We start from the raw sequence: 288,358 nt of genomic DNA, 5'->3' as shown, positions 1-288,358 counted from the left end.
GGGAAGGAACAAAAAGAAATGTACATGATAATTTTGTTGTATATTTGAAAGAAATAGTGAGCTGTGCACAGATTTGCAGTTTCATGTGCAATCATCTTTTTATTGTACTATATTATGGAAATTCTTGTTTTATTCCATAAATTAAAAATAAAATAAATTAAAAAGAAAGAACCCTCTCCTTTCATTGTTTCTTACAGCACAATAATATTCTATTGTCAAATAACTAACCTCAGGAAGAAACCTATCATAGGTATCATTGGAGAAGGAACTTAATAGAAGTAATAGAATCATAGAAAGGCAAAAACATCAAATGATATAAAAATCATCTTTAAAAAGTACAGTGAATGCAGTGGAGATGATATCAGAGTTGTTCATTAATGGATCTCCTTATGCCAAGCAGCAAATAAAGATCAGAAGTAGAATGAGTAAGTAGTAGTGATACCACTAAGATCATCTCCAACAAAGTCATGAATCAATATCCCAAGTTAAAGTCATTTTTAGATAGGTAGTTAAAAAGTCATAATTCTCTTATATGCAACCTATGCCAGAATCTGAATTGATATCAAGACCAACCTTACGGCTAGTGATAATAATATTACATAATGCTTTAAGGTTTACAAAGTGCTTTACAAATCTGTCTCATTTTTATCCTCACAACAAATCTTGGAGGCAGCCAGCAGCCAGCAGCCAGCAGCCAAAACCTCTGCCTTCCTAGAAATACGGTCAGGGGGATGATACCAAATATTTGCCCCTTTAGAGTCTTCTGCACGTCCATCTCCTTCTTCAGCAGGGGCTCTCCCCCTCAGCTTCATCCAGAGACTAAAAATTGTCACCAAATCAGCTAACAGATCCCTTTTCTTCCAGATGAAAATATATTTACTACGATTATGAAAAACGCAATTTCATGTCCTCCATGACGTTAGATAGCAAAGCAACTTCAAACAATTCCTCCAAGCCCTTTTTAGGAAGGAGTTGTCTTAACTATCCCAAAGGAATATAAATTGGCCCATTAAGGGAAACATGAGCCATTTCCCTAAGAGGTATAGAGCATTTTTTGAAAGCAAAACCTTTAAGTCCAGGACAACTCCATATAGAGGATAGAATTAGGAAAATCTGGAGGGGGTTTAAAAGTAGCCCATCCTTTTCATGTAAGTCCTTCAGGCAAGATCCAAGAAACCGGTGGATTGTAGAATCCTACCTTTTCCTAAGGTAGCACCAATTCATTGAAAATGCAGCTTCTGAGAGATGAGATGCCTAATCCTGAATCCTCAGGAGTATAATGGCAAAACTGCCATTTCAAAAGTCCATTCAACAAATTCAACAATGCCAACTGCCCAAGGGTGATGTGAGAGATTGAAAAGCCAGTCAGTGTAATGGAAAAAGGCTCATTTTTGGACCTGCTTCATAGAAAAAAATGGTTCCCTAACCAGAAGCAGTAGTAAAGGGGGGGGGGTCAATAAGGAAGAAGGATATGTTCGGTAAGAGTCACCATGGTGGCTCCTTCAGTGGTAGATGTAACTGGCACTTCAATGATGAATCTTAAATAAATATCAACTGTATTAAGGGCAAAGTTCTTGCCCTGAAATGGGAAGAGGACCAATATCAATTTGCCACTCAGAGGAAGGTTGGGGGCATGAAGGAGCATACATACTGATTTTTGAAAGGTGGGTGCTTCAACTGGCCTCAGAAGCATTGCTGAAGATCACATCAGTGGTATCATCCTTAGTTAAGGGGATCCCCTTATATGATCATATGGTCCCACACCCATCATAACAAAGCAAAATAACCCCCATGTTCCTATTGATGATGGATCTAATCTATAATATCTGCTGCTCTTGTAAGGACATCAAGAATAGCAGAAAGGGTATGCGATGGGCACCAATATGCTGCCAAAACATCTCTATGTAGTGAGAAGCGTTAGCAAAACTCCTTCATTGCTCCCAACTCCAGAGGGAAAAATATTTGATTATCTAGACCCTAGCTTCTTAAACTGTGTGTTGCAACCCATATGGGGTCATGTAACTGAATGTGGGAGTTGCAAAACAAAATTGGCAACAGCAAAAGGTTATGCAAACCTATTTTATATGCCTATATAACTGGGGTCACATAAAATTTCTCAGGTGAAAAGGGGTTGTGAGTGGAGGAAGTTTAAGATGCCCTGATCTAGACCTATTCACTAAGCCCAGATCACTTAGGCCCATGGCCAATGCTCAGGAATCAGTGTAGATGATGACCTTAACTTCCTCATCCATCAAGGCTCTTTCATATGTGTGGCAGGTAAAAGATGAAATGACTGAGATAAACAAATGTTCGATCTTTCAAGCATATTGATTTATTAAGCAATGCATGCAATTGCCTAATAGACCTCTTCAGCTTAGGGCTGGAACTCAAATACAGTGGAAGACAGACTTATATGTTAAAAACAATTAATCAAATAAGACCAATTAATTAAAAGGAAAACATTTAACATTAGGTAATCTGATGTCTAATTAGAAGAAAGATTAGGGACTTTCCAAGTTGGGAGGGGGAGAGTAAGCAGGTACAATTCCCTGAATTCAGAAAAAGAGGTGTCCCCCAACACATAGGTGTTACTTGAGATGTACAATTATAAAAAAACTCATTCTATCAATCTTTGGAGCTGAGTTTCTGGTCAGCATAACTTAGGTCCTTGGTTAAGGGTCTCTAAGCAGCAGGGATAGGTGGTCCAGTTTCCTGGCATTGCAGAGCCCTATTCAAATAATAGGTCAAAGTTTTCACTCAATTTCCACAATTGAATAAAGTTTTCTCACAGGATAGAATTTGAACTAGACCCATAATTGAATAGAAAAGGAACTGAGCTAGCTCAGTCACAAGATGGAGTCAATGTGGTTCACTCAGTTTCCATCATTAACCACTTGCTGTCCTAACCTCCTCAATTCTCTCACATAGTAGCCATGCATCTTGAAATTCAGCCCAGAGTACTTGCCAGGACCTCTATTCCCAAGAATATCCTATTTTGGGGCTAATGGCTACTCAGTTCCAGATGTACACACCTCTCTCATAGCAGGCAGAATGGTCAGTGAACCGGGAAAAATGGTACTCCTCAAGACTCAGGATTTCATAGGTGGTGCACTATGGGGCCAATAGACAAGACAAAAGACCAGGACTGGGGCCGAAGGTCTCAGCTTTTGGCAAAGTCACAACCCATTCATAAGAGTAGTAACATCCAAGGGACCCGGGGGGAAAACAATCCTGACTATACCTTTTCCATTTGACAATGGAAGACTCTTGTGCATCTTATTATAGAGAGCATCTTGGATCATAGTGGGCAACTCCAGACAAAGGATGATGGTATAACCTTGCATCATCTGTTCAGTAGCAACTAGGACCCAGTAACAGGCAAGCAATTAATTTTTTAAGTGGCATAATGAGTAGCCATTTGGGGCAACTTAAGGGTCCAGAAGGCTAATAGTCACTTAGACTAGTCACTCCTTGGTGCCTCTCAAATGTTCTATTGAGTCTGGTTCTTAAGGGCAGAGATCTCTAAAAACATAGGCTTCGTGGCATCATAAAGATCCAGGAGGGGAGAGACTATTGATTGACCCATTTCAGGGCTTTCAAATCTATACCTGTTTGAGGCACCTATAGGTTACTCAGTGGGGACCATCTGAACATCCACATGAGGAATATGGGTTCTCTAGAACTAGAGTCCAATAAGCATCTGAGCCTCCTTTTTAACACTATGGAGGAACAAATGTCAGTAACTTACCCCATCTGGAATCTGGAATGATCTGGTCTCTCCCATTTAATGTATTCCTTAAAAACTGGTATAGGTTGGAACCACTACAGCTTTGCCTTGCCCAGTAGATATTACAGCATTCATATAATAATGAATATCAATGCCTTAAATAAGTGAAGCCTCTTTCAGATTTTTTCCCATGATAATATGAAGAATTCAAATAACCCTAAGGATAGATAATGAAAGTCTACTGAACTTCCCAGAGAAAAGCAAATTGCTTCTAATCAGTCTTTTTTTTTTTTTTTTTTGCTTTTTGTTTGTTTGTTTGTTTTGCTGGGCAATGAGGGTTAAGTGACTTTCCCAGGGTCACACAGATAGTAAGTATCAAGTGTCAGAGGTCGGTTTTTAACTCAGATCCTCCTGAATCCAGGGCTGGTTCTTTATTCACGGTACCACCTAGCTGCCCCCGCTCCTAATTAGTCTTTTTTTTTTTTTTTAGTGAGGCAATTGGGGTTAAGTGACTTGCCCAGGGTCACACAGCTAGTAAGTGTTAAGTGTCTGAGGCTGGATTTGAACTCAGGTACTCCTGACTCCGGGGCCAGTGCTTTATCTGCTGTGCCACCTAGCTGCCCCCCTAATTAGTCTTAACCATGAAAATGGAAAAAAAAAAGGCATTGGCAAGATCAGTAGCACCACGCCCTGACTCAAGGCCTGGGTTACCTTGTCCACCATGTTAACAAAGTTAGGAATGGCCACAGATTGGCATAACAACTTTATGCTGTTGCCTATATTCCACTGTAAGTTGCTGGGTACCATCTGGTTTCTTCCCAGCCATACCAGGTTATTGTAAGGGTAGTTTGTATAGTGAAGTACTTCGGCCTCCTTTCTCTCTATCACTCAGGAGGAAATATCTTTCACTCTATTCTCTAGATCTTGATATTGTTTAGTATTAACTACAGGGATGTTTTGGGCAATTTCAAGGGTTTCTATTTGGCCCTATTCATAATAACCAGTATAGACATTCCATACATACTTCTACAGACTCTGACTCCTAAGAACTCAAAATACTCATTCCCACAATAACCCCACCCTGATTAGCCGCTACAACTGTCACCCAGACAGGGGTCTTCCATCTACTTTGACCTCAACAATATATCCCATCCCTCCTCAAACCCTGATTGGACCTGGGGTTCCTTCATGGGCCTTTTATTGAGGGTCCTCCGGTATAATTGTAGCCTAGTGTCCAGTATACCCTTAAGCCCTTCTATATTTGGTAGCCTTCTCTTTGTAAGCCAGCGTGACTTGAGCATTTGGCACCTCAGTACCTTCATGGTCTTATGGTTAGAGTACAAATTTCTGGGAAAACTTGACCTTTTATCTAAGGGGCCTCATTCTGAAACTACATCAATTCTGGATAGAAAGACCTAGATGGTTTAGAACAACCAACAACCAATAAGGGTGGACGATTTGGGGGGTGACATAAGTTTGGATAGGGTAGAAGAACCCTTACTATCTCAATCCCATATATCATTATCCCATTTTACTAACACCCCTATAAGCTTATTATCAATCATTTTCTTTTTAATCCCATATTTCAAGAACCACACTCACAGTTCTTCATGGGTTCATTGTCCTCTACTCATCTAACAACAGCAGACATAATACCTCCATCATCCCCAAAAGGACAATTTACGTGAGTAGTTGTATTTTCCCTAGATTTCCCAATTTCTCACTCAATTTACACTAACTGATCTGTCTACAGAGGGAATTCATCTTTGTAAGCCAAGTACACAGAACTGCCCATCTTAACCAAAAAAAAGTAAACTAATGAAAATTCTCATCTAAGATTTCTAACTCATTTAAATGACTTTGCAAAAGTAAATCTTCTGTGAACTCTCCAGATTATTGGAACCCTACAGCCAGGAGACATTGACTCAATAGGTTACTTTTTAAACTTCTGCAACTTCCCAAGTTCCTTAGTGCTGAAAGTCCTCCCACCTTCTAACCTGTCTTGGGAGAAAATCACTGTCTAAAGGGTTGTAATAGGATAAGCCCAAAGCTCTCTTTCCAACAGTAATAGTTCCCTCCTCATTTCTGTCTCTTGGCTTCCCTAGCTTTCTTCAAGTCCTAGATAAAATTCCATATTCTACAAGAAGCCTTTCCTAATTTTTCTTAGTGCTAGTGCTTCCCCCCGAGATTATCTCCAATTTATCCTTTATATATCTTTCTTTTTACATAGTTGCTTTCATGTTGTCTCCCCCATTGGATTGTAAATTCCTTGGGGGCTGGGACTGTCTCGTGCACTTCTTTGTATTCTCAAGTGCTGAGCACAGTACCTGGTACATGGCAGGCACTTAAATAAATGCTTATTGACTGATTAATGACAATCATTTATTATAGTTCAATATCAGTGTTGATTCAAATAACTTCACTTAAATACTTCATAAATGCCTTATTTCATGTTTTGATTACATTATAAATGCTAATCCTTATAAACATCAATGTTTTCCAGGGAGACTCTGTATTTCTATGTTCTTGTTTAGGTGTTCTCAAAGGTAGCATTGCCAAATCATTTTTACAAACTGTTAGAATAAATTTAGAATGAAATGAATTCCTAATAAACTGCTATAGAATTACTATCTTCCCATGTGGGAAAGATCAAGCAACCTTATATCTCCGGTGGATAGGCAAATCAAATTATTTAAATTGAAATGCAACCCCTTTTGAATTGTCACTTCTCCACTCCTCCCAGTGCTGCCACAGATATTGGAAGAAGACATAGACCAATATGGTATGCCATATGATGTCAGAGTGGTAGATAAGAACCTCATCAAGAAAACCCCACCTCCTAGGGTCCCGTAGGTAACTTCAGAAAGATCTTGCCCAGGCCACATAGAATAATCCAGGATTCAAATAGCCTTTTTTGGTTCAGTCATTTCATTTATGTCCAACTCTTCATGACCCTATTTGGGGTTTACTAGGCAAAGATACTGGAGTGGTTTGCCATTTCCTTCTCCAGCTCATTTTACAGATGAGGAACTGAGGCAAACAGGGTTAAGTGACTTGCCCAGGGTCATGCATCTAGTAAGTGTCTGAGGTCAGATTTGAACCCCATTCTTCCTGACCCCAGGCCCAGTGTTCTATGCACTGTCCCACCTCACTGCCTTCAAATATCCTTTACTGAACTCCAAATTCAGTTTTCTCCCCACTGTACTCTAGAGAAGCAGTGTAATGAAGTTAAGAACTGAATTAAAATCCTAGCCTGGGAACTTGCTAACTATGTGACTGGGCAAATCATTTAATCTGAGTTTCAGTTTTCCGACCTGTAAAAAGGTGATCATAATACACAATATAGTTAAGAGAGCATTGTTTCTGGAGTCAGGGGCCCTGGGTTTGGTTTCGACCTCTGATATTCACTACATGGCTGACATTGGACAGGTCACGACTTCCCTACGACCCGGTTGTCTCATCTTTAGAATGAAGAGGTTGGACTAGATGGCCTCTGTTGTCCCCTTTGATCCCCAGTCTATGATTCTGTGATCTCATAGGGTTGTTGTAGGGAGGGAAGGAATGGGTGGGGGAGGGGGGGAGGGGGGGAGGGGTAGAGTGAGAGAGAAAGAGGGAGGGACAGAGAGAGAAACAGATACAGCAGAGAGAGAGAGAGAGAAAGAGAGACAGAGACAGACAGCAGAGAGGGAGAAGAGAGAGAGGAGAGGGAAAGAGAGGAGAGAGAGAATTTCATTTGATCTTCACAATAACTGAGATCAAAGTAAGAGAGATTTCTGTTTCTATATGTTGTTGTTCAGTTGTGTCCAACTCTTCATGAGCCCATGGACCATAGTACAACAATACTGTCCATGGTGTTAAGGGCTAAAATTCTAGCTAGTCTGTCTAAAATATCTAATGAGTGGTCACCAATAAATTATAAGCTTTAGCAAGAGTTAGACTTTTAAGCATTTATTAAGGAGAATAAGAATTTGGTAAAGAGAGAGAGAAAGGCCTAGATTTCTATCTATTAAAGGGAGAGAGCATTTCTAGCTCCATTCTCCACCAGCGTCCGCAGGAAAGAGAGCGAGACCGAGCGCCAGTCTCTTCCTTCCTCCTCCCACTAGCCCGCGTCACTTCCTGACGCCAAAGAAAAGACTCCTGGTCTTGCCCTCAAAGACCTTCGCTTCATGGGTGGAACTCTTCTACAGTAAGTCTCCAGTAGGTAGCGTCATTCCAATCGTTACAATGGGGTTTTCTTGGCAAAGATACTAGAAGAGTTTGCCATTTCATTCTCACAATTGATTAAGACAATCAGGTGACTTGTCCAGGGTCACACAGCTAGTACGTGTCTGAGGCTGGATTTGAACTCTGGTCTTCTTGACTCCAGGCCTACCGATCTATCCACTAAGCCATCTAGCTGCCTCCTATGTATCTATATATCTATATAGATATATCTGTTTAAATACTATGACTTCCCTAGAGATGATTAAATATACCTATATGGGTAGCTATATCTATCTATCCGTGTCTGTCTTTTCTCCCAGGATCAAATTAACGGCAGAATTATGGAGCTGTGATAGTGGGTATATGTCTTCCTTGACTGTACTGAATATGCCTTTAAATTCTTGCTTTTGGTAAGGGGTTGTAGCTGAATCGGGGCTGTAAGAAATTGGCTAGGTGGCTGAGCTAGGCAGCTCAATATGTGCAGCACCAGGCCTGGAGTCAGGAAGACTCCTTTTCCTGAGTTCAAATCTGGCCTTAGACATTTATTAGTCATGTGATCCTGGGCAAGTCACTTAACCCTATTTGCCTCAGTTCCTTATCTGTAAAATGAGCTGGAGAAGGAAATGGCAAACCACTCTAGTATCTTTGAGAGGAAAACCCCAAATGGAGTCATGAAGAGTCCGACAGAACAGAATGGCACCATCACCACCTAAAGTAAACTGCCTAAAATGTGCCCTTATGCCCAGTCTTGGCCATTGACTGCCCTGAGCACAGAATTCTAAGAAACCATGGAGATCTTTGCTTGCTTAGGGAGGAGGGGAAATAGAATGCCAGGGGAAGAAGTGGACCATCTAGCATCTTTCTATTTGAACTGATTCTTGGTAACTAAACGTTATGCTAATTTTTGAAGGGTCTGTAAGTTCTTTTCAAGCCCTATAAATTTCATACCCTGGAGCAAAGCACCAATCATCCTAGACCAATTTACCCAGTTAGATGCTGTACATTTTTGCCTCTGCCATTGCTTCCAGCAGTGTATTGAGCAAACTGTGACCTTTCTTGAGTCCCAAGCAATGTACAGAAAATGCAAAACCAGCCAATGAATGCTAAGTATACCTGGGGGGGAGGGGGAAGAAACAGGTAATATCTAGTCCAAGGGGTTAAAAGTACCCTAAACAGTCAAGCCTTCAGGAGTTTTGTCTTGAGAGTACAATTGAAGTAAATGCTGTCAGTCATCTCAATTATCACTAGAGTGCTCTTGTTCAGAGAGAATGAAGTCAATAAAATTCCCAGAGGCCTCAGAGTCTGGTAAGCCTATGACCTGAAACATCCTGATATTAGGAAGCTCTGACTCAGGGGTCAGTTACAGACAAGCTGTTGGATCAAATTGGCACAGGGAGCAAGAAGGGGTGTGTGTGTGTGTGTGTGTGTGTCTGTGTGCTGTTGGTAGGATGAAAGATTAGAGAAGAAAGGTTTTTCATCAAGGGTCCCTTGTCCATAGTTGGGTAGATTGTTCTTCTGATGGCTCTGTCTAATGGAGGAACAATTGACTAAGTTGTGTCTACCTATCCACAAATTTAGTACTGTCTTTTGGTAATCCTCAGATGCCCATATAGCAGAGGTGCTCCAACTACAGTGTTTCCAAGGTGGAATGGATACCCCTCTGTCAAGTGTTACGTTCTTGACTGACAGGTTTAGAGAATTACGGACCCTCCATCTCCCAATTCCATGTCTTTGCACTGGCCATCTCCCCACGCCTGGAATACTCTCCTTCATCACTTCTGCCTCCTGGCTTTTCTGCCTTCCTTCAAGACTCAGCTCAGATCCTATCTTCTTCTAGAATACTTTCTCAATTCCTCCAACTGAATAGGTGTTGCCTCAGACAGACTGACACCTGGGAAAAGACTTTAGCTTAAAAAGGCCAAGATCCCCCATTGCATCTGGGGCCATCTCTAGTCTTCCTGCCCTATCTCTTGCCACTGGACTGATGACTTTGCACCACCCTTCCTCACTCAAATCCACTTCATTTGCAAGTCAAGTCATCACCCTCCTGATGTCCCCAGTCCTTTTCTAGAATGAAGGACAAACAATAACAATGTCAGTTCCTCTATCCCTCCCACATTGTCAGTGCTAGTACCTTCTTTCTAAAATGATATTTATACTATATATGTCATATATGTATATATACACACATATATAATATACACACAAATAAAATTATTTGCATGTTACTATTTTATGTTGTTATGTTATATGTGATTTATGTTATTATATTTATGATAATTATTTGCATTGGAATATGAGCTTTCAGAGACTGTGTTTTTGCTCTTCTTTGTATCCTCAGCACTTGACACCATGCCTGGCATGTAGTGACCGTTTAGTAAATGCTTGTTGACTGACTGATTAAGGGACTACAGCAATTCAGAGAATGAATAGGATAGACCTGCTAAAAACTGAAAGACAGTGTGGTATAATGTGAGGAACACTGAATTTGGAGTCAGAGAAACTAGGTTCAGATCATAGCTTTGCTAGCTATTACTGTAAGCAATTAAGTCGCTTCTATTCACTGGGTCTTTGTTTTCTCACCTATTTACTGAATGGATTTATAGGATCATTGATTTGGAGGTGGAAGAGACTTTTTTTTGCTATCCAGTCCAATCCTTCCATTTAACAGATGAGAAAATGGAGGCTCAGCAAAGTTGAGTAACTTTTCCAGGGACCCGCAGCTAAGTGGTAGGATTTTAACTCATCTCTTACTGACTCCAAGTCTAGCCCTCCATCCACCATACTGCACATGCTCTATGACCTCACAATGCCTCTGTGGGTTGGACTTTGTGGTTCTATAACATCTTTTCTTTTCTTTTCTTTTCTTTTTGCGGGGCAATGAGGGTTAAGTGACTTGCCCAGGGTCACACAGCTAGTAAGTGTCAAATGTCTGAAGCCGGATTTGAACTCAGGTCCTCCTGAATCCAGGGCCAGTGCTTTATCCACTGTGCCACCTACCTGCCCCCTATAACATCCTTTCAAGTTTTAAATACCAGGATCCCCTGATGGGTCAAGGAACATGTATTCTAAGTTAAATCTTGCCTCCTAAAGGAACTCTCATACTTAATCATGGTCCTTTGCCCATGCTTCAGCTGGCAAATCCAGAAACTGCTTCAGTTGACAGAGGGGCATTTAACATTTTCCCTGAGCTCTTGGAAGAAGCACTCAACATTGTTTATTAGGGAGTTGTTCTCTGAGAGGAAAGGGGAGGGCCCAATAAGCAGGTTTTCTCATCAGGCTTAACACCACAAAAGCCATTGTAGCTTGGACTATGGGGCATTCCCAAGGGTAAAAGTCTATTCTCAACACTCAAATGAATCTGTTATTTCATTAATACAAATATTCCTTCCTAACTCATCTGTATTTCCCCATCCTGTACAAATTTTGTTCATGTTTTCCCATAAGTTGGCTGCAGAGGGCCCACCCGTTATGGGGGAGGGTGAAGGGGACTTCCTCAAGCTCTCTTGACATCAGGAGGATACCAGTAGATATTCATCAATTACAGCTCACCCTTGCCATGTGACTAACCCATCTGTGTTGAGTATACCTTTCTTTGATGAATTATTTACTCCAGTTCTCCTTATTCGTTCCTTCTTTGCAATGTATTACAGCCTGCTTACATCTATACAAAGGTTTATTTGCACAAGAAACCCCAAAGAGGCCCTCTGTCTACTCCATGAACCATCTGGTGGGTTCACAGCTGGGGTGCTGTTGCCTAAAACCCACTTATGGATAAATTCATTTGCTTCCTGCAACACCTCCAAAGTCCCCAGGTGGTTGGGGAGGTGCTAGGTAGTTTGGCTCTCTTGTTACTTCAGGGAAAGATTTTGGCCCAACCCACCCCAATTGAGGCCGGCCATTGTCAGGGCTAGCAGCCTTAAGCAAATGTGTTTGCTTTTTGTTAGGGGGTGAAACAAAACTGTGTGTACTCACCTTTGAGAGGGGGCAACTTGGAGGGGGTGTCATATGCTAGGGATTAGCAGGCGATTAACAGGTGGGGGAAAGTCAATAAACCTGGGGTGTGGTTTGATTATAACACCCCCACTCTAGGCCAAAGATTAAATCCAGCAACCCACTAGGTAGTATTGGGCCTGGTTTGGCTTCCCACAGGTCCAAAGCAGGGGAGGAAAGGGGGACGGATGCAGCACAGAGGGAGGTCAGGAAAACAACACAGAAAGAAAGGAAGGGGGGAGGGGTGAACTAATGATGATTCACTTCATGGGAAAAAAAATCTGCCTAAGGCAATGTCATAATATGACTGTAACTGTGCTAGCCTGGCCCTACCTCACTCAGATGAAAAGCAAAACAACTCTGTGCCCTGACAAAAGCACTAATTTACTGAATAGCTAGGAAATTTATTGAGTTCACAACATTTAGAATTGGAAGGGACCTTAGATATAATCCCATCCAAACTCCTCATTTTACCATGGAGGAAACCAGGCTATGAACAAGTATCTATTGTGGTGGTGTTGTTGTTGTTGTTGAGTCATTTCAGTCATTTCAGCCTCTTTGTGACCCTGTTTCGGGTTTTCTTGGCAAGAGTACTGTAGTGGTTTGCCATGTCCTTCTCCTGCTCGTTTTACAGATGAGGAAACTGAGGCAAACAGGGTGCCATGACTTGCCCCCAAATCAAACAGCTAGTAAGTGTCTGAAGCCAGATTTGAACTCAGGAAGAGAACTCTTCTTGACTCCAGGCACAGCACTCTGTCCACTGTGGCACCTAGCTGCCCAAGCATCTATTACTACCTAGTACATGAAAAAAACAAACAAACAAACAACAAATATTACTTAGTATGTGACAGGCACTGGGCTAGAATCTGAGAAGACAAATCCCAAACTGAGGCCCAGAAAGGCAAGTGGTTTGCCTGAGGTCACATATGTCATAAGAAACAGTGCCCCCAAATCCAGTGATGTTTCCACCAACCATTATTCCTCCTTACCTAAAAAAGTGGTACGGGATAAAAATAAAAATATCAGCTGTTAAGAGAACCCTGTGGCCAAAACAAAGAAGTCAGAAAGGATATAAACAAGTTTATCTTCTTTCAGAAAAAGGGCCACCCCCAACATAAATCACCAAGAAGAGGAATAGCTACCACAGTTGTAGGTGTGCAGACATTAGCCCTTCTTCCTCCCACAGAAGCAAGTACAGTACTGGTCATGTTACTATCTTTCTTGGTGGTGCCTGAGGTGATGACTGCTGTTAAGCCTCTAGGTGGGGAGAGAGGTGGCACTGGCACCAGCGGTCTATTCTTCCCACTCAGGATTGCATAGGACTTTAAATAAATTCACAGCACCTCTTTTCTTTGCCTATTTGCATTTGTAGCACCTACATCCCAGGGATGTTGTGAGGATAAAATGAGATAATATTTGTAAAGTACTTTGCAAACCTCAAAGTATATATAGATTCTAGCTATTATTCTTTTCAGTTCTTTGGAGAAGGAATTTCGGAGATAGATACATCTATCAGAAGAATGATCTATCAGGAGTCTATAGACTAGAGTCTATATCAGAGTTTTTTTGCAGTTGTGTTTGGTATGCCAGTTTAGCCCAGGGAAATGACCTGCTTGACCCAGTACAACACCGGATTGACCTGGTAACTGAGAGGTTCCGTGCCAACCACCACCAACACCACCAACATCACTAAAGAGAGATGCTGTGCCTAGGAAGGGTGCAACTTGTTCAGTCACTATGCTACATTCTGAAGTGAACACGCTTCTCAGGGACTGGGGAGGTGGTGGTTGGTCAAAGTCCTGTAGTAATCACTTTTAGTTTCAACCCACTTTGCCCAGGGACTAAGGTAGTAAAGGGGGAAAGCGTACCCTAGTTTTGGGGGAGATGTGGTTATATTAATTTTCTTGTTATATCTTGTCAGTAAATATCCCTTTATATAAGCTAATTGATATTAATTGGATGGTTGATTTTGTTGTTCAGTTGTATCCAACTCTTCATGACCCCATTTGTGCTTTTCTTGACAAAGATATTGGAGTGGTTTGCCATTTGCTTCTCCAGCTCATTTTACAGATGAGGAACTGAGGCAAACATAGTAAAATGACTTGCCTAGGGTCTCACAGCTAGTAAGTGTCTGAGGCCAGATTTGAACTGAGGAAGAGGAATCTTCTTGACTCCAGGACCAGCACTATATCCACTGTGCCATCTAGTTGCCCAAGCTAAATGATAAATGGATAAAATTATAATAGGGTGCTAATCACTGGGTCAATCAATGACATATGGGAGATGCTATAACTGGTGACTGATATTAGTAAGAACACAAGCTCAAGGTAATAGTACCTAGAGACATCTTACTGCTCCTTGGGGGGGGTACTCCTCAAACTCTGGGGGAGAAATATAGCTACCTAGGCTTTTAGTGACCTGACTCTTCTTTGAATGTAAGTTGGGATAAAAACTCCAAGAACTTATAAAGCTACAGGAATATCCCAGAGAAAATATACTGCTTGCATTCTTTTTGGAGAGAGAAGACCACCGGGCAGGGGTTCTGCTAAATCTGTGTTTACCTGTAGGTTGCAGAAAAGAACCAGGAAACTAGTTCGAGTGAGTTAGATCACAAGGGGAAGTAGCTAGTGACAAAAATTGTCTCTAGACTAAGTTAATGAATCTTGTGTCTGAGAATGTGTCTCTAAGGCTCCCCTTGTTTCCATTCTCAAGGAACAACACCTGGGAAAGAAAGCAGCTCTATCCCCAATTGCTTCAAAACCGGTTTAGGCAAATTCATAGGTGATGGAGTCATGACAGGGGATTAAAGGCATCTAGATTGTTTACAGATACACCTCCAACCTTTTGAGGCTCCCAACAGGACAACCATACTTACCTACGATACCTTCCTTTAGTGTGGACAGTGTTATGATCATAAATTTAGAGATAGAATAGAGTAGGAAACTAGGGGGAGGTGAACTATTCTAGCTCTTTCCTCCCAACACATACATCAATCATGAATTACAGAGGATGTTACACATTCTTCTGAAAATGAAATCCTGTTACAAAAAGCTCTCAAGGACTGCCTGTGTGTGTGTTTTATATCAACTATACAACAGAGTGACATGCTAAGAGGCATGATGATTGGAATGCTAGACTTGGACTCAGCAAGAACTGAGTTCAATTCCTCCATTAGACACTCACTGTTTAGACACTAGGCAAATCCTCTTTGAGCCTGTTTCCTCATCTGTAAAATTGGATGACAAGAGTACCTACTTCATAGGGTTTTTTGTGAAGATTAAATTAGATAATATATGAAAAGTACTGTGCAAACCTTTAAGAGCATATTAATGCTAGTAATTATTATTATCATCATTATGATCATTCCTTTTGGGGGGAGGGCTGCAGCAAACTCTACCTTGATGATGAATTTCTATAGTCTGAGGTTGACATTGTTTCCTGCAAATTCTTTTTAAAATAACTAAACCTTCTTAGTCTCCTTACGTACAGGAATTTAAACAAGGAGGAAGGACCAGAAAAGCAACAATTGTTTATAACCACATAGAGAATTTATGGATTTTGTGGTCCAGCCAGCAGAGGAAAGTAGCCCCAACATCACTTTTCTTGCCTTTACCCCCAAGAAATGTGGTGGTTTTGGTTGGTAAATGGTTTGTATCGTTTAACTACCAGCCACACTCACTACCTCTGCTCTTTACTACATGAAACCAATCAGAAATCATAGAGAACATCACAAAGACGAGCACTGCCCTTTCCCCACCTATCCCATCACACACTAATTATTTCATCCTAAAGAGACAAAGTAGATGGAATGGAAAGCACAATTCTAATGGCAAACACTTCCTTGCTGGCTGCATTTCCTAGCAACCATAGCTTAGAAACTGGTTGCTAAGCAACTGGGAGATTGCAGACTCCAGGACTGGCCATGCTGGTTTCGGAAATGAGCCATAAAAGGAATTCCCCAGTGAGATAGGATCCCATTCCGTTGCCTGGTTGCCATAGTCACCATACATAAGTGATGGGTCCTGGGTTAGAGGGCCTATTTAAAAAAGAATATGTTTCCTCTGTTAGGACTTTCATAATACAAAAAAGGTAGAAGAACTTGCTTTCCTCTTGCTCTTCTGGTAAACATCTTCCAGTCTCTTCCATGCATGTCTTCTCCCAAAAGGCGACTGGATCTGAGTTGCAAAGAAATTCCACTCAATTTCAGCCCAGTTTTTATTTAATATGTTCCAGCCTCTGCTAGAGTTGGAAGGGAGTCTGCAATCTGGAAGGCAACATTTTAAGCAAGAAAAGATGCTGCTGGTTGGCAGACAGTCATTCTGTCTGTCAGCCAGGTCCCTTTGGGGGCATTTGCACAGGCTCACAATGCCGGGATCAGTTACAAGGGCAACTTTCTATGTTCACGGGTTCTATTTGAATTTTGCAGAACAAGGAAGAATAGCAAAGAAAATGACAATATCATCCATGACTCTAAAATGAAATTGGCACATCAAGCAGAGTAAGGCACACAATAAGCAACTGTAATCCTGTCGGAAAATTTGAAACAGGCTGCAGTTAATAGGAGTAAAAATGTAAGGCAAATAGATGAGGAGCTTAGCAGACAACTGTAGGCAGGCTCGTTAGAAATGGGCACAGTTGTTATATCTCAATATTTAGAATAGGTTCATAGGATTAAGAGCTGTAATCATGATTTTGATGCCTAGGTCAAGCTTCACAAAGTACATCTGCAACAAGCCATAAGAAAGGTGCCCTTGATTCAAATTTTAGAGAAAAATTCCACTGATGTTGGAGGAGAGACCTCAGTACACTGACCTGTAGAAAGAAGACTGAGAATCTAGGACATCATCAAGAGATCACTGCTGGGGAGGCTACTGGGGAGGTTGGGAAAAGTAGTAGGGTAGACCAGGGGAGAAGTCAGCTAGGTTGTAACTGCCAAAGGGAGGAAGTTTCCATCTGGCAATTTCCTATTTTAACTAATTATTCTTGCTAATTAAATGAGCTCAATTGTTTATAGTTGTTAGAGTGAGTATTGTCAGTGACTGTTAAATTTCTGTGACGTGAGGCAAAATCTTGGGTGCCCACCCTAGTTATTTTTGCATCTGCTTAGAAGGTACAAAGAAATAATCTCATATAACTCTCTAATTTTATAGATTTAGATGATGGTTAACCACACAGTGGTTGACTCATCCAAGGTTACACAGGTAGGAAATAGCAGAGATCTGATGTTCTGACTTCAAATAAATGTTCTTACCATTACACCTCATTGCTTATATTCCCAAACAGTTGTTTGTAAAGCAAAAAAACCACCTTTATTTCCCTATGGATTTATATTATGCTAACTAGAGATGTGTTCCTACAGAAAACAAAATCAGCCTGAGTGGATCTCTTTCCTCCTTACCCTGTTTAAATCCATACTTGGTTCTCCTACCTCCTTGCTCTAACACCTGGTCCCCTCCTACATAGAATTAATGGGTCAGAACCATTGAACTAAGGATAGGATAGACTCCCAGACAATATCTGAGCCACATGATTTCCTCCTTAGCTACAGCCCTTAAAATGCACCACAGACAGAGAAACAGAAGCAGACCAACTGACAGACAAATATGCCCACCCTTTGCAGGGACCAAAGCCTATAAATTACCCAGACTTTGATAAAACGCAGGAAATATACATTTAGGCAGATTTCTAAACCCAGAATCACGTGTTCCTTTTGAAAATTCTCAGTCCATCCAGGGCAAAATTCTGCCAAAGTGAGTTTAGGGTAGTGTAGAACAAATGTACTGCCTGCTTTATAAAGTCCACAATAGTGAAATTCTACACATTGGGTGATTGTATAATGAATGGTCCATGCAAAGTCATTCTTTTAAGGAGGTGTGCATGAATACAGAGCAAATCAGTCTGTGAGCCTGCCCACCTAATATTTTTATACAGCTAAAAATCCAGTTAAAATGAATATCAAGGGCTCCAAAGAAATGAGAGCATAAACACCCGAAACAGCTGTGGGGGAAAGTGTGAAGAGTTGAGAAGAAGGCGACAAAGAGGAGGGGTTGTCACTAAATGATAATGTATAATCTGAGGGAGTAAAGATGGGGCTGAGACAGAAGGGAGGAAGGGGAATAGAGGGGTCAAAACAGTGAAGGGGGAAAAAAGAAAAGGAATGTGACCAAGAATGCTATCAGGATCAAATTGGGAACAATGCAACAGCATCAAGGATGTTGCATTGGGAATAACAAAGGGAGTGAGACTGGGAAGAGCACTATTAAGTGGTATCTAGGGGTGAGGAGTACCCAGAAGTCAGAAGAACATGGTGTTGAAAGAAGCCGAAGTTGAGGAGCAAGGTGGGGTTATCAAGGACTCCCTCCCTATAAGAAGGGAGGGAAGAATTTTCTTCTTTTATTACTGGGAGTTGGGAAGAGGCCAGGGATATTATAATATGGACTAGACAAATAGTGAGCTATAGCCTGATGAGGACAATGGGGGAAGGGGTTGGGAGCAGCAAGAAACTCTGGTTCTAGGTGTGTGGAAGTGAGGAGAAGGATGTTTTGTTGCCAAGCATCCAGCCTCAGTCTTGCCTGAGTTGCCATGGTGATGGTGGAAGGAGGAGGGGAGATGGTTTATATGCTGCTGCTAATTGTGCATGAATGCAAGATCAGGATCTTAGGTCTTCATTAGAGCCATTTGCTGGCATTTCCTACTTTCCTCTCCAATTATTGTGAGTACTTACTACTGTATAGCTCTGGCTATATAGTAACTGATCCACACATAAGTTCAGGGTTCCCCAGAGAGTGAAGTGTATGTTGGCCTTGATGTTCCTAAAGATGGCTATAGATATGCTTATTAAACTGACACTCATGATCTAAACCTTCCAGAAGGAGGTGGGGACAGGAAAGTTCTGGAGTAGTGAAGATGGTGGTAGAATTGAGGAAGTGGAAGGGAGAAGAGAATAAACATTTGTATAGTATCTATTATGTTTCAGGCACTGGTGCTAAGTTCTTTAGAAATATTATCTCATTTGAGCTTTACAACAACCCAGAGAGATAGTTGAGGAAACTGAGTCAAACAGCAGTTTTCCCAGGGTCACACAACTAGTTAGTGTCGAAGATCAATTTAAACTCAAGTCTTCCTGACACCAGGCTCAGAGTTCTATCCATTGTACCACCTAGCTGCTTCAATTACATTACAATTACTGGAATTATACACCAGTAAATTGCACTGTCCTTTTAAGACTCTTTTCCTAAGGAGAAGTTAATTATGAAAAAGGCAGAAAAATTTTTGTGTAAAGGAATAAATATAATAGTTGTTATAGATGAAAATTCTGACACTTAATATGTGTAGAAAAAAACTTAGTGAAAAATATAAATGTCTAAAATATGTACATGAAGAAACAACTTTCAGATGGGATTTGGGCATTTAGAGAGAAAATGAGACTTCCAGTGCCAAGATGGTAGAGAAAGAATGATCTGTGGTATAGAACTGAGAACTTGGACCTCTTTGTCAACAAGGTAGAGGGATGCCTTACTTGTGAGGGAACAGTTCAACGTTATAATGAAATAGAGAAAAATATTTTATTTACTTGATGCTCTTTTTTTTTTTTTTGGTGAGGCAATTGGGGTCAAGTGACTTGCCCAGAGTCACACAGCTAGCAAGTGTCAAGTGCCTGAGGCCGGATTTGAACTCAGTTCCTCCCGAATCCACTGTGCCACCTAGCTGCCCAAAAATATTTTATTTATTTAAAAAACACCTAGAGAAATTTGAGTGTAAAGAAGCACCATTTTAAGGGCATCAAAGAGATGGAGGACCTTTTTGGAAACTTCAGAACTAAAAGCATGATGGGTATCTCAATTTATATGCATGGTTTATGACTAGAGGGAATAAAATTTTAAAAATGAGAAATCATATGAACATTTGGAGACTGAGGCATGATATAAAGAGAACTATCAATTTGATATAAGAAATGTTGGAGAGTTGTAACTTTTGAAGTGAAAGCTAAGTCTCTGAGGGTCAGTAAAGCTATTGAACCCAGCAAGAAAGGAATGCCTTGGTGCAGAAAGACAGAAAGAGGAGCTTGGGAAAAGGAAAAGCCTGCAATTGGGAAGGGGGCTAGGCTGAAAGTATACTCATCTTGAGCCATGGCGGTTATAAGCAGTCAGATGAGAGAAGGATTCAGTTGAATGATTTTTGATGGATTGCAGAGAATTGACGTAATTGACCAAGAGCTCCTTTTGACATTTATTGTTCTTTAGTACTGCCTAGAGTTGGAGAAAGAAGCTTTTCATAAGGGATTGTTGCTCTCTGCTGCCATCTCTGGCTGGAGGAGGAAAAACAGAGGGTATCTTGGTGAGATGACGGATAGATAGATAGCATAGTGGAAACATTGAACATGAACTTGGACCAACTTAGGGACATAGTGGAGGATAGAAGGGCCTGGAGTGGAGTCCATGGGGTCAAAAAGAGTTGGACAGGACTGAACAATTGAACAAAAAATATCTTGGTGAAGGGAATTGTATTGCTATGGGGTCTGTTCTGATTGGATATTACAGCATCCAAGAAAGTAAATACAGTTATCCTTCTCTGTTGCAGTTTTGATATATCACAGGTTGACATAAGATATTAAATGGGAATTTGGGGGGGGATACTTTTGCAGAAGCCACAGATGACACATGAAGGCAAGCAGAAGATATAGAAAAAGTTTAGAAATTCAGAAATGCATAAAATATATGTATAGTATTATATAATATCAACATATTTTATCTTTTAATATTGAAAACACACCCATAAAAAAAGAAAAAGAAAAAATTCAGACTTCTTCTCTGGTATGGAGGGCCAAAAATTTTTATGTGGATTTTCCTGATCACAGTGGGGTACTGTGTCTCCTTAACACCCGTGATGTGGAAGGAACAACTATAATTAGTTATTCTGGTCTATATGGCTCAGAAAAAATCAGTTTGGTGAGATCTATAGTTTTCTAGCTTAAAGAAAATGACTATTCATATTAAGAGCTAACTTCTATGTTTGAATAGAGAAGAGGATTTCCCCAGATGAAGAATGTTGAGGATCAATTGTCAAGAGATGTTCAGAGTAGCTATTTCATGTGTTACAGATGTTCCTGAATGGACCAATAACATTGAAACCTGTGCTCATAAGCATATGAGTTTTCTTCCCTTATTTGTTTCCCTGCCAGGTTCCTATATTCACTATAGCTACTGAGTACTTTGATGGAAAAGAGTATAATCTGGATTTTTGTATGTATTGCGATATATTTTATTATTTATGCATTTCTTTTTAATATATTAGTATCCATAATATTATTCTTTCATTTGCATTGTTGGTAAGTAAATAGTTATGTTTTAGATATAAAAATGTTATTATTGTGAATGGCTGGCTATAAAAATGATCATGCAACTATGAATTCATTGCCTTTGAATGGGTAGTTGTATTGATGTCAAATACATTGGATAGGGGCTCAAGAGTAGTAAGGAGTAGTATTTCCCCTCAATAGAGCCATCCCTAGGACCTTGAAAGAGTTAAAAGTATTTATGTGGTCTATCTCTGAGAACTTAGGCCTCATAGTGTGAGACCAGGTTGGGTAATTAAATTAAACTCAGATAAAGAGAGGAGGTATTGGGGGCAGCTAGGTGGCGCAGTGGATAAAGCACTGGCCCTGGATTCAGGAGGACCTGAGTTCAAATCTGGCTTCAGACACTTGATACTAGCTGTGTGACCTTGGGCAAGTCACTTAGCCTTCATTGCCCCACAAAAAAAAAAAAAGGAAAAAATAATTAAAGAGTGGAGGTATCTTATAACTAGGTGAGAGATGTGGGATACCAGGTTTGACATTGTAGGGTCACAATTTGACATTGACATTCCCCTCTGAATGGGCTGCTTGGTCTGTTTTCAACTCCAAGGAACAAGCTGCCCTTCTCAGGATAATCGCATTGCTGTGATGCTAACTCAAGCCTTGAAGGGCTTCCTTTAACTTCTCCTCTCTGAATGGAGAACTAAAAGGTGGAGTACTAAACTCCTTCTAATGCCTTCCTTTATAGAGGGCAAAAACTGGACTTTCTCAGCTCACTTCCACTGATCTGCTGCTTTGCCTGCTTTCAACTCCAAGAAACAAGATTTCCCCAGGGTGAGTACCCTGTGGTCTCTCCCCCACCTTTCCTCAAGGGCAGAGACTGGGTTTCTTATTGTTAATTATATCATCTGTGTTTAGCACAATACCTGGTACATAGCAGGTGCTTAATAAATGTTTATTGGATTATAGGGGCTCTTATAAGTATAAAACCATTGGATTAAGTATTATAATAGGAATAGAGAATATAGGACTTACAGAATCAGGAAATTGAGTGCATACATAAGAGGCTATGTATGCTACAGAAAGTAATTGGCCAAAGCCCTGATTTCTGAAGCCAATTTTGCCGATTGAAGGGGAAAGGGAAGGGAAAAAGGAATAAGCATTTATATAGCACCCACTATGTTCCAGGCACTGTACTAAGTGTGAGGAAGGTACTATTATGATTCCCATTTTACAGTTGGGGAAACTGAGGCTAAGTAACTTTCCCAGGATCTGAGGCCAGATTTGAATTCCTGACTCTAGGTCCAGTGATCTATCCACTAGCTGATGATTTAGTAGTTTTATTTTTCATAATACTCTATCATCTAGGTGAAAATCCCTAATTTTAACCTTACCTTACAGTAGATTTTTATCTCCAGAACAATAGATAAGTGGTTAAGGTATTAGGAATTATTGAGTATTCTAAATGACCTATAGGCAGCCTAAGGCTGCAGAGATACAATTTAATATGTGGAGGACATCAAAGGGAACTTTAACATCTCACAATAGTTACAAATAGATGTAAGTGTAGCCTCTAATCAGCAATGGGATTAATGGGAGTAGTTTTTTTTTTCTTCCAGATGGTAGGAAAGACTGAAGGATCATGGGGGAAAGAAACCATGCCTACCTAGAAACTTTGCAACCACGGTTTGAATGGATACAGGGTAGGACAGTGGTAAGTTGATTATAATTGAAGACTACTGCTCTTCTAAACTGAATATAACCATAAGAGCAATTGGAGGCTTGTCTGGCTTACTATTCTACTTGAAGAGTTAACTGCCTGGACAGAATTTTCTTCCACACAGGGACTGGGTGAATTTATTCCATCTCTATTTCCTCCCCCTTTTCTGTCTTATTGTCATTGTTTACTCTTGGGACTTTCTTACTTTCTTTAAATCTTAATTAGTTGCTATCTATATTTTTATAATGGTTTTTATGCAGGTAAAGATAAGCTAATTTTATTGCATTCTGACTGAATGCTTGCTACAAATGAGTATGGTGAAGGACAAAGGGGAACCCCTAAACTAATAACCTCAGACTTCACCATGAATTTATATTAAAATACTCTCTCTAGAGGCACAAAGACAGACTTCATAGAGATTCCAGGAGAGGCCAATAGGAATCAGGATTCCTGGATTTAATCTTACGCTTGAAATGATTCTGGCCTAGTGATCAGGAATTAAGAATGTTGGAACCTACCTTTGGCTTTGCTACTGACACGTGGACAAGTCAAATATGTGGGTAGGCCAGATCTCCTATGACCATAGAGTGCTGCAGAAATGCAGAGCTATTCCCAAGAGTATCTTAACTGCAAGCATATTATTCATAGAGAAATCCATTGAACTGTGTTTTCAGAGCAAATGGACATGTTTACTCCTAGTGTACTCTTCCCATTGAAAAGGGATAGAAATGTTTTGGAAATGCTTGGCTTAAAAAAAACAAAAACTGCAACAACAATAACCCAGAAATGCCTGCTCCAGCAATTTGGATCTATTTCCAAAATGTTTCTAGGTAAAGGGAGCATATTGAGAGGAAATAATGCCCTCAACCTGTCCCTAAGCTCCTAAAAAAGTTTTATATTTGGAGAAAATATTTTATCTGGAAACGAATATAAACCAAATTTCAGTGACTCAATACGTTTGAAATAATATGCCTTTCTTACAGGTTTTCAGAGAAACCAAAGGACAAAGAAAAAAGATTCTTGTTTTACAAAAGAATCCTAACAAACATGTTGGAAGAAGGGGAAGCAATACACCCTACTCTTTCCTACAACAATTCCAATGAAGACTGAGGGAGAGCACCAGATTGAAAGCCAAGAAGTCTCAATGAGTCATTTTTCCAGCTCCAATTTTTCTAGCACAGGGAAAACAGCCAGAGGCTTTCAGATACTGGAGAGGGGGTCCAATCAGGAAAGCCCTACAGAGAGTCTTGCAGCATGGTGAATTAAGTAGGTCCTGCTGCTCTGTTTGGAGGCACAGAGGGTGCAACAGGAGTGACCTTGCTACTGTATCACTCTAACCTCAGAGCACAATATTGAAGGCTTCTAGCTGACACCAGGGTAAGTGACTTTCTTAGAAGTGTTGTAGGATTGTAGACTAGAGCAAAACTTCCTAAACTGGAGGTCTGGGGTCACGTAACTGAATGTGGGGGTTGTGAAAAATTTAGCAACAGTGAAAGGTTATGTATACCTACTTTGTGTATCTATATACCCAGGGTTGCGTAAGAATTTCTTGGGCAAAAAGGGGTCACAAGTGGAAAAAGTTAAGAAGCCCTGGACTAGAGGAAACCTGCCTATCCCTTTGTGACCCTCATCGCTCTGAACCTGGAGAGGTCTCATGGATTCAATGGCCATCAACTAAATAATCAGAGCAAAGAGCACAGATCATAGGTGAACCTGAATTTCTGTATCCACCTATTTGAAAGGGGGTGAGAAGTGTGGCTAACACCTATCTACTGAAATTCCAAGAGGAATAATCTGGCAGTTATATTCCCGAGACTGAAACCAGGGTCAAGAGCTTGTAATGGTCAGAATAGGAGGATAGTGATCAGACCACATCGTAGGTTGGTTGTTTTCATGAAAGTTTTCAGCATTCTGGATCGAGCCAGCCCTGAGATCTTTGCTGAACAGACTCAATACCGACATCAGAAGAACACCAAAGAATACCTTTACAGAACACCTTTACAAAAATTGACCACGTACTAGAGCCTAGCTTCTTAAACTGTGGGTCATGACCCCAGATGGCAACAGTAAAAGGTTATGTATACCTATTTTAGATACCTATATACCCAGGGCCGTGTAAAAATTTCTTGGGTGGAAAGTGGTCACAACTGGAAAAAGTTTAAGAAGCCCTATCCTAGAGCATAAAAACTTCACAAACAAATGCAGAAAAGTAAAATGACCAAAGATATCTTTTACTTAACACAATGAAATGAAAATTGTATTCAACTAAGGACAATTGAAAAAAAGATTACAATTATTAAGAAATAAAAACAACTGGGGGCAGCTAAGTGGCACAGTGGATAAAGCACTGGCCCTGGATTCAGGAGGACCTGAGTTCAAATCCAGCCTCAAACACTTGACACTTACTAGCTGTGTGACCCTGGGCAAGTCACTTAACCCTACCAAAAAAAAAGAAAGAAAGAAAGAAAGAAAGAAAGAAAGAAAGAAAGAAAGAAAGAAAGAAAGAAAATAAAAGATAAAAAAGAAATAAAACAACTTAATTCTAAATAATTCAATAGTCAAACAATAAGTCATGGAAACAATGCAGAATTTCATAAAAAATAATAATAGCAATAAGACCACATACCAAAATTTGGGGGATATAGCCAAATGTAGTATTTGGGGGCTAGTTTTTTTAATTAAATACCAAAATAGAAATTCTTAAAATCAAAAAAGAGATCATTAAAATTAAAAGCAAAAAAATGAACACAAGATACTGGGTTTTTTAAACCAATAGATAAAACATTAACTAATTAAGTGGATGCATATTTATGAAAATATATAATGCCCAGTTTAATAGAACAAGAAAGAGAGAACTTAACTCAATTTCAGAAAAAGAAATTGAACAATCTATAAATTAACTCCCAAAGAAAAAAAATATTCCCAGGACTAGATGAATTTGCAAGAAAATTTTATCAAGTTTTCACAAACTGTTACAAAGTGGGAAAAGGAGATACACTACCAAATTATTTCTATGGAATAAATATGGTCTTAATATGTAAACCAGGGAGAGACAAAATCAAGAAAGAAAACTGTAGATGAATATTCCTGATGAATATCAATGTTAAAATTTTAAACTAAAAATTATCAAAAGTAGGGGGGAAAGATAAGAGAAGGGAATAAATATTTATATGGTACCTACTATGTGCCAGGTACTGTACTAAGTGCTTTTTGCAAATATTATCTCATTTGATTCTCACCACAATCCAGCAAGGCAGGTGCTATTATGATCCCCATTTTATGTTGGGGGAATCTGAGGCAGACCCTGATTTGCCCAGGGTTATATAGCCAGTAAATGTTTCAGATTGGATTTGAACTCAGATCTTCCTAACTCCAAGTCCAGTACTCTATTCACTGTGATACCAGCTGCCTGCAAAGGAACCACAGAGACATATAAACAAGGTTATATACTATGACCAGATTGGATTCATACCAGGGATTCAGGGCTGTTTCAATACTAGATATACTATAAACATAATAGAGCACATTAATAAAATATTAATTTAAGAGAACACTAAAATCACATAATTATAGCAATAGATGTACAAAAAACATTTTATGAAATATAGCAACCATTTCTATCACGTATACTAAAAAGTATAGGAATAAGTGGACCTTTTCTTAATGTGGCAAATATTATCAATCTAGAACCAAGAGCTGGCATTATCTGTAATGGGGATAAGCTGGAGGATTATCCAGTAAGCTCAGAGGTAAGGCAAAGATACTCATTATCACCACTATTGTTTGATATAATACTAGAAATACTATTAAGAACAATGAGACAAGAAAAAGAAATTGAGGGAATAACCCTAGAGAGTCAACTAAAATTAATTAAACAATAACTTCATCAAAGTTACTTTTGTTGTTCATTTATTTCAGTCATATCCAACTCTCCATGACCCCATTTGGGGTTTTCTTTTTCTTTTCATTTTTTAATAATAAAATTTTTATTTAAATTTTTGAGTTCCAAATTTTGTCCCTCCTCCTTTCCCTCCCCCCCCTTCCCTGAGGGAGTAAGCAATCAGCTAGCTATAGGTTATACATGTACAATTATATAAAATATTACCATATTAGTCATTTTGTATAAGGAAACTTGAATAAAAGAAAAAGCAAAATAGCATGCTTCAATCTGTGTTCAATCAATAACAGTTCTTTCTCTGGAGGTGGATAGTATGCTTCATCATTAGTTCTTTGGGATAGTCTTGGATCATTATATTACTGAAAATAGTTAAGTCATTCACAGTTCTTCATCAAACAATATTGTTGTTACTGTGCATAATATTCTCCTGGTTCTGCTCACTTCACTATACATCAATTCATACAAGTCTTCTAGGCCTTTCTGAAATCATTCTGCTTGTCATGTCTTATAGCACAATAATATACCACAGCTTGTTTAGCCATTCCTCAATTGATGGGCATTCCCTTGATTTCCAGTTCTTAGCCACCACAAAAAGAACTGCTAGAAATATTTTTGTATAAATAGGTCTTTTTCTCTTTTTCTGGGACGTCTTTGGGATATAAACCTTGCAGTGGTATGCACAATTCTATAGCCCTTTGGGCATAGTTCCAGATTGTTCTCCAGAATGGTTGGATCAATTCACAACTCTACCAATAATGAATTAGTGGCCCAGTCTTCCCACATGCCCTCCGACATCCAATATTTTCCTTTTTTGTTATATTTGTAATTATAATAGCTTTTAAAAAATTATATTTACTACCCTGTTAGGTATGAGGTGCTACCTCAGAGATGTTCTAATTTGCATTTCTCTGATCAATAGTGGTCTAGAGCATTTTTTCATATGACTATAGAAAGCTTTGATTTCTTTGTCTGAAAACTACCTGTTCATATCTTTTGACCATTTATCAATTACAGAATGACTTGTATTTTTATAAATTTGACTATATATTTAAAAAAAAATTTTTAGGCAATTGGGGTTAAGTGACTTGTCCAGGGTCACACAGCTAGTTAGTGTTAAATGTCTGAGGTCAGATTTGAACTCAGGTCCTCCTGACTCCAGGGCCAGTGCTCTATCCACTGCGCCACCTAGCTGCCCCTATTTTTAAAATTTTTTTTTAATTTGACTATATATTTGAGAAATGAGGCCTTTATCAGAGATACTTGTTTCAAAAATTCTTTTCCAGTTTTCTGCTTCCCTTATAATCTTGGTTACAGTAGTTTTGTTTGTGCAAAAACATTTTGATGTTATATAATCAAAATGATCTATTTTACATTTTTTATTGCTCTCTACATCTTCTTTGGTCCTAAATTCTTCCTTTGTCCATAAATCTGACAGATGAACTATTCCATGCTCTCTTAATTTGCTTATAGTATCACCTTTTATGTGTAAATCACATACCCATTTTGACCCTATTTTAGTATGTGGTGTGAGATGTTGGTCTATACCTAGTTTCTGCCATACTGGTTTTTTTTTGTCATACTGTATAGTTTTTCTAGCAGTTTTTGCCAAATAATGAGGTGGGGTTTTGTTTTTGTTTTTGTTTTTGGCGGGGCAATGGGGGTTAAGTGACTTGCCCAGGGTCACACAGCTAGTAAGTGTCAAGTGTCTGAGGCTGGATTTGAACTTGGGTACTCCTGAATCCAAGGCCGGTGCTTTATCCACTGTGCCACCTAGCTGCCCCCAAATAATGAGTTTTTGTTCTGAAAGCTTGGATCTTTGGGTTTATCATATAATAGATTACTATAGTCATTTACTATAGTGTAATTTATACCTATTTTATTCCACTGATCTACTTCTCTATTTCTTAGCCATTACCATATGGTTTTGATAATTACCTCTTTTATAATACAGTTTGAGAGGCAGCTAGATGGTGCAGTGGTTAAAGTACCGGCTCTGGATTCAGGAGTACCTGAGTTCAAATCCAGCCTCAGACACTTGACACTTACTAGCTGTGTGACCCTGGGCAAGTCACTTAACCCCCATTGCCTGCCAAAAAAAAAAATAATACAGTTTGAGATCTGATACTTCTAGACCTTCTTCTTTCACATTTTTTTTCTCATTGATTCCATTTGAGGTTTTCTTGGCAAAGATATTGGAGTGGTTTACCATTTTCTTTTCTAGCTCATTTTACAGATGAGAAAACTGAGGCAAACAGGGTTAAATGACTTGCCCAGTGAAACACAACTAGTAAGTATCTGAGACCAGATTTGAACTCAGGAAGATGAGTCTTCCTAGTTTCAGGTTAAACACTGTATCCACTGTACCCCTAGCTGCCAACAGCAAAGTTATAGGATAAAAAATAAATAGACGGGGGTGGCTAGGTGGCACAGTGGATAGAGCACCGGCCCTGGAGTCAGGAGTACCTGAGTTCAGATCCAGCCTCAGACACCTGACACTTACTAGCTGTGTGACCCTGGGCAGGTCACTTGACCCCAATTGCCTCACTAAAAATAAATAAATAAACAAACAAACAAACAAATAAATAGACATAAATTATCAGGATTTCTGTATATTCCAAACAAAAACCAGCAGGAATAGATAGAAAAAGAAATTCCATTCCAAATAACTATTCAATCAATCAATAAACATTTATTAAGTGTCTACTATGTACCAGGTACTGTCCTAAGTGCTGACCATACAAAGAGAGGCAAAAGTTAGTCCTTGCCCTCAAGAAGCTTACAAGCTAATGAAGAAGACAACAAACAAACAAATATATGCAAACAGGCTATATACAGGAAATGTAATATCTGATTAACGGAGAGAAGGTATTAGATTTAAGAAGAGTTAGGAAAAGCTTCCTGTAGCAAATGAGATTTTAGGTGAAACTTTAAGGAATCCAGGGAGATCAGTAGTCAGAGTGGAGGAGGGAGAGTGTTTCAGGCATGGGAGACAGTCACAATAGAATGCTAGAAACCTAGAGACGGAGTGTTTTGTTTGTAGAACAGCCAGGAGGCCAGTGTCCCTGAATCAAAGAGTATATGGTGTAAGAAGATTGGAAAGGTAGGAGGGGACTAAGTTATGAAGGGATTTGAATGTCCAACAGAGGATTTTGTGTTTGATCCTGGAGGCAACAGGAAGCCAGTAGACTTTATTGAGTACTAGGGAAACTACCTACTGAGACACACAGGAATTATGTGAAAATAACACTGAACACTTTATAGAAATGCAACCCTAAAGTACTGGAGACAATAAATACTCATGGAAAGACTAAGCCACTAAAATAAAAATGAAGATATTACCTAAATTAGTGCATTCATTCAGTGCCATATGCGTGCCAGAAGAGTACTTTATAGAGCTAAACAAATAATAACAAAATTCAGCTGGAGGAACTAAAAAACCAAAAATCTCAAGGGAAATGGTGGGGAAAAAATAGGAATTAAAAGGACCTTATAGTACCACATCAAAAACTATACTACAAAGCAGTAATCAGCAAAACAATTTGATTTAAAAATAGAGGTTCATCAGTGTGATATATTAGGTACACAACATCCAGAAGCAAACATGCCTCATAACCTAGTGTTTGACATACCCAAGCACCCCAGCTAATAATAATATAAGGACTCATTATTTGACAAAAGCTGCTAGGAAAACTGGAAAGAAGTCTGGCAGAAATTATGTATAAATCAACATCTCAAATTGCATACCAAGATTGTGTTGTTGTTTTGGTTTTTGTTCTCAAAGAGGACCATAACATTGGGGTGATGTCATGACTTGCACTGAATTGGATTTAAGTGATGGAGGGCTGTGCAAGGTCACCAACCTGACTCTCTCCTCCAGAGCCATCTGGGTCTAATGGCAAGATATACATCAGGATGACTGGAAATGGCCCTGGATGTTTTTTTTATGCTAGTCTCATTTCCTTATTTCCTTTTGTGATTGTGTTACTAGACTTGTAGATCAGAGAAATCCTGTAGATGTGTGTTTTTTGTCTTTTGGGGTTTTTTTTTTGTAGGGCAATAAGGGTTAAGTGACTTGTCCAGGGTCACACAACTAGTAAGCGTCCAGTGTTTGAGGTCATATTTGAACTTAGGTCCTCCTGAATCCAGGGCTGGTGGTTTATCCACTGCACCACCTAGCTGTCCCAAGCCCTGGATGTTTTTTTGTTTGCTTGTTTTTTGGGGTTTTTTGCCCTGGATGTTTTTTTAAGGCAATTGGGGTTAAGTGACTTGCCCAGGGTCACATAGCTAGTAAGTGTCTGAGGTGAGATTTGAATTCAGATCCTCCCAACTTCAGGGCCAGTGTTCTATCCACTGTGCCACCTAGCTGCCCCTATATGACAAGATAAACTCAAAATAGATGAATGACAACTATAAAAGGTCATATCACAAATAAATTAGAAAAGGAAGGAAGAGAATATCTTTTGGAACTATGGATAGGGAAAGAGTTCATGGCCAAACAATGAATAGAGAATCTCAAGAGATAAATGGAAAATTTTTATAACATTAAATTAAAAATCTTTTGTACAAAGAAAACCAATATAGATAAAATTAGAAGAGAAATAATGAACTGGGGAAAATATTTGAATCAAGTTTCTCTGATAAAGGTCTCTTATCCAAGATATATAAGCAATCAATTCAAATTTATAAAAACAAAAGCTATTTGCCAATTGAAAATGGTCAAAGGATATAAACGAGACAATTTTCAAAGGCAGAAATCCAATCTATTAAAAACATTAAAAATTCTCCAAATTAATAATAAATACAAATTAAAACAACTCTGAAATTCTATTTCATACCCATCATAAATTGACAAAGTGACAAAAAAGGAAAATGACAATTGTTGAAGGGACTATGGGAGACAGGTACACTAATGCAAAGTTGATGGAACTATGATTCGGTCTAGATATTCTGAAAATTAATTTAGAAATATAACCCCAAAGCCACTAGTGCATAACCTTTGACCCAGTAATACCAGTACTAGACCTATACCCTAAAGACATCAAAGAAGGAGGGAAGAGACCTATAGATACAAAAATATTTGTAGCAGTTCCATTTATTATATCAGAATAAAACATTTTACCCCCCTCCACTTCTCATCATTCTCAAACTCTCACCACCCCTTCCACTGTGCTCACTGGAATGCCTGCTCCCTAGGTAACAAACTTGCTTTCATCTTAAACCTTTTCCTTTCTCATTACTTTGTTCTTGCTTTCACTAAAACCTGGCTCCTTCCTGAAGACATGGACTGGTTATTGACCCTTTTTTCCCCCCAATGAAGTATGGTTTTCTTAGTTTTCTGACTCCTGACTCCAATTTTTTTTCTTTTAAAAAAATTATATTTTATTTCATTAGCCAATATCCATCTTCTTATCCTCCCACCACAAACCCCTCTTATTGAAAACACAAGAAAAGGCCCATTACAAATATGTATAGTTAATTTCCACATTGGTCATGTCAAAAAAATTTGTCTCATTCTGAATACTAAGTCCTTCACTTCTTTATCTAGAGGTGGATAGCACCTCCTTTGGAATCCTGGTTGGTCATTATGCTGAGAGAGAGATTAGCACAATAGTATTCTATTCTATTCTATTCTATTCTATTCTATTCTATTCTATTCTATTTATTTATTTTAGTGAGGCAATTGAGGTTAAGTGACTTGCCCGGGGTCACACAGCTAGTAAGTGTTAAGTGTCTGAGGCCAGAGTTGAACTCAGGTACTCCTGACTCCAGGGCCAGTGCTCTATCCACTGCGCCACCTAGCTGCCCCCTTCTATTACATTTATATACTATAATTTGTGCATCCATTCTCCAATTTATGGGCTTCTGCGCAGACTCCTATTTCCCACCTTAAAAGTAGCTACAAATATTTTTGTATATCCTTAAAATTTATTTTGCTTAGGACTTATTCTTCCCTTAATCTACTCTCCCTTCCTTCCTTTCCCTCTTTTTTCCCTATTGAGTGAAAAATGTATTTCTGTACCCAACTCTGTGTGTGTATATGATGTGTGTGTATTCTTTGTTCTTTTGATTGGTTCAGATAAAAGTTAGGTTCAAGTGTCAGCAATTCCCCTACCCTGCTCCTTATTTATATACAGGTCTGCTTGAGCACCCTGATTATGTGAGAATTTTTCCTAACCTTTCTTTCCCCTCAGTGTATTCCTTTCTTCTTCTCTATCCATTCTTTTCTTATCATCAAGACATAACAGAACCATTCCAATGCCATGTCTAATTCAAAGCTTCTTAAACTGTGGATTGCAACTCCATATGGGGGTTGCATAACTGTATATGGGGGTTGCAAAAAATTTGGTAACAGTAAAATGTTACGAATACCTATTTTATATACCCTGGGGTTGTGTAAAAATTTGTCCGGTGAAAAGGGGTCTCAAGTGGAAAAAGTTAAAGAAGCTCTGGTCTAATTTAACTCTCTCTATGAACTCCAATGATGATAGGGTTCATAGGGGACATGTCACAGGGAAATTGGTTGGTGTGGGATTCCTTAGGTATTCCTCTTTAAAGAATTACACCATCTCCCACACAAATCAAATTAGAACAAAATAATCTTTTATTTAAGCTCTCAGAAGGAGTCTTGATTTACTTATCTCCTCGAATAGGAAAAAGGCAAAAGCTTTTATAGATGATAGATGAGGTTGATCACCCAAAGGTGGAATGTCTCTTATTGAGGGTGGCTTAGGAGAAGTTGGGTGAGGGGCAGCTGGAGCTATCTCTGTCTCCTTGGTGCTACTCAGACAACAGCTGCACCTAATGGGCTTATCTCTCTTGCTTCTCAAGGTGTGTTCATCCTTCAGTTTAGCTTCTAAAGGACAGTTACCCCAGATCCATATTCTTTTATTTAGCTGGTCAGTTTAAACTTTAATCCTAACCCCAAAACAGGACACATGTATTATCTCCCCATATTTGAATGTGAACTATTTATCCTTGTTTGTTCCTTTATCATTGTTCATTCAATTTGTCTATAGACATCTCAAAAGATTTCTTGGGGTTAACCTGCAAGATGTCTTCTAAGGACCCCTCCTTAAACTTAACTCCTTAAATCCGGGGGACATCTCCAGTCTTCCTGATATATATGTTGCCACTGGACCCAGATGGGTCTGGAGGAGAGAGTGAGGTTGGTAACCTTGCATAGCCTTCTTTTACTTAAATCCAATTCACTGCAAGTCATGATGTCATGGCCCTCTTTAAGAAGGAAGGACAAAAAACAAAACTAAATAACTCTGGCCTTCATTGATTGGCCAACAATAAGTCCCAGCCAAGGCCTCATTTTGCCATTGTTGAGCCTCTTGATAGCTCAGGGTGGGCCTAAATAGCAATTGTATCTCTTTTGGTCAGAAACCCTGAGGGTCTCTGCCCCTTCCCATTATCAATTTTTTTTTAACTAGATAAAAGACCCCTTTCTTTGCCTCCTTTATTACCTAGCCTTAATCACTGAATGGTTTTTGCATCAGGCAAACTGAGACCTGTGAAAGGCATTAGCTTAAAAGGCCAAGGTCTTCCACTGCATGTGGGGCCTTCTCCAGTTGATCTGATAATATGTCTTGCCACTGGACCAAGATGGCTCTGGAGGAGAGAGTGAGGCTGGTGACTTTGCACAGCCCTGCCTTACTTAAAACAAATTCACTGCACGTCATAACATCTGTCACAGTCCTCTTCGAGAAGAAGGACAAACAACAACAATCATTCATGTTTATTTTTTTATGTTTCTCTTAACTCCTGTCTTTGAACTTCAAAATTTCTATGAAGCTCTGAACTTTTCTTCAAAAATAATTAGAAGTCCATTATTTCATTAAAGATCTATTTCTCCCCTGTAGTATTCAATTTTGCAGGGTAAATTATCTTGGCTGTGAGTCCATATCTTTTGTCTTCTGGAATATTATATTCCAAGTTCTCCATTCCTTTATAGAAGTGGCTGCTAAGTCCTTTGTGATCCTAACTATGGCTCCTCAGCACCTGAATTCTTTCTTTCTCTACTTGCAGTATATTTTCTTTGACCTGTAAGCTCTGGATTTTGGCCATGATGTTCCACTTTCTTTCAGGAGGTGATCCTGATTGAGAACAAACCTCTTTCTTTTTATACTTTGACTTCTTATAATTAGAGATCTGGGCAGTTTTCTTTCAAGGTTGCTTGAAATAGGATGTCCAGGCTCTTTTTTGGGTCATGTTGTTAAAATAGTTCATGATCCTTAATTTTTTTCTTTTCCCTCTGTTTCTGGGTGACTTTTTTGCTATGAGATACCTTAGCTTTTTTCTGTTTGTTTTTTTCAGGCTTTTGATTTTGTTTTTAGTATTCATTGTTTTGTGGAGTCATTGGCTTCTATTTGGTCCATTCTAATTTTCAGAGAGTACGTTACTTGACCAGGGTTTTGAACCTCTTGTGCCAAGTTGCTAATTCCCTTTTTAATTCTTTCTTCTACAACTCTCATTTCTTTTCCAATTTTTTTCTTCAAGTGCTCTTGCTACATTTACTAAAAAAAATAAATTTATATTCCTTCAAAACTTTTGTTTTATTTCTTCTGGGAAATCTAGTCAAGTTTATGTCCAAGCTATGTTTTTCTTTTCTTTTTTTTCGGGACAATGAGGGTTAAGTGACTTGCCCAGAGTCACACAGCTAGTAAGTGGCTGAGGCTGGATTTGAACTCAGGTCCTCCTGAATCCAGGACTGGTACTTTATCCACTGGGCCATCTAGCTGTGCCCTCCTCCTCAAGCTATGTTTTTCTCTGAATCATTGTTTGTAGATGGTCTTTTGTATTTGTGTGTTGAGCATCCCTGTTACCATAATGTCTCATCATGATTCTTTTGTTGTCGTTGTTTGCTCATTTTTCCAGTCAACTTTCTGACTTTGGACTTAATGTTAGGGATGGGCTCTGTAGCACTTCTGGTGGGATGATCTGGGCTGTCCTATTGCAGCTTTCTTGGGGTTATTGATTATTGTGTTTCCAAAGTCTCACAGACAGACTGGGGACTTGCAAGTTTTTAATACTCCCAAAATATTCTGATCCGGGGTAAAATATGATGGCTATCCCTCTGGTCTGAGCTCTATAATTTCCCAACCCATATTTGGGTTTGTGAAAGAATAAACTACTATTAAACTTCACCCCTATTAGCCAGCTGGAAGGGACTTCCTTTTTCACTGATGTACCAGGGCATGGCCCAACCATTCGCAGTGTCCACAGATCTTCTTATGCCAAACTAAACAAAGTACTCATTATAACTTTTTCTGGATTTCCTCATCAGGCTTTGTGGTCTGGTACATTTTCTAGATCTGTTTGGAGCTATTTCTGGAGAAAAGCTCACCACACTGCTTACAATCACACCTGACATCTTGACCCTGCTTCTGCTCCGTTTCTTATAGCAAAGAACTAGAAACAAAGAGGATATCCATCATTTGGGGAATGACTGAAGAAACTGTAGAATATGAATGTAATGGAATATTACTATGATGTAATAAAGAAAGGCACCATTTCAGAGCAACCTGGGGAAAATTGTATGAACTGATGCAGAATGAAATGAGCAGAACTAGGAAAACAATTTATATAATAACAGCAATAAAGAAAAAAGACAACTTAGAAAGACTTAACACCAATCAATGAAATAATGACACAACTCCAGAGCAACTTTGAAGAAGCATCCTACTCTTCCATACCACAGGGAAGTGATGGACTCAAGATGAAAAAAATTAGACATATATTTTTGTACATGACTGATGGAGACTTTTGTTTTGCTTGATTATACATAATTGCTACAAGGGCTTTCTTTTTCTTTTCTTTTTTTTAGTGAGGGAAAGATAGGTAGGAATAGAGTTCCTCTCCCCACCAGTGTACATCCCCTCCCAAAAAACAGAGCAGAAAGTCAGAAAGAATCAGAGACAAACAGAATAGCTTCGAAAGTGCCACGTTTAATTTGTTATATATTTGAAAAGTAAGTGCTTTTTTTTTTTTTTAGAATAAGGTGGTAGTTTATTTAGGGGCAAGGGAAGGGAAGGCAGGGGAGGGAAACCATGAAAGAAATCCTTGGACTTCTCATGGGGAGATAGGCACAAAGCATGTGGCTCAGAGGTACTGATCTCGAGCAGGAGACTGGCAGGTACTTTTATAGGTGACTGATGGGGGTGGACCATCTTCCTGTGGAAAGTTCCTTTAGTGAGGGAGGACCATCCACTACTGGTGGGACTAGAGGAATTGGGTGAGGGGTGGCTACAGATTGGATCTCCTCTTCAGGATACAAAGGCTGCAGCCACACCCAAATTTATCTCTCCAGGGGTAAGGGAGATCAGAATGAAGGGTGGGGATTCTGAAGCTCAGTCCGATTTGGTTCTGCTTATCTCTCTAGGTGTATCTGTGTTCTGGTTTAGTTTCTCAAGGAGAAGATTCCTTGATGTGCCTCAGAGAACTTCTGGGGTGCTCTGCACTCCATGACATCACCCAAAGAACTGGAGGCTTATAGCAAATCTTATAAAATAAAAAGATATTAAAAAATAAAATAAATAAAAAGATGTATTAGGAGAGAGGAACATATGGCTGGGAGACAGTGTCACTATGGAGACTGTCTCTCTGAGTAAGAGAAGAGCTGGTCACTTTACATGTTTCAAATAAAGCTGTCAAAGCAACTGGGAAGGGAAACAACCAGGAAGGAGTGCCTGGAGTTTGAAAAGCACCTGTCATATCAATATATCATTTTTGTTCCTTGCAGATTAGGGTCTTTGTGCTTAGCCAAGTAAGTACTTTCTAATGGATATTGACAGGTTCACATATAATCCTCTTCCATCCTACAAAATACATGGAAATGTTAATTTTATTTGGCTTAAGTCCAGAATTTAAAAAAATTAAGTAAAAAAAAGATTCCTTTTGTGAAATGAGGTATGAGTAAAAGTTTGTTTGATTTTATTGTCTAGGATTTACCATTTCATTAGTCTGAGGGAACTGCCAACAGAGAAATTCATGCCACTGTATGCATCTTAGTAACTCACCTGTAATTTGCAGTTTCAGAAGAATCATCATCCCTTTTCCTTATATATGTAGAGGGAAGTAGGGAATGTTATGGGCCCATAGCACCCCAGAAGTTCTCTGGGGTACATCAAGGAACCTTCTCCTTGAGAAACTAAACCAAAGGACAGACACACCTAAAGAGATAAGTGGAACCTGATCAGACTGAGCTAGCTCCAGGACCCCCACCCTTCATTCCAGTCTCCCTCACCCCTGGGGAGATAAATTTGGGTGTGGCTGCTGCCTTTGTGTCCTGAGGAGAAAGATGGCTTGAGAGATCTACAGCCACCCCTCACCCAACTCCTCCAGCCACCACCAGTGGGGAATGGTCCTCCCTCACTAAGGGAACTTTCCACAGTCAGATGGTCACCCCCATCAGTCCTCTATAAAAGTATCTGCCTGTCTCCTGCTAGAGGAGATTGGTATCTCAGAGCCACGTTCTGTGCCATGTATTCTCCCCATGAGAAGAAGTCTAAGGATTTCTCTCTTGGTTTCCCTTCCCCAGCCTCTAAATAAACTACTAACTTATTCTAATTGCTTTTTTGTGCAAGAACGTGCAATTCTTTAAAGAGGAATTCCTAAGGACCCCAAACCCCTAACCCTAATCCCAAACCCCCTACCCTATTTTCCCCATGTCAGATCCATTTTGTCAGGCAATAAGAGATTGAGTGACTTACCCAGGTTCACACAGCTAGGAAGTGTCTGCTTCTATATTTCTAACCCTTTCCTAAACTCTTACAAATCACTGAAGAATACTTTTGCAAGGGGCAGCTAGGTGGCATAGTGGACAGAGCACCGGCCAGGAGTCAGGAGGACCTGAGTTCAAATCCAGCCTCAGATACTTAACACTTACTAGCTGTGTGACCCTGGGCAAGTCACGTAACCCCCATTGCCTGCCAAAAAACAAACAAAAAAAGAATACTTTTGCATGGTTATGTATTATAATCCCACTGACACACCTTGCTTGAGGATCAGTTCAATTCCAGATATAGACAATGGTTTTGTTTAGCAAGACTGAGGATGGTTTCACTCTTTCTCAAAATGTCTGGATCTTGAAGGGTGTGCATGTATGTATGTGTGTGTGTGTGTGTGTGTGTGTGTGTGTGTGTGTGTGTGTGTGTGTGAAAGGAATAAGTATGTTTGGCTACTACAGCAGACACCATCACTTAAAGGGCACCCAACAAGGGAACAGCTTGCAGTATGTGGGCCTTTTTTCCCTCAAAAAGTTCATAACTGTTGTAAAGGGCACTATGAGCCCAAATTATAAGATAATTATGTTCAGTCCCAAATTCAACATTACAAAAATCATTTGCTCCCAAACCTTAGCAACCATAGCCAAATGAAGGGACAGATCACAAAGCAAAATGCAGACTCTCTAAGTAGCAATAAAACCACAACATAGCTATTCACTTCAAGTCTCTTTTGAAAAAGTCTTTGATAATTCTGGTAATTCCCTGCCACATATCCATTCTCATTCCATAGCTCTCACTGGAGATATAAAAAAGGTTCTTGTCCTTTGGGGAAATGAGATCGACTTTATTCTTTAATTTAAAATGTTTACATTTAAAAAAAAATCTGTGATCACTCATTTCTGGTAAAGTCTAATGTAAAAGATAGGTTTAGCTAGAACAAAAATTCCCTTCTGACAGATGAATTTCTAATCCTACATGAATTGTATTTGATAATCTTCAGCACATACTTAAACGTAGCCCCATGACCTTGTTTATAGGAAGTATGACTAGATATTTGGAAAACATCTGAGTGTTTCCAAGTATAAGGAGGTTGTAATGGAAAGACAAGAGATAAAGGAAAGGAAAAATATGTATATGTATACAGGTTGGGGTGGGGGAGTAATGACAGTGATAGGATGCTGCTAATAACTGCCTCAGTTGGTGTTCGGCTTGTTGTACCAATTGAACCAATGAGAGAAATTATCTATCTACCCTGATGTAGCCCAAACAACTGGATTTTGTACTTTTCATCCAGATTTTTGGAAGCATCAATGTATAGTTGTGAGGAAATGGGTAATGGTCTCCTCTCAATAAGAATATAATAGTCACCATTCAAATTACACTCCTCCCCGCCTGTTTGAGGAAAAAGATCACATAGTTCAAGGAGCCCTGAGCTAGTCTCAATTATGTCTGCTCCTGGACTGTGTCCATATAAGGGAAGACTGAAGAAATACCCCTGTGTCACCTCTCCCATTGACTAAGAACCCAAAGAATAATTATGGAAATTAGGGTTAGGAATACTGCATTCTGGTTAGCTAGATTTTGCCCATAGATTGTAACCCTTGAGTAATCAGACTGGTGATGAAAAAGGGGAGGGTCCATTTGTGTTAGGGACTAGGGTTTAAAACAGGGCCTGTGAGCCCCCATTCTTTGTACCCAGTCTCATGAGAATGACATCATGAGCATCCATTCTCATGAGAATGACAATAAATGAGCCTTTGACACATCACCACCACTGAGTTCCAGGGAATTGTTGAGCAGGAGTTGTTTTCCTCACAACAGTCTAAGTAACTTTAAATGGCAATATAGACAATAAAATCTTTTTTTTTTTCGGGGGGGGTGGGGGTGGCGGTGGAATCTATTTATTTATTTGTTTTTTACTAATGATCTCTCTCTCTTTTTTTTTTTTTTTTGAGGCAATTGGGATTAAGTGACTTGCCCAGGGTCACACAGCTAGTAAGTGTCAAGTAGACAATAAAATCTAACCAATACACCCCTGAGAAGGACCAGCACAATCAAATCACCAAAAGATATCAGCTGCCTGGTAACATCTGCAGGAATTGTCCCTTCTTTCATATGCTTTGGCTAAGCATGTTTCCTTCCTGACTGCTTCTCCACCAGTGTTCCCTCTATGTGTCTCCTTTTTCTACTAATCATATGTGTGTTTGTGGGAGAATGTACCTTAGATTTCTGGGGAGAAGAGAATGCTTGCTTTGTTGTTACTTTTCTTGTGCTTTTCATTAAATACCATTGCTTTTAATTAATCATATTCTCTGGCCCTCTAGAAAAACAAGCAAATAAATAAATAGCCAGACAAAGAAAGAAAGAAAGAACAAACAAATAGATAGATAGATAAATGAATGAATAGATGAATAAATTAATATCTAAATAAATAAATGAGTGAATGAATAAATAAACAAATTATGGATAGAAAGAATGGATGGATGGATAGATAGATAGATAGATAGATAGATAGATAGATAGATAGATAGATAGATAGATAGATAGATAGATGGATGGATGATAGACAAACACCTCAACAGGGGTTCTGTGAAGTACAGTTTTGAGTGAATAGGGGTCACAAATACCTTGAACCTGGAGTGGACACTTTGTGAGTTGGAGACTGCCTCCAAGATGTTACAAAAAGAATCAGAGGAAATCTTCCTCTGAAATTGGGTAGACCCTCCATGTAGGATTTGAAGATGTGGACACAAATTATATAGAATAAGAAGATATTGTATAGGTTATTATCTGTAGCCAAGGAGGGAAGAATCCACTTTACATCCATTATCTCATCTGATCATCCAACAATGCTAGGAGGTGGGAGCTATTACTCTCCATCCTCATTTTTCAGTTGAAGAAGCTAAGGCCTGAGCAGTTAGGAGATTTGTCCAGAGTCAAGCTGCTGATAAGTGTCTGAAGCAGGATTCATATGCAAATATTCCTGATGCAAAAGCCCTTGCTCTATTCACCTTGCCAAGCTGCTTCCCTAAGAAGATTACTTTCAGGTACCTTGTACATATTGCGTCTCTTAAACCTATAATGAAGTTACTGAAGCATTAAGACCATAAAGACTTTCTAGCAGTCCATGGTGGCACTGCTGCTAGGGACACAGATAGGACAATGTGTTGTACTCAGGGAGAATCTCCTATAAGAATTTTTAGCAATTAACATTGTCGTTTGACTATAAATGCTGCTGTCAAAGTGGTGTTTGAAAACAGTTTTTTGACCTTCACTCCAAAGCAGCCTTAATATTTCCCACATTTTTATTATTGAATAGCTTAGCAACATTTTTTCTCATGGGTTGTGCAAAAATAAACTTCAGACCAGAATCTGAATGATCACAAAGTTCAAGTTGGTGAAAGAGATTTTTACTGGAGATGAGACTCCTGCATCCTCAAAAAGTGGAAATGAAAAATATCCTCTAGCCATAACTAGGGATTCAAGATTGTAAGAATCATTACCTTTTCCCCAGCTGTCTCCTTATCTTCTAGACCCTCATCTGTTCCTGCTTGGATTATTTCAATAGCTTCTTTGCTGGTCTCCTTGTCCTTCTGTCTATTCCCAACCAGATCCCACATACACAGGAGCCAAGGATATGATATGATATGATATGATATGATATGATATGATATGATATGATATGATATGATATCCTTTCCTTTCCTTTCCTTTCCTTTCCTTTCCTTTCCTTTCCTTTCCTTTCCTTTCCTTTCCTTTCCTTTCCTTTCCTTTCCTTTCCTTTCCTTTCCTTTCCTTTCCTTTCCTTTCCTTTCCTTGTCTTTTCTTTCTTTCTTTTTTGCGGGGCAATGAGGGTTAAATGACTTGCCTAAGGTCACAGCTAGTAAGTGTCTGAGGCTGGATTTGAATTCAGCTCTTCCTCAATCCAGGGCACATGCTTTATCCACTGTACCATCTAGCTGCCCTCAAGCCAAGGATAATATTGAGAGGCCTGTATCACTTCTATGGGAAGATGTGTCAATCTTAGGAACACTATGCAGCCAGGACAAGTTTGAAGGCTATGTCAATACAAAAATGTGTCTGTGAAACAATTGTAAGTAAGAAAAAATAAATTCTGGTTTCAATTCCCTTGGAAAGGGGTTTGCAAGATCCTAGTCATATCTATTCATGCCTCCCTATAAGCTACATTTAGACAACTCATGTGAATATACTATATCTTATATGAACAGTACAGACCTACATTTAGCTATTCTTTAATTATAAAAGGTTAAATGGCTGAAATAATTTAAAATACATATATATATATATAATTCATTTAAAAATCTTTCTAACTATATTTTCTGTTTTTCTGTTTATATTAAAATTATGAAATTTAACATTCTAGTGAAGAAAAGCAGCTGTATCTTGCTATTTTAGATATGCTGCATTATGTAAATGAGGCTGCATTTTGTAAATACTGTATTGTGAATTATAATAATGTGATTAAATTTTAATGGATTCTTAAAATTATTTTTATATTGTTTTTAAAATAAATGTCTTACATAATTGCACATGTATAACCTATATCAGATTACCTGCCATCTTGGGGAGAAAAATTTGGAACTCAAAATCTTATAAAAAAATGAATGTTGAACACTATCTTTACATATAATTGGAAACAATAAAATACTATTTACATAAAATAAAATTTAAAAAAGAATGTGTTCTATTCCACATTTTATTTGTATATCACACTGGGTCTGTTTGGGAATTTTACATATCCATACAAATTCTGTATAAAGATTTTTTTGGTTAGTCTCAATAGTCCTTTCCTCTCTTCTTCCTTCTTCTCCTTTCCTTCTTCCTAATCCCCTTTCCTTTCAATTTTTTTCTTCTCCCCTATTTTTGGCCTTTAGGGATATGCCTGAAATATTATTCCCCCCACTGGAGTTCAAAACCTACTCTCCTACCTAGTCTCTTCTAAGGGTTATTTACATTTATACCTTACTATCTATCAACATAACTTGCTGATATCTGTAATTGTTTCTTATTTACTTATTTTGTCTCCCCAAGATTTCAAACCCATCAAGAAAAACAACCATTATGCCAACTTTTATATTCCCCCAAATGATCTGGTCCAGTACTAAGGAAGCTTTTAAGAAATGCTAGTTGAAATACCAGACAGGTTGCCAATAGGTCAGGACCAAAAAAAAAAAAAAAAGTGAAAAAATATAATGAAATGGTAGGACACACAAACAGAACTCCAGATTTCCTACCCACCCTTCCCCTGACCTAACAGAGGGAAAACATTTATTAAAGAGGTTTTTTTTTTTTAAGTTCAAGCAATAACAACAGAAGCAGCTGGAAAAATGGAAAAAGCAAAATTATATGGGTATAATTCTTAGTTTATTCTTCTCCAGGTCAAGGGGAACAGGGAGTGGAAAGATGTGGCTAGATAAGATCCTTGGGGAAAGAGAATTCTTCAGAGCCCGTCTCTGTTATCTTCCTGGGAAGGTCATCAGCTGTGATCACCCCATTCTTCAGCCTGCAACAGGGAAGTATGTGGGCTGCCTGTTGCCAGGGAATAATTGGTCTATAGGAGAGGAATATTTAGCAAATGAAAACTCAGAATTAGACAATGTTTTAATGTAACTTTATTATTTTCTAGCATTCATTGCAACATAGATTCTTGTTTTTGTTTCTTTTTTTTCCTTTTTTGTTTCTTTCTTTTTTTTTTATGCAGGGCAATGAGGGTTAAGTGACTTGCCCAGGGTCACACAGCTAGTAAGTGTCAAGTGTCTGAGGTCAGATTTGAACTCAGCTCCTCCTGAATCCAGGGACTGTGCTTTATGCACTGTGACCCCTAGCTGCCCCAACAATACAGATTAATGGCAACCAAAGTCTACCAGGTAGAAAATCTTGCCAAATCATTAGCAGTGTGGTGAGTCCTTGTCTAAGTTCTCTCATTAATTGATTATGTTCCCTGAGTCTCAATTTTTTTTCATCTGCAAAATTAGGAGATTGGATTAGACAATCTCTAAACTCCCTACCAATAATGAGATTATATAAACTGGATGCAGTCAAAGTACTCAAGGAAAGTCTGTTTGCACAAGTAGGTTAAACATGTCCTCTTGCAATCTTATTTACACTACTAATTCCTTAGCAAAATCCTTTTTTTTCAAAGATAACTCAGAAGCAAATCTCATTCCTGCCCATGTCCCAATTAATACAAATCCTGAATTAGTGGGTTCTAAATAAATGAGAATTGACTGTGCATTTCAGAGGAAAGAGGGGGAGTGCTTTTTACAGTAGGGAAGTCAGTTTGCTTAGGATTCCAACACTAGCACCTAACACCCCCACAGAAAAGAAAAGGGCAAAATGAAACACCCTGAAAACTTGGGAATCTGGGTAAGCAGTGAACTGAAGAGTGTTATTTTCAAATCTGATTTCTATTCCACATTCAAACACCTCTGTGATCCCTTTGTGGGTTTCTCTGCCTATTCTCCAGCTCCACAAACTGCTATTTTTAAGACTATGTTTTCTTCCCTTACAGTATTCTGTTCAGAGAAGCAATTTAATTATCATTATGCTTTTGCGTAGTCTTCAAGACCTTTTGTTAGGGTGAAATGATTTTAGGCAGACCATGCATAAATCCATCACACATTTTCTTATTTCACTAATGAACTATTGTGGGTGAGAAAATTAATCTAATTCCACCCATGATCATCTTCACGTATCTGTTACATTTTTGTAGGTGAAAAATGTGGATTGCAAATACTTTGCTCTGACTGAAGCAAAAAAAAACGAGAGTCTTGCTCTTAAATCTATTGTTTGATTCATGCCACACCCTTTAGAGAAAAATCCAAGAGAATACTTCCCTAGGTAAAAATTATTCCAAGGTGCCAATCTCAGAGCTGATCTTGCAGAAGCTTCTATTTTTTCTTCTTCTGTGCATTAGAAGGACTTTATAGTAATATAATGTGTTATTAGCAATCTTTTGAGTGTATTTGTGTTTGGGGGCTAATATGTTGGAGAAGCAACATAGTATTTCATTTGGAGTCAGAAAACTTGCATTCTGGTCCTAATACTGGACTTATTTTGTTTGTCCTTCGTTCTCTAAGAGGATCATGACATGGGAAGTGATGTCATGATTTATAGTAAATTGGATTTAAGTGAAAGAAGGCTGTGCAAGGTCACCAACCTCACTCTCTCCTCCAGACCCATCTGGGTCCAGTGGCAAGATGTACATCAGAATAACTGGAGAAGACCCCGGATGTTTAAGGCAATTGGGATTAAGTGACTTGCCCAGGGTCACACAGCTAAGTAAGTATCTGAGGTAAGGTTTGAACTCAGGTCCCCCCAACTTCTGGGCCAGTGCTCTATCCACAGGGTCACCTCATTGCCCCAACACTTGACTAGCTCTGTATGACTGTGAGCAGTCCCCAAGCTTCATTTTCCACACCTATAAAAATAGTCTAATAAGGCTCATACTACTAACTTCACAGGGAACAAAGTACTTTGTAGGGTATTTGATATAGACATGAGCTACAGATTCATTTAGCTCATGATATTAATGAGGCCAAGGTCAAAGATACAATCCCACTGAAGGCTAGACAGTTTTGCATTCTTCTTCTTCTTCTTCTTCTTCTTCTTCTTCTTCTTCTTCTCCTCCTCCTCCTCCTCCTCCTCCTCCTCCTCCTCCTCCTGCTTCTTCTTTTTTGAGGGGCAATGAAGGTTAAGTGACTTGCCCAGGGTCACACAGCTAGTAAGTGTCAAGTGTCTGAGGCCACAATTCAACTCAGGTCCTCCTGAATCCAGGGCTGGTGCTCTATCCACTGCACCACCTAGCTGCCCCTGCTTTCATCTATAGGCCTAAACAGTTACCATAACCTCTGCCAACCACTTCACAGTCTCTCTAAGATTATCTTCAGCCTATACTGTATTTGTCTTGATGTTCTAATGGATGTGTTATCTTCTCCATTAGAACATAAACTCTTTGAAGAAAGGAACTGTTTTTGCCTTTTCTTTCTATCTCTAGAGCTTAGTAAACAAATGCTTGGCACACAGTAAATGCTTATCATAATGCTTGTTGATTGATTAATTTCAAAATACACATGCTACTATTCCTAAAGGGACTGGACAAGAGAGCGTGGATGGATTAGTGTGGGACCATATCCTCTACAGGAGAAAAACAACTCAGAGTTCATGCCCTAATAGCGGTGGGCCGGTAGTGTGGACTTCATATACAAAGGAGGGCAAAATATCACCATAATAATGTCAGGTCCAAATCAATCTGACCCTCATTGGAAAGGGTTTTGAAAAGGAATTTAACAATAACAATCATAATGATTATAATAATAATCAGGCTTGGGAACAGGTCACCACCCTCTTTTTATAGACCTGAGCCTGACATCTGTGTTTGAAGAATGAAATATAGTCTGCTGGCAAAGATCATGACAGGTCTCGGCCAAGTCCAGCCTCCAGAAAAATCCCCTCAGGGACAATGGAAAACAGCAACAAATGAAGCATAGAATGGATAAACCTAAAGAGAAACCCCATTGAGGGAAACTCTACCCAAAAGTCACAATAACAAAGAACTGTGCTATAATCTCAGAATCAGTATATAGTTCATTCTAATCCTCCCTTCTGTAGCCACACACAGAAGTATGGGAAGGATCAAAGAATAGGATTCCTATTCTGGGGTTACTGTCCAAGAAAATCATCAGTCTCAGGGGGATCTTTCAAGATCCTGCCCAGGAATGTGGCAGGCTTAGAACTGGCATAGCTTTCTGGTCTGGGACTGTGACAAAGGGTAAGACGGGTACAGCTTTGCCATCCATGACTGAGACAGGACTCAGATTCCAGATTATGATGTGACGTTTAAAATCTAATGTGTGGTCGCCTTTTTTTCTGCCCCCAGTGTAGGGGAGGAACTAGCTAGGATTTACTTATAATTAGAAGCTTCAGCAACAGTTTAAGCATTAAGCATTTATTAAAGTATATTAGAAGTTAGTAAAGAGAGAACACGTGTCTCTGAAAGAAGACAGATCTAGCTCAGATCTATGAGAGAGAGAGAGAGCTTCCTCCATCTAGCAAAACACACTACCAAAGAGAAAGAGCCTGACTCAGTTTGACTAGAAGCTCCCTGTGGGAATGGAAGAGGGGCGGTCCCCACACACAGCCCCAAGCTAATTGGCTGGTAGCATTCAAGTCCATTGACTGACATGACTTGAGGGTGGTCTACGAATTGTGAGGCAACTTCCTGATGCTGGGACCTATGCTCTCTCAGCAAGTGGGGGGTGGGGTGGGGCGGGGCTGGTTCTCACAATGACAAGAAGGAGGGTCTAAGACCCAGGATACCATCCTGGGCTTGGACTCTAGTAGGGAGCAAGGTCTAGGGCCAGCTGCTCCATCTGGGCAGAGGACCATGCAAGCAGAGATCCTTAGTCCAGGATTACAGCAGGATGGCAAAAACTGGAGAACCTAAAGATCCCAGCTCAGATATACCACCTTAGACTGTGGGAAGTATCAGGGCACTGGGCCTGGGGCCCTGGGCTTAGCTACAACCAAAATGTTCAACCATACGTCAAAGGAATCCCCACAATTACACACCTAACAAATAGTTATCTGGGCTCTGCCTGAAGACTTCTAAAGAAGTGGAAGCTACACCTCTTGGGGCAATCCATTCTACTTTTGGAGAGCTCTAATTATTAGGAAGGTGGTTTTTTTCTAATTGTCTAAATATAGCATTTCTGGTATTATTTTTACAGAATCATGCCACCTAATTACAGTCATTCTTTTTTTTTAATCTGGCCTTGTTTCCATCCTCTGCACATAAATCTAAATCGCTAGTTAACTCCCTGTGTATCTACCATATGGGTCTTTTCAGATAAATCCCATTTTTCCTTCTCAATGGAATTGCTTGCTTTGTATCTTCCAAATTTCATTGTTGAGCATCTCTTGTCCCTCCTGGCTTGACTTCCCCTGTAGCATTTTATCTATGAAATCCTATCTTTCCTCTGAACCCTCTGAAATCTGCTTAGCCAAGATTTAGTGTGAACACCAGACTATGCCTGACTTTCTTCTCCTTCTCTATCACAAATTGTAGAAGGAAAAGACCAATCCCCACCCCCTTCCCAGGCTTCTCATCATTTCCACCTCAGCAACCAGTTTTTCCCAGTTAGTGAGAATCCTATCCAGGATAAATTTTCTTTTGATAGTCTAATTTTTGACAAATAAAAGACTTGCTAAAGCAAGTCAAGAGAATATTAGCTGTTCTTCTTTTGGCCAAGAGAGAGCTCCAACAGAGGTCTGGATAATTGAAGTCCCTTATCACAACTATATCATTCTTCTATGCCAGGTTTGTGATGTGTTTTCCAAATTCCTCATTTCTAAATACACACTTTAGAACAGAACATTGAACATTTCAGTGTACAATCTGGGAAATAGAAGTGTGGTGGGTCAGTAGTATCAACTTCATACAAAAAGGGTGGCAAATAGAACTCAAAAATTCAATACAACAAAGATATATGAGAACAAAGTCAAAAGCCCCCCAAATTAGAACATGTAAAGTATCTACTATCAAAAACAACTGACTCAGAAAACAAAATGTTGAGATAATTTGAGAATCACAAAATCCCTGAAAAGCATGACCAAAAAAAACCTCCCTTGATACATATTTTAAAAACTCATAAAAGAAAATTATTCCAAATTGCCAAAACTTATAAAGTAAAATTGGAAAAAAAAGTCCATAGGACATTGCTCAAAAGAAATGTCAAATTTTCAAACCCAGGAATATATTTGCCCCCAAACAGTCCTTCCGATATAAAGAAAAATTACTGCTAGCAACCAGAAAGGAGATAAAATTCCAAGGAATAACAAGGATCACACAAGATTATTCAGTAGTTACTATAAAGGAAAGCTTGTTATATAAATACACCAAGATGCAGAAGAAAAAAAAGACTTACAACCAAGAATAACTTACCCTGAAAAAACTGAGTATAATCCTACAAGGGAAAATGAACCTTTAATAGCATAGATGACTTCTAATTCAGGACGATAGCTAGGCATGTCATCTAATCCCAGTTGGGTCCTTATTGAAATAAATCAATCATTTCACTTGTCCTTAATTCATTCTTTAAGACATTTTTTTATTATGAACTTGGCAATCATCAACAAACCTAACTAGCAGCATTCCCTCCTCCAACTCCTGACCCTGTTTCTAACTTCTCCCTCACAATCATCATCAAGGGGATCAACCCTTTTTGGAGTAGGGATCTGTCATTTCTACCACCACCAATACAAACTGCTAATCAGCTGTACTTCTGGTAGAGAAAAACCAGCTTCCCTGAAGTAGCAAGGTACTCTAAGAGATAATAAGTACCAGGCAGGTCAAACCATTGCCACCATCATGATCGCCACCTCCCTTCACACACCATCTCCCACCACAATGGTGGGAGACATCTTGGGCCATGGAGCTAAAGAACACTAGTAATAACAACTCTACCCTCCCCCACCAGACTATTGTCTTTGCTTCCAGCCCAACCCTCACAGCTATCATCAAGGAAGACAATTTTCATTAAGAAGGGCCTCACCATCATCATCATCATCACCACCATCACTACCAGCTTCCAGCCAACTGCCACCTATGGGCAGGTAAGACCATGAGCCTCTGAAATAGCAGCATCCCCCAGCCTATCATCTTTGCTTTCAGCCTTTGCTTCCCCTCTTCTGTTATTATACAGAGGAACAACCCTTGTGGAAATGTGACCTGGCAACTGTTGCTATAGGGGCTTTCGGCCTTATCTCCTCAGCAACCATAGCTACTGAAGAACTTGAAAATAAAGTTCTCATCACCAAAGTCCTTGGCACTTTCATATTATTCAATAACAGAAACAGATAATATTTTAATGATAGAAATGATTTTAAGAAGATCCGTTACCATCTGCTTTGCTGTTGTACCCTAAGCACTGCTTGACCTTTCTAATTGGCTACACATAAAACTGCCTATATATGTTATATTCTCCTATTACAATGTGAGCTCCTTAAGAACAAGTACTATGTTTTTTTCTAATAGTATTCCCATCACTTACCACAGAGCTTTGCACATTTGTTGTTCAGTTATTTTTCAGTTGCATCCAGCTCTTTGTGACCCCTTTTGCAGTTTTCTTGGCAAAGATACTAGAGTGGTTTGTCATTTTCTTCTCTGGCCCATTTTACAGACGAAGAAATTGAGGCAAAATGGGTTACGTGACTTGCCCAGGGTCACATAGCTAGGAAGTGTCTGAAGCAAGATTTGAACTCAGGTAGATAAATCTTCCTGACTCCAGGCCCAGCATTCTATTCATTGTGCCATGTAGCTGCCCAGCTTTGCACATAGTAACTGTTTAATAACTGCTATTTCATTCATGAATAGATGATCTTCCTCACCTTGATCTGTAGCCTTTTCCTCTGCTCCTCCAGTCTTTTCCAGCAGATTGCTCCACTATAATTTCCCCCTCTCTTTAATCTTCAATCTCTCTATTCCTTCACTGTTGCCTGCAAACATATAAAAATCTTCTCTATCCTTATGCTGTTGGTACTTCATTCTCAAAGAGGACCATGATATTGGGGTGATGTCATGACTTGCAGTGAATTGAATTTAAGTGAGGGAGGGCTGTGCAAAGTCATTAACCTCACTTTTCCCTCCAGAGCCAACTGGGTCCAGTGGCAAGATATACATTAGGATGACTGGAGATGGTTTCAGATGTTTAAGGCAGTTGGGGTTAAGTGACTTTCCCAGGGTCACACAGCTAGTAAGTGTCTTAGGTGAGATTTGAACTCAGTTCCTCCCAACTTCCAGAGCAGAACTCTATACACTGCACCAACATAGCTGCCCCTCTCTATCCTTAAACACTCACTGGAACCTACTATCCCCTCAAGCTATCATCCTATATCTCCCTTTCTTTTCTCAACCACAACATTGAAATCACAGTCTAGGCCTCCCTAACTTCACTTCCTTTCTTCTTCTCTTTTAAGCCCTTGATTGTCTGGCTTATGAAGTATTTACTCAACTGAAATTGGCCTTTCCAAAATCACCAATGATTTCATAATTGGGAAATTTGACAGCCTTTTCTCAGACTTCATCCTTGTTGATCTTTCCACATTTGACGCTATTGACTACCTGCTTGATACTTTTTTTCTTTGGGGGTTTTCATGATGAAAAGTACTATTCCTTTAAGGCTCTTTTAACAGTTTTAGGCAGAAAATGGCAGAAAATATAATTTTGTATAAAGGAAATGAGACCAATCATCTGTTAAAGGATGTTAGATATCGTTGCTGTTATTGATGAAAACGTTGATGCCTTTTAGAAGTAGGAAAAGCACTTTGAATAAAAACTTTAAAATATATATATAGGGATGTTTTTCAGATGGCATTTGAGCTGTTTTTGAAAGAGTATGAACTGTGGCATACATATAAGATAATACCTTATGCATATGAGCAGTTTAATAGTTTAAAGGGTCAAGGAAGGACCTTTTATTTAAAAAAAAACACTAGAAAATATGAGAAAATACGCATATAAAGAAACACAGTTTCAAGGACACAAGATGGGTTGGTGCACCACAACAAATACTTTAGAACTTCAGAGCAGTTCATTTGCATATAACTGTTTTATAACTAAAAAGGGTAAAACTCAGAAAAAAGAAACCACATAACTAATTGGAGACTGAGGTATGATTTTAAAAGATCTGTCAATTTCACAGGGAAAATTTGGTGAGTTGTTACCTTTTAAGCAAAGGTAAGTCACTGAGAGCTAGTAGGCTTTGATTTAATACTTTGAAAGATTTAGGGGATTAGAAAGTAGGAGACTGGGGCTGAAGAGAGAAAAATATAGTGAATGAAAATTGAAGAAACAAAAGAGGGTTAGAAAAGTAGTTCGTAGGAGCAGTTTGAAAGGACCAACAGCAAGAAGTGACAAAAGGCTTCACCTACATGGATTCCTGATTTGGGGGGTTGGGGGGGATGCACACAGCAGCCCTTGCAATGGTCCTTCAGCACCACCCAAGGCTTAAGAGAGATGAAACTTTTCACAAGTGTATGTTGCTCTTTTCTGCCCCCTCTGGTTTAAGAAAGAAAAGCAGAAAAGGGAAGAACAGTAGCTGCTTTGCTGTAAAGGTAGAGGTCTTTTGCTTTGTCCAGAGTGTCAATCTGAGCCTCCAGATGTAAACTCTTTTGAAACTGAACAGTGCAGAGTTCCATTAACTGAATGACTGACTGGTTTGGCCTGTATACCCTAGAGATAACCATATCAATAAGCTTTACAGTTCTCTGGCTTAAAAGGAACTGTTGTTCACATTAAGGTAACACTTTCTAAATATCCCTTTTAAAGGGTGCTTGTAGGTCGAAAAAGCTGGCAAATGCTTGAATGCTATGGAGTTAAGAAGAGAAGAGGATTGGTACAGCTGGATAGTAATGAAGACCAACAGACAAGCAGTGGCGAAACAGTTTTGTGTGGTGCAGACATTCTCTATTGAACCAAATAACATCAAAGCCTATAGTCCAGAGTTATGAGTTACCCTGAGCACATGGGTTTTACTCCTTCATGTGATTTTCTGTAAGGTTCCTGTGTGTGTTCTCTCTTCCCTACATATATTCCCATTGGTAGTAAAGGTTAATATGTGAATTGTGATAGTGTTTAGTTGTTTCTGACTCTTCGGGACCCCATTTGGGGTTTTCTTGGCAAAGATACTGGAGTGGTTTTGCCAATTCCTTCTTCAGCTGATTTTACAGATGAGGAAACTGAAGCAATCAGGGTTAAGTGATGTGTCCAGGGTCACACAGCTAGTATGTAAGGCTTCTGACTCCAGACCCAGCATTTTATCTACTGCACTACCTACCTGCCCTATATGGATTGTGAAATATTTTACTATTTATGCATTTTTTTGTAAAAAAATTAATTATTAACTAGAAAAATTAGTCCAAAAATTATATAATTGGACTTATAAAAATTATAACTATATGAAAAATTATAAGTTTAGAAAAATTATAATTGGGCCATAAATCCCTTTGTGGTCACCATTCAAATGTAAGAATATTTTGGCTAATTTACCTAATTTGGAGGGACTAATCTGACTGAGGTACTTAATCTGGGACTGTTGACTGGCTATCTGACTTCTATTAATTTAATATGGGCCGTTTATAAAGTCTCTCCACACTGCTCCCAAATTGATAAGCAAAGGATTAAGAAGCCTCTTAACTAAATAATCAAAGCAGAGTTTATTTATGAGATACTATTTAAACATAAAAATACAGGGAAATAAAATGTACAACCTGACTGTGGCACTTCTCTTTCCACCTGCTGTGCCTGGAACTTTTTTAATACAATAAGGGCTGTTGCCACCTCTTCCCTTAGGGTACGTTCCACTTTCACTGCTCAGCTCCTTTCACTAACTCCAAGGCCCTTTCACTTTGTTGATCCCCTGCTTCTAACTTTCCTCTCCTACTGCCTCTCTCACCGACCTCTCCTTCCATTCTCCTAGTTCTCCAGTGTCCTTTTGTTCTCTTAATCTTCTGGCTTCTCCCAAGCTCCATACATCTGCCTCTTGCTCTAGTCCTTTAGCTTTCTCCTTCGTCCTTCTCCATTCCCTTAATCTTGTCAGCCCCCCCATCTCTGTTCTTCTAATCTTGACAGCCCCCCCCTTCCTTCTAACTCTCCAGTTTATATATCTTCCTTCTCTCTACTCTAATCTCGGGGCTTTTTGCGCCCCCCCCCCACCAAACTAATCAACCAGCCAGGGCTGTGGCTGGGGCTGGGGGGATGCTCAAGAATCAGGTGTGTACCATACCCAGGGCTCCAGGGGCCGTGCCCCCTGCTGTGCACCCAGGGACCTCTGCACGGGCTACGCCAGAGGCTAGCCTGGATGAGCCTGGGATCTCTCGGATAGATCCGCTCAGGGTGGAGGGAGCTGGGGCTCCCTCCCCCCAGCTGTCTGACTTGGCATCTCAGCCCACGGGGCTTTTTGGCTCAGCTGAAGCTGAGGGGGAGGGGCACCAGCCCCTACCACACAGAAAAAACCTTGAGGGCCTAAGGCTTTCTAATCTCAGCCCAAAGGTAGGGTCTCCAAATAAAAATAAATTTCCACAGTTTTAATATGTAAGTGTGATACCATATCATTTCTTTTGCCATATTACTTACTAAGTGGTTTTGTTTAAGATGTAAAAGCATCATTATTGTTATTGGCTGGTTTGTATAAATGTAATACTTAGTAAGTAGATCATACTGTCTTCCAGAATGGAAGACATTGTAACTGGCTGGTTGTGTAAACAGAAATGCACCAGTGGGGCCTCAAGAGCTACAGTAGTGAGTAGAGGACTGAATTCCCTTTCAATACAATTAACCCCCAGGGGTGCACTGGAACTAAATCCTACTGGCCAATTATTAAATTTTCAGTGTGAGCATTTACACCTTGGAAATTGGCAAATCAAATCAGGGCTTGATTTCTTTTTTTTTGGTTTGTTTATTTGTTTTTGTGGGGCAATGGGGGGTTAAGTGACTTGCCTGAGGTCACACAGCTAGTAAGTGTGTCAAGTGTCTGAGGCTGGATTTGAACTCAGGTCCTCCTGAATCCAGGGCCTGTGCTTTATCCACTGTGCCACCTAGCTGCCCCAGGGCTTGATTTTTAAAAAATTGTCTAGACTTAAGAAAGTGATGGAGAAAATGTTAATGCAGATTAAATTTAAAAGTGTGTTATTGGCTTTCAGAGGGCTAGTGGTTAAATATTTTACCAGTGTGCCCCTTGTTACCCCATGACCTTGAGATAATTTGAGTGTAACTGTGCTGTGTTATTCTACCTCTGAGTACCTAGATCTGCTAATATGAGGGTATTTTGGGGTGGAGAAGACAGAGAGTGAGGTGTCTACTGTGAGAAAATTATTAATAATAGGGGTTTGGGGACTTCCAGGGGCCCCCACTGAGACAGCCTGGCCTGACCTTTCTTAAGGTTAGCCCAGAGTCAGGAAGTTACCTCACTCAAAACCACACCCACCTGAAAGCCTTATTCCCGCCAGAGGATCTGTTCTCTAGGTTTTGACCTCAGCACAACTGCACCCAACCACCCTTAAATCCAGTGAACCAATAGATTTGAGTGATGTTAGCCAATTAGCTTTGAACAATGTCTATGGGTGGGCTCAGCTCTTGCCCACAGCAAGCTTGCACAGATACTTGCTCCTTTGGCCCGGGAGCTTGGTGAGAGGAGACGCAGCCCTCTAGTGTTCCCCATTTTCTCTCTTCTCTCTTCTATTTCCTAGCTAGGCTTTCCTATCTTTCAGAGCCATGTGTGCTCTCTTTACTAATATTTCATATACTTTAATAAATGTTTAATGCCCCCAAACTGATGCAGTAACCTCTAATTTCTGAGTAACAAATACATGATAAACCCCAGCTAATTTTCCCTACACTTGGGACAGATATAGGACGACCACATATAGTTTTACTCACCACACTGCACACTCAATATAGGGGTTCATATTATATTACAAGGTATAGGTAGCTACATTACATATTTATTATAGGAATACTATTCTCTCTTGGTTCCTTGCTTCTCCTACCTGTCTAGTCTCCTTTGCAGGTCATGTTCCCTAATTGTGGGTATACTACAGGCTCTTTCCTGGGCCCTCCTTTCTTCCTTTTCTATACTCTCATCTGGTGATCTCATCTGTTGACATGGATTTTACAATTATCTTTATTCTGATAATTCCAAGAGTTATGTATCCATTTATAGTCTAGCTCTTGAGCTATAGTATCACATCACCAACTGTTTATGTGACATTTCAAACTGAATGTTCCACTGACATCTCAAATTCAACATGTCCAAAACTAAACAGTATTTTTCCAAAAAAAGGAAAAAAAATCCACCTCTCTTCCAAATCTCCCTATTTCTATTCAGTGTACTACAATCCTTCCAGTCATCCAGGTTCACAACCTGAGAGTCATCCTTGATTCCTTATTCTTACTCTTCCTAAATATGAATCAATTAACCAATAAATACTTATTAAGCATGTATTATGAGCCAGGCCCTGTGCTAAATGCTGGGGATACAAAAAGAGGTTAAAGACGGTCTCTGCCATCAAGGAGCTAACAACCTAATGAGGGAAACAACATGTGAACAAAATATATACAAAACAAGCTATATACAAGTGTAAGGGCCAAATTCAGTATAGTGAATGTTAATTGGGCGGCTCACCATAATGCTGTAATATTGGGGTAAGAAAGGAGATTAACATCCTCTTTTCAAAAAAACAAAACAGGTTTTATTAATGGGAATTAGACTCTAAATCTCTGGGGCAGAAAGGCCCCAGGCACCCCGAACCTGCCTCCAGCTCAGCTAGCTCCAAAGAGCTAGCCTTGCCTCAACAACACAAACTCACCACCACCCAGAATCCACAGTTCCAAAGAGAACCAGCTGCTCAATGTTCCTAGCCCTGTCCGAAGGTCCAAAGGTCTGCCACACCAGTGTCTGTCTCCCTCTCTCTCGCACACAAGAATTAGCTCTTTCCTCCCCAGCTTCCTCCCAAAAACTTCTGTGAAACCAGAAAACAGGGACGACCACACACACAGCCCTAAGCTAATTGGCTGGCAACTTTGATTGACAAAACTAACAGGAGGCTCTACAGCTTCAAGCCGGCCAGCTTCCAGATGCCAAAGACCATCTGACTTGTCCTCATTATAATTTATCCAGGTCCATGTAGGCATGCAGGTGTCCGGCATGAGGTCAGTGCGCATGGGCGTGAGGTCAGTGCGCACGGGCGTGAGGTCAGTGCGCAGGGGCGTGTGCCAGGGTTTCTAATTTTAGCCAAAGATGGGGTCATAGAAACACCAAATCACAATTAATTCCTTACACAAGATAAATAGGAAATAATTAACAGAGGGAAGGCACTAGAATTGAGAAGGGTTAGGGAAGGCTTCCTGTAAATTGAAAAAAATTGCTGTTATCATATCCATAACATCTCTCATATCTGGCCCTCTCTCTACTCTCACCACCACAGTTCAAGACCTCATTAACTTGCCAAGACTATTACAATAGCCTCCTAATTACACTCCCAGGCTCAAGTCTCTCTCCTCTTCAATACATCAGTCATATAGCTGCCAAACTGAATTTCCTAAAGCACAAATTTGATCGTATCACTCACCTACTCAATAAAATCTAGTGGTTCCCCATTACCTCTAGGATCAAACATAAATTCCTCTGTTTGGCATTTAAATCCTTTTACAACCTGACCCCAAACAATCTTTTCATCTTTACTGCACACTTTATAATCCAATAAAACTGGTCTTGTTTAAAATAATCCTTTAATGAAATATTAAATCATCAAAACCAAATGCACTAAAATTTTTAATCAACATAGGGAAATTGAAGAAAGGATTTAGAGGCTAAATAATATAATCCTAAATAATGAATGAGTCAAAGAAAACAAACAAAAATAAATAACTACTTTAAAAAATTTATTTTTAAGTGGAAACTGAATAGGCAGAAGAATCTATGACCCCACTCTCCTAGGATTATCATCTGTTATACAACTCTGGCATACTTAAGATTTAAACTGAATTTACTTCTTTTTTGTTTTGTTTTGTTTGCAGGGCAATGAGGGTTAAGTGACTTGCCCAGGGTCACACAGCTAGTAAGTGTCATGTGTCTGAGGTCAGATTTGAACTCAGGTCCTCCTGAATCCAGGGCTGGTTCTCTATCCACTGCGCCACCTAGCTGCCCTGAATTTACTTCTAATGAGAACTGGCTGCTGAAGTTCACCATCAAATTTTGCTGATGTGGCATAATTATAATTTTTACCTTCCTTATCGTGAGTAGGTATTCTTAGTTAATTTTTGGAAGCTTCCCTTTTTCTACTAGTCCATGGTACCTGACCCCATCACCCCAATAGCAATGGGATATCTGCAATGGTAGACCCTTTTCCCAAAAATTCAGTGTAAACTTGGGCCCCTAAAGGCTCTGGACCTTTAACCAGAGAGCACATCTTACAAATTCATGGGACTCAGGGGCCAAGGAAGGCTGCATAGAATTGTATGCATCTATTCATAACTTCCTATGCTGTGCTTGGCTATGAATACTTTTTAAAAATTCTAATTCTTTCTGGTATTTCTACTTCCTATTCACCTAAACTTCACCCTTAGTTTGCATGAGAGTAATAATAGGACAGCATACCAAAACTTTTTGGATTCAGTCAAAACAGTCCTTTGGACAGAGGCTCTTAACTTGGGGTCCATAGAAACCCAAGGGAATCCATGGGTATATTTCAGGGAGTCAACAAAATTGGGAAAGAGAAAAATACAACTTAATTTTATTGAACCTCTAGTTAAAATTTAGCATTTTCTTCAATTATTTAAAAACAATTTTCTGAGAAGACATTCATAGGTTTCACTATTCTGGCACATAAAGATGTTAAGAACCTCTACCTTAAAGGAAGATTTATATCTCTAAACACTTTCATTAATCAATCAGTCAACAACTATTTAAGTGCTTAGGTGCTAAGAATGCAAAGACAAAAATGAAATAACCTCTGCTCTCAAGGAACTTACATTCTACTGGGGAAGCAATATATAGAGATATATAAAAATATTCAAAATAAGAGAAGGGTAATTAAAAATAAAATGTAAAATACAAATAAAAATGAAATTTTGAAAGTCAAAGAAGAGATCAATAAAACTAAAATTAAAAATACTTAGTAAATAAAATGAAGAGCTTTTTCTTAAAAGATTAATGAGATAGAGAAACCATTGAGAGGTATTAATATGAATATATGGATCACCTGGATTTTATAGAGGTACCTTATTATCCAAAAGTATTTTTTATGAAACCCTAGGAGCAAATTGCCCTTCAACTGAACTCCAAACTGAACCCAGATAGCTAGCTGACAAAAATCCCTACCTAGTGACTTCTTTTCCCTAAGGATAGCAAGTCTCTATCTTATGGGGACATCTCATCCTCATCCTTGCCAAACTCCTTTTTGGAATCCTGTAATCTTATCAGGATGCCTCTGTTACATCTATTCTTGTTACAGTATTTGCTTTGAGTTCATTTATATCATGCTAATGAAGTTATTCTGTAACCTGTGAGCAAAGAAACCTTAAAAACCCTTAGAAAGAAGGGGACTCTGAGCTCCTTTTGAAGTGGTCTCTACATGATCATGGTTATTTCTTCTTGGGACAAAATTAAATTGGTATTATGTTTTTTCTGTCTGTTTTTGATCTGGTTTATCTTGTAGGAGACATTATGTTCTCTGATCTGTTTATTATTTTTGTAGGAGGAGAGGTATGGAAACAAATTGTAGGAGATTATAAGATTAATTTCTCTGATCTGTTTATTAATTCTGTTTGTAGGAGCCAGGCAGATAAAAAAACTATGATTAATCTTCTATAGAGGGAAACTAAAATGGCAAAAGTAAAAAGGGAAAAGGAGAATTTGTAACAGATAAAAAGGAAATAAATACAATTGTTAGAAATTATTTTACCCAAATATATGTCAACACCCTAAAAGAAGAATGAATATTTATAAATATATAAATGTTCAGAATAACAGAACAAGAAATGGAAAATTTAAACATCTCAATCTCAGAAATAGAAATTGACTAAGCCATAAGTTAAGTTCCAAAATAGGGGGGGGGCAGGGTGCAGCTAGGTGGTGCAGTGGATAAAGCACTGGCCCTGGATTATAATAAGGTACCTCTATAAAATCCAGGTGATTATAGTAATCCTTAGTTCCTGGATGAAGGAGAAGATCTTTATCCAGTCTCTGTGAAAGGAGGAAGCCCTTCAGGAGAGAACTTTAAAGTAGCAAAGATTTGGTATTATCCCTACTGTGGGGCTCCCAGAGATGGGAGGTAGGACCAAAGAGGTGGTGGCACAGGTTTTCATGCTGATGCTAGCACCAGGGCAGACTGACCGTGCGAGGGTAATGAACTCTTAGTTACCTTATAACAGATGATCTTGACTCATGATGAGAATCAGTGACTGAGCCAGAAATGTCACCAACTGGGTTGTAGTCTTGATGTCCCTTTTGCCACTCTTCTTCCTATTTCTCATCAGTTACAATGGGAGAACAACTTTGTGCACTGCAAGGATTTGGCATCACTTGCCTCATGGACCAGATCACTGGGATGCCTAACTAGTGTCTACTGAAGAGGGGAGGTGAACCCCAGGGTTTCTGGTCTTGATTCTCTTCCATATACAGTCACTACTTCAGGGAGCTATTACATTGTTGTTGTCATTCTTGATGTTGTTATTGTTCTTTTTACCATATTTCATTTTCCTTTTTTTTTCCTCCTCCAGTATGACCTATGCCAGGATTCTCACATCTCAACATTAGTGTTGTTGGGTAATATCCTTAAAGCTATTTTACTGTTAAAAGATCCTCTAGAAGACTCTTAGTACTTAGCCACCAAGAGGTGTAGTGTGGTAGGAACAATATCTATCAATAACCACGCAAAATAGGCTAGTTACTTCCCTAAAAGTCAAGGAAGTTGTTGCTAAGACTCGATTGGCTCAAGGTGCTAAGGTTCAAGTCACATTGCCCCTCATGTGGCATTTAGGTTGAGTATTAGGCATAAAAGAGTCCAGGCCACATGATATTAGTCTTTCAGACTTGGCAGATATCTCATGGTTGCCTGAGTCATCACACCTTGCTTTGTTGACTAAGTATACATCTGTATTCAGGGGGTTACATATAACTGAGCCAAGCATTGTACTCTTGTTAAGTATCCTTTCCATGGTATGACTAAATGAACCCCCCCCCACCCTTTTGTTAATAATTGAATGACCTACAAGTGTTTCATTTCCAATTTCAAATCTGAGCTATGAGAGAAATGATTATTTCTCTCTTATGGTAATAACCAATTATTGTATTATGACTGTTTTTCCTTTCCCTATTTTCTCATTCAGAAATCAGCTCCTGTAGGTTATCCAGTCTTAAAAGAGTAGGGCTAATGATAAGGTAAAATACTGGGTGAGATGCACCCAACTGGGAAAACTCAGATCTGATCAAAAGGTAAAGATCAAAAGGTAAAGAAATGGGGCAGCTAAGTGGCGCAGTGGATAAAACATTGGCCCTGGATTCAGGAGGACCTGAGTTCAAAGCTGGCCTCAGACACTTAACACTTACTAGCTGTGTGACCCTGGGCAAGTCACTTAATCCCCATTGCCTCTCAAAAAAAAAAAAACAAAAAACAAAACAAAAAAAAAAGGTGAAGAAATTCTAGTTTAGGTGAATTGGTGAATTCTGGCCCATTATATTTTAGTCAGACAGGTCTGAGTGGAAGTGCATTCCCCCTTTTGTCTAGATTGCCCTAGACAGCAGAGAGTCTGGTATAGACTTATGTCTCTTTGGCCAAGACTGAGTGATCAGTCATGTTCCCCAGACCCTCATTAGAATAAGCCCACCTCTCTGGGGGCAGCTAGATGGTGCAGTGATTAAAGCTCTGGCCCTGGATTCAGGAGTACCTGAGTTCAAATCCGACCTCAGACACTTGGCACTTACTAGCTGTGTGACCCTGGGCAAGTCACTTAACCCCCATTGCCCTGCAAAAAAACCCAAACAAACAAAAAAAAGAATAAGCCCACCTCTCTTTATAATATTCGTTCTTGTTAACCAATCAAAGTTGATTTCCACCCTCAGGAATGCCTACTCTTCTGAGGGCATATAAGCATTGAATGGGTCCCATGAGGGGTTTTTGGTTTATGAGAGATGGCCAAATGACCATCCTTATATTAATTACTAACCATTATTAATAAAATAACGAATTACCCAGAAATTATGTCTCTTGAACTTTTTATATGCCACAGCTGCCAGCCCAGCTAGGGCTTGACCTATTAGAAAAGGCTAGGGGGCAGCTAGGTGGCACAGTGGATAGAGCACCAGCCCTGGAGTCAGGAGTACCTGAGTTCAAATCCAGCCTCAGACACTTAACGCTTACTAGCTGTGTGACCCTGGGCAAGTCACTTAACCCCAATTGCCTCGATTAAAAAAAAAAAAGAAAAAAAAGAAAAAGAAAAGGCTAGGAACACTCATCACTCCTACCCTGCATATCACTCATATATTTGTGGCTACACTAAACACATCTTGCCACAAGTTTTTCCTTATGTTCCTGGATTGTGAAAGTTGGTTCTAGCCAAATGATATGATAAAAAGAAGTCACAAGTTCTTTGAGGGAGCACGGATTTAAGTGAATTAGTTTTATCCCTAGAATTTTACTCCAAAACCAGTTTCACTTTACTAGAGGGACCTCTATCTATCCTGACATAATTTTTTTTTGAGGGGCAATGGGGATTAAGTGACTTGCCCAGGGTCACACAGCTAGTAAGAGTCAAGTGTCTGAGGCTGGATTTGAACTCAGGTACTCCTGAATCCAGAGCCAGTGCTTTATCCACTGCGCCGCCTAGCTGCCCCCCCCCCCCCGATGTAATATTTAAAATGTTCAGTCCTAACCTTGCTTTGTAGGAACTCCTGAAGAGGATGATAGCAGTAAACTACTCCAAATGATCAAATATAAAAGGCACTAACCAAGATCAGGAGCAAAGAAAGAGTGAGTGACAAAGACTAATGATGTCTGTTAAAGCCCATGTGGGAGATTATCTCTTAGTAGGTATGGTGGATCCAAGTTTTGTTTCCAATCATTCTTGTATCTAAGAGAAAGGGCAGAATAATGAAATGATCATTAGACCTGGAGTCAATAGACCTAGATCTTATACTTATGTTAGTTTTATGCACATAAGTAAGCCTCTTACCCTCTTTCAACCCGTTTCCTCAACTGCAAAATGGGAATAATTATACAGCATTTTATAAATAATTCACAGAACTAGGATTTATCGTTGTTGTATTTTTGTTTAGATATGACTCCTTTCCTCCTTCCCTTTCAAGACTTGGAAGAGTGGCAGAATGGCATCATGGAAGGGATGCTGGATCAGGAAATCAGGAGTCCTTAAATTTTCTGAGCCCTAGTTGCTTCATCTGTATTGAGCACCTGTATTGAAAGGACTTCCACAGAGACAGGAGCGACTCAAGCAGAGACTATTCCAGACTTCCCCCAATTGTGACATGTTTGAATTTGGATTTCTAGGACTGTGTTTTTGCAGGGGTCCTAGAAAGAGAAGCTGGAAGCCAGAATAAGTAGCCATTTTGATTTCCCTCCATGCATGGGTACAGAGAAGGTGAGAAAGGTCAAGCAGGGAGCCTGATCCCTATGAGCCAGACCCAACAAGCAGGCGATGTGATTGGAATGCACAACACTGACTTGACATCAGAGAACTTATGCTGGAGAGAAACCTTATGAAGGCTAATGGATGTGGGAAGGCTTTCACCCAGAATGTAGGTCTTTCATTATATAAAATAAAACATGCCACAAAGAAATCTCAGGAAGGTAATGAATGTGGGAAGGCATTCCCCTGGATCACAGCACTGACTAAAACTTATAGAATTCATGATGGAGAGAGATCTCTTTAACATAATCATGGAATTCATACTTTTTCCCTGGAAGAGACTCCTTGATAAATTTGTTTAATATTGGAAAGAAACCATGGAAGTTTAATGCATGTGGGAAGCACCGATTAATGGTGACAAATCATTTCTTCTCAGCAGAGAGGCCACTGACAAGAGATGCAATCTGGCATTCACTTTTTTGGGGGTGAGGCAATTGGGGTTAAGTGACTTGCCCAGAGTCACACAGCTAGTAAGTGTCAAGGGTCTGAGGCCAGATTTGAACTCAGGTCCTCCTGACTCCAGGGCTGGTGCTCTATCCACTGTACCACCTAGCTGCCCCCTGGCATACACTTTCATGAGTAACCAATATATTGACTTATTTTCCTTGACAATATTTAATTGTTACAATGGATCTCTTTATTGGGGAGGGGAAAGTCAGTGGTGAGTGACAATGATATGTCCAAAAACTAAAAGGGCTATCAATAAAACAAAAACAGTAGTCCTTCAACCAAAGCACAGAACTTCCTGAACATTATGCTTCCATATGGAAAGTAGACAGCTATAGAGGAAATAGTTCTATAATAAAGAAGGTGCTATTAGAATGGTGTAATGGCCTCTTGGGTAGTTATGAATGGTTTAATAACAGGTTGGAAAGGAGTCAGCACTCACATGCCTTTAGACATTTGTGCTTAGCCCTCTTCCATTTGACATTTTTGTCAATGTCTTGAGATAATGTATGTAAAAACACAGGAAATTCTAAAGCATAATATACATATAATCACTTGTTATTAGAGGTATACATGGTATGCTTATCAAAGTTATTGATGGATCAGGAAAAGATAGTTTGGTTTTGTACTTTCCCCTTAACCCTCTTTGAGGGAATCTGGGAATTCCCAGAAGAGAAGGAGAGAAGGATATGCATTTCAAGAATGGAGAGTAAGGAGCAGCTGGGTGGTACAGTGGATAGAGCACCAGTCCTAGATTCAGGAGGACCTAAGTTCAAATCTGGCCTCAGACCCTTGATACTTACTAGCTATGTGACCCTGGGTAAGTCACTTAACCCCAATTGCCTCATAACAACAACAACAAAAAGAATGGAGAGTAGGTGGGACATAGGACATGTATGTGTTAAGGTCTTTACAGTTATCATTTGATCCTTACAACAACCCATGCTAGAATCCTTACAACAATCTGCATTTTACATTTGAGGAAACTGAGGTAGACTGAGATTCAGGGTTGCACAGTATCTGAGACTACATTTGAACTTGGGTCTTCCTGACTCCAGGTCCAGGTCTCTAACTGTAGCACCATCATAGAGCTGCCTCAGGTTCAGCTCCAGGAATGACCTACCTGGACACCTTTCCTTATGCCTCTAGTCACTCCTTCTCTTTCCCTCCTCAAATCATCTTTGACTTATCTGTTTTTATTTTACATATACCAGGATGATGAGAACAGCTAGGTGGCGCAGTAGATAGAGCATGGCCCTGAAGTTGGGAGGATCCGAGTTCAAATCAGGCCTCAAATACTTACTAGCTGTATGACCCTGGGCAAGTCACTTAATTGCAATTGCCTTAAACATCTCCAGTCCTCCTGATATATATCTTGCCACTGGACCCAGATGGCTCTAGAGGAGAGAGTGAGTTTGGTGACCTTGTATAGCCCTCCCTCACTTAAATCCAATTCACTGTAAGTCATGACATCACCCATGATGTCATTGGTCTTCTTCGAAAACAAAGGACAAACAACAATGAGAATCAAAAGCCTCTACCCTTTGCCACCCTCACCTCATTCCCTCAGAGCTGATGAATATTCATTGGTGAGACTGTAAAGAGGTCAGAGGGAAGTATATACTCCCCCTAACTCTCCTGTTAAAGAGGGGTTGTCAAAAATGGAAAATGACAAATATTGGAGAGGCTGTGGGAAAATAGGCACACTAATGAGTTGCAAATTGGTCCAGCCATTCTGGAAAGCAATTTAGAACTATGCTCAAAAATCATTAACCTTTGTATATTCTTTGACTCAGAAATACCACTACTTGAATTATACCCCCAAGAAGATGAAGGAAAAAGAAAAAGGACCCATATGTACAAAAATATTGATAGCAGCTCTTTTTGTGGTAGGAAAGAACTCTAGATTAAGGGAGTACCATATCAACTGGGAAAGGGCTGAACAAATTATGGTTTGTGAATATAATGGAATACTATTGTGTAAGAAATTATGAGAGATGACTTCAGAGAAATCTGTGAAGACTTATATGAATTGATGTAGAGTGAAGTGAGCAGAACCAGAACAATATATACAATAATAAAAATATTACTGTAAAAACAAATAATTTTGAAAGACAAGTATTTTGACCAATTTGATAACTAACTGTAATTCCAAAGTATTGATCATAATACATGCTACCCCCTACTTGAGAGAGAAATGATAGACTCAAGCTATACAATAAGACATATTTCTAGACATGGACAATGTACATTTTTTTACTTGTCTATGAATATTTTACAAGTTTTTTTTAAAAATTTAATTATTTTTATTAACAAGCATTTATTTTCTCTATCTCTCCCACATCTCCAACTTAAAAAAAACTTGAAACCCCATTCAGAGTCAAAAATACTTTGAAGGCACAATGAAATAGCACCCCCAAGAAAGTTCACTATTTCTAGAACCAGGAGAGTCTATACATGAGGAGACATTAAGAACATAAATGTAAACATGCCATAAAACTAATAAAGATAAGCCTCTGAGGCAAAAATGAACCAAACACCTCTTCCTTAAACCCTGTATCACCATTCAAATGTTATATGTGGCAGACTCTGTGCAAATGTCACCCATGGGCACCTCTCGCTAGTTTCTTCATTAAAACACTACTCTTGGGGACTCTTATTCAATCTTAATGTAAAATGAGGATAATAATGCTTATCTTACAGCACTGTCATGAAGAAATCACTTTGTGAACTCTCAAATCCTAAGGAAATGTCAATGGGAAGTGACACTCATGTTAAAAAAATAAAAAGAAATATCATCAATAAAACATTTTAAAAGGACCCCGATGAATGCAAAGTGGGGGGGATTAGCTAGTCACTGCATCCTTACTTGACTTCCTACACTTCCACAGCCAATCTTGTTTTATTTATAATTAATGTGAGTCATTTAGTCTCTCCTTTTGGTAGCTTCATTTTCACTCTTTTATTACTGAAGGAATCCATGTTCTCCAAGGCATTCTTTCTGGCTTCCACTTCCATCCTCTACTCCTTTATTCTTTCTCTTCTGCCTCCATCCTCTCTTCTTTCCTTCCTACCTCCCTATTCTCCTAAAACTCGATGGCAAATGGATGAGGAAGTATTATTAGGGTTGGGAGCAGAAGTCATTCTTCTTCCCCTTTACTACTATTTGGGGAACAAAGCCAGTGAGTTATTCAGATAATATAGATCCAGCGGGAAGAGGATGGTTTCTTCAGCTACCTCAAAGTATACTTACTTTTTTTGAGGTGGGGAGGAATATAAACCACAGGGTGGTACTATAAGTCTTGGCAAGTGGTGGGGAGGGAAAGGGAGGTGGGGTGGCAGGGACTATCTATAGGACTGTGTAGGAATGAGGAGCTTCCTTGAATTTCAGAGTTTCCTTGATAGCAATTCCAAGTTTAGTACCCTTCCCTAGGGGAAGCTTATCAGTTATTTGAGTGTTTATGAGGACCCTTTTTTTCTGTTGCTTGTTTATGAGTTCCTTCGAGTCCCTTGTATCTTCATTTTCTGCAGAATGAGATAAAGGCTGTACTATACTGAATTTGCATATGCAACTTTGACTGCTTGTATGGGAGTTGGGGATCTAGTTACCCATATTTAGGGAAACCTGATCAAGATTGGAATATAAGCTATACTTAAAGAGATTTTCCTGGAATAGAATAACTCCAGGTGGGACAATGAACCAAAGAAAGAAATTGATTCTTGAGATTATCACTGAACTTTGAACTTAGTACATGGGAGCCCAAATTCTTGAGGGGTTCTGGGCCATGGGTCACAAAAATTAAGATATGATGATGATGATGATAAAAGCTCAAATTTATGTCACTTTAAGGTTTGTGAGGCATTATACTATTAGTAATTCATTCAATCCTTACAACAATCCTGAGGTTAAGTGACTTACTTGGGATCATACAACTAGTAAGTGTCTAAGGTGAAATTTTAACCCTTCCTAACTCAAGCCCAGAGCTCTGTCTACTGTGCTACATTTCCCTTTATAAGGGAAAGCTTTATAAGGGCAGCTTTCTAATTAATTTTCTCACTATGTTTTTAAACACACAAATATGTATGCACATGCATACACACATGTATATTATATCCAGACACATGTACATATGAGTAAATGTAGATGTGTTTTCATATAGACACAATGACATGCGTAATTGTTGGTATGAACCTGCCCATATCCACACACACGTTTCCTCCTTGAGCCTTTGGTTTTTCATACTAAATGACAGTGGGTCTTAACAGAATACAGAATGCTGTAAATTCAATCTGCCTCCAAATATGGTTTCTCTCTTCAGTTTCTTTCAATATGTTTACTAAGTGGCAATAAACAGGATAAAATGCTATGAGGAGAAAGGTTCTGTGTTGGTCATGTCTGGATGCAATAATACTTCTTGAAGGAAAGGGAATCTATCTGAAGTAGTGGTGGGGTGAGGTGGTAAGCTGGGTTGTCTATTCTTATTTGCCCCCTCATTGTACTAGTGACGCATATGTGCCCACTTGGGTTTCCCAGTATAAATGTTCTTTCCTTGTTCTGGGGAGTTGCAAAAAAAATTATAATTTTCCATACTTTAGCTCAGTGCCCAGACAAAGAAGGTGATGTGGCAAAATACCTCAGTGTAAAATCTACCTCTCTTTCTTCTCCAAGGATGTTCCTGTCCTCAATTGCCTTGTCTCACTCAACTAATTGCATTCTCAGTAAGTACACTCTAACAAATGTCTGTAGTTATAGTTATTTTAAAGACAAAATAAATGTTTAAAACAAAGGAATTTTCCCAGGGGAAGTGGCTTCAGGTTTTGATTGGGAGTCTATTGGGAGAATGGAATACAGAATTACCACCTTGGGGTCTGTAGTACAGGGGAGCTTTAGCAGCATAGTATCAAAAAATCCCTACAATCTTCACTCCCAGTTGCCTAGCCCAGCTGTTAGAGTCTTGGTGTTACTGTTTATGGCAACTGCCTTTGCAATTTCTGCTAACCCAACTTCCCCCTAATTAAAAACCAAGAGAAAGAAAAAAAACACAACAAATAAATATAAAATTATTTCAGTGGTCATTTTCAAAAATAGATTTCTGTATGCTTTGTGTCCATCTTCTCTCTGTCTAGAGGCAGGACTTACTCTCATAGGTCCTCTGGAGACATAGTTATGACCAAAGTTCTTAAGACTTTCAGAGTGGTTTTTCTTTACAATACTGTTGTCCTACAAATTGTCTCCCAGTTCTCACTTCACTGAAAATTACTCCACATTACCAAGGGCCAGGCTCTACCTTTTGCTACACTTTTGGGTGATATGGTTACTCTCAACCTGAGTCACTTCGGTTCCTGCACTGCCCTTCACTTCCTGGGGCTGGGCATGGAGGTCCAGAGTGCTATATCTTCAGGGCCCTTTCTGGTATTTCGGAATCCTTGGGCCTGGGCTGTCTCAATCTAAATACTTCCCACTATGCTATGTTGCTATTGGCTATACTTCTATTACCTGGAGTTTCCAAAGTCCTTACCCTCATCTTCCCCTCTTACTGCCTTTAGGCATATAACCTTACAGGCTAAATATGTGTCTGGCCTTTCTCTGGTCTTGCTGGGAAGCACTGTCACTTACCTGGCTGGAGAACCCCTTTTATATTGCCCCTTGACTTCTGGCTGACGTTTTACACCATTCTGGGATGGAAGAAGTTACCTTAGTTTCTCAATCATTATCTGGTCTAGTGTGAACTTTAGGGTTTTGCTGGGCCATGTAGGAGCTAGGTAATCTCTCATTCAGGCAATTATCTTGGCTAGGAGTATCCCACATAGGGATTATAAAGTAATGAAAATGGGAAAGGCGGGGCAGGGAGAAAGGGATGGTTGTAGATGAGTAGGACAGTGTTGCTGTTTTTTTAAACAAGAACCCTAATAACATATATTTAAAGTAGTTACCCTAGCAGGCTGCCATTTATTCCAATCACGCTACCTTTGCTAAGAATATTTTAGGAGCTCCTTTCTGAAAATAGTTTGAAATCCAGTTTATGTTCTATACAAGAAAATCAATTTCCAGCTACTGATGCTCCTGGCTTCCTTTATGTCCCAACTAAAATCCCATCTTCTATAAGAAGCCTTCCCCAACCCCTCTTAATTCTAGTGCCTTTCCTCTGTTGATTATTTCCTACTTATCTTATATATAACTTGCTTTGTGTATATTTACATGTTGTCTCCCTTATTAGACTGTAAGCTCCTTGAGGGCAAGGCTTTTTTTGATAATTTCAGCTCTTAGTGCAGTGCTTAGCACATTGTAGATGTTTAATAAATGATTATTGATTGATTATAGGTTCATAATTTTTATAACTAAAAGGTCTCTTAGAGGTAACCTAGCCCAATCTCCTCATTTTGTATGTGAGGAAACTGAGGCCCAATCAATCAATGCTAAAATGACTTATCCAGGTTGCTGAGGTTTTTCTCACTTCAAATCTAATACTCTTTCTACCACACCAATTGTTACATTTTAATTTTTTTTTACCCCAACCAACATTGCTCAGGTTGATAACAAAACTCATTCGTAAGACAGGATTCAAAATATTTTTGTCTATTTTTCTAAAAAAAAAAAAAATCAAATGTACTTTTGGAGTGGCCTGATGCCAATACCATGTTAATTCTTGTTCAGTGTTGGGGCCAAATGGGACATTCATAAATCACTGAACAGTTGACAAATGGAGGTTTGTTTAGCTCTAACATAACAAGGATATGTGATTTGGAAGGAACCAACAGCATTTAGTTTCAATAGAAATTGTGTCTTCATCTCCATAAGGAAATGGATCTGTTCAGCAGGACATGATATGGTGACTCATGTGGTCTTCAGATATCCACTATGAATGAAAGGTGAAGACCCATGTGGATAGAAACTTTAATTACCTTAGGTGATCAGAAAGCCATTTCAATGCAGCCAGACTCCAACAGAAAGGTGAGTCAAGGAAGGCACAGCTTGAATCTCACCCTATCCTCTAAGACAATCTAGTCCTAGCTTTGTCATTATTATGAGTATTTAAAACATGCTTCAGAAGGAAATTTTAAAATTTTAAAAGAAGTATCCTCGAAACTCTTTTTGACAATTCTGGTGTTATTGGAAAGAAGGCACAGCTTCTTAAGGAGCCTGTTTCTATAAGAACAATAAGATATGGTATATTTGTCTTTACATAGTATTTGTTTATGCTACTATATATGTTGTTCTCTATGTTATTTGTTTATATGTTACCATAAGTTATAGTATGTTTGTCCCATTACTTTATAGTGATATTTCAGTGACAATTGTGCCTGAAGAGTTATAACTCATTTTGTTCAAGACAAGAATATAAACTTGCCCCTACCCACCCTCATCTCTACCACCAGGTTAGGAAAATGTGTGTATGTGTGTATGTGTGTATGTATGTATGCATGCATACATATATACACACGCACACACACATGTACAACACAGCATACATGCATGTACATATACTCATATATGTGTGTATGCATGAATACACACATATGTATAACATTTTATACATTTTTCCATACCCTTCATCTTTGCTTCTGGAATATATGCTTTTCTTGCCTCCCCCTTATTACCATCATATGTATAGCTATGAACATACTTTTTCTGTAGAGCAGAAGGTGATATTTCTTATTCTTTATTAGTAAGGCTTACAGCTAGATCTGTGGGTTTTTTTTCTAGTTTTGGAGATGGATTTACATTAAGCCAGCCAACTACACTCTCTTGCTTGGTTACTTGATAATGGCATACATTAGTGAGATAGCTGACTGAAGTACAGAGTTCATTTAATAGCCAAGGACTATAACAAAGGTCCATAGGGGGAATCGGCCTGCAGCATTAGTCTCATTAGTACTGTGCTCTAAATAATTGAACTAATCAGTGGAGACAGAACTAATCAGTGAAGAAATGAAGAATGGGAAAGGAAAAAACCCAAAGTAGAAGAAAGAAAAAAAGATAGTGGAGGAAAAAGGAGTGGTAGTGTGTCTTAAGTACTATTCAGTAATGGCACCCGTGCCATAGGTTATCTAATCCTGCAGAAGACAAAGCATCTGGGTGATTTATCTTTCTTTAATGCTGCCCTGAATGTGTTGATTTCATCTCTCTAACAAGGACCCTGTTATGAATAATGGCACTTGATTCCCAAAGTATTTCAACCAAATTTTTGAACAGGGCCTTCTAAACTCTTCAACTAATTAGCTTGACCCTATTTTACAGCACTTATTGTACAGCACGCCTCAGTTAGTGTTGCCTGCTGTGTAATCAAGTTTCAATCATTTGTTCAAGCAATGGGTTTTGTATCACTCACTGGTGAATGAATGAATGAATGAAAAAGCATTTATTAAGTGCTTAATGCATGCAAAGTTCTGTGCTAAAATGCTGGGGATACAAATAGAAAAGTGAGAGTTTCTGTTCTCAAGGAGCTCACATCCTAATAGAGGGAGACAACACATCTTGGAGGTTTTAACTACAAGTCAAATGGAAAGGCACCAATAGTCCTTAGGGTGCAAATCCTCAAATTAGCAAATACTGCATATATATATATATATATATATATATATATATATATATATATATATATATATATATATATATATATATATATATATATATTTGCAGCTAAAATCCATCAGCTGGCTAATGTCCTTCAACAACAGGCAAATTAAATTAGTGGTAAAAAGTGCAAAACTATTCCTAATCTAAAAAATATATATCTCAATTTAGTCATCAGGGCTTCCTAGCACCTCAAGAGAATGCTAAAATATCTAAATAATCAGGCCAGAACTGGCTTTAGTCAATATTGTGACATAGACACAATTTCTCTTTGTTATTTCTGTACCTACTTCAGTTGTCTTTCTCCCCTCCTGGCTGCATATTTCCCAGGAGTTCTTTCACCTATCCTAGAGTCTATTTTTGCTTATGGCAGGTTAAGATATTAATTCATAATTAAGTTAATTGACAAATATAAGCACATTGAAGGCAGGGACTTTTTGCTTTGTTTTGTTTTGTCTTTGTTTTGGAATTTTGTATAGTGTTTAACACATAGAAGATATGGTATTAAGTGATGTTTGTTGAATTTAAATGAATCCAGTCTCAAAATCTATAAATCTCAAATGAATGATGGAATGACAAGTGGTAGAATGGTTAATTTTGTTGCAGTCCTTTGTCACTAAGACTAATGAATTCTGTCTTCTACTCTTGGCCAAGGAAGGCAGCATGAAATTACTGGGGAACAAAGATGGGGGACAGCTAGGTGGCACAGTGGATAGAGCACCAGCCCTAGAGTCAGGAGGACCTGAGTTCAAATCCGACCTCAGACACTTAACACTAGCTGTGTGACCTTGGGCAAGTCACTTAACCCCAATTGCTTCACCAAAAAACAAAAACAAACAAACAAATAAAAAGATGGACTAAAAATAAAGACACTGGTTTTTGGATCTGATTCTACTACCAGTTTGCTGTGAGAACTTGGGCAACTCACTTCCTTTCTCTAAGATTCAGTTTCTTCATCTGTAAATTGAAAAGGTTGAAATAGATGACTTCTAAGCTCTTTTCCAGCTCTCTGATTAGATTGGGGATACAGCTACATTCCAATTAGGGTGCAAAGTGAAATCCCTGAAATGACCACATTATTCATAGATCACACATTGGTCTGGAACTAATTATCATAATTATAATTTAAAACTCAGGATATTTTATTTTTTTTTTAATGAGGCAATTGGGGTTAAGTGACTTTCCCAGGGTCACACAACTAGTAAGTGTTAAGTGTCTGAGGCCGGATTTGAACTCAGGTACTCCTGACTCCAGGGCCAGTGCTCTATCCACTGCACCACCTAGCTGCCCCTATAATTTAAAATAGTATGAATTAGGATATATGCAACCAGGAGAATCAGGAGATTCATTATTTGCACCAGTTGGGACATGGCTCTGATAGATTTGGAGCTGGAGAGACCTTAGAGGTCACCTAATTGAATCCTTCATTTTGTACATGAGGAAATTGAGGCCTAAAAAGATTAAATCATTTGCTCAGGGAAGGAAGGAAGGAAATAAGCATTTTTGAATGCCTGTCATGTGCCAGCCACTGTGCTAAGTGCTTTACAAATATTCTTTCATTTGATCCTCACAACAACCCTGGGAAAGTAGGAGATATTATTATTCCCAGTTTGCAGATGAGAAAACTGAGGCATTGCCCAGAGTTACAGAACTAAGAAGTGTGTGAGGCTACATTTGAACCTAGCTGCCCACAAAGCTACACTGAGAATAAGTAGCAAAGTCAGGGGTTGCATACACTGGTTATCTGATGGCAAATCGATCCCTCTTTTTGCTGCCCTATTCAGTTTGGGGTATCAAAAGAATAAGTCATTTGTCTTGCTCATATCCCTTCCTTCTCCCATTGGTTGTTGTCTTTCCTACTCTAAGAGGAACAAAATAGCATCATTATGTTGGGGTCAATGTACAGTGTGTCCAACTGTGGCTGATCAGCATTTATCATTACCAGTAGGGCCATCTAGTCCAAAATATACCATAGCATCTCCTCTACAAAACATCTCCAGAAAGACATCCAGGTATTGTTTTTATAGGATCCTCTTGGGGGAGATTCTGGAATCTCAGAGTCATCCTTATCCCATGGGGGTGTTTAAATTGTCGCCACTGAAAAGACAGTAGGCAAGCTAAAAAGATTTCTTCCTTCTGAATCTTAAAAGAAAACTTTCAGCATTTTGAAGGGAAAACTAATTATACAGGACTAAATTTTTTTTAAGTCACTTGATACTACTGTTGAAGAAATACAATGGGAAAATTACCTTACAAAAATGTAGTCTAGAGGGCAGCTAGGTGGCGCAGTGAATAGAGCACCGGCCCTGGAGTCAGGAGTACCTGAGTTCAAATCTGGCCTCAGACACTTAACACTTACTAGCTGTGTGACCCTGGGCAAGTCACTGAACCCCAATTGCCTCACTTAAAAAAAATGTAGTCTATACAGAAACTATTCTAAGTTCTTACCTTTGAGACAGTCCTTGTGGAGGACTCCTATGGAGACCACTGGAAATTTTTGTTTTAAAGAAGTTCTAGTGTTGCAGGGCATACAACCAAAGAACACAGTCTAATGAGCATGATAATCTGTCAGATTGTTTCAATAATCTCCTTATTCATGATTTTCTTCCTCTAGTTTTGTGGTCAATTAAGTCAATGTTAGAGGCAGCATGGTGCAATGAAAGTGGATCAAACTGACTTGAAATTGGGAAGGCCTGGATATGAATCCTGATACCAGGTGTATGGCCTTGAGAAAAATCACTTAATCTCTTGAAGATTAAGGCAAACTTGTAAGATATAGCCCACACAGGGAATTCCCACATGTACAAAAACCACAGTTTTACATCTTCAGCTATCTATTGGACATCTTGAACTGGATGTCTCATGGACATCTTAATTCAACATGTTCAAAACTGAACTCATTAACTTCTTCTCCTGACCTCCAAACTACCCCTCTTCCTAACTTGTCTATTAGTGTTGAGGTTACCATCATCCTCCCAGTCAGCTAGGCTCACAACCTAGGTGTCATCTTCTACTCCTCATTTTCTCTCACATAGACCCTCTCCCCATATAAAATCTATTGCCAAGTCTTGTCAATTTTACTTTCATTAACCTCTTTCGTATTCTCCCTCTCTCCTCTAACATTGCCACCATCTTGGTATAGTCCCTCATCATCTCACACTTAGATTATCGCAATAACCTGCTGGTTAGTCTCCTTGCCACGAAAATTTCCCCCACTGCAGTTTATTTTCCACTCAGCTGTCAAAGTGATCTTCCTTAAGCACAGGTCTGACCAAATTACCCCTATATTCAATAAATTCCAGCGGCTCCCTAACATCTCCATGATTAAGTATAAGATTCTCTGCTTAGCATTAAAAGCCCTTTGTAACTGCTTTTTCTTCCCCTAACTTTTCCAATATTCTTAAACCTTAAATCTGCTGCCCCAGTATTTCATATAGGTACTTTTCTATGCAGTGTTATTTCAGTGCTCTCAGGCAGGCTTCGCCATTTAAAAAACTATCTTTCGTACCTTCTGTCTGATGCCTAAAATTCTACTATGAGAGCTTCCCTCCTTTAGTTAAATGTAGCAGATCTAAATAAAATGCAATATATTGGAAAAGGTAGACACTTTAAGCTGTTATCAGTTATTCAAACCTTAATGTGAAAGAGTTGAAGCATAGTCTTTGAAAGGGGAAGGCAGAAAGAAACCAATAAGGGCATCAAGATCCCAAATGTATAAAAGAACAGAAAACAAGGAGACTGGAGGAAGTGCATAAGACTTTTGTCTACTGCCCAATTTTGCTTCATTGATTGAGGAACTCATTTGGAAATGCTTGCCTTAGACCAGCAGTAGCTGTCTGAGGGATTGGTGCTACTTGGTGGACTACTATTCCTCTTTCTTTTCTTTTCTCTTTTTCTCTTTTTGGAGGTTTCTACTTATTTCTTTCATTCTTTCTCCTTTTTTACTTTTGCCACATCTTCCCCCTGCCCCTGCACACCATTTCCCATTTAATTTTGACTTTGCAACCCTAATACTGCCTGACATATAGTTGACATTTAATAAATGCTTGTAGAATGATTGATTAGGCCTGGTACCCAGGAACATAGTTTATTCCTGGCTAATGGTACAATGGGTTGCTAACTCCCTCAGGAGATATTGTTTGTTTGTTTGTTTGTTTGTTTTGCAGGGCAATGGGGGTTAAGTGACTTGCCCAGGGTCACAAAGCTAGTAAGTATCAAGTGTCTGAAGCCAGATTTGAATTTAGGTCCTCCTGAATCTAGGGTCAGTGCTTTATCCACTACATCACCTAGCTGCCCCCCCCCTTTTTTTGTTTTTGTTTTAGGAGATATTCTTTGAATTGCCTTAATCCATGTACATATTATATTTCTCAAGAGGGAGCTAGGTGGCTCAGTGGATAGAGTACAGGGCCTGGAATCAGGAAGACCTGAGTTCAAATTTGGACTCAGATACTTACTAGCTATGTGACCTTGGGTAAATTACTTAACCTCTACCTTAATCTACAGGAGAAGGAAATGGCAAGTCATTCTAGTATCTTTGCCAAGAAAACCCCATGGACAGTATAGTCCACAGGGTCATGAAGAGTCAGAGACAACTAAACAATAACAGTAGTAAAATGTAAACTCCTTGAGGGCAGAGATTGTTTCACTTTTGCCTTTGTATCCCCACGTATTATGCCTTATATATCATCCCCCTTCCCCAATTTCCTTGAGGAAAGGTCCTCAGCTGTTACAGATCTCTATGTCCTCTGTAATTTATGACTTTAGAGTGTTGTCCAAGACATTGAGCTGTTGGGTGACTTGCCAAGGTCACCTAGCTTGTATCAGAGGCAGGACTTGAACGAAGACTTTCCTGGTTCCAAGGTTAGCCCTCTATCTGCTATACCAAACTGTTGTTCCACCTAGTAGGCACTTGATAATTTTTTGCTAAATTGCTTGTTCAAATTACTACTGAACTCGCTTAAACTCAATTTTTCTGATGATTAAAATTGCTTAAGAGGGTTAGGTGCATTCACCATTAGGATAATTCTCTTGGGCAAATCCCTTTTAGGCATATTAGCCTGTTCCCCTTCTTCATAACATTTCCAAAGTTTGGAAATGTTTTGAAAGGAATCTTAAAACAAAGAAGAAATCAGTTTGGACATGAGGACATTGTCTCATGCATACATGCTCCCATTTTTCATTCTGCCTTATATTATGTTCCCCTTTTGGAATTCTTGATCTTTAAGGAAACTATTGGTATGATCAGTAATACTCATTTTTTTTACATAAATATATAATCTATTATTGGAATATCTCTATTCTTGCAAAATGTAAGTATATTGAGGCCAAGAACTATCGTGCATTTTGTCTTTGTATCCCTAGTACTTAGTGTAATGTTTTATATATATGGTGATAGATGCTTTATACATGCTGCTGCTGCGGCTTCTTCTGCTTCTCCTTCTTCTTGTAAGACTGAATGATGCTACAGAGCAAATCACAGTCCTTTTTTCCCTCTCCAGAGTCATGTGGAAATTTTTTTTTCAAAATGGTCACACAGGGACTTATTTTTTTTTCTTTTTTAAAATTTTAATTTAATAGTTTATTTTTCTCAATTACATGTAAAACAATTTTAATAATTATTTTTCAAATTTTGAGAGTCATACAAAACACATTTCAGTGACTTATATATAAGATCAAAATTGCCCACTGGAACTCAAGGAATCCCAGGGTTCTAGCAATAGTTCTGTGACCTTGAACAAACAGTAGATAGAATTCCTTGTGAGGTTAATGGTATTTTCCATTAGCATAAAAAAGTTTTTCCTTGCTTTGTGTAACACATTGAAGTACAGGAAGGCACGACTGTATATAAATTTAACATCTGCCTTCACGTTTACTCATAGTTTATCTGAGCCTTTAGAAATGCCAGAATGAATAGAAAATGATGAATGCATAGAAAATACATTTGGAAACATAATATAACAGAACATATTGTAATGGTTTTAAGGCATCTGTACAATGTATCTACTCCACCTGAAGCAAGCTTGCTATGATAAGGGCTATTTAAGAAACTAAATCACATCAATGAAAGAATAGCAATGAGTCAATTGACAAAATATTATATTACAAAGGGACTCTGATCTAATATGATACCTACTGAATGCCTTTTCCCCCTCTCTTTGTAACTTAATCATTTTTTCATTTAAACTAAATTGCTTTTTCTTTTTAGAATCTATTCAGTTAGGACCTCTGATCTTAAAGCAAGTGGGAGAAAACTCCATCTGCAGGCAAAATGAAGGACAAGTGACAGAAACACTAAGAATCTCTAACTGCAATTCTTTGGAAACAGAAAGCGGTTTCCTTCAGAAGAGTTAGGAAGAATCTGACTTTCATATATTTTTATCGGAAGGTCCAATAAGTTCTCCTTGCTGAGATGATACGCCAGTGGTCCCCAAAATGTCCCAGGGCACAGACATTTTGTTCTATCACCACATGATACAACTATAATAATGCATCAGGACATTACAATGGTTCTGCAGTGCCAAGAACTTGCCCAGGATATGTTTTCAAAAGTAACAATTCTGCATAATAATAAGCCATATCCAAACATTCTCTCTGCTCAGACTTGCTGGGAGAGAACATGTTCCACACACATACTGGAATGTGGTTGAGTCCTGAGCATGGTTAAGTCACAGTTTAAAAATGTTTGCTTATTATCCTGGCTAAGAAGATGCACCGAGCCTCAGAAGTGGGTGTTGAACAGTGCTGCTTTCTATACAGGTCAGTTTTTAAGGATGTAAATATATTTTTGCCTCTGAGCCAAGCCCTCTAAAGTTTATACCTTTATATCCCTGTTTGTGTGATTTTTAGAGAACAGGAAGGAGGAATACGTTTTACTGTTATCGTTATTAATAATAACAATAATAAAAAGGTGATACTTATACTTACTCAAAGAAATGAAGAAGTAACATTTATACTGACTCAAAGGGACCAATAAGTAACACTTATACTTACTCAAAGGCACCAATAAATAATACTTGTGCTTACTCAAAGGGATCAGATTTCATATATGTCAATTTAGAATGAAGAGGTAAGAGAAAATGGGGTCTTGTGGATCTGTAGAAGGGATGGCCACAGTTGGACATATGAGGAAACAATTAGGTAAAATAGACAGGGTCGACCATGAAAATCCCCTGGAAAGAAATACAAAAAACATTAAGAACTGTGGTTCTGATAAAGTGACTATGATACTGATAACCAAGAAGGGGTTGAAGGGAGGGAAGGAGGGAGAGAGGGAGAGAGGGGGGAGAGAGAGAGAGAGAGAGAGAGAGAGAGAGAGAGAGAGAGAGAGAGAGAGAGAGAGAGAGAGAGAGAGAAGAAGGAGAAGAAGAAGAAGAAGAAGAAGAAGGAGAAGGAGGAGGAGGAGGAAGAGGAGGAGGAGGAGGAGGAGGAAGAGAGAGGAAAAGAGAAAGAAAGTAGAAAGAAAGGGATACTTAACAAATTAAATATATCAGTGAGAGAAATTTTGAAGGCCAAGAGGGACATTGTAGGGAGACACTAACTGTATGACCCTGGGAAGTCACTTCCTTTCTCTGTTTTCTCACTTGTAAAAAGAGGAGATTAAACTCAATGACCTCCAAGGTCCCTTTCAGCTCCAAATCTCTGACCTTTTGAGCCTATGTCAAACCAAAATTCTACAGGGGAAATCAACCCATGGGGATGGGAAACTTTCAAGAATAAATATTCTCTCCAGTTCTGAGTGCCACATTTTAGTGTTATCTCCTGATTTCAGTTTTTTTGTATTTCCTAGCTTCTTTCAAACACAGTTCAAGTGCCAACTCTCCACAAAACCTTTCCTGATCTCTCTCCCATGGTGTACTCAACAATTATCTAGTTTAGTACAGATTACCTCCTGAAGTTATTTTATATGACTAAATATACATTGTATTTACTAATCCATGTGCGTGCTCTGTCTCCCCAGTAGAATGAATATAAGCTTCTTGAGGAGAGAAATGGGTTCGTTTTTGTCTCTATAGCTCTAGAACTCAGAGTTGGTGTTTAATACTTTTTTTTGGGGGGGGGGTGAGGCAATGAGGGTTAAGTCACTAGCCCAGGGTCACACAGCTAGTAAGTGTCAAGTGCCTGAGGCTGGATATGAACTTAGGTCCTCCTGACTCCAGGGCCAGTGCTCTATCCACTGTGCCACCTAGGTGCCCCAATACTTTTTTGGAGAGACAATTGGGGTTAAGTGACTTGCCCAGGGTCACACAGCTAGTAAGTGTCAAGTGTCTGAAGCCGGATTTGAACTCAGGTACTCCTGAATCCAGGACTAGTACTCTATCCACTGCGCCACCTAGCTTCCCCACCCCCCCCAATACTTTTTAAATTAAAATTCAACATAATTGAATTGATAAGCTACAGAGTGTTCAGAAGAGAATGACCAACATGGGGAAATAATTCAGGTAAATGAAACTTTGGTTGATGGAACTGGGGATAAGCAATTTGGAGAAGGGGTAGGGACAGGAAGAAGGGGCAAGAGACATAAAAACTATCTTCAAATATTTGAAGGGCTAGCATGAGAAAGAGGGAATGGACTTGTTCTGCATGGCTTCAGAGGGAGAAACCAAGTACAACAAGCATAAATTGCAAAGGGACAAATTTGTACTTCATATAAAGACCAGAGGAACCCATGGCACAGCTCTCCCAGTCCTGCCTCCTATTACCAAATGCTGGTACTTTTAAGGCTTAGCATCATACAGTTTTACCAAGAACCAACTGCAGAAACTCTTTCACAAGTTGGCTGATAAGGATTAGTAGGGATTCCACCTTCCTCATCCTGAGGGTATCTGGGCTCATTTCCCTGCAGCACAGTTAGACCAGCTAGACCTTCCTGGTTAATCTTTAGTCAATTTTCCTTTGATACACTTATTTGTGGCTTCTACCACAGCCACAGAAGGTCCTTTGTTCTCAAAACCCTGATTGGAGCACAAACCCAACTGCCTGTCTAGGCCAGTAAGCACGTACTATGTGCCAGGCACTGGGCTAAGCATTGAGGATACAAAGAAAGGCAAAAGACAGTCCCTGCCCTCAAGGAATTTCTAGTCTAATGAGAATAGACAGCATATAAAATACACCCTGTATGGCTGCCCTATGGGATGGTGGGAGCGAGGCAAGATGCATGGGACTCTATCCCTGACTTCATCACTGTCTATCTGTCTGTATCCTCCCATTCAGCTCATCCTGTACTTAAATTGAGTATCAATAAACGATTTCACTTAACTCTACTACAAATTTGTATGACAAACAAGTATGACAGGAAAAACTCTTGATGATTAGTGCTATCTAAAGGTTGAATGGTCAGGCTCAAGAGACAAAAAATTCCCTATTACTGAAGATCTTTACACAAAGGCTGGATAACCACTTGTTATGTGATCTGACATATCTGACTTGTATGGAACCCCTAAGCCTGCCCTTGTGACTCATTCATTCTCTTACTCACTTTTATTCCTTTAGGTTCTAGACTGATCCAGGGGTATGGTTGAATGGTTTATTTCTAATGAATAGACTTGCAATCTCTTTTTCACATATTAATTAGCTCAAGCCAACACTCTAGTTCATTAAATATTATCAAGTATTATTTGATGAACTGGAAGAACTACCTTTCCTATAAATAATTACTCTTAGAATTGCCAATAAAATCACCAAATAGGTAATTTTTCAATAAATTAAAGCAATAATAATGCAAAAGCATACATAACTATTTCGAATATTTTGGCTTTGTAAAAGTTCACAGAGTAGCTTTAAACATTAGTATAAGAGTAGATGATCCTTCTTCATTTGTCTGGATGTACAATCCCAAATTATTCACCTCACTCTAAATATTCTTTAAAGTTTCTTAAGAATCTTCTTTATATTTTGCCCTAAGATAAGCATTAAACTCGGCTCAGAAAATAAGCTAGATTAGCTTTTTTCCTTGTCTTCTCTTTATTATTCACAGGAAATAGCTTTTCCAAAATACATCATACTTGTAGGTCTCCCACATTCTCTGTAGAATTATCTTTATAAATTTCTCTTTAATTAGAATTTCCTCATGAAACAAGATTTAAGAGGGTCACCTCAAGAAGTTTGTCTTTACCTCCTTTTTTTTGTCTTCTCTGCAGATTCCTTGTAAATCCTCACAGAACCCAAATAGAAACCTACCTTCTTTGTGACTCCATAGGAAAAAACACTATAAAATAGGGCCTTTTCAACTGTCACTTCAAAAACTGAAAACAAACTGCTTTTCTAAACATTCAAGATGGCTCTAAAAGCTATAGTAACAGTATCTGTAGGGGCAGCCAGATGGTCTAATGAATAGACCACTGGACTTGGAGTCAGGAAGATCTGTTCTAATCCAGCCTCAGATACTTACTAGCTGTGTGCCACTTAACCCCATTTTCCTCAGTTCCTCATCTGTAAAATGGGGACACACTGGAGGACATGGCAAACCACTCCAGTATCTTTGCCAAGAAAACTCCAGGGCAAAACTCCATGCAGTTACGCAGAGTTGGACACAATTGAAGAACAATAACAACAACAGTATCTGCAGTTTCTGTGAGATAGATACTTGGAACAGGGATTAAAGTTAGTATCAAGTAGAGTAACACCATTGAATAAGACCATATTGAGCAAAGCTTTGAAGTGTCTCCCAATAATTGGCCCAGGGACTGTGACACTCAAAATACTCAAATGTGTCTGTGACCTCATTGATCTGGGAGTGTGTTCCAATGACATTCAAGTCTGCCCGATCTGCACAACTCTTGTTCATGTTCTCCCATTGTTGTTGTTTATCCTTCATTCTTGAAGAAGACCATGATGTCAGGGTGATGTCATGACTTGCAGTGAATTGGATTTAAGTGGGAGAGGACTGCGTAAAGTCACCAACCTCATTCTCTCCTCCAGAGCCATCTGGGTCCAGTGGTAAGATATACATCAAGACTACTGGAGATGACCTTTCATGTTTAAGGCAACTGGGGTTAAGTGACCTGTCCAGGGTCACACATCTAGTTAAGTGTCTGAGATGAGATTTGAACTCAGGTCCTCTTGACTTTAGGGCCAGTGGTCTATCCACTGAGCCACCTAGCTACTCCTGTTCTCCCATAAGCTTGTGACAGTGGGTACACCCAACTGACTTAAGGCCTCTTTCACTTTCTCCTGACATTACAAAAATAGCATTATACAATTTCCAAAAGACATCTTTTACTCCCATTCTTCTTTAAAGTTCCTCATTATGTTGGAGCTTGAACTACCATATGCATCCCTATTGCCCTCCATGTGATATTCACTTTTAATTCTTCTGCAACTTTTTTATTCTGTCTCATTGCCTTACAGAAACATCAGTAGAATGCTGGCATTTAAAAGACAAGTCTGTGCTTCCATGGGAAGCTTGGTGTCATCTTTGCTATTTCTTAAAGAAGATTCAACCTTCTCCCTTCTTCATGTTCAGTTTTGGATCCAATTCATTGTTCATCCAAATATATATCATTATCTGGACAATAGGTCTTCATCATTGACTTGGACTTTCCTTTGTGGATGGAAAAAACCAAATTCTTTTGAATGGTTATAGCTCTTTTCCCCCTAGTATCTTATAGAATCCTTCAAGGGATTAAAGTCATGAAATGAAGGAGCAAGGGATCAAGACTTCACTGTATGCTATGATCAGGAACTATTTATACTAATAGGGTCCAATGGGAAGCTCATGGTCATTTTCTTTTTAGGAGAGTCCATGCCTTCGAGGTAGTACCAGAAGGTCGAATGCCTGCAAGGGTAGTGTTGGGAATATGGACAACTTTAGAACCCTTGTTAAAAGTGAGATTCACCAGGTAAGGATTGTGTGTGTGGGGAGGGGGGGGGTAATTGTATTGATTGTTTATGGATTCCCCTGAGTGCTTCACATTTTCTGCAAGTGAAATAATATCTACCCTATATATGATATATGCATTGTTGTCTTGAGTGATTTGCAGGATTTGGAAAACTTTTTACCCATGTCTGCGGAGATGTAGATATAATATTCAAGCTATATTCTGAACCTCTGAGAGAGAATGAGATGAAGCAAAGAGTGATTTGGGGATAGCCTCCTTGATTCAACCTAGACTATATAAACCTAGAGTTTAGGGTGTTGAGCCATGGATTACATATGTAAATAACTATATGAGAGAGTATGATCAGTACAAAGGAGAGGCCCAGGAAAAATGCTTTGAGAAATTTGAAAAAGGAAAAATATTTTGATTGGGGCATGAGAATGGTCAAGAAAGGGCTCAAAGAGAAGGTGACAACTCAGTTAATGGTTTACCAGATATTGTTTTTCTAGGTTTGGATCACTCAAAGGGCAATGGCGGATTGAAGGAATAGATGAAAATCACTTATTAGGCACTTCTCTGTTCTGGGGATACAAACAAAAAAACAAGTCACTATTCTCTAGGATCTGAGTGACTGACAATAGCAGCTTCTTTTCTTCTTCAGCTACCCTTTCAGCAACATAGAAATCTCAGAGTATTCTTTCATTCCCTCCTTACTCTGATTCTGCAACTATATCCTAATAAATGTCTGAAAGTAGTAACTTCATTGACAGCACTAGCAGTTTAATAGTAAGCTATTAACTGAATTGCCATCCTCCTTTTGGAAGTCTTTCTTGATCATTCCCCTTTTCCCCAAAGTAACTGCTCCTGTCTCAACTTTCTCATAACACTTTGCCTGGACTTTGCTCCTGTACTAACTGGGAGAGACAATACCCATAAATTAATCAGTCAACATTTATTAAGCACCTACCATGTACCAGGCACTGGGAAGATTCAAGGGTAGAGTGGATGCAGTCTTGATGATCTTTAGGGTACACTGACATGGTAGAGGGCAAGACCCAGGAGCCCTTAGAGTGCATCAGCAAAGTAGATGGTAACTACCAGGGGTTGGAGGACTCAAAGGCAGGGTAGCTGGTAAGGACTGGTAGTACTTCATTTTACTAAAAGGAATAAAGTTTGTGACTCCCAGCTCATTGACATAGTATGAGTGACACAGTGAGGCTCTTAGCATGAGCCATATCTATCCTGAAAGCCATGACTGTTGGGAAAGAAGGAATGGTCCAGAGGGTTAAGATGGAAAGGCACCTCTGGGATTCCTCCCGAAGGGGTAGGGTTGGAGAATTGGCATGCTGGGGGAAGGAGGCTGGAGAGAAGAGAAGGAAGAAAGGTGTCTGTCCTAAGTCTAATACTGATATGGTGAGCCCTGGAGATTAGGGGGACACCAGGTTGCCTAAGGAAGGGGTGAACAAGCCCAAGTTGGAAATAGAGCTAGTCAAAACTTCCATGCTAATCAACAGTAGGGTCAGGCCCATGAGTGGTAAGAGAAGTGTAAAGAATGTCATCAGAGAGCTATGTGACTGGAAAATAAAGTAATCTCATCATGAGACTAGAGCAAGGTGATAACTTATGTTCTCCAGTGACATTCCTGCAATGACAAGAGAGCTAAAGAAAGACCAATTGCTGAGAATTTAGGAGAGGGCATAGATAACTGCACAGGATAAGAAAGGTAGTGAAGGGAGTGCCCACAGATCTTGGATCTCAATTGTCAATGAAGAGGATGGAGAGAAATGCTTAGAAAGAGAAAGGACTGATAGGGCATCACCTTCTCCCTGGGGGAGATTGGGGAACCAGAGAAGCCCAAAAGACAAAATACCTTCCTAGTTTTGCCCAGGACCATTGTTGCCTAGAAAATACTCTAAATGTTTATTTCCTTGTTTCCTTTTTAAAATCCAAATCCCTGATATGATCTTTTTTTTTTTTGGTGGTCATTCACCTTCTTAAAAGTCTCATAAAAATTATGGATAAACAAACAGAATTCAAGTTAATTTAGAGTCCAATTAAGTTGGATTCTGGCTAATCCCTCCCCCCCCCCCTTTTTTTCCTCTATGGTAGTTGGCAATGGGGCCACCTGCCTCTATTTAGCAGTCATTGGTTGTTATGTTAGTAAGGAATAATGGCTGCTCCAAGGATATCGGGGGAACTATGCCAATACAACTGACTGGCAGAAAATCCACCCTAGGGGCTGGCAAGAGGAAAGAGGATTCCTCTTGAAGCTTCCAGCAGGGACTGATGGAGTGACTCTGGAGCTTTCTTAATTAATATGCTAGGCACAGTGCAGAAACATACATGAGACCAGAGACACCTAGGAATTTCTGTGCACTTTATACTCAAAAGAACTATGTTCTTATTCCCTGCCTTCCTCATACCCTATCCCAATTTGCAGAACCCAGTCCTTAAAAAGCAACTCCCATTGGCTACTCAATCAGGAATATTCAAATTTCCACTAAGGTCATAGTATTTATCAATTGAGTCCTTTGTGCAAAAAACTGTAGTAGGTACTATGAAAAATGCAAAAGAAATAGAAGACCCTATTTCTTGTCCTTGAAGTTTATTAAGTGGGGTTGAGATCAGTCTCTATTCCATTTCTAGGGCTATGCCATAGTGCTTGTCCTTTGGTTTAGTTTCTCAAGGAGAAGATTCTTTGATGTGCCCCATAAAACTTCTGGGGTGCTCTGGGCCCTATAACAGGACAGACACACCTAAAGAGATAAATGGCACAGGATCCGGACTGAGCTAGCCCTAGGACCACCACCCTTCATTCCAATCTCCCCCACCTGTGGGGAGATAAGATTAGGTGTGGCTGCTGCCTTTGTGGCAGGAGGAGAGAAATGGCTTGAGAGATCCAAGCCACTCCTCACCCAACTCCCCCAGCCATCACTAGTGGGGGGGGGGATAGTCCTCCCTCAATAGGGGAACTTTCCACAGTCAGACGATCACCTCATCGGACCACCATCAGACCTCTATAAAAGTACCTGCTCCAGGAGATAAGTATCTCAGAGCCAAGCCTCTATGCTATCTATGCCTCCTCCCCATGAGAAGAAGTCCAAGGATTTCTCTCTTGGTTTCTTTTCCCCAGCCCCTAAATAAACTATTATTTTATTCTACTGGATTTGTGTGCAAGAGGGTGTAATTCTTTAAAGAGGAATTCCTAAGGACCCCTATCCCTACCCCAAACCCCCACCCTATTTCCCCCATAATAGATATTTTGGCAAACTCTCTGGCTTGTTATATCCCCACCCTGGAGGAGAACTTTGGAGAAAATGTCTAAAACAAAGCTTATATGTGGTTCATTTCTAGAATCTTCCCTAAAAGGGTCCCATCTAGAAAAGGTATCCAATGTATAAAGTAGATATCAGTTATACGGCAGATATTTATTTCTCTCATTAGGGGCAGCTAGGTGGTGAAGGGGATAGAGCACTGGCTCTGAAGTTGGGAGGATCTCAGTTCAAATTTGACCTCAGATACTTACTAGCTGTGTGACCCTGGGCAAGTCACTTAACCCCAATTGCCTTAAACATCTGGGGCCATCTCCAGTTGTCTTCATAATATATCTCACCAGTGGACGCAGGAGAAAGTGAGGCTGGTGACTTTGCACAACCCTCACTTAAATCCAATTCATTGTAAGTTAAGACATCTGTCATGGTCCTCTTCCAGAAAGAATAACAAACATTTTCCTCATTACAAAATGCAAAAGACAAAACTGAGGTAAAGACAATTTTGTAGGACTATTTCACATATACCTCATACTATCCAAACAATTTACAAAATTTATAACTTCTGGCCAGCCAGATACAGTCTTTTAGTCCCTTCAGGTTCAGAAAGATTCTCCTGGTTGTTGTCTTCTCATCTGAGAAGTGATATAGGTGCACCAAGAACCTTGCTCTGGACAGCCAACACCAGCTCAGGAACGCCCAAACTATTGACTTTAGTACTAGGGCTGGAAAAGTTCATCACTGTTCAGTGATCTGAACACAGGAGGAAAACAAAAACAAAAACAAAAACCACGGCAAAATAGGAAAGGTAGCCAAGGATTTGAGGTTTTGTCTCAGGTTCACTTAGGCACAGGTATTTCTGCCTTACTTAGGTATTGTGAACTTAAAACACAGGCTTATTTTTTCCTCCTTCTTTATTTAAAACAACAACAAAAGGACCATGACAGCTTCATTCTAGAGGGATCAGTAGCAACAATAAGATTAATAACAAGTATATTTCACATTTCTATAGCGCTTTACAAACAGCCCCCACCAAGTTCATTACACCTCCTCCTGGCTCCCACCTCGTCCTCAATGGGTTCCCATGGCAACAGCCAGAGCTCCCTTCCCGGGTCTCAGCCCCGAGGCCATAGCCCAGGCGCAGTAGGGATGTAGGCTCGGGCCAGGGAACCAGGTTAGGTCTGAGCTAAAGGCCCCCCCTTCCCTCTCCTCCCCTTATCCTCCCCCTCCCCCTTCTTTCTGAGCATCGCGCAGCCGCATTGGGATCGCTCCTGGACTCGCGACCCACAGTACAGTCCAGGCTGCCCCAGTACGCGGAAGGAGGGGTGGTTGCTAAGGAAACGGGAGGACGCCCGGCAGCCCCGGCTGCCGCCTCCGCCTCGGCCTCCGAGAAGGCCCTGCAGTAGCCGCCGTTTGCAAGCAGCCCTGAGGGGGGAGGAGGAGAAGGAAAAGGAGGAGGAGGAGGAGAAGGAAGAAGAGGAGTAGGAGAGGGACTGTCCCCTCCCCCCTGCGATTGATGTGCTGTGGACCCCCACCCCCGACACACCCGAGCCCACCCCGCCCCGCCCCCGCCCCTTAGCCCCCCCGAGTGGAGAAAGCGCAGCATCGCCCAGGTAACCACCCGTCTCGGCTGGGAGGCCAAAGTCATTCTCCCCGGCTTTTCAACTTGACCTGCCTCCCCCAGCCCCATGGTGACCCCGGGGCCCCGTTAAGTGGTTGGTTTACGGTTTGTTTGTTTGCCAGGCAGGGATGGGGCAGTCTGTTTTAGATTGGGCCGGGCCGTTTTCTCCTCCGCTAGGGTAAAGGACTGGCATGGGGCGGGGGGGGGCGGGGGGTGGCGGGGAAGGTGCCCGACTCCTCTCAGCCAATCAACCCCGCTCCCTCTGGGCTTTGGGGGAGGGGGGGGGCGCGGCCAATCCGCCCTCTGAGGAGAAGCCGAGGCTTCGCATGGAATCATGGGAACGACAGCAGGCAGCCTGGGGTGGGGGTGGGGGTGGGGGTGGGGGTGGGGGTGGGGGCTTAGATTGGCTCATGTCAACCCCTCCATTTTTCCGAAGGGGACATTGAGGCTCAGGGTGGGAAAGAGGCTTTCCTAAGGTCACAAGTCTGGTAGAGTAGCAGAACTAAGGTGCCAAGTAAGATGGAGGTTGTCAAACCTGTTAAGTATGAGGATGAGGATGATGACAACACTCAAGATTTAAGTATAGGAGAGGGTGGCATATTAACCAAGCCAGGGCTGCTGTTGAACATTGTACTCTTGTGGGGTCAAGGAAGTGAAAAAGTCTCACAAACTGCTAGTGTGGAACACTGGCTCCAAATCCAGTGGGTTTTTCCCCCCATGATATCTCTCCCCACCCTCACCCCCCATATACCCCTACCCCCCTCTGCCAGCTTCACTTTCTCAGGGTTGGTCCTTGATAAACTGAGTTGTGGTTTGATTGAAGGGGCCTGGTGTAGTATAAAAAGCATCCGAATTCGAGTAAACACTTGGTTGGAAACATAAGCCCTTTTCCAGCTTCAGTTTCCAGATCCGTCAAATAAATCTGGGCTGGACCAATTTATCTCAACTGGCCATATCAGCTCTAAATGTATGCGCTATTTCCGGGTTCCACACTGGTAGCCTTCCGCCTTCTGTAATTCTTCTACCTCTTCCCTGACCCCAATGAGAGTATGATGTTTAACGGCAGCCCTTCCTAACTTGGGAAACAGGCCACCCTTTCCTATACTTTGAGTGTTATGTTCTTACCCTCCTCAGCCTTGTCCTTAACAGGTTTAACAACCTCCATTTTACTTGGCAGCTTATGTGATACTTTAATTTCACAATTATACACAGTCATCATTCCCACCATCTGGGTTTGTTGGCTCTTGTGCGGAGGCCTCCTTTCTCTAGTAGTTCTACAAATAAAAGGCAAGTAAAGTTACCAGAAAATTACTATGGCTGTTTGAGATGCATTGGTGTAAAACTTTGTAGGAGGCATTTCTAATTGACACGTTGTTTTACAATCCAATTTTACTGGAAAAGTCAAATGACCCAGTTTTCAGTATACTCTGCCACCCTTGCCCAATATGTTTTCAGTTCTTCATTTGAAGATCCTGGTCACTCAGCATTCACCAGGTAGGACTGTAGAGAGAGGGATGTGAACTTTGTACCCCAAGTCACTGGAATATTTCCTGTCTGTGTGATACATATCATGTATATTTAAAAAGAGATGATAGCATCAAAGTTTCCTGTTATCTTTATGCAAGTATAGATTACAGAAAAGAGGGAATGAAAAAGATGATTAGTGGTTACTCTGATTTTGTTTCAAAGGAAACCTGGTTTTAAGGGACATACTTAAATTTACACTTCCTTTAGGAGTGCTATTTTATATATGAGAACATAATACAAAAACAGAAGACAAAAACTTTATATTTTTTAATGCCCTCATTATTTCTTCTGAGAAATGTGCCGGTAGACAAGGGCAGAATATGATGAAAAGATTTTTTAACATGATTGTAATGTATAACCTATATCAAATTGTTTGCTGGCCTCAGGACGGGGAAGGGGAGGGTGGGAGAAAAATCTGGAACTCAAAAAAATATCTCTACATGTAACTGGAAAAATAATTAAAATAAATACATTTTTAAAAAAAGAATATGATTAAAAGGGACACAGAGAACTGAAAGACATTATGTTGGCCAGGTTTTGTATTCTTATTCAGAGAATAGGGAATTTAGCACTAGAGAGGGTTACATATGTCATAAAGTTCTTAGAATCATCTTTATTGAAATTTCATAGGTCTGTAGAATATTGAGGATGGGAACAGTCATATGCTCCCTCTTTCAGTTAAGGAAGAACTCCCTCTCCTTTCTCCCCTCCCCTTCCCTTTCCCTTTCCTATTTAGCATGAAGTTGATCACTTCTAGCTCAGTAGTGTCATCAGAGATTAAAAACGATTGTGCCTACTACAGTGAGGAGAGTTTTCAATTGAAAAACAGTTGAAAAGTGAGGAGTAGAAAGAATACAGAACTGCTCTTCTGAAAATATAGACCTCTTCGGCATCTTATCAACTTTTTATTTCCCTATCCTTCCATCTTTGCTCAGGATGACTTCAGATGGCCTTGTGGCTGAATAAGACAACGAGAGCTGAGATCAGTGAGTTTACACATTTATCTTCTATGAATACATTTCCGAGAAGTCACTTTGGTTTATTGTTCATACTGAGTCAGTACTTCAAACTTTTATGTGGAATGTGAGATTCTAATGATACTGTAGAAACACTGATAAGGAAATGTTCATTAAGCTATGAAGACTTCCTAACTTCAAGATATATCTGTTTTGGTCTGGAATAGTTGTTTAATCTTACAAAATATATATGTATATACATACACACAGAAGAAGCCATGGTGCACTGGATGTAGAGCTGACCCTGACAGAACTGAGTTTAAGTCTGGTCTCTGACACTTTGTAGCTGTGTGACCCTGGGTAAATCCTCTTGGTGACTCAGGCAGTTATTTCTAAGAGAAAAAAATTGCAAAGACTAGTTTTTAAAAGTATGTTGTGGGCAGCTAGGTGGCATAGTGGATAGAGCACCAGCCCTGGAGTCAGGAGTACCTGAGTTCAAATCTGACCTCAGACACTTGACACTTACTAGCTGCATGACCCTGGGCAAGTCACTTAACCCCAATTGCCTCACCAAAAAAAAAAAAAAAGGTATGTTGTTTTGTTTAAATAGAGATGTGGCTGGGCATAGTAGATAAAGACTGGCCTCTAAGGAGAATTGTGCCTCTAACACAGAGTAGTTCTGTGACCCTATCCCAGGTCCTAGGCAGCTCTCTCAGATTCCTGAGCAGGTACAGATCTGCTTTGGGATATTCCACATCCAGAGCTCCCTGCTCCAATGAAATGACAAGTCTGATTAAATTGAAATATGTACATGTTATGTGTATATGTATTTGTGTACCCATATATATACAGATACAAAAACCCTATATATAGTATTATTGTACTTCTAAACATTTTATAGTAAAATGTGATTGAATGAAGTTGATGGGAGGAAAATAGACTTGTAGGCAATTGTGAAGAGCCCTTTATTTGGTAAATGATTGTGAAGTCAGAGATAACTACAGATGATTTGAATAATGTGATTTCTCTCATTGAAAAAACTTATTTCACTGCTCTTCATTTAGAAGTCTCCTTGAGATAATTACTACATTAGGAAAGTCACACATAGATCAAGTGGCAGAGTCATTTTTCTATGTTTCTTTGATAATTAAAAGAGTAGCACTCAACTAGATTTTAGGTTCTGGTTCTCCTTAGTGACTTATAACATATTTTCATGGGAGTCCTTAGCTTTTCTGCTTGATTAATTTTCAGTGAACAGGGTTCTCTAAGAGTAGTATCACTATCAAAATATTATTTTCTGTCTAGATTTCTGCTGTATACCAAAATGCATAGGTTTGACAAAGGGGAAAAAAAAAACACAGAAAAGCATCATACTATACATTGGTTTACAACCATGTTAAAAAGAATAGAAAGAATAAAAAATAATAATAATAACTTAAAATGAGTTAAACAGGCTGTCAAAGTACTCAGGAGACCCGATGAAAAGGCTAAATAAATACACCTAAATTTACTTATAGATTGTTGTTTCAGATGAGGGAATCTCAAAAGACCAACTTTCTACTCAGTAGAGATTTAGGGCTAGATAGATCATAGCTAGCATCATGTATGGAAAATAGTCTCGGATCAGTTCAGCTTTTTCCCTACTATGCTTGGTTATAATTCTTATGTGAATTTAAATTCTTAGTAGATTCTGGCTTCAACAGTAGAATAACTGTAACAATTCACTATTCACATTGACGAAGTTGGTACCATTCAGTTTTATTTCCCACCATGCTGGAGATATGTGGTTTTGGGGATTGTAACAAGTGTACAACAAAATAAAGTAAGTTAGAGGGGAAAGGAGGATGGCAGCTCAGACAAGTGCTAGCCTATAAATCAGAATATCACAGCTAAGATGAGATCTTCACAGCCAGAGCCCTAATTAGGGTGGAGCAATAAATGATTTAGAGGGCATCAAAAGCACCTTGGAGGAGCATTTCCTCCTCTGCCCAGCTCAGTTCCCAGCCTCACCTTTCACTTTTGGCATCTTCCCCTGATGTTCTTCCTCCTCTACTCCAGCCTCCTCCTGGTTGAGTATTTGTCCTCTTGGGGACTTGTGCTTTCATCAGGGAAGAAACTAAGGTTGTCTCAAAGTTGGTTTCTGACTGCTCCATCTGCTCCCTGCTACTCTACCTCCTAGCACTTGCCTTGGGCATTTCTTTCCTTATAGACTTTAACAGAGGTAAGCCTCTTCCTTCATCACTTTGCCCCATGGGAAAATCTTGACCATTACTGGTTCTGTTCACAACCATTTTATTTGCAATACAAATTTTGAATCAACTTTGAATCAACAGTCAAGCCCTTTCCATATGAGGGAAGAAGGCAAGCCTATGAGGCAGGGTTATACAAGTTTAATTCACATTTTACGGGTGAGGAAATAGTTTAACATAGATTAAGTGATTTGCCCAAGGTCACATAGTTGATTGCCTAGTTCTGAACTCAGGTCTCAAGACTCTAAACCCAGTGCTCCATGCTGCTTCTCAATTGAATTATTTCACCCTTAAATTTATTTAGTAAGCAAATGTTTGTTGAATTTGTACTATGCAGGAGGGAATGTGCTAGGTGTTATAGAAAATAGTATAACCAGAATCTCTGCTTTCAAGAAATGTATAATTCATTTGGGTAGAAAAGACACATAATATGAGTCAATATATAAATTCCAAATACAGTGGTACAGAGAATAATTGGTATAGAAGTTCAATGGAAGGAGTGATCATTATCAATTGGGGTTCTCAAGGATGTCTTTATGGAGGAGGTAATGTTTGAAACAATGGGTGGTATTCAGATAGGCAGAGAGGATAGGGAAAAGCATTTTAATTTAAGGATGGGGGCTTGAATTATTGTATTTTTTATACTTTCTCATGTTTTTTAGAGAAAAAACACACTTGGGAAAATTGCTTCTGAAAGAAACCATTTTCCCATTTTATTTCCTTTTTTCCCCCAACCAAGAAGTCATCCATTCAGGGGGGTATTTATACTGTCCTTCTGCCCTACTTACATAGCATAGCATTGTCACTGTTCTTTGAACTTTCTGCATTGAAATGACAGCAATGACTGAATTTTCTGCAAATTTAACTGCAGTTGAAATATTGCATGAGATTTGGGCATCTTATTTAATCAATCATGGTAAATATGAACTTCATGAGTCTAGCATAAGACAAGGGAGTGCCTTATAACTGGCCTTTAAATATTTTCAGAGGAATTATATGTAATATAACATGTGATATATAATTTTCTAGATTGCAATATACAAATATTATATATATACTTTATATATGAGATATATTGTACATATATTTATATATTGTGATTATTATGACTATGTATTATAATATACAATATCAGAACAAATTAATGAATAACAAATTCTATAGCTAAGTAAACCTTTCTACTATACCTCTTTAGAGTGACAGTTTCAAAGTTTAAAGTTTTGTCATTTTTTTTGTTGCTTGAACTATCTTTTCATGAAGTCATAATTAAATTATTTTCTTTATAAACTATTGCCTCCAAAATGAAAGCTCTATATGATGTCAAGCTTTGGGAACTAAAGGAAAAATAAAAGATTGTTGATTCCCTTTTTGCCCTCTAATAAGAAGGAAGCTATGTTTTATTATAAAAAGAGAACCAGAATGAAACACATTTCAAATTAAGTTTGAACTCTTAACACCTTTAGGGATAGGTGACTCAATCCAGGTGCAACTTCAGTTTTTTAGGGCACTGGGAGACTGTAGATATGCAATGCAAATAGCTATTCCATACCCCTGGGATTTCCCATAATAGCTTGGGTATTTTTATCTGCCTCCTTTTTCTCACATAGAGGCGTAGTTCTGCCCAAATAGCAAAGGGGGTTGGAGAGGTCTTTATTTTGTAGTTAACAAAGAATAAGGTGAAATTTTTGCTTGGTGGATTCAGATTCAGAGTTAAACCACCGAAGAGAAAATCTTGAGGTTTACTCACTCAATCAGCAAGCATTTATTAAGCCCTTAATACTTAGCAAATGCTATTCTAATCCATGATGATACAAAGAAAAAAGTGACAACAGTTTCTGCTTTCTAGGAGCTCTGCCCTTGAGAAGCTTATATTCTAGTGAGAGATGCAGCATGTATATATGTTGTTATACACATACACACAAAGTAGATACTAGGTAGCTTTAAGAGGGGAAAGTAGCCAGGGGGGTGGAGGTGGGGGTAGGGCTGGGGGCCTAAGAAAGACTTCCTCCAGAAGATGGTTTGTGCCATGCTAGAAAGTCTGAGATTCTAAGCAGGGGGAGGGGGGTGGGGGTGGGGGGAAGAAGAGTAGGGTAAGGTGCACTTTCCAAGAATGACATAGAGAACTAATACAGATGGTTAACATATGACCTCTTCTTCCATGTACTCTGCAGTTAACCAGCCAGGCCTGGGAAGAAGGAACTGTGCTCAGGGAAGTGACTATAGCAATAAGAGAAAACCTTTTCCTTTTTAATTATGGTCCAGATGGGGCTAATGGAAAGAAAATCATTAATGGTTTAAGACAGTGTGGCAGGAGGTCTCTGGTGTTCTGCCCCAGGAATCAATGCTTTAGCCTTTCCCTGTGCTGTTTAACATTTTTTATCGATGACTTAAGGTATAGATGGAATGCTCATCAAATTTGGAAATGACACAAAACTCAGAAGGAGAACTAACAATGGATGAGAGAATCAGGATTGAAAAAGATCTTGACAAACTGTGTACAGCATGAATTGCATCTAATAAGATGAAGTTCAATAAGGATAAACCCACGTTTTACCCTTGAGTTTAAAAACACACACACACCCCCCAAGCTTCACAGGTGCAGGATGGGGAAGGCCTGCAGTTTGTCTAAAAAAGCTCTGAAGGTCTTAGTAAACTGACTGCTCAATATGAGTGGGATGTGTGATACTACAGTCCAAAAAACTTGTGCAGCCTGAGCCACATTAACAGATTCCAAACTTGTATTTTCCCCTAGTCAAACCACATCTGGAATAAAACAAAACAAAACAAAATAAAAACCATTTAGTCCTGGGCACCACTGTTTAAAGTCATCATCAATAATCTGGTAAGGTTCTAGAAGATGTCAGTCAGGGTAGTGAAAGACTTTGAGTCTACATTGTATGAGAATGTGTTGAAGGAAGTGGACATGTTTAACCTGGAGAATTCTCTGGGAGAAATATCTTCGAATATTTGAAAAGCTTACATGTGGAAGAACTCTCTTTAGCCCCAGAGGGCAGAACTGGAACCCATGGGTTAAAGGTGTAAAGAGGCAAATTTAGGCTTGAAATCAGGAATAATTTCCCAAAAATTAGAACTATCCCAAAATGGAGTGGGCTAAGAGGTGGTGGTTTTCCCCTTATTGGAAAGCTTTGGGCAGTGGTTGGTTGGTTGCTCTCTAGATGTGTTTTAGTGGGAATGTCTTTTGGATTAGACTTCTCAGATCCCTTCCAATGCTCAAATTTTGTAGTTGCAGTCTGGGAGAAATATTCACTATGTGTTCACTTCTCCCCTACTCTGATCCATTGTTTTTATACAGGTAAAATCTAGTTAAACTGAACATCCAGGACAGTCTTGAAGGCGAAATGAAGTTGTAAAAGGGAAAAGGGAAAGAACTGGGGTGGGGGGGGAGGGAAAGGCAGTTCTATTCCTCTGAAATGCATGATAGGGATCATAGTTTGGGAAAGAGAGAAAAGATGTTGATGAATGATTGAATACATTAAATGGCCACCAGCTAGCCCTTCTTGAGTCACTGCCTCAGCCAGCTGTGGGATAGAATGGAAAAGCATTTATTAATCTTTTACCATGTATTACCATATATTACCATTGGGGGAAGGAGAGAAGGAAGATTACAAAGTTTTTTCTTTGTTGCTAGTTTTGTGTAAAAGTTTTACTTGGGAATGACAGCACAAGAATGACATTAATATAATTAATTTAGATTAAATGAAACAAAAATTAGTTTACATGAAGACATGTCTGGCAGGGGTATTTTGCATTTCTACAGCAACATTTTTATGCGTGAAAAGCTCTCTGATAATTGGACATGTTATTTATTTGTCAAGATTCCATGACAACAGAGTGAGCAGCTAAACACAACTTTCTATGGATCTTTAAGTAGTTATAATTTTGTAACTTTGGTCAGTGGTTATTTACCTTTTCTAGGTTTCTCTTTTTTCTCCCACTGAATCATGCATTAGTAGATGTGTTTTCTTTCTTATCATTAGACAAGTTCATTGGAGCTAGCTGGTTAGTATAACTGCACTATTCATGGTTGGAAAGGTCAAGAAAGCATATGGGTGTCAACATGGGCACAAGGCATCCCTTCTTCTTTAGTATCCTAGGTTTAAAGCTGGAAGGGACCTCAGAGGCTACTTGAGCCCAGTCCCTTCATTTTGCAGAGGAGGAAACTAAGGCACAGAGAGATGAAGTGATTTTCCCAGGGTCAGTCCCTCGGGCAATGAGGTAGAATTCAAAACCTCTGACCCCAAATCCTTCCTACTATACCATGCAGCCTCCCTAACTTCCAAACAATAGCAATTAGATCAATTATTTTTCTTAAAAAGCAATTATAGTAAGAAATTAAGGACACCAGTATAATAAAATACCATATTTTAAAGGATTTATTTACTTACTTTTTGTGTGCAGGTTGGGGTTAGATTTTCATGATGCACGAAGCAAGGGACAGGCAGAAATTTGTCAGTGATGCTCAATATCTGCGGGATATGCAGCACAAGGTGGACTCCGAGTACCAGGTACATGAATAAATCAAGTCGCTACCTATGCGCTTTTTGCAATAATAATGTAATGTTAATGTGTGATCAACTGTTCTAGCATGTTGGGGTGTAACTAGATGTATTAGACTGTGAGAAGGTATGAAGGAGTTAACATGGAGGGGACCAAGGATGTAGTGTTAGAACAGTGCAAGAGGGACCCAGGTTGTAAAGTTAGTGGACTTGGGTTTGAATTCCTCAGTGCCCCAACCTCATCTCTGTGTTGGTGGTGTCAGCATCAGGAGCCAAGACGACAAGATGAGGAAAGGCAGATTCAAGGTTCTTCAAGGAGCCCAAGAGAAGAGCTACAAAAGCCCAAGGGGAGCTTCATGGGGGTCTCCACAAAGATGAGAAAAGGACTTCCAGCACCAGGAGCTGTGAGCTACTCCCCCTTGCCATGCATGCTCTCTAAATAAACTAGTGGGTGAATGTGTCACAGACTTTTGTGGGAATGTCTTCTTTATTATACTATCTTAGTAAATAGATACCCATTCTCTTTTTAAAATATATTTTGTTAAGTATTTCCCAGTTACATTTAATCTGGTTCAGGTCTCACTCAGGAGAATTGCTGGAAGAGAGAGATAGAGAGACAGAGGGGGGAAGAGAAAGGGGGAAAGAGAAGAGGAGGAGGAAGAAGAGAGAGGGAGAGAGAAAAGGTGAGAGAGGGAGGGGGAGGAGGGTGGGTGATTCATGGGAACTAATTCAATATCTCTGGGCTATATGCAACTCTCTAAGACTATAACTTGCAGAAGAGGTGAAAACTAGCATTGGTAGAAGTTTTCTCACCTAGGAGTTCCCAATACTAATGATATAGGTCCAGTTTCTATCCTTTCATAACCCGTATTATATGGAATATTTCAATAAATACCGTTTCTAAAAGCTAATTGTCTGGATGCCCAACTGATATCAACTGATAATCATACAGGGAAACAAACCAGTTGAGACTTATAAGCTATAGTATAAGAAAAGTCCTCTACTCTTTCCACCTCTACCTACTAACACTAGAGTCTAGAGGATGTTTAGTGGTTATCTAAACTGGCCAGAAACTCTGAGGGTCTTCCCCTCCCAGGCTGATTCTTTTGTGAAGGCAAACGAGGTAATCTTTTGCCTCTATTCTGACATAGCCTTCAGTTTCTGAATAGGCATTGCCTCAGACAAACTGAGACCTGGGAAAGACCTTAGCTTAAAAAGGCCAAGGTCTCTCACTACATGGGAGGGGCGGGGGGGGGGGGGAGTCGTCTCCAGTCATCTTGATCTATATCTTGCCACTGGACTCTGGTGGCTCTAGAGGAGAGAGTGAGGCTGATGACTTTACACAGCCCTGCCTCACTTAAATCCAGTTCACTTGTAAGTCAAGACATCACCCTCCTGATGATGTTGGGCCCCTTCAAGAATGAAGGATGAAAGGGGGCAGCTAGGTGGCACAGTGGATAAAGCACCGATCCTGGATTCAGGAGGACCTGAGTTCAAATCCAGCCTGAGACACTTGACACTTACTAGCTGTGTGACACTGGGCAAGTCACTTAATCCTCACTGTCCCACAAAACAAAACAAAACAAAGAATGAAAGATGAACAGCAACAACAAGCCCTAGGGACCTGACCTGACAGTGCCAGTGGAGGTTAGGAGAATTGACCTGAGCATGTACTGCATGTGTGTGGGGATAGTTGGAGATGAACATTAGGCTCTTCTTATTCTCAGGAATCTACCAGAGAGCATTTTCACCTGGGACTTTTGTTATTGGATAACCTGGTTTTCAGGATTTTTTTTCTTCCTTTTGTTTTAGATTGCAGCTATATAGAAGCCAGTTTTCTGATGTTTTTCCTTAAAAGTCAGACCAGTTTCTTTGTCAGAATGCTTTTTGTTTGAATGCTTATGTGAGTTATAGGAAGGCAAAGCAATGAGCATTTACTAAGCACTTACTATTTGCTAGTAATGGCACTGATACCCCTTAACCCTACAGTACTAACACCAGAACCCCAGAGAGACATAGCAGCCATCTAAACTCTGGGGACCTGACCTGCTAGTGCAAATGAGGGTTGGGAGAGTAGCCCCAGAACATGGACCAAACTAATATTAGTGAGAAAGGATATGATCTTTTCAAATATAATTATATAAAGATGTATATAAGCTTATATATATTATTTAGCAAACAATCAACAAGTATATGCCTGCTATGTGTTACATATTGCTCCGGGTGCTCCGGTTACAAAGCGAAAATTAAAACAGTCTCTCCAGTATTAATTCATTTTCATTTACAGAGGAAGGAGAACACTTACAGTTTTAAGAATCCTAATAGCAGAATGTCCCTATACATTATAAAAAAGGTTATAGGGACTATACACCAGACGTCATTGAATGCATAGTTTAGTTGGCTCTAGCATATGTACACTTCACTTGTTGTTAGTGAGCTGGACAAAAATAGTCCCACTGAATCTTGTACAGAAATGATTCCTGCTATTTCTTAAAATAAGTTAAAGTGGTAGCAATGTTTTTTCCAGGTCTGCATGTTAATAGCCAGAGGGAAAAGCAAAACCAATCTCATGTTATATTGAGACTTTCCCTTTTGGTCACTGGGTGGGACTCTTGAAGAAAAACAAGAGGAAATAAACATTTCTTTGGCATGTTATGTGCTATTTCAGAATCTGGCAAATAGTATATAATTATGTGCCATCTTAGAATTTAGTTATACTACTCTAGGCTGTTCTTATAATCTTACTGTCTTTTTTTTGTTGTTTACCCCCCAACATACTAGAGTAACTTGAAGTGGAATTTAGCCATTGATGTTCACCACAAAGCTTGAAGTTGTACTTAATGCTTCAGAATTATTTTTTCTTAATCTATCAAAATTTCCTGGGATATGGGACTCTGATAGGTGAGCTTTCAGATTATCTTGTCTGGAAACAGGCCTCTGTGCCATTTCCCAGACATCTCTACATGATGCTAACTCCATTCTAGCCATTATCCCCATCTCCTCCTCACTGGAACCCTGGACGCTACTGCCCCTGGGTCCCTGGGCACTGAGAGGTGAGCTTTTGCCATATCTTCTCCAGAACCAGGTCTCCTCCAAACTGCCTTTTCCCCGGCATCCTTTATTTATTGTCTTTTACCATTGGAATATAAGCTCCCTAAGGGCAGTGGCGATCTTGCTTACTTGTATTTGTTTCTTGTTTCCCCAGTGCTTAGCTTTGTAGCTAGCACTAGTGCTAGGTAAACATTAAGTGCCTACTTAGTAAGCACTTCATAAATTCCCTTTCTCTCTCTTCAGTATGTTCAGAGTTAGAGACCTAAAAGTATCATCCACTCTCTTTCATCTGTCACTTGACAGCCCAATTCCATCATGTACAAATCAAAGATCAGGAAGACATAAACCCAAATGGAGAAGTTCAAGAGTACTTTACCCAAGAGTTGGAGAACCTTAGCTTCGACTCTCATTTTTCAATTGAGGAAACTGTGGGAGACAGGTTAAGTGATTTGCCTAAGGTTAGAAAGCTAGTAAGTGTCTGAGGTCAAATTTTAATTCAGGTCTTCCTGACTCCAAGCCCTCTCCACTACCTAGCTATCTTGGCACAGGCTCCCTTTTGTCTGAAATGCACTTCTTTACCTCTGCCCTTTAGAATTTTTACTTTTCTTCAAAGGGCAGGCCATGCACCACCTTCTATATGAAGCCTTTCCTGATCTCCCCAGCTGCTGGTTCCTTCTTCACAAAATCATCTTGTATATCAGTTAATCAATCAGCTAGGATTTATTAAGCACCTGTATGTCAGGCACTGTGATCTTATTTTGTTCAATCAGCAGAGAGTATGTACATGCTGTCCTTAGTTACAGTGTACGTTCCTCTAGAACAAAGATACTTTTGTCTTTGTATCCCCAAACCTAGCTGAGTGTTTGGTGCATGATAGGGTCACCATAAATACTTATTGAATCATTGATTGATGAGAGTAATAAAATGCTAAGTGGGAATTTGTTAATCCTTATAGTGAGACAATGAAGTTAGAAAAATGATAGAATATTTTAAAAAACTTCTCTCAACCTTTTGATTTCTTTTTGTTGTTGTTCAGTTGTTTCAGTCATGGCCAACTCTTCATGACCCCTGTTTGGGGTTTTCTTGGCAAAGATACTTAGAGTGGTTTTGCCAATTTCTTCTCCAGCTCATTTTATGGATGAGGAAAATGAAGCAAACAGGATAAAGTGACTTGCCCAGGGTCACATAGCTAATAAGTGTCTGAGGCCATATTTAAACCCAGGTCTTCCTGACTCCAGGCTCAGGATTCTATTCACTGCACCATCTAACTGCCATATCTTATCCATTTAAAGTTATTAACTTTAATAATAATTTAAACCCCAAACTGGGTGTTATAGTATGTGAATTCCTAAGATGAGGTGTGGTGATTAGAATTGGAGTTTAGAAACCCTGGGTAATGACATGAGGGAGAGGTTATCCATGAAGGCTATAGGTGATGGCTTCTTTGGTCATGACAGTCTCAAGAATAGAAAAGTAGGAGGGAGCCATATTATGAAGATCTTTGAGTAGAAATCAGAAGATTTTATATTTGATCCTTCAGGTGATAGGGAGCTGCTGAAGTTTATTGAATGGAGGGGGCAGAGATAGGTCAGATTCGTGCTTTAGGAAGATCAATATGACATCCATGAGGATGGACTAGAGTGAGGAGAGACTTAAGGCAGGGAGATCAACTGGCTGGTTATTATAATAGTCCAAATGTGTGGTGATCAGGGCTTGTCCAAAGGTGGTGGAAGAGAAGAGAAAGGGAATTTACATAAGAGTTGTTACCAAGGTAAAATCAGCAGAACATAGGAACTAATTTGATAGGGGGTAGTGAAAAGGAGTAAGGAGTCAGAGATGATACCTTAGATTGAGAGCATTAGGCGACTGGGGAAACAAAGAAAAATTCAAAACACCCCTCAGTTCTATGCTTCCACCATGATGATGGTGAAGAAGATTTAAGAAAGAAGGGTGCTAAGAATTCTATATGTTTTTAGACTCTAGAAACACTAACTTAATTATAGGTACTCTAAATGTGAGATCTTTGTTTCATCCACAAATTGACATTGATTGGAAAAAATAAACCATGTCATTATTGGTATTTCAAGATAAATGAAAGCAAAAGACAAAAGGAAATTGCAACAAATGGAAGGATGGCTTATATCCTTTCACGAGACAAACAAAAGAGTTAGCAGAATTATTGCATTGCGTGACAAAAGGCAGCAAGAAGTATTTCAGAGGACACTGAGGTTTCACCTTGCAGTGCTCATGATTTGAGCATGAGCAAACTGTGATCCCATGACAACTATGAAGATAATTACAACTAATACGGCAACATCTGTTGAGCTGAGGATGACAAGGGAATAATTCTGAGAAGACCTTGACAAAATTCTCTAAACCAAGTAAACATATACTTTGATACTCATTGACATCAGTGTACAGGTGGGCATTGTTAGTGGGGAAGGGGGAAGGTAAAGAGTGAAAAATATGTTGGAAAATGTATTCTAGACTTGGGAAATGAATGAATTTAATGGCTTGTAGACTGCTTGAAATACTCATGCATATATAGACAGTTCTCACTCTCTGTAAATTTGCATTACTTAAATTCCCACTCCCCTGTGAGGGGGCAGCAAGACCCTGGCTCTGGCTTTTGGTGGCAGCAGCAGAAAAACCAGGGCAGTATCTTTTTTATTTTTATTTTTTTAACAAAGTTTATTGTTGCCTGAAGTATTTACATTATAGCAAATTTCCCTGCTTCTTCCTACTTGAATCTTTGCCTTATAACAAATAAAGCATGTAAGCAAATCAATTGACATCTAGTAGCTGAATTTGACAACACTTTATATCATATTCTGTCCTTCATCCCCATTTTTCTTTTTAGTGAAAGTAAGGTGTGTTTTCTTATTGATTCTTCAGGACCAAGATTCATCATGACAATTAGAGTTCTACTGCTTTATAATATTTTATAATTTAAATGTTTGTAGTCACTGTGTATATTGTTCTTTTGGTTCTGTGGTTCTACTTTTTTTCCTGCATCATTTCATATGTGTTTCCCAATGTTTTTTCTTATTTTTTCATATTCATAATTTCTTAGGACCCAGTAATATTATATTATATTCATATATTGGAGTTTTTCAAGAGGCAAAATGGCCTAATGGATAGCAGGCCAGCTTAGGGGCCAGGAAGACCTGGGTTCAAATCCCACTTCTCACATATACTGGCTGTGTGACCCTGAGCAAGTCACTCCATTTCTCAGCGTTTTAGGCAACTCATTAAGACTTTCAAGTTGCAGAAAGGTGGATAAAGCACTGGAATTGGAGTCAGGAAGACTTGAGTTCAAATCCTGCCTCAGATACTTCCTAGCTCTGTGACTGTGGGCAAGTCACTTCACCCTGTTTGCCTCAGTTTCCTCGTCTGTAAAATGGGGATAATAAAACCATCTACCTCCCAGGGTTGTTGTGAGGATAAAATAATATTTGAAAGGGCTTAGTACAGTACCTGGCACATAATTGCTACTTAATAGAAATACTTATTCTCCTGGGACCTCTGCTCTTATCTTTTGTCACTCAGCTTGATGATCTCATCAGCTGTAATATATTGTCATCTCAAGCAACCAACAGGCATTTATCAAGTGCTTCCTTTGTGCCAGGTACCATAAGTACCATGTACTGGGGATACACAGAGAACAGCAACATGGTCTCTGCTCTCAAGGAGATGACATTCTAATAGAAAAGGCAGAGATAGGAGAAAAGATGCACAGAGAGGTACATGCAAGACCTCTAGGAAGCAGACATAAGTTTGCTTTGAATGAGATGGATGAGCCTTGTTGATTCTCCTTATACCCTATCTCTTGTACCTGTCCCCTTCTCTCTACTCACACAACCATCATCCTAGTCCAGGCTCTCATCACCTCCTGCTTGGATTTATTGCAGTGACCTTTGAACTGGTGCTCCCTAAGTCTCTTCCTTCTCCCATCATCTGGGTAGTTGTCAAAGTGAGATTCCTGTAGCTCAAGTCTAACTGTATTAACTCCTTGACTTATGAGTGACTATTGCATAGGATCTGATGCAAATTTCTGTTTAGCATTTGAAGGCCTTCACAACTGGGCTGCTTCCTATCTTTCCAGCCATATTATACATCCCTTCATGAATTCTATGGTCCAGCCAAACTAATCTTTTTGCTGTTCCTTAGACACAACATTCCTTCTCCCAGAATAATATCTTTTTTTGGGGGGGGTTAGGATTTTATTTTCCCAAGTTACATGTAAATACAAATTTTGACATCAAAAATTTTTTAAAAACTTTGTATTCCAGGGGCAGCTAGGTGGTGCAGTGGAGAAAGCCCTGGCCCTGGATTCAGGAGGACCTGAGTTCAAATCTAGCCTCAGATACTTGATACTTATAGCTGTGTGACCCTGGAGAAGTCACTTAACCCTCATTGCCCCACAAAACAAACAAGAAAGAAATGATCTAAACAAACAAAAATACCCACAAGAAAATCCAAAAAACTTTTGTCTTGCAAATTCTCTTCCTCCCTCCCCTCCCTACAAGAACTCAAGCAATTCAATATAAGCTGTACATTATCAGTCATGCAAAACATTTCCACATTAGCCAGGTTGTGGAAGAAAACAGAAAATAACAAAACTTCAGATAAAGGAACTAGCAAATAAATAATTATGCTTCAATCTGTATTTAGACACCATCAGTTCTCTCTCTGTAGATGGACTGCATTTTTTATAGGACCTTCAGAGTTGAATTGGACCATTACATTACTGAAAATAACCAAGACATTCACAGCATATCATCTTATAGTATTGCTGTTATTTTGCATATAATATATTTCATGTTGCATCAGTTCATGTAGGTCTTTTTGGAATTTTCTGATAGCATCCTGCTCATCATTTTTAATAGTAAACTACATTTATATAATACTTTAAAGAGAATTTCCTTACAATAAACCCATGAGGTTAATTCTTTCAAGAACCATAATATATACAATTTATATAGTACCTTATACCTGACAAAGAATTTTCTTCACAATAGCCCAGCAAAGTACCATACATTTTATCATCATCAATCAATTCTCATCATCATCATCATCATCAATATATCCTCATTGTATCAATCAGTCCCCATCTTCATCAAATTATCCACTGAAAGATTACGCTGAAGTTTTGCTGGGTAGGTGATTCTTGGTTGTAATCCCATTTCCTTTTCCCTCTGGAATATCATATTCCATGCCCTCCGGTCCTTTAATGTAGAAGCTGCTAGATCTTGTGCTATCCTGACTGGGGCTCCACAGTACTTGAATTCTTTCTTTTTGGCAGCTTGCAATATTTTCTCCTTGACCTGAGAGCTCTGGAATTTGGCTATAATATTCCTAGGAGTTTTCCTTTTGGGATCTCTTCTGGAGGTGATTGGTGGATTCTTTCAATTTTTATTTTAGCCTCTTCTTCTAGAATTTCAGGGCAATTTCCTTGAGGGTATCTTGGAAGATGATGTGTAAGCTCTTTCCTTGATCATGGTTTTCAGGTAGACCAATAATTTTCAAATGATCTCTCCTGGACCTATTTTCCAGGTCAGCAGTTTTTCCCAGAAGATATCTCACATTGCCCTCTATTTTTTTTATTCATTTGGATTTGCTTTATTGTGTCTTGGTTTCTCATAAAGTCACTGGCTTCCATTTGTTCAATCCTCATTCTTAGGCAATTATTTTCATCAGAGAGCTTTTGTGCCTCCTTTCCCACTTGGCCAATTTGACTTTTCAAGCTGTTGACTTTTTTCTCATGTCTTTCCTGCTTCTCATTTCTTTTTCAATTTTTTCCTCTACCTCTCTAACTTTATCTTCAAAGTCCTTTCTGAGCACCTCTATGGCCTGAGACCAATTCGTATTTTTCTTGGAAGCTTTAGATATAGGGGCCCTGATGTTGACATCATCCTCTGAGGGTGCCCCTCAGTCTTCCTTGTTACTGAAGAAACTTTCTATGGTCCTCACCTTTCTCTGTCTGCTCATCTTGCCTTTCTTTTACTTGACTTTTAGCTCCTTAAAGTGGGGCACTGTTTCCAGGCTGCAGTATCCCAAGCTTAAGAAGTCCCAGGTGGTATGATTTAAGGAGAATCAGGTTCTTCACTTGCCTGGCCTGTTCCCTGGTCCTTAGATGACCCCAGACCAACTTGCTAATCAACCAGCTTTGGGTATTGTGGTTGTTAGCTCTGATGAGCCTGTGCCCCTTCCCCACCTGGGCCACTGCTACTCGAGCCTACCTCCTGGTTCTCAGCAGGGGTGTAAAATCCAAATTCTGCCTTAGCACCAGCTTAGACCCCTGTAGTCTCCCCCCTGCCCAGGGCTCAGCCCACTCACCAGACTATGAGCTCAGTTCCAGATGACACTGGCACTTCAGCTGATTCAGAGGGTCTAGGGGTCTCCTTCTCTGGTGAGGCCTTCCTGGGACTGGATCTGTGTCAGGGTGACTGTGGGGTTGGGCTTGACTCTTGTATCAGCACAGCAGCTCCCTCCTTCTGACCTTCCAAGCCATTCTTAGTTAGAAGATAATTTCAGCACATTCTTCTGTGAGTTTTGCTGCTCTGGGCATTTTCCTATGGCATTATTTGGATGTTTTTTGGAGTGATTGTCGAGACTGGATTTTTAGCAAAGCTTTGCAATGCCTGTCCTGAGAAGCCCAGCCCCAAAGCTGGCTCTCTGAACTAGCATAGAGATGTTCCCCATCTGTCCCCCTCCTCTTGAAGGTGGCTACTTTGCCTGAAGACTAGCCAAGGGAATATTTCCTGCTTCTTCCTTCCCTACCTTTTCTGGTCCCCTAGAGAAGGGGACAACTGGAGAGAGGTTCTTTAAGGGAGAGGATAACTGAATAGTGTGGTCTTTCTCCTTCATCCAATTATCAAACCATCCATCAATCAGTCATCATCAATATTATCATCTTACATTACTCTTGCCTCTGCTTCAAATTTTTTTCAGTTACTTTTGTTAACTGTTTCCCTCCATCCTATTCCCTTCCCATGATATTTACTCTATTTTCTATCTTCTTCCACCCTATCCCTCCTCAAAAAGTATTTGCTTATGACTGCCCCCTCCACAACCTGCCCTCACCTTCTTTCATCCCTCCCTCCTTATCCCCTTCCCCTCCTGCTTTCCTGTAGGGTTAGATAGATTATTCCACCCAATTGGGTGTTTATGTTATTCTCTCCTTGACCAACTCTCATGATTTAAGGTCTTTGAGTCAATTGTGATGAGTGTAAGGCTCATTCACTGCCCCACTCCTCTCCCACCTCTATCCCCACTCCATAAGCCCTTTCCTGTTTCTTTCATGTGGGATTTCACCCCATTCTACTTCTCCCCTTTCCCCTCCCCCCAGTACAATACTCTCCCCCTCAATTTTACTCTAAAGATGTCATCATAGGGCAGCTAGGTGACACAGTGGACAAAGCACCCACCCTGGACCCAGGAGGACCAGAGTCCAAATCTAGCCTCAGACATAAGACACTCACCCACTGCTCAACCCTGGGAAGGTACCCAACTCTGACCACCCCACAGAAAAAGATAAAAAACAAATATGTTACAGATATCATCCCTTCATAATCAATTCCCACCCGTGCCCTCTGTCTAAATTTATTTCTATCATCTGTTCTAATACTGAAAAATTTCTTATAAGCTAGACATATCATTTTCCCATGTAGGAATGTAAACAGTTTAACCTTTTAACATCCCTCTTTTGTTTTCAGGGCCATGAAGGTTAAGTGACTTGCCCAGGGTCACACAGCTATTAAGTTTCAAGTGTCTGAGGCCGGATTTGACTCAGGTCCTCCTGAATCCCAGGGCCATTGTTTTATCCATTGCACCACCTAGCTCTGCCCCTTTAGCATCCCTCTTAATTTTCTTTCCTGTTTACCTTTTTATGCTTCTCTAGGTCTTGTATTTGAAAATCAAATTTTCTACTCAGTTCAAGTCTTTTCATCAGAATAGCCTGAAAGTCCTTTTTTTCATTGAAGTCCCATTTTTCCCCATGAAAAGATTATACACAGGTTTGCTGGATAGGTGATTCTTGGTTGTAATCCTAGTTCCTTTGCCCACTGGAATATCATATTCCATGTCCCTCTGATCCTTTAATGTAGAAGCTGCTAGATCTTGTGCTATCCTGACTGTGGCTCCATAGTACTTGACTGTTTTCTTTTCTTGCTGCTTGCAATATTTTCTCCTTGACTTGGAGCTCTGGAATTGGCTATGATATTCCTGGGAGTTTTCATTTTGGGATCTCTTTCAGGAGGTGATCAGTGGATTCTTTTCAAGTTCTATTTTATCTTCTGCTTCTAGATATCAGGGCATTTTCCCTAATACTTTCCGGAAAATGATGTCTAAGCTCTTTCCTGATCATGGTGTTCAGGTAGTTCAATAATTTTCAAATTATCTCCTGGATCTATTTTCCAGGTCAGCTGTTTTTCCAAGGAGACATTTCACATTTCCTTCTATTTTTTTATTCATTTGGATTTGCTTTATTTTGTCTTGATTTCTCATAAAGTCATTAGCTTCTGTTTGCTCAATCCTAATTTTTTAAGTAATGGATTTTCTTTAGAGAGCTTTTATGCCTCTTTTCCATTTGGCCAATTGACTTTTCAAACTGTTGACTTTTTCATGACCCTCCTGTATCACTCTCCTTATTTTCTTTCCATTTTTTCCTCTACCTCTCTTACTTTATCTTCAAAGTCCTTTGTGATTATTTCCTTGGCCTGGGACCAATTCATATTTTTCTTGGAAGCTTTGGATGTAGATCCTGATGTTTGCTACCATCTTCTGAGGGTGCACCTTGATCTTCCTTGTCACTAAAGAAGCTTTCTATGGTCTACATCTTTCTCTACCTGCCCCCCTATTTCTTGGCTTTTACTCCTGCTTAAGTGGGGCACTGCTTCTAGATGTACTGTCTCAAGCTTCAGCAGGTCTAAGGTGTACAATTTAAGGAGGGGCAAGGTTCTTCACCCACTTGGCCTGGTTCTCTGGTTCATAGATAACCCCAGGCCAACTTGCTAAATAACCAGGCAGCAAGATTTGTGTGCTGTGGTTGTTAGCCTTGACGAGGCTGCACTCTCCCCAACCTGGGCCACCACCACTCAAGCCTACTTCCTGGTTCCCAGTAGGTATGAAACATCCAAGTTCCCCTCGTGCTAGCAGAGACCCCTGTAATATCCCCCAGCCAACCGCTCAGGCCCCTCACCAAGACTGTGAGGTTAGTTCCAGAAGATGCTGGTGCTATAGCTGATTCAGAGGCTTTGGGGGTCTCTTTATCTGGTATGGCCTGCTTGGGACTGAGTCTATGTCAGTGCGACTGTGGGGTTGGGCTCCACTTCTGCTCCAGCATAGCAGTCTCCTCCTTCCGACCTTCTAAGCCATCTTTGGCTGGAAAATGATCTCAGCCTATTCTTTTGTGGATTCTTCACAATATCTTTAGACAGGCTGTCTCTATGTCCTCAGTATTCACCTCCTCACCTCAGTCCCTCCTTCAAAGTTCAGCTGAAGTGCTGCTGCCTACATAAAACCTTAGAGATAGAAGAATGGCAGTAATAGAGTGCTACTCCTATAGTCAGAAAGACCTGAGTTCAAATTCAGACTCAGACATTTACTAGTTATCCTGAGCAAGTATTTAATCTCTGTGTGCCTCGATTTTCTCAGCTGTAACATGCAGATCATAGTAATATCTATCTCCCAGGGTTATTGTGAGGGGATCAAATGAGACAGTATTTTTAAAGCACTTAGCACAGAGCCTGGCATGTAGTAGGTGATTAATAAAGGCTTCTTTCTTTACTTCCTTCTGATTCCCTCAGTGGCTATTGCTTTCTGTTCCCCCTTTGCCCTCAAAATTATCTTGTAGTTTTTTTGTTTCCTTCTACTTGTGGCATATGACACGCTTCCTTACAACATTCCCTTTCCTTTCTCCATGCCCTTTGAACTGGCTGTCCCAAATTCGTGGAAATATGTTCCAGTGCCTTAGAATCCCTATGCGCTCCAGAAATCAACTCAAGTGGCACCTTTTACATGAAACCTTTCCTTATTACCCAATTTCCTATGCCCTCTACCTTATATTTATTTTTATTTATTTTGTATATACTTAGAATGTATATATGTTGTCTCTCTTGCCTTGAGGATGGGAATTATTTCATTTTTGTCTTTGCCCCAGCACCTAGCACAGTGCCTAGGACATAGTAGGTGCCTAATAAATGCTTATTTTATTAGGTATTTCATATGTCCTTACACCCCCCCTTTATTCTTTGCTTAACAAATTGCTTTCTATATAGGGGTAGGGGTAAGGGATATATTCAGAAATTAAGCTAATGTAAAAACAAAAGATACTAGTAATTTTAAAAAGAGAAGATAAATTCCTTGAAACAGGAACTGTTTGGTTTTCATCTTTGTGTCCTCAGAACCTAGCACTGGGCCTGGCACAAGTAAGTACTTAAAAAAAAAATGTTGAGTTGTTGATTAATTAACTATTGGGAAATAGAACAATATTGTTTCCTTTCTTCTGAAAAACTGGGGGAAGTTGCTGGAATTGGTGAGCCTTGAAAAAATATTACCATCAAAATAAAATATACTTTAATATAATAGGCACAAATATGGCAGCTTATTGATGTGGGAGTTATATCATAAGAATTAGCCATCTTTATGTAGTTTGATCATTTTCATTATCATTGACAGAGGAACCACTACATTTGCAGCCTAACTAACCCCATCAGGCCCCTATTTCTACTTGAAGAAGTAGAAATGATTGAGAAGTAAAAGTCAAGACATACATTTTAGGACCAAACCATATACATGTTAAAGAAATTCAGGCCCAGTCTAGCACAGAGCACTGAGTGACCATGGGAGGAATGATGCCAAAAGAAGGGGAAAAAATCATATGGATGATATTAATATCCATAAAAAAGGCTATTGATCCACATGCTTGCTTTTTCATTTTTATAAAATCCTGATGAGATTGATTAACATGCATGTTGAGGGTTTCCTTGATGATAATATGAGAAGGGAATTGGCAGGATTTGGTAACTAATTCTCTACAACAGACCACATTTACAATCACTTAATTTACTGAAAAGTACAGAGAATTCATGTTCTTGCTGTTTGTTTGTTGATCACAGAAAGGTATTTTACTCAGTAGAGTAAAATACAACCTTAATAAAAGCTCTCCTCCAACAAAGAATCTCTTATGCATGCGTTAGATCATAGAGATCCCATAATAAATGTAATTGAACTTTGTTAAATGGCCCTTTCATTGTCCAATGAGACTTTTAAAAATTCCTCTAAGAAGATGAATGGTAAAATATTAATAACCACATGTGAAATTGCATGGCATAGTGGGGAAGCTATGTGGTTTACAGTGGATATAGCAACTGGGCCTGAGTCAGGTAGACCTAAATTCAAATCCAGCCTCAGAAACTACTGCCTGTGTGACCCTGGCAAGGCACTTCACCTCTGTCTGCCTCAGTTCCTCAACTTTAAAATGGGGATTATAATAGCATCTACACCTCAAATGTTATGAGGATCAGAATAAGACAATAGTAAAGCACTTAACAGAGTACCTGCACATAGTAAGTGCTATTAAATGTTATCTATTATTGCTATTACTGATAAAGAGTCTGATCTCAGAAGTCATAAAGACTTGAGTATCATGTCCAGTTCTGACACATACTGGCTGTGTCAATCCTTGACAAGTCAGTTGACCTCTCTCAGTGCTCTAGGGCAACTTCTTAAGATTATAAATTTCAGAGAAAATGCTCATCTGTATATGCTCCCTACATAGGTTCATTTAAAAAAAAGAAGATTGCTCCAAATCACTAATAATAAAAAAATGGAAGCAAAGCACCTCTGAAGTTTCACTTGTACTCAGCAGATTGGCAAATATGACAAGAGGGAATAGACAATGCTGAGGAATTTTGACAGGAACACTAATACACTGTTGATGCAACTGTGAATTGTTACATCTATTCTGGAAAGCAATTTAGGATTATGTTTTTTAAAAAAAGACAAAAAATGCCCAGATTCCTTTGACTTAGAGATCCCACTGCCAGTTAAACACTTCAAGAGGTCAAAGTTAGAAACAAAGGTCCCATATTACATGAAAATATTTATAGCAGCACTTTATATAGTAGCCAATAATTAGAAACAGAGTAAATGCTCATTGATTGGAGAATGACTAAACAAATTATGGTACATTAATGTGATATTGCTGTACACTAAGTGGTGATGAAATCTGAATAATTCAGAGCAACATGGAAAGACTTATATGAAGGAGAAGGAGGAATCAAAGATGACTCCAAAGTTTTAAGCCTAGGTGATTGAGAAGATGGTGATAACATCAAGAGGAAGAGAAGTTAGGGAGGAAACAGAGTTTTTTTTATCAGTTAAGTTTGAAGTGTCATCAGGTCATCTTAGTGTAGATATCCAGTAGACAATTCTAAATTTCAGCAAAAACAACAAAAAAGACATACCAATTCAGTATAAATAGAAAACCAGAGAATTAGGGGAGCATCTCAACAGTTCCATAAGCCTGCCTTTATTGTCATATTTTTTTTCCTACTGTTTAGTAGAACTTTAAATGCAAAAGAGGAAGGATCAGTGTTTAAATAACACTTGAAAAGTTGCTTGGCTGTAAAAAAAAAGTTAGAAAGAATTAGAAAATATCTGCCTTTCCACTGTTCTGTCCTCCTACTCATGGAATGATATGAGGAGCTAGAAAGAAAGGGAACAGGAGGAGTTTGGAATCATCCCTTTGACTTTGTTCAGTATGTGAGTTAATCTGTCTCCCCCTCCTCCTCTTTTTGGCAAAGAACTATTGAAGCCACATATATTCTTAGAGATAGTTTTCAAAGGGCACTTAGTCCACAAAAATTCTATTCATTTCTACAAACTTCGATTGGCCTTTCCTGCATTTATTGATGCTATCTCCTCCCTCTTCCTATTCATCTGCATTTCCTTCTTTTGCTCATCTTAACAGTAAATTAAGAGAACATGAGCATCTGTCTTCAGCAAATAGCTATACACTCAGTGCTCCCCATAGACACAGATTCCAATTAAAAAATCAACAAAAAGAGAATAGAAAGACTTAGCCCATAATTAGTTGAATTTCATTAAATTCATTGCCCAATTTCTTTTAGGCTTACCCTGATTTCTTATAGATCCAGTGACATGGACCATGACTAAATATGCATTTTACATTTAAAAAATGAAAATAAGCTTAATTTTGGAACAAAAGAGAATTGTTTTTCCTTTATGGACAGAGTCTCCTAAACCTATTTCTTCACAACCAAGACAAAACATAGTCTTGCATCTCTATCTTGGAAATTCATACTTTTACTTAGAGGCAAAATTTTCTCCATATTGTTGGTGTGAATGATCCTGACATAGACTAAAGGTACAGGTCTCTAACCTGTGTGTTTACATGTTCTGAATTATAAGTCATTGTTAATTTTTGTTCACATCTATCTCTTTGGGGAAGCTAGGTGGTGCAGTGGATAGTGCCAGCCTTGGAGTTAGGAAGACTCATCTTCCTGAGTTCAAATCTGGCCTTAGACACTGTGTGACTCTGGGCAAGTCACTTAATTCAGTTTGCCTCAGTTTCCTCATCTGTTAAATGGGCTGGAGAAGGAAATGGCAAACCACTCTCAGTATCTTTGCCAAGAAAACTCTAAATTGGGGTCATGAAAAGTCAGATATGACTGAACATGAGCAGTACAAGACTCCCCTAGTGGTCCAAAATTCCATTATGGGCTGCTTCTGCTAACAGAGAATGAAAATGTAAGAAAGGTATAACTTATAATTTTGAGAGTTGCTTAAGGATCACAGAGGTTATATGGCCATATAGCTGGCAAGTATCAGAAGGAAGATTGGAAACCTAGGAACTAAGGCTTCCTGACTCTGAAGTATAGTACTCAAAGGACATGGATTTTCCTAAGGACAAGCATCTTAATCTTTTAAAATCAATGCTGTTAGGTTTTGTAAAATGTCAGGTTTAATGGAGAAGGCTTCTTTTAGTGGTTTCTTTATTTTCAAATAAGCTTTCTTCACTATCACAGAAGATAACTATTTCTGATATGATACTACAAGGAATATTTTGACAGTGGATTCTTAATAATTTAATTAATATTTCTATTTGGGGATTGATTTTTATAATGATACAAAATGACCTTGATCTCATAAGAAATGTATGGGTTATTTCTCAGATGTTAATTTGATAAAGGAAGCTGTTATTCAAATGCATAATTAGCAATTTATTAGAACAATAACTTCATCAAAATAAGTAATTCTTGGGGGCAGCTAGGTGGCACAATGGATAAACCACCAGCCCTGGATTCAGGAAGACCTGAGTTCAAATATGGCATCAGACACTTGACACTTACTAGCTGTGTGACCCTGGGCAAGTCACTTAACCTTCATTGTCCTAGGGTTGGGGGGGGGGAGGAAGTAATTCTTTTGATCTAGCTCTGTGGGCCAAAAGAGAAAAGAGTTAAGGAGAGAGATGTTTGAAATGTTATATTGAATGATAGATGTTAAAAGAATATTTATGGATATATTACACCGAAGGCCATATGGCATCATGAATAGAGCAACCTCATCATTCAACTAAAACTTTCCAGTTATGTCTCAGTTGCCAAATTTCATGGTCTTTTCTCAGTCCTTATACTTTTAAACTCTACTCTGCCTTTCATATTGTCCAGCATCCTTTCCTCCTGTCTACTCTCTTCTCTCTAGGTTTTTGTGAAACTATTCTCTCTTGGTTCTCCTCCTAACTATCTCATCATATCTCCTCAGTCCCTTTTGCTGATTCATCATTCATATCATTCCCCCTAACTGTGGCTGTATCCAAAGGTTCCGTCCTGGGCCTTCTTTTCTTTTCTCTTTACATTCTCCCTGTTGGTGATCTCATCAACTCCTATGGGCTTAATTATCATCTCTTTGCTGATGATTCACAGAATCACATATTCAAGCTGTTTCTCCCCTCACTGTTAGTCCTATATCGCCAGTTATTTACTGGACATTTCAAACTAGATGTCCCAGAAACAACTCATACACAACATGTTCAAAACAGAGCTCATTATCCACCCCCCAAAAAAAACCATTTCCTCTTCCAAACTTTCCTCTTTCTGTTGAAGGCACCATAATTCTTCCAGTGTCACAGTGACTCCTCATTCTTCCTCAGATATCATATAATTTGCCAAACCTTGCTGTTTCAACATCCACAACATCTCTAATGATCTGGCCCCTTCTCTCTAAGAAGACCATTATCATCTCCATTCAGGCCCTCATTACCCTGCCTAGGCTATTACAACGCTTCCTATTTGGCTCCCTTGCTTCGTCTTTCCCTGCTCTCTTCTGTTCTCTCCATCTACACAATTGCTAAAGTGTTTTTTCATTAAGCTTAGATCTGACTGTGTTTCTTACCTACTCAGTTAACTCCAGTGGGCTCCCTATTATCTCTAGGATAAAATGTAAACTCTTTTTAGTTTTTAAAGCCCTTCACAACCTGAACCCACCTTAGCTCTCCATCCTCATTTATATTACTTCCCTTTCTACATCCTATAATCTAGCCAAACTGACCTCTCTCTTCCTCACATGTGGCACTCCATCTTCTTTCTGTATGCTTTCCTAGCATAGGCTATTCCCCACGGCTGTAATTTGCTCTTTCCTTCAGAGAGTCCCTGTCTGGGGCAGCTAGGTGGCACAGTGGATAGAGCACTGGCCCTGGAGTCAGGAGTACCTGAGTTCAAATCCGGCCTCAGACACTTAACACTTACTAGATGTGTGACCCTGGGCAAGTCACTTAATCCCAATTGCCTCACTAAAAACAAAACAAAACAAAACAAAACAAAACAAACCCCAGAGAATCCCTGTCTTCTTTAGGGTCCACTGAAGCACCACCTTCTGCATGAAGCCTTTCCTGATCTCCCCAAGTGCAAGTGTTCTTCCTCCAATTACCTTATATTTAACTATCTTGTATTTATTCTTTTTATATTTATTTGTTACATATGTTCTTGCTGTTTCCCTCAATAGAATGACAGCTCTTTGAGAAGAGCTATTGTTTCATTCTTTGTATCTCCAGTGCAGGAATAGCAGATACTTAAATGTGTTACTTGTTTGATTGAGAACTGGCCTTTGAAGTCAAGAGGATCTGGGTTTAGCTGACATGTACTGGCTATGTGTGATCCTTGGCAAGTTATCTTAATCTCTAAATACCCAGGGCTATATGTTGCAGAGATATACTGATCTAGGCTAATGAAGTTGTCCCTCACTGGGAAGTCACAGATCTGGTAAAAAAAAATATATCATCTTCCCTAGGTAGATTATAATGAGGGTAAACCCTGGAACAAAATGAAAACCTAAGACATAGTAACTTTTTTGTTCTTTAGGCTTGCCTGAGAAGACAGGAGAAGAAACGAGATCAATTTTGTAGGCAAGAGTCAAGTTTTGAGAGACCCCGACCTTCAAGTATATCATCTTCCAGACAGGTACTTAGCGGTCTTTATTTTTAATTTTTGTCTTTTTTTAAAAAGGAGATTGTTGCTTTATGTGAATATCAATCCAAAAAATGCTTATGTCTTTTGTGAGTAGTAAATGTTGAAAATCCTAAAATACTGTGCAGTGGCTAGAGCAGTTGGATAAGGAACTCTGAGACCTCAGTTCCAGTCATGGCTGTTATACCAACTAGCTATATCAGCATCCCCTGTCCATTTCCTCTTCTATTAAATAGTGGATTGAACAGAATGGTCTCCAAAGGACCTTTCAACTTGAAAAATCTACAGTTCTCAAAGTTGGAGGCACTGCATCTTATTCATGACCATGTTCATTGAAACCACTAAGTTTTCATTCGTAATAATTTTATATGATGAAAACTTATAAATTAGAACATGCATTTGTCATATATATATATATATATATAGAGAGAGAGAGAGAGAGAGAGAGAGAGATCATTATTTTGTTCTAGATTAAATCTACCCACCAAGAAAATTTTATCTATTCTGGTAAGGTCTGAGGACCATTAACTATGTTCAAATGATATTTGTTTACTCATTCAACACCCATTTATTCAACAAACATTTACTTAGTACCCACTGTGTACTAACCAGGGAGAATATAAAATATAATTAGACATGGTCCTTTCCCTCATGGACCATTTTAAAAGTCATTGTATATGTTGTTTTGTTTCTGCTGCCTTAATTTTGTAACACTTCAAATAAGTGAGTACTTGCTTATACTAATAGTGTTTATAGTTTTATGTTACCATACTGTTCCATGACCACCTTATGTTTTCATACTTAAAGGATCTGTCATTTTATTAGTATGGTTACTTCCCTCCACAGATAACAGACCACAGTCTCTGATTTATCAGATGGCCTTCAAGAGTTCCTGTGGCCAATAAATCAATCTTCTTGAGGCTAACCTAGTGATCAGCCTTTCCAGGTTTAGCTGGGCTGATCCTTGGCCCATTGTGGGGCCTGTACTCAAAACATTTTCAGAACTTTGCAGAACAGGCATTCCGCTGGCCTGACCTTCAAGCATCCAGGGTTGCTTTTATGCCATGATGTGGTTTCATGAATACTCTGTACCATAATTTATTAATACATTTTCCAAACACTAGATATAAGTTATTTCCAGTCTTATTTTTGTTTTTGCTACTATATATAAAACAACCATGAATATTTTTATGTAAATAATTTCTTTTTACCTTTTCATGGGGTCTTTTCGAATAAAGCTGTAGTAGTAGAATTGCTAAATTAAAGGGTAGAGCCACTTTTGTGACTATATATATGTATTTATGTATATATGTATGTATATATATATATATATATATATATATCTCCATGTTTCACTCCAAATAGTTTACACCATTCTGTAATACAAGTGTGCCAGAACACCTGCTTTCCCATACCTCTGCCAACAGTAATTTTTAAAAACTATCTTGGCCAATTCATTGGATGCAAGGTGGTGGGATCATTAGGTTGTCTCAGTGTGCATTTCTATGATTATTAGGAAACTTGAGCATTATTTTGTGTTATTATTAACTATTTGTAATTCCCTTTTAGAAAATCATCTATCCATTTCCATTGGCCGTTGCTCCCATATATCTCATAAGTATCTTGACTCTGGATGTTGTTTTATATATTTGCTGCAAATATTTTATTCCTAATCACCTTCTTTTCCATTAATTTTAGAGATATTGGTTTTTATTTTGCAGAACTTTATCATGATATACTCATCTGTTGATTTTCACTCTGTAATTTCTTTCATTTGTTTGATAAAAATATTCTTGCTCTCCATAGTTGAGACAGGTATGTTATTCCTTTTTCTTCCATTAAAATTTATTTTTAAAATATATTTAGGTCCCCAAATCCAGTTAGAGTTTATTGTGTGGTATGAGGCTTGAAATAATAATAATAATTATTAAATTACATTAAAGAAATATTCTCCTATCCATATTTATTAATGTTAGCATAAAGGAATTCTATATTTTATTAAAGGTTTTCTATGTATCTAATGATGTCATCATGTAGTCTATATTTTTGCTTTTGTTGGTGTGATTTGTTTTACTGATTATTCCTAGGTATTAAGTTATATTAGTTATATATCCTATTTAGTCATGATGAAATTTTGTATGTATTGCTGCATTCTAATTTTGAGTATTTTTAAAGAAAATATTTTTGCATTAGTGTTTATTAGTGATGCTGATCTATCATTTTCTTTCTCAGACTTGTCTAGTTCAGGGGTCACATAACCTCAAAGAAATATTTGACTAGCTCACTGTTTTTTTCTGTTTTAAATCAGTCTATATGGTATTTGCTTGTTAGAATTCACTTGTGAATTTGTCTGGACCTAGTGACTTTTTGTAGATCCACTTATTAGTGGCTTGTCTGCTTTCTCCTTCTGAGATTTGTCCATTTGGATAATTACCTTCCTAATTTGTTCTTATTTTTAATAAAAATAATCTTCAATTTCTTCTTGGCCTTTAAATATCTTAGAATAGAGCTTATGTGTAATCAATGGTCTCTGATAATTTTTAAAATTTCTTGTTTTCATAGTGCTCTCTTCTTATTTTGAATTAAATCATTTGGGTTTGCTTTCTCTTTAAAAATAGTTTCATTAGTTATTTACGAGTTTGGTCTTTTCAAAATACTAGATCTTGGATTCATGTATCATTTCAATTTTTAAAATTTTTCAATTGCATTGCTTTCTGCTTTGATCTTGGTTAGTTCTCTTTTTCTTATTTATGTTGGCATGTGGCTTTATTCTTCTTTGAACTTTTAAAAATCCATACTTCACTTCAGCAAACATTTATAGCATATTCTTCCTATGGGTAAAGGCACTGTGGTAGAGATGCAAAGGCAAAAGCAAAACAGTTTCTGGCCTCAAGGAGCATACATTCTATAGACAAGAGGGCCTGGGACACATATAATGTATACAAGCTAAGTAAATACAAAGTAGGGTATATACAAAGTAATTTCTAGGTGAAATACTAAAGATTAGGGAATCAGGAAAATCTCCCTGCAGGAGGCAGCACCTGAGCTGGGTTTTGAAGGAAGATGTGGATTCCATGAGGTGCAGGCCAGAAGGGATTGTATTCCTGATTTGAAAAGGCAAAGAGGTGGGAGACTGGGTATGATTGGGAAACAATTCGATGGTCAGTTTAACTGAAATTTAAAGTGTGTGAAGTAGGAAAGGTAAGTGGGAACCAAATTGTGAAGGATTTTTAAATACTAGGCTAAGTTTTATCCCAGATGCAAATAGGAAATCATTTTAAAGGGGAAGTGACCTGGTCTGCTCTGTTTTAGAAATATCAATTTGACAGCATTGTGGAGGACAGATCAGAGAAGGGAGAGAGTGGAAACAGGGAGAACAATTAGGTCACTGCAGTAGTTAGTAAGTTAGGTGAGAGGTGAAAAGAACCTTGAATAGGGGTTTTAAACAATGTGACTGTAGAGAAGGGGATAAATGTAAGAGATAATGAAGAAGGTGAAAGTAGAAAGACAAGATTTGATAATTAATTAGATAAAGGGATTAAGGGAAAGAGAAACAGTAATGATGAACTTAAGTGACTAGTAGGGCAGTGCTATCAACAGACAAGAGGCAATTTGGTGTAGGAATGCTTTGGGGGAGAAATAGGATGTGTTCCATCTTAGACATACTGAGTTTAAGGTACTTTGGCTATGTGCGGGTGGCTTTAGATATCTGGGAATCATCTGTATAGAAGTGATAATTGAAACCTTGCAGCTGATAAACTCAACTAGGGAGAGAGTGTAGAGAGATAAGAGAAGAGGACAGAAGAGGACAGAGCCTTGGAAGACACCAAAACTTAGAGAGCAGAAAGTTGATGATAATACAGCTCCAAAGACAGAAGAATCAGGTAGACAGGTGGGAGGAGAATCAAGAGGAAAAAAAAAAAACCGAAAAAAAAAATCCAGAGATTGAGAGAGAAGGAAGTATCCAAGGGAAGAGTGATGGGGATGTTCAGCACTGTCAGAAGCTGCAGAGAAGTTAAGGACATCAACCTCTCAAGCAAGTTGAGAGCTGAGAAAAGACATTGTATTTTGTAGTTAAGAGCCCCTTGATGACCTTGGAGAGAACAGTTTCAGTTGAATAGTGAAGCTAAAAGTCAGCTTTAAAAATTTTCTTTTTTCTTGATGAAGCCTTTTATTTTTTAAGCTGAACCTGTGATTTTATTAAGTGTAGGAGTTCCCATTTGGGAGTTTTCCCCATTAATTCAAAATCTTCGCCATATGTTCTAGCCTTAGAATTGTACAGCTTTGACAGGCCAAGTGAACTGACCAAGAATCCATTGTCAGTATGTGTCTAAAGCAGGACTTGAACTCAGGTCCTTCTGATTCAGGGCCCAGCTCTTTATCTACTTCACAGCAGTGTTTCTCAGAGAAATTTGGTGCTTTACAACTTTTGCCAAATATCATAGATTTTTGTACTATCATTTTTGATTTTTAAGAAATCTGTTATTTTTATCTAGTCATTGCTTAAAAATAATTTTTAATTTCTATATGGACCTCTATCTTTTACTCATTTTATCATTTTTATTAACAACTTAATGCATTATGATCTGTAAATATAGTGTATTAAATCTCTGTTTTTCTGTATTTACTATCTTTTTTGCAGTACATCATGTGATCAGGTTTTTTTTTCAAGTTAAATGTGTTCTTGGAAAAAAGTACATTTTCAGTAAAGTAAAAAACCAGAAAATTACATTAATATTGTCAGTTACAATCATTCTATAAAGTAGACTGTTTTGCAAAACTTTTTTAGGGCAAGGTACTGGGGGTGGTATTTGGGTATTTGTTGAAAAGTGCCAATAATATCAAAACAAAATGTTTCAAGAATATTTTCCCAAAGAATATATATTCCTTGCTTTTCTCATTCAATTTTCTCCATGTGTCTTAGTTTATTTACTCAACTATTTAATTCTATAGTGTTTTGTTGGGTTTATGTTCTAATGGAGGTATAAATGTTTCCCGCTTTTAAATTTTTAGCTATTTCCTTTTTTTGGTCTGAATTTTTTCCTTTGTGATTTGTTTTTGCAAAATTATTAGGTGCATATTTATTTTTAAATTGCATACTATTATTTTGACATATCTTTACAATGCAATATGATGTGATTTAACTCTGAAAACTTTCAGGTTTGAATTCTACTTTGAAAGTATTAGTACTCTTCCTGATTTTCATACTTTCATGGTATTGAGGTAAATTTGATATAATTTTTTCAGCTTGAATCTGTTTAACTTGATCTGGATTAAATGTATTTGTCTTGTAGGCAACATATTAATAGAAGTTATTTAAAAATCTGTCCTACAACTTTTTTGCTTTTTATTGGAAAATTCAGCCTATTTGTATTTAGTATTATATTAGTGTATTGTTTTCTTCTTCTTTTGGATTGTTAGTGTGTTAGCTGAAAATAAGTACTTCTGATTCTTATTACCATTATTAATTAAAACTTAATATGACCATTCCAGACAGTATTTCTGTATTATTTATATTTGTAACTATGGATTTCTTTAACTTGAGCTTTCACTTTGTCTAAGATAAGATAGTGGCTTTGCTTTGGGGTTATTCTGTTGTCATCCCTTTCCCCTGCTTATTTTTCTCTGTCTAGGGCATCCTTCTTCAGCATTTATTGATTTAGCTAATAGAGTACTCTAAGGTTTCCCACATTTAAAAAATACTAGCTTATCTTGATTTGAAAATCATGAGTTGTTTTAAATCCTTACACATTGGATTGTAGACTTGGTGGTTATTTAAGAATATTCTTAAAATGCATAGTCTACAAACTTTTCATGGTCTAAATGCTCCTTAAATGCTACCTTTTGCCCATATTAACTTCCTAAATTTTGCTGGGTAGATAATTCTGGGTTCCTGGTTCATATTTCTTATTGATATGTACATATTCTATTCCAATAACTCTGATAATCTATTGTATTCCTTAAGAAATTCTTTCTAATTATGATTGATGTTCCTTGGTATTTTGTTTCCATTTTACACAGCTTCTAAGATTCTTTCCATATTATCATAATCTTAAAGTTTTTATTCAAATATATCTAAATGAATTGATTTGGGATATAGTCTTATTGAATTCCTATGGATTTTTCTCCTTTATATTGTCACTTTTTAATTCTGAAAAGTTTTCTAAAATGATTGATTGGAATATAGAGTACATATTATTATTTTTTAATTTTCTATACTATCATTCTGCTACTTCTTAGCCTGTCCTTTAGGCTTCTTCCTCACTGAATCTACACATTTCCTAATTCTTTTCAATATTCAGTCAATTTCTGATTCATTTGGCTCAGTTTGATCAATTGTTCCAGCAGTATTCAGCAGCCTATGAGCTGGAGCAGAGATAACTGATAAAAGGACTGATTCAGGGTTAGGGATTTGTAATATGGGTATAAGGGAGCTAGGGAATTTAGAATATTAATAATATAATTATTGAAATAGATGACTGGCAGGGTTTGGGAGCTAAATGGAGCCATAAATGGTCTTCTAGAATGGGAGAATAAGGAAGAATTGAGAACTGGACGTAAAGAAGGTTAAAATCATGACTTTCTTTTTCTTTTTGTTATTTAGGAATGAGAAAGTGGAAGAGGGATAAAAAATGAAAGTTGTAGTCAGAAAATGAGATTTCAGAGTTTAGGATCTTAAAAATGGAGCAATTAAAAAAAATTTTTTTTTTAAATGGAGCAATTCCAGTGATGAAGAGATCCAAAGATATAGCTATGTTTACAGGTGACAGAAGTGGAATGGAGGGTATTAGAGTTGAGAAGACAATAAAGTGACTGGAAGTTAGAATTTTGAAAAGGTCATAAATATTAAATGTGAAATCTCTAAAAATGTTAGCACAGAAAAGAGTTTAGAAGAAAGTGAAACTGGTCCTAAAGTGATTGAAGAAGGTGGAATAATACTTTGGAGGTAAGTAGATGATGGTTATGAGGTTAGAATGGGATCTAAAAGGAGAGGTTCAACAAATAAATGGGAAGACAAATACTGGGCACCAGAAATGCAGAGTTGAAAAATGACATGGCACCTAGACACAAGGAATTTATAGGCAATGATGGAGGGAAGGATGAAATACAACAGATGCATAAATAAGCACAATTGAAGACATATAATATGATATGAGCAAAAGTAATGGCATGATAGATAGATAGTTAACTTCTGGTGTTGGGAAAACCTAGATTCAAATTCTTCCTTTGACCCATAGTGGTTTTGTGACCCTGGGTTAACTTCTTAGTGCCCCAGTTGTAGGGTATTTGGTGACTTGCATTGGTAGAAGGAATTTCTTTCTCCTGTCAATTGCAAGTCTGATCTGGTTATCCCTCATCCCCTCACCCCCAAGAAAAAAAAAGAAGAAAGAAAAGTGAACAAAAGAGAATGTTTTCTATCTATCTATCTATCTATCTATCTATCTATCTATCTATCTATCTATCTATCTATCTATCTATCTATCTATCTTAAAGATATAATCCTTATATCTATATATCTATATATCCTAAAGAAATGTAAAGAGAGAAAGCTCATTGTGAGTTGGTATTGGGATGGGGTTGGAGAAGGCTCTATGAAAGAAGTGCTTCTGAGTTAGGCCTTTAAGAAAGAGAAGGATTTAAACAGGTAGTGATAAGAAGAGCAAAGAGATGATGGGTTCTGCAAATGTACAAAGGCAGAAGGCAACAAGTAGCACAATATGGCTAAAACATCAATGTGTGAAGGAGAGCCATGTGAAATAAAGAAAGGTGGATTGGAGTCAGATTATGGAGGCCCTTAAATGAAAGACTAAGCAATTTGTATTTTATTTGATTAGCTCTTGGCATCTAGGGAAAGTGACATTGTCAGACCTGTGGATTAGTAAGATTTTTTGGCAGGTATGTGAGGGATAGAATGGAGGAGGAAGAGTCTAGAGGCAGGGAGACAAATTAGAAGGTCAGTAGAAGAATCTAGGTGAATATTGATGGAGACATGAAGTAAGGTGGTGGTAGTATGAGTCCAAAGGAATAGACAGATGTGAGAGACTTTGTAGAGGCAACATCAGCAGTACTTGGCAACTGATTGGATGTGGGTTGTATGTGATGGTGAGCTTCTCATAGGCACAAACTTTTGCCTCCTTTTTGTATCTTTGGCACTTAGCACAGTGCCTGGCACATAGTAGGTGCCTGATAAATGTTTCTTAATTGATTGATTGATTCATTGGTGGGACGAAGGAAAGAGAAAATTAAAGAGTAGCTAAGGTTTTAAGCCTGAATGACTGGGAAGATGGTACCATTGATGGAAATAGGGAAGCTAGGAGAAAATACAGGGTTTTTGTTTTTGTTTTTTGGAGTGGGGTGATGGCAGTATGGATTTGATTAGTTTAGTTTTGGACACATTGAATTTAAGGTATTGGAAGAGGACTGAAGGACAATGATCTTCAAGTGGTAATGGAGGAGTAAATAGTATATCACCCTTTTATAAGAAAGGATGTAGCACAACTTACTCAACAGAAAGGGAATTCCAAAGGGCACAGTAGACAGGGATCATAGAAGTAAAGAAAGAATAGCCTATGGGTTAGTAGGGCTGGTCAAAATAGCTGCCATAGTGATTTTCCTAAAGTGCATGTCTGACCATGTCACTACTCCTACTTGCTGAACTCCAGTGGCTCCCTATTAATTCTAAGATTAAATATAAAATCCTCTTGTTTGACTTTTAAAGCCGTTTACAACCTGACCCTTTCCTTTCATTCCAGCCTTACACTTTACTTCTCCTTTCCATGTAATTTCATGACCCAGTAACCCTGGCCTTTTTGCTGTCCCTTCCACGAGACATTCCATCTCCTGACTGGGCATTTTCACTGGCTATCCCCCATACATAGAACGTTCTTCCTCCTTGTCTCTGCCATCTGGCTTCCCTGGGCTTCCTTCAAGTATTACCTAAAATTCCTCTTGAAAAACGAAGGACAAACAAAATTCCATCCTTTGCAAGATTTTCCTAGTCCCTCTAAATGCTAGTGCCTGCCCCTGAGATTACTTTCAGTTTACCCTGTTTATATCTTGTTTGTATGTAGTTTCCTGCACATTCTTAAAATGTAAATTCCTTGAGGGCAGGGAGTGCTTCAAATATAGTAAGCATTTAATACATGCTTGTTGACTTGTTATTGAGTAGAAAAACAGCTTGGTTAGAACTCTGCTTTAAAAGTATCCCTTTGGCAGATTTGTGGAGGATAGATTGGAAACGTGGAAGACTTGAGAAAAGGAAAACAATTAGGAATTGATAGTCCGGGCAAAAAGTGATGAACTCTTGAACTAGAATGGTAGCTGTGTAAATGGAGAGAGTGGATAGGTATGAGAGATGTGGAAAATCAAGATAACCTTGGTAACTGATTGGATATGTGGGGTAAGGAGAGAATGAGGATTTAAGAATGATTTTGAACTTGGGTGACTACAAGGATTGTGATGCTCTTAACAGAAATAGGGAAGCTCAGAAGAGGAATGGGTTTTTTGGAAAAGGTAAGTTCTGTTTTAGACATGTTGTATTTGACTGGATTTCCAGTTGGAAATGCCCAATAGGTAATTAGTGATTCAGGACTGGAACTCAGAAGAATATCCTCCTCATAGATGTAATTACTAAACAGATGAGTGAATGGAAACTTTTTAAATTTATATTTTAAATTTTAATAAATTAGTTTAATTTGTTATATTACATTAATGAAAACAGATTTTCTCTCCCACCTCACTGTTAAACAAAAACCTAAAAAACCCTTGTTATAAATATGCATAGTCAGACAAAACAAATTCCTATATTGGTTGTGTCCAAAGATATATTTCTTATTTTGTACCATAACTTTATCACTTCTCTTACAGGAGGAGGGTAAAAATGATTCATTATAAGTCCTTTGGAACCATGGTTCATTATTGTGTTGATCAGAGTACTCAAGTCTTTGAAGGTTTGTTTTTAAAGTGTTATTATCAAAATTATTTTCTTGGCTCTTCTCACTTTACTTTGCATCAGTGTAGAAAGGACTCCCCGCTTTTTTTCTGAAACTGTCCTCTTCATCATTTCTTATGGCACAATAGTAACCTGTTATATTTATATACCATAATTTGTTCAGCCATTCCCTAATTGATGGACATCCCCCCTTAGTTTCCTTCTTTGTTAGGACCCATACATAAGGGTCCTTTTCCTCTTTGATCTCTTTGGTGGGTGGAATGGGCCTTGTACTGTTATATCATTGGGTCAAAGGGACATAGGCACAGTTTAGTAACTTTTGGGGCACAGTTCCAAATTGCTTCCCAGAATGGCTGGACCAACTCACAGCTCTACCAACAGTATATTAATGTGCTTGTTTTTCTTCAAGGCCCTTAATATTTATCATTTTTTGTCAACTTTGCCAATTTGATAGATGATGTGTAACTGTAGAGTTGCAGTTCTCTAATTTTTAGTGATTTGGATGATTTTTTCATATAACTATTGATAGCATGTATTTCTCCCTTTGAAAACAGCCTACTCATTTCCTTTGATCATTTATCTGTTGAAGAATGGCTCTTATTCTTTACAAATTTGAATAAGTCCCTGATATGTCCTAGAAATGAAACCTTTATCAATGAAACTTGCTGCAAAGATTCCCCCCTGCCCCCACTAGGTATTTGTTTTTCTTCTAATCTTAGGTGTATTGATTCTGTTTGTTCAAAATTTTAAACAATTTTTAAAAATCAAAATCGTTTGATTTTATCTTCTATGATCTTCTCTGTCCCTTGTTTGGTCATGAAATCTTTCCTTATCCATAGCCCTGAAAGGTAATTTCTTCTTTGCTTCTCTAATTTATGCTAATTAGTGCTCAGAAATCTCAGTCTGACTGTTCTGGGACTTTCAGGGCTTGCCCATCTATGATTAGAGTCCTGAAGAGGTCCAGAGGGCCACTAATATCTGGGGGCCAATCTTAATTTAAAGGGATACTCATATAAGTGCCACTGACTCCTAGGAATACCTTAGGCCAGATTAACATTAATATGAAAGGAAATTAGACCTGGAATTGGTTTAGCATTTAGCACAATTCATTAATACTAATGTACTAGGGCTGTCTGTGTCAATCACTAGGGTAGTAAGGAATCATGTGAATATTAAGACAGTTGGAAAGGGTATTGCTTTCTATAGCCAATTAATCCAGCTGGAACCTATGTTAACTGGCATAAAATTCTGAAAAAATTTTGTTACCTTCTTGATTTCTATTCTGAAAACTCTAGGTAAAAATTCTATCTGTGTTTTATGGAGGCAAGTTCAACTTGCAACTACCTGGGTAGTTAGAATATAATTCAATTCTCTGGTGAATTGGTTCATCATATGCAGAACTTCTGTGGTGTGATGATGATTTTAGTGGCATGCCACTACCACAAAGGGGAGATGTGATGAAGATATCTTGATTTTGGGGGGCAAGTTTTATTGTCTCACAAATCACAACTCAGATTGTCCTAATGGCTGCAGGGCAACATAGGCAAGTAATAAAGACATTATGTCAATGTCAGTGTCAGAACAGCACTTCCAAATACTTCAGTGGATGTGAAGTATTTGGAAGCGATTACTCCTTCAGCTGCACCATGAGTGTGGGAGACTCCGGAGTGCTGGATATTGTACTGACCATCACTGTCCCTGCATATCCTTTTCATCCTGTTTACTGATGCTGATAGATGTTCATTGTTGTCCCTAAAGGGAATAAGATACTTATGAGAGGCAGTACTCAAAATAAAGCTCAGAATAAATTAAAATAGTGGAAGCCACAAGGCCTGCATACATTCCTAAGTAATGAAATCCTCTCAAAGATTTTAAATAATGAATTATCAACAGTGTGGGGCAGTGGTGTCAAACTGAAGTAGAAATGGGGGCTACTAATCTATTCATATGGATCCCTGTGGGCTGCATTTTGACTTAGTTTTAAAACATAATATTATCTATGTTTTATTACATTTTCCTTTATTTGATTAAATATTTACCAGTTACAGCTTAATCTGGTTCAGGCTTTGCTCAGGAGTGTTGTGGGCCATTTGTAACCCGTATGCAGTGTGTTTGACACCTCTGGTATGGGATACCTGACCGGAAATCAGAAACCTTCAGGACCATCTCTGCCATTAATATGCTGTGTGATGTTGGGAAAGTCACTTTCTGAGCCTCTTTTCTCATGAATAAAATGGGCATAAGAATGCCTGACCTTTCATTCCAGATTTGTTGTGAGTATTAAATGATATGAAAGCTGTAATGCAGATATTATACAGATAAAAGGTGTTTTGCTACTATTATTTTGCTGTTGTTGTTGCCATTATTATTATTAAGTTTTTTACCTCAGTGTCGTCCTCTATAACATGCAAAGGATAAATTAATTCTGGATTTCTGAACCTGGGGTCCATGAACTTTTTAAAAAATATGTCGACAACTGTCTTTCAGTATAATTAATTTCCCTTGTAATCCCATGTATTTTATAGTTTTAGAACCTCATTCTGAAAAGGGCTCCATGAGTTTCACCAGGATGACAAAGGACATCTATGACACAAAAAAGGTTAAGAACACTTGGATTAGATGATCTCTGTAAGGTCACTTCCATCTCTGACGTTCTATAGCTCTGTGAATAATTGCTCCTTCAGCTATGAGTGAAGGGTAGCAGGTAACTAGACATCCTGTGTCTTTAGCTTACTTCTTAGGCTAAATTTATAATACTCCAATAGACCTGTGATCTCATCAGTGTAGGAATTACATCCAGTCATGCGGTTCCCCCCACCCTATGCCTGTCCATCCTGTGTGACTCTCCTCCATGCTCTCCCTTCAGTTCACCTTGGGGCATCTCTCTCGCGTGCTTTGACATCATGAGGATGCCTGTTCAGTGCACAAACTGCCATCATTTACTCGTTGCTCTTGTTTCATGACCCGCCCATCATCTCTTTTCTTTGAAGACATCCTTTACACTGCTTCACCCATGTAACTCTTTTTGTGTGTGATGGATGACAGCCTTCTCACACCCACTATGCACCTCTTCATTGCCCTTTGTGTAATCATCTACTTCATTTCTTTGCTGATTTGATTGTCCCATGACTGTTGGAAGAATATTGGTGTTAAAAACACGGGCCTTTGTTTCAGGGAGAAGCTTGGAGACAAGTATTATATGAGTGGAAAAGGCACTGGATTTGGAATCAGATAACTCAGGTGAAAGTTATCCCTGGCACTTAACTACCTGTGAATTTGGGCAAGTCAATGAACCTCTATGGCACTCAGTTTCCTCATCTGTAAAATGAAAGTATTGCACTGAATGGTCTCTAAGGCCCCTTCTAGCTCAAAATCTTTGATCCTATGATACTATGTTATTAAAAGAACTTTATAATCACCCAAAGACAGTCCAACATCCTCTCTTTCTCCTATTTGTTTCTGGACTCTGTATGGGTAAAATAATTGTATATTAAATATATACATACACACAAATATACACATATACATATCTACATATCTACATACATATACATATATGTACATATAAGCATATATATATACACACTTAGTAGAGGACCACTATGTGTTATCCATCCAGCTGCATATCATTGAATGGATAATAAGCATTCTGTCTCAAAAACTTGCCTAAGTTTAGTACAGTGTAAGTTTCTTAGTGCCTAGCACAGTGCTTGGCATATGCGGAATAGGGATTGGACATATTAGGGAATTCCTGGATGAGGAAACTCCTTTTACTGATGTAGATTGGAATCTTCTCTGAAACTTATTGTTTTAGATAGTTGCTTAGAGCACAGGAATAGTAAATTACTTGCCCAAGGTCACACAGCTAGTAGTCGTCAGAGGCAGGATTTAAACCTAGACCTTCATGGTTCTGAAGCCAGCTCTTTATCCACTGTGTTGCCACTATAAATTCTTGTTGAATTGAACTATGTTTATTTACTTTCTTTATAATCACAAATCCCCCTACGAAATATTTTGAAATCACATTAGAATTTAAAATTTAAATAGCCAAGTGAAAAAGGCTCAAGTTTCCTCTTTACCCACTTAGTGACCATTTAAATAAAGTAAAAAGGAAAATAGTCTCTTTTTACAAGGTCAGAAAGAAGCAAGACAGCACATTTAAACTGGAAGGGAATTTGGAACATTGTTTGACCAGGAGAGTTCATCACAGGGAATTCTCTAGGAAATTGTAAAGTTAGGCACTAGTGGCTGGGATCAAGTTGTGACATCTTGCTATCTCACCCAGATTTTTGCAGAAGAGGGAAGGAGCAGGAGTATTTCACTAAGCCCTTGGATCTCATACAAAATGAGCAGCAAAAGCTTCCTTGTAGCCCAGCATGTCTGAAAGGAGAATGATGCTATCGGCACCTCTTTCAGTATCTTTTAAGAGAGCATGTTCTTTGCTGAGAGGGAGATTGTGGTCTGTCAGTGAGAGCCTTTAACTCATAGAAGATATTACCACAGTCTTTCCTGCACTGAACAACTAGAGACTTCTTCTGTTTTGCAAGAACACTGTGCTTTACTCATGAGAGGTAGGATAATTCATCAACAGTGACTAAGCAATCAAGAATTGATAATCTGGATCAGAAGTACCTGACTACACAATGAAAAAAAGATGTCATCTGCTATGTGACTTCCAAGAACCATCTCGCCTTGCTCAAATCTGGCTACAGTTAATAAGATTGCCTGAATCACTCCTACAGGAAAGGTAAGCTTAGTATGAAAATTGTCTCTTAGTGAAAAACAAGAATTTGCATTATTTATGTTAAGGAATAGGCTACACAAACTTGGGGGGGTGAGGAAGGATGCCATTATTCTCCTTGTATGTGCCTTTAATCAAGTAACTCGAGAAAAAAGTCATCCGGAACTAGTTAAAGTATAAAAATGATATGCATGAGAGTTGCAAAGGTTGGGAAAAGTTGGGAATGTGATCAGAACCAAAATAGCTTTGTGGAGGGAAGTTGTTACATTTCCCAGTCCTTGACCCATCATTACTTTATGATATATAATACATTATTACCCTGCACATAGTGATGATGTGTTTTGCATTGTGTTTTTACAATACCCTATGTGTGTTTGCATGACTGTACCCTATGCTGCTTATAACACCATAATCATCTGTTCTTTTACCTTCCTGTTCTACCATTAAATCTTCAATGATAGCCTTTGATTCAAGGATTAATATAGTCTCAGCATTTGTGGGGGAAATTTTAATACAAGATTTATGATTTATGGAAACTTGCCATTTCAGAGACTAATTCCTCTTACAATGAGCTTGATGGAGATGGTTCAACTCCATCATGCAGGCCCTGGAGAGAACAGGAGGAGAGACAGGTACATGTAAGATACCCTGATGGAGGCTGAGAGAACAGCCAAATACATTCAGGAAGTCCATAGTTTGCTTATGAGAGCAGCTATGTAGAGCACAATTGCTGGACATAGTCCAGTTTCTTCCTCTCTCACTCCAAAAATGGTCTGGTGTCATGTTAGCCCTAACACATGCACCTGGTTTAACTTAACTTGGCTTTTTCACTCAATCTGGTGGCATGGTCAGAATCCATCCACCTGAGGCCTAGCATAATTATTAGATGTCTATGCACCACGAGATGTGGTGTGGTAACCTTTCCATAACATTTTCAGGTGTCATCATAGACACATAACTAAATTTGGCCTTGATCCAGACATATAGTGGTAAAAAGTGTTAGTAATGTCATAATCGTCTCAATTTTGTATTGCGTATGGATATGAGTATCCTCCAAAGGGGAGACTCTAATATGCTGTATATATCAAGTTTAAATTTTTTTTGTATATTTTGAAGAACTTTCATTATTTAATTTGAACATTTTTGCTAAAGATTAATGAAAATCCAGCAGTTCCAGAGACAACCAGAATGCATAGACAGCCAGAATCCAGACCAGAGTCCAGTTCCCCTGATGACATCTCAAACCCTCCTTTGAAGACAAGATTTTAAGGACTTTAAATGGACATTTCTGGTTTTTTGTTTTTCCTTCTGTTACTATATACATCATCTGTAATATGTATTTTCCCTTTCCTATATTGTTATTAGTATATTGTTTGTCAGCATTGGTTATGATATTCTGTTATTTTTTTATTTATTGTTTATAGTTTATTATTTATTGTTCCATCAAGGAAACACCCTGTGTTTCTTTTTTTGTGTGGGGGGCAATGGGGGTTAAGTGACTTGCCCAGGGTCACACAGCTAGTAAGCACCTCATGTTTCTTGTTGAAACAAAGGGGAGAATGTAAAGAATTAATTGTTATTTGAGGTTTTTATGACCCCATCTTTTGGCTAGAATAAAAAAAAAACCTTGGTGCAGGCACCGACCTGGGGCTTTGCAAACTGCACAGTGCTCCACCCACTGGTTGTAGCCGTTGTCATGGCGCTGGCACCTCATGTTATCACCACTCGCTGACACCTACATGGGCCTGGCAAAATTAGTATGATTGAAAGCCTAGTGAGGGCAGTCATGTGACTATCAGAGTGGCCAGCCAATTGGCTGGGGGCTGTATGTGGTCAGCCTGGGTTCTGCTGGGAAGAAGGGAGGTTTTCTGCCATTCTAGCGTGAAGCTGGAAGGCGACAGGAGGCTACTGTGTGTTCTCAGCTGTTTCCTGGTCGTTGGTGTTGTTCAGGTTTTGGTTTAATTTCCCTTTCCCCATTTTATTTCCTTTCCCTTGATCCTACTGATCCTGTTTGTGTTTTTCTAAGTCATTCTTGTTAAATAAGTCCTGCTCTGTTTTGAGGGAGGCTACTGGTCTCCTTCCTTGCTCCAATATTGCGGCGAGTCCCCTAGCTAACACTCCCCAATTAAACATTGGTCCCTACAGTCCTCTTAATTTTTTTTAGTGTTGTGTGAAAGTTGTCACAAGTCTTAAATACATATAAAACTAGGTCTGAACATCATATTTCTTCTTTATTTCAATCTTGTCTAATATTGAATTTCTTTTATGTGTAGGTTCTTTAATATTCTAGGCCTATGCTAAATTAATTATACTTTTTTAGTCGCCCAAGAATTTTAACCTTTGGAGTTAAAATCCCTTATAATACTGTGTGTGTCACAATATATCCTCTCTCTAGAATGGATTGTCAACTCTCAAGGCAAGAATGGAGACCAAAGACCAGAGGAAATGGCTCCCACATATGGTATATTTTCCAGCCTGGATTATACTAAGTGGAGAAATTTGCAGCCAGGTCTTTGATGTATGGATTTTGTTTGCTCTGGGTCAATCACCATATAATTTTTGTTGGAGTATTACTTTATCTAGTTAGTTCCTAGTTTTGTGTTCAGTTTTACATGTTTAGCAGTGTTTGAGGGGCCTACGTGTGTGTGAGAAGACAGGGAAAATCATAACTTCAGAAGATAGCATCTAGAGATTGGATGCTGGACCTTTTTGAAAAGATAATCTTCACCATAAAATGAAAAGTTCACTAGAGGTGAGGGTACAAACCCAGAAAAGGGGGAAAAGAGGTGCTCTTTATTTGACACTGCTAAAACCACATTAGTAGCTATTCAATCAGTAAGCTTTTCTTAAGTGCCTACTTAGTGCCTATCTGCAAGAGCACAGCGCTTGAGCAAAGTCTTGTAGGAAACAAGGGATTCTAAGAGGTAGAAATGAGGCATTTTAGGCTTGGGGAAAAGCCATTGCAAAGCATGGAGAGAGGTGTGTGTGTGAGGAGTATCAAGGCAGCCAGTTTGTCCAGATCACAGAGTACAGGAAGAGGAGTCATATATAATAAGACTGGAAATGCAGGTAGGGCTCAAGTTGTTAAGGGCTTCAAATGCTAAGCTAGGCATTTATATTTTATTTTAGAGCAGGGGTCCTTAATCATTTTTGTGGCACAACCTCCTTTGTCAGCTTGATGAAACCTATGGACCCCTTTTCAGAATAATGTTGGGATTTTTAAAAATTCATAATAGAGGTTAGTGGAAATAAAGATATAATTTATTTTTTCCATCCAAGATCACAGATGCCCAGAATTCTATCCGTGAACCCCTTGGGAACTCTGTGGATCCCAGAATAAGAGCCCTGGTCTTAGAGGCAGTCACTAGAGTTTACGGAGGTAAGGAAGGGTCAGACCTGTGCTTTAGGAAAGGCAGTTTGGCTGGTATGTGGAGGAGAGATTGGAGGCAGAAAAACCAGTTGGGAGACAAGTGCCTCCTGATTTCTAGGTGAGAAGTGTATGTATGTGGAGAGAAGGAATCATCAGATGTAAAAGAAGAATCTCAGGTAGAAGTGCCTGAGAGAGAGCCATGGCAAGGGTATTTATTTGAGCTACCAGGGGGTCAGATACTCCAGTCAACCAGATCAAGTTCAAAGATTAAGCTAGTCCAGCTTACTGAGTGTCTTACCCAGAGTAGTCTCTGAAAGAATTTCTTTTTCACAGTATCTGTCATTCTTGGCTGAGAGATAGATGGCTCTTCCCAGGAATTAAAAAGTTTAACGGCGAGTGAGGATTCTGATATTTCAGATAGAAACATAACTGAATTTACAGTTCTGTGCAAAGGAAAACTTAAAATGCTCCAAAGTAGCCCCAGTTTTTCCTTAGTAATATAACTTATTCTTATTTTATATTTTAATAGATATAATTCATTGTCCTGAGTGTTTTTTCCTTATCATTAGAATGAAATGAATATTTCTCATTTATTTAGTTATTTGTGAATGTCGTTGTTGTTGTTTGTCTTTTGTTCTCAAAGAGGACCATGATATCAGGAGGTGATATGGCTTGCACTGAATTAGATTTAAATGAGGGAGGGCTATGCAAAGTCACCAGACTCATTTTCTCCTCCAGAGCCATCTGGGTCCAGTGGCAAGATATACACCAGGATGACTGGAAATGATTCCAAATGTTTGAGGCATTTGGGGTTAAGTGACAAGTATCTGAGACCGGATTTAAACTCATGTCCTTCTAACTCCGGGGCCAGTGCTCTATGCACAGCGCCAGCAGCTAGGTGGCATAGTGGATAGAGTACTGGCCTTGAAGTTGGGGGTACCTGAGTTCAAAATCTCATCTCAGATGCAACCAGAGCCCACCCCACTCAACTTTAAAACCCTTCATTACCTCATGTTCAGCATGGAGTGTTTTGGATAATTTTAATTATGTAAATATGGCTCAAATTCCCATTCCATTACATACTCTATTCATAATCTCTGCAAGAGCCACAAATCAAATAACAAAGTAATTAAGGCAGAAATGCAAGGTAATTCGAACAAGAAAATAAATAGGCCAGTAGAAAAATTCTCTGCCCTCCTTCCCCTATACACAAATAGTTGCAACCTCCTAAAGACATCAGTAGGAAAGTAACTAGCTCCTTGGAAAACTCAGATGCTAAAATATATTTCTATGCTGACATTAAGATCTCCTAAAGCCTACTGGATGCTGGAATTCATCTGATCTCTTGCAACAGGCTGTCATATCCCTTCACATGGAATCAGTTGCCTAAATTCTCCTCCCCTACGTTCTCTTGAGCCATAGGGAGGTTAGGCTATGGTGCTTGCATTTCCTACTCAGAAAACCATGTCCCATGGCATCGGACTATTTCAGCTTTCCACTGTCTTTATTATATTCTATAGCGGACAAGAAAGCTGAATTACTGAATTTGTATCAGCCTCCTCCCCCCTACTTCTCTCTTCAACCCAGCTCATGCCTTTTGATACAATGAGAAGGGGCAGGAATCAACCATTAATTATGGGCAATGATGTTGTATGAAATGCAGTCTGATATGCCCCTGTTATCTCTTCCCTTCATTAAAAGGTTAACGGTCCTTGAAGGTTACATATATACTGTTCCAGGTACATATGTCATAAAACATCTCTTCATTTTAATATAGTACAGTTATAAGCAATCATCCTCAATACATGGGCCGCATGTAGGTATAGCATAGGTATCCTTCAAATAAAAGTTCATCGAGGGCACATGGGTCATGTGCTTGAACAATATAACAGCATTAAAAGTCAGAGGTATAGGTATAATAGATCAAATACATAGATTAAATGGATCCATAACATATATTGTAGTTTCATGCAAAGTGCACAGCCCCTTCACCTCACTTGCGGCATTAACTGGTGCTTAACTTCTTTGCCTGTTGCCACTGGTGCATCATATGTCAGCCTGGTCATTGTCCAGATTGTCCTGGCATTTCTGCAGGAACCCATTGTTATTTCTATGCCCTTGGCATCTTCAGCCCCACCAGCCTGTAGTCTGGTGTTTGGCCCTGGCTGATTGTCACTGTCTCTGGTCCTTAATGAGTAACACTGTATAAGTGGCCTGTTTTCATGGGGTCTCCAAATCTGGATTAATAAGAAAGAGTTGACTTTTGGATGCCACTTCTTTGGGAACAGAGTTCCTCCTCTGTTTGGGGCAGTCTTGGCAGACTTCCTTGAGCCTCAAGGGTGCCAACATGTAGTTTTTCTCTTTGTTAAAATCATGGTCCAGAGCTTTTCTATTTTTGCCAACTGTCCATCTGTTTCTGGTGGGTGGGCCCTTTTCAAAAACTGCTCCCTTACGCTTGATATCCTGCGTGGCCAGGGAGTGTAATTAATTCCTTTATATGCAGCAAGTGGTTTGGAAGTATTATTTTTGTAGGGCTCCAGTCATTCTCTAGGACTATTTTGTAGACTGTCAAGATGGCTCAGTCTTTCAGCTACTTAGTATGGGGTAGTTCTTTACCAGTTCATTACCTTGTGTTTTCTCTAGACATCAAGATTTCATAGCAGGACTCTATGCTTTGGCTGGAGTTCCGGTAGAGAACTTAAGTATGACACTGTCCCTTGTTGCTTTCTAAGCTCTTCTGGGATAAAGCCATAGCTAGGTGATGGACCTGTTTAATTGATCTCTCTCCAAACATCAGCACATGTCCCTGTGGCATTGCTTTTGGTGGCCTTATCGGCACGCACCAGAAAGACAATGTGCTTCCTACACTTACCCTCCTGCTCGGGCCTCATGGTCCCTGCTGTGTCCAAGACTATTGATTAAAATCCATGGGCTGTGGCTCTCCTTAAGAATGGTGAGAAGAAGCTCTAGACATCTTTATTTCTTTTAACCTTAATTCTTAGGCAAAAGATAGAGTGCTGAATCTGGAGACAGGAAGCCCTGGGTTCAAATTTGGCTTCAGATCCTTGGTAAGCTGTGTGACCCTGGGCAACTCACTTAACTTCTCTCAGCCTCAGTTTCCTTGATTATAAAATGGAGATAATGATAACACCCACATTTCAGGATGATAAAGTGCTTAGCACAGTGCCTGGCATACAGTATGTATTTAGTAAATGCTTCTTTCTTTCCTTCCTTTCAAGACTCACCTCCTTTATTAGTTTGCTCACAAAAATGTAGCCTTGACCATTGTGAATCCAGGAAAGAAAGCCACACATTGAGAAATATTTCTCTCATGACAAGTTGACTAAGAAAGAAGCTTCCTGGTTCCTGGTTGGATAGGCCTATGTATACTAGATTAAATGATGTCACCACTAGGATGTTGCTATGTTCTGTCTAGCCTCTTCCAAAGAGAAGATGTTTATACACACCAGTCAGTAGCACTTGGCTTTGAACACATATGCATAGGTCTCATACTTCCTACACTGTAACCATCTTGGGCTAGTATGATTGTTCCACACCAGCTCCAGAGTCCTGTTTCCCTAAGTGTTCAAAATCATTGTGGATTGTTTTCATATCCACAGAATGGTTTGCTTTTGATCACAACGTTTGTGGTGTTAGGCCTTGTGTCAGATTACTTATGGCCTGATACAGTACTCCATTGCATTGCTCCAATTTCTACCAGGCTTTCAATAGCAGGGAACCCTCTAGAGAGCTAAACTTGACATTGTGAATCATATTCCTTTTCCTTAACCTGTATTACTTTTCATAGAACTTCATCCTATAGGCACTTTCACTGTGAGTCATCTGAGGAATTGAGGCAGAGACAATTACTCCAGTGATAAAATATTTACATGCACAGGTTAAGCATGAAATTGCTCTTCCCTGCCTGGTAATATATGCTGAACTCATAGTTGACCAGGTCCATTATGTATTTATAGCCAACAGCAGCCAATTTAGCACTTGCCAGAATGAAAGCGCACAGTGAGTTGTTGTTGTTGAACTCCATACGAGTTGTCTTGGAATTTAGCAGTGACGGTCCACTTCTAAGCTAACAACTACAGTTTGTGGATAGGATATCAAGTTTCTACTAGAAAATGTCATAGGATTCTGGTGGCTCTCATTCTCATAGTAGAAAATTGCTCCTGAGCCCTCCAGACTGCTGTCAGTGTGTAACACCAAGGGCTGTTTTAATTGGCAAAAACCAACACTAGCGCCAACATAGAACAGTTCTTAAAGACGTCATCCATATCTCATATTTCTCATCCCAGTGATGTCAAAATGGTGCAATAGGATTCAAACCAGATTGCCTCTTTTGCCCTTCTGCTTTTAGCATTTTTCATTCATAATCTCATAGGTGAGGTCACTGAGAATCTGCAATGATGGTATATATAGTTAACATTTACATAATGCTTACTATGCACCAAACACTATGCTAAGCACTTTATAATTATTATCTCATTTGATCCTCACAACAACTCTGGGAAGTAGGTACTATTATTATCCCCATTTTATTGATGAGGAAACTGTTGCAAACAGAGGTTAAGTGACTTGCCCAGGGTCACACAGCAAGTAAGTTATCTGAGACCAGATTTGAATTTAAGTGGTATGATTCTACACAAATCTCTAATTGTAGTCACTGAATCCTAGAAAAAGTCTTTAGGTCTTGATAATTTTTCAAATATAGTCAAGTGATAAGCTCTTGTCTCCTTGCCCTCTTACTTTATGTATGGTTTTATTTTTTTTAAAGTGTTATTGACACTTCTGCTGTTGAATCATAATCCTATCAGGAAACTATACCTGACAATATAATCAGCCTGCTCTGGTAGTCTTCCACCTCTCTGTTCTGTCACACCATTACTTTTTTTTTTTAAGTTTCTCAAAGTTCAGCTTCCTTTTCATTTTCTTTTCATTTACTGTGCTTTTTTTTAAAAAATAGTCTTTTAGGTTTTACTTGCTTTAATTAGTATCACTTCATACACATTTTCCTACATTTCTCTGAATTCCTCACCTTTAACCTTCTTTATTTCACAGTAATATTCTAATAAATTCATCTACTAAGAGGCAGTGGTAGTTGTATAGTGGTTAGAGAGCTGGGGGAGGAGCCAAGGTGGCGGAGGAGAGGCTGTGATTCCTGCAAGCTCCAGATAAACCTGCCAACTCACTCCCAAATAATGCCATTAAAAAAGAAAAAGAGCAGCCTAACACACATAAGAACAGAGTGAGACTATTTTCCAGACAAAGATGGCAATTGGGATCACCTGCTGATTAGGCTGAAAGAGGAGCTCATCACATGGTCTGGACCTATCCAGGAACAGACATTGCTTCCAGCACCTTGGAGTCTTCAGTGCCAGCGACTTCTTCTGGTGCTCGACTCATAGACTGGTGAGGGGGTTCGGCGTTTGGCCAGAGTGAAGCTGATGCAGTCTCTGCTGGAGTTGGGGCAAAGCATCCTGGTCCTAAACCAGTGGATTGAATTGAGTGGTAGCAGCCCAGTGGGGGAGGGGCACAGGTACGCCAAACTTCTGACCATAGAGAATCAGACTTCAATCAGACATCTGCTTCCAGGCTGAGATGAGGAGGAAAAAACGACAGCAGACAATAGACAGTTTCTTTGGGGAAGGGTAGACTAGAATATCTCAGAAGAAGATAATAACAAAGTCAAACAAGATCCAACATCCAAAGCTTCTGAGAAAAATATGAATTGGTCTCAGGCCATGGAAACTCTCAAAAGGGATTTTGAAGAGAAAGTAGGAGAGATAGAAGGAAGATTTAGAGAGTTGGAGGAAAGAATGGAAAGAGAAATGAGAGCAATACAGGAGAGTCATGAGAAAAAAAAGTCAACAGCTTGAAAAGCCAAATGGGAAAGGACATACAAAAGTTCTCTGAAGAAAATAATTGCCTAAGAATTAGGAACAAATGAAGCTAGAGACTTTATAAGAAACCAAGACACAGGAAAGCAAATCCAGTTGAATAAAAAAGTGATATGAAATATCTCCTTGGAAAAACAGCTGACCTATGTGATAAAATAATGGAATTTGGCAGATGCCCAGGGGTCCCACCTGATTGATTTAGTATTGTTTGAGAAACTGACTAAGTACCTACTTGGGATGATTAGATATAGGCAACACCTGGCCTGCCCTAAATGTGCATACTACTGACGTCACTAGGGGGAACCACTCTCAACCAAGCAACTTGAAGGACCTCCCTTTTGGGGGAGGGAGAGAAAAAGTAGAAAAGAGAATGCTGAGGCTGGGATTTCTCTCTTTCCTGTTGGTGAGCTTCCTAGGGTGGACTGGAGAGGGGCTGCACAGCTGACTCCTATAGGAACTATTGGACCTCAGGTGGTGAGTTAATAGAAATGAGGCCAGCTCTTCGAATTAGCTGAGCTGGAAGCAGGTTTGGGGATTGAGTCAGTCTTTTCTAGATCTGGGTTGCTTATCCATTTTTCTCTTCACCTATTCCCTTGTCATTGGCTTTATTAACTTTACCTTTGTTATATATGTTACTCCCATTAATAAAACCTGATTTGTTTGTGGAAAAGAGGCTGTTAATCTCCTTTTTATTAGCCTGATAGAAATAACTAATAAAGGCAGTTTGGAAGGGAGGAAACTTTGGACCTAGAGATCCCTCATTATTTTCTGAACCCTAATATTATGGCAAGCCACCCACTTAACTCTCCCCATATTAAATTTGGCCCTTACACCTAGAAAATAGAACCAGGAGAGATAATTTGAAAATCATTGGTTAGAGAGCTGAACCTGAGCCCTTCTTCTGATACATACTGATTGTTTGATCCAGGAAATGTCATTTAACCTCCTCAGTATAAATTGCAGAGCTGATATTGATGCTGCAATGGTAGAACATATTTCCTTATCAGAAGTTCCCTCCACCAATGAAATTACAGATCCAATTTTAAAAAGTATATACTACTTTTTTTTTCAGCTATTCCCCAATTGATAGTCACCCATGTTTCTGGTTCTTTGCTACTACAGAGAGGGAACATTTATATTCTGGTATATATCAGGCCTTTGTTTCTGTCTTTGACTTCCTTAAGGGATATACCCAGTAATGAGATCACTAGTTCAAATGGTATAACCAGTTTTGTCACTTTTCTTGGATCATTGCAAACTGATATCCAGAATAGTGGGACCAGTTTGTAGCTCTGTTATGTGATTAATATGACTCTCTTTCTACAGTCTCACCATATTGACTGTTCTTATTTTCTTTTACTGTTTTTGCTAATTTGCAGCATGTGAGGTGAAGCCTCAGAGTTTGTTTCAATTTGCATTTCTCTTACTATTATTAGTGATTTGGAGCACATTTTCATCTAGTTATTTATAGTTTGTAATTCTTTTGAAAGTTGTTCACATTCTTTAGCCACATATATTGGGGAAGGGGTGTATGTGTATGATTATATTTCTATATGTTTTCCATATGAAACTTTTATCAGTGATACTTGAGGCAGATATTTTTCTGACCCTACAATGTTTTTCTTATTCAATTGTCCTTTATTTTGTTCATTCAAAAGCTTTTAAATTTAATATAAATTGTCTTTTTGATCACCTCTACTACTTATTATGGGACAGCAAGATGAATCAGTGAATAGAACAGTGGGCCTGGAGTCAGGTAGATGAGTTCAAAACCAGCCTCAGACACTTAGTAGCTGTGTGACCTTGAACAAATCACTTAACACCTGTTTGCTGATCCACTGGAGAAGGAAATGGCAAACCACTCCAATATTGTTGCCAGGAAAACCCCATGGACAGTATGGTCCACAGGGCCATGAAGAGTCGAACAAAATTGAACAACCGCCTCTTATTTGGTTAAGAATTCTTCCCACAGCGGGTGAAACCAAGATGGTGGAGGAAAGACATTAAGCACATAGAGCTCCTGACACAATTACCCCCCAAACAGTAATAAAACAAGCCCTGGAGCAGCAAAACCCACAAAAAAGAAGGCTGAGTTTATTTTCCAGATTAAAGGGGGCTGTACTGGGCTGTAAGAAGAGTCCAACCCCATGATTGTGCTGACACAGACCCCAAACACACTGAACCAGAGAAACTTACCCCCAGCCTCCAAATCAGCTGCAGCACCAGTGTCTTCTGGAACTAAGCTTACCGTTAGGTGAAAGGGCTGAATGGCTGGCGTAGGGGTGGAAAATACAGGGGTGTCTGTGGGACCTGAGGAGGAATTTGGCTCTCCCACACCAGCAGGGAACCAGGAAGAAATCTTGAATGGCAGGAGGCCTAGGTGGGTGAAGAGCACAGGCTTGTTGAAACTAAGAACCATCTCAGCACCCTGCTGGCTGGTTAACTAACAAGTTGGCTTGAGGTTACCTTCGGACCAGAGAACAGGCTAGGTGAGAGAAAAACCTGCCCTCCCTCAAACCAAAACACCTGGGACCCTCTAAAAAACAGCAAGATGAGCAAGCAAAGAAAGTTGAGAACAATAGAAAGGTTTTTTTAGTGAGAAGGAAGATCGAGGTGCACCCTCAGAAGAGGATAACCACCTCAGGGACCCTACATCCAAAGCTTCCAAGAAAAATATGAATTGGTCTCAGGCCACAGAAGCTCTCAAAAGGGACTTTGAAGAGAAAGTAGGAGAGATAGAAGGAAGATTTAGAGAGGTGGAGGAAAGAATCGAAAGAGAAATGAGAGCAATGCAGGAGAGCTATGAGAAAAAAGTAAACAGCTTGAAAAGCCAAATAGAAAGGGAGATTAAAAAGCTGTCTGATGAAAATTATTGCCTAAGATTAAACAAATGGAAGCTAGCAACTTTATGAGAAACCAAGACACAGTAAAGCAAAGCCAAATGAATAAAAAAAAATAGCAATATGAAATATGTCCTTGGAAAAACAACTGACCTGGAAAATAGATCCAGGAGAGATAATTTGAAAGTCATTGGATTACCTGAACACCATGACCAAAATAAAATTTTAAATAGCATCTTACAAGAGATTGTAAGGGAAAATTACCCTGATATTCTAGAAGCAGAAGGCAAAATAGAAATTGAAAGAGTCCACCAATCACCTCCTGAAAGAGATAACAAAAGGAAAACCTCCAGGAATGTTATATCCAAATTCGAGAGCTCCCAGTTCAAGGAGAAAATATTGCAAGCAGCTAGAAAAAATGAATTCAAATACCATGGAGCTACAATAAGGATAAAACAAGATCTAGCAGCATCTACATTAAAGGACCAGAGGCCATGGAATATGATGTTCCAGAGGACAAAGGAACTGGAACTACAGCCAAGAATCACCTACCCAGAATAACTGAGTGTAATCTTTCAGAGGAAAAAATGGGACTTCAATGAAAAAGAGGACTTTCAGGCATTTGTGATGAAAAGACCTGAATTGAATTGAATAGAAAATTTGACTTTCAAATACAAGATCCTGGAGAAGCATAAAAAGGTAAACAAGAAAAAAGAATTCATGAGGGATATTAAAAGATTAAACTGTTTACATTCCTACATGGGACGATAATACTTTGAACTCACAAGAGCTTTCTCAGTAAGGAATTCACAGAAGAAACAGATCTGAATATGAAGGGATGATATCTGTAAAGCATTTATGTTTTGTTCTTTGTGTGGCAAACAAGGTGGGGTGTCTTATGTCTGGGGCCAGATTTGGGCTCGGGGCCTCCTGGGTCCAAGGGCTAGTGCTTTGTTCACTGTGCCACCTAGCTAACCCATGATGATATCTTTAAAATAGGGTTAGGAGGTAGGAGGAATAGATGAGGGGAGTGGGAAGGGGAGAGGTGGACTGGGGAGAGGTAGTTCACATGAAGGAAACAAGAAAAAAAGCTTATGGAGGGGAGGGGAAGAGGGGGAAGGAGTAGGGGAGTGAGTGAACCTTACTATCATCAGAAGTGGCTCAAAGAGGAAATAACATATATACTCAAGTGGGTATAGTAATATATTTTTGCCCTGAGGGAAAGTGGGAGGGGAGGGAGATAAGGAGTGGGGGAGAAGAGGGGAAGGAGTGAAGGGTAGAGTGGAGGAGAGAGCAGAAGATGTTCTGCATAACTGCACAAGTATGACATATTGAAATATTTGATTTCATATGGAGGATTGAGGAGGGAGGTAGGAAGAAAAATTTAGAATACAGAATTAGCTCAAAGACCTTAATCTCATCAGAGTGGGCTCAAGGAGGGAATAACATTCATACCCAATTGGGAGGAGTAATCTATTTAACCCTACAGGAAAGTAGGAGGGGAAGAAGATAAGGAAAGAAGGGTGAAAGAAGGGAGGGCAAAGTGGGGAGGGGGCAGTCAGAAGTAAAACACTTTTGAGGAGTAATAGGGTAAAAGAAGATAGAAAATAGAGTAAATATCATTGGAAGGGAATAGGATGGAGGGAAATAGTTATGATGATTGACTATAATGGCAAAATGTATGGTACCTACTTTGCTGGGCTATTGTGAAGAAAATTCTTAGTCAAGTTTAAGGTACTATATAAAAGTTATGATGAACAGGATGCTATCAGAAAAGCTGGGAAAGACCCACATGAACTGAAGCAGAGTGAAAGTACTGTATAAGAAATAACAGCAATAGTGTAAAATGATCTGCTTGGAAGTACATGGTTATTTTCAGCAAGGCAGTGATCCAATATAACCCTGAAGGACTTATGAAAATTGCAACCTATCTACAGAGAAAGAACTAATGGTGTCTGAAAACAGATGGAAACACATTTTTAAAAATTTTTTTCTTTTTGACAATTCCTTAATCTGAAGTTTTGTTTTTTAACTGTTTTCTCTCACAACCTAGCTAATGTGGGGATGTTTTCCGTGACTACTCATGTATAACTTATATTGAATGCTTGAGTTCTTGGGGGTGGGGGATGGGAAGGGAGGGAAGAAGAGAAGTTAGAACACAAAGTTTTAAAAAACTGATACATATATTTTGGAAAATATAATTCGAAACAAAAACAAAAAGAATTTTTCCCATAATCATTAATGTAAAAATACCTTACTCCTTTCCCTCCATTTCAAAAAGGGGTTATGACCTTTTATACTTAGGTTTTATATCCATTTGGAGCTTATGATGTCATATGTCATGAGGTGTTAATTTGTAACCCAATTTTTGCTAAACTGCTTCCCGGTTTTTCCTCTAGTAAGTGACTTGCCCAGGGTCACACAGCTAGTAAGTGTCAAGTGTCTGAGGCCGGATTTGAACTCAGGTACTCCTGAATCCAGGGCCGGTGCTCTATCCACTGAGCCACCTAGCTGCCCCCTCCTCTAGTTCTTTTTTAATGGAGAGTTCTTCTCTCGGTAATTCATATTCCTATGTTTATCAAACAATTGCCTGTTTATCTTGATGCTCTCAGTTCTTGGTTATTTAGTCAATTCCACCATTATGCTTTTACATTTGTTAACGGACACCAAATACATTTGATGATTATTGCTTTTTATTTTTTTTTTAATTTTTAAAAAAAATTTTTTGGGGGGGCAATAAGGGTTAAGTGACTTGCTCAGGGTCACACAGCTAGTAAGTATCAAGTGGCTGAGACCAGATTTCTTTTTTTTTTTAATTAATAAAGTATTTTTTTTCTGTTACATGTAAAGATAGTTCTCAACTTTTGTTTATACAAGCTTTGCAATTTCAGATTTTTCTCTCTCCCTCCCCTCCCTCCCCCCTCCCCTAGACAGCAGGTAATCTGATATAGGTGTTATATATATATATATATATATATATATATATATATATATACACACACACATAATAACATTAAACATATTTCTGCATTAGTCATGTTCTGAGACCAGATTTCAACCCAGGTCCTCCTAAATCCAGGGCCAGTGGTTTATCCACTGTACCACCTAGCTGCCCCGATTATATAGTCTCAGATCTGGTAATGCTATGTCCCTTTCATTCCTATTTCTTTCATTATTTCTCTTGAGATTCTGGACTTTTTGTTATCCTAATTAATTTTGTTAATGTTTTGCTTAGTTCAACAAAATATTCCTTTGGCAATTGAATTGACTTTGCACTAAATCTGCAAATTAATTTAGATGACATCCTCATTCATATTATATTGGCACAGCCTAACCAGGAGAAGTTAATATCTCTTTGCTTGTATCTTCTTTTATATCTGAAAATTATTTCATACCTGTATTCTTATATACCTTGCACATGTCATATGTCTTGGTAAGTTAATCCTCCAAATTGAACATACAATTAAAAAGACCTAGCAACAAAAAACAATTAACAACCCTAAAACAAGTACAAAGAAAGAAATCTTGAAAGTTTGAGGAGAAAAAGAGAAACTTTAAAAAATGAAAGCCTATAGAAACCTAGAGATAGTATTTTGAAAAGAGATAATAATCAATAAAATATTTGGCTAGCTTCATCAAGAAAAAAGAGAGGAAAATCAAATTGCCAAAATGAAAAATGAATAAAGTGCATTTCCAACAGAGAAGAAATAAAGAAAATTAACAGAAACTGCTGCACATACTTATATGCTAATAAAACTAAGAATTCAAAGGAAGTGGATGAGTATAAGATTCATCAAATACTCAAAAGAAAACAAGGAATAAAAATCTTAAACAAATTTCAGAAAAAAGAAATCAAGCAAGCCATAAATGCCAAAGGAAAAACAAAAACCAAAACCCCTGAACTATATAGGTTTGTATGCAAATTCTATGAACACTTAAAGAACAATTAACGCATGTGCTACAAAAATTATTCTCAGGGGCAGCTAGGTGGTGCAGTGGATAAAGCACCAGCCCTACATTCAGGAGGACCTGAGCTCAAATCTGGCCTCAGACACTTGACACTTACTAGCTGTGTGACCCTGTAACCCTCATTGCCCCGCCCCCTCAAATTATTATCAAAAATCAAGAAAGAAGTCACTCTACCAGACTATTTTTACTACAAATATAGTCTTGTTTGCCAAATCAGGGAGAAAAAAATCAGAGAAAGAGAATGCTACAGATCAACTTTACTATAAAAGTTTTAGTTTGGAGCAGTTAGGTGGTACAGTGGTTAGAGCATTGGCCCTGGAGTCAGGAGGACCTGAGTTCAAATACAGTCTTAGACACTGCTGTGTGACCCTGGGCAAGTCACTTAATCCTGATTGCCTCCAAAAAAGTTTTAAATAAAACCTTTGAAAGGAAACAAGATCAATGTAATCCAGAAAATGATTCACTAAATCTAATTTGGATTCAAAGCATAGATAAGGATTGCTGAACATTAGGAAAACAATTCAAACAATTATGAAAACATAAAAAGCACCTAATTAATTGAACTGATGCAAAAAAGGGCATTGACAGACACAGTGCTCTTTTAGATTAGAAATACTAAAAATCATAAACTGAGAAGTTTCCTCTTTTATATGATCCAAAATATTTACTTAGAATCAAGAGCCAGTGTTATTTGCAGTGGGCAAACACTAGAATCTTTCCCAGTATTCTCAGGAATAAAGAAGAACATTCCCTTTTGCTGCTATTATTTGACATAGTTCTCAAAATGTTTGCTAGAGCAATTAAAAAAAAAGACCAGACTGAAGAAGAAACAAAATTAGCCCTGTTTGCAGATAGAAACTAGTTCAGTAAGAAGTAGGATATGAAATAGATTCACAAAATCATTAACATTTCTAACAAAAACTAGGCAGAAAATCGAGTGAGAGAATCCTATTCAAGATAATTATGAAGATATTCTGTCGTCTGGGTGTCTTCTTATTGCCCTGTCTTCCTGGTTTTTATTATTAGTACTGTAGAGAAATGTAATGCAGTGAGATTATCTAGATATGTCAGCCTCTTCATATACTTTATGTAATCAACTATTTTTTCCATGAGCTGATGAAAAATGACTGGGTCTCAGAAATTCCTGGGGACTTATGTTTAAAGTGGCAGAATTCTACTAGACCGATGACGGCCTTATTTTATGCCATGGAGATCTGATAATATCCACTGTGCTAGTCCAATTTTGAAAATCATTGGTTGGCCAATAGGCAGTCCAGGGCATTGTGTACTTTTGGCATGATGTAGGATATCTTATTAGAAATCTGATGGACTACAGACTACACACATTTAAATCTTCCCAGTCTTCCTTTGTACCATCAAAATAGATACAGCATTCCTGAAGGCCTCTATCTTTAATAGAACATTTTTTAAAAAAACACTTTGTTGATAGTGTGTTTTTAAAACATTATTGTCACTTTCCAATGATTCTTCTTCCATAGATTCCTCTTGAATAACAAAAAGTAGAGTTGAGGAAAACAAAATGAAATATTGACCATATATGAAAATGTATACCATATTCCACATATACCATATTCTACTATTTCTTTGTTGAAAGTCAAGAGAGATGCTTCACAGTCATTTGACAATAGTCACACAAGGATCAAAGTTCTAAGTTACATATTATTATATATTACATGTGATTATTGATATTATTGTAGTCATCATGTAAATTGTTCACTTGATTCTCTACACCCTGCATCAGTTCATACAAGTCTTCCAAGTTCTCTCAATTCTTCATATTTGCTATTTCTTAAGGTACAGCAATATTCCATTATATTCACATACTTGAATTCAGTCATTCCCCATACCTTCCAGGTTTTTTTGTCTGTACAAAAAAGTTCAGCAATAAGTATTTGGGTCTACATTGGACCTTTCTTTCTAGCTTTGACCTGAGAGGACAATTTTTTTTTTCTTACTGAGACTATTCCTGAAAAGATTGGGGATAATTGAAGTGGACTATGTGTGTTTGTCCTTGGTCACTCATACAGTGAAAACACCATATTTCTTGCACAGAATTTCTTTCTTAGATGATCCTTCCATTTCTCAAGTACTGGTGTCCCCAAAGTTGAACTTCTCTGACTCTACCTTTGAGCTGTGCTAGCCTCTTCCTATAAGTGTCTTCACAGGAAGCATGAATAGTTATTGAGCCTTAGTTTAATTCCTTAATATGTGAGTTCCTTGAGAACAAAAACTCTCTGGCTTTTCTATTTGTATTCCCAGTGCTAAGTACATTGCTTTGCATAAATGGGCATTTCATAGATGCTTTTTAATTCGTTTCTGCATCTGTGAACATTTGGATATTATGATGCCAAGGCAATCAATGTAAACATAAGTGTATTCGTATAAACACAGATCTCCTGAGGTTCTATATTTATTTACTATGTTTCTTTGCATCAGTCTTCTACCACTCCTACAGAAATATCTATGGCATATCTAAGCGAATATTAAAAATCTCTTCACTTCAGTAGTTGTTGATCAGTCATTTCAGTTGTGTCCGACTCTTCATTAGCCCAATTTTTTGGTTTGTCTTGGTAAAGATATTGGAGTGATTTGCCATTTTCTGCACCAGCTCATTTTACAGATGAGGAAACTAAGACAAACAGGGTTAAGTGACTTGAGCAGGGTCACCCAGCCAGTAGGTATCTGAGGTCACATTTGAACTCAAAAAGATGAGTCTTCCTGACTTCAGGACCAGCACTCTATCCACTGCCCCACTTACCTGCCCCTATTTTCTGTAGAACTTTAACATAATCCTGTAATCACAGGAGAGTATTAAATTCATGCACTAATTTTTCTTCAATAATGTACATGTGTAGTAATTTCCAAATGCCACCTTGCCATTTATATCTTTGGGGATCTGAGAGTGCCCAACTTTCAGGCAATGCTTCAACTATCTCCTCTTCCTCTGTGTTTTACACAGTGCAGCAGAGGGTCCATAGCAAAGCATAAAATCCTTAACCGTAGTTTCATCTTTATATTCAGTGAGTATTACTCAAATTAATAATCCTCAGTGAGAATTCTTTAATCGTGTAAAATCATGTAATCATGGGGACTTGTCTTCCTGCACATGTCTTACTGTGTTGTACAATGATAATTCAACAATGTTACTTCAATAAAGTATGCAATGACACTTCCACAAAATATGAATAACATTTTAGTATACAGTGGAAACAACTGGTACTTGAATTGGCTTGCCTAGCAATAGAATTTGTATTGGAAAAATCCCAATGCTACTAGTATAAGCGACTTAAGCAATATAATTTATTGCTACTGCCATAATCATTATACGTTGTTTTGGTTTTTATTTTTGTTTTTGTGGGGCAGTGAGGGTTAAGTGACTTGCCCAGGTTCACACAGCTAGTAATTGTCAAGTGTCTGAGGCCAGATTTGAATTAAAGTTCTCCTGAGTCCAGGGCCAGTGCTTTATCCACTGTGCCACCTAGCTGCTCCCCCATTATACATTTTAACACATCATTGTGGTCAACTAATGTTAATGCTGTAGTATAAATAATTAAACATATTGTTTATTAAAGTACAGTTTGATAGCAGTTAACCAAAGCATGGTTAGGTACTGCAAATACTCTAAGATGCAATAAAAAAGTATTTCTCTGTTAAGAAAAAGCACCCAACATAGTCATTCTCAGAGCCCCATAGCTCCTTCAATAGGAAACTAGCCACTTCTAGGGAAATTAACATGGAAAAACTTCACTTTCATTGCCACCATTAAGCTTTCCTGTAACCTCTTGGCTACACTACTAGTCTACTAGTTCCCTCTACATGGAGTCAATCTCTTGGGCTATCTTTCTTTGCAGTCTGTGAGGACCACATTCATGCTATAACACTAGTATTTCCAGTGTTTAAGGGCTGTTTCAGCTCTCTGCCATCATCAGTACATTTGCTTTGGCCAGCAAGAAGCTGAACCATTTGAGATAACACTATCGTGTCTGTTTCCTGCCCCTACTATCTTTAGCCTATTCTTCCTGATAAAGTCTCACATCCAAGTCAAAGTCTCATAAGATTCTGACCTCTTTGGGCTTCCTCATAATAACATAGCAATTTAGGGTTTGCAAATTGCTTTTCACATTTATCCGACCCTCACAACAAAAATGTGATGTAGGTGCTATTATGTCATCCCAATTTTACAGATGATGACACTAAGGGAAAGAGAGAGGTTAAGTGATTTATCCATGATCACACATCTAGGAGGTAATATATGAACCCATGCATTCCTAACTCCAAGCCCAGCATTCCATCTACTGTGTTATCTAGTTGTCTAATAAATAAAAGAACTAACATTTATGTAGCACTTAAATTTTGCAAGGCACTTTATATATGTTATTTGATTCTAACAAAAACTCTGGTAAATGCTATTATTATTACAGATAAAGAAACTGAGGCTGAAGAGAATCAAATGACTTGCCCTGAGTCACACAGCTAAGCATCAAAGGCAGAATTTGGACCTCCTGCTCCACTGATTTGGCAATTATGAGCAGTGAGGCTAGACAAGATGTGGTCTAATTCACTTCTGTTACAGTTTTAGAAAAAAAAGGATAAAAGAAGGAAAGAAAACTGGGTCAGAGGTGGTAGAACTTCAGGTGGACCAGAATTGGAATACAGATTAACAAGAGGATTTCTTTCCAATTATGAACTCATTTCACTCTGCCTTTCTAAAGGATAAGATTTTGGGATAAACTCTTTTGCCCCTTGATGTATTTGTTCATTTGATTTTTATGGTTAAAAAGTTAATAATTTTAAAAAATAAATGTATATTGCTATAAAATATAATAGAGTATGAGTGAGCTCCCAAACTCATGACATGATCACTCCAAAAAAACATCCAAATAATGCCACAGGAAAATGCCCAGAGCAGCAAAACTCACAGAAGAATGTGCTGAAATCATCTTCTAACCAAGAATGGCTTGGAAGGTCAGAAGGAGGGAGCTGCTGTGCTGATACAAGAGTCAAGCCCAACCCCACAGTCACTCTGATACAGATCCAGTCCCAGGAAGGCCTCACCAGAGAAGGAGACCCCCAGACCCTCTGAATCAGCTGAAGTGCCAGTGTTGTCTGGAACTAAGCTCATAGTCTGGTGAGTGGGCTGAGCCTTGGGCAGGGGGGAGACTACAGGGGTCTAAGCTGGTGCTAAGGCAGAATTTGGATTTTTACACCCCTGCTGAGAACCAGGAGGTAGGCTCGAGTAGCAGTGGCCCAGGTGGGGAAGGGGCACAGGCTCATCAGAGCTAACAACCACAACACACAAAGCTGGTTGATTAGCAAGTTGGTCTGGGGTCATCTAAGGACCAGGGAACAGGCCAGGCAAGTGAAGAACCTGATTCTCCTTAAATCATACCACCTGGGACTTCTTAAGCTTGGGATACTGCAGCCTGGAAACAGTGCCCCACTTTAAGGAGCTAAAAGTCAAGTAAAAGAAAGGCAAGATGAGCAGACAGAGAAAGGTGAGGACCATAGAAAGTTTCTTCAGTAACAAGGAAAACCGAGGGGCACCCTCAGAGGAAGATGTCAACATCAGGGCTCCTATATCTAAAACTTCCAAGAAAAATATGAATTGGTCTCAGGCCATAGAGGTGCTCAGAAAGGACTTTGAAGATAAAATTAGGAAGGTAGAGGAAAAAATGGAAAGAGAAATAAGGGTGATGCAGGAAAGGCATGAGAAAAAAGTCAACAGCTTTAAAAGTCAAATGGAAAAGGAGGTACAAAAGCGCTCTGATGAAAATAATTGCCTAAGAATTAGGATTGAACAAATGGAAGCCAGTGACTTTATGAGAAACCAAGACACAATAAAGCAAATCCAAATGAATAAAAAAAAATAGAGGGCAATGTGAAATATCTTCTGGGAAAAACTGCTGACCTGGAAAATAGGTCCAGGAGAGATAATTTGAAAATTATTGGTCTACCTGAAAACCATGATCAAGGAAAGAGCTTAGACACCATCTTCCAAGATATTCTCAGGGAAAATTGCCCAGAAATTTTAGAAGAAGAAGCTAAAATAGAAATGTAAAGAATCCACTGATCACCTCCAGAAAGAGATCCCCAAAAGAAAACTCCTAGGAATATTATAGCCAAATTCCAGAGCTCTCAGGTCAAGAATAAAATATTGCAAGCTGCCAAAAAGAAAGAATTCAAGTACTGTGGAGCCCCAGTCAGGATAGCACAAGATCTAGCAGCTTCTACATTAAAGGACCGGAGGGCATGGAGTATGATATTCCAAAGGGCAAAGGAAATGAGATTACAACCAAGAATCACTTACCCAGCAAAACTCAGCATTATATTTCTGCAGAAAAGATGGGACTTTAATGAAAAAGAAGACTTTCAGATATTTGTGATGAAAAGACCTGAACTGAATGGCAAATTTGACTTTCAAATACAAGACCCTAGAGAACCATAATAAATTGGAGCTGGGGGACATACCTGGGGTCGTACAGTGGGTGACTGTCTTGTGTCTGAGGCCAGGTTTTGGCTGGGATCCCCCTGGTTCCAGGGGAGATGCTTTGTCCACTGTGTCACTTAGCTAGGTGATGACATCTTTAGGGTTAAATTGAGGGGTGAAGGGAATTCACTGGTGGAGGGGGAAGGGCAGAAGTGAAATCCTACAGGAAAGTAACAGGAAAAGGCTTATGGAGTTGGGGAAGAGATGGGAGAGGAGCAGGGCAGTAAATGAATTTTACACTCATCAGAAAAGGCTCAAAGACCTTAAACTCATCAGAGCTGCCTCAAGGAGAGACTAATAGACACACCCAACTGGGTGGAGTAATCTGTTTAATCTGGGCAGTAAATGAGCCTAACACTCATCAGAATTGGCTCAAAGACCTCAATCTCATTAGAATTGGCTCAGGGAGGGAATAATGTACACACTCAATTGGGTGGAGTAATCTCTCTAACCCTACAGGAAAATAGGAGGGGAAGGGGATAAAGAGAGAGGGACAAAAGAAGGAAGGGCAGAGTGGGGGAGGGGACAGACAGAAGCAAATCCCTTTTGAAGAGTGATAGCATGAAAGAAGATGGATAATAGAATAAATATCATGGGGAAGGGAATAGGATGGAAGGGAAACAGTTAACAATAGCAATCATGAAAAAGAGAAAAGGGGGGAAAATTGTACAAAAATATTTATAGCAACTCTTGGTCATGGCTAAGAATTGAGAATCAAGGTAATGTTCATCAATTGAGGAATGATGAAAAAAGCTGTGTTATATGATTGTAGTGGAATGGTCTTGTGCTACAGGAAATGACAAACAGGATGATCCCCGAAAAACCTGGAAAGACTAATGAACATTGATGTATAGTGAAGTGAGCAGAGCTGGTAAGACTTTGTGTGTAGTGACAACAGTATTGTTCAATGAGCAATTGTGAATGACTTAACTACTCTCAGCAGTGCAATGATCCAAGACAATCCCAAGGAACTAATGAGGAAGCTTACTATGTACCCCTATAGAAAGAACTGATAAAAAGAACACTTGTGGATTGTGTATATATATATAACCTGATTGCGATCTTATGGAGCGGGGAGGAAAGGGAGGAAGGGAGGGAGAAAAATTTGGAACTCTAAATCTTATGAAAATGAATGTTGAAAAGTACCCTTACATGTAACTGGAAAATAAAATAAATGTTTGTTGCTCAAAAATATATATATAATAGAGTATGCATTAATCATACATAGTAAACATATCTTTTTTTTTTAAAAAATCATGCTTCCCCCATTTATGCCTCAGACATTGCTGGCTTTACACCCCACCCCACCCCCGCCCCCTTAAACAGCTTTTGGTCATAAAAAAAGAAAAAAATTAAGTCCAACCAAATGACAAAATTACTTTCTGACACTATATAAAACATTTGCCAATATAGTCTTCTATCTTTCTCCTAAGGGGAAGTATATTTTATTGTTTGGGGGGACCAACTTATGGCATTACATAGTTTAGCTTCTTTTCATTGTGTATATTTTTCTTAAGGTTCTGTTTCTTCCACTACATATCAATTCATACAAAACTTCAAATTTCCCTGAATTCCTCACATTAGTTATTAGTATTTTATTACATTTATCAGTAAATTAGTCAATAAGCAGATGCCCACTATAACAAGCAATGAAACACCCATCACATGCCAGGCACTGGGTAGAATTCAAATGCATAAATGAAATATTCTGTATTTTCAAAGAGCTCACATTGGGGAGACAACATGTCTGTATATTAAGTATATATAAATTCTGTGCAAAATAAGTTCAAGGTAATTAGAGCAAGACACTAGAAATTCAGGGGATCAGAAGGAGCTTCCTGTAGGACTTAGTGCTTGAGTGGAGCTTTGAAGGAAATCAAGGGTTCTAAGATCTGGAAGTAGAGGGAACATTTGCAATGAGGAGGAAAAGCTGTATTTGTCTAAAGAGACTCATGTGGATGTACAAAGAAACTTATCCCCTTAGATTTGAAAAAAATATAATTAGAAGATGGAAGCAAAGTTAGGTGACAGATGATGACATAAGAGTTAACATGTAAATGGCCTTGTGAACTACAAAGCACTCTATCAGTGCTAGCTATCATTATTTGTTGTTTGTTTGTTTTTGTTTTTTGGGTGAGGCAATTGGGGTTAAGTGACTTGCCCAGGGTCACACAGCTAGTAAGTGATAAGTGTCTGAGGCCGGATTTGAACTCAGGTCCTCCTGACTCCAGGGTCAGTGCTCTATCCACTGTGCCACCTAGCTGCCCCACTAGCTATCATTATTATTTATTTATTTATTTCCTTTTTTGCTAGCTATCATTATTAACAGGGTCTTATAAAAAGAATGTCAGGGTACTAAAGTTCAGAATGAAGTACTGCTTGTGGAGAACACTAAGGGATAAAAGGGGGGTTTGTTTCTTCCTAACTATATTAAGAGAACAAGGATCACAAGATGGCAGAGGAAAAGGCATCAACGCTCAGACTTCCTGACACAATTATTCCAAAAAAACTCCAAACACAGCCAGGAAACAACTTCTGGAGCAGCAGAACCCACAAAAAGATAGCTGAGATTATTTTCCAGCCAAAGACACCTTGGAAATTCAGCAGAAGGGTGAGCTGGGCTGAGAGTAGAGTCCAGCCCCTTGATCACCCACACAGATACAGCCCCAGGCAGGCTGCGCCAGAGAAACTTACCCCCAGCCTCCAAATCAGCTGCAGTGCTAGCTTCTTCTGGAACTAAGCTCATGGTCTGGTGATAGTGCTGAATGGCTGGGGGTGGGGAAGATTCTACAGGGGCGTATGCAGGAGGTAAGGGGGGATTTGGATGGCCTACCCCAGTGGGGAACCAGGAAAAAACCTTGAGTGGTGGCAGCCCAAGTGGGGAAGGGATGCAAGCTTATCAGAGCTAGCAACCACGGCATATAAAGTTTTGCTTCCTGGTTGATTGGCAAATTGACCTGGGGTTGTCTATGGACCAGAGAAAGAACCACATGAGTGAAGAAACTGCCCCTCATTAAATCATAACACCTGGGACCCCCTGAATCTTGGGATAGTATATCCTGGAAGCAGCACCCCACACTAAGAAGGAGTTAAAAGTCAAGTGAAAGACGGGCAGAATGAGCAGGCAGAGAAAGTTGCAAACCGTAGAAAACTTCTTTAGTAACAAGGAAGATCTAGGTGCATCCTCAGAAGAGGATTGCAACATCAGGGCCTGTACATCTAAAGCTTCCAAGAAAAATAGTAATTGGTCTTGGGCCATAGAGGCACTCAAAAAGGACTTTGAAGATAAAGTTAGAGATGTAGAGGAAAAAATGAAAAGTGAAATGAGGGTGATGCAGGAAAGTCATGAGAAAAAAGTCAACAGCTTGAAAAGCCAAATGGAAAAAGAGATATAAAAGCTCTCTGACAAAAATAATTGCCTAAGAATTAGGATTGAACAAATGGAAGCTAGTGACTTTATGAGAAACCAAGACACAATAAAGCAAATCCAAATGAATAAAAAAAGAACAAGAATCAAATAAAGGTTAGGACTTTTCCTTGAGTTGGAAGAGATGGTAACTGAAAAAGAAGCAGAATATTAATTGAGCATCTCTGTTCAGAAAACAGAGATGTTCAATATTCTGCTTCTTTTTTTCTTGTGAGTTTCAGAAAATATGAAGAGAACAATCTGCAAACTATAAGTCAGTGAGCTTTGCTTTGACACCTGGGAAAATTCTAGTATGAATCCTTGAGATAATTTGCAAAAATTTTGTGGTATATGAATGTAATGGGATACTATTGTGCTGTAAGAAACAATGAACAGGCAGATTTCAGAGAAACCTGGGAGGACTTACATGAACTGATGCTGAGTGAGATGAGCAGAACCAGCAGAACATTGTACACAGTATCAACAGCATTGTGTGATGATCAACTGTGATAAACTTAACTCTTCTCAGCAATGCAACGGTCTAAGATAATTCTAAAAGACTCATGATGGAAAATGCTCTCCAAATTCAGAAAAAGGAACTGTATAATCTAGATGCAGGTTGAACCATCCTATTTCTCCTTTTTTTGGTTTTGTTTTTTCTTTTTTGAGGTTTTTCACTTTTTTTCTGATTCTTCTTTCACAACATGACTAATGCAGAAATATGTTTAATGTGATTGTACATATATAACATCAGATTGCTTGCTGTCTTGGGGAAGCGGGAGGGAAAGGAGGGAGGGAGAAAAATTTGGAGGTAAAAATTTTATAAAAACAAATATTGAAAACTATCTCTACATGTAAGTAGAAAATAATAAAACACTTTTATGATAAAAAATTTTTAAAATAAAAATTTAGAGCAAAAAGAAAAAAAGAAATATAAAATCTTATACTTAGGCACAAAGTCCCCCAACATCACAAGTACAAGATAAGGGAGGCATGATTAGCAACTTCTCTAAAAAGATTTTGGGGTTTAGTGAACTATGAATCAATGTGTAATATGGCAGCCCAAAAAAGCTGATGTCGTCTTGGGTTGTAATAATAGAGCTATAGCTTCCAGGAATTAGGAGGTGATAGTTCTTCTGTACCTTCATTCATCAGACTTAATCTGGAGTGTTGTTCTAAGTTCTGGACACCATGATTTAAGAAGGACATTGATAAGTTGCTGAGGTTCCAGAAGAGGGCAATCAGGAAGGTGAAGGCTATGCCATATGATAAACAATTGAAGGAGTCAATAATATTAAGCCATAAAGAGAAGAGAAGCACAAAGAGTACATGATGGTTGTCTTCAAATATTTAAAGGGAAATCTTGTGGTAGAAGACTCAGATTTGCCCTGCCTTTTGACCCCAAGTGACAGAACCAGGAACAATAGGTGAAAGTTGCAAAGAGGAAAATTTTGGCTTGATGGCAGGACAGCTTTCCTATTAAAGTTGTCCAAAATGGAATGCGCTGCCTTGAGCATTGGTTGGGTTTTGTCTCCTTGGAAGTTTTTAAGCAGAAGCTATGTGTCCATGTATCAGGTATATTATTGAGGGGATTCCTTCCAAATATAGGTTGGACTAGATCCAATTCTCAAATGCTCTGATTCTGGGTTGATATTCCAGGAATGGGGAGCAACCTCTGCAAAGATGGTAAGTAGACTATTGGGGCAGCTAGGTGGTGCAGTGGATAAAACACTGGCCCTGGATTCAGGAGAACATGAGTTAAAATCAGGCCTCAGATACTTGACACTTACTAGCTATGTAACCCTGGGCAAGTCATTTAACCCTCATTGCCCTGCCCTTCCCCTCCAAAAACAAAAACAAAAACAAACAAAAAAAAGGAAGTAGACTATCATGTGCAAGGAATAGTAAGAAGACCAATTTTGGTTGTACTGAGGAGTTCATGAAGGAAAGTAATGGGTAATAATTTTAGAAAGGATAGGGGTCATTCATTTAAAGCTGGAAGGAACTTTAAAGATAAAGTCAAGCCTCCTCATGATGTGAAAACTGAGGTACAGAGAGGTTAAGGGATTTGCCCAATGCCACACAGCTTGGAAGTGTCTAAAGCAGGATTTGAATAATGTCTCCCTGACTCCAGATCCTGCACCTACTTACTATTGCTAGCTGGATGCAGGTTGTAAAAGATTTTAAATGTCCAACAGAGGAATTTGTATTTAATTCTAGAGATAATGGTGAGCCACTAACAGGATTGACATGGTCGGACCTATGCTTTAGGAATATCTTTTGGGTGACTTGTAGGGGTTGGATTGGAGGGGGGAAGGACATGAGAAAGCAAGCCCAGTTAGGAATCTTTTATGATAATAGTCCATGTAAGAGGTGAAGAGGACCTGCACTAGGGTGGGGGCTATATGAATGGAGAAATCATGATGGATGTGAGAAATGTTGTGAAAATAGAATGTAAACATGCCATATGAAATGGTGAATATTAGGATTTCAGGAAAATATGAGAAGACTTTATAAACTGATGCAGAGTAAACAGCAGAACCAAGAGAACAAAATACACAATAACTACAATATTGTAAATAAAAACAATGACAAAAGGTGGCTTGATTTGGGATTAGTGATGTGGAATGTTGTATATGCTGTCAGATAAAGTATTTTGTGAATCAGTTTTGCTTAATTGTTGTTCTTTATTAATAGTGAGGGAATCGTACCTGTTAATGATTATAATGTTTAAAAAAATACCCCCAAAGACTCAATTAAAATGGGAAAGAAAACACCAAAGAGTTAAAAGGGACAAAGGGACCATATATACAAAACTATCACAACAGCACTTTTTATTGTAGCAAAGAATTGGAAACAAAGAGGGTGCCCAGGATAAATAAATTATGGTATGTGGATGCCGTTGTTTAGTTGTTCAGTTGTTTGACACTTCACGACCCTCTGGGCCAACTGTGCATGAGTTTTTCTTTGCAAAGATATTCGAGTGGTTTGCCATCTTCTTTTCCAGTTTTAGGCAGGGGCTAAGTGACTTGCACAGGATCATACAGCCAGTAAGTGTTTGAGGTCACATTTGAACTCTGGTCTTTCTAACTCTAGGTCCAGTTTTCTACCCCCACATGAATGTAATGGAATATTATGAAATAGAATTATGGAATATGTAATGGAATTTAGTGCATTGTAAAATACGATGAAAAGGACAAATTCAGAAAACCCTGTGAGGACTTGTATCAACTTGGGCAGAATAAGAGTGAACAGAACCAGAAGGATAGGTTGTACAATATCTGCAACATTGTAAAGAAAACAGCTTTGAAACACTTGAGAACTTTGATCAATTTAATGACCAGCCAGGATTACCCAGGACCAATGATTAAACATGCTTCCCCCTCTTAATAGAGATGTGATCAATAGACTAGAGATACAGAATGAGACATATGTTTTGGGTCAATGGCCAATATAAGAGTTATCAATTATTTTGCTTTACATTGCTTATTTGTTAAAAGGGAGGATTTTAAAATTTGTGGGGGGTAGGGAATTGAAGGGATGAAATGGGGGAACTAATTATTATAATACAAAAAAAGAATGATAAGAGTAACAATGAAATATTTTTTAAAAAAGAGTATAAGGAGGTTAAGAGGAAAACTCAACTAGGACAGCTTTGCATCCAATGTGCTGAAAACTTTAATAACAAACAAACAAGCTGTACAGACTGGCAATTTGCAATTTCATTCATGTACCAACCCTCTTTTTCTGTTCTTTGATTATTGAAATGCTTGTATTTGCTGGTGTTTGTCAAATTCATAATTTTTAAAAAAAATTTTTAAATTAATCATTTTAATTTAAAATAATTAAAGTAATTGAACCTTTTAATGGGGAAAAGGGCACAAAATGGTTTTTCTTTCAGAATTACAAATTGTTAAAGCATCTTTTATTTTGCATTTGTTCATTCCTTCATTCAATAACCATTTATTGAATATGTATTATATGCAAAGCACTGTAATAGGGAATGTCAACTTCCAAACGAATTGGACTCCTAGCTATTCTCAGTACCTGATATTCCATCTTCTATCTCTGTGTCTTTGCATAAATGGTCCCTCATATCTGGAAAGTATTCCCTTCTTACCTCTGCCTGTTACAATCTCTATGTCCCTTTAAAGTACAATTCAGATGCTGCCTTTATTTAGTATGAAGACCTTCCTGCTCCCCATCTCTCATCACCAGTCGTTAATGTTTTCTCTTCTTTGAAATTACATTATATATACATACATATACATATACATACACACACACACATATATATGCTTGAGTTGGAGTCATGCAGTGGTAATGGAAGGTAGAGATGGGAGGAAAATTGGGGAGGTAGGAATGATAGGGCATGATAGCTGATTCAATATATAGAGCTACATTAAAGTATGAGTAAAATAGCAAATTAGGAACTTTGAAGATAAAGGTAAAAAGAATTTGGGGAATGAAAAGACAGGGAAAACTGTTATAAAGGTCAAGAAAGTGCAATGGAAGCTAAGAGAGTAGAGAATTTAAAAGTCTATAAAGACCCAGTCTGAGAAGTTGGGAAGTAAGAAAGAGCTAGAGATTCGTGGTTTCTATTTGAGGTTCTCACTGAGGAACCACTAAGGTTTGCTACTTCCATGTGCTGACTTCCTGTGCCTTTTTTCTGTTTGTGGAAGTTGTAGCCTCTAGTCTCACAATTGGATCTTGACACCCCATATTTTTTATCTCTAGGCTAAAATTTTAGCAACTTAAACTAAATGAGTTCTTTTCTAAAACTATCCACAAGCTATAGCTAGTACTGAAACCAGAGTATTGAGTATCAAAGAGGATTCTACATTTTGCGTGGGCTACTGTTTGATTCTATGGCAATATAAAGTGATAAATGGTATTTAAAATGAAAAATTGTTTGATTCCTTTAGAAACTGCCTCTCTTGCACATCATGTCATAGTAATTGAGATTGGGTGGGGCAATGCTTTTAAAGCCTCCCTACTTCCATTCACAAGGGGCTGTAGTACATTTTCCATGGATGGTCCTCCTTTTTGGAATTCCTTGCACATTCTAGTATAGATGTAGAAGAACATCACCAAATGAGTTGTTATTGGAGATGTTTCTACCTTATATAAGAAGATACTGTCAGTGCTAAAATGAATTCCTCATTTGTAAGTGGCTGTGAAAATGCAGGACTTTTCCTCAATAGCCATCCATCCCCTCAAGCAGAGCTTTATCTCATCGATGTGACTGTTCACTCCAGTAATGCAGATAACCTGTTCCTGCCTTCTTATCCTTGTATAATTTTTGTCTGTCTTCTTATAATTTTGCCATACAAAATATATCTCACATACTTTGCCTTTCCTCATTTTCTTCTGACTTCGTACAGACAGCAGTGAAGCACCCAGGCTACCCAGCTATGCCTCACTATCAGCACACTACCAGCACCATTTTTCTGTCAGACTTTTCTATGCTGGCATCTTTTATTCCAGTTCTTCTTTGTGGTTCCTTATTTATAATAGGTGGCAGCATGCTCATAACCATCATGCACTTCACTGCCCTCTGTGTGTTAACCATTTGTTTGGAGATTGTGGAGTTCCATGATTCATAGGCATACCACCATGCCAAAATGTTTTTGGTATTAAAAAGATGGGTTTGTTTCTGGAAGGTCTGGATTTCCTGGAAGCATTCCATCCTGTTTTGCTCTTCCTTTTTATTCTGTGTTTAACTTATTGTCCATTTTCCATATCTGCCCAAGTTATAATATACTGATTGATGAGCCCTATAGGCTGTCCATCTAACTGCATTCCATAACCTGGACAGTGAGCATTCTTTATCCACTTTTATTTTTTCATATGCAGATAGGCCAAACTCTTTTGAATGATTACGGATCTCATCCAATAGGCTCTGCAATGTTCCAGGTCTTGATGCAACCAGCACAATGTCATCTGTGAACAGGACCATCTGGAGGACCTCACCATCTACTGGGAATCTCTCAACTTGGATACTGTGCTGGATCTCCTTCATCACTGTGGCAAATGCCTTTGGTGAGCATACATCTCCCTGTTTTTGTGCCTCTCGTGATACTTGTGATCAGAGGGTCATCGGACAAGATTCTCTCTGTTCCATCTTACAAGGAATCTTGAACAATTTGGATGGATGAACAGAAGATACTTTGGAGAAAAGTCTTTCAAGGTGATGTTTTGATCTACTTAATCAGATCTTTTTTTATAACCAACAAACAATAAACACTATCTCCTACATCTTACAGTCAATTGGATGATGGTAAAGATGTGGTCTATTGTAGAATACCACATGCCAAAGCCTGCCTTTTCTCTACCCAGAAACTTCACCAAGGTTGCCATATATAACATATAGAGATTATTCACATAAAATTTTATATAAATAGGAAAGTAGACATTTGGGATGAAGCTATTCTCTCAGTTACCTTTTTTCAGTATAATATGACCCAAGATTTTTTTCTATGCCACTGGTATCTTTTGCTTCTTAAGATACCTTAAATATCAATCCCTCAATTCTTTTACAGTCATATGTCTTTCAGAATGGTCATCTTTGATGTCAACTTTACCTCTTTTCCCATCTATGTTCTCTTTACTACTATATCTACATCTGGAGCTGTGATCCTAGTTCAAGGGTTATAGTTCCACTTTCCGTAATGGTTAAAAAAAAGTTATTATAATAATCTTTGCAGATCATTTCCGTTTCTTCTGTGTAGTTTATAGGTCTTTGGTCTCTTATATTTCTTATTCCTGACTGGTATTTTCCAGCATGTCTTCACTTATTCCTTCTTTGCATTGAAGTTATTAAGTACCAAGCCATGTTGATTTAACTTACAAGGTCTTATGGTGTGCTTTGTAGAATGTTCCTCCTCCTTCATTCTGTGCAAATGATATTGGTGTATAAGCGACAGTTATTTTCATGGTCTTTTTGTTCAGATACATTAATCATGAGCTCTCCAATACAATATGACCATGATATGCCATTTCTTGTTGTTTTGGGTCATATGATAAAGCTAATGATGCCAACTTGTGAGCTTTCCTTTCATTTAGCAGAAATATTCAAGACTGATCAAATTGATTTCCTCTAGTATTATTTATACCCATTGGTCATTGGGAAAGAGTGACAATAATAGCAAAAAACAATCTCCTCAAAGTCCAAACTGTCAGCTATGCTTTGAGTGTCAGGGCAGGGAGAATGACACAGTAAAGGAATGTCAGTCAGGGTAATATACAATGTGGACTTCACATTTCCTAAGACTGACAGGAAACCTCAAATACTGGCCAGTTGGGCTCAGGCAAAGCCAATCATTGGCACTCTGGCCAATATGATGAAACTGCTCTTATCAATCTAAGAAAAATGCAGCATATGGTTTCAGTCTGGCTCTATTCTGAACTGTTGTGACGATCAGCTTGATGCGGAGGACAGTGTAGCAAATGATGCCTCCTTATGTACTGATACTACAAGAAAGCAAAATACATTGGTATAAATAAAAAATACCAATATACCAACTACTAGAAATGCTTGAATACAGATAGCACTGACTGCTAAAGCAAGAAGACTATGAGAGTGCATGAGATGGATTGAAGACATGCATACCTCCATCATTTGCCAATGTTATATCATAGCCAAACTGGAAACAGATCTTATCAATTATAGGCAAGGATTTCATGAAGTTTTTGTCAATGCTAACCCTCAAATCCAGGTCATAAAACAACAATTATAGGACTCTTAATATTTGAATGGGTTTGTAATTTCATTGGTTCAAGAGTTTCCTCCAATGATCCAGATTGCAACTCATATTCTTCTATGAGCTTCTCACAGAAAGTCTACTCAGTGTGTTGCAAGCTTTCTTAATTTTCTTTTGAGATATGGCAGGTACCAGCAGAGAATTCCAACTTTTCTTGGCACATAATCAGCCCATCTTCTTCTTCTATTGTATAATTCTATTGTATAATTGTTTATGTATTTTACTCCTATTCTTTAAAGTTCATCATTGGCTATATGGGTTCTCACTTGACCAATGACCTCTTCATAGCCTTCTGTGTGACTCATTTTTAATTCTTCAGAGGCAGTTGTATTCCATGTTTCACTGCTATATAAGAACAATAATAAAACATTAATATCAAGAGGTTGTCCTTTACTTTCATGAGAAACTTAGGGTCAATAAAGGAGGTTTAAAATGTCTTGAAAGCAGTCCAACCCTTTCTCCTTATCCTATTCAATTCTGGGACCAGTTCATTGTCCAGTTGTACTTTATGTCCCAGATATTTACATACATACACATAAAAATATGTAATCAACAAATACATATAAATGTCTGTATATACACACACAAAAAGATAAGCTATATAGGATGTCCATCCAACTAAATGCATATTGAATATGGTCAATTGACATTCTTCATCCACTTGATCTTTCCTGTATAGATGGACAGGCCAAACTTCTTTGAATTATTACAGATCTCTTCCATCAGGCTCTGCAGTTTTCTGGAACTTGATATAACTAGCACAATGTTATCTGCAAATAGGAACATTTAGAGGACCTCACTACCCACAAAGAATACCTCCTCAATCTGAATTCCATACTGGATCTCTTACATCACAGTGGGGAATACCTTTGGCAAGTATATATCTCCCTGTTTTATGATTCATCTGATAGTTATTACCAAAGAATTGTTCAACAGGCTTATTTCTCTTAATGTATCTTCTAGGGAATCTTGAATATTTTTATGTATGGATAGGAAATATTTTGTTGTATTAAAAAACCTTATAATATAGAATTTTATTCTATCAAATCAAGTTTAAAAAAATCAGTAGTGAGCAAAATAGGATCTCATATTCCCCATGCCTTTCAGTTGACTGTGAAATATAAAAAGTGTAATCCATTGTTTAAATTTGTTTATGAAAGCCTACTTGCTCATTATTTATACCTTCATTCTGGATGTCACACAGATGGATTTCCTAAAGGTTTTATATAGATGGAAGAGTAGGTATATAGGTCACTAGTTATTAATGTCCTCTCAGTTACTTTTTCCCATATTAATAATATTTGAGTTTTTTACATGCCTTTACTATCTTCATCTTCTGTTGCCTTTGATATCAGTCAATTAAGGTTCTTCTAGTATAGATCTTCTTTGTATATATTTGGGCCAATCTAGCTGCTTTCCCCATCTTTATTCTCTTTAATGCCATTTCTACCTGTGATACAAGTATGTCTGGACTGTGATGTGAAGGTATAAGCCTGGTGGTTCCACTGTTCTTGGTGAAGAAAACATTTTGTTACAAAGATTTTTGCAAACATTTATCATTTTTCTTCTGTTATTAGCCCTCCTTCCAATTTCACCCTTGAATGCTCTTGGGATGATTTTTCTTAGTGTTATATCTTGCTAAACATTCTTTAAACTGGTTTTGCCTTCCACTTTCTCTTCCTGCTTCATGATACAATATGGACATAACTGTCCATCTTCTATCTTCATAAGATTTTACAAACAAGTTTATATTCTAGCCTGATGTTTTTTTTCCTTTGGCATCCAACTCTCTCAGTTTTGCTAAGGTGCTTTCTGGACTCTTTTGATCCCCTTTTTGTAGCAATTAATTTGCATTGGTCAAACTTCTAGACGATTAAAATTTTTTCTTTTATTTAATATTTTATTTTTCCCCCAATTACATGTGAAAACAATTTTTAACATCCAAAGTTCCAAATTCTCTCCCTTCCTCCCTCCCCCCCCCCTTTGAGAAGGCAATTCAACATAGGTTATATATGTGTAGTCATGCAAAACATTTCCATATTAACCATGTGAAAGAAAGCAGACAAAAAACCTCAAGTAAAGTAAAAAAAAAAAAGTATTCTTCAATCTGTATTCAGACACCATGAGACCTTTCTCTGGGGGTATATAACATTTTTCATCATAAATTCTTTGGTGTTGTTTTGGATAGTGTCTTGGATAATAATGCATTGCTGAGAATAGCTAAGTCATTCACAGCTGATCATTTTACAGTATTGCTGTTACTTTGTACACAGTACATTTCATTTTGTATCAGCTCATGTAAGTCCTTCCAGGTTTTTCTAAGAGTATCTTGCTCATTCTTTCCTTCTTTCTTTCTTTTTTTTGTGGGGAAATGAGGGTTAAGTTACTTGCCCAGGGTCACAAAGCTAGTAAGTGTCAAGTGTCTGAAGCCAGATTTGAACTCAGGTCCTCCTGAATCCAGGGCTGGTGCTTTCTCCACCGCACCACCTAGCTGTCCCCGCTCATTAATTCATATAGCACAATTGTATTCCATCATAATCACATACAATTTGTTCAACCATTCCCCAGTTGATGTGCATCCCCTCAATTTCCAATTCTTTACCACCAGAAAAAAGTTGCTATGAATATTTTTGTACCTATAGGTCTTTTTCTGTTCTGTTTTTATCTCTTTTTAGATGAAAACCTAGTAGTGGTATTGCTAGGTCAAAGAATATGCATGGTTTTATAGCCCTTTAGACATAGTTCCAAATTGCTCTACAGAATGGTTGAATCAGTTCACAAAACTACCAACAGTGTATTAATGTCTCATTTTCCCCACATCCCCTCCAATTTGTCATTTTCCTCTTCTGTCCTATTAGCCAATCTAATAGAATGAAGTAGTACTCCAGGATTGTTTTGATTTACATCTCTCCAATTAATAGTAGGTTAAAGCATTTTTTCATATGGCTATAGACAAATTTGATAACTTCATCTGAAAACTGTTCATATCTTTTTATCATTTATTAATTGGTGAATGGCTCTTACTTTTATAAATTTGATTCAGTTCTCTATATGTTTGAGAAATGGGGCCTTTATCAGAGAAACTTTCTTCAAATATTTTTTCACAGTTACTATTGCTAACTGTATTTCTTTCTATCCTATTCCCTCCCCTCAATACCATTTATTCTATTCTTTCTCTCCTTTCACCCTGTCCCTCTTGAAGAGTGCTTTGATTCTTACCACCCCCTCTCTCCTGTCACCCACCCCACCCCCTCATCCCTTTTTCCTCCTATTTTCCTGCAGGGTAAGATAGGTTTCTATACCCAATTGAATGTGTATGTTATTTCCTCTTTGAGCCAATTCTGTATGAGAGTATGGTTTACTCATTCCCCCTCACTTCCCCCATCTTCTCCTCCACTGGATAAGTTTTTTCTTGCTTCTTTTATGTAAGATAATTTACCCCCATGCACCTCTGCCTTTCCCTTTCTCCCAAAAATTCCTCCTTGCCCCTTAATTTTATGGGGTTTTTTTAATATCATCCCTCATATTCAACTTATACCTGAAACTGTGTCTATACATACTCCTTCCAACTGCCCTAATAATTAGAAAGTTCTTATGAGTTACAAGTATCATCTTCCCATGTAAGAATGTAAAAAGTTCAACCTTTTAAAAATCCCTTATGATTTCCTTTTCCTGTTTACCTTTTTATGTTTCTCTTGAGTCTTATATTTGAAAGTCAAATTTTCTATTCAGCTCTGGTTTTTTCATCAAGAATGCCTAAAATGGATACCCATTTTCCCCCTAAAGGATTATGCTCAATATTGCTGAATAGGCTCTCCACAATACTTGAATTATTTCTTTCTGGCTGCTTGTAATATTTTCTCCTTGACCTAGGAACTCTGAAATTTGGCTATAACATTCCTGGGAGTTTTGACTTGGGGATCTCTTTAAAGAGGTCTTTGGCGGGTTCTTTCAATTTCTATTTTACTCTCTGGTTCTAGAATATCAGGACAGTTTTCAAGATGATGTCTAAGGGGCAGCTAGGTGGTGCAGTGGTGGATAAAGTACCAGCCCTGAATTCAGGAGAACCTAAGTTCAAATCTGGCCTCATACACTTGACACTTACTAGCTGTGTGACCTTGGGCAAGTCACTTAACCCTCATTGCCCCCCCCCAAAAAAAGATGATATCTAGGCTTTCAGGTAGTACAATAATTTTAAAATGATCTCTCCTGGATCTATTATCCAGGTCAGTTGTTTTTCCAATGAGATATTTCACATTGTCTTCTATTTTTTTATCCTTTTGTTTTTGTTTTATTGTTTCTTGATTTCTCATAAAGTCATTAGCTTCCATTTGCTCAATTCTAATTTTTGAGGAATTGTTTTCTTCGGTTAGCTTTTGTGCCTCTTTTTCCATTTGGCCAATTCTACTTTTTTTTTTTTTTTTTTTGGTGAGGCAGTTGGGGTTAAGTGACTTGCCTAGGGTCACACAGCCAGTAAATGTTAAGTGTCTGAGGCCAAATTTGAACTCAGGTCCTCCTGACTCCAGGGCTGGTGCTCTATCCACTGTGCCACCTAGCTGCCCCCAATTCTACTTTTAAAGAGTTTTTTATTCAGTGAATTTTTGTGTCTCTTTTTCCATTTGGCCAATCCTGCTTTTCAAGGCATTCTTCTCCTCATTGGCTTTTTGTACCTCTTTTACCATTTGGCCTAGTCTGTTTTTAAGGTGTTATTTTCTTCAGATTTTGTGTGTGTGTGTGTGTGTGTGTGTGTGTGTGTCCTTTACCAGTCTGTTGACTCTTTTTTCATGATTTTCTTCTATCATTCTCATTTATCTTCTCAATTTTTCCTCTGCCTCTCTTACTTGATTTTCAAAGTCCTTTGTGAGTCTTTCATAGCCTGAGACCAATTAATATTTTTCTTGCAGTCTTTGGATGTAGGAGTTTTGACTTTGTTATCTTCTTCTGAGGATGTGTTTTGATCTTCCTTGTTACCATAGTAACTTTCTATGGTCAGAATTTTTTCTGTCATTTTCTTATTTTCCCAGAATATTTCTTGACTTTTAATTCTTTTTTAAAGTAGGAATCTACTTCCATGGTGGAGGGTGCACTGTACCAAACTTCAGGGGTTTGGTGCAGCTGTTTTCAGACATACTTCTAGAGACTGGTGCTCCAGTCTGTGAGCAAGCAGAAGCACTCTTTTCCACTCTGGAACTGTGAGGAGATTCCCTGTTCCACTGTGACTGCGACTGCAAGCTCTGGTGTACTAACGTTCCTCCCCACCCTGGTACTGCCACTCAGGACTGCAACCTGGATCTGAGTATGAGCAAAGCAACAGAGTCCTGCCTCAGTGCCAGAAAAGATATCCCTGTAATTCTTTCTGACTAGTTGTTCTATCCCCCCTTACTATCTGGGGGCTTCGAGTTCCAGAAGCAGTTGCTACTACTGCTTATTCAGTGGTTACCAAGGCCTGCTCCTGGTTTGCTGGGTCCTGAAATGCATTGGTGCCTCCTGTGCTGGATGGTGCACCACTCTCACCTGGATACAACAGACCTTTCCTGCTGACCTTCTAAGTTGTCTTTGGAAAAGTATTTTACCCTGTCCTTTAATTTGTTCTACTGCTTCAAGAATTGTCTTATGGCATTATTTAAAGGTATTTAGAAGGGTGGGGGGGAGAGCTCAGGTTAGTCACTGTCTTTCCTCTGCCATCTTGGCTCTTGGACAAAATTATTATAATCAATATTACTGTCATTTCTGATATCTCCAACAAAGTCCTATTGTGATTCTTCACTGTGGTTTGGAGGTGACCCTGGGTTCTTGAAATTTCAGCAGAATATAAACTTTAGTAGATTTTTACCAGATTAGAAAGACCTTAAGAGTAAACCTAGAAATCATATCTGTTTTTCTGAGGACCAATTCAGCAAACTGTGCTTCCCTGCATTATCAGTAGGCTGCTTACCTGCTGGTTTTAATTTTTTTCTTAAATTTTAGTCATAAAAATCCATGAAGCAAAAATAAAAATGGCTCTTTGTCTTCTTGCATATCTACCTTACACTTTTTCAGTGATGTTGGTAGAGGATGAGGAAAAGGAGCCATGGATGCTAAACTGTCAATAAACATTTAATTTGATTGACACTCTATATCTGAGATCCTTGTACAGTAACTAGTGTGTAGACATATCACTTGAGAAGCCAAATAAAATTAATCTTGACTTTCTTAGAGTCCATGACAATCAAGTCAAAACTACAGAAATACTTGGGAGATGAGGTATCACTAAGTAGTAGTCAAGGCTAATCACAGGTATATACCACTGGATTTGTCAAATGTAACTGAAAATGGGTTGGCTTTAAAGGAGTTAATGAAAGAGCTAGGACCCACATATGGAATCTAAAGGCCTCACAGTTCAAGATGTCTGCAAAAATTTAGCCAACGAATGGATTAATGTGGATTTGTTTGTGAAAATGGGAGAAAAAGGGTTATGGCCTTTCGAGACCGGGTCATTGCCATCAGGAATTACAGAAAAGTTATCCTTAGAAGAAACCTGGACTTGGTGGTAAATATAGATTATGCAAGGAAATGGTAGAAACTGTGTAGCACATCACTTCAAACTGTAAAAATTTGGCAATTATAGACTATATAGAAAGACATGACCTGGTGATTAGAATTGGACTCCAGAAGAAGCTCAGCATCTTTCATAGACTAACACATAACAAGTCCCCATACTGCAAAAATAGATTTAAGATATCTTGGAGAATTCAATTAATAAACTGATTTGGAACCCAACCATTATCACAGACTGAATTGTTGCTTAAAATCATCCAGATATGACATTGATACATAAAAACCTAAGAATAAGGGTTTTTTATTGCTTTTTTTGCCTTTGGATAACTTTTTTTTGTGAATGTAACAATGATAATACAGTTTATGCAAGTAAAATCAAATTAACAATGGTATTTATCAGTCCCTGATATAACCACATCACTGTTTTTTTTTTCCGTTACATGTAAAGATAGTTCTCAACTTTTGTTTATACAAGCTTTCCAATTTCAGATTTTTCTCCCTCCCTCCCCTCCCTCTCCCCTCCCCTAGACAGCAGGTAATCTGATATAGGTTATATATATATATATATATATATACACATAATAACATTAATCCTATTTCTGTATTAGTCAATAATAAGTTTTTAAAATAGATGTCACACTATTAAATTCTCATCATCTCCAAGGTGGCTAGAACAAAAAGCTTTCAAAATAGAGACCTAGCAGAAGAGATCAAAATCATGTGGGAACAAGGTGAGGTGCATATCATCCCCATTGTTCTGTCTGCTACTAGGGCTGTCCACAATCACCCAGACTGAAGAGACTTTCAGAGTCTACAGAGCCTGAGCTTACATCTTAGTATTTTATTCAAGTACAAAACCGCAGTTTTATATAGCTCTACAATAGTCCATAGAACACTAAATATAAAGGAATAAATAGCAGGATAGTGAGTTGTCCCAGAACTCGTTCTATCTGAACCCCATTGAAAGAGATGAGACAAATGAGATGATAATACCTGACCTGGTGGCTAGAATTAGAGATCAGAAGCTCACTGTTTTTAACTGGATTGTCAGATGACTAATCCTCATACACAGACCTCCAAATATCCTTGAGAAACCAACTAAAAAATTATATAAGATCCATAGTATTATCAGACTGAACTGTTGCCCCCCATAACCCAAATGATGATGATGATGACAATGATAATGTTGATCCATAAAAACTTTTAAAAATATTTTAATAAATGTTGTCATACCAAATACTCATAAATTTCTAACTTGAATTCCATGAAAGGCTTTCAAACTACAAAGACCTAATAGAAGAAATCAAAAGCATGTTGGGAACAGGATAAGGGATATTGACATAATTCCCATTATCCTATCTCCTACTAGAACTGCATACTGAGGATTTTCTTAGTGAACCTGCAGAACATTAATTTACATCCTAATACTTTTGTTCAGGTACAAAAAAGCAGTTGTGTTTTCACCTGTGCAGTAGTCTGAAGAAAACTAAAACTAAAATAATAATAGGATAATGACTTGTCCCAGGACAATTTCTATCTAAAGTTAATCAAGTAAGAGAAGAAGAATGTGTCTTCAACACAACCACTACTACCATAATTATGGATCACCAGTATAGGAAACAGTAGAGTATAAAACCACCAAATCTCATATTCTCCAAATTAGATTGAATGAAAAGTTGTCAAAATATAGAGACCTAGTGGAAGGAATTAAAACTATCAGGGCAATGGATGAGGGCAATATCATCCATATTATCCTTTCTTCTACTTTGAGAGCTATCCCAAAGGTGTTTTTGGTGAGACTACAGAAGATGAGTTTGTATCCCAAAACTCTTACTGAATTACGAAAACAAAAAACATTATGGCAAAGTGGATAGAGCTGGCCTCAGCATCAGGAAAGCCTGAGTTCAAGGCCTGCCTCTTGAACATATCGTAAGTGTGTGACCCTGGGCACACTTTACCTCTGAGTGGCCCTATCAGCTCTCTAAGATTATGAATTGAAGGACAATTGTTTATCTACATTGACTCAATTACCTTGGGAACTGAAACAGTAGAACTCTTCCCCTTGAGACCAACATTTTTATTCACTGAACTTCTTCAGCAGAGCTCCCAACCACTGATACTGGCTGGACTCCTCACTTTTTTTTTTTTTTTGCAGGGCAATGAGGGTTAAGTGACTTGCCCAGTGTCACACAGCTAGTAAGTGTCAAGTGTATGAGGCTGAATTTGAACTCGGGTCCTCCTGAATCCAGGGCCAGTGCTTTATCCACTGTGCCACCTAGCTGCTCCTTACTCTTAATCACCCTGAATATCCAATTAATTGTCAAATCTTGGCATTTTTATCTCTGCCAAGCAATCATAGATCTTGTTTCTGTTCACAAAATCACCACTCCAGATTTGGCCTTCATCACTTCTTCACTGGATTGTTGTGTTTGCCTCCTAATTGGTCTCCCTACCTCAAGTACCCCTCCACCTCTCCTCTGTACTGCTACCAGAGTGATTTTCCTAATGGAAATGTCTGACCATGTTACACCCTTCCCCACCCAAGGGTTCCCTATTATTTCTAGGATCAAAAACAAGGTTCTCTATTTTTTGGCATTTAAAACCCTTCACAACGTTGATCCTCCTTCCATTTTCAGTCTTCTTACACATTGCTCCCTCTATGCTGTCCTCAGTCTAGCCATACTAAACCTATTTCATATTTCTCACACATGATGCTCCATCTCCTTTCTCCATGAGGTATTGTTTTCCTTCCACATACCTGTCTCTTGGGGTTCCTCATTTCCTCCAGGACTTGACTCAAGTGCTACCTTCTCCATGAAGCTCTTCCTGGCTTCCCAAGCTTTTCCTTTCCTTCCTTGCCTTTCCCACCATGGTTTCCTTATATTTGATTTGTATGTGCCATATATGTGTGTGTGTGTGTGTGTGTGTGTGTGTGTGTGTATTGTATGTGTGTTGTATATGTTGTCTCCCTCATTTTAATGTAAGCATCTTGAGGAAAGGAACCATTTTACTCATTTTTATATTCCCATAATTTAGCAGGTTCTTAGTTGATTGCTTGGTTCATAGAGGGAATTTCCTCTCCAGGAATATCTTATACCAGTGAAATCATAAGTGCCTGCATCATCTTGTGTTATTCACTCATCTCTTCAAGTAGACAGTAAGCTTCTAAGAGCATGGCCATGGTGAATACTTCTTCTGTATACTACATCATATTTAAGAACAGTTCTGAGCATAAAATTAGAGTCGGTACTCAAAATTTTATTAACATACATTTTCCTTCCTTTCACAGTATTTGTATCTTTTGCCATTTTGCCATTTGCCTGTGATGCCACAGGAGATGTGACTTTCTACTGTCTTCTGCATATTGCTAGCAAATTGTGGGGTTGTAGGAAATACCAAATGAAAAAAATCAATATAGAACATATTGACTCATTTTGAGCTGTGATGTGTTGCAAACAACAATTTCCTCTACCTCTAATGTTCTATTTACTAAGGTAATTTTAGGACTTTCCCAGAAAATTCCCAATAGGGAACAAGAAAAATGCATTTCTGTAGCAGGTGGAGATGTTTTAGATGCATCAGGCTTGGATTTTGTAAGACAGTATTGGTTTACTCAAAGGAATACTAATGTAATGAAACCAAGTAAACCTTACTCCCACACCATGTGATATTACAAGTTGTGAAAAATGTAAGAGGTGAGTAGAAATTATATGTAGTATCCCTCTTGGGTTCACTCTCTCAATCCCCACTCACATTGTCAGGTTGAGTCTCTAGGGTTAACTGACTACTTTCCTTAGAGTTCTATAATCTGATAATAATGAGGAGTTGCAGGGTTTCTAATATTGTATTTTACAAGCTCTCATTTGATGTTCTCCCTCAATATCAATCTACTTAGTTGATATCAGTTAACTTTTATAAGAGGGTATTTACTGACAAGATACATTAAGGACATAAATACAAATGCATCTCTCCAAACTGGGTGGAGTAGAAATACTTACTGTCTTTGCTATGTAAGAAAATATGGCTACCTTGATGATGTCATTCAGTATAAGGATTCTGAGGATGCGGTTTATATATGGCTGGTTGATTTGAACACACAGAACAAGTATAGGATTTGTGTGGGCAATTAGTCATTCAACCTCTGCCAATGAAATACAAACTCCTCTAGCATTTAGCCACTCTTTCTTTACTCCTTATCTCTCCTCCCACCACACTGGGGTCTAATTCTCAGACTATCTACCATTTGGCATCTTCCCTGAAATCCCTTCACCTCAGACTCCAACCTATTGTTGGAATGCTCAATTCTTTTATTTTCCCAACTATTCCCTTCCTCCCTTCCCCTTCCCTCCCCTCTCCTCTCCTCTGCTTTCATCTTTTTCCTCTCTCTCTTCCTCCTCCTCCACTTTTGTCTTTGTATCTCCATAGTTTAGCTGAGTCAAGTGGGTTATTCCTCAGAGTTATGTCAAGCAGGTCACTTTTCAAAGCTGACCTCACCAAAATCAGCCCCAGTGATCTCTGCTGTTGATTTTGGTTGCTGGGGAGATTTCTGGTGACTCTAATTACTCTTCAAAATTCATGAGGTTATAACCTGGTCCATTCCATCTCTGGATATTCATTCACTGAAGATCAGACAAGAAGAAACACAACAGAAACAGAGGCAAGATGCATTCAGGGATGCATGTTGACTAGATGGGAGATAAGAAAGCCTTCTCATCTATCCACCTTCTGGTGGCTCAGAGCTATACTTTACACTTGAAAAGCCATCAAGGCAGAAATCAAGTGGTTGTCCTCTTGCACCTTTTTCACACCCAGTCAACTCAGTTTCTACTTAGTCATTATTCCTTCCAGCTCCTTGACCAATAGACTCTGTCACTAAATACCAGCCTTTCCATCACTCATGGTTAAGATTCCACATGTAGGATTGGAAACAGGCAGAATATATTGAACATGCTTTGTATAACCCACCAGGAAGGGTAGTTCCAAGCATGCTCCAAGCAAGCAAGGACAGGGCTATCACCCTTTATATATAAATTAGCAGCAAAAATACTATACTCTCCCACCCAAAAAATAATTAAGCAGATTACATTATTGTTTCTCCTAATAGAAATTTCCTAGTGGTTCCCAGTGGCCAGAAGAGGATTAAAATTGGATTTTGGTGAGACAGCATTGGAGACAGGGTATGGGTAGAATTTAAATGAAAACACAGTTTAAATGATTAGACTAAGAACACTCAGAAAGTCAAAGAGAAAGAGGAATCTAGTAATATATTTATGGAGATTATGGTTTTTGCATGATTTATAGAAGCAAATAAAAAGAATACATATACCTAGTCAATTCTTGAATTTCAAAATTGGGAACCATCACCTGGTGATAATCTCCAATGTTGGAAATCACAACTTCTGCAATTTAATTGTCCTAAAAAAAATCACTCATGCTACTTATATGGTACAGGGGGAAATTGGAATTACAGATAAAACACCTGGTTTGTTATTATGGTCAACCCTACCTCCTTCTATTTTGCTGATGTTTCATCCACAACTTCCGGGGCAAGCAAAGAATTGTAGAGGTTGTAAGAGTTGACCCATTGTTATAAATGTAAATTCCTTCTCAGCTCCCCATAAGGCTTTGCCTCTTCCTAGAGTAAGAGAATATGAACAGTTTTAACCACACACTGCCACTCACTTTTTTTTTTTTTTTTAGTGAGGCAATTGGGGTTAAGTGACTTGCCCAGGGTCACACAGCTAGTAAGTGTTAAGTGTCTGAGTCTGGATTTGAACTCAGGTACTCCTGACTCCAGGGCCAGTGCTCTATCCACTGCACCATCTAGCTGCCCCTCACTCACTTTTTCTTAAACACATTTTCTTCCCTTTCAGAGGATTTGAATCTCTCTTGCTATTTTGCACAATTTTGTTATTTGGACAACTTAAGGACAGTTGTGGAAGGAAGCAAATCCTATACCCACTTGTGGCAGCACAGAGTGGTTGAAAGAAGCCTATCTATGGAGTAAGAGACCTAGGTTTGAAGCACAGATCTTCCACTTAACAGCTATGTGACTTCATCTCCCTTAACCTCAGTTTTTGCATAGCTCATCTATAAAGAGGCAATAATAATATTTACACTTACCTCCTGTTTTTTTTAAGTATTTTGCCAAGTTCCATAAATAAGTAGGGATTATTATTACTAATCCAACATTGTACCTCTGACAAAAAACATATTGTAAAATGGAAGAGTTCTTGGTTCTGAGTCAGAACTGGATTGTAGTTCCATATCTTCGTTGTACTTACTACTTGTGTGACCTTAAGCAAGTCAATTTTCTTCCCTGGAATCCAATTTCTTCATCTGTAAAACAAGGGGATTTAAACTGGATAATTCCCCAGGTTCCTTCCAGCACTAAAATTCTGTGAACATCTGGATCAAGACAAAAACACAATCTGCTTGTAGTCTTAAGCATGACACAAAACCTTAGATGCATGGTTTCTTTATTTTTTCTGTCGAGTGTGGGATAACATCCCATATTCTGAAACTTGAACCTATGTAATATTATTATTTATTGATACTTCAGAATAATTTTCAAGATAGAAGAGATTTGAAATTTCAGAAGCTAAAGTGAGTGAAACACAGATACATCATTTGGGGGGAGACTTGTTACAGGGGAAAAGGAGTCAGAAGACCTGGGTTCAAATCCCGGCATTGCCACTTCATACCTGTGTGACATTAAATAAGTCACTTAGTGTCTCTGGGTCTTAGTTTCCTCATATGTAAAATGAAAGGGATTAGATTAGATGGTAAGAGGCAGGGGTGGGGGTGGGAAGAGTGGGTGTTTCCATAACAACATGAGGGAGCAGGTTAAAAGAGTCTGAGATACAGAGAGAGAACTGAGGGATTGAAAATGTGGAGCACAGACTGAGTTACTTGTCCTCCTAGCTCCCATAGCCCCAAGCTGCCTTTGTACTTCTGAACCCTAAGGACTACAAAGCCTTTCCCCCCACCCTGAAGCTGCATCATCCATATGTCTTGTCTCCCTCAGTTAAAATGTAAGCTCCCTGACAGCAGAGACTGCTGTCTTTTCTATTTGTATCCTTACCACTTAGCTCAGTATTTGGCACACAGTATGCACTCAATAAATACTTTTCTTCATTCTTTCAATGTGTAACTGAGTCTTTGTCATAAAATAAGTTTCTAAGGTTTTACCTCTAAAAAAACTTTTCTGTGAGATTCTTGCATAAATGGAAATATTTTAAAAATTATTATTAACTTAACAATAATTTGACAAATATGAACATTTAAGTAAATCAAGAATAGAAGATTAAATGCAAAACTGAAATTCCATTACATACCATTTATTGTCTTAAAACATACATATTAAATGTAATATAATAGTAACAAAATTGCCCTGTTTGCCTCAATAGGAATGTTTTTTAAACATGCTGCTAGAACAGAACAGTAGAGAAAATAGTCTTCAGGGTATTCAAAGCAGAGGTTAGGGGGAAGCAGAAGGAAGACCACCCACAAGAGAAGGAGCTTGGGAAATAGAAAGATAATGCCTTTGATGTTCCAAATCTGGTGGCTGGAGCTAAATCATCTGTGATTATCCACTGGGAGAGAAAGCAGTGTCATTCTAAATTTGAGTGCCCAGATCTTGCTTGCCCCATCCTTGTTCCCACTCTAGTGTAAGTCTGGCAAATATGGTGTTGCTAACTCAAGCCCAGGGCTTTAAACAGTTGGGCTATGCCTAAAATAAGTCATCTTGTGCGTAAGTAAAGATGCTAATAGTTCTATACTGCAGCCCATAAAAAATGTTTCTGATTATCATTTACATCCGATTTATCACTTCCCTGATATTGGTAAGTATGGAAATGCCCAAAATGGAATATCCTTGCAGATTTTTGAATGGATCTACATGACTATGTTAGGAACTTCTGTTACCATAGAAACCATGGTTTAAAATTTTCAATCCTCTTCTTACCATCTCCACCACCTAGACTGCTGTATAGATCATTAAGGTAAAGAAAAATTTCTCCCCAATTAAAATTGTAAGAATATTAGTTGAAATAGCTGAAAATACTAGAAGCAGCTCTATCCCTAGAAACAGTTCTAACATTTATTGAGTATATGTTCCAAAGATGATATCTAAATAATACAGTTGGAATTCTAGCAAGAAAGAGTTAGCTGGAGGAAGCGTCTATTTTTTTTCCCTTTGTTCTCTCCAGGGTTCCTAGTATAGCACTGTGCATATAATGTTTTATCAACAAATACTTATTGAATTTTAAAATGGACTGTTTTCTGCATGAGATCAAGCCATTCCACAATTATTCATTTAAAAGTACCAGTTGCCGGGGCAGCTAGATGGCACAGTGGATAGAGTACCGGCCCTGGAGTCAGGAGTACCTGAGTTCAAATCCGGCCTCAGACACTTAACACTTACTAGCTGTGTGACCCTGGGCAAGTCACTTAACCCCTATTGCCTCACTAAAAAAAAAAAAAAAAAACCCAAACAAATAAAAGTACCAGTTGCCTACCAATCTTGCTTTCATATTTACTTCTTTGTTTTCTGTATAAATGTTTAGACCTAGAATTTAGAGTGAGAGGAAACTTTAGAAATCATGTAGTCCAGTTTAATTTTACAGATGAGGAAACTGAGGCCCAGAGAAGTTATTGACTTGCCTATAGATATACGTAGAGCTAAAGAGCCAGCTTCTCCAACTCTAAATCCAATGTTCTTTCCCCTAAACTATATTGCTTCTTTCACAGATTGGAATTTTTCCCCTATAATTTTATAAAATATGCTTTCCAAAATTTCTGTTATTTTTGACTCACAGCCTAGCGAATAAAATTCTAAATTATGCAATTAATTTTCTTAATATGGAAATGTGCTCCCCTGTTATCACTAGAACATTTGCTGGATTTGCCACTTCTTTGGCTACGTCTAGTAAAAGTGGCATGTTATATCAATGATATATATCTTTTACTTTTCTAGAACTCAGTTGAAGAGGATTTGGGACCTGAACAAAGGTTAACAAACAAGGCTTCTATAACAAAATCTGAATCAAAGCTTCCAGCCATAGACCAAACATCAGTCAAGCAGAAACAGAAAGTTACCACATGTTCAAAGAAACCCGAGAAAAACGTGGGTGGCCCCAGCAAACCATCTCCACGTGAGTTGTTCTGAGATTCATAGAATTATAATGCCAATGGCAGTGAAAATAGTGGCTTTGGTTAAACCAGGAACTCTCCAAGTGGCTGATTCCAAGACAGTATTCTATTTAAGGTGCAGTTATTGCACATAAATGACAAATATAAGAGTTTAGTACAGGGGTGGAGGACTATGGTATATGTTATTGGATTTAGGAGCCTGAATCCTCTACCTTAGCTGCCTACACTACCAACATTTTCTACAGATTTGCTTTGATTGTGGAGACCTAGCCAACAATGTCAGATATTGTCAGCTGCTGACTTTTCATCTCCATTACCCTTCTTTGGGGTTAAAGGCTCTTGACCCTGGACGTAGGGTTTTATGCCTTACCCAGAGCATCAAGAGAAAGCATCTGAAGGGTGTAATTTATAGCCAAGTGAAGAGAGTAATAAAGTCCTTTCGTCTTCCCTTGGGGGGAAAAGAGACCTTTTACTTTTGTGTAACTTAGTAGATCATTTACTCTTCATAAGTATCTTTGAAACCTGAAGAGCTCCCTGCTCAAGGCAGGAGGGATTTAACATATCCAGAAAGGAGATGAACTTCACTGAGAGTTTGAAGAATTCCTTTGGCTTCTCCTAGTCAAAGCAGCCTCTGTAGCACTGGCCAAATTTCTCTGGAAACCAACATTGGAGATGAAAGTTGTTGAGTTTTTGAGTTGGGTCTGCATTTTCATCTGTGGCATGAATAGAAGGGGTGCTCTGGCAACTTCATAAATAGTGTGTCATTCATTTAAGTCCCAATCAAAAACTCTTTTTAATCTCTCAAAGCATCTATTATGCAACCCTTTAACAATTTCCTTTTTAAAATAGATTTTAAAGATAGCTTCTGTTTTTATATCTCCTAGATTTCCAAGACATTCCTCCTTATTTTCTGCATAACTACAGAATTTAGACCTAGAAGAGACTTTAGAAATCAAGTAGTCCAATTTAATTTTACAGATGAGGAAACTGAGGCCCAGAGAGGTTATGTGACTTGCTTACAGATATAAAGATAGAGTTTCAGAGCCAAATCCAGTGTTCTTTCCATAACACTGTTTTTTCTTTCCCTTCCACTTCCTTCCCCATCCCAATCCCAAAGACCCATCCCTTGTAACAAAGAATTTCTTTAAGAATATTTTTAGGGGGCAGCTAGGTGGCACAGTGGATAAAGCACCAGCCCTGTATTCAGGAGGACCTGAGTTCAAATCTGGCCTCAGACACTTGAAACTTACTAGCTGTATGACCCTGGGCAAGTCACTTAACCCTCATTGCCTTGCAAAAAAAATTAAAATTTTTAAAAATTAAAAAAGAATATTTTTTTAAATCAGCAAAATCAATACATAAAAAAACACCCACAATCTGAGAACATGGCAATTTTCACTCAGAGTAAGCACATATTACATTGCTTTAATGAAGCCAAAATACAATTGATTTTGGAAATGAGAGACTAGGACAAAAATACTTCCCATTAAAAGTGACCAGGGAAGTAGCTTTTATTCTGAAACATTTAAACTGAGTCCCATCTTTGTTCATCAGGGGAGAAATAAGGAGCAGTCCTACCACCATAATTATGGTGACCTAACATTAAGACTTTCAGTAGGGATTAGTTGCTCTACCTCAGCCATTCTACCTGGAAATATAAGCAGAGAATATTAAATAAAGAAAAGGACTTCATTTTTTGTTAAAATATGAAAAAGACTAAGTATTACATTGAGGAACTTATTTTTAATGCTAAACATTTTAAGCAATAAGATTTCATAGCTACAAGGAACCTTAGATATGATCTGGTCTAACTACCTCATTGTACAAACAAGGAAACCAAGACCCAGAGAGCTTAGGCTACATGGCCAAGGTCACACAATTTAGTTACTGGATGAACCAGGATTAGAATAAAACCCCAAATCTCAAAAATCTCATTTCAGTGCACTGTCTTTTCACTTCTTTAATAGACTGCATTCACTCAAGATTATTTTTTAGTATTCTAACTGATATTCTATATGTGTTTACGCAACGTGAACAAGTGTCTTTGGGTATTCTAAAGAGACAAAAAAAAAATTTAAAGGGCTGTTATTTTGTCCGTGTAATTGCAGTTAATTCCATGTGTAGTCTACAAGATTTTGTAAAGATTTTCACCTAATGTGAGTATAATATGCAGTATGATGCCCTGGAATTAGTTTGCTCCATGATAGCAACTTTCAGCTCCATCTCCATATGGAAGTAGTGCCGTGTATCCCTCATGCTAAGTAATCCTATGTACAGATTTTAGAATTTAGCATTGACAAAGAAGGAAACTAATTTGTCTTAGTTTATACAAAACACCAAATGTAAGGATTTTTAAGGACAGTTTATCATGTTAGACAGCCTACCACCACCTCAGCTAAAATATGTTTTTCATAGTCCATTTCTGTTAGAAGTTGTAAAACTTCAGAAAAAAGTAGAGGAAGAGATTAGGGTTCTGGGAGCAGTTAAGGCATCCCTAAGTGTGGGGGTAGGGTTGGGGGGAAATTCCTATGGCTCAGGGGTGTAAGGGTGGAGAGTGCAGGGAAGTGCAAGAGAAGTTATACACTGACAGAGGCCCTGCAACAGGGGAGGTGTGGAAAGATCTGAAAAAGTGAACTGCTGAGTGGAAGTGACAATATCCAGCCTACAGTACTGGGTCCTTGTTCTCTTACACTGTCATGAAGCCAGCCTCCTTTTAATACCTTTCTTACCAAAAGTTTTCAAACTAGTCTGCTGAGAGATAATTTTTCTTCCCATGGATGTGACTCTCAAGTTTTGTGAAGAAAATCAATAGGAAAGTAGGATTTGCTTTACAAAAATTTACATCTATGTTTACTAGAGCATTTATTTTACAAAGTTCGAAATACCTCTTCGCTTACCTGATATAGAACTTCCAAAAGTCCATCTTTTCTAGTCATGTAATAGACTCAGTTTGACTGGAACAGTTTTGTAAAACGAGAGACAGCTACAGTAGGAATTTTTAAAGTAACAATCTTTGTTCTTCTCTTGTAACTGGTGCTTAGCATCAGCTTTAGAAATCACACAGTGGGTGAACAAGACCAGACTGCTTCACCAAATCATACATTGAATCTGCGAATCTTACAGCCAGAGAGGGCATTAAAGATCACTTATCTCACTGTCCTCATTCTGCAAATTTATCTGCAATGTCCAAATTCTGCAAAGGCCCAGAGAGGTAAAGCAAATTGCTCAGGGTCCCACAGTTAGTAGCAGTCAGGAATAGAGTTCCTTGTTCAATTCTCTTCCTATCACATCAAACAACCTTCCTACAGCAGCTGAATCCAGTATACTATTGTTCTCCTTGATGATAAATTCCCTCCAAGGTGAAGGCATTCATATGCTCAAATCCATTAATTTCCCTTGTTTAGCCATTCCCTATGATTTCTTTAATTAGCCATAGCTGAGAAATGTGATGGTGATTTAAGCTACATCTGCTCAGACATTGTAAAGTTGTGACAATTGAGATAATTCAAGTAAACACCTTGCTGTTAAAAGATGGGGAAGATAGAGGCTTGACTTTTTTCATCGAGCTGTGCCACAACATTGAAATTTACCAGATAATTATCCAATTCTTTTCTTCACTTTATCTTTGCGAACAAAATTCTAGAGCGAAATCTGGATAAAACTAGCACTTTAAGCCTTTGGATATACCCTTCCCCTACAGGAATGACAACGGCTGTAAATCCATCCATTGGTCAGGCAACAAACATTTATTAAGGATTTATTGTGTACCGGGTATTGTAATAAGCACTAGAGATCTAAATAAAAGCAAAAACAGCTCCTTCCTTCAAGGAGCTTATATTCAACATGTACATAAATAGGTTCATTTAAGATACAGAGAATATGGAAGCTGTCTTAGAGGTGAATGATGATAAGAGTGAAAAGGCACAGCCCATGGAGATGGTGTTTTGTGTTTGAGGAACGAGCTGACCAGTAGGACTGCTCATGGATTATGTGCAGGGGAGTACTATGTAAGTATACTGGAGAAGTAGGAAGAGGTCATAATCAGCTTTAAAATGCCAACCATGGGGGTGGCTAGGTGGCGCAGTGGATAAAGCACCAGCCGTGGATTCAGGAGTACCTGAGTTCAAATCTGGCCTCAGACACTTGGCACTTACTAGCTGTGTGACCCTGGGCAAGTCACTTAACCCCCATTGCCCCGCAAAAAAAAAATTAATTAAATTAAATTAAATGCCAACCAAGAAGGGTTTATATTCAGGAGCAGAGGTAGTAAAAGCGGGGCTTTCAGTTAGAAGGAGTGGTCACTACAGTGAAGCAGGGGTCGCTACAGTGAAAGAGGGAAGGTAGTGAAAGATGTGAGAGAAGGAGAAAGTGCAAGCAACAAGATAGAGAGCAAGGTGTGGCTGTAGGCCACAGAGGCAGCACAGCGGCCAGTATACCCTCAGGTGAGAGAGATGGCCCTGCAGGAGAGAAAGTTTAAAACACAGCCAGGTTGTATTTTTCTTTGTATTTAATTCTAAATTTGTTTCATATAAATAAACCCTGCTTTGTTTATTTAAAAGAAAGGCTTTTGCTTATCAGTCTGGGAGGCAGTGGGGGATTTTTTAAACAGCCCTTGCAGACTGGCTTAGGAAGCTAATAGCCAGCTATAGCTTTACCAGCTAAAAACAGGCAGATAGCCAGCCAGGAGTTCACAGATTTAGGCCCACCAGTTAAAATAATTTTTACATTGAATGGCAACCCAGATGGGACTTATAGCCCAGATATAATTTTTTAGCTAGATATAATTTTCCAGCTATCCTATAGTTATAATTTTTTTCAGAATAGATAGCAGTTAAAGTTAATTTTTTTACAAGGTGATTGGAGGGGGGTGTTAATGTTTATTTAGTAGGGAAGTGACATGGTTAGACTTAACTCTTTAGGAAAATCATTTTGGCAGCTGCATGGAAGATGAATTACAGTAGGAAGAGACTTGAAGAGAGTAGAGCAACTGAAGTCTATTGTAATAATCCACATGAGAGGTAATGAGGTCCTGTCCATGGCTGGTGGCTGTTTGAATAGAAAGAAGGGAACATATAGGGGAAATGTTTTAAAGAAGGAAATAACAGGATTTGACAAGTGATTGGACAGGCACAGGGAGTGCACATAGGTGGTGAACCTGGGTAACTGGAAGGATGGTGGTACCCACAACACTAACAGCGAAGTTCAGGATAGGTGTGGATTTTAGAGAAAAGATAAGTCAGTTTCGAATACGTTGAGATTGAGATGCCTATGGGAGGGATGTGTGGTTTGAAATGTACAATGGACAGTTTGTGGTATAGCACCAGAGCTCCAGAGAGAGACTAGAAATGGATGTGTAGATTTGAGGATCATTTGCATAATGATGATAATAGAATCCATGTGAGCTGATGAGATCACCAAGTAAGTGAATGATTGAGCCACAGTTACCAGGAGCAGCCTTTACTGTGGAGCTATGTTTAGATAAAATCTGAGATCTCAGAGAGCTCCATTCTGTGTCTTCAGAGAAGACTGCAATTTGTGAAGAGAAGGGGTGGCTGTCACTGGGTGATTGCCTCTTCACTCTCCTGTCTCCCAGAACAAGCCAGGATTCAATCTAACTATTTCACACATCAGATGTTTGCAGTGTATATGATACAGCACTCATTTGGAGGTTCAGAATAAAAAGTACTTTCCTGGTCACTTTTGATGGGAAGTAGTCATGCCCCAGACCTGGGTGGTAGTAGTCAGCTTACTTTCAGCCACCTTAATTTCCTCTCACCAAACAATTATTAAACAAAAGACAATAACAGATATCTATAAAGCATTTATCCACACAAATAGTAGGACCAAAACCAGAGAAATTATACAGGGCAGGTTAAACAATGGAATATACAATAGTAAATGGCTGAAAAATTGTCATCCTTTTTCTCAACACATCTCTCTCAAACCTGGCTTCTATTTTTTTCTCCAAAGTTCCTCTGTTAAATAGGAGTCAAATCACCCTTCAGGGAACAATCATTCAGGAAACCACCCAAATCTACCTAGGGTAGGGATGGGGCTGGGACTACAGAAAGAGAGGCTACAACAGAGCCTTGAGGGACACTCACAGTTACTGAATATGACATGGATGAAAATTCAGCAAAGGGGACTGAGAAGTAGTCACACAAGTAGAAGGGAGAACCAAGAGAAAGCAAAAAGCAAACAAAAAATAGAGAGGAGAGGGGGCAGCTAGGTGACACAGTAGATAGAGCACTGGCCCTGGATTCAGGAGTACCTGAGTTCAAATCCAGCCTCAGACACTTTACACTTACTAGCTGTGTGACTCTGGGCAAGTCACTTACCCCCCATTGCCCCACCAAAAAAAAAAAAAGAGAGAGAGAGAGAGAGAGGAGAGGAGCAGGAGGAGGTAGAACAGGAAGAAAAAGTGGCTGACATGCCAAGTGCTGCAGAAAGGTCAAGAAGGATGATAAATGAGAAAAGGCCATTCGATTGGGCAATCAATAGATCATTGGTTACTTTTGAGAGAACAATTTCAGTTGAATGACATATCAGAATCCAAGTTTAGAAGAGAGTAAGAGAAAATGAAATGGAGGCACTAAGTGTTGATAAAATGTTTTTAAAGGAGTTTATAACTGAGAAGGGGAGGAGATAGAGGATGATAGGATCTAGTGAGCATTTTTAAGGATGAGGAAGACTTGGATCAATTTGCACGCAGCAGGAAAGGAACCACTAGACAAAGAAGGAATATTAGAAAGATGGGGGCAATATGGAGAAGAGAGAATAAAAGGTATGTGTAAAGGAGCTGGCCTTGGCAAGGAACTACATTGAAGACGGGCAGCTAGGTGGCACAGTGGATAAAGCACTAACCCTTCAGTCAGGAGAACCTGAATTCAAATCTCACCTCAAACACTTATTAGCTGTATGACCCCGGGTAAGTCGCTTAACCCCAATTGCCTTTTTTTTTTTTTTTTGGATGAGGCAATTGGGGTTAAGTGACTTGCCCAAGGTCACACAGCTAGTAAGTTTCATGTGTCTGATTCAGATTTGAACTCAGGTCCTCCTGACTCCAGGGCTGGTGCTCTATCCACTGTGCCACGTAGCTGCCCCAACTCCAATTGCCTTAAAAAAAAAATCCAGGACCTTCTCCAGTTGTCCTAATGTATATTTTGCCACTGGACCCAGATGTTTCTGGTGACTTTGCACAGACTTTCCTCACTTAAATCCAATTCACTGTAAGTCATGACAGTCATCTTGATGTCATGGGTCCTCTTTAAGAACAAAGGACGGGCAGCTAGGTGGTGCAGTGGATAGAGAACTGGCCCTGGAGTCAGGAGTACCTGAGTTCAAATCCGGCCTCAGACACTTAACACTTACTAGCTGTGTGACCTTGGGCAAGTCACTTAACCCCAATTGCCTCACCAAAAAACCCAAAACAAACAAAAAAAACAACCAAACAAAAAAAGAACAAAGGGACAATAACAACATTAGAGACAGAGTAGAGTAAAGGAAGGGGTAGTGGACCAATTATGTTAGAGAGATGTGAGATGAGGACAAGGGGTCTGGAAGTGCTAATGAGGAGTAAGATGTATTCTGACTCTCCCTTTGGGTTAGGGGGAATAAAAGAAGTCATAATGAGGATGGGATTCAATGGGATGAAGTGTTCTCTAGGGGAAGCTAGATCTCAGTGAGTGTCAGCAAATGGAAAGACTGAGTCCCTTATGGATTTATTTTATCTTTTTTCAATTTTGCCTTCACTGCAGCAAGGGAATCCTTCTGTTCTCTAATTGGGTTTTTTTTTAATCCCACTTACCATGGTGGTTGTTCAAACCTAATGAGAAAAGGTCAAGTCAACAAAGCATTTATTTAGTACCCTTTATGTACCAGGCACTAGGCATTGTGCTAAGTTCTGGAGTTAGAAAGAAAAAAGCTAACAGTCCCTGCTCCCAAGGAGCTCAACAGTTGTCCAAGGAAGATGTCTACAGTGAGGGGGAAGTTAATCGATTGTGGTAGTGTCCAGGGCACAATTGGAAGAGTAGATGGATATGAAGTGGGTCTTTGGGAGAGTAGAGTTAAGATGTATGACAGTGAGTGATTAGACAGCTCAGCTGGCAGAGAAGGGAGGGTTTGCTGTTAGACAGCTAGGAGTTCAGTATCACTATGATGGGGGAAGAGTAAGAGGGAGTGAGAAGTCTGCTCACTATTGAGGGAATAAATCCCAATAAGATACCAGTAGAGGGGAAAGCTCCTCTGATGAAAATGATTAGAAGGTGATTATAAGGTTCAATGTCAACTCTTGAGGTCTTCACCAAGCCCCCAACTGCCCAGACTCAGGCGGGTGTTGCTGTGTTCTAGGAAGTGTCAGGAAGGAGTGATCTGGCCCTGGCTAGAACAGGAGGTGATGAGTTCCCTGTCCTGGGAAATAAACAATAGCAGGATCTGGTGGTGTAGTGGTCCTATGGACCTCCCCCAGTAGGGAGAAGAGTTAGGACTTGGTGTATCCAGAATCCCCTGGGACATTCAGCCAGTGAGATGGAGTTTAGCTGTACCACATGTAAAACCTATTTCTAATCTTACATTATGACAAGGAGGCAAAGGAGGCAAAAATCCTATCCATTGTGTGGCCTCACCCTTAAGAAGCCTAGAGAAACTGCTGAGGGTGTGACCTGGGAGGATGCTAGAGGTGGTTGTATAAATCTGTATAAAGAAGCCCCAGAGTCACATTTCTTTGAAATTACTGCCTGATTTTAAGACCAAGTGCCATGGAACCACGTAGCAATAGTGTGGTACTGGACCACCTGCTGTACACAGTAACCTTGTACTGTAATATTAACAGGATTTCCTATTTGAAATGATTATGTTTAGGAAATTATGATTTGATCAGATAACATCAAAATCTATATAATAAACAAAACCATCTGATAATCAGCTTTTGTTGGATGGTGGAAACTGTCATCTAGAAGCCAGTACTTCAAATTTTCCATATAGAATTTAGAAACAACTGGCGCTATTATATAATTTAATTTATAGGTGGTTTCCCTTTCATAAATTAAATGTATATATGTCTTAGATATTTTTCTAGGTAAGTTTTCAGGTAATGGCTGATTTTTATAAAGTGGCAACCTGTGTTCAGTGAGGGACTCCTCTGTAGTTCCCATCAGAAAGATGACCTAGTTTTTTTTTTCTTATTCAGAATGTTTTCTTTATAAAGTGTCTAACACATACACTTAGATATAAAGTCCTCACCATGTGGAAAAATTACAAAGTGTTTCAAACAAAGCCAGAAAATGCCAGCAGTCACAGAATGACGTGGGACATTCAGCCAGTGAGATGGAGTTTAGTTGTACCACATGTAAAACCTATTTCTAATCTTACATTATGACAATTGTTTAACATAGGGCCATAAATGAGAATAATTCCATTTCAAAATTCAATTCAGAAGGGGGCAGCTAAGTGGTGCAATGGATAAGGCACTGGCCCTGGATTCAGGAGGACCTGAGTTCAAATCTGGCCTCAGACACTTAACACTTACTAGCTGTGTGATCCTGGGCAAGTCAATTAACCCTCATTGCCCTGCTAAAAAACCCCCAAAACAAAAAAAAAAATTCAGTTCAGTTTTATCAAGAACCTACCCAACACCATAGTAGATAATTCTAGGAATACAAAACAAAAGAAAACTTCAACCCTCACCTCAAAGAGCTTACTTTTTTTTTGACGAACAGACATATATAATTAGATAGACACAAACCAGAGAAATAGTACTACAGAGGATGTTTGGCTGCTTTTGACAGATCACCAAGACAGTGATGTTTACTTCCAAAACCAAAGAGGGAAAAAACAGGTTGACTAACCACAAAGCATATAAAGATACAGAAAATCCATGTTTTATTTTTCTGCCAAGAAGAATAAACTGGAACAGAAGTTTGAGGGTAAACCTCAAATTTTCATCACTCACGATCCAAATGAATTCAATTGAAGGTTTTCTCTTAAAGATTGAGATTAATGAGTTCACAAACAAGTCATTCTTAACCTAACTACTACCCTTGCACATCACTGTCCAATTTTTCTGCTGCCTAGCCTTCCAAACTATATGTCCAAATAAAAATACACATTCCCATATATAAAAAATGATGCACATCCAGTGCCAATTATTGCATAGTGCCTTCCTTCTGAGAACCTCAATGATGACAAGGAATTTGTCCATAAGCAGCACCATAGCTTGTCCACAGATAACCCCTTTAAGCCAATGCAAGTTTTTCTGCAAGAGTATTGTTTGTCTAAGGAAGCTTTGGTCAGAGAGATGAGAGGTTGTCAGGCCTGGCCACAAATGCTTTCAAATATTTTTGACCTAATTAATGTCCATCCATCCAGTACATATTGGTCTTCTAATCAATACACATTGTAATCAATTGTGATTACACATTGTGTAATCAATACACATTGTGATCCTTGGGTACTCAGTTTGAAGACAAATGAATGTTTTGATAGGGTAAAGGTTCCCAGTTTGGTGGTTGGAATCATAAGCCGGTATGGTAGCAAGCTGAATCTGGAGACAGAGCACATGTGTTTGAATCCGAACTGTGTCATTTAGTAGTGATGTGATCTTGAGTAAATAATTTCACCTCTCTGAGACTTGTATTTATCAATCAGTAAAGTGGGTGAGATAATTGTTCTACCTATTTCACAGGGTAGTTGTGTGTATGGAATCAGAATATGTAAAATACACTGCATTGTACACTTTAAAGTACCATAAAAGATGAGGCATTGTTAGAGTTATACGGGACCTTCTCTCCTGCTAGTCCAGGGATTCTTCATTTAGGGTCTGTGAACTTGTTTTTTAAATATTTTGATAATTGTATTTTAATATAATTGGGTTCCTTTGTAATCCTGTGCATTTTACCTTCTGCATTTCAAAACATTCTTTTGACAAGGAATCCAGACTGTCCAAAGGGTATAAGACAAAAGGAAGGTTACTCAGTCATTTTACAGATGAGACAGCTCAGGCCCAGAGTGGTTAGATGATTTAGCCAAGAAGATAGAGGTAGTTGTTAACGTGGCAGGACTAGAATCTGTTTCTTCTGACTCCTCCAGAATCTCATATACTTTCCATTCACCTTACTGCCTCCTAGGCACCTCTGCATTCTCTCTGAATTGTTAATACTTTCCAAAAACCATTAAGTCAATTTACAGACTTTTAAATAAGATTGGTTTAGTAAAGAAGTTTGACAATATAGATGCGGGATCATTTAGTAGGTTAGTTCATTTGCTTCATATGATAAAATTTCTTCCCTCCACTTGTTGTTATTACCATGTTCCTTCTTCCTCACAATTCCCATAGAGATTTCTCCATCTTCACTTAATATAGTCACAAACTTCCCCTTTGTACCATAAAGGTAAAGTCAGAGCTTAGGAACCCTTTTCTTTTGGACAGCTCCTGAATGTTTTGAGGGAGAATGAATGCAGAAGTCTATTCAGACAGGTCTTTTGCAGGCTGACAAAAGGGCCGGCCAGCTCTGTGGAGAAAAGGGAAACATTGAGAGTTCCCACTCCACTGTTGCCCCTAGGGAGGGTAGGTCCAGTAAACTATAGGGGGAGGGGAATGAGGGAGAGGGAGAAGCAAGTGTGGCCCAAAGAGGGTAAGATAGCCCTTCCCTTTCATTGAAGACAGTTTTTTGCAGGTGTCAACTCTAAGTATACTGGGGCGAGCTCTGGGGACGCAAAAGTATGCTAAGTGAGCTCTGTATCCTCTTAACAGGGAGTAGGTTCCTTTACCCATATTGTTGCTGGAACGTTTCCCCTCCCCTACCCCATTCCCAACAGGGAAGCAAACCTTTTGATCTTGGATTCGTTCACAAATTTTTATTTTCTGTCTGGACAGTGAATGCTGCGTCCTGATTGCTCTTTTTCTTTTGTGCAGGTGGCAGAAGCGAGCACTCCCTATACTGTGTTGAATGTTCTCCTTTCTACACTGTCTTTGCTCTGTCACCTACCCAAATCCCCAACTCTAATTTATGCTGCTTTCTCCTTCCCCTCACCTCCCCTCCTGTACCAGATGACCAAACCCCTTGTGTCTCTCTCCCTCCCATCGTCCCTCCTTCCTCTTCTGTTTCTCTTACTCCTTCCCCTGTGCCTCCCTCGCCTTCAGCATTCTGTTGCTTCCCCATCTCCCACCCCACTCAAACACAGACACCTGTGCAGTGTCTGCCCAGCCACAGAACAACAAATAAAATTTACCTAATATGGTAAGTTTCCCTTGGCAATGCACACACCACAGTGGATTTAAGTGGAGCTTCTCGGAGGAGGGGGAGACCAGAGAGCAGGTGGAAGGGATGTTAATAGGCTGGCCCCGAGAAAAAGAAGAGGAAGTGTGCAGAGGAGCAGGAAGGAGTAGCGGCCACCACCGCTTCTAGTGGATGACTTGGAAGCCATGTGCTCTCTGCCTCTTCATCTCTGTCCAGCACTCAAAAAGAAAGTTGTAAATAAAATCCCCATCATCTCATGAGACTCATTTGGCTACTACTGTTTCTGTCACACTTTACAACAGCCACTAACATTCTATATTTTTATATCATACTTTGGTGTGTGAATGAGTGTGGGCCAAGATTTCCCCTAGGGAGTTGTCACAAGTGGCAGGTCTTTCTCAAAGTGCGTCCTGAAACTGCAAATCAATTCCAAACCATGTGAAAACTGCAAGAAATTAAAGGGCTTGGTCGATGTGGGCTCCATTCCTCTCGTCCTTATTCATTAGACACTTAGAGTTCCCAAATCCTGCCTCCTGTGCTAAAAATTATTTTTAAATGTTTACAGTGAATAATTAAACCTTAACATCTCCTCTGGGTGTATAGAACAACAAACATTTGCAATTCATTCCACTCGGCAAACAGACTTGGTCCATTACTTATGAAAGAAAAGAAAAGGTTGTCAGTGTCCATGGCTCTGGTTATTCAGTAACTTTCTACAACCCTGAGGATGGAGTAGACTATTTCTTTATATTATCTCTTGGACTGAATCTTGGCATCTCTTGGCAGTCCCAGGAAATAAACATTTCAGAGGTCTCATTGTCTTCTTGCTCTTGTTTCCTGCAGTTTCTAGGAGCTGTCTTAATCTGTGTTTGAGTTAAACGAGATAGGATATTAAATATTACAGGATAGAATTATTAATATAGATGGTAAATCAAGATAATTTAGGTACCCATATAGCTTCAGTGATCCTTAGAAGGAAGAAATTTTTATGAACCTTAGATGTCTGTTTTGCTTTACTTTGCTTTGCCTTCAGACATCTTGGGCAAAAGTTATACTTTTGCCAGATTTCTCCAGAGAGGAGAATTTTCCCTCAATTCTTTGTACAGGTGTTTCAGTGTTTTGTTGGTGAGATCTGGCCGAAGACACGAAAGGGTGCTTTGAAGGCTTTCCTGTTACCAATCTCAGACAGGATTCCTGAACCTCCCTGAAAATCTGGCTGAACACTGAATTTCTTTTAAGACTAAGAAAGACCATGGTCAGATCTAGGCCATTTTACACATAAACTATTGACTGAACTGTCAGATTCATGGTGGAGATGGATATATAAGATATACATCTAATACTTATTCATTCAACAAACACCAATTAAGCACTCATGTGCAAACCCTATGCTAGATGCTGAAACAAAGAGCTTACAGTCTTGGAGGGGGAAAACGCATACACATACGCACATATATACACACATACACATGTATGTGGTATGGACCCAGAAATAGTGAAATGATTGCAAAGACAGAAATCTAGGCAAAGGGTTATGAAAGAGAGATGACTTTCTCCTAACAGGAATAAGAGTGCAGGTAAGAGTAAAGAGAGGCTTCATGGAGGAGAGAGCATATGAGTTGAACCTTTAAGAAAGGGAAGAACATCAAATGATAGAGATTGAGGGAAGAAAATTCCAAGTAGGAGAGACCATGTGAACAGAAGCACAACAATGGGGAACAGAGAGGGCTACTGTGGTTGGAATTATGTCAAAGATTATGTCATTCACATGTTGTGAGATAATGGTACATCAGAGCCAGGCTGTAGAAAGCCTTGAATGCCACAATACGGAGCTTATATTTTACATAAGAAGAAACAATAAACCCCCCTGAAGGTGGTTAGGTGAAAAAATAACATGATTAGAGTAGTGTGTTGGGAATGTTAGGCAGAACTGTGAAGGGCATTACAGAATTTAAGAGGTAGAAGGCGACCTTAGGAGCAAACTATGCCATTCTTTCCCTGAAAGAGAATCCTTTCTACAATATACCTGACAAATGGTTTTCTAGGCTTTGCTTGAAGACCTCTAGTAAGAGGGTACTACCTCTTGAGGAAGCCCATTCCACTTGTGAACTAATTTTACTCTTATAAAGTCTTTCCGGGCATCAAGTCTTAGTTTCCTTCTTTTCAACTTCCATCAGTTGCTCTAAGTTATGACCTCTGGGGCCAAGCAAAATGAGTTTCTCCTTCTTCCATGTGCCGGCCCTTCAAATGCTTAAAACCACTGTCTTCCCTAATCTCATCCATCCCCCACCGCAATATTCCACAGCCTAGTTATCTCCTATTCTTTCCATGGAACTCATGTGTCATGAACCCAAAGCCCTTCACCATCCTAACTGCTATGGGAAACCTATCTAGCTTATCAGTGTACTTCTTGGAATGTAGAGGCAGAACTGAATACGGTACCCTAGCTGTGATCTGACCAGGGCAGAGTACCCCAGGACTATCACTAATCCTGGTTGCTTAGTAACCCATGTATCCAAAGCAATGTGAATAAATGGAGACAAAATGGAAATGAGAATAAGAATACAGTCTTAAGACTGCATTTGTTTTGGGGGGGCTGCCATATCATGCTGTTGATGCCTATTAAGTTTTCAGTTCATGACAACTCTCTAGTCTTTTTCAGATCTGTTGTCTAACCATGCTTTATCTTGTGCTTATAATGTCGATTTTTAAAAAAACAACTGTAAAACTATGTTTTTACTCCTAATCAATCTAATCTTATTCAATTTGACCAAATTTTCTAGTCTGTCAAGATCTTCTTTGAATCTTGGCTCCATCATGCAATGTTACCTATTTCTTCTCATCTATGTTCTCTACAAATTTGATAAGCCTGTCAATTATACCTTTATCCAAGTCATTAATAAAAATGTCAGTGCAGGGACAAGCACAGATCCCTTGGATGCTCCCCTGGCAACCTTTTCCCAGCATATATCAAAATATTAATGAATACACTTTAAGTCAGGCTATTCATCCAGGTCTGAATCTACCTAATTGTCCTGTAATTGTCCACATCCCTTCATCTTTTCCATGGAAAAGGTAGGAGAAACTTTATCAAATACTTGTCAAATACCTAAAACTAGGTAAACTATATCTATAGCATTCCCTTAATGTACCATCTTAGTAACTATGCAAAGAGAAAAAAAAAAGAGTGTGGCATGACCAATTATTGCTGTAGTCATGCTGACTCTATGATATCTCTTTCGTTTTCTAAATGTTTACTAATCATCCTTTTAATGATAGCTCTAGAACTTTTCTAGGAATTGAAGTCAAGCACTCTCACCTAAGTAGATCAGAGAGGGAATAGGACACAGGAAAATGAGTTGGGAGATTATTACAAAAGCCAAGGAAGAAATGAGGGTGTATAAAGGTAGACTCAACAGGACTCAACAATTGTGCAAATGAGTGAGGGGGGAAGATTCAAACACGACTCCATGATTACAAGCCCACATGACTGGGAAGAGGACAGTACCATCAACAAAAATTAAGAAGTGGTAGGCAAGGTGATGAATTCATCTTGAATATGTTTGAGTTTGACATGCCATTAGGCCATCCATTAGGTGTATTTCAGCAAGCAGTTGGAAGCACAGGGCTGGAGTTCTTCAAAATGGTTAGATGGGTGGAGAGATAGCTTTGACAGACATCTTCATGGAGATAATTGAAACTATATGGCCTTTATTGGATCTGAAAGAGGTGCTGGTATTTTGAATAAGGTTGCCTGCTTTGAAAGATTAGTCATGATATTATAAGATCAAATGAGCCAGGGGCAGGTAGGTGGTGCAGTGGATAGAGCACCAGCTCTAGATTCAGGAGGACCTGAGTTCAATCCAGCATCAGATCCTTGACACTTACTAGCTGTGTGACCCTGGGCAAGTCACTTAACCCCAATTGCCTCACCAAAACAAACAAACAAAAAAAGATCAAACGAGCCAGACAAATTACATTGTAAGACCTTTCAGAGCTCACATGAGCTCTGTATTTTATATCTCTGTGCCTCTCATAACACAACTAGCACAATGCCTTGTACTTAAAATGTGCTCAGTTAAGATTTGTTGAGTGAACAAAAACCAACAAAAACAATTATTCTCCTTATATTTATTACTTGATAATGGAAGCAATCATGGGACAGCTAAGTGGTGCAATGGATAGAGCACTGAGCTTGGAGTCAGGAAGATGTGAATTCAAATTCAGCCTCAGACACTTACTAGCTGTATGATCCTGGGCAAGTCATTTAACCTCTGTTTACCTCTGTTTCCTCTCAGTAAAATGGGAATGATGATAATAATAGCTCCTACGTGCAGGGGTTGTTGTGAAGATCAAATGAGATAATAATTGTTAAGCACTTGGCACAGTTCCTGGTCACATAGTAAGCATTGTATAAATATTAGCTATTATTATTATCGTGGGAGGAGGGTTGAAAGGAAGTCACAGCAGGAAATATAGAGGAGTGAAAGACACTAAAATCACATCATTCAATCTATAAGCACAAAAATTACGGTGACTCTAAATTTACCTTCTCTGTGATGGTGCTTGTCACAGGTGACTACAGTCTTTCTGTCTTGTCTAAATCTTCTCTCATAGGATTCTGTCACTGATGGCAACAACTTCTTTGTTTCCAAATCATGGCCAAAATCAGCAATCATTTAGTTTTATCTTTGTAGTTTTGAAAATCTGATTAAAAATAGGCTAACAGAAATGGTGTTTGTTATTCTTTAACTCTCAGGGGTAAAGAGACCTACTTTGTTGAGGAAGTTGTTAGTTTGAGAAAGAAACATACTATGTTGAAGAAGTCTGGTTTTGTTTTGTTTTGCTTTTTTTTTTTTAACTAAGAACAAGAAAGAAGATGATCTTAAATTATTTTGGGTGCTTTACATAATAAGCTTCTAGTGCTAGAATTCCAGGTAATTTCAGCTGAATTATTGAAAATGTAACTTTTGAAAAATTGACCTTAAATAACATCTACCAGTAGTTTCAAAAAGATTATTATATATTTGTTTGTTTGTTTTTTAGTGAGGCATTTGGGGTTAAGTGACTTGCCCAAGGTCACACAGCTAGTAAGTGTTAAGTGTCTGAGGCCGGATTTGAACTCAGGTACTCCTGACTCCAGGGCCGGTGCTCTATCCACTGTGCCACCTAGCTGCCCCTATATTTGGAACAGTTTTTAAAAGCAAAAATTCCTAGGGATATAAAAGGCAAGTATGGGAAGAATACTGGATCAAATGAAGTCAAATGACCCAAGTTTTAGTAGTCATTGCTTTGCAATTTAATCTTGAGCAAGTTTCTATATTTAACCTCTTTGGGCCTTCATTTTCTGATCTATAACGTAAGTTGATTAGGTTAGATTCCAAAAATTCCTTCCATCTCTGACATACTATTACTGTAAATATATTTTTTCTATTCCCTTAATTAATCAGGCAGTTGTTTAAGTATCTACTATTTGCTGAACACTGCTAGGCAATTTGGAGAATACAAAGTAAGTGTAAAGAAGAATGGAGTTGGAGTCAGGGGACCTAGGTTCAAATCCTGACTGCTGCTTTCTACCAATGTGAACTTAGGGAAATCACTTAATAGCTCTAGGTCTGTTTTATAATCTATAAAATAAGGAGGTTGGACTAGACAGACACCAGCTCTAAATGTACCTAGATTGTATCCTTCAAGTTCTAAATCTATGATCCTAAGTGCAAAAAAATGAATCCTGTTGTAAAGAAGTTAATCATCAAAAATAAATAAATAAATAAATAATTTTTTTTAAGTTAATCATCTGCCTGGGAAAGCACAGGAAACAATTTGAGAATAATTAAGTCCCAAATTCTGCACTATATTTCAAATATAATAATATTTACAAAATGAAATGATCAATATGAACTAGAAAAGTCAAGGAAGCCTTCACTGAGGGAGGTAGGTCTTAAGCTGGACCCTGATGGATGAGTAGAATTCAGGGAGGCCAAAAAACCAGGAGAAGGGAAGGCCTCTAGGAAGAACAAAGACAAAGGGGCAGAAATTAACATTATGTATATGTTAATATTATATTATATTAATATTAATTAATATTATATTAACATTATGTATATGTAGGACAGAGAGAAAATCTTCCTGACTAGTCTGGAGAATGCTGGCTGTATTGGTGTCCAGTGTTCCACTGAGCTTCCTGAAGGAGATGGGATCCAAATCCTGGCTTTGGTCTGGTTTCATCCTGGGTTATTTCCTGTTCATGCCTTTGTGTTGTCTTTCTGAAAGGAGGATACTACTGCTTCCTCATATGACTGTCAGAACGAAACAAAGGAGGCAATTTATTTATATATTCAGAGTGCTCAGGAGATGGAAATAACCAGAAAAGCCTTATTAAATTGTACTGGAACAAGATATCCTCTAGATTTTAGAGGATTTCAACTTCCTTTTCTTCCAAAAAAAAAGCTCTCAAAATATCCCCTGCCAGTACTTTTCTCCCTTAATGTAGCCTAGTATTTCCTTCTCTTTTCTTGTTCAATAAGAGTGATATTTATTCGCTAACATAGCCTCAGAATATTTATATTTCTATTTTCTAGGAAAATGTCATTCCCTCCTATTCCCTGGCCACATCCATGACCCTGCTCCACTAACTTTTTTTCTAAGGCTGGACCTGACAGCACTGATAATCCTAATTCTACTAATGCATATTCAGAGAGGCCTGCCCTCATCCTTTTTTAGCATAGATTCAACAACTTAATTACTTCAAACCAAGAAGCAGTAGTATTCCTTGGGCCCTATAGTTTTGTAGGTGATATCCAAACCAAGTATTCTAGGATTCTAAAAGACATTTTTTCAGCATTTTATTGCTTTTCCAAATTCTAGGTAAAAAATATTCATGCCTTAGTTTGCTGTTAAAACATAAGCAGGGGGCAGCTAGGCGGCGCAGTGGATAAAGCACTGGCCCTGGATTCAGGAGGACCTGAATTCAAATCTGGCCTCAGACTCCTGATACTTACTAGCCGTGTGGCCCTGGGCAAGTCACTTAACCCTCATTGCCCCGCTCCCCCCTCCCCAAAAAGCATAAGCAGCCAGCCACCCAGGAGATGTAGTTGTGAAATGTCTAAGTTGCTCATAAAGAATGAAATGACATGGGGCAGCTAGGTGGCACAGTGGATAAAGTACTGGCCCTGGAGTCAGGAAGACCTGAGTTCAAATCCGGACTCAGACACTTGACGCTTACTACCTGTGTGACCCTGGGCAAGTCACTTAACCCCCATTGCCTCACCCCAAAACAAAACGAAATGACTACATATATGTGTAGACTTTAGCCTAGATTGTCCATTTTATTACCTTATGAATTCAAAAACTTTGAGAGAAATGCATGAAGATGATCTCAAATTTTAAAGAAATATTGATTTTAATAGATGTACATGGTTCAATGTATTTCTCCATTATTAAACCAAACAATCTATGTTAGTTAGCAAACTAAATCAAAAGGCAAACAACCCCAAAAGGAATCAGGTCATAGAAAAAACACTAATTGAAAATAAAACCCATAGCCACTGGGGCAGCTAGGTGGCGCAGTGGATAAAGCACCGGCCCTGGATTCAGGAGTATCTGAGTTCAAATCCAGCCTCAGACACTTGACACTTACTAGCTGTGTGACCCTGGGCAAGTCACTTAACCCAATTGCCTCACCAAAAAAAACCCCAAAAAACAAAAAAAACCCATAGCCACCAAGTGTCGCATTTCTTTCTATCAGAGTATCATCTTCGATTAAGGATATCAGAAAAATGTGGTGGACAGGCTGTAAGCAATTAAAAATGTTTGGAATTTCTTGGTAAGGCCAAACACAGTTAGCTGCTGAGTATAAGAAATGTTCAATGTATCCAACTCATTCAAACTTGGAGTACACAGCAAAGGAACTATACTACTTGAAGTATGAATTGTGGGAAGTTTTTTATGATGTCAGTAAAACTAACTTCCCAAGCACCTGTTATATAAACATTAGAAAATGATCACATTGAGAATTTGGTTTTGACGGTTTTGGTGGGGGAGGGGAAGGTGTGTCACCCAGGGCTCATTCAGGAGGCTTTTGAGCATTTTTTTTTAAATAGGAGATGCTTTCTTGGGGGGAGGGGTGGGAAATGGTTTAATTATTGAAAAGATTTTGCACTTATCAGCAGCACAGGCACAGATATTATCAAGGAAGAAGAGGCCAAACCTGGGGAGATTGACAGTAAGCCCAGAAATGCAGAGTAGAAGACCATCTGGAGATAGAAACAGGCAGATTCATCGCTGCAGGGAAAAGAGCAGACTCCCAGAGGATCAGGTAACCACGTTACTCTGTTAACACAATCACATAACCCAGCCTTGGGGATCACCTACCCACAACTCTCTCATCTTGCAGAGAAAGAAACAGATGCTCAGGCGAAGCAATTTGCCCCGGTCTCCCCTTGGTGGAAGTTTAGCAGCAGTGAGGGTGTGCTGAAAATTCTTCTTATTTTTAGATCCCTGAGTGTTATGTGAGGGACAGCACCTCTTTAGAAGCTTTTACATGTTCATGTTTAGTCCCTACAATCCAAGATATGGCTTTTGTCTTTGTGTGAGGTCACTGGGAATGGTAGAGATAAAGTAACATGCTTTCTGAGGAATAAACAAGAATTGTATATTCATTCCCCTCCAGCTCTGTTTGTGGCCTCCGACGTGGATACCTTCCCTTGCACACTTTTTCTAGCTCCCTTTTGTGGAATGTCTTCCCGCCTTAGACTATTAACTCCTTGAGGGTAGGGGCTTGCCTTTTTTTTTTTTTCCTTGTATTTTGATATACTCATATGCTTGCTAACCATGACACATAGTAAGTACTTAATAAACACCACACAAGGCATGGTCCAACACACCTTTGGGTATATAGGGCCTACACAGCCTCTAACAAGAATAATGCAAGGTTACCATTTGGGAGATCATTGGGAACATAGTGACAGTGCATTCTCATTTGTCTGAAACTAATAGTTTCTTCACCAAATGGATGTATACAGCAGGTGTATTGTTTTTCTCTGAACAAGAGAGTATTCCTGACTCTTTGAAATTATCCTTTCTGTCCAAATAAGACCATCGCTATCCTCATTTTAATTCATGAGACTAGACATCAAAATGAACTTTAAAATAAAATTTAAAATAACAGTTAGGTGGCTACCTTGAGTTTCTTAGTTCTAGTCCTAGAATCAGAAAGCTTGAGGGATGGAAGGGAACTTCTGCCCCTCTAGTCCAACCCGTGATTGAAAGGAGTCCCCACTATATCATACAAGAGAAGTGGTCATCCAGTCTCTGCTTGGATATCTCAAGTTAGAAAAGTCTACTTACTTCCATTGCACATTGGGACAGTTCAAATTATTAGGATTTTTTTTTCCTGACAAGCCTAAATTTTCTTCTCTGTGACTTCTATCCTTTGTTCCTGGTTTTACCCTCTACAGCAAAGTAGAACAAATCTAAACCCTCTTTTACATGATAGAACATCAAATATTTCATCACTTATCTCCCATGTGTCTTTTCTTTTCCAGGCAAAACAGTCCCCCATTCCTTCCAATGATCCTCATATGACATGGACTCAAGGCCCTTTACCATCTTGGCCACATGTCTCTGGATACTCTGTCTTGCCAATGCCTTTTTTAAAACTTTGGCACCCAGAACTGAGCATGACATTCTCCAGGTATAGTCCGACTAGGGCAGTGTGGATGGACTATCACCTCCTTATTCTTGAAAGTTATGGCTCTCAATGCAGCCCAAGTTTCCATTAGTTCTTTGTGGTGAAACATCCTGCCAATGGCTCATATTGAGCTTGCAATCCATTAAACCCCCCAGATAAATTGCTAACTACTCCTCCATTCTATGCTTGTAAAGTATTTATTGAATTTCATCTTAAATTCAGCCAAATGTCCTAGCCTGTCCAGATCTTTTGGGATCCTTTGTCATGCAGGATATTAGCCATCCCTTCCTCCTTAGTGTCATCTGCAGATATGATGAGTATTCCAGCTGTGTCTTTACCATGTCATTGTTTAAAATGTTAAACAGCACAGGGCCAAACACAAACCCCTGGGACATTCTACTAGAAACATATTGATGTTGAATCATTAACAACTAATCTTTGAGTCCAACCGTTCAATCTGTTTTGAATCTTATATAATTTATGGTCGTCTAGTCTACATCTCTCCATCTTCTCCATAAGAATAGCATGGGACTTTAAAAATCAATTTTGGGGCACAAATCTAAGTAAACTAGATCTACAGGATTTCCCTAATCTATCAATTTCATAGGCCTTCCAAAGAAAAGGGAAAAAAAAGTTCATCTGGAGTGTCTTTTTCTTACTTCTCTTTACTTCCCATCTCTTTCCCAAGCATTAAAGTCAGATCACTGGTCTATTGTTTGCAGAAATTCCTCTTCCATTTAAAAAAATTAGTGCATTTCCCCTTCTCTCATCTTGTGGTATATCTCCTGTTTTTCATGATATCTTAAATATTACTGTCAGTGGCACAGCAATCATAACTGCTAGTTCTTTCAGTGCTTGAAAATGTAGTTCAGAGGTGTCAAAACACACAGCCAGCAATTGTCCTCAATGCAGCCCAAATGAGATTAAAATCTTAATTGTAAATATTTAACAAAAATCAATAAAACTATAACAAATTAGTGATAATGTTACATTTTCAGCAAGTTCTATATTTGATCTGCAGGGATCCTTATGTATGCCTTAGTGGCCCCCATTTCTATTTGAGTTTGCATCTGGCTCATGTGACCTAAATGCATCAAGGGCAACTAGATGTTTTCTCTTACTAATTCATTACTGGTTTTGTTACTGACTCCCTTTTAGACATTTTTGTCCTGTTATCTCCAGTACAAATTAGGCCATTCTGCGTGGTAGAGAAACCAGAAGCAAAATGAGAATCTAGCAGTTCTACGTTCCCTCCACTGTCATCATCTCATCCTCCTGGAACAGTGGTCCTGTCCTTTGTTTCATCCTCCTTTTTCTCATAGTCTACTTCCTTTTTAATGCCTTTTTTCATCATCCTTTGCTTCCCAAGCTAGACTCAGGCCATCCTGGGATGTGGCACTTGTGATGAGATTTGTGAAGGATGATGCCGCACTTGTATTCATCCTCTATTTCCTGTCCTTGCTCATATCTTCCATGTTTCTTTTTAAAGTCCACATTTTCAGTTGAGTTCCCTGTGCAACTGTACTTGTCTCTTTGGACAACTCCCATATTTTTTCTCTTCTTTGGAATTGTAAGGCCCCAGTCAAAGACCCCAAGATATGCTGGCCTGCTGTCTTTGCTAGCAGCATCAACTCACCATTAGGAACAGTAAAACAGAAGAGCAAGTGCCATTAAGAATTTGCTCTAGCTGACAAAAAAGAAGTCATTGCAGTTATTTTAGCTAATAACTTGTTCTCTGGCTTTAAGCCTTAAGCTTAAATTTAAAGTTAGCTGTACCTTGCAGATCATCTGGTCTAATTCTGCACTTTGCTAATGAGGAAACTGAAGCCCAGAAAGGCAAAGTAACTACAGACATACATATAACCTTGGTTTTGAGGCCTATGTGCCCCAAGTTAAGTTTTAAATGTTAAAATGGAATAAAACACTTGATTATTTGGAATTAGGGACAATCTGGACATATAAAAATCCATATGGGGCAGCTAGGTGGCACAGTGGATAGAGCACTGGCCCTGGAGTCAGGGGGACCTCAGATACTTAACACTTACTAGCTGTGTGACCCTGGAAAAGTCACTTAACCCCAATTGCCTCACCAAAAAAAAACAACACTCCATTTAGTCCAGAATTCCCATTGTGATCCTCCTGGTCTTCTATGAATACTTACTTTCAGATAGTGTAGCTCTTTATTGGACCTCCTAAAGGACTCATTTATTCTTCCCTTTTGTACCCCAAGATCCCTTGAGGTTTCTTTTTGTTCCCTCTGACATGCTCCAGGGTTCCTTACCTATGCCTTTCAATTTACCACTAGTCCCACCTTAAATCCTCTTTTTAGACCTTTAGATGGCCCAATGAAACTCAGAATCCATGTGGCTAAGGTGAGGGATAGATATATGAGATTAACTATTTTTTTAAAGTTCATGGGGCAGCTAGGTGGCGCAGTGGATAAAGCACCGGCTGTAGATTCAGGAGGACCTGAGTTCAAATCCATCCTCAGACACTTGCCACTTACTAGCTGTGTGACCCTGGGCAAGTCACTTAACCCTCATTGCCCTGCAAAAAAAAAAAAGTTCATGAACGCAAGGGGACAATTGGTAAAACAAATAAAGGACCTCAGATGAAAGGAGTGTTCAACAAATATATTCATTTTTTGCCACCTAAAGCTCCTTTTGGATATGTGTGAAACTCCAATCAAACACTCTACACATTATTTCTTAAATGCCTACTATGTGCCTGGAACTGTGTGAGACACTGAGGCTATAAATACAAAGAATGAAATAATTCCCAAGTACAGCTAGGTGGTGCAGTGGATAAAGCACCAGACCTGAGGTCAAGAGGAGCTGCATTCAAATCCAGCCTTGGAAAGTTACTAGCTGTGTGACCCTGGGCAAGTCACTTAACCTTGTCTGCCTCAGTTCCTCATCTGCAAAATGAGCTGAAGGAAATGTATGCACTCCAGTATCTTTGCCAAGAAAAGCCCAAATGAGATTGCAGACATGACTGAAACTACTCAACAACAACAAAAAGCTTAGATTCTAACATAGCTAGGATCTTCAATCTGTAAGCATATTCTGAATTCCTACTGTGAACATAACACGTAACATGATTTAGATCATGGTGGATATCACATAATCCTCATTCCAGAATCTACTGAAATTTGGTCTCTGTTGTTATGGGTCTAGGAATCAGATTATCAGAACTGTGCCTTTGAGTTGTGTGAGTATGTGGGGAGTATAGTTCTGCTTCTTTTTAAACCATTAAAGTATTAAACCAGTTTAGGAAGAGGTGGTGGGAAAGGTACCTGAGTAGTCTGGAAGATCAGCAGGGAGAAACAGATTGTTTCATCTTCTCTGCTGTTGTGGAGACTGAGTTTCTACCTATCTCAGGGTCATTTCCATCTGGTGACAGCTCAGTGGCCTTTGTGAAATGACCGTATGGTTCTAGTAGAGTCCCCAGCTGCTATATTTCAGAAGCTGCCATACCTGATACTCTTGCTTGTCAGTAGACCCCCACTTAGCTGGTCACAGAGACTGAACTCCAGCGGCCAGGCAGTGAGCAGAAGCTTTTTTCCAATATCAGCCTCACTTTACCTTTACAAGGGATAAGAAGAAGATCTGAGTTCCAGTACTGTTGCTCATCTCTTTTTAAAACTCTGAATGACATTTTAAAATGAGCACAATCTGCCGCCTTGACTGCCTCATCAACTTCTTACTCTAAAGAATCATTGAAAGATGTATATTGGTCAAGCAGGAGCATTTGTTTCTAGAAAAACAGATCAGCTTGTCCTCCATTTTATAGACCAGCAAGTGCTAATCGCACTCCTGAAATTGCTAATGTACCCCTTAATGTGATTTATGAATTTAATTCTTGAGTTCCCTTAAGTAACCAGATAAAAAGCATAATCAATTCCTAGAGGAACAAAGGTCCATGCCATGACACTCAGTGTCCTGTACATTTAACAGTGAGAGAACTGTGACAAATCTGATGATATTAGATATCCATCTCAGTGCTCTCTGGGCCTCTTTGCGTCATGTAAAGTAACACAACATTGATTTGCACCTTAGGGATATAGGATGCTCTGGCTATTTGGATTTCATCAGGTTTATCTTTTATTGTGTCACAGTGCTTTTCAGTTCAGTATACAGATTTGTTCACTTGTTATAGGCTGAGCCACATTAGAAAATGTGCAGTGATAAAAGGAAGTAATTGAGGGTGAGAAAAAAGCAACAACATAATCACATCTTGCACTGTGCGCGTGGAGAAGGAAGAAAGGAAGGAGATGGGAGATTTCAGGAGAGCATATGGGCAGCAGGAAGTGGAGAAGTAGGGATAAAAGCGTTTCCTGTTCTTCCTCCATCGTGAGAGATTTAAATGATAACAATACTGACTTCAGAGTATTCTATTTTCACAATGAAATGGAAGTACTAGGCAGGGTAGATTTCGTCCAAGTAACTCTGCCAGTTGAAATCCTGCTCCTTAAAAACTTTTCAGGCCTTTTCCAACTGGATCACTTATGTCTTCTGTCTGTCTTTTCCTTCTAATTCTGTATCATTCCCTTCCATATCATTTTCTTGTAGGTCAGAGTTGCAATTAGGCTAATGATTATGTGACAAAGTGTTTGAATTTTTATTTAACATAGGCATTCGTATGTATTTTGTCATTTAGAGAGGCAGCACCTTATGGCAAAAACTCTAGTGTTTGTAATCCTTGTAATGCAGAAATTACAAATTCAGAAACACTGAATTTAAGTATTGGCTCTAAGCTTAGGCTTTGTAGTCAAGGGCAGACCTCTCAGAAACACTGTTATCTCATTTTTATGTAATGGGGCAAGTGTTGTATTTATCATGGAGCTCTTCGGCACTGTTTCAAGACTGTTGGACTAGGAGTCAGGAAGACCTGAGTTCAAATCCTGCCTCAGACATTTACTAGCTGTGTGATTCTGTAAAAGTCACTCAACCTCTCAGCCTCAATTTTCTCATCTGAAAAATGGGGATAACAACAGCACCTATCTAATAAGGTTGTTTGAAGATCGATTGAAATACCTGTAAAGAATTTTATAAACCTTAAAATGCTATAAAGATGCTATTATCTACTACTGCTGCTACTACCATCACTACCACCACCACCATCACCACCCATAACAGGTGTGGCAAAGGAACTACTTGTTGACTGGAGGAAGCTTCAGTATGTCAAAATCCTGGAAGACTTTGCCAAATGAAGAAGTATATGACAAGGTGTGAACTTGGAAAACAAAGAAATACAAGAGAACTGGCCATGTGCAAAGGAGATAGAAATAAAAATACAGGGCTGCCAGACCTAAGGATGTCAATAGAAACAGAGAGGCAACCTGAGAGCTATGGTCAGGTGAAAGAGATGGAAGGGGGAACTCCCAGGGTGGTGTTGCTGTGATGTCCCTGAATCTAGGAGTCCCGATGCAATCCTGATGACACAGGAACCTAACTATACACTTTCAGCAAATTGTAGCCTGCCAGGATAGCTTTCTCCAGACCTGCAGTTTCTGATATCAGATAATACCAAACCCTAAGTTTTTAACATAGGGCTATGGGTTTTGAAGTGACCCTGCTCCTTTTCTTCTCTATGTTGCAAGGCTAGGGAGATTGAACTCCCACATATTTTATAAAGGAATCACACCTACTAATATATGAGATTTATTTCCCTGTAATTATCATACTTTGTGTCCTAATTAAGTGCTTTGGCTTTTGGACTTGTGACTTGCATTACTAAGGATTTGGCCTATGCTTTGTAAAAATGATTGCTCAAAACAACCCACGCAGAACCTAGGAAAAGCAAGGGGCTCTAGAGTCAGAGCATTACATGTAAAATGTATGTGCAAAAACTTGAAATGTCTGCTCATGCATGGTGTTGCTGTGAGGGAGCAACTTTGTAGGCTATAAAATGCTATGTAAATGTGAGTTATTGTCATTATTAATATTATTGTTTACCACTGTGGGGCTCTAAAATGATTTTTGTTTGTATCCAACATTCCAGAATTATCAGAACCTTAAAGGCTTCAAGAAGTTTTTCTTAACTAACTTCCCCATGTGCAGTTTCTGGTCATACCTTATACTCCACGACACTTAAGTTCAGTTTGTATTTACTATTGAGAATTAATTTATATTATGTAGCTGTTTCTTATATGTTTGTATGATATCCCATCTGAATTGAAAACTGTGCAGAGAAATTATTAAGAAAATCAGTTTTGATTACATAAAATTATTTTTTATTCATTTATTTATTTATTTGGGGGGCGGGGCAATGAGGGTTAAGTGACTTGCCCAGGGTCACACAGCTAGTAAGTGTCAAGCATCTGAGGTAGTATTTGAACTTAGGTCCTCCTGACTCCAGGGCCAGTGCTTTATCCACTGCGCCACCTAGCTGCACCCGATGATATAAAATTTAAAAGGTTTTGTACAAACAAAACTAATGTAGTCAAGATTGTAAGGGAAGCAGAAAACTGGGAAAGAATTTTTGAAACAAGTATCTCTGATAAAGGCCTCATTTCTCAAATATATAGAGAACTGAGCCAAATTTAAAAAAGTACACATCACTCTCCAATGGTCAAAGGATATGAACAGGCAGTATTCAGACAAAGAAATCAAAGCTATCTGTAGTCATATGAAAAAATGCTCTAGATCACTATTGATCAGAGAAATGGAAATTAAAATAATTCTGAGGTATCACCTCACACCTATCAGTGTGGCAAATATAACAAAAAGGGAAAATATTGGATGGTGGAGGGGATGTGGGAAAACTGGGACGCTAATCCACTATTGGTCGAGTTGTGAATTATCCAGCAGTTCTGGAGAGCAATTTGGAACTATGCCCAAAGGGCTATAAAACTGTGCATACCCTTTGACCCAGCAATACTACTTCTAGGTTTATTTCCCAAAGACATCCCAAGAAAGAGAAAAAGACCTATTTATACAAAAATATTTCTAGCAGCTCTTTTTGTTGTGGCTAAGAATTGGAATTCACAGGAATGCCCATCAACTGGGGAATGACTAAACAAGCTGTGGTATATGATGGTGATGGAATATTGTTGTGCTATAAGAAATGACATGCAGGATGATATCAGAAAGGCCTGCAAAGACTTGGATGAACTGAAGTATAGTGAAGTGAGCAGAATCAAGAGAACATTGTGCACAGTGACAGCAATATTGTTTGATGAAGAACTGTGAATGACTTAACTATTCTCAACAATACAGTGATCCAAGACAATCCCAAAGGACTAATGATGAAGCATAAGATCTACCTCCAAAGAAAGAACTGATATTGATGGAACACAGACTGAAGCATGCTATTGTTCACTTTCGTTTTTTTCTTTTATTCATTTTCTTATGCAAAGTAACTAATATGGTAATGTTTTACATATTTGTACATGTCTAACCTATATCTCATTGCTTACCACTTCAGGGAGGGGGAGCTGAAGGAGGGAAGGATAGAATTTGGAACTCAAAACTTTAAATAAAAATTATTATTATTTTTTTAAAAAAGAAAGAAATTCAGGCCAAGGAAACACCTGAGACAACACAGGAGGTTTTGGTGGATGGCATTTGCTGGGGAAGAAGTGTTTCTTTCTAGTAAGTACTGGAACGTCCAGTACTGAGAAGTTTGCCTGTCATCCCATATGTACACAAAGCCTGGGCCAACTGCATTGGCTTTTTGACTCTACTCTGGACTAAAGGAGGCAATCGTGTAATTGCTAGATTGACATACATGGCATGGTGTTGTAGATGAAATTCTAAAGCCGGTGCTCTCTTAGTTCAGGTTTGACATTGGGATGGAAGAGGCCCTCACATGCCATATCACTTATCATTTAACAAAGGAAGGTGTTCTTGACTTTGCCCTAATACAGCAAGTATATGCAGCAAGGTTACAGTGGCACTGAGCTTTTCTTATCTCTATCTGGAAACTGTGTCTGGTCAGTAAGTCATTAGGATATAACTACTCGTGTGATCTCAGGCATCCGCAAAGTCTGAGATAACCCCAACTACATGCAGCTTAACCCCCCAGACCCGCAGAAGCAGTGGCAGGGATGCTGGGGGCAATCAGGCTGCATAGGGAGAGGATGCTGTGTCAGGAAACCCCTGCTCCTATCACAATCAGAAAGACCTGAGATCAGATCCCATCTCTGACATTTATTATATGTGTGACCATGGACAAGTTATTTAATTACTCTTAGCCTCGGTGTCCTCATTAGTAAAATGGGAATGATAACTATTGGATTTAACTCACAGGGTTGTTTTTAAGGCTCAAGTGAGATAATCTATTTAAAGTGATTATAGACATCAGATATTATTCATAATGCTACTCTGGAATTAATCTCCACACTTAAAGCCATCCTGAGCTTGACCAGAACAGCTCTAAAGGTATGGTTAGGAGCACCCAGAGATTGCTGGATGCATGCATTGTCCCACCCTTCACAAAGACAGAAATGACACAACATCTATAGTATGGTAAGACAGCCAGGTATTAGACCTATCTTTCCAACACCATTTTTACTGTATGTATTCCCCCTCAGACACTTATTTTTTCAAGGATCATATGAAAATGCAAATGTCTTTTGTTTTTTTTTTTAAAAAGGTCATTCATTCAAAGGGAACTTTGACAAAATATGATTTGGTCTTTCTTCCATTACAGATTCAGTAGTGCAACAAGATGTGTGGTCAAATGATACTAAGATGAAGAGGCAAACTCGAGAGAGAAGAAACTTAGCTCCATCTTCCCAACTAAATGCAGATCAAAAAACAGTTGAAAAAGTCTCCAAAGATTGGACTGTTCTTTCCCCAGCTCAGCCATCTTTACCCCTATCTCCATCTTTCCAAGGAGCAAATGGTTCCCAGTCATTGGGTGAATCCAGTGTACCATCCCTTACATCCACTAACACAGTACAACCAAGAAGGGCGTCAGTTAGGTTCAGAGATGAAGACTTTTACTCCTTTTTAGAATTAAACACAGTTAACACCATAGGAGGAAATGAAGCCACTGAGGATATTACTCATTTAGAAGAAGAATTTCTACTTGCTGGTATACAACCTCCATGTTCTCCTTTTAATAACAAGAATATTGGATTTAGCAGGATATCAGGAACTCAGGTTGAAAACCAGAACTCTGAAGAGGACCCTGAAAATAGCAGACCTAGTTCATTAAAAAGAAATGAATCTGGTCATCGCTTATTAAGAAAAAGCAATTTGATTGATTCAGCTCTTGAGCAGTCCTTATTAGGACAAAGGCTGCCGCGGGATCATAAAATTCCTGACGGAGATTCCACTAAGGAAAATGATTGTGTTGATGACGAAGGTGAGAAAACCTCATTTAATTCATGGGGTGTGAAAGGTGAAAACAGACAAGACAGTTGTCTTAATGTAGAGACTTTACCCAATGATTGTAGTTTTGTGGAAACTAGGCCTGGGAACCATACTTATAATAGAGACAGGCAATCCTATGGAAACAACAATAGGAATTCTTTTGATTGCTTTCCTCCTAATAGGTCAGCATCTCATAGACCATTACTGAATTCATCTTATAACACCCCAAGAGCATTACTCCATTCTGCACAGCGAGCTGAGGTCCAAACAAACTTATCCTTGACCCCTGTTGCCCTTCAGGGCTCAGATGCAGAGGGAAACTCAAGGTTTAATGTTCGCCGACCTTTGTCACCTATTAGAAGTCGAAATCCATCTGCCACTTCTGACAACCAAGATAATAATTCATCACCAACACCCAATGCAACTGAATTTTATGTCAAGGAAATAGAAGAGAAGAACTTGACAAGTCAACCACCTGAGACTCTACTAAACACTGAAGATGTCTTAGAAAATTCACCAGATGGCTCGTCCTCAGTGGATCCTCCTAGCTCTCCTCCATTAAGAATGAACTTCAGAGGCCATTTGCATATGCCAGAGCCAATGCAAGAGGAAATACCTTTTACTTTCTTTGCAGTGTCTGATTTACCAAACCAGATTGAAGCTGGAAATAGAGTGGAAGCTTCCAACTCTATAAATGCAAAGGAGAGTCATCAGACAAAGGCAGACCCCGACAAACTGAAGAAACTGCAAGAGAGGTGAGGAGCTTTCATAATTATATACGTGTAATTTTGTCCTACCTTTACCAGAGTTGTAAAATATTTTTTTTAAACTGGAGAGTTGTATGGAAATTACAGTGATGTATAGAGCTTACTTGATACTTAAATGATTCTTTGTTATGAGAGTACTGATTTTATTTATTTGATCTTGGGATTTTGGGGGGGGGGCGGGGATCAGCACTTTAGCAGTTCAGCATCCTTAATTCTTCAGTTTCCCTGAAGTGATTATTCTCCAGATGTTCTGGCATCCTCTGAAAAAGATAAAATATCCAGACAAAGGAGTCCCTGACTATTGTCTCTATTCAACAAACTATTCCTCTTTCAAGGGGTTTAAACAATTAGGAACTAAGATTTTTTTTTTTAATCGAAAAAGCTGCTTTCCTCTAAGACTGGGAGCCAGCCATTCAGCTCCTTCTGAGGATTTCCCCATAGGATTGAGCTCAGATCTAGAATCTGAACCTTCCCAACAAATAAACATTTCCCAAGATGTTACCACTGTTGCCTCAACATTTGAAGTGCTTTGTACTGTTTTAATTATTCTTCCATTTTCATGTGCCTTTTTTCTCAAGCATAGGAGAAAGAGGGTAAGATCATGATAAGAACTTTTTGTGGTTCAGATAGGCAGATTTTAGAATATCTTAAATTTTTAAATGGGCTATTAACGTGTTTAAAAATTATGACTCTGGGGCAGCTAGGTGGCGCAGTGGATAGAGCACCGGCCCTGGAGTCAGGAGTACCTGAGTTCAAATCCGGTCTCAAACACTTAACACTTACTAGCTGTGTGACTCTGGGCAAGTCACTTAACCCAATTGCCTCACTAAAAAAAAAAAAAATATGACTCCAATTTTTTCCTGTTTAAAAAAAAAGTATGATAAATTTTGTTTTGAATAGACACTTCCCAATCAATACTCAAAGGTACATTAGCTAAGAATTTGTTTATTAACCTCAAAGAGGGAGGTACCTTTAACTTAATACACTTTGATACTGACATCTCATTTGTTTTTATTCAGTTTTACTGTATTCTTTTTTTTTTTTTTAGTGAGGCAATTGGGGTTAAGTGACTTGCCCAGGGTCACACAGCTAGTAAGTGTTAAGTGTCTGAGACCGAATTTGAACTCAGGCACTCCTGACTCCAGGGCCAGTGCTCTATCTACTGCACCACCTAGCTGCCCCTTTTACTGTATTCTAATGTTGATTTTATTTACATTATGAAAGTCATTATAGATATAATTCTCTTGGATCTACTTCCTTCACTCTGCATCACTTCATACAAGCCTTGCTGTGTTGGTGTAAATTCTTAAAATGTCATCATTCCTTAGGACACAGTAAAATTCAGTACTTTCAAATGATAAAGTGTATGTAAAGTTCTTTGCAAACCCTAAAGTCTATATAAATCTTAGCTATTATTATTAACTATCAATATTCATACTTCATAATTTTTTATAGCATTCCTCAATTACTGAACACATATTTTTGTTACTACTGATTATCACAAATAATGGTACAAATAGAAACCTTTGTGTTGTGGGTCTTAACTGTTGATATCTCCTTGGGATGTATTCCCAGTAGTGAGATTAGTAAGTAGAGGGTATAAACAATTTCTTCTTGCATAAATCCAAATTGTTTTCCAGAATGAGTGAACCAATTCACAATTGCCCCAACAGTGAATTAGTGTTCCAGTATTCACATAGGCTTATATGATGAAAGCTAAAGAATAAAGAACTGATCTTAGAGTCAGGACGCCTGGTTTCAAGGCCCACCCCCAATCAATACATACTGTTTCTATGGGCAAGTCATTTAACAACTACTTTCTAAGACTATAAATTGAAGACAAGACGCCACTCTGCTACAGTAGGAAGAATCCCTCACTCAGAGCTTGCTAAGCTGATAAAATCAGCAGATGGATAAAACAAACAAACAAAAACCTTTACCTGGGCCCCCTCCAACCAACTAATCCTCTTTTTTTTTTTAAAGCTTTAGCAGCATGGCTAGCTAAGGGATAGGAGAGGATACTTTTGATTTGGTTAAATTAGTGTTTTTCTGATTATCATAATTTGAACAGCATTTCAGTTGGCTGCCAAAGTTTGTATTCTTTGAAAAAATGTTCATCTCCCTTAACTACTTGTGGCATTGCTTTGTGACGAATAAAACAGTTCAAGAGACATAGTTTCTGGGTCATTTAATAATTTTATTAATAAGGCCAACACATGCTTAATAAAAGAATAGCCATTTGGTTGTCTCTCCCTTAGACCAAAGACAATCATGGAGACAGGCTCACAGTTCAAAAATTAGGTGTTCTTGATAGGATTCCTGAGGGTTATGCAACTCTGACTGAATAACACAATGGGAGGTGGGCTATATTAAAATGAGGGGCTGAGAGTGATATCTGTAACCTTTGAATAGGCTTACTCCATACTCAGACCACCCCCAACCTTGGGCAACCTCTTCAAAGAATGTATGCCCCACTCGATCCTGAGCAGAATAGAATGGCTATTCTACCAGGGTGTAGGGGTCTTGAACATGAAAGTTAGTCCAATCTCATTATAAACAATGTGCTTCAAGAGACTGAACTTTTAATCTGGCCTCAGACACTTAGCACTTACTAGCTGTGTGACCCTGGGCAAGTCACTTAACCCCAATTGCCTCACTAAAAAAAAAAAAAAAGAGAGAGAGAGACTGAACTTTTAAAAATCAGGACATTACAAAAAAACAAAACAAAACAAAAAATCAGGACATTAGAAGAAGGGGAGAACTCTGGATCTCTGCAAATTATTGATTACTAGTAATTATTTCTCTCAGCTTTTAATCTCACATATTTGCGTCAAAGGCCCTACGTAAGTTTCCAGCTTTTATTAAATATTTAATTCAAAGATTTTTTTCTCAATCTATTTTTCATTCTGATTTTCTTACTATAAAAGCTTTTAATTTTATATTCCTAAGACTCTCAAATATATCTTCTGGACCTTTTCCCAGGTCTGACCCATGAGTTCTTCCCCTATCCATAATTAACTTTCTATTCTTCTCTAATTTTTTTTTTAGTATGACATTTTTTATTTCAAATGTTTATTTGGAATTTCATATACTATAAAGTATAAGACACTGAGCTAAGCCTGTTTGGGGGCAGACTGCTTCCCAGTTTTCTTAGCAATTTTTATCAAATAGTCACTTCCCCAGTGTTATGTGTTCTTGGGTCAATCAAATACTAGACTACTGTTTGCATTTATATCTAGGCCTTGCTTATCTAGGTTATTCAGCTATTCTACTCTTCTATTTTTTTAGCTAGCACCAGATAGTTTTGATAATTACTTCTCTATACTTTGATATTTGGTAGCACAAAACACTCTCCTTCCTAATTTTCTCATTGAATCCCTTAATAGCCTTGATTTACTTATTCCTTCAAATGAATCCTCTAAATATTACTTTGTCTAATTCCCTTGGTAATTTGATTGTTATAGTGCTAAATCTGTAGCGTATTGAATAGTAGCATAATTTTTATTATATTGGTGAAGCCCAAACATAGACATCGAATATCTCTTCAATTATTAGGATATTCTTTTATTTTTGTAATAATTATTTTGTAATAGTGCTATTCTATAGGTCTTATATATGTCTTGGTAGGTAATTTCCCAGATATTTAACCTAGTTTATCTCACATGGAATGTCTTCTTCTTCTTCCTCCTCCTGAATTTTTTTAGGAATATTCAGAGAAACCGATGATTTGTATGGATTTATTTTTTATCTTGCTACTTTATTGAAATTTAATTTTCTCGCTTAAATTTTTGTTGATTCCAATTTTTTTTCGACATTTAAAGACCTTCACAGACTGAACCTCTGATCTACTTTTCTAGTTTTTATTATACATTTCTCTCCTCCTCATATACTATGATCTGTCAAACAGGCCTTCTTAGTATTCTCCACATAGAACACTGTATCTCACATTTCCATGCCTGTGCCCTGGATATCTCCCATGCCTATAGTGCACACCTTCATCACTTCTACCTCTTAGAATCTCTTTTTCAAAGCTCAGCTCACATAATACCTTCTATATAATGCCTTTTCTGATCCCCAACCATTAGTGAGGCTTTCCCTGGGGTGGGACCAGGGGGTGGGGGTGGGGGGAATCCTGTATTTATTTTTAAGATATTTTTACACACATATATGTATATGTGGTCTACATACACACACACACACACACACACACACACACACACACACACACACTCCCAACCCTCAAATGAATGTATATGCTTTGAGGGTAAGGACTGTTTCATCTTTGCCTCTGTATTCCCAGTACCTAGCACAATACCTAGCATATTACTATATGGTTTTTTCTCTTCTTTTTTCTTTTCTTGGTTTGAGTATCAGGACTATATTTAAATCATAGTAAAAGTTTGTCAAAGTATTTCTTTCCTTATTTTTGAGAATGCATTATGTGGGAAAGAATTTTAAGTATTTGTTAGATTTAGTATCTTTAAGAATTTGACAGAATTAACCTATAAATCCATCCATAACAAAGGATTATTTTTTCCCTTTTCATTTATGACTTGTTCTATTTCTTTTTATGATAATTTCTTTTTCCTGTTTTGTTAATCTGAGCATTTTAGATTTTTATAAATATTCATCCATTCCATTTCACTTACGTTTTCAGTTTTTTAACATATAATTGGATGTTGTAGCTTTTAGTAATTTTATTTATTCCTTCTCCACTTGTGAAATATTTCTTTTCTTTTTGATAATTTGGTTTTTCCACTCTCTAAATACCAAATTAGCAATGGTTTATTTATTTTTTTGGTCTTTAAAAAAACAAAACATCTGTTTTGTGTATCAACTTCATAATTCTCATTTTCTGTTTAGTTTCAAATTTTCTTTTCTTCTACTCACATGGAAATTATCAATTTGTTGGTTTTTCTAAAAATATAAAGTTGTGGGCTCATTTTATCCAGTTAATGTAAATGTTCAAAGAGAGAAATTTTCCTCTAACGACTACTCTATCTGCATTCTACAAATTTTGAGATGTTTCGTTATGTTATTCTTTTCTTTAATGTAATTATTTATGGTTTCCATGATTTGTTCTTTGACTCATTAATTAGGATGATATTATTTTGTTTCCATTTAAGTCTGTGTCCTTTGTTCAGTTGCCTTTTTTTGTTTTGTTTTTTGTTTTTGTTTTTTTTGCAGGGCAATGAGTGTTAAGTGACTTGCCCAGGGTCACACAGCTAGTGTCAAGTGTCTGAGTTCATATTTGAACTCAGGTCCTCCTGAATCCAGGGCTGGTGCTTTATCCACTGTGCCACCTAGCTGCCCCCTCAGTTACCTTTTTATTATATTTTTATTATATTGTGTTCTATAAATGATACGTGCAATATTTCTCCTTTTCTACATTTCTGAATTTTTATATCATCACATTTTATAAAGATACCATGATATACAGAAAAATAGAGTTCTATTATGATAGTGCCAATGCCACATTCCTAAAGCATAGGTCTGACTATGTCATTTTCCTCCTTACTAGACTCCAATAGTTCCCTCTTACCTCTAGGATCAAAAGCAGACTTCTTTTCTCTGACATTTAAAACCTTCACAGTTTAGCTCAAACTTACCTTTTCATTACTTCTTTTCATACACTCTATACTCTACACTCTAGTTAACTCACCAATATACTGATATTTGATCTTTTAAAACGAAATTTTACTTTGAATTTAAATGCCAACAAAGAACATTTACAAACACAGCTAAATACAAAAAGATGAATCTATATGAAACTGTGAATTATCATTCTTACAATGCTTCCCTTTTATGTATATAATAAATGTTATACGTTATTTTCAAAATTGTCCAGTTATTTTTAGGGACAAGCTATTTTTCTTTACTTTTTATCACGAAATACTCCAACCCTTTCTTTGATTTTTCATCAATGATGAGTAGTTCTAGATAGTTTCTTTTTCTTTTTCTTTTCCTTTTTTCAGGGCAATGAGGGTTAAGTGACTTGCCCAGGGTCACACAGCTAGTGTCAAGTGTCTGAGTTCAGATTTGAACTCAGGTCCTCCTGAATCCAGGGCCAGTGGTTTATCCACTGCACCACCTAGCTGCCCCCAGTGCTAGGTAGTTTTTACAAGAGTTCCTTGTTGCCTACTCTGTCTTTTCCTAACCATTGGTAATATTTTCCCCTATGACCTGAAAGTTCTGGTACTTAGCAGACACATTTATCCATGAATTAAACTGGGGGGTTCATCTCCTGTAATATGCTTTAGGTTCATTTGATCTTAATTTGCCCTTTGGGGCAGTTTTCTTTTATGATTTATTCAAATATTATCTATACTTTGTTTCTTTTTTTTCTGTGAAGCCAGCGATTCTTATGTTTTCTCTTTAAACTCTCTTTTTCAGATTGTTTTTTATTACAAATGTCACATACTTTCCATTTTTCTAGCTTTTTATTTTACTCTAATAGTTTTTCCTGTTTCTGAATTTTGGACTCTATCTTTTCTATTCTTTGTTTCAAGATGTTCACTGTTTTGCTATTGTTTTCCAGCTTCTATTCTATATCATCAGTTCTTTTGGGTTTTTCATTAAGAGATAAAATTTAAGTACTTTTGGCTTCAGTTCTTTTTTTTTAGGCTTTTCAACCACTCAGGGTTCTTGTGGCCATTCCATTCTTTTTTTCTGTAGTTCTAATTCTAATTATCATTGAATTAGTTTCTTCTTCTGGAGTTTTAAACTGTCATTTTCTTACTCCAATAGTATTTCTTCATTGTATTTTAGAAGGTTTTCATTGTTTCCTCATTTCCTCTGTCTCTCTGCTGTAATCTCTGTAAGAGATTATTTTCTTTTAACCTTTTAGCCATTTTTAAACATTTATTTGGTGTGAATCTCCCTCTTTTTTGAGGTGATGAGGTGAAATTGGGCTTATATATCACTTTTCATTTAGCTATCTTTTGGAAGTCACAGTATACACTTTTCTTATGATTCCTTTTTACTGTGATCTGGCCATGCCTTGTCAACCTGGAAATATACTTTTAAAATATGAATTTGTTGAGTCAAGATGGTGAATTAGAGGCAACCCAGCTGAACTCCTCCAACATTCCCCTCCAAACAACTTTAAAATAACACCTCAAATCAAATTTGGGAGGGACAAAGGCAACAAAATATCAGGGTGAGACATTTTTCTGGCCTAAGAAAACTTAGGAGGTTGGCAGAAGAAGTTTGTGATACTGAGGTAGAAGGCTATCCAGAGCCCACACATATGGTAGCAGCAGCCTCAGCAGCAGTAACACTAGCTGCTTCCATAACTCTAATCCCAGAGATGGTAAGGGGATTGGACAGCTGGTCAGAAAGAGATAACAGGGGAGCCTTTGCTGGCACTGGATAAGGCTGACACTGATTGGCAACTCTATTGCCTATATACATTTCTGGGTCTCAGTTCTAGGGCAGAGAGGAGTGCTGAGATCAGTCACAAGGGAATAAGGCAAAGAAAGCACTAGCACTTATGGCTGCAGGGACCAGGGTCACTATCTGCATAAAGACAAGAGTGAAGTGGATCAGTGGATCAGGGAACATACCTCTCCCAGGATCATACTGTCTCGGAAGCACCAAAAATTTGCAGACTCCCAAAAGTAGCTCTGAATACAGCAGCATGAAAAAGTCTGGAGCTTGGCACAATGTCTCCCCATCCCCAAATGAACATAGCCCAACTTTAATGTAAAGTTCAAAGATAAGAATGAGCAAATGACAAAAAAAAAAATTGACCATAAAAAGCTACTACAATGGCAAGGAAGACAAAGACATAAACTCAGAAGACAAAAGTGTGAAAACAACTATAAACAAAACCTAAAAGAAAAATGCTAATTGGACCCAAGCCCAACAGGAATTTATGGAAAAATTAAAGAGTTAAGAATGATAAATGGGGGCAGCTAGGTGGCACAGTGGTTAAAGCACCGGCCCTAGACTCAGGAGGACCTGAGTTCAAATCTGAACTCAGATACTTGACACTTACTAGCTGTGTGACCCTGGGCAAGTCACTTAACCCTCATTGCCCTGCCTTAAAAAAAAAGAATGATAAATGGGAATAGAAATGAAAGTGATACAAGAAAATTATGAAAAGAGAGTTTATACCTTGGTAAAAGAGGCATTAAAAAAACCCTGAAGAAAATAACACTATAATAAACATTATTGGCCTAATGGTAAAAGAGGTACAAAAATCTCACTGAAGAAAATAATTCTTTGAAAATTAGAATTGGGCAAGTAGAAGCTAATGACTCCATGAGATATCATGAAACAATAAAATAAAGTCAAAAGAATTTTTTTAAAAATAGAAGAAGAAAATATGAAATATCTCATTGGAAAAACAGCAGACTTGGAAAATAGATCAAGGATTTAAGAATTATTGGACTGCTTGAAAGCCATGATCAAAGAAAGAGCCTTAAACATCATCTTTCAAGAAATTATCAAGGGGCAGCTAGGTGGCACAGTGGATAAAGCACCGGCCCTGGATTCAGGAGTTCCTGTGTTCAAATCTGGCCTCAGATACTTGACACTTACTAGCTGTGTGACCCTGGGCAAGTCAGTTAACCCCCATTGCCCCGCAAAAAAAAAAAAATGTCAAGAAAAACTGCCCTGATATCTTACATCCAGAGAGTAAAATTGAAATGGAAAAGATCTACTGATCACCTACTAAAAAAAAAATCCCAAAATAAAAACTTCCAGGAATATTATTGCCAAATTCCAGAGTTCCCAGGTCAAAGAGAAAATACTTCAAGCATCCAGAAAGAAACAATCCAAATATCATGGAACCACAGTCAAGATCACAGAAGATTTAGCAGCTTCCACGTTAAAGGAGTGGAAGGCTTGGAATATGATATTCCAGAGGGCAAAGGAGCTAGGATTACAATCAAAAATCACCTAGGCAGGGAATGGATATTAATAAATAGAAAACTTTCAAACATTCCTGATGAAAAGACCAGAGCTAAATAGAAAATTTCACATGTAAACACAGGATTCAAGAGAAGCATAAAAAGGTAAACATGAAAAAGTACTCATAAGGGCTCAATTAAGTTAAATTGTTTACATCACTGACTAGGAAGATGATATATGTAACTCCTAAGAACTTTCTCATTATTAGTGCATTAAAAGAAGTTTAAATAGACAGATGACATTGATATGAGTTGATTATATTGGAATGATCTCTAAGAAAGCAATAAAGGTGGTGAGAAAGAGAGGCACACTGGGGGAAGGGCAAAGGGAGATGTAGAATGGGGGAAATTTTTCACAAAAAAAAGGTGTGCAAGGAAGTGCTTTTACAGTAGAGGGAAAATGGGGGTGGGTAGGCAATGCTTAAACCTCATTCTAATTAGAATTGGTTCAAAGAGGGAAGAATACATATACATACATACATACATACATACATATATATATATATATATAGAGAGAGAGAGAGAGAGAGAGAGAGAGAGAGAGAGAGAGAGAGAGAGAGAGAGAGAAACTCAGTTGTGTATGTAACCCAATAGGGGAATATGAGGTTGAGGGGGATAAGGTAAAGTGTAGGGGGAGATGATAAAAGGGAGGGCAGTGATTAGAAGAAAAATAGACTTTTGAGGAGGTACAGGATAAAAAAGAAAAGAAGAAACAGAAGAAAATGGGATAGAGGGAAACACACAGTAATCATAATTATGAATGTGAATGGGATAAGCTCATCCGTAAAATGGAAGCAGATAGCAGAATGGATTAGAAACCAAAATCCAATAAAATGTTGTTTACAAGAGACATACTTGAAACAGAAAGATATACACAGAGTTAAAATAAGTTAAAATAAAGGGCTGGAGTAGAATTTAATATGCTTCTGCTGAATTTTAAAAAGGCAGGGGTTAAAAACAAACAAACAAGAAAGGCAGGGTTAGTAATCATAATCTCAGACAAAACAAACGCAAAAATAGGCTTAGTTTAAAGGATAATCAAGGAAACTACATTTTACTAAAAAGGTACCATAGAAAATGAAGTAATATAAAAAAATTTTTACAGCAAGTTTTTCTGATAAAGGCCTCATCTCTCAAATATATACTGAGATAGAACTGAGTCAAATTTATAAAATAAGAACCATTCCCCAATTGATAAATGGTCAGTGGATATAAACAGTTTTTAGAAGAAATCAAAGTTACCTATAATCATATCAAAAAGTGCTTCAAATCACTATTGATTAAGAAAGGCAAATGAAAATAATTCTGCTGTATCAGCTCACACCTATCAGAAATAACAAATGCTAGAGGAGATAAGGGAAAAATGGGTACACTAATGAACTGTTTGTGGAGCAGTGAACTGGTCACCCATTCTGGAATACAATTTGGAACTATGTCTAAAGGGCCATCAAATTGGGCATACCCTTTGACCCAGCAATACCACTACTATACCTGTATTTCAAAGAGATAGAAGGACCCTTATGCACAAAAATATTTATAGCAGCTCTTTTTGTGGTGGCAAAGAATTGGAAATCGAAGGGATGTCCATCAATTGGGGAATGGCAGAACAAGTTATGTCATATGATTGTGATGGAGTAATATTGTGCTATGTAAAATGAGAAGGTGGGGTGGGGCTGGTTTCAGAAAAATGTGGCAAGACTGATGGAAAATGAAATGAGAAGAACCAGGAGATCATCATGCACAGTAACAGCAACGTTGTAATGATGATCAACGGTGAAAGACTTGACTACTCTGATCAATACAACAATCCAAGACAATTCCAAAGGACTCATGATGAAAAAATGCTGTCCATCTCCAGAGAGAGAGACCTAATGAATGCAAATCAGAGTGCAAGTTGCACTCTGAGTGCAAATTAAAGTAAATTTTTCTCTTATTTTTCTTGCTTTTTAAAAAATATTATTAATATGGAAATGTTTTGCATGATTTCACATGTATAATTGATATCATGTTGCATTCCTTTTAATGGGCAGGGGTGGGGTGGGAGAGGAGAGAATTTGGAACTTAAAGTTTTTTACTGTTAAAAATAAATAATACATTTTTAAAATAATGTGAATTCTTGCATCATATCTATATTAGCAAAATTGTGAACAACCAGATTATTAAATTGGTTAATTGACATAATTTTAACTCAGGAATTTTGGTAGTATATACCTACAAAAAGAAGTATTTTTACTGGGTTATTTTCCAGTAGCAAAGGCTCTGATAAATTTATAATCAGTGAGGATGGAGGAACAGGTTTGAGATAGACCCTCCCAAATAGCTACTACCCATACTTTACTTTTAATTAGTAAAAAAATATATAGTACCTCTTCTCTTTTCTCCAGTCTTTATGTAGTATACATCTATTAGCCATTTATTTCCAGACAGAAAAAATAAAATTCATTTGTGAATAAGGAAACTCAGTTATGATGGACCAGAACTAAGAGAATAAGGAAGGGGTCACCCAAAAGAATTTGGATTCACAATGGCTCCTTATTCAGCTTTGCTCCGTTTCAGTCTCTCAATATCAGTAATAGTTCATGCCTAAGTGTTTGCTTTCTACATACTCACCAGGGCTCTCCTCTGTTTTGATAACTAAGCATAGAATAGGAACCATCAAATTACATAAATTAATTCCCATTAAATTACATAAAAGAGTATCCATTCCTAAGAGACTCAAAGCACCCCTGTTCAAAAATACCTCCTCCAACTACTATACTATCTGAAATTCCACCATGAAGGTATTGTTCCTTGGTTATAACAAATGTTTTCTTTTAAAATGTAGATAATACTCATTGGAAAGGTGACAGAGTAAGCTACTGTCATGGGAAATCTCAGCATGAATTAGTTTCTAAAGCTATTTTCTTCCTGACAGGTGAGATCAAGAAACTAAAGGAATGGGAGTTTTAATGAGGTACCAAAAAAAAGGAAGAGGAAAGTAATTATGGATTTTGAGGCAGCTTTGGGGATAGCAGCACTTGGACAGAAAAGTACTGGGGTTCAGGGAGGAGGGACATAGAAAGAGGTGGCTGAGAAGGTACCAAACATTTGCTTCACAGTTTTTCACAGAGATGACTCAGATTCCATTGAGCAGAGGATTATACTTGTGGCTAATATTAATATAACTTTAAGCATATATCAACTGTTGAGCTTTGGATCTCAGTGCTGTTTAGAGGTGTTTCCTCTTTTTAAAATGTTTTGGAATAAGAGATTGGCAAGTTTAAAAAAAGTTGCCTAGAAAGTAGAACAAATATCCCTTGTCCAATATCATCTCATAATGTTTCCTATCCCCTTGTTGTTTGTCCTTCATTCTCAAAGAGAAACATGACATCGAGATGATGTCATGACTTGCAGTGAATTGGATTTTTAAATGAAGGAGGACCATGGAATATATATATATATATATATATATATATATATATATATATATAACCAGGATGACTGGAGATGGCCCTGGATATTTAAGGCAATTGGGGTTAAGTGACTTGCTCAGGGTCACACAGATAGTGTCTGAGGTGCAATTTGAACTCATGTCCTCCCAACTTCAAAGCCAGTGTTCTATCCACTGAGCTACCTAGCTGCCCTGTGTTCCGTCACAAGGTTAAGAAATGGTTCTATTACTAAATGTATATTCCTGACACCTAATCTTAAGTAGGCTCACATGAACAAAATACAACAACAACGTCATGACCCCATCTAGCTCAGTATTCAGTTTATCAGTGAAGGAAGTATTATGGAAGGACCTCATTGATTCAGCCTCCAAAATAAAGAATGAATAGCTTTCAAAAGAAATATCACATACTTTATATGACTATATGGCATGCTTTCAATCACTAAGAATTGAGTGATGCAAATTAAAACATCACTAAGGTTTCATCTCACCATCTGCAAATTTGCAAAGGTGACCAAAAAGTGATACTAGTCAATGTGGTAAGATATACACATCAATATACTGTTAGTAGAGCAGTTTAACTGTTCTGGCAATAATATTGAAATTATGTAAGAAAAGTAGGGGGCAGCTAGGTGGCACAGTGGATAAAGCACCGGCCCTGGATTCAGGAGTACCTGAGTTCAAATCCAGCCTCAGACACTTGACACTTATAGCTGTGTGACCCTGGGCAAGTCACTTAACCCCCATTGCCCCACCAAAAAAAAGAAAAGAAAAGTAGCTAAACTAGCCATAGCCTTTGACACAGAGATCTCACTACTGGGCACATACCCCAGTGATATGAAAGAACCAATATACAGCAAATCAGTCATAAAAGTACTTTGATTGTGGTAACAAGGAACTAGAAGCAAAGTTGGTGCCCATTAACTGGGAAATGGCCAAAGAAATTGTGCTGTGTAAATGTAACCAAATAATTGTGCAGTATGAAATTGCTGCTGTGAGGAATTCAGAGGGGGAACAGGGGAAGGTTTGTATAAATTGACGCAGATGAAATAAGCAGAACCTAAAGAATGTGATTTATAATGAATATAACAATATACATGGACATATCATTAGAAGGAAACCAGAGTCTGAGAACCAGGAAAACCAGTGATGATCCTGGGGAACAGATAATAACACTTATCTCTCTTATCTTAGAGCAGAGATCACTAGGGAAGAATGTTGTGTACCCTTTGGGATGCTGATAGTCCTTCAGGCATTTTGCTTAACTGCTTTTCTTTGTTATAAGGGAGGGTTAAATGCTCGGCAAAAAGATGGAGAGCAGAGATTTAAGAAGAAATGAGAGGACCCGACAACATCTAGGTTTCCTATAATAATTCACTGTGAATTATGGATCCATTCTCCATGAATTTTTCTGGACTTTTTTGAAGGTGTTAATATTCTGAGAGGCAGCTAATAGCATAGTAGATAGAGCACTAGGTCTGGAGTTAGGAGATCTGAGTTCAAATCTGGCTCCAGACATTAGCTATGTGACTCTGGGCAAGTCACTTAAATTGTTTTTCGCCTTAGTTTCCTCTTCTATATAATGTGAATAAAAACACCTACCTCACAAGGTTAAACTGTAAAGATCAAATGAGATAATACCCACTTATCACAGTGCCTGTCACATAGTAGGTCTTACATACGTGCTCGTCCCCCCTCCCCTTCCCTCTCAGCTTAATACACACACATATATACACCCACATATATATGGGCAATGACTTTGTTACCCTTTTACAGTGTAATACTGTGATTGTACCAAACTTATTTCTCTAGCTTCAAGGAATAACCCCTAGATGTAGTCAGCCAGGATTTGTTAACTAAGCCAATTTATCATTCCCTTGGCCATGTCTTTAATGATTTTATGGACCTCTCAGTGTTCATCTTTTTAGGGAAAGTCTTAATCTTCTTAAGTTGATTTTTCATAACTCCCCCCACTAATCCCTTTAGCTTCCTTTCTATGGACTTGGTCTAGTTTCATTATATTTCTTCAGGGACAACAGCCAAAAGCACACACACTGTCCCAGATACACAATAGTTTTATATATTTATACATCCAGAGTATATGATTTTAGAAAATTTTTTTTAAACCCTGATTTGCTGGACTGGTATACTAGCCCCTCCTACCCCTATAGAGCTGAGACATGTGCTCTAGTCCCTAGCTGAAGTACATGTACCTTGATGAGATTACACAGAAACTCCTAATTGCTCCCTATTGATTGATGGGTTTTGTTGAAGATAATTGACAATTGAGTGTCAGAGGGAGGGACTCTTCTGGAATAACATCACCCCCCACCCAAAGCCTCCCCATCCTACCCCATCTATAAGAAGACTTGTAGAAATGGTTCCTCCCTTCTCTTTTGGGTCTCTATTCCAGCACTTTCTCTCCCTTGGACTTCTGGCAAGGGGAAGAAGGGACCTCTTTCCTCCCTCCCCGACAGTGGCCTGAAGTAGGGGCCACTCCTATACCCTCCTTGGCAGGCCTCAAGTCTCTGCCTGCCTTCTTCTGTCTTTCTGTTTTCCTTTCTGAGCACAGGTCAGAGACTAGCAATCCTGAGAGATGGATTTTTCCAGCTTTGGTGGCTATCTAATGAGTTTGAGAATTCCTAGATTCCTGAATTGGGTGCTGGCTGCCCAGCAGATGACAATTTCCCTAACAGCATGCTCCTCAGAGGAGAGTGCCACTGCTCACAGGAGTGCATTAACAAAAACATTAGCGCGAAATATAGAACTTTTCTCCAAAAGTAAATATTACATCATCACATTCCCCTCCTCCCGCAAAGTCCCTTTGTAGAGCAACTTGACCCGTATTTTATATTCATCTCAGATATCCACAAACCAAGTAACTCAGATGGTCCAGTTTTCTTGGCCAATCAGGATATGCCTTTCTTTAGTCCTTCAGCTATAGGTACTTCCTGAAAGTGATGCTTCACAGGAAGGCAAGAGAATATAGCCAGGGACCCTACTTCCTCTCCTGCCAGACCACTTGGGGTGGATGGGAAGAGAGAAGAGAAACCCCTTCTCCCCCCATTGCTGAAAGTCCAAGAAGAGAGAAAGTATTGGAACAAAGTTCCAGAAGATAAGGAAAGAGCTGTTTTTACAAGTTTTCTTAGAGACTATAGAGCGCAGAGATTCCTCTACAAAATTCTTGCCCCCACCTCCATCCCTCAGTAGCCAGTCATCTTCAATGAAACCCAGCAATACCTGGGAACTAATTAGGAATTTGTCTCTTCCCAGCAAGGGGCCACAGCATATGCCCAGCTCCATGAGAGGTGCCCCAGTCTAGTAAATCAAGAGCTCCCCTGATCCCCCTTGCTTGCATATACATATGAGTACTCTCCCCATCAAGGTGGATCCTCACTCATTCATCCTTTAATAGATGGTTAGATGGGATTCTTTTTCCAAAAAAAAAAAAATCATCACCTGGTGACTAGATTTCTGGCTCATGTCTCTTCAATCTTAATTCAGATTACATCCTCAGATGACCAACGTGCAGTCTGTTGCAGAATGCATTTTCAAAGCCTTTCCAGCATTGTAGGGTCATTTTTGAGAACCTAAGGTTACCTTGCATGCCTTGATGAGACACTGGAGTACTTCAGTAAAGGAGAATTTATATAAGGAGAATAATTTTGTCCTTATAACATTCAGGATGTTGGCGGGGGTGGGGCGGGAGGAGAGAAGGTTGGGGGTGGGGAGAGATGGAGAGGAAAGTATAGGGGCAGCCTCCTGGATTACAACAACATATATCAGTGTCTGGTTCCAGGCAGCAACTAATAACTCCATCATCCTGTAGTTATTTTCCCTCAATATGTTACCTTGCATTTCTTCACAGTGAAACATCATCCACCACTTTTCTGTTCACTCACAGAGCTGTACAAAAACTTCCTACAGCAATCACAATCAACCATGTTGCTGCTACCTTTTGTAATCCTGCCCTTTGTACACATACCCCTTTCTGTTGCTTTTGCCAATTGCATGGTTTGATGAGATCCTCAGATCAGCCCACTGGGAATGGTCCATGGCCCTGGAGGAATACTAAGAAGACAGTCGAATTTAAATGTCTGTAGAAAGCATTCTTAACTCTATCAGTTTGTGGATTTAAAAAAATAATTTGATAACTTCCAATAAAATTGGTTTCCTTCATAATCCTATATATTTTATTTTATATATTTAAAAACATTCATCTCATAAGGGCTTCATCAGATTGCCAAAGGGGTCCATCACGCAGAAAAGGTTAAGAACCTCTGACCTACAGGAATTAAAAGTCATGTGTATACCATATATAGTACCTTTGACATGAAACTTTTCTTTTTTTGTGGGGCAATGTGGGTTAAATGACTTGCTCAGGGTCACACAGCTAGTAAATGTCAAGTGTCTGAGGCTGCATTTGAACTCATGTCCTCCTGAATCCAGGGCTGGTGTGTTATCCCCTGAACCACCTAGCTGCCTCTGACGTGAAACTTTTCAAAGAATTTTTGAAAACCTAGATGCATTCAGCCTCATTGGTTCCATTTTATGCATATGTATATTTACTCCATCACATAACAGTTCAGGCATATTTTTCCCCTTTTGGGAATCCATGTAGTTTCTCCCCCAAAGAGGTAGTTATGTAATTATTCTGTGATCTGATCCTTTTTTTAATAGATTCTACTAATTATATGTTGTTCTTATACTGACATACATTGCCAGTATAGATTATCAGCAAATTGGTATTCTATTTTCAGATCCCATGACTGTTTCTTTTTTTTCTTTTTTTTTTTTTTTTTGGTGAGGCAGATGGGGTTAAGTGACTTGCCCAGGGTCACACAGCTAGTAAGTGTCAAGTGTCTGAGGCCGGATTTGAACTCAGGTACTCCTGAATCCAGGGCCGGTGCTTTATCCACTGCGCCATCTAGCTGCCCTCCCATGACTATTTCTTATCTTTGTCATCCTCTGTCCTGTTTTCCTCTCTGTAGATCCAAACTTGCTATGTGATTCATGTAGGTAGTACCCAATCTAATGTCCTCACCACATGATATAAGGTTCCATTTTTCTGTTTTACTTTCAAATAACAGGAAGCAAAGAGCTCTCTTGTGTTTCCTCACCTGCACACTGACTTCCTTGTAATAGGGACTTCTGAACAGTTGAGTCTTAATATCTATCTATCTATCTGGAACTGCAAAGAAGACCATTTGAGAATCCTTAATCACATTATATGTAACTACAAGAGTTTAAGGCAACAATATTCAGAATATCAGAATCTGGGTCTTTGATGGTAAATGCTGGAAACTGGCTAACATGAGGTGGAGAGTAGCAGAGACTCTGTTCTCTCTTCTTATCATCCACACCCTGGGAACCAGCATTTGTGGAAATGGGCAGTTGGGAGAGTGAAGCTGCCTGGTCACATAGGGCTTGTTTTCCGTTTAGTCTTCTGGAGGAGGATTCCGAGGAGGAGGGAGATTTGTGCCGCATCTGTCAGATAGCTGGGGGTTCCCCGACCAACCCGCTGTTGGAGCCCTGTGGCTGCGTGGGAAGCCTGCAGTTTGTTCACCAGGAGTGCCTGAAAAAGTGGCTGAAAGTGAAGATTACATCAGGTAGGTATGAGAGGGAGAGCAGCTGGGGCCCAGCAACAACATATGATGAATACAGAAAGAGCGTGTCATGCTGCCCCATGGTCTTATCAGTGAGCTTACTCTTTCACACTGTACAGACACTCAGGGAAATGATGGTAAAGCCCTCTTTTCCTTGGCTTAGAGTACTGACAGAGATACACAGTCAGACCTGTCCAAATATGTGACATTCTTTACCAAGCTTATGAGAAAAGGGGGACTTCTTAAAAGTCTTGGAATCAAGTGTCGCTGCTAGCATCCATCTTTACTGTTTAGTGACACACAAGCCCAAGATACCCCAAAATAGAATGGACTGCAGCAGTACGGATGGGATTCCCAGTCACTAGAGGCTCCATTACTATTTGCTGAGGTTGGTGAAGGGCCACATGGAAGACGGGAAGGGTCATCTCGGGCCACCCACTCTGGAATTCCCTTCTGTTGCTAAGATTATAACTCTGGGGCAGCTAGGTGGGCACAGTGTATAAAGTGCTGGAACTGGAGTCAGAAAGACTCTGGCCTCAGATACTTGTTAGCTGTATGACCCTGGGCAAGTCGTTTAACCCTGTTTGCCTCAGTTTCCTCATCTATAAAATGAGCTGGAGAAGGAAATGGCAAACTAGTATCTTTTCCAAGAGAACCTCAAACAGGGTCAAAAAGAGTCAGACATGACTGAAAAATGACTAAACATCAAAATTCTAACTTCTAAAATGTATTTTATTCTATTCATTATTTTAACAAGTAGGGGGGCAGCTAGGTGGCTCAGTGGATAGAGCACCGGCCCTGGAGTCAGGAGTACCTGAGTTCAAATCTGGCCTCGGACACTTAACACTTACTAGCTGTGTGACCCTGGGAAAGTCACTTAACCCCAATTGCCTCACTAAAAAAACCAACCAAACAAACAAAAATAAGTAGGGCCCACAAACTTCACATAGAATTATTATGCTAAGTGATATAGCAATATAAGAAAGATAACTCATACAAATGAGATACTGGGTTATTAAAGTAGCCCTTAATTGTATATTTTTAGAGATATATGTGTTTATTTGTAGACATAGATGCACAATATATTCATATGAAAACATATATAGGGCACATTAGTAAAGTGTCACAGTAGGTTATGGGTGATAATGGGACAGGGTTGGCCAGGATGGGTCAAAATAGGAGTCCAAATGCAGTTAGGATTGAATAGACACAACAGGTCTAGCTAAGTAAGGGGTCAGCTGGGGCCAGGAAAAGCAGGCAGGGACCAGAGTCCCAGGTACTCAGGGCTAAAAGTCTGGGAAGGAAGCAAGAGTTGGCAAAAAATCCACAGAGCAGACAGGCCAGAACCTTGAGCCTACTATAGGAGGCTTGGACCTGTGCCAAAATGTGGGCTCATATTTCTGCTGGGCATGGGCAGAGGTCCTGAACCCATGAGACAGGCTGACAAATTAATCCTTTTCCTGATTGAAGTGGGGCCTGAGAAGCTAGGGATTAGCTCACAGGAAGTAGTGATGAGATGATAAAGATCCCTCCTCTCTGATGCTTGCTTATGAGTTGGAAATACAGAAAGGCTTAAGGACCCAGGGCAGATGACCTCTGAGTGGATAAAATTTATTATATAGGAATAACTACATATGCACGTATAATTATTCATGTTCTATCTGAAAACTTAAATCTCAGTGTATTTTTGAAGGAAATATTTATTGAATTGAATTTTTTAGGAGTGAAAAGAGATTTTCTGCTAAAGTAAAAAATATCTACTTTGCTAAACAACAGTTCTCTAAGTCAGGGCTCCTGAAACTTTTTCTACCAATGACCCCTTCTCACCAGAGAAATTTGTATATGACCTCAGGTATGTAGGTACACAAAATAGGTATATATAACCTTTGACTGTTGCCAAATTTTTGTGACCCCCACATTTAGTTACGCAACCCCATATGGGGTTGTGACCCACAGTTTAAGAAACTTTGTTCTAAGTGATTGAATTCTGACTGAGAAAAATCCCACAATAAGAATCAAGCTCTGCTCCTTTGAAACAATCAAGTCAAGCAAGGACTTGGCTTAGAAAGGATCTGTAGAAGCAGTTGTAAGAAGAGCGCTAATCCGGTATACTAGAATATCATATATGTGTATACATGTGCATGTGTGTGCACTTACACATGTCATATCTATACACACACGTGTGTGTAGAGTATAGTGACTATGCCATCCAAGAGCTGGAAGACGTGTATATATGTGTGTGTGCATCTGTGTACATTTATATGTACGTATGTTTATACCTCTGTATCTATATGACTTACCAGCTCAGATCCTTCTGAGTAATAACCATGCCTGTGTATGTACCCTTTTGCTCAGGAAAGGTCACATACTCCTTCCTCAATCCTAAATAGACTTTTAAAAAAATTTATTTGGACCCCAAACTTAAAATTGTGATCATCTCCCTCATGATAGAGGAAGTAAGCAGATCTCAGTTCAAGGTTAGCAAACTTGTATAGAAATCAGCTTTAAAGTAAAGCTTTGCTGCAGCACCAAATAATAGTCTGCATGTCCTCCCTAAATATCATCTACCCAAATCAAGCATGCACATAATTCTTTCCACAGTCACTGGCAACATATGATACTCTATCTAATTTCAGGTGCTGAACTAGGGGCAGTGAAGACCTGTGAAATGTGTAAGCAGGGCCTGATAGTTGACCTGGATGATTTTAATGTGAATGACTACTACAGAAAGCATCAACAGTCTCGGGTAAGTTGGCTCCCTGGTCACCTCATGACCCGTCATTCTATGGTGGCCCTTTAGGTTTGTGATATCATTATGTATTAATGACCTGGTACCACACACTGAAGCCAACTGAATTTCAAGGCAGATATCTGCTGACTTGCCCAATTTCAGGAAGCTCCAAAGGCCTATTCATGATAGGAGCCTGTGAATTTTGGTTCATGTCACATCTTTTCACCTTGAAGCAAAGGCCTATACTTTAGCCTGGAGAGATGGGGAGCTGGCATATTCCCTCATCTCTCTGAGCTAAAATGGAATAAAGAAGAAGAAACTTGTGTCTTGCTTGACACACAGAGATTCCAAGAGGATTGACTGAATTGTAGAATGCACGCCCAACTTCTTACAGGAAATGATAAAAAATATAAGGTAGTCCATTGGCCAGTCAATGTGCATTTATTAACCATCTGCTATGTGCCAGGCACTGTGCTAGTGGCAGTAGAAATAAAAGAGATTAAGGCCTGGAAGTAGATAATACTCATTTTGGAATTAATTTTTTGGGCAATAAGGAACCATTGACTGAATTAACAGTTCTGGGGTACTTTAGTGGCAATTCTGAAGGTCAATTCATCTTCATTATGTGAAAGGCTTATTCCGAGCACGTAGTTAACCCACTAACTATGAGGCATGTAGCAACTCAATGAACTCGATGAACATGAACAATCACCAATGTCATCATCATTTAGCACTGACCTCCCTCACAAAATAATTATAAGTAACAAAAATACAATTTCAATGTTAATTGGAATCCAGCCTGCAAAGCATTTCAAATTTTATATCAGTGACTTCCAATGAAAACTTTTTTTTTTTAACAAAAACAAATGAGAATCAAAATGATGTGTAACTTTGGGAAGTAGGTTTTTTAAAAAATCCTCAGGCCTGGGAGCAGCTAGGTGGTGCAGTGAATAAAGCACCAGCCCTCAATTCAGGAGGACCTGAGTTCAAATCCAGCCTCAGACACTTGACACTTACTAGCTGTGTGACCCTGGGCAAGTCACTTGACCTTCATTGCCCCGCTCCCCTCCCAAAATCCTCAGGCCTATACAGATATTATCGAGAGCCTTCCAAATAATTCCAATGACTGATGTTTATGGAATGTGTTAAAGTTTACAAAGTATTTTGTCATTTGATCCTCACAACTCTGTGAAGCAGTTACTATAGGCCTTATTATCAAAACTATTCTCTAGATAAGGAAACTGAGGCCTGGAAATGTTAAATGACTTGTCGATGACCACATAGCTCATAAATGTCAGAGGTGGAATTGAAATCCAGGCCTTCCTAACTGATAGTATTTGCTCTCCTTTGCCATATCGCCTCTCAAATGACCACTGGAACTACCTCTTCAAGATAGACTTAGAGAGGGGGCAGCTAGGTGGCGCATTGGATAAAGCACTGACCCTGGATTCAGGAGGACCTGAGTTCAAGTCTAGCCTCAGACACTTGACACTTACTAGTTGTGTGACCCTGGGCAAGTCACTTAACCCCAATTCCCCACCAAAAAAAAAAAAATAATAATAAGACTTAGAGAACTACCATGATACCAGAGCTTAATTAAGCATTTCAATTAAAAATTCAAATCAACCAGAATTTTTGAGCAACTATCTTATTTAATAAATCTCTGAATATGACTGTGATGCAAGACATAAAGCAAGAAGGCATATGCTCAGGTAAAACTTACCTGATGTGGAGGTTGTCCTAGTAGAGTTCAAATGGAAGAGGAATTCTCTATAGATAGTAAGGTCTATCAGATGCTACTATTTATAGTGTGAGAGTTGGAATAACGCTCCCTGCTAGGAGAAACATTGTGAGCTCTGAGGGAAGCCATGTGGCTTTAGTGTCAGGAAGTGATGTTGACTTGTGGGTCCTATTGCTCAAAGTTGTCAGCCAATTAGCTTGGGGCTGTGTGTGTGTGTGGATAGCCCTGTTTCCAGTTTTGAGGGAGGTTTCAGGAGGAAGCCTGGGAGGAGGGCTCTCTCTCTTTTGCCCAGGACCTTGTGTGGAGTGGAGCAGAGATGCTGGCTCCCTTAGATAGATAGATGAAGGCATTTTGGCCTCTTTCTCTCTCCTCACCAAATTCTTATGCTTTTGGCAGGGGTGGGGGGGGAGACAATGAGGGTTAAGTGACTTGCCCAGGGTCACACAGCTAATATGTGTCAAGTGTCTGAGGCTGGATTTGAGCTCAGGTCCTCCTGACTCTAGGGCCAGTGCTTTATCCACTGAGCCACCTAGCTGCTCCCTTATGCTTTTAAATAAATTCTAAGAAGTCTAAACTCTTGCTAAAGCTTCTAATTTATGGCAACCACTCATTATATTTTTAGAAAGTCTAGCTAGAATTTTAGCCCCTTACAGATGGCAAACCTTACAATAGATTACGTTGTGCTGATTGCATTAAACCCTGGACCACTGCAGTGCTTCCTAAACAAGATCCATAATTAGTTCAACAATATTTAACCAGACGAACCATTCCAGTAGTGTAGCTAGGTGGCACACTGGATAGAATGCCAGACCAGGCGTCAGACATCTTCCTGAGCTCAAATCTGGCTTCAGACACTAAGTGTGTGACCCTGGGCAAGTCCCTTAACCCTGTTTGCCTCAGTTTCCTCAACTGTGAAAGGAGCAGAAGAAGGAAAGGGCAAACCACCCCATTATCTTTGCCAAGAAAACCTCAAATGGGGTCACAAAGAGTTGGAAACGACTGAACAACAACACCATGCCAGAAAAACCAAGTGGATAAAGACTCTCAATTGTCCCAGTGATGGCATGCAATTGGATGAACAACCCACAGTACATAACTCTGGCAAGACCACAAATAGACAATGGGACTGGGCCTAGAATTGAGTGGGAGGAGGAAAATAATTGCACTTGAGAGATCACATGGTGCTTTCCATCCCTCTGTGGCTTTCCCTGAAACAAAACTTTTTAACATCCATGTTCTTGTGTTCTACAGATCTGAGTTATGGAATAGCAGTATCTGAAGAATTAAGATTATAGGTTACCCAAAAAGCAGTAGAGAGGCCTGTGGAACTGAAGTGGGCTGTAGCACATTACTCATGAAGAACAGTGTATAAATGACATCAGAAGAAATGTCTGACTGAAAAAGGAAGTGAGCTAGTTAGGGACTGAGAGCAAGGGAAAGCCGAGACAGCCCTGCACTACACTGCCATTTGTTTGTTATCAAGAGGGACAGAACTGGGGGCAGCTAGGTGGTGCAGTGGATAGAGCACCAACCCTGGATTCAGGAGGACCTGAGTTCAAATCTGGCCTCAGACACTTAACACTTAATAGCTGTGTGACCCTGGGCAAGTCACTTAACCCCAATTGCCTTGCAAAAAAAGAGGGACTCAACTGGGGGGCAGAGCCTAGATGGCGGAGGAAAGACAATAAGTGCTCTAAGCTCCTGACACAATCACTCAAAAAAACTCCAAATAATGCCATAAAACATTTCCTGGAGCAGCAGAATCCACAAAAGGGTGGGCTAAGACCATTTTCCAGCCAAAGACAGCTTAGAAGTTTGGCAGGAGGGGTCTGCCGTAGCAGGGTGAAAGCGGAGCCCAACTCTGCAACCATGCTGACACAGATCCAGCCCCAGGCTGCACCAGAGAAAGAGACATCCGGAGCCTCTGAATCAGCTACAGCTGTGGCTAACTCAGCTCACAGGCTGGTGAGAGGCAGTTGGCCAGAGGGTAAATGGGGGGAAGATTATCGGGGTCTCTACTGGCACTGTGGTGGAACTCTGACGTTTTGTTCGAGCTCATATACAGGACACTGTCTTGGGTGGCAGTCCCAGGTGTGGAGGGGTGCAGGCAGACCCTCCCTTGCAACCAAAGTGAACCAGATTTGTTTCCAGGTTAACCAGCAAGCAGCCTGTGGTTACTTACAGACCAGGACATAGGCCAGGTAAGCTGAAAATGTGCCTCTCCTTAAATCTTACCACCTGGGATCCCCTGAAGCTTTGGATAGTGCGTTCTAGAGGCAATGACCCACTTTAAGAAGGAATCATATAGGTCAGCTAGGTGGTGCAGTGGATAGAGAACTGGCCCAGGATTCAAGAGGACCTGAGTTCAAATCTGAGCTCAGACATATGACACTTACTAACTGTGTGACCCTGGGCGAGTCACTTAACCCTCATTGCCCTGAAGAAGAAAAAAAAGAAGAAGAAGAAGAAGGAATCATATCACCTTGGACCCCCTGAAGCTCAGGACAGTGCATCCAGGAAGCTGTGCCCCACTTTAAGAAGGAGTCAAAAGTCAAGAAATAGACTGGCAAGATGAGCAGGCAGAAAAAGGTGTGGACCATAGAAAGTTTCTTTAGCGACATGGAAGATCAAGGTACACCCTCAGAAGAAGATAGCAATGTCAGGGCTCCTACATCCAAAACTTACAAGAAAAATATGAATTGGCCTCAAGCCAAAGAAGCGCTCAAAAAGGAGTTTGAATAGAAAGAGAGGTAGAGGAAAAAATGAGAGTGATACAGGAAAGTCATGAAAAAAAGTAAACAGCTTGAAAAGAGGGACAGAATTAGCCTGCCATGATATTGCATAGAACCCATGTGTCTACTTTACTGGATGAGTCGTTTAAGTATCAGCAGGAAGAGATTGGTGGTAAGTTCCTCCCTTTAGAGGGAGGGTCTACATCGAGATCATAACTCTATACCCTATGATCCTAATCCCATATCAGAGGGTGAAGATATCATACACATCTATTACTAGTCAATATGAGAGTCCCATTACCCTCCTGCCCAAACCCCCACCCTACCAAAAGGCTTATTGAAAACAGAGGGGCAGCTACATGGCACAGTGGATAGAGCACTGGCCCTGGATTCAGGAGGACCTGAATTCAAATCCGGCTTCAGACACTTTACACACTTACTAGCTGTGTGACCCTGGGCAAGTCACTTAACCCCAATTGCCTCACCAAAAAAAGAAAAAGAAAAAGAAAACAAAACAAAACAAACAGAACTCTTAGACCATAGTGAGGAAATGAATACTATTCAATATTTTTTAGATTTAAAATTATGCCTCTAGATGATGCAGGGGAATAGAGTGTTGGTCCTGGAGACTGGAAGACCTGAGTTCAGATCTGACCTCAGACACTAGCAATGTGTCCCTGGGCAAGTCACTTAAATTATCTGTCTCTGTTTCCTCAACTGTAAAATGGAAATAATAATAATAATAATAATAACATCTACCACTTGGTGTTTTTGTGAGGATCAAATGAGAATAATACCTGTAAAGTACTTCGCACAGTACCTGGTATATCATAGGTACTTACTAAATGCTTGTTCCCTTCCCTGAACCAGATGTGGCCAACTAGCTGCCCCAGAGCTTCATTTTGAACACTTGAAACAAGGCTGATAAAATGAAATCACCAGTTAGCTTCCCTGTTTTGCAGTTTCTACCTGCACAACATCTCTCACATGCCACCACCCCTTCTCTTTACTCGCACAAGCATCCCCTCAGCTCGTGTCATCTTCATCACTTTCCACTGGTCTCCTGCCTCAAGTCCTTTCCCCACTACAGATGATCCTTCCCGTAGCCACCAAAGTAATCTGCCTCAAGTACAGACCTGACTGTGTCACGTCCCTACTTAATAAACTCCAGTGACTCCCCATTGCCTCAATGATAAAATATAAAAATCCTCTGCTTGTCATTAAAAGCCCTTTACAACCTGACCCCAACCTTTCCTTCCAGCCTCGTTACACATTGTTCCCCTTCCTGTACTCTATGGTCCAACTATACTGTCCTCGCTGTTCCTCGTGCACATCATCCTACTTCCCATCTCTGTGCCTGTAATACAGTCCCTCCTCACAGAGCCTCTCCCTTCCTTCAGGATGGAGTCAAGCACCATCTTCTAGAAGAGGCTTTTTGTTATTCCCAACTAGTGCCCTCCTTCCCTAATGTTGGCAAATTAATTCAGTACTCTGCATATTCCTGAATTAGTGAAGGCATCTTTATATTTGTGTACACAAGGAGAAAAATGGACTGTGACATGCAATTCATTGATCAACAAGCGTTTATTATACTCTGTGTGCCAGGTGTCATGCCAAGCTCCTGTCATACAAAGAAAGAGTAAAAACAGTCCCTAAATTCAAGGGATTTACATTGTAATGGGGGAAATAATGCATACAAATCATGACACACAAGATAACTACAGAGTAGATGGAAGGTGACCTTAGAGGAGATGACACTTATCAGCTAGGTTGGGAAGAGAAGCTGGCAATGCTTCCTGAAGGAGGTTAACATGAGCTGAGTGAAAGAGGTCTCATAGCTATATTCTCTAACCAAGTGGAGTAAAGCTGACCAAGTTATTCTTAAATAGGGGTCCCCTAAGGGGTCTGTGGATATATTTCCAGTAATCCATGAACTTGGAAGGAAAAAAATTTATATCTTTATTTTCACCAACCTCTAATTGAAAGTTAACATTTCCAACCTGGAAAGACTTACATGAACTGATGCAGAGTGAAGTGAGCAGAACCAGGACAACATTGTACATAGTAACAGCAACATTGTGTGATGATCAACTGTGATAGACTTAGCTCTTCTCAGCAATACAATGATCTAAGACAATTATAAAAGACTCATGATGGAAAATGCTCTCCACATCCAGATAAAGAACTATGGAATCTGAATGCAGTTCAAGGCATACTATTTTCACTTTCTTTGTTTTTTTTCTTTCTTGTGACTTTTCCCTATTATTCTAATTCTTCTCTCACAACACGACTAATATGGAAATCTGTTTAACATGATTGTACATAAATAACCTATATCAGATGATTGCTTGCTGTCTTGGAGAGGAGGAAGGGAAGGGAAGGGAGGGAGGGAGGGAGGGAGAAAAAATTGGAACTCAAAATATTACAAAAATGAATACTGAAAACTATCTTTAGATGTATTTGGAAAAAATGCAATTAAGGAAAAGCAAAAGGGAGGAAGGAAGGAAGGAAAAAAGGAAGGAAGGAAGGAAGGAAGGAAGGAAGGAAGGAAGGAAGGAAGGAAGGAAGGAAGGAAGGAAGGAAGGAAGGAAGGAAGGAAGGAAGGAAGGAAGGAAGGAAGGAAGGAAGGAAGGAAGGAAGGAAGGAAGGAAGGAGGGAAGGAGGGAGGGAGGGAGGGAGGGAGGGAGGGAAGGAAGGAAGGAAGGAAGGAAGGAAGGAAGGAAGGAAGGAAGGAAGGAAGGAAGGAAGGAAGGAAGGAAGGAAGGAAGGAAGGAAAAAAGGAAGGAAGGAAGGAAGGAAGGAAGGAAGGAAGGAAGGAAGGAAGGAAGGAAGGAAGGAAGGAAAAAAGGAAGGAAGGAAGGAAGGAAGGAAAAAAGGAAGGAAGGAAGGAAGGAAAAAAGGAAGGAAGGAAGAAAGGAAGGAAGGGAAAAGAGGAAAGAAGTATGAAAGAAAAAGAAATTGAACATTTCCTTCAATTATGAATGTAGTCAACAAATCACAGTACTATTAGCCTTCTCCAGACTGCAAGAAGGATGACACTAGGAAGGTTCAGAATCCTTTCTCTAGAAGCACAACAACAACAAAAAGCAAGCCTAGGGTCCTGATTCCACATTCTCTACTTTTTGAGCACAAGAAAAATCATCTCAGATATTAGGTCCTTCTTCACAATGTCTAAGTATGAGACTGCTAACATCCTTAGCTGCAGATAGGCCAAGGACCTCTAAAAGAATTGAGAGAATAAAGATGTAGCTGCTCCATGGAGGGCACAAAAGAAGTAGTAACATCCAAAACTAAGACAATGATAATAAGAGACACAAGGATGCAGCCCAAGGCTCAACCTCCGAGTTTACCAAGGCTTAGCCCATTACCCTCACAAGTGGACAGACTCTCTCCTCCTTCAGAATCATCATGCTTCCCATCAACTCTATTTGTATTCAATTAATGCCATAATTCAGGTTGCTGGGGGATTTAAGGATGTAGGTACAGTGATGCTTTCCTATTTGGGGCGTGGATCTCTCTCTCATTAACCAGGACATAATCTGTCTAATCTATGTGATCTTCACAAGTATGGAACAAGTGGAACTGACCCATTTCTATTCAAGGTTCGTCATTTGGGCAAATATAGGTCTCTAACAATTTGGTGAGTGGCAGTAACAAATGTGTTCTTGGTTCAAGGTCCCAAACTTCTCTTGTAGCTAGAAAGCAACCTTGGGCATCCTCCTTTCTCTAGAGTGACAATTTCTTTTCATTAACAGGTGATCCATCCACCTCTGATCTTGTGAACTCAAAGGTTAAAAAGACCCAGGCAGAGGTGATAATAGGACTAATGAATGGCTCCTTAGAAATGAGGCAGCATTGAAGCAGGAGGTGCAAATTCCCATGGAAAGGTCTTGACACTTCACTGCAGGCCCTTCCTTCGGGGTATCAGGGAGATCTTATGCTAACAGACTTCCTTTTTTTCTTTTTCTTTTCTCCGGGGCAATGAGGGTTAAGTGACTTGCCCAAGGTCACACAACTAGTAAGTGTCAAGGGTCTGAGGCCGAATTTGAACTCAGGTCCTCCTGATTCCAGGGCTGGTGCTTTATCCACTGTGCCACCTAGCTGCCCCCTAAGAGACTTTCACCTGGACCCAGTCACCAGAGTGGATAAGATGACAGAGTTCCTTTGGTTATCTGAGCAAAACATCTTGTACCTGAAATACGGAAGACGTTGTCATTTCATTAGTCCCATGCAATCATTCAAGACGTCATCAGCAACTTGTAGGTCAGAGAGAGAACTGCCTCTTAACATTTTACATGGAACAAATCCAGTTTTTCTTTGGGTAGTAAATGTTACACTTGTGAAGACTATGAATAAAACATCCAGTCATTTAAGTCCATTTTTCAGTAAAAATTGTAGCTGTCTTATTAAATTTCTCTTTTTTCATTCCACCACTCCTGGAGACTCAGGGTGATATGGTTGATAAAAATGTTGCAGGATTTGCATTGTCTTTCTGATTTCTTTGTCAATTTGTTCTGTAAACTGGGTATTTTTGCTTATAGTGAAAAGGGTATTAAATCTAGGAATTCATTCTCTTAAGAGTTGCTGTCTGTAAAAGGATTCTGCTTTCATACAAGGATGGGCTTCCACACATCCTGCATACCTACATACCACATTACTCTGTAGTAATAACATTTAGGCACTTGAATAAATTTGTATATTTATAAAAGGTCATCAAAATGGCAGGGAGCAATTCTTTTCATTCTTATGCATTTTCCCACATTACGGGCTTGACAAATAGGGCAGCTCATGTACTACTATTTAGCCATTTGGGAGAAAATGGAGCAAATCAATTTTTCTAACTCTTCTGATAATCCACCTTTTCCTCATGTGTGCCATGTTTTGGTGCATGTGAGCAACATATAAGTGTATCTCCTCAGGCACAACTATCTACCACAGATGCTCAAGGTATAAAAGATATGCCAGTCTCCAAATGCTTTTCTCAATTTCTTGGGCTTGATCTTTTTAAATTTTTTTTTATTTTAAAAATACAATTTAATGATTTAGATAAACAAAATATTAATCATTTTGTTCTATTGATTAGCTTATAGAAGTAGATTGTATGGTCTTGGTAAACTTGATGACCTTTCCATGTTCATTACTAGTCAAGCCACACGTGTTAATTTTGCCTGTTCTCCATTAAGAATGCCAATCAGGGGGGCGGCTAGGTGGCGCAGTGGATAAAGCACCGGCCCTGGATTCAGGAGTTCCTGAGTTCAAATCCGGCCTCAGACACTTGACACTTACTAGCTGTGTGACCCTGGGCAAGTCACTTAACCCCCATTGCCCTGCAAAAACAAAACAAAACAAAAAAGAATGCCAATCAGTCCTCTCTAGCATAGTAAAATGCTAGATCACTGGCATTTTCTTTTCTTTTTTAAAAAAATTTATTTATTTAAGTTTTCAACATTTCTTTAGATAAGATTTCCAATTTCAATTTTTTCTCCCTCCCTCCCCTCCCCCCCTTAGACAGCAGGTAATCTGATATAGGTTATATATATATATATATAAAACATTAAACATTTCTGTATTAGTCATGTTATACGAGAAGAATCAGAGCAAAAATGAAAAACCTCAAAAAAGAAAAACAACAGCACCAAAAACAAAAGAAATACTATGGTCCAATCAGGGTCCATATTCCACAGTTAGTTTGTTTTTCTGGATTTGGAGAGCCTTTTCCATCATGAGTCCTTTGGAACTTTCTTGTACTGTTGGATTGGTGAGAAGAATCTAGTCTATCACAGTTGATCAACACACAGTGTTGATGATACTATGCACAATGTTCTCCTGGTTCTGCTCATCTCACTCATCATTTCTTGGGCTTGATCTTAAAGGATAGCAACATCCCCAAGTATCACCTAGGAAATATTGGTTCTAGGATGAAAGGAACACAAAGAAAGGTTTGGCCTTTAGGGGAAAAGGACATATTCTACACTTTACTTGATAGGCTTCTCTCATGAGGCAAGTTATATAGTGAGGTTGGCCAGGACCCTATCTAGGGTATTTAGAAGAAAAATTATTCCACCTCTGTGCCTACATCATAGGGAATTCAGAGAGCGTAGTGGTAGTGAACTTACCATCCTTCACTCGTCAGAAGATTTTATTCTAAGAAGGAGAAAAGGGCATTGTTGTAACTTCTGTGTGGTCTGGGGCTAAAAGTCACAGACTCTGACCTTCCTTAGGTATGTAGAGACAAGATTTCCTTAACTCTGATCCTGGATAAAGGTTACAAATCTTTTTTGGAACAACTGATTTATGCATTGTAATTTCACCTTATTCAAAGGGTATAATCTCGAGGCTTGTGGCCTACCATGTGGGGAACCTTCTATTCATAACACTTGGAACTGAGGGAACCTCTCATTCGCTAACTCCCCTTGTATAAGGAATTGATGATTTGTTAACACAGACACTTTTAGCGGGATCAAAGAAAGATAATTAGTAAGTGCAGTAGGTGCCAGTGCTTACAATTAAAGCAGCGTGCAATTATCTTTACAGTTGGCATATTGGGATTTGTTTACAGTTGTAGCCTGCACCATACATGACAAGCATTAGGGTTTAGGTTTCCAAGATAAAATCCGCCAATTCATTATTGGCATAGTGTAGGCAGCTTGATAACCTTCTGATAACATTCTGAATTTCCCAGGTTCTTATAAACTGCACTATCTTTTTATTAAACAAGCTACTTAATGAAATTTGCTCGTAGATGTGCCATCTTACTATATGGTGAAAACAGAAGGATGGAGGGAGGGACAGGACTCAAATATATTTCATTATTTTTTAGATAAGCTCATGTTAACCATAAAGATAATTATAATTTAATTATAATATAATTGCACTTTTAAATTTTTCCAAAGGTTCTGGTGTTTTTTTCCCCAAAACCAAATTCTTGTTATTCAAGAGTATAACAGGCAGAAAGATGTAGTGAACAGAGCACGAGCATCCAAGGCAGAAAGACCTGGGTTCAAGTTCTTCCTCTGCTATTTACCAGTCACATGATTCTGGGTAATTCTCTAAGACTGGATTGTTATAGCAAAGGTGGTATCCTGCATTGGTGGACAGTTTTCTCATCTGGGAGTTCCTTTTATCAGTAAAAACACAGGTCCAATATCTGTCCCTAACAGAGTATGTGCATTGTAAACATTTGGATTATCACTAGCCATCAAAACCACATGTCCCTCAGACAAATGTTCCTACATTGTAAGCACTCAGATAAAAGAGAATCCATGTCTTTTATGTTATTTGTTCATCAGACTCCAGGTATCATTCCCAAGTATTAATAGCATAGTTAGTTTTATAGTACTTCTGGGGGCAGCTGGGTGGCACAGTGGATAAAGCACCAGCCCTGGATTCAGGAGGACCTGAATTTCAATCCGGCCTGAGACACTTGACACTTACTAGCTGTGTGATCCTGGGCAAGTCACTTAACCCTCATTGCCTTGCCAAAAAAAAACCAAAAAAAACAAACAAAAAAATGTTTTGTATTATTTCTCACAGTTACAATGCTTCAAACTTACAGACATAGCATTAATATAAAATAGTCTAACATAACTAATATAAAAAGGTCTAACATAATGTTACATAAAATAACAACTTATTGCACTCAATCATATAGCCTTAATTCATCTCCAGATCATTGATCTGGGGAACAAACAACCAACAAGCTCTATGCATGCATTTCCCATTTTTGGCATTCCATTCTGGTTACATGCAAAATGCCACCATTGAGTGTTTCACAGCTACAAAAGTGTGGCACCATTGTTCACCAATCCATAACCTAGCCAAATAATGTGCCTTAAATTCCTCAGTTCTAAAGTTGCCTTATGATTTTAGTTTCCATGAAGTTGGGCTTGAAATCATTTAAAGTCCTCTTCCTCCAACCCCCTAGAGAGGAATTTTATAAATATTTATATATACAAAGAATAAAAATATGATGATTGCATGTGACACCATGGATGTCTATTATGTACAGCTTGGGTTTTTTCAAAACTATAATAAATGCAATGCAATAGTACCAACACTCCTTTCATTGTCTATGTATGTACTCTTATGAACTTCTTTCCATTCTCTTTTGCCCATTTTAAAAAGTTTCATTGACACTCTTTTTTCTTCTTTTTTGAATCACTATCAAAGGGTAGCAGGCGGTTAAGTGATTTTTAAAAGAATGGTTAGATCAATCCATAACTCCAACACTGGTGGACTAGTGTGCCTATCCTCCTAAAGCCCCTCCAAAAATTGCCATTTTCCACTTTTATCACCTTTGCCAATCTGATGAGTATGAGTTGGAGCCTCAGAGTCGTTTTAATGTTCACTTCTCTTATTATCAGTGATTTGAAACATTTTTCCCCCCATCATTGTTGATAGTTTACTTTGGGGAACTACCTCTTCATATCTTTTGATCACATATCTGTTAGAAAATGCCTCTTATTTGAATATATTTGTATCATTCCCTATAGACTTTGAATATGCTGCCTTTATGAAGAAATTTGCTGCAAAGTTCTTCCCACTAGCCAATTGTTTCCCTTCTAATTTAAATTGCATGGGGGGAGGGGGGAGGGTTGCATGTGCACACACACAAAACCTTCTGTTTTATATAATACTCTCCATTGGAATTTATTCACCCAATTTGTATTGGTGCTGGCAGGTTGAGTCCCCAGATAGATGGCTGCTGTTACTTTCAAGGCTCTAGGGGTAACTCTGTGGGTAGCTGAGCTCCTAAAGCTAGCTCACAAGCCCCCACCAATGTGTTTCCTCTAATAATCATCCAGGAGATTCAGTTAGTTATTTAACAAAGACATTTACTCAAATGGCTTAAGAAGAAGAATTACAAAGCATTTACCACTATTCTAATACCCTTGGAGTCAGGGGTGGGGGTGGGGCACAAACAACATACAATTTACACACATGGGCAAGGCAATTCACAACTCTGAAATTGCCCTTTCTGAAATCCATGTCCTTTCTTTCTCTGAAGGGAAATAAAAATAAAATTTCACTAAAGGGAAGGGCACCAGTGATGGATGAGTAATTCTGCTGCCTAGCTGAACCGACTTGTTGCAGGTCCAGTATCTCAGCACCCTCAGTGCCTATTTGGGCAGCTCAGCTGGATTTGTTATTCATAAGGCATGCTATCTTGGCTGGGTGATCTATGCAGCTAGGCTGGGTCTAGCAAGTTACACGGTCGCTGTGTTGACTTCTCACCAAACTCAGCTGTGTTACAGACCAGTGGTCTGGTCCTTCATGGACCAGACTAGACTGCAAGTTACTTAGTCATTGAGCTCTTCTGATAACATGATTTTTCTGCTAGTCTCCCAGGCTAATTATTTGATGAGTAGTCTTTTCCACCTAAGGTCAATGACTTGGCTGGATGGTACTGCACTCTTTTCACCTCAAGGGGTGGTCTTTCACCTAAGATATTGACCCTTAGTTTAGGATTGATAGAAGCCTCTTGCCTTTGACTATCTCAGGGCCTCAGTTGAGTTATTCATCACTCCAGGCAAGAGACTGGAGAGTTCTTAGCCTCTTTTATCTCACAATCCATTCTGGCTCTAAAACCCCTTACTTCAGTAAGCCACTCTGATGTGACTTAGGGCAATTAGTTTCAATTCAGTTAGTCTCACCTTCCTAACTCTTTTGGAAATATTACAAAGATGAGTGGCTAGGGAGAAAAGTATGCTTGTAGTCTGTGCCCTGGAGTCAAGTTCATTGCCTCCTTTGCTTCTTTTTAGGCAACCGAGCTATTCAAAAGCACACCCTTCTTAGGGTAGGGAAATATTTGTTTTGCATCTGAAATCTGTTCTCATTACATCTCTGTTCTTTAGCCCTCTAACTCTTCAGCTTTTACTATGAAGTCTCACTCTTGCATCTACTCTGATATCCTCACCTAAATGGAAAAATTTTAGTCCCTTCAAATCACTTGAAAGGTTCCAGGACATTCTTTGGGTATACCAGACATCAGCATTTTACATAATTCACCCACTTAACACGGGAACCAATGCCGATTTTTTGTAGCACTTGTCATTTGACTGAGTATACCTCCATATGCACCAAGTCATATTGGTTTGGTTTCTCACATAAGGGTAGAAGGATTATTGCCAGTTGACCATGGATACTAAATCCCCAAATCTTTTCAGAGGGAGCTCCATATGGTCCAGAAAGCGATTAGGTTTCTTTCTGAGATTGGAAGCTTGAAAAACAAAACAAAACAGCTTTGTTCTTTTTTTTCATCCTTTCTTTCTTTGCTCCTTATTGTATTTGGGTCATCAAAGGACACCAAAATTGGACCTTGTTAAGTATTAAACTTCAGGCAGATTAAACGATTCTGTATTTCTTGAATCTGCATAACTGTATTTGGAGGCAGTTCTGATTTTTGCTGTTGGCATAAGATCTATACCAGATCAATTGTTTCAAGACTGGTATGGCACTGGGGAAACAAGTGAAAGGACAATTTGTTTCTTCCTGGAACTCCAGAAGATACTTCTGGATTGGTCAATAGATTCAAAATACATTCCAATTGATTTGCCAAGGACAGCAAAAGCTTTTTTTAAAATAAAATTTTACTGATATCTTTTGTTTTTACATCACCTAAATTTCCCCTTCCCAGAGTGTCATCCCATATAACAAATAATTTTTTAAAGAAAAAGAGAAAAAATCAGCAACATTTTTTAATCTGAAAATATGTTGACCTATGCAAAGGAGTAGGGAGAAGTGTCTTCTCATAACTCTTCTTTGAGGCCCATGTATGTTCTTTGTAATGTCAAAATATTCAGTTTTGATTTTTTTGTGGTGGTTGTTCTTTCCTTTTATATTGTTTCAGTCATTATGTTTATTGTTTTCTTGACTCTTCTTACTTCATGTTGTATCTCTTCTTGCAGATCTTTTCGTGCTTCTTTGTATCCAACCCTTTAATCATTTCTTCAGCCCAATAATATTCTGTTACATTCATGTGCCACAATTTGTTTAGCTTTTTACCCAGTTGATTGGCATCTGTTTTGTTTCAAATTTTCCACTACCACAAAAAAGTGATACTATAGATATTTTGGTGCATATGGGACCTTTCTTTTTTAATCAATGACCTCTTTGGGTTATATGCCTAATGGTGGAATCCTTAGGCCAAAGGGTATGGAAATTTTTGTTACCTAATTTGGATAGTTCCAAATTACTTTTCAGAATGCTTAGATCAATTCACAGCTCCAACGACGTTAGTATATCTGTCTTTCCACAACTCCTCCAGCATTGATTATTAAAATCTCTTGTCATCTTTGCCAATTTTCAGGGGGTGAGGATGTTTTGATTTTCATTTCTCTTGGAGCATTCTCTTTCATATGATTTTTAATAGTTTGCATTTCTTTTAAGACATGTTTGTTCATATCATTTGACCACTTATTTATTGAGAAATAACTTTTGGTCCTATGTTACTATTAATTGTCTATATAGGGGCAGCTAGGTGGCACAGTGGATAGAGCACTGGCTCTGGATTCAGGAGTACCTGAGTTCAAATCTGACCTCAGACACTTAACACTTACTAGCTGTGTGACCCTGGGCAAGTCACTTAACCCCAATTACCTCACCAAAAAAAAAAAATTGTCTATATATCTTGGATACCAAACCCTTACCCAAGAAATCTGATACAAAGGTGTTTTTTTTCCCATTTGCATTCTTACCCTACAAAATTTTATTTGTACAAAAGCTTTTCAGTTTTGTGATAATCAAAAAGATAATCAAAATTATGTATTTTATATTGTATAATTGACTATCCCTTGTTTAAGAATACATCTCCATAAGTCTGAATACAGTATACTTTTTTTTTTTACTTTCTTGTTTATTCTTAGGGTTTTTTTGGTCTGCATTTTCTTTTGCAACATGGCTAATATGGAAATGTTTTACATGACTGCATATGTACATGCTATACTAAATTGCTTGACTTCTCGAAGAGAAGGGACAGAAGAGAGGGAGACAAAAATATGGAAATTAAAAAAAATTTTTAAAGAATGTTAAGGGGCAGCTAGGTGGCACAGTGGATAGAGCACCAGCCCTGGATTCAGGAGTACCCTAGTTCAAATGTGGCCTCAGACACTTGACACTTACTAGCTGTGTGACCCTGAGCAAGTCACTTAACCCCAATTCACATACACACACACACACACACACACACACACACACGAGGAATGTTAAAAGCTTTTGTTTACATGTGATTTAGAAAAAAATAAAATAAAAATAAAATGTAAAAAATACATCTCCATTGCTATGAAAGGCATATAAAATGTTTTTCTTCTAATTTTTAAATAATATGATCTATAATATTTAGATTGTATATCCATTTTGAATTTATTATGGAATATGGTATGTTAGTTTAAAACTAGTTTCTGCCATACTATATTCCAGTTTTTCCAGCACTTCTTATCAAATAAAGAGTTTTTTCCTAAGTATATGCTTTCAAGTTTATCAAGTCTCATTATTTCTGATTCTGCCTTTTCTAAGAATGGCAAAGTTTTAAACTGAGAGAAGAATATGACAGGAACTGGCCATTGCCTGATATCAACACACAGGGTCTTGGTGAGCCTGCTTCTGGAAATTAGTGACAGTGTATAATGGAGGGCCCTGCCCTCCACTTCGCAGTATTTTATAGCTATATCCTTTCCACTTACTTCATGGTGATAAGAATGCTTTTAATCAGCTTCCGAAGTAGAACTGATGGTGTATACCAGAGTCTCCCACAGAGGAACTCAATATCTCTCTCCCCTCCTCCTCCCCCTTTAAGAGTGAGGGGGGAATGCCCTCAGCCTCTGGATGGCATAACTCCCAACAATGAATTAACTTAAAAGCCAAGACATTGTGTCCTGTGAAAAAGGAAGTAATTTGTCCATTGGCTATAGCAGAAAGGAACTTGTTGCAATTCTGTTTGCTGCTGCCTAAAGTTTGAGTACCAAGGTGTGTCACAGTTCAGGGGAATGTTTGTAATTAAGTTCTTGCTGTATTTTCTTGTTAAATATCCCTTTGTAAAAGTTGATTATAAAAATCAATTGGATGAATCAGTATTGGGATACTAATCATTGGTTAGATGATAGTAAGGAAATGGTAACTAGGTAAATGATCTCTGTGGGAATATAATGAATGGAAGCTAATGAGCATTAGAGAGAATCCCTCTGGAACCTGAGGTGGGGAACAATACCCTGGTTCTGGGGACCTGACATGGCAAAAGAGTTGGAAGTTGAGAGAATGAGCCCCATAGTCTATTTGTGCTGCTTTTATGTAATCAAAATGGACTATTTTATCTTTTGTGGTTCTTTCCATCCTTTGATCAAGAACCTTTCCCCTATCCATAGTTGTAAAGGACATCTCTTTCCTTTCTCCTGTAATTTGTTTATATCATCCTTTCTATTTGTTTATAATCTTTTTGATCTATATTTCTGTATCCATTTTGAACTTATTTTGGTAAACGGTGTGAGATGTTGATCTAGACCTAATTTATCACAGACCACTCCCCAGTTTTCTCAAAAGTTTTGATCAACTAATCAGTCATTACCACAATATTTGGAATCTTTGGGTGTATCAAACATTCTGCTAATATATTCAATTGCTTCTAGGTGTTATGTACCTAATTTTTTCTTTTAATCAAATTTTCTATTTTTTTAGCTATTACCAAATAGTTTAAATAAGTTTTAATGATTATTGCTTTGTAATATAGTTTGAGATCTGGTACTGCAAAGGCCTAGCCTTCTCTTTCTTTTTTTTTCCTCCTCATTATATTTTCCCCATTATTTCCTTTCTTGACTTTTTGTTCCTCCATGTGAATTGTTATTTTTTTTCCTATTTCTGTAAAGTGACCCTTTGATAGTTTGAATGGTATGGCACTAAATTTGTTCATTAATTGAGATACTTTCACTATTTTATTGTCACAGTACAATCAAGAGCAATTATTATTTCTCCAGTTATTTAAATATTTCTGTAGAGAGGGTTTTATAGTTATATTCATATGATTCCTTTGTCTTCTCAGCTGGACTTCAACATTTTACATATTCTGTAGTCTTTTTAATGGAATTAGTTTTCTGTTTTTTCATTCTGGGTCTTATTGATAATATGCTAAAAGGTTCATGATTTTGTTGGTTTATTTTATACTTTCCTACTTTATTAATGTAACTAATTATTTCAGTTATTTTTAGATGAATATCTAGTATTTTCTAAATAAACCATCATCTCATTGGCATTTTGTTTCCTCTTTGCCTATGCTTATTCCCTTCATTTCTTTTAATGATCTTATTACAATAGTTGGCATTTCTAGAACCAGATAAAATAATAGTGGTAACAAGGAACATCCTTGATTTGGAACGGTCTCTTGTTTTTCTCCATTCCAGATAAAGCTCTCTTTATTTTAGATAGATACTGTTTACCCATTTTTTTTATTGTGTTGTGGTCCATAAAGAATATGTTTCATACCTCTGCTATTCTGCATTTGTTTCTGAGTATACCCTAGAGGACATGGTTGATTTTTGTAAAGGTTCTATGAACAGCTAAGAAATATGTAAACCCTTTTCAGTCCCCTTAAAATAATCAACAGCACTCTTTCAATTTTTCTAAAATTCTGTTCATGTTCTTAACTTCTTTTGTGTTCATCTTTTTAAAGATTTGTCCAGGTCTGAAAGGTACACGTTGAGATCCCCAACTATTATAGTTTTACTGTATTTCTCCATATAGTTTGATTAGTTTTTCCTTTAACTACTTAGACATGATGCCATTCAATGCATATATAGTAAATATTGATGATATTTCATTTTGATGCCCTAAGTATAATATAGGTTTCCCTTCTTATCTCTTTTAACCATGTCTCTTTCTCTAGTCTGAGATCAATTGTCACCCCTGCTTTTTAAAATTCACCTGAAGCATAATAAATTGTGCTCCAGCCTCTTATTTTAATGTTCACTTTAACTCTTTGGGAATTTTTATGTTACCAGTATGTTTCCTGTAAATTACATATTATTGTATTTTGCTTTCTAATCCATCCTGCTGATTTTCCTCATCTTCTAGATGAGTTCATCTACTTTATGTTCACAGTTCTGAATGTTCATTGTATATTTCCCTCCATCTTTCCTGCCCTTCTCTTCTTTACATAGAAGTGTCTGTCCTTTCTAGGAGAGCAGGTCTAATTCCATTTTTTACCCTTTGCTTCATTTCTTTCAGCCTCGGAGTACACGTGGCCAAATCATTTTCCCCCCCTGAGGCTTTATTTTTACTGGTGACCTTATGCTTTTCTTCTGGCTTAATCTTCAGCTTCTTTTAACAGTATTTCTTCATTGTGCTTGATGCTTTCTCCTATCTCTAGCCTCAGTTTCTGAACAGGGATCTTATGCTAGGGCTGGTCTCTGCCCCATCCTATGCTCTTGGATAGAGTGGATAGTCCCTATTTGGGCTTGTCCTCTCTGTAGCCTGAACACTGCTGCTGCTGCTCTTTTCTGGGTGTCGGATCAAACCTCACCTTCTTTACAATTCCTGGCTTTTGATTTCCTTCCTTGTGACACAATGTGAATGTTAACCTTTAACCTTTTCTGTTTTCTCCTACATTCTCTATTGTTGGTTGTTGTCCTTTGTACTCAAAGAGGACCAAAATGACATCACTATGTTGGGGTACAATGTGATCAGACTAATAAGAGTTTGGAAAGCTCTACCACAGATCAGGCACAAATAGTCCATATGAATGTTTGGAATGGAGATGTCTCTAAATTTGCACATCTCATGTTTTGAGCTACTGTAATTCTGCTTCACTCATAGAGCGCAGTTTCTTCTTTGATGCAGCCATACCTGCTGGATGGTCCTGTACCAGCATCTCCCATGTCTCACAGTTAGTTCCAAAGTTCTTCAGAAAGACCTTGAGAGTGTCCTTGTATCACTTCTTTTTGTTTGTTTGTTTTTGCAAGGCAATGGGGGTTAAGTGACTTGCCCAGGGTCACACAGCTAGTAAGTGTCAAGTGTCTGAGGTCATATTTGAACTCAGGTCCTCCTGAATCCAGGGCTGATGCTTTATCCACTGCGCCACCTAGCTGCCCCCCCCTTGTATCACTTCTGATCTCTGTGAGTGCTTACCTTGTGTGAGTTCTCCATAAAATAGTCTTTTAGGCAAATATAAGCTTGTCACTTGAACAATGTGGCCAGCCCATTGGAGTTGCACTCTCTGCCGTAGGGTTTGAATGCTTGGCAGTTCAACTCTGCAGGGGAACTCAGAGTCTGGTTCCTTATCTTGCCAGGTGATCTTCAGAATCTTCCTAAGACAATTCAAATGGAACCTATTCAATTCCCTGGCATGGCACTGTCAGTTCCCCATCAGATACTGATGATCCCACTGGTCTCAGATAATCCTGAAAGCCTCCCCTCCCCAGAACATTTCCATGCACCTGGCCATCAAACTGACTCTGTCTCCTGCTATGGCTCTGAGTGCTCTGAGGTGTGTACAGCCCCACCCTTTTTCCCTGTGCAGTAATGTATTTGGGGTTGGCTTTGTTCCTTGCTGTTTCTCTGACAAGTCAGGACCTAGATCCTTCTGACTTCAGGCCGCAATTACTGGAACTCTGGTTTCCACTTTCCCTGGTGCATCTCTGCTAAGATTGCCTTCAGGCTTCTGTCCCTATGAGATCAAGCTGACACCCTTCTGTATCCCCCTAATTCACAGTGCCCATGGGTGTTCTAGGCTGGACCTGACTTAGGCCAGTTCTCTGGCAGTTTAGGTTCAATATTGAAACAAAACGAGAGATTCATGGTTCATTCAATGGTTAACAAAAATAATTGAACATCATTGCTGTTACTGTGTATAAATTTTCCTAGTTCTGTTCAATTCACTATGCGTCAGTTCATGTAAGTCTTTCCAGGTTTTTCTGAAATCATCCTGTTTGTCATTTCCTATAGCACAATACAATTCTACTACAATCATATACCACAGCTTCTTCAATCATTCCTCAATTGATGGACATCCCCTCGATTCCCAATTCTTAGCCACCATAAAAAGAGCTGCTATAAACATTTTTGTACATACAAGTTCTTTTCCTTTTTCTTTGATCTCTTTGGGGTATAGACCTAGTAGTAGTAGTATTGCTGGATCAAAAGATGTGCTTGCTTTTATAGCCTTTTGGTCATAGTTCCAAATCTCTCTCCAGAATAGTTGAATTAGTTCACAGCTCTACTAATAGGGCATTACTGTCCTTATTTGTCTACATCCCCTTCCACATTTGTCATTTTCCCTTTCTAGTCACATTAATCAATCTGATAGGTGTGAAATAGTACCTCAGAGTTGTTTTAATTTTCATTTCTCTAAACATTAGTGATTTTGAGCATTTTTAAAATTTATCTATAGATAGCTTTGATTTCTTCTTCCGAAAATTGCCTGTTCTTATGCTTTAATCATTTATCAATTGGAGAATGACTTGCATTCTTATAAATTTGACTCAGTTCTCTATATATTTAAGAAATTAAGTCTTTTTTAGAGAAACTTGCTGTAAAATTCTCCCCATTTCCTGCTTCCCTTCGAATATTGATTCCATTGGTTTTGTATGTACAAAAGCTTTTTAACTTGATGTAATCAAAATTATCCATTTTATATCCCATAAGGCTTTCTGTCTCTTGCTTGGTCATACATTTTCTTCTTATCCATAGATCTGACAGGTAAACTATTCCATGCTTCCCTAACTTGCTTGTGATAGGTGATACTAAATCTAAAAGGTTCACAGTGGGTCTCTGAATATAAGAAATGGTGACCATAAACAGAAGCAGCCCCAAGAACATCAGGGCTACAGTAAAGTTGATGATCCTTTCTGCATAGTCACAATACTCATCACATAGGGAAAACTGCCCTGTACCACCATTTGGTTGGTGCTCTCTGAATAGTGACCTTACCTTCCCTGGATGGCCCACAGGAGGTGAGATACAAAATCTTTCCCCATAAGAAGTCTCTGAGGGACTGCCCTGCTTCTTCTGTGGGAGTTGATTAAACCCTTTTACCTCTCCCTTATTGCTAGAAATCAAGCCACCTCCCCTTGGTCCCTCAAGCCCTCAGTGAGTTTGTACTGGCAGCCAGGTGGAGGGGCCCATCAGCTGTACCTTCCAAGGAACAATGGACTACAGAGGGCTTTCCTTTTATTCCACTGCACGTCAGGACTCACTCTTGTGTCAGTACTGATGGGATCCACTCCTGGAGCAAATAAAAGCTAGCATATGTAAACACTAATAATTTCTCTGGGGGAGAGGGAGGGAAGGGGAGGGGAAAGAGAGAGAGAGGGAGAGAGGGAGAGAGAGAGAGAGAGAGAGAGAGAGAGAGAGAGAGAGAGAGAGAGAGAGAGGTGGATTAAAGGGGAACCATTTTAAAACTGATAGAGTACCCTTGCATGTCCTCAGCGAAGTAACTAGGGTAGAATTTCCATATTTGTTCATGTCTTAGAGGTCCTAGGAAGAATTAAACATTATCTTCTTGGCCTCTTAGAAAACAAATTCAGAAACGAAGGAAGAAAAGAAAGAGAGAGAGAGAAGGAGGAAGGAAGGAAGGAAGGAAGGAAGGAAGGAAGGAAGGAAGGAAGGAAGGAAGGAAGGAAGGAAGGAAGGAAGGAAGGAAGGAAGGAAGGAAGGAAGGAAGGAAAGGAGAGAAAGAAAGAAAGAAAGAAAGAAAGAAAGAAAGAAAGAAAGAAAGAAAGAAAGAAAGAGAGCAAGCCTCAAACAGTTCCTTCAGCACAGTTGTAGACAATCTTTACATTCCAAGGATCTGCATTAGTTTGCATCCTCTTACTGTGGGGTCCCTTATGCTACCCCTCAGCAAGCTGGCTATGTCCATATGCAGGACTGCTTTCTCAGATGGGTTATCATTTCCAAATAACCATTCAAAACCAAATAGTTCTTTCCTCATTCACACATGAATATGACTACCTTTTTTCAGTTTATTTTTAATTTTTTAAACTTTTTTTTTAAAATTGAGTTTCCAATTCTCTTCCTCCCTCCAGCCCCTCCCCCACCCATCAAAAAAGGCAAGCAATATGATACAAATGAAATCATGCAAAACAAAGCATAACTCCCTTAAAGTTAGGTGTGGCCTTATTTGCATAGACTTCCTCTCCACCAAGGCAAATAGGTGGTGATGGCCAATAGCAGTACAAAGGTATCTAATCTTAGGCAGAACTAAGAAAATCCCCTAGTAGAAACTGAAGGAGGCTTAAATTACTAGAGACCACATCGATAATGGGCCTAAATGATATTTACCATAAGTATTTTCAAGGTACACTTCTTTAAGGACAGAGAGGATCATCTCCTCTTGCTGAATAACCATAAGCAACTTAGGTCCAGGAATGGGGGAGAGAGGAAGCACCTCCCAGTGAGCCACCCCTGTCTCTAGAGGCTTCACCAAAAGTACCACCAGAAGTATGAAGGCTAATCTGGGCTCACCTTACTCTGCACTGCCAATCCCCAAACGTTTATATTACAATTCTGCTTGATCACCAATTATTCTGAGCCAGTCACCTGGCAGTTTAAGTTCAATATTGGAACAAAATGACACATTCATGGGTCATTGAACAGTTCACAAGAGGAAATTTATGTAGCCATAGTAGGAGAAGAATAATCAACAAAGATGCTTTGCTTTGTCCGTTGTGATCTACTAGCCAAGCATTAGAGAGAGCTCTTGGATCTCTTTGTGGTTGCTTTTGTATTCAGGTGACCAGGAAGTGATGCCTTTGGTTCTCTGAACCAACCAAGCCTTGAAGACAATCTCAATTCCCTTTGAGGAAAAACTAGTTTAACTTGCATGGCGAAGGGATTAGGATATTGTTTCTACCACAACAGACTTCTAGACTTAGGAGATCAGATTGGTCTCAGGCCCCTTGGACTATCACTACTCAGAGTGACCACAGCCTTGAGGCTGTTTACTTAGGGGAGACTTCCACCTCCCCTCTCATGGGTTTTCCTTCTCTAAGCACCCACAGGCTTCTGGCTAACTTCTAGTCCTGGACTAGACCAAACAACTTAGTGTCGTTTCTTATTAGTATTCTTGATCATTGCTGATTCTGGTATACCCTTTAGATGCATTTGCTGGAGTATGTGTAGTAGGACATCTTAACTGGAAATGAGGATTTATCTTTAGAAGTGTTCTGTCCCAATTATCATAAGTAGATGCATTTATATGAATTGTTTAAAATTCAGTTTTCTCAATCTCTGTAGCTTGCAAAAGTCTTTCAATTCAGACTGTTATGCTACTGTATTTCTCATTACATGCCTATAATCATGCTTTCTTTTTAGCACACTACTTTTACATAATTTTTAACATTAAATTTTTCTGATTCCAATTTCATGTTTCTATTGTATTGCTAGTTCTAGTTTTCCTTTCCTCAATGTTTGTCTCTCCAATTTAACACACTCTCTATTTATTGGCCTTATTCTATTTTTCTTTTCTTTTACATTTTCTCCCCTTCCCTAACTCCTTAAATGCTTAGGTAAGAGTTATGTAAAATTTCTTCATTTTGCCAAACAATTGATTTCAGTCAAATTATTTATTCTTTCTGGCTCTGGGTGGCAATTAAAAACTTTTCCTAATAAAAACAAAACACTGATTTTCAAAAAATATTTCCTCTTTCACTAGCAATAGCTACTAGGAGGAAAGATTTTTATTTCAATTGAGTTTACCTTTTAATATATTCTATCTATTTTATTAACTGTTTCCCAATTAATGTAAAATGTTTTACATTAATTTTTTTATTTCAAGTTCCAAATTCCTTCCCTCTAACCCCTCCTCCATCCTTGAGAAAACAAGGAATTTTGTATTGATTATATGTGTGAAGTCATTTCCGTATTAGCCATGTTGTACCAGAAAAACAAAGACCCCCCCCAAAAAAAACCCAAGAAAAATAAGGAAAGTTTTAAAAGTATGCTTTAATCTGCATTCAGAGTTTTTCAGCTCTCTCTCTGAAGGTGAATAACATTTTTCATCATGGATCCTTTAGAATTATCTTGGATCACTGTCTTGATCAGAATAGCCAAGTCTTTCACAGTTGGCCATCAATACAATATTGCTGTTACTGTGTACTCTGTTCTTCTGGTTCTGTTCATTTCATTTTTTCATGAGTTCATATAAATCTTCCTAGGTTTTTTAGGATGCATCCTGATCATCAGTTTCTTATAACAGATTCAGGAAGCTTAAGCAGGAGTCTAACAATTGCCAAGTCTTTACTCAGATTTCTGAAGGTACCTTGGTTATGGGACTGAAGGGTATCACTGAGGAAAGACCTTTTACAAGTTTTACTAGAGATCAAAAGCAATAGCGTATCTGAGTCAGCACCAGAATTGTCAAAGAACTAATTCAGTAATCTGTATTTCCCCAAGTTAGTTGAGGCATTTTTATTACTTCTATACACAAGTGGAGAACTGGACCATGAACAAGCAAGGGGATCTCATATTATGTTCTTCAACCAAGTGTAGTATAGTTGGCCAATTTATAGTCTTAAAACTGGTTGAAAAGATAATAAATTGGTGATGATAGAAAGCTGGAAGATGAATGGAGATAATACAATGCTGGTAGAGGAAAGTATAAAGTTATAAGCTTGATGGGAAGTGAGATACAATAACTAAGTTGTGATTAGAAGATCCTAGGAACAAGTAATAAAAATTGAACAGGTGGTCTCCATTGTCCTAAGGAAAGATATCTTTCTTTTTCTTTGGAATACATTTCTCCATAGTTTCTTCTTGTTCTTCTTTTTTTAGAAGGGAAAATCAAGGTTTATTATTTATCCCATAGTTTCTTCATGTTAGAAATACCTAATATTTTTTGTAGTAATAGATCTCTAGAAGCACAACAAAATAATGTAGGCCTAGCTTGATTCCACACTAATTTGTACTTTCTGATCTGTGTGTGCAAATAATGTATATCTATTCCTTCCAGTATATATTTAGATATGTATATGTTGTCTTGCCCCAAAGAATATAAGCTCCTTGAGAATTAATGAAAGAGGGAACAGCTAGGTGGCGCAGTGGATAAAGTGCCAGCCCTGGACTCAGGAGGACCTTAGTTCAAATTCGGCCTCAGACACTTGACACTTACTAACTGTGTGACCCTGGGCAAGTCAATTAACCCTCGTTGCCCTGCCCAAGAGAGAGAAAGAGAGAGAGAGAGAGAGAGAGAGAGAGAGAGAGAGAGAGAGAGAGAGAGAGAAAGAATTAATGAATGAAAAAACTGTAAAAGATTTACTATGAAGAAAAAAAATTTTTTAAAGGTTTACTATGTACCAAGCACTGTGACAAATACTAGGGATAAAAATACACAAGTAAAGACAGTCGTTGCCTTCAACAATCCTATTCTAATAAGGGAAAGAACACACTTTATGAGTGTCTGTCAGGGGCAGCTAGGTGGCGCAGTGGATAGAGCACCGGCCCTGGAGTCAGGAGTACCTGAGTTCAAATCCGGCCTCAGACACTTAACACTTACTAGCTGTGTGACCCTGGACAAGTCACTTAACCCCCAATTGCCTCACTAAAAAAAAAAATAATTTAAAATAATTAAAAAAAAAAAAGAGTGTCTGTCAAGGATGTCAAGAATATTGTTCAAGGAGGGACACTTTGTTTTGGTCTGTGTTAAAGAGTGGGGCCATGGAGAGGAGGCTGACGTGCCATTTAGAAACAATGACAGAGTTTATTAGATCATAGTTCTAGAACTACAAGCAAATTGAAAAGGTAGGATGACTCAGAGCAGGGCCCTTAACAGAAATAAGAGGAGGAGATGGGTAAATTTAGGTTAAATGATAATGAGTTTTATTTTGAATAGATTGAGGTTGAAATGCCCAAGGCACATCAAGATGGAGATAAGTTTGGCAGATCTTTGAAGAATAAGACTGTTCTGGGAGAGAAATGAGGGATGGATATGTAGCTTTGGGAATCATTTGAATCAAGATCATAGTTGAATCCATGGGAGTTGATGAGATTGCCAACAGAGAAAGAAGAAAAGACCACGACAAAACTCTGTGGTATACCCAAGCTCACAGAACATTAAATGATGATCCTGAAAAGGAGATGGAGGAGGGTTGGTCCAACAGGTAGGAAGAGTGACTGGGGAGGGGGAGGGCAGCTAAGTGGCACAGTGGGTAAAGCACCAGCCTTGGATTCAGGAGTACCTGAGTTCAAATCCGGCCTCAGACACTTAACACTTACTAGCTGTGTGACCCTCGGCAAGTCACTTAACCCCCATTGGCCCACCAAAAAAAAAAAAAAAAAAAAGAGTGACTGAGCAGAGAGTATCCAGAAAGAAGGGGTGGTCAGCAATGTCAAACTAAGCAGAGAAATCAAGATGAATGAGGACTAAGTTCAAGAAGAATGAAGCAAATTGATTTAGCAATAAAAGATATCATTGGTGACCTTGGAGAAAGCCATTTTATTCAAATAGCAGGGCAGAAGCCAGATTATGAGGCACCAAGAAGTGAGTGGGAGGTGAGAAATTTAAGGCAATAAATATAGACAGCTTTTTCTAGGAGTTTGGCTATGATAGGGAGGAAATATATCTTGAGATGGCAGGTCAAGTGAAGGGTTTTTAAGGATGGGAGAAATCTTTGTATATTTAAAAATAGTAAGGAAGAAGTCAGTGGATAAAGAGAAGTTGAAAATTAGGGACAAGAGAGGATGATCAAAGAGGAAATCTGCCAGGAGACAAGAGGGGCTTAGATCAAGGGTACAAATAGAAGAGTTTTGGCAAGAGAAAAGTCATCTCTTGGTCTGAAATTGGAGCAAAAGAAGAGAGACTGGGACATGACATTTAGGTGATTGGAAGTGAGGAATTGGGAAAGAGAGGGAGGCTTTGGAGGGATGGCTTCAATTTTCTCAGTATCTTCCCTTGCCCAAAGTCACATGGCTTCTTAATAACAGGTCTGGTCCCAATTCCCCAGGCTCCTAAGCCTAGACTCTTTTTGCTTTACATCATGCAGCATTTTAGAATTTTTGTAATGTATGTTCTCAAGTCTCTGCCCACTGTGATGGAACATTTGCTAACCACAGTTATCCCAGAGTTTTTTGTTGTTTTTTTTTAAAGGGCAATAGAATGTCCCTGGTTGTTATTACTATGAGTCTTACAGCTGATTTTTCGTCTACCTCAGCAAAGTACAAATCCTTTTGATGCTTTCCCTCATATAAACTTCACCAAACCTGGAAAATTTTTCTGCCAAACATAACTGCTGACTCAGCAGCAAGAGTCTGCTAAGTTGTCAAACTGTTTCTGATGGATTGTGTTCAGAGTTTGGGTCGGTAGGCTTGTGATATGATGATATGATAAATTCAAGTGAATCTGTTGACAAAGATGTGTAGCAGTTAATAAATGCTGCTAATATAAGGGAGGCTGGGGCTCTGAACCTTCTCTCTCTACTAAGAGGCCCCTCTGATCTGGGCCAATGTATGTGGTGACAGGTTTCAGCCTTTGAGGAGCCTAAACTCTAATGTGAATGAGTTAAGTTCTTTTTTCCATATTTTACACACACACACACACACACACACACACACACACACACACACACACACACACACACCCTAGCATCCCAGAGGGGAACATTACTTAGGTTTGTGCTCATGTCTAGTTTATTCCAAAAGCAGGAAGTAGAAAGGTATGTAATGTACAATATGAATCACATTTGAGACAGGTATTTATTTTTTCCATAGAAAAGAAATGCACAAAAAGTTCTCACAAACACAAACTGACAGAAAAATTTGCTAACAAGCTAAGAGGAGGGGGAAAAAAAAACTAAACAAGCAACAGTAATACTATTCAACCAGAAGGTTGAGGCTCAATGAATATTAAAGAACAAATGAACAAAACATGAAGACATCATTAGGATCACTAAATAGGTGTTGTTACATTTCACCTTGGTTCTGCACTGTCCAAATAGTTTCCATTTCCAATTCTTCTGGCAACTCATTCCAGCTTAGGGCTCCTCTTAATCATGATCACCTTCTCCAAGCTGCATTGTATAGTTGCCTACAATAGTTATAGCCAACACTGAGGACTCAAGATCTCTTTATCTTTCAAACTTTTCACAAAGTCACCTTCAAACCTGTATAATTACATCTCAACACTGTAAAAAAAAAAATTCCACAACACTGATGTTCTTTCACCTGTGATCAGGCAAAGGAACACAAAGGAGAAGCAGCAGCAAGAGACCTGGGCTCAAGTTTACCTAGCTGAGACCTGTCACTGCCCTACAGAAGCAATTGACATGCTGGTTGACTGAAAGAGGGGCACTAAATGTCCCATAGTTTTAAGGATCCTCTAAGTCAGTGGAGCTTCCTTCTGAGACACCGATAAAGGGACTGCTTTAACCTCTTTCAAGCAGTTGAGTGCATAAATACACAGTAAAGTTGCACATGGCCAGGTGAAAGCCTCTCCTACCCAAATACCCCCAAGTGCTGAGCTAGCACACCTGTCTGGCTGTAAGTAAGCAGGACGGCTCTGTATATGCCCTGCTACAGATGCAATGTCTTCACAAGATAAAAGCAGAGGAAAACTAAAGTCACCTTTTTCTGAGAAAAGCTGTGTTCTCAATGGCTTTTGACCACTGGTCATCAACTCCTCCTCCCCTTTCCAATCTTTCAGCCTGCTTCCCCAGAGGGAGCAGAGTCAGAATGGATAGAGTCAGAGCTGTAAACAGCACGGATGGACCAATGGCTGGGAATGGATCTCAGAAATGATGTTTCCCAACTAACTAGAAAATCAGCCTAAGTAGTCTTGCAATTGCAAAACAAATACTTGGGAACTTTTTTAGTTAACATCCCCCACCCCCAACTTGGAGCTTGCTGGAGAGATGACTCAGAGTTGAATATCAAATTAATATTCTGATTGGTCCACAGAGCCCCTTTGTCAAGAATAATAGGGCTTTGCAGACTCATACATAATACACATGAAGGGCTCCCATAAAAGAATTCAGCAAATCAGATTTATAGTGCTGTGTGACAGATTCCCTCCCACAGACCCGAGAACAGACACAATCTTCTAGAAGTGACTTTTTCAAACTATCTGCAGAAAACATTACTGGATATTTCCCCATCTGCATGCCTCCGGGCCTTATTGAGTCATAAAAGTAAATGATTTTCCCGAATGCTTTGACAAACCTGATACTACCAAGTTATTTTCTAGCTGATTGATTTGCCATTATGCCTTAAAGTGTATATGAGCATAAAGGTTTACTCATGAAGAGAAAGAAAGTCACTGGCAGCCGAAGGCAGGAAGTCATAGCTAAAGGGGGGGAGAAAGCATGCAACAAGGCTTGGTTATCTGGAAAAGATAAAACAACCTAAGTCCAACCCCCTTGCCTCTTCCCTTTAGGCAAAGATGCATTTTTTTTCCCAAAGCTCATTCTAGTCAAAGGATTTTAATCTCCACTTAAAAAAGGGCATGAAAGAGCAATAAGCAATGGGAAATCCATTAGCATCTCCTGAAATGTCCTGTGAATTCTGGCACCAGGAAGACTGATGTAGTCTTCAGTCCCCAAGGCAGGGTCACATTTTGCTCACAAGGCAAATGCTTTGGAGACATTAAGCTCTGCCAGGGGCCTGGACTTTGATGGGCCAACTCACCAGGCACAATTTTAGGCTTACTACTGACTCTGGGAGAGAAGAAAAGTGATCCTTCATTAACCACCCCAATATAACTGACATAATTTTGTCCCAGAATAGTTATTTATTCTGGATGTAGAGCAGACCTAGACTTGGGCTAGCTCTCCAAACTAAAGGTGAGAGAATGGACTGAGAAAGGGCGGCAGGAGTTATGTTGGCCCGCCACACATGGGGAAGAGGTGCGTAACAGGCCAAGTTTGAGTGTTCTTCATGTAATCTTTGTGCATCCTGTATGAACTCATGCATTCCTTGTGTCTGGGAATGGAAATACTGAGGCAGAACAGTTCTCTATCACCCAGATTAGAGATGGATATCCACTTTGCTCCACGAATGAGCTAACAGATTCAAGGTGCTGACACTTCCCAGGAGTCCTTAGAGAGTGTAATCACCCTCTAGTAGGGTGACTGTAGTTCTAACAATCCTGCCTTTTGGTGAATCATTTTGGCTTTGGTAATTTGTACATTCCTATTATGAGGAACAAATGGTATTTTTTATTTTCTCTCTTGAGAAAGCTGCTCTGTTTCCGTTATTCTTCTCAAGAGAGGCAAGCCTCGGCAGCTAGGTAGCACAGTGGATAAGAGCGGCCCTGAATTTAGGAGGACCTGAGCTCAAATTTGGCCTCTGACACTTAACACTTACTAGCTGTGTGACTCTGGGCAAGTCACTTAACCCTCATTGCCTTGCCCCCCCCCCCAAAAAAAGACTGATTTGGGGGGCAGCTAGGTGGCACAATGGATAAAGCACCAGCCCTGGATTCAGGAAGACCTGAGTTTAAATCTGGCCTCAGACACTTAACACTTACTAGCTGTGTGACCCTGGGCAAGTCCCTTAACCCTCATTGCCCCACCGAAAAAAACAAAAACAAAAACAAAACAAAAAAACATAATGGGCAGATTACATTTTTTAAAAAAGAGAGGCCAGCCTCCAATTTACCAAAGCCTCGCTAAGAATTCAAAGAGACCCTCAGAGTTAAAATGTCTATGTAGGGTTCCAGAGAGAAAAGATCATGTCTTTTCACGGGAATTCCAATTGCCTAGGGCTAGGTTACTTCTACCTAGAGTACCCTGGGAATTTGGAATGTGAAAAAGTTCATGACAGGACAGTGATTAATGGGATCAGACCAAACAGACTACACCTGAAAGAGGGAGAGGAGTCCATTGCTAATGTCCTTGTTAAGTAGTGATAGTATAAATAGTAGTTGGGTTTCCTTCCCTAGAGAGAAGTCCATTGAAGGTGTTTTATGAGGTTTTAGAGCTCTTATCAGTGGATAATCAACCTTCAGGAACCTGTTTAATTATCCAGATACTTTATGGCTTCAAAAGGTCTGTGATTTCATCAATCAGTGCAGATACTTTCTCTATCACTGAAATCAGAACTTCTCAGAGTTGTTCTCATGAACTGCCTGCTACTGAAAATTCGTCACCTGTCAGCCAACCTTCTGATGACGAGCCTTTTCAAAACACAGGCCTCAAATAACATAAATCATCTGTCACCAGAACCTATACGCAATAACCCTCACATCTTGGTAGCACCTGGTTACCTCCAGGTCATGATTCATTGGAAAGAGGGAGAGGTATAAGAAAGAAAGAACAGTCCCTGCCTACAAGGAGCTTATCTTCTTAGAATACTTTAGCATTAAAAAATTACAAAGCAGCCTCCAACATACAAGATACTGTAATGTGAAATGAAAACGTAAGTGCTTAGGGAATATAGAGCAGATGAGTAATCAGAGTGGGTTGTTGTGTGTCCTTCATTCCAAAGAGGACCATAACAACACAATGATGTCATGACTTGCACTGAATTGGATTTAAGTGAGGGAGGGCTGTTAAGGTCACCAACCTCACTCTCTCCTCCAGGGTTAAGTGACTTGCTCAGGGTCACACAGCTAGTGTCTGAAGTGATATTTGAACTCAGGTCCTCTTGACTCCAGGGCCAATGCTCTATCTACTATGCTGCCTTGCTGCACAGTCAGAGTGGGTTATGTTGAATCAAGAGAGTTATTCTGGAGGAAGTAAATTCCATGGTACATCTTAAAGAAAATAATGATTATGAAGTGGTGGAGGGGAAGTCTCCTTGCCTTACATCTTTCTCTAGGCCACTTTCTCCTCCACATAGATGTTGAAGTGATTTTCCTAAAGCACAGATGTGGCCATTTTCACTCTACTACTCAGCAAACTCCAGTGATTCCCTATTACTCTCAGTATCAAATATAAACTTCTCCATTTGGCATTCACAGCTCTTCATGATTTGGCCCTTCATTACCTCTCCAGCTTTATTACACATTACTCCCTTCACATACGATACAGTAAAACCAGGCTAATCTTGATCTTACTCATACGTGGCATTCCAGCTCTATGTACATTCCTCTACTGGCTGTCCCTTGTTCTTGAAATCTACTCTGTCCCTACCTTTGTCCCTTTGAATCTCCATTTTTCTTCAAGACAAGTCAGGAGCCTTCTGTGTGAGTACTTTTCTGAAGCCCCCTCTACTGCTAGTGAATCTGCCTCCGTGTCTCCTAGAAAATTACCTTGCATCTGTAATTGGTCTTCTGACCAAGCCTGAGGTCTTTGGCATGCTTCTGGTATACAGAAGGAGACATGACTCCTAACTGGTAGAGAGAATACAATGCTGTGTAAAGGATAGAACTGGTGTCAGAGCTACTTGGGAGAGAAACATGGTTTCAGAGACTCTTGAGGGACAGAGGACTCTTTGAGGAGGACAGAGCAAGAAAGACTGAAAACTGCAGCAATGTAGGGGAAGCAGGCTCTTCACCATGTGCCTGACCTGCTTGCCTCTGTAGAGACTTCATTGAGAGAGAATTTCCTTTTGGGTAAGATTGAGGCCTTTTTTTTTTGGTGTGAGCTGAGATTTTTATCTTGATTCTAGCAGAAGAAATCATTCACTCTTGTATATTTCCTGGTATGTTCTAATCTGCATAATTCCTCTAATTTCTGATTACTGTTTTGCTTGGATGAGTGAGTTTACTATGACTTGACTATTAACGTGGTATTTTGTATAACTGGCATTTAGTGGGAAAGAGCTAAGATGGTGGGTATAAGCTGAGGACTACCATTGCCCCTAAGAGCAGCCGGGACAGTAGCTTTCCTCCTGAACCCCTAAATTATACCCATAGAACAGGGGCTCTATTTCAGAGGGTCAGAAAGGTATGATTCTAGTCACTCTTAGAGGAAAGAAGACCCAGCCTTGTGGCACTTTGGGACCTGCCTCCCCCAAGCCACCTAACAAGCTTGCCGGCAGTACAGGTATGGCTCCTGTCTCTCCTCCTCTCTTCAGAAGTGGGCTGAATTCTAGAAACATGTAGAATATCTAGAAATATGCAAATCACACATTTGCATTTATATCACCCATATGGATACTCATTCCTGGGCATACCTATCTTACATATCTATTTTGTATTTATTTTAATGTACCTATATATACAAATGTTTGTCTCCAATAGGGTCTAAGCTTCTTGAGAACAGGGACTGCCTTCACTTTTGTCTTTATATCTCCATCTCTTAGCACAGTGCCTAATAGTAGGTATGAATTGATTGATTGATTGATTGATTGATTGATTGATTGATGATGGAGAAGAGCATTCAGAATAGTGTGAATGGCATGGGAAAAAAGCAGGATGTCCATGGCACCTAACAAAAAGCTGTTCTTGGATAGGGAACATGGTCTGGGTCTCTCTCTGGGAGTCAGGCTGCTACATCTGCTCTGTAGGGTTTCCAGGGGTGACCCTGAGAGGCCGTGGTACCTCTCTGCTGCTAGCCACTCAAGTGCCCACCAGCTTCCATTATTAGGAGCTGCTCACACATTTCCTCCTACCTATTTCAATCACTAAATGTTACTGGATCTCCCCCTAGATCACTCCCTATAACCCCATGTATCCCACAGGGTTCTGTCCTAGGTTCCCTTCTCTTCACCCTCTGTGTTACTTCACTTGGTGATCTCACCAGCTCTCATGGATTTAATTGCCATCTCCATGCTGATAATCCTTAAACCTCGTATCCTGCCCCAATCTCTCTGCTGATCTCCAGTCTCACATCTCCAGCTGCCTTTCAGACATCTCAAACTGGATTCCAGTAAACACCTTAAACTTGATATATCCAAAATGAAACTCATTATCTGATCCTCACTGTCTCTTCTCCCCCCCCCCCCCCCACTGCTACCCCATATCCAATCTGTGGTCAAGACCTGACAATTTCACCTTTGCAACATCTCTCCAATATGCCCCCTGCTCTCCTCTTACACTGTCATCAATCTAGTGCAGGCCCTCATCACCTCACACCTGGACTGTTGCAATAGCCTGTTGCTGGGTCTGCTGCCTGCTTCAAGTCTCTTCCCACTCCAACCCATTCTTCATTCAGCTACTAAAGTGATTTTCTTAAAGCACAAGCCTGAACATGTCACCTTCCTACTCAGTATACTCCAGGGGCTTCCTGTTGGCTCCAGGATCAAATACAAAATGCTCTGTTTGACTTTCTTTTTTTTGCCACAGAAAATAGGTTTATTGAGAGAGGGATCCTGTCTCACAATAAAGCTGGCCTCAGGTATAGGACCCAAAGACCCTGAGTAGTGTCACTTGGCTGCTTTTATACCCTGACAGGGCTTTAAAGTATTTATACCCTACTATTTTTATTTTTTTTTCTGTTTGACTTTCAAAGCCCTTCATCACTTAACCCCCTCCTGCCTTTCCAGTCTCCTTATACCTTTGTCTCTCATGTGTACTCTTCCATCCAGTGGCACTGATCTCCTGGCTGTTCAAGAACAAGACGCTCCATCTCTCAGCTCTGGGCATTTTCTCTGGCTGTCCCCTGGGCCTTGAATGCTTTCTCTCCTCTGCTCTGACTACTGGCCTCCCTGATTTCCTTTATGTCCTAAATAAATGAAGTCTTCCCCCTCCCTTCTTAATTCTGGGGCCTTCCCTCCGTTAATTATTTCCTATTTATCCTGTACATAGCTTGCCTTGTATATTTTTGTTTACATGCTGTCTCCGTCATTTGATTTTAAGCTCCTTGAGGGCAGGGACTGTCTTTTACCTCTTCTGTTATCCTCACCACTTAGTACAGTGCCTGGCACATAGTAGGCACTTAGCAAATGTTTATTGATCGATTGGCATTTAAGATCAGTGTAACAATTCTTCATTCTATTTTCAGGCACAAAATGAGCTAATGAACTCGGGTCTGTACCTAGTCCTTCTGCTTCACCTTTATGAACAGAGATTTGCTGAACTCATGAGACTAAACTATAACCGAGCAGCAAGAGAGAGGGTAAGTAGAAAGGCCAATGATTAGCATAAGTGTCTTTATTTTTGTAATTGTTTCAGAGGTTTGTGCATCCCTTGATAAGAAATGCTGAGCTCAGCATTTCTCAGACTCAGTTGTTATAACATTACAACAACCATTGTTGTTGTTCAGTTATGTCTGACTCTGTGACCCCGTTTGGCGTTTTCTTGGCAAAGATAGTGGGGTGTTTTGCCATTTCCTTCTCCAGCTCATTTTACAGATGAGGAAACTGAGGCAAACAGGGTTAAGTGACTTGCCTAGGGTCACACAGCTAAGAAGTGTCTGAGGCCAGATTTGAACTCAGAAAGATGAGTCTTCCTGACTCTAGATCCCCTGCTCTGTGCATGATGACACCACCTAGCTGCCTTTACCAATCTACACTCCAGGTGAAAAGCTAATGGTAATCCCATAAATGTATGGCAAATGCCTAGTAACTGAATGGTCATCAGTGGCATTAATATAAATAACTCTTAAGGGCAAGCTCCCATTTAAATGCATATTCCAAGCAAAGGTCCCAAGGAAGATGCTAGGATTGGCATTTATGTTTCTATGTTATCTAAAAAAGTTTTACAAACAGAGAATTACTTGGGAAAAGGGAAAACTACTTGCCAGTGGAGATATATATAGCTTGTAGTCTAGTGGGAGACAGGAGCTCCCTCTATAATTTTTGCTTTGAGATCCATTATATCCATCTAGGTATATTTCTATGTGTGTGTATCTGTGAATACAGGACCTTGCAAACCAGATAGTCCATTTCCTTCATGTTACAGAGGAGGAAGCTGAGGACCAGAAGAGGCAAGTGACTTGCCCAAGGTCACATACCTAATTAGTGGCACATAGGTCCATTGCTTAGCAAGGTGTCTGACACACAGTAAGCACTTAATAAATGCTTGTTGATTAACTGATCGACAAGTCTTGGAGCTCTCCATTTATTGTTCTTTCCACTGTTTCATACTACCACTCTGTGGAAGGAGGCAAACCCAAGTTGAATTGCTGAGTTATTAATATAGCTGTTATTTCTCTTTAGAAAAAATATCCATTGTTGTCCAAGAAAAATGCTGTAGCTGGCATTAGGAACGGGAACGATTAATAAGTTCATTGATGAAACTAGCATCCGCCTTTGTGCTGGCAGCGCTGTTGATAACCAGGCAGCCTCAGAGGCCCTTTTCAACTCTAACATTCTATGAAACCGTCAGCTAGATCAGTATCCAAACATACATCAGAGCTACTGTTGTCCAACATTTGCCGGCAACCATGGAGGGGCACAAGGGTCTTAAGCATCATTAAAAGCTTCATAAAACATCTCCCCACTGAGGGTGCTTCACTAGGAGTGTAAAAGACTAATTGGGTTTGTCCCTAGACAAAGAAAGTACCCTTTCCTTGGAGTCATGTATAGAGTAGTGGTGTTCAAGGATCTACCCCGTTTTCAGATTTCCAGAATCCTGTTCTCCAGAGGCCTTGGGAAAGTCCACCAGCCCTAGTCTCAGGTGGTCATACATTAGACGTGTAGCATGGGGATGGGCACCCTGTGGCACTAGTTGTGAATGGCATTAGATGTGGGTCAGTGGCTCTGCCCATAGGCATCTATTAAGTCTTTACTATGTGCCAGGCACCTGGCTAAGTACAGGGGACACAAAGAAAGGGAAAAACAATGTCTTTGCCCTCAGCAAGCTCTTACATTCTGATGGAGGAGAAAACATACAAATATATGTAAGTATAAGCAAGGTATCCATGTATATAGGTAAATAAACACAGAGCAGATGGGAGTTAGTCTGAAAGGGGAAGGTTGAGGAAAGGCCTGCGACAGAAGGTAAGATTTAAGCTGAGTCCTAAAGGAGGCTGAAGAAATGAAGAGGCAGAAGTGAGGGGCTGAACATCTAGGCATGGGAAGGACAGCCAGTACAAAGGCATCAGGGCAAGAGATGGAGTTCTGGAGAAGCTAGGTGGTGCTATAGTGCACAGAGCCCCCGACCTGGAGTCAGGAAGACCTGAGTCCAGCCTTAGTCACTTACTACCCATGTGACTCTGGGCAAGTCAGTTCACCTCTCTTTACCTCAGTTTCCTCACCTTTAAGATGGGGATAGTAATAGCACCTACCTCCCAGGATTGTTGTGAGGATCAATGAGATGATAATTGTAAAGCACTAAGCGTAGTGCCTAGCCATAATAAGTGCTATGTAAATGTTAGTTATTATTATAATACTTTTTGTTGTTATTACTAAGAGACTGCAAGGAGGCTGGTGTAGCTGCATCATAGTGTACATGGAGGAAAATAAGGTATAAGAAAACTAGAAAGCTAGGAATGGCCCATCTTATGAGAACTTTAAATACTAAATAAAGGACTTTGATCCTGGAAGAGCAGTCACTGGAACTCACTGAGCTGAGGGGTGACATGCTCACTCCAAAGTTTTAGAAAAATCAGTTAGAAGACCATTGTTGTAGTCAAGGTGAGACGGTGAGGGCCTGACCTAAGGTTGTGACTCTGTGAGTGGAGAGGGCTTGTCTATGAGAATTGCATTTGTCAGTAGTGATGTACAGTGGTGATATGCACATCTTTCCTTCTCTTTTATTTTGACCCTGCTGCCTAAAGCCTACTAGTAGATAGCAACATCTCTTGTAGTCTGAGACAATATAACTGAGCTGTGGGAAACATTTTAAATTCTATCAGAACTTGGGTGATGGCTGGATTCTCCAGATTCCTCTGAAACTCTACTTATTTGAAATACTGGACTGAAAGTATTTATGAGGGGACTCTTACACCTCTCCACTGCCACACCTTTTCTCAATTTTTCTGTGCTTTTAAGATAAAGTCTTTCCCTGAGATACTTCTAGCTCCCAAGAAAGAAAGCGTGTTGAGTTTGTGTCAAAAGATCAACCCCAGAATCTTTTCCTTTCTCTGATCTATTCTTATCCCTGCTTAACCACTCCTTGATTTTCACTGGGATGATGTTTTCTAAAAGAGACAGTACAAGAAGCAGGAAACGATCTTTTCACTCCTTTTCTGCAGTCTCATTTTCATGATTCCCCATCTTTTTAAATGAATGCTTTACTGCCTGTTGAACTTCAAAGACTTCAGGTTGATGTAGGTCACAGCTGGCCCAATCATCAGAGTGCTAACAGGAGCAACATAAGCCATAGGGATTGTAAAGCAAATATGGGGAAAACATTAATTGGACAACCAAAGGAACTGAACACAAGGCCTTGAGTCACTGACTTCTGTCTCTGAGGAATCTTAAAGAAGAGAGGATTATACGGCTTCCTTACCTTCCTACTTGAAATTCATTTAGAAAGTCCCTGATCAATGACTGCAAATGACCAACCACCCCTCCATGAGACAGGCAAATGGAAACGGGAAGTCAAGTTCTTTTTTGTCAAGTTCACACTATGGTTTGAATTGATTCTCCGTGTTTCCTCCTAGAAAATACTCACAATTTGAGGGAAAGGCCAAAGAGGCATTAAAGAGAGTGAAAATCCCTTTTTATTCCAACTCATCCACCAGAAACTAAAGAAATCATTCAAGTTGACTTTTTAGCTTGTTTTTCAGTGAGGAGGCACAGTAATCAGTCAGCTTTTATTAAGTACTAACTAATCTTTATCTTTGGAGCAGCTAGTTGCTTAGTGGATAGAGTACTAGGTCTTAGAGTCGGGAAGACTCATCTACATGGGTTGAAATCTGGCCTCAGATACTTCCTAGCTGTGTGACCCTGGACAAGTCACTTGAACCTGTTTGCCTCCATTACCTCATCTTTAAAATGAGCTAGAGATGGAAATGACAAACCACTCCAGTATCTTTGCTAAGAAAACCTCAAATGGGGTCATAAAGAGTCAGACATGACTGAAAAATGACTGAACAACAACTATATTCTGGGCATTGTGCTAAAAGCTGAGGTTACAAAGAAAAAAAAAACGCAAAACCAGACCCTGACCACAGGAAGCTTACATTCATGGGGGGGGGGGGGGGGGAGATGATGTCAACACAAAGAAATATATGTGAGATACATACAAAGAAGACACAAAATAATCTCAGAGGGGAAGGCAGTGGCAGCTGAAGGGACAAAGAAAGGCTTCCCATAGGCAGGGCATGTGAGCTATATTTTAAAAGGATCCATGTTGAATGGTGTTGGTTACAAGGGACTATGTTCCAGGCATGAGGGCAACATGTGCAAAGGCATGGATGGAGAAGGGAGATGGGGTATTGTGTGTAAGAACCAACAAGAAGGCCAATTTGGCTGGATCATAGACGGTTATTATGAGTAATGTATAATAAAGCTAGAAAGGTAGACCAGGTTTTAAGGGCTTTAAATGTCCAGATGTAAGAGACTATATTTGATTTTTTAAAAAGGAGATAACAGGGAATTTATTGGACTTTATTGAACAACACAGTAACATGGGCAGGCCTGTGTGTAGGGTGGTGTTAAGGGTTAAAATTCTAGCTAGTCTGTCTAAAATATCTAATGAGTGGTCGCCAATAAATTATAAGCTTTAGCAAGAGTTAGACTTTTAAGCATTTATTAAGGAGAATAAGAATTTGGTAAAGAGAGAGAGAAAGGCCTAGATTCCTATCTATTAAAGGGAGAGCACATTTCTAGCTCCGCTCTCCGCCAGAGTCCAGAGGAAAGAGCCCGAGACCGAGCGCCAGTCTCTTCCTTCCTCCTCCCACTCGTCCGCGTCACTTCCTGATGCCTGGTCTTGCCCTCAAAGACCTTCGCTTCATGGGCAGAACTCCTCCACAGCAAGTCTCCAGCAGGTGGCGTCATTCCAATCGTTACAGTGGTTTGGAAAGAGTTGAGACTTGAGGTGGCAAGTTCAATTAGGACACTACTACAATAGTCTAGGTGAGGGGTGATGAGGGAATGAACTAGGGTTGTGGCTGTGTGAGTGGAAAGAAGTGGGTGTGTGTGAGAGGTTATAAAAGAAAAAATTACAAAATTTGGTAACTGATTGGCAACAGTAAAGAGTCAAGAATGGCACCTAGCTTATGAACCTGAAGCATGGGAAGTACGATGGTGCCCTCAACAGTAATAGGGAAAGGAGGAGCATATAACCAGGGAGCAGAGATAATAATCTGGTATAGTATAGAAGGATGGAGGATTTGGAGATTGTTAGGGATATGAGTTTGTTTAAGAGAAATAAAGCATGGGAAAAGATGGAAAGATAAAAAAATATTAGACTTCTTGAATATGGAAGTGGAATACTTATGGGTGACAGTGTGTGGCTGAGTTGGAATTGGGGGAGGACATCATGGGAGTCTGTAGGCTGAGGAACTGGGAAGTTAGTGCTCTAGAATGAGGCAGGACTTTGGATGGAGAGAAGGACTATGAGCTAGGCATAGGATTCTCTGACAAAGGAGGGGAAATATCCTGGTGAGGAGGCTTAGTAGATAATGGCTAACAGAATCTGGATTGGGTGACAGATTTGGACTGAATGAACCTCAAAGGAACAGAGGTGGCTGAGTGATGGAAGTAGAGGAAGAGTCTGGAAGTAGCAGTGGGGAGCAAGGAGTGCTCTGACAGCCCCCATAATAATCAATGAGTGTATCTGTGTGTACACATATATAGTAATAAGTAAAAGTACACTCAGTACAGTGGAAAGAAGTGTGGCCATGGAGGTGATGTCAGAGGGGGAGACAAGTCTCAGCAAGTGCTAGAAAATGAATGATGCAAGGGAGGAATTGGTACGAGGTGAGAGCAAGTCAATTAATTATGGAACAGATATTCCAGAGGGTACAAAGGAAGGGGCAGGTAGATTTGGGATATTGTGGGGTGCAAGAAGGATTGAGGTAGTTGGAATGAGGGAACAGACAGCTTAGAGGTGAAGAAATTGTTCTTTAGTGATCCTGGATTCAGTATCAGAGATTGGGAGGTTAAGAGAGTGTGAGCCATGCTAACCATTGAGGAATGAGTCCCAGCAGAGGATATATCAGTGAGGTCGGCTGTTGAAGGTGGGTAATTAAGCAGTTCAAGGTCATCCTTCAGGTTTTGATGCAGTTCTCAACTGCCCAGACTGCCATATTGTTGTGTTCTAGTAGAGGTCTTAGAAGCCTGTCTTCTGGAAACCATGAACAAGAAGTAGTGAATGGAGGGATATGGAATGAGTTTGTGGGATAGACTTGGGGAAGGGGGCATGACTGATGTACAGTTGATGAACAGATCTGAATGCTACCTAGTTGTGAAGCTGACATTATTCAGCTTCTGATGTCCTTGGCATAAACTTCTCCAAAGATCACAAGCTTTACTGACTAGTCGTAGATTTGTCTGGCCCTCTCTGGGGTTTAACCAGGTGCTTGGGCCCAGCACATAAATACTCACACAGCTGACCTGAGACAAAACAATGACAGAAGTAGAATTTGTCTTCAGCCTTTTAGGACCCACATCACCCAGGGCCTTCTTTAAACCATGGCTCAGTGCCCAGTTCTTCCAGGCTCTCGTACCCCCATGAAACTCACTTCTCCCTTGTATCTCAGTGAGTCCTTGCATGTCAGTTAATCATTTCACACCAACTAGGAGAAGAGAGCAACTTTATGTCAGGCTTGTTAAATTAATCTTTTAGAGGCAGATAGGTCCTTAAAGCAGGTCTTACAAGCGCTTATAAGGTGACCAAGAAATGCTAACGGAAGTGGAGAAAATGGTTTTTACAACAGCTACATTTCCCTAGGCTGGGACACTAGCCCCAAACTAATGAGATGAAATCAAATAGGGATAAATATAAAGTTCTGCTCTTGGGCTCAAATAATCAACCATACAAGCAAGACTTCATAGGTAGCTTAATAATAATTCATGTGGGGAGAAAAGAGTTTTAAATGACTCAATCCCTTATCTAAAAGTGGGATGCAGTTGACAAAAAATTAAATGTGATCTTAAGCTGCATTAACAGAAACATCACATACAGAATCCGGGAGGTGACTGTCCTGCTATAACCCTGTTTAGAGTTGGTTTGCACATAACATTAAAAAAAAGACATCGACAAATTATGAGGGATTTTTTAAAAAGTTGGCCAAAATCGTGAAGGGCATAAGAAGATGGGATGAAGGCACTATTAGGTATATTCAGCTTAGAGACGAAAAGATTTAGGAGGGACAGAGTGGCTGTTTTTCAATACTTAAAAGACTGTCATGTAGAAACAGGGTTAAGTTTGTCGAGTTTCAGTTCATTTGTACTAGGTCCAGTGAATAGAAGTTACAGGAAAGTATATTTGGGCTCAAGGATGAACTTTCTAACAATTTGAGCTGCCCAACAATGAAATATGCTGCCTTATAAAGCAATGGTTTTTCTGACACCAGAGGTATTCGTGTAGGGGACGGATGGCTATTTTGGGGGGATGCTTTGGATGAGACTCCTATACAGGGAGGACCAAATGATCTCTATGGTTCTTTTTAATTCTAAACCCAGGAATCCCCTGCCAAGATCCAGCAGGAAAAAGTATTCCACTGGCCTTTCTTTGGAAATTTCCTAGTGGAATTTTCATGAGAACCACCATCCTGGAAGTCTCCTTAGTTCTCCTCAGTTGGTTTGATAGCTAACCTGTGGCAATTTAGCCCCAGTTCATTCTGTAATCTCAAGAGACTAGAGGCAATTTCAGGTCATCTCACAGCCCCATTAGAGCAGAAAAATGGAGAGAGTGATTAGGCCCAGGCTTAATTTACAATTTACCAACTAATTATGCAAAGTGCTACTTACTCAGGATGAAATGCTTTTCCTTCCCTTCCTCTGATTCTAAGGCAGACTCACTTGAGGATGCAGGGGTTGTTCTTCTGGTTTGTTTTACAGTTTTTCCATTCCCCTTCTCCTTTTGAGGCAAAAGGTGTCCCAAGAATCACCTCCAAGTGGCCTCTCCAACAGGACCTCATTGTTGCCCTGGTAACAGTTGCACAAGGCTCTTTGGGGCCCCTCCTACTCTCGTTGCTTCTAGGAAGGAGTTTTACTGTCCGAGTTACAAATCTGATCTTATTGAAGGTATAGGACACCAGCCAGTGCACACAGGGAAACCAAATCCTTGCCTAGGGGCATAATGGGCTCCTGCTGAGACCGTGCTGGAAACTGTGTCCCTGATTGTAGTGTGGAAGTGTTATAAACTTAGAACAAAGACCAGCAAGCCCGGGAACCCCCACAGCCTGCCGCTTCCCGCCAGGAAGAGAATGTAATGGTTCTTTAAAACCTCAGTGCTGAGGCCCTTAGTAATTAATGCACCCTTCACTCCTGTGGCCTATTTAAGCTCTTCCAATTGTCAAAACCTGGTTCTAGGGATTGGGATAAATTTCCTTTTCACATTGCCAAATTAAAAGGGTTTGAACAGCAGATGAGCTCAGAGTTATGAGCTTGTATACCTCTGTGTGTGTGTGTGTGTGTGTGTGTGTGTGTGTGTGAGAGAGAGAGAGAGAGAGAGAGAGAGAGAGAGAGAGAGATTGAGAGAGACTTAACACTGCCTTAATATTCTCACCTTATTTTCCTTGTCCCCTTGGAAGTGACGTAAGACACATTCTTGAATTATTCGTTTGTTCCCTAGTGTTTTGGAAAAGAATTCATTTCTTCTTATCTTCTTTCTCATAGTTGTCAAGAAATTACCCACAACCCAGACCGGAAGAAAGTGAAAGTAGGTTTGGGGGTCAGCACTGCTTTGCTTATTGAATGTTTCTCTGTTTCTATGTTGGGCCTGATGCCATGGAAGGAAGTAATGAACACCACCCAGAGGCAAAAATAACCAAACAAAGCTTGGGAAATTAGATCTAAAGAAAATAATCAGGAGGGCAAGTCCAAATGCATTGAATGCAGAGCAGATAAGAGTTTTACTTGATGCTGAAAACAAGAGCCCATCAAGAGGAAGAGGCTGCTGGGGTGCAGAAGATGACTTTCTGCTAATCCCTTGACATCTTTTTTTTCCTCTTGGCCTCTGTATTCACTGTGTGCTGGGCCTTCTTGATTATTTACTGCCTGGAGAGGCCTCTAGGTTGTGGGGGTGGGTTTCAGATGCTGCAATGAAGGTTGGTTACCCATTAGTTAAGCTGCCTTCATTCTATGCTTGATGTTGTGTTGGCCCTCTCACAAGAAGAGTCCCTCTTTTTCCTTTTGTGTTGGTCAAGTCACTCTTCTGGCCTCCAGCTTTGTACCAAAATAGCTTATGCCCCCAAGAAGTGACCAGCATACTACTGGTACATCTTTCCTACAACCATTTTTTCCAGCCGGGGAAGCTGGACTTAAAGCAGAAGGAAAATATTTCAGTGAGAAATAAGGAAGAATTTCTTGACTACCAGGGAAACAAATATTAGAATAGGTTGAGGGGAGGGCCCATCTCTGTGCCCATAGATCTTCAAAGAGAAATAACCATCTTTCCCTGAAGGCAGAGGGCTGGACCCGATTTATCAGTATGTGTATCCTCTAGCTCATTCATTAGCCTGAAGAAGATGGATATGTTTGTAACAATAACTAAAGTCCCTGCTTGTGATTCAGTAACCACCGGTCCAGTTGTCAGAGAACCTAGGGCAGGATCCCTCCCTTCAAGGACATGTTTTTCTTTATCAAGAAGGACAAGGTCATATGTCCCCATCGGACTTGTCACTAGTACCCTGGGGTAAAGCCATCAAGACTGTTTCTTTGGGATATAGGTTACTTGCCCCTTTTGGAACTAATTTAAGTGTCCTTCCTCCCCTGTTTCCTAGCTAAGTTGAGCGGGGAGGAAAAGGTTAGGGAAGAAACATTCCAGTGGACAGGCCCTCCCCACACCCCCAGCATCGTTCCCCTCAGCAGAAACACAAGACTTGCTTTTCTTTGCCTCTTGGCAGAAATAAAGCAGCGCAGGGAAGTGAACACACAACATAGGTATTTCAAATACACTTCTCCACACGCAAGCACATAATTCTTAGTCATTAAAAAAACAACTCCTCTCTACACATCCATAGAGTTCCTCTGCTCACATGAGCTCCCTCACTTTTGCCAGTGGTGGCACTTTGAATTAGACTCTTTCTGGACAGACAGCTTGGTTGGGCTCTTGGACAGGAACCACTGCAAAATGAAACCAGCTTGGAGCTTGCACGCTGGTCCCCGAGGCTGTTTAGAATAATCATTTAAAGTCACTTGTGGCTCCTCTCTGCACTCAGGATGGCCCGGGCTGGATGTGCTGACTCAGACTCTGACCCTTCCCACCACAGTTCCATTCCACTCTTGGTCAAGTCTCCATGAAGCCCCCAGGAACAATCTTCTTTTTGGTCCAAGGCCAATTGGGAGAGTTCAGCTAGATAGGGCTGTAATGACCCCTAGTGTCTAATGTGGGTCATCACAGATGGTTGTACTTGGGAATCCTGGGCAGAGGATTGAATGAATACCAAACCTCTTCCTGCCCAGTCCCCCTGAACCATGGAAACCAAACACTCTTATTTCTCAGAGGCTACCGTGACGCAAGCCCTGAAAAATAGGGGGTTAGACCAAAATGCCCCAAGGACATAGGACCCGCTGGAATCAGTTTATCTGGCCCCTGAAGGTTGGAAATAGAACAATGTAAGAAGTTTGGGCTGTCCTCGGAAAAGAAATGTCCTCAGAATTTTCACCCCTGAAGATGGAAAGGAGGGGACCTAGTCCAGCTGGGTCCCCATCCATGCTCTCTGATGTTGCTTCTATTGCCTTCCTCGGAGGCTCAATCTGCTTGGGAGGAGGGGGGGTTGTGCCCCCAAGAGAACTGGGAGTCAGTTTGGTGGCACTAAACAACATAGCCAAAATGTGAAGCCTGGTTTCTTCTCTATAGATGCCATAAAACTCTGTAAACATCAGTGGGGGATAGGGGTGGGAGTCAAGGTGGGCTGGGGGTGGTGAAGGGAGATCCCAACACCCTTCCCTTCCCCTCCCCCAAGCATACCACTATCCAACACACTTCAGTTACTACTACTAAGACAATCTAAGTGGCATAAACACTGGTGAATTCACAACAGCGGATGCGTCCTGGCACTCTGGGTAGATGCAGCGCATCTCTGGCTTGTTGCCCAGAGCCAAATGATCAGGAGAGCCCGTAGCTAAACCATGTGCTTCCAGTTCTCCCCAGCTATGTGTGCCAGGAATGACTGACCTGGTTGCGAGCTCTGTGTTAAGGTCAATAGACACAGTTCAATTAACACAGTACCCCATCCATTCTAGCCCACTTCAGACAGGGATGCAAGTAAACCAGGTGGGATCCAAGGCTCCTTCGCCTCTAAGGCACTGTTGGGGTGCCTGTTAAGGTCTTCTTATTGGGTAGTGCCAATAAGACGATGCCCTTCCTCTCCTACTTATCTTAGTTGATGGTGTCAGACTGAAGAGCCCCACTTCCACCTGTGGCCAAGTGGTTTAGCTGCAAATACAGCTGTAAAATTGTTACTTGGGGGAGGGAGTAACTTGCGTGCCCAGATTTGACAACCGTCATATTGCCCCATGACTCAGCTGCTGAGCCATTCTGGCAAGGTCACTGACTGATGCCTTCCAGCTGGGTTCAAGATGATTTTCAGTGACAGCCAAGCCCTGAATGATGTGGAAAGGAAACAATTATTCTCCTGCAAATCTGCAATCCCCTCAGGTGGACCTGGAGTGGTTGAGAGCCAGGACAGGACTTCCTCAGCATGTCATAGTTGTGTTAACTAAAATGCCACAAATCCTGTAGGGCAAATGGCTCTGGGCAAATGGAATCTGGGAGCCAGAGACATTGAAACAGCTCCAGAGGACTTAGGAGCTCTTGGGTTTCCCACCTGTGTTCAACTCCCTTTCCAAGATTCCATGATGTGCTCTAAAAGCTAACCTAAAGATGACCTGTAATAGGTCAATGCCTTTCAACGGCTAGTAACGATTTCTAGCCAAGCTAGAAACCACATGAGAATGGGACTAGAAGAAGTCAAACAGAATAAAATGAACACAAAACCATCTGTCCCAGGATACTCATTCCTCTCTACATCCCGCCTTCCACTTCACCTCCCTCCACCCCATTTGTCCTTATCACCATTGCTTCTTGGTCACCACATGGTTTCCCTGGGCTGAGAAAGTCACAGGATAGAATCTGGATGTCTAAAAAGAGTCCCTTTGGCCTTTTCATTCATGAAGTCTACAAGATATAAAAACCAACCAACCAACCAAAAAAAAAAAAAAAAACTGCCTCCAAGGTCAAATGTCAAGAAATCTCCTGGTAGGTGTGACCTGGGATAAAGAACAGAGTCTCTGTAACTTCAGCACAAAGTTCTCAGGAGCAGGAGACCTGCTGTTAGGAAGGATGAGTCTTGGGTTTCCACCATCCTCAGCTGCTTTGTGGTTGCCAGGGAAGGATGGGACCCAAGGTAATGAGTCTTTATGTGGACATCCTCTTTTGTTACCTGACTGATGGCTAGGTGCCTGCCAAAAAGGAGGAGCCTAATAAATGCTCATTGACTGACTGACCATAGACCCTATAGCCTACGGGGGAGATGTGGCTAGAGCTGTCTAAGAGGATCTTCTTTGCTTTCTAGATTCGGACTCAGGAGACGGTCATGAAAACAGTGTATTCCAAACCAACGGCCGGTTCATCTAATGAGGAGGGTGGTCGTGGAGCTCCGTGGGGGTCCCCTCCACCCAGCTACCTTCTCTATGCTCCGCATGTGTGCCTTCTTTCCTCCTTTTTACTGAAACAGAAACCAATGAGTATGCAGTTCACATTTGTACTTTACACCCGTCTCTTTCTGGGGTCTGGCTTGAGTATTTTAAAAGAGCAATACCAACTGACACTGGCTTTGGAATAACATGGTACAGAGCAGCTAGTGGGGAGCCACCCACCGATTCTCTCCTCCTACCCCAAAAGCCCCTCACAACTCCCCACACACAGTGAGGACGGCCCAGACAACTTCTGGCTGCTCTGCAACGCCTTTAAGCTCAGGAGCTGCTGCCCAGGGTCACCCGCTTCCTTGCCTTAGGAGGTGGGCTCTCTTAGAGGACACTTAGCTGCCCTGGTGGGCATAGTGGGATATTGGGATCCTCTCTTGGGCACTGCCCGTCCAACAAGGAGCCTGTTCAGGTCTCCACTCCACACTGAATGGAAACCTAGCAGTGGCACAAGCGTTCAGTAAACTGAGTTTATTCACCCACTTTATTTAGTTCTTCTTTCAGTCTCCATAGACATATGCTCAGGGCCCAGGCCCCAGAGGGTGACACAAGTCACCCTCCTGCCCCCTCCTTTGCATCCCACCTCCTAAGAGACAAGCGTCTGTGAGGTCAGTGTTGTTTTTTCAGGATGGGACCTTTTCCAAGGTGGCCTGGGACAGTCTGGATCTTGGGATAACCATCACCGCTAGCAGCCACTCCCCAAATTTATTAGAGTCCCCATTAGGGTCCTGTTCTTTATCCTTATCCCTTAAAACTTTCAGATCCTTCCCTCAATACCTTTACTCCCTCTGGTACAAAAGATCCTGTCTAGGTTTGAATCACATTGCAAGGAGCAACCTGGCACAAGAGAGTATAAGGAATGAAAGCAAACATGAGGACTGAAGAGGGAATCATTATCTCTGACCCTGGTCTGTTGGAGGTGTGTGGGCTCTGTCTAGTAGCCCTAGTAGTAGGCCTAGTTCAGTGGCCTCTTTTCTAGGGAAAGGAGATGGGCAGGGGAAACTCTATCCATGCTCTGTCCTGAGCCCAGGACATAGGGACATCAGCTCGGGCATCCGTAATCTCTAGCAGGCCTGCTTCTGGGATTTGCCTCCCTTGAGGTCTAGGTCCTCTCACCTTAGTTCTGTCAGTCAATAAGCATGTAGCCACGGTGCTGGGCACTGCACAGAGAGGAAGGAGGGTGCAAACAACAAAAATGAAAGTTTCTACCCTTAGGAAACTTAGATTCTATGCGGGGAGACAGCAGGTAACATGTAATTCTATACAAGACACCCACAAAGCAGGCACAAGGTAAACTTGGATGGGAAAGCATGAGCAACTGAGGAAACTAGAAGAAGACTCCCAAAGAAGGTGAGGCTTGAGCTGAGTCTTGAAAGAAGCCAGGAAAGCCAAGAGGCAGGGTAGAGAGGGAGAGCGTTCCAGGCACAGGGGACAGCCAGGACAAAGGTGGAGGTGGGAGATGGAGTATCATGTGTTGGGAACAAACAGCAAATGGGTTAGCACGGAAGAGGCGGGGAAACCGTAGTGTGCATGGAGAGATACTATGAGATATTAGAAAGGTAGGAAGGGTCCAGGTGGTGAAGACCTTTAAATATTTGATACTAGAAATAATAGGGAGCCGCTAGATGTTTTTCTTTGAATGGGGAGGCCGGGGGTTGACATGGTTATACACATGGATGGCTGTATGGAGTATGGATTATAATGGGGAGGGGCTTGAGGCAGTGGAAGAGTTAAGAGACTACTGCAATAGTCCTGTTGAGATGACTAGGATCTGAATGAGCAGGTGGTTAAAAGGGTAAGATGGTGAAAGAAATTGATTGTGGAGATGGAAATAAGATTTGGCAAATGAGTAGATATGTGGGGTAAGAGTGAGGAGTTGAGGACCAAGTTTTGAACCTGTGAGACAGGGAAGTCTGGAAGAGTTTGAGATTTCTACATGACAGGCCTTTTAGATGTCCAATAGGTGGTTAGCGATGTGGACTAGAAGTCAGGAGAGATGCTTAGGGTAGGATATACAGGTCTGTGAGTTATCTGTACAGAGTTGATCATGGAACCCTTGGGAATTGATGAGATCACCAAAAAAGAGTATAGAGAGAAAAGAAGAGAGGTCCCAGGACAGAACCTTGGGAAATACCCATCGTTAGTGGGCATATCATAAATGATGAACAAAAAAAGGATAGAGGAGCAGCTGGTTAAGGAGAGAACCAACTAGAAGAGTCTTATAAGATTCAGAAGAGTGTCTAGCAGGGTGTCAAATGTTGCGGAGAGGTCACAAAGGATGAGGATTGAGAAAAGGCTGTTGAATTTGCGCTGGGCATCAGGAGGAGGCACCAAGGGTCCCCATTTTCCAGAATCATAAGTTGACGAGGATGGGCTTGAAGACATACCAGGGGATTAAGTAAAAGCCAGAGAAAGTGAAGTGGGGGAGGGGGGCAGCTAGGTGGCACAGTGGATAAAGCACTGGCCCTGGATTCAGGAGGACCTGAGTTCAAATCTGGCCTCGGACACTTGACACTTACTAGCTATGTGACCCTGGGCAAGTTCTGTAACCCTCATTGCCCCGCAAAAAAAAAAAAAAGACAGTGAAGTGGGGGAGAAACAGGAGAAAGAGAGAGAGAGAGAGAATGCTGTGAGGAAGAAGAGTGTGGAGGGATGGGGAAGAAATGGGAAAGAGAAAGGAGGGAGAAAAGATTAAATAGAAATAAATATTGGGAGGGGGTGGAAGAGAAGAGATCCTCCTTCACATCTGGCCAAGACCCAGACTTAGAGGGTGTTTTCTCCCAAGTTCCCTCATCCCCACACTGGCAATTTGGACTTTCAGCCCCCACAGCCACCTGCTGCCATAGCAACCCCTTTATTCACCCTCCCCACCGCTGCTCAGAACACATTTTTCTTTTTACAAGGTGCTCAGGCTAAATTGTGGGGTCAAAAGGAATCCATGAAAATTTGTTTAGGAGTCTAGTTAAAATGACTCCATAATCAACCCCATTTGTTCTGTCAGTTGAATGGCAGAACAAGGTCTGACATGCAGTTAATTACAAAGAAGATAAAACTTTTTTAAAAACTCTGAAAAACAAACAAACAAAAAAAAAAACTGAACTTCTCTCAACCACACACAGCCTATTCTCCCTGAGAACACATAAAACTAAGTGGCATCTTTTGAATATTGATAGAAAGTGTTTAGTCTCCTAGAATAGGCATGATGGAGGTTGAAGACTTCATTATATTATACAAGGAATTCTGCAAATCTCAAGTTGACTGTTTTGCACACAACACAAGACCTTTGGAAGGCCATGGGAAAATAAGCTTTTTATTTTGAAGAATTTATGATCATAGGATCATATGTCTTGAAAGGACCTCAGAGGCTAAGTTCAACCTTATATTACAGATGAAGAAACAAGTTTAGGGAGGATATGACTTGCCTAAGGTCACACAATTAGCATCAGAAGTGGGATTTTAACCCAGGTCCTCCAACTCCAGATAGAGAAAAAAGACTTGTCAGTGTCTAAGCAGGAGAAGGGAAAAAGATAGGTAGGTAGGTAGGTAGGTAGGTAGATAGATAGATAGATAGATAGATAGATAGATAGATAGATAGATAGATAGATAGATAGAGATAGGTAGGTAGGTAGGTAGGTAGGTAGGTAGGTAGGTAGGTAGGTAGGTAGGTAGGTAGGTAGGTAGGTGGATAGATGGATGGATGGATGGATGGATGGATGGATGGATGGATGGATGGATGGATGGATGGATAGATAGATAGATAGATAGATAGATAGATAGATAGATAGATAGATAGATAGATAGATAGAGATAGGTAGGTTAGGTAGGTAGGTAGGTAGGTGGATGGATGGATGGATGGATGGATGGATGGATAGATAGATAGATAGATAGATAGATAGATAGATAGATAGATAGATAGATAGATAGATAGATAGATAGATGATAGATAGATAATTGGGCATTTAAAATGGGATTCTGTAAAGTTCATCAGAATTCGCAAAGACTATGAAAAGGAATCCTGTCCTTCAGCACTCTGTTCTAGGGTTTAGACCATTTAGTTGGAACTACCAAGTAACAAAGCTCCTTTCAAAACCTTTTGTAGGAATTTGGACATTTGAGAAAGGCGCTTCTCAAGCACTTTACCTGGGCACCCAGAAACACCATCTTTGCAACTGTCCTGGTCTCAGCAGAGTAAAAAAAAAAATTGCCATGAATTATACATCACAATGTCACAAATGTC

The 288,358-nt window shown here is 39.2% G+C and overlaps 1 protein-coding gene across 1 annotated transcript; it reads left to right on the top strand.

Annotated features, from left to right (window-relative positions):
- The first annotated feature begins 89,451 nt into the window (after positions 1–89,451).
- MARCHF10 (membrane associated ring-CH-type finger 10) lies at positions 89,452–284,126 on the top strand. The gene is given in 13 exon segments (XM_043964422.1): positions 89,452–89,504; positions 91,975–92,025; positions 98,664–98,770; positions 118,198–118,296; positions 182,275–182,452; positions 202,855–202,959; positions 202,962–203,003; positions 213,033–214,455; positions 232,255–232,421; positions 235,055–235,164; positions 271,416–271,529; positions 280,090–280,132; positions 283,992–284,126. Coding segments are annotated over 11 exon segments (2,433 nt in total). The 5' UTR covers positions 89,452–89,504; positions 91,975–92,025; positions 98,664–98,680; the 3' UTR covers positions 284,054–284,126.
- Positions 284,127–288,358: the final 4,232 nt, after the last annotated feature.

The sequence above is a fragment of the Dromiciops gliroides genome, chromosome 4, assembly GCF_019393635.1.
Source record: "Dromiciops gliroides isolate mDroGli1 chromosome 4, mDroGli1.pri, whole genome shotgun sequence".
In the NCBI taxonomy this organism is placed as follows: Eukaryota; Metazoa; Chordata; class Mammalia; order Microbiotheria; family Microbiotheriidae; genus Dromiciops; species Dromiciops gliroides.
The sequence above is the reverse complement of the archived record's forward strand: the minus strand, read 5'-3'. Positions and strand labels throughout refer to the sequence as shown.